This window comes from Apus apus, chromosome 2 (assembly GCF_020740795.1).
Source record: "Apus apus isolate bApuApu2 chromosome 2, bApuApu2.pri.cur, whole genome shotgun sequence".
Lineage (NCBI taxonomy): Eukaryota > Metazoa > Chordata > Aves > Apodiformes > Apodidae > Apus > Apus apus.
The window spans coordinates 49601692-49885347 of NC_067283.1; the positions used below are offsets into that span (position 1 = coordinate 49601692).

Below are 283656 nucleotides of genomic sequence, written 5' to 3' on the forward strand. Positions count from 1 at the left end.
ATTATGACAGTCAGAGAAATTCAGAGAGCAGCAATGAAAAACAACCAAGGCAGTGAACCAGTGGGAACTTCAGAGTCAAAGGGCACAAAGTACCACGTTTTGAGAATAAAAGGAAGAAAAGGGACTGAGTGGATCTTTGATCTAAAGGCTTCTTCCTGCAGGTTTTATCTCTCCAGATAGAAAAAATACAAGGCATATGTCTATTCCCTTAAGAACTGAACAACACGTCAAAGAGAAGAGAGAACAAGAGAAGGCCTTCCAGGATAACATTTAATCATCATAAAAATGCGTGCATGAATGTGACAAAGAGAAACAAGTGCACATATCTTAAAAATAAATATGTAACAGAAATCTAAACAAATAGGGTTTTTTGTTGTTTTTTTTTTTTGTGTTTTTTTTTTTTCCCAAAAAAGTGCAGTACTGTGAGCAGGAAACTGGACAGAATAGGACAGATAAATATACAATACCAGCTGATCTTTCATGAGATGACTATTTCATATTTCAAGGAAGTGTCTCCCTTCTTCAACTAAGCCGTCCCTAATCCTGAGAGGTGACACATTGATGCTTATATATCCTGGTTTTGGGGCTTCATACAAATATTTTCCATTCCCCTTTTTTTTTAGAAGGCTTTTTTCACTGTATTTGCTGCATATATAAAAAAGTCTTTAGGGACCCACCATAGAAAGCACACCATCCTTGCATCTTATTTCACATTTCTAGTTGAAATAATATGAAAATGTGCCTTTGGGGAAAGGGTGACTCTTAAATTGTGTTCAGCACCTTATTCAGAAGATCAGAAACCCTAACTCAGTTTCATTGCATTTCTGTCAGGGACAGCAAAGGTGGAGGCTGAAACCTGTCCCCTTGCTTATTTGTCACGAACCCCCAACGTACATCAGGTACCAGGAACTAATATGGGAATAGAAATACAAGAAATGGAGGAGTGTTGTGGGTCTTTCAAACCACAGAAACCACACTCATCCTCTTGGAATCAGCCATGGGGATTGTATTTCTTTACTAGCTATGCACATGCTATGCTTTACATGGTGTGTCTCCCACATACTACACTTGCTACTGACCCCTGTGTGGGAATATGGTAACTCACATTTAGCTCCGTGGACCCTTGCATGGGGTAAACATCCCAAGGAAACATTAGGATGTAATAATCTCTTGCATCAAGCAGGGTGAAACGAGCAAGCTCTTTGCTGTGTCCTGGCATCCTGAGAGCAAATTGCAGAGAGCCACAGGACTTCTCTTCAGAACAGTGTTTTACCAAGACCCTACAGGGAATGCAATGTTCATCTCTCCTTGCCTGTGTGCTGAATGAGATGAGCTGCAGGTCCCTCCCATTTCCACACAGCAGTGTGTGTGGGGAGGTGTATATGAAGTCTACATGCATGGTTTTTCATTTATGTATTTAGTATTACTAGTCCAAATTCAGCTTTGAAAGGATTCAGTTCATCCTGCGACTTCTGTCTAGCAGCGAGTGAATGACCTGTGTGTCTGCAGAGCTGGGCCATTGCCAGAGCCCTGAGGGTTTCCAATCTGCATGAGGTGGTGTCCTCACCATGCCTCTGGCTCTATGGAGTCCTTGCTCCTCCTTCAGAAGTGACACATGGAGACCTGAAGAGAGAAAACTGGTTGCATTCTCGATTTAGGTGTGTAAGTGCTGCAGGCAGGTACTTAGTGGGGTTTCCAGGAACCTATCTGCAGAGGTATTTTCTGCAGCCCACCTGGCTCTCAACATGTCAGGGCCCTGGGGGAGGCTGGGCATGGGCCATAACAGCCTTGGCCAGCCCCAGCCAGGACCCCCACCCAGGCACCTTGCCCAGGAGCCCTGTTGCAGCTCAGCCCTGTTCCCCACCTGAGCTGCACTCTTCTGCCTCCCAGCTGCACATGGTGTAAGCCCAGGTTGCAAACACATTGAAAAGAGCAAGAGGGCTGGGGAGACACAGATGCTCACAAGCTGTGGGTTGACCCTGCTAGGCTTTTTTGGGGAGGGAACATCCCAAACATCACCCCTGTGCCCTGGCACTTTGCAGAGGGTAGAGCTCTCATCTTCCATCACTTCTGCTGCCATACAGTTTCTTTCTGGGCAGGCAGCATCTCCTGTGTCACCCTTGTCCCAGACCTGCTTCCTCAGCTTAGATGTTGCACGTAAGCTTAATGGAAGCACTTATGATCAAATCTCTTCCTTTGGAACAGATCTGATTTGTTTTTTACCTGCCATTAGCACAATTCATGCACTTATTAAGAGCCAACATGTGCTCCTTTGCTGCTGTACCAAGGCAGCATTAGGTCTCACTGTCTTGAGGACTTGGAAGTAATCTAAAATCTACTTGGCAAAAGGCAGGGCTTGCTATCTGATTTGAGTGGGAAGAAGAAAGATTTAACACAAGGAGGGGCCGGGAGGGGGTGTGTGTCTCCTTCCCAGCTGGCCTCTAAATCTAAGCATGCAAATCCCTCATTTGTCTGATCAGAGGGTATATTTTAAAAGCTCTGGGGTTTTTCTTTAATTGGTTTAAGAGCTTGGCTAATGCATAAGGTATAGCAAAATCCAGCTCTGTGTTACACATTATTCTGGGTTATCTCACCACTCTTTCCACATCCTGAAATTAAAGAAAATAACACAGACAGTTATGGGCTAGAGCTGTATGACTTGCACATTTACATGCCTGGGAGCAGCTTGGGATCTATCTATATACTTTATAAGTGCCATTGTTTAGATTTGTATTTTGTTACAGATACAAAGTGGAAAACATTCCAAAAACCTCTCTGCTAGGAAGATTTTTCTTGCCTATTATTAGCACTCGGCTTTTGCAGCAAGTGCTCATGAGCCAATATGCAGAGTTTTAAAGGACTTCAAAGTGTCATTGGGAACCAAGTGATATGTGTGTTAAAAAGGGTTTAATGGAGCTGCAGTCGCTGTAGCACAGTGTCTTTTTATAGCAAGTTTTTACAGCTTTAAGAAAAACATCCTGCAGATTTCAGTAGGATGGGCATATGGATAAGGTACTTTGCACTATGATTTTTGTTTATCTGCTATTACAAAAAAAGAAAAAAAAAACTCCCATTGCTAGCTATAGGGAGAATGATAAGCAGGAATGGATCTGCAAAACTCAGGCAATAGCTACTACCTCTGTTTTGGGTTTATGATTTTTTTTCTTTTTTTAGAAGAAAAATCATACATTTGGAAGCCAATGGCTTGGTTTAGAGAATGGAGATATGCAGTGATTTTTATTCACATTGAAGCTTTTAACAGTCTTTTTCTCTCTCTCTCTCTTTTTTCTCTTTTTTTTTCTTCTCTCTTTTTTTTTTTTTTCCCCCAGACCTACTGGATTAGATTATCATTATCACAAGCCAAATTCTGCTTATCAAAGTTGAGTCAAACTTTCTGGGACTGTCTTTGAAAATGTAATAGGCCAAGCTCCAACAGAAAAGGAGTGGTTTGCAAAAAAAAAAGCACATTAAATGCTAAAGCTGACCTGATCCCTCTGTGGTCATCTTGATCTGCAGGAATGTCTGAAGATTTGGCAGGGACACACTGAATTTAATATATTCTCTATTTCTTCTTTTACAGCACCAGTTCCCAGTCTCCTTAAATTATGCCTGGGAAGCATGTAAGGATGCCAGAGGAGACAGGCCCTTTGTTGCCCTTTAGTAACCCATGGAGACAGGCTGCCCACTTCTGAAAGAGCCAGGCAAGGATTATAAGAGAAAAACCAGCACCCATGGCCTGCTGTGGGGGTAAGAGACTTGCCTAGGATTATGTAAAAAGGCAGAGGCAGAGGTGGGATGTAACTTTGTCCCTCCAGTGTCTCAGCCCTACGTTGTATTCTTACAGCCAACCTTGCATCCACAGTGACTGGGATTTAGCTGTTTGGGCTTGTTCCACCTCTGAAGCGACGTCATATAAGCATGTTGTATTCTCTGCTTTTGCTTCAGGCTGGGGAACGACAGGTTTCTGCCTTGTCTGGGGAAATACTAATTTAAAAAAAGACAGGAAAACCTTTAGTCACCATGACTGCCAAGGCATTAAAAGATCAGGATTTTTCCAGCCTCGCAGGCAGCTGGAGGCTGCAAACAAACTCACTCAAAGCTGTTGAGAGCAGGGTTTCAGCTCCTGCTGCTGTCCTTACGCTGGCAGCTGCCTCCTGTTCCCCCCAGCTCGAACCCGGCAGAACTAAAGCCCCAGCAAAACCCCAGCGTGGGACCCCAGTCCTCCAACCACCCACAGCTCCAGCCCCAGCTGCCTCTTTCTTTTATTCCTCACGCCTGGTCCTTCTGAACAGAAAACCCTGGTCAAAATTCTTACAGAAGCAGCCGGAGATATTTTTTTTCTTGTCTGCGGAAGAGGGCAGAAGAGCGATGGTGAGAGGGGGAAGGGTTTGTGGGGTTGGTTGTTTTTTTTCCTCCTTTTTGCAACACTAGTTGTTCAGGGGAGTGTCTTACGTTAGTAATGCTGAGTGGCTCCGGCAGCTACTGTGGTTTAAGGTCATTAGTCATCTGCTGCAACCACAGGAGTCACGGAAGCCAGAGCTCTTCATGCAACCCACTTGGTCCTCCCAGGCCAGCAGGTTGGGAAGAACTGCATATGGGGCATCGGGGGCAGAGGTGGGTGTGGAGAGCAGCCCAGGGCCATGGGGGCATCCCCCCCAGGCCAGTCACAGGGTACCATGTGCCCAGGACTCTCTGGGTTGTGGTGGGTGGCTGCACAGCCGCCCTGAGTGGCCCGAGAGGGGCTGAGGGGCGTGTGAAGGGCGGGGGCCAGGGGAGCACTGCCATGTGCAAGTGTAGGATCCTCCATGCGCCCCGTGAGAGGGCAGGTGTGTGTCCCTGCCTGGGAAGCAGCCCCTGCCTCACATACAGCTACACAGGCTTGTGAACTTCATTTATCCTCAAGCTGCTAATGAGACAAAGATACAGGATGCTCCCTGGCCATTAAGGGAATACAGGTCCACATGCATCCTTCCCATCTGATTCCTTCCTTCCTTTCCTTCCCTAGGATGAGGGGGTCTAGGCAAACATTCCTTAATATATTCTGCATCCTCTGGCTCCCACTTCTGCTGAAGGCTGCCTCTTCCTCCCCTCTGCCCCATGGAAATGATTCACTGCCCCCTGCGCTCCCCTCCGGGCTGTACAAAGGACACACCTGTGTAGGTATGTATTTAGGTTTTGTTTGCCTGCTGGACTCGTTCATTTCTTATCCCACCCATGAGCTGAGAATTGCTATGCACATCATAAATCACTCCTTTATCTATTTCGACTGCTGTCCTGCAAAGTACTCCTAGTCTTTGACGAAATATTGGCTGAAGATTTTGCAAGGCCAGCATGGGCTCTGGAGTTGTTTTATTATTTTGTTTTTGAGTGGCTGCTTCTCAAAGTTCATGTTTTTGGTCTGGGGGGAATGGCATCTGAAAAGGTGGCTCTAAGTCTGGGACCTGGAAACAAGATGTTATGGGGTCCTAGGATTTGTTAGGGTTCACGATGCATTTACCTTAACTGCAGGAAACCAAGGTTTCCTTCAGATTCACTCAGGGTCTCCTCATTGATTTCATTGCCTGGTAAACTGTATTTAAGAATAGTTGGTCCATAGATGGGCTAGAGAGCTTTGTGGTCTGGGTAGTGAAGTCAGGATAGTCAAGTTGCAAGGGCTCTTTCCTCACATTTCCTTTCCTTTTCATAAATACGCAACTGCATGTCCCATACAGATGTAGGGCAAGTGTGTTTTGGCAACCCCTTCTTGTGTGACATTAGTGACAGTGGTGATCTGCACAGCAGCTATACCTTGGGCTATCCTATAGCCTCAGCTGACCACATGATTCCAAAAGCAAGACCAGTAACAGCAAAGTCAGCATGAACTGTGGGTATCTCCACACCAGAAATGCCCTTAATGTGAGACCTTGTATGCCTAGAGAGATGTGGTAGCTTACATTTTAATGTGAGCAAATGTTAAATTACAGATATGTCTTATGCATCATGATCTTAAGTTTTATTTTGCCTTCTTTTAGCTTTTCAGGGCACTTTTGTGCTCTAAGTACAAACTCTCTCATGGTTCTCCATTCTTCAGAAGGGAAGTCAGCCCAAGATTATTTTCTATGTGTCTCAAGGGATGCAATTAGAAATAATAATCCTAATCTTGATAAAAGCAGTTTTCTGCCTCATTTTACAGCCATTCACAGTGCCCCTGCAGATTTTGGTGCTGGCAAAGCAGGGTGAACTGAAAGACAAGCAAAGTCAGGGTGGTGAGGCTTGCACAGCCCCTGTCAGGGCTCAGCCACCAGCCAGAAAATAAGAGTGAATGGAGAAAAGCAGAAATGGTTGTCAGGGACTGGCCTGGTTTGGGCTGGCAGCCACACAAGCAGTGACTGAGCAGCTTCCAGAAGTGGTGGTGGGTTTTAATGGTGAGATCTTTAGGCAGCTACGGTTTTGATTACACAGGAAAGGTGGTGAGCGTGCTCACCTGTAGGGTTTTTACACTAGTTTTTTTTAATTGTCAAGTGTGAGCACTGTCTGCCTTTTCCATCCTATTGATCCATCAAGTCTTTAAATTCCTAAAGTGACTGCACATTGCATTGAAGTTGCCTTGTACAGGATAAATTGTGCTTTTTTTCCCCCTCCCAAAGGGAGGAAAGGTGTGCCAGCCCTGTTGCTGGAAGCACCAAGCATCTCACTAGCATGTTTATTCAGCAGGGAGACATTAAAAAACTTGCTTCTCACACAAGTTGCTCTCTCTGAGGTGTCATTTCTTCTAAAAGCATTGACATGAGCTCAACTCAGGACCAAACCAGACTGCCCACACCTCTGTGAACAACAAGCTAAAAACGAAGCATTCAGAGCATTAAAACTGCACAGGCCAGACCTGGGAAGGAAGTCTGGTGACTGCAGTAGCCCAGATAGCCACTACTGGGGTTTCACTGGTTAGCTGCAACCTTGACTAACTCTTGAAAACACTGACAAACCGCTTGTGTTCTCTTCCTTTTCACAAGGAAAAACACAGAGGAGCTGATGGTTACACTTGCTGTGGCACGGAGCACGGGTAACGTCAATTCTTGCAGATCATTCGGTGACCAGCCCTCTTAGGAACACAAATTAAGGCAAGATCAGCTTCATCAGTAGGAGGAAGACTGTGATTTCCTTTCAACAGCTCAACCCCAGGCCCTGCTAGCTCAGTTTTCCATCTGGCAAGGCATAGGGAGAGAGCCATGAAAACTTCCTCTGTGTCTTTTGTTCTTACCAATCGAGGCAGCATTTTTAGCATGAGAAATGCCAATTGCCAAATTTATAGGAGATTTTCTTGAAGAAATTGAACTTTTCATGCAAGTTAAATGTGTGGTCACATGTCGAATCTTGCAAGGTTATTTGCCTCTCTTTTCTGAGGGAAATGAGGTGGCTCCACATTGAATAGTCATTTCTGATCACTGCTGAGCGTGTACCAACTGTATGATCGAGGTTGCTATATTAGTAGCCAAAGCCAGTCAGAAACTGGATTCTTTTTCAGTAAGAAAGCCAAGAAAATATTAAGCCTTTCCACTGAAAACATCACCGTTCTTGAAGAAATATGTAAAAATTATATGACAAGAGAGTGAAATGCAGCTCTGGTACCTCCATTGAATGTGGTACAACTTGGTTGCTTCCATCTTCCATTCGCCCTGCTAGCACCACTCCCAGGATAGGCACCATCTGCCCCAGTATGCTTTGGTTGTACTGGGAAGGCAGCTGGATGCTTCAAGGGCCTCCCCCTCCCTTAGCGGATTGGGGGAAATGTATTTTATGTTGGCACCTATATGCCAATATGGAGCAGGGCTGGAGGAGAGGAGGGTATATGTCCAGTGAGGTGCCACAGCAGGCTGAGCAATTCAGACAACTCATAGGAGGAGGCTGGCTAAAACATTTCTTCTTTCAAATTGTTACTTGTATAAAAAAGAAGGTGACTTTTTGATGGCAAACATAATTGTGTTAGAAAACATTTAGACAGAAGTCTTAATCAGCTTCAATAACTACAGGAAAGAAAAATCACACCATTTTTGCTACATTTTATTGAAGAATTTGGCTGCTTCATTCAGAGGAAATATTTTCATAATTGACTTGGTATAAAAATTAAGAATCTGGAAATTGTTCCCACCTAAAAAGGGATGTAACACTGCTGCCTTTTAGAATTATGGAAAAGAGGGGGAAAGAATCTGATTATAATAATCTCAGCCACAAGAGCATCTAACTATCTCCAACCTCCATTTAAATAGACACATGGTCTCTTTTTGGCCCTGTCGCTAGAAGAATTTTCCCAACATATGACATTCTCTTTTCTCCATCAGTGGGGAATTGCAGACCAGTTAGTTAAAAAACAATCCTTAGAAAAATCCTGCAGTATCTAATAAAACTTTATAAAAACACCTTTCAAAAAAAAAAATCTGAGTAAGAATCTCACTGCATTTATCTAGGAGAAACATTGTCAGATCAATCTAATTTTATTTGCTGATTGGATAATGGCACGCAGAGCAGAGGAAGTAGTTGATGTTTCAGCTGGTCTTTAGTAAGGCTTTTGGCACCACCTCAGCACTTATCTAATGGCTGAGATATGTTACACTGATTAAGCTTCTACAGAGCAGGACAAAACCAGAAGGTGGTCTTGTTCAGAGAGTTGTTACAAGTGGCTCAATCCCTAAGCAGAAGAATGTGCAAAACAAGGTCTTTCTTGGGCCTCTGTTTTGAACATAGTATCATCCCATATTTTCATTAGCCAGGAGTATGAAATAGTGCACTATTAAATTAGGGACTCATATAAACCTGAAATGGTTTGCAAGTGAAATGGAGGGCAGGATTAAATTCAAAACAATCTTGCAAACTTGGAGTACTTGCTCCCCAAAAATATCATTTCAGTATGGGTGTGTTGAAGGCACTTCAGCAGAAATAACCACACGTAGTGGATGAGGAATGGCCAGCTGGGAAGCATCCCTAGGGAAGATCATCTGGGCCAATGATGGCATGTTGTCACAAAAAACACAGACACTGCATGCACTGAGTGAACAAAAGTTAGCTTGCAAAACACGTAGTGTAACCTGTTACCTTTCTCAGCATTGACAGAGCCTCAGGGGAATTGCTGTCTTCCCTTTTGGGGCTGTGCATCAGGAAGTGGTGCCTAGTGACAGGAGGTTTCAGAAAAAAACCAAAAAAAAGTTATAAAGAAAGACTGAATAAATTAGTCAATTAGGCTACAGAAGAAAAACTTGAGAGAAAGACATGATGTCTGTTCCAAAATATATTAAAGAGGTGATCTGTTCTCCAGGCTCATAAAAACTATGGCAAGAAGTAACAGAAATGGATACCAGTAGGGACACTCAAGTTAGGAAGAAAATTTTTTAATGGTAGTGATCAGTGAGCACTTCCAGTTCCCAAGAAGGCTGTAGAAGACCTCATCAGAGATCTTAACAGATCTGTGTCTACCCTATGCTGAAGGAATGGCTTGGATGCCATAGATTAGCTACTAGGGCCAAGGCTTGTGTAAGGTGACTTCTTCCAGGCTGGATTTTCAGGGGTTCTGCTCTGTGAGATCCATTTGCAAATAGCAGAGTTTCTCTTTTTTCCCCCCAGCAGCAGGCTGCCCTGCTCTTTTGGCATTTAACTTTGGCTGCCCTTTTTGGAATGAGGCGATTAGTCAGGGAGCGCTCGATACCGCCGGACAACAGCGCTTTCCGTCTTCCTTGCCAGTGAGTGAGGATCCTGCGGGTCAGCAGCCAGAGAAGCACATTTCCCCATCTTTGTGCTTGACACAATGCCACTCTCAGCAACCTTTGCGGGTCACCTCTCCCATTCACCCACGAGCACATAATTCCTAGCCTACCAAGCAGCATGTTCTTGAAACGTATTTTAAGCTCTGATTACATTAAAGAACGGATGTTCCTGAGCTTCCCAGCAGCAGTGGTCACTGATCTCTCTACCTGTGTTGATTTGTATGACAGTCAATGTCCTCAACAGTTTGCCTCTGCCTGGCTGTGCCTGAGTGCTGGGATGAAACATGCCCTGCGGAGTGGCAGCAGGACTGGTGGAGTTTGGACTTCCCAGTAACTTCACACAACGGGACGTGCCAAATGGAGTTGGAGGCTTTTAATAACTGTGCTCAGACAAAGTGGCTGTGCACATATTGTCTGGGGAGGCACCGTGACAGAACGTATAATTTACAGCCCAGTGAGTTCAGTAAAAAGGCCATGCCCGATATCAATATATTTTACTCTGAAAGGCTGGGACCAACTTTGATTACAGCTGAGCCAGTGCTAAGCCACAGGACCTCTGTTTTCTTCACCAACATTGCTCAGTTTACTCAGTGGCAAAATCTGGCCTAGAGATCAGTAATAAATACCAAATTTGACCATAACTTTTTTTTGGTATGATTATACTTCGGACAGAAAAAACACAGGCATGTGAGTAGTGTGGTAGGGATACTAAAGCAACTCTTAAAATGGGAATATTTTCTACATGGATTCGTATTTTTCACAAACCGATGGTAAAAATTTCATTTTCAAGATCACCCCATGTCTGAAACTGAAAGTTTCTGGCTGTAAAATGCAAAGATCAAAATAAAAAGGTATGCTTAGCATACCTACATACATACGTATATCTGTGGGTAAACACACACTCATATGTATTTGTAGGTGTGTTTGTGTGCATATGTTTTACATTACTGATGCTTGCTGTCAGTTTTATTTTATAATCTTATTTATTTGGTATTGATTGTTTTGTTGCTGATTGCCTTAATGTGTCATCCTCCTACTCCTGGTCATATGTTAGTCCTAAACAGAACTTCAGGAAAACCTGCTTTTTTTTAAGGCAATCACTTTCAATGGTTTTAGGAGCTGCCTATCTGAAGCTGGGTTTGTGCATTCAGAATTTTAAAATAGTCAAACCTTTGTGACGAAGTTGACATTATCCAGTTACATGAACTCCCTCTGCCACCATTCAGGCTTCAGTAAACTTTGAATACCCTTTCCTGGTACGGTAAAGAAAAATATGTTAATGGCACACACACACATATTTTTTCTATTAGTTAATGCAGATACTATTTCTATTGGAAATGCCTGAGGGTATAGATTTTGTTAAACAGGGCTTTTGAAAGTGTAATGTAGGAAACACTAGGGATACATTTGGCTGGCAGGTTTGGATACCAGAGTCTTCCACTAGATGGAAACTGAATTTTCTGTACCAGCACGACTGTATCAGAGTCCTCCTAGGGTGTCTCCAGGAAGCAATAATGACCAAATAGAGCTGTGAAATTAGGGGATCTGAAGTGTCTCACTGCTATTACATGAACTGCAGAGGCATAAGCAACAAAACAATAATTTATATTCCTGTTTTTGTTGCAGAGCTACAATGCACTCAAAATACTGCTATACAGATAATATTTTTTAAATGTCTTTGGACAGTATAATACATGTAATTTTATGCTCAGTGACCATTAATCATGTACCAGTTAGCATTTCTAAGATATTTTATAACAGTAAATTTAGGGGGAAAAGGTCTTGTATATGCCAACACATTTGAATATGGATACCTATAATTATATTCAATCACTTCTGTATCTCTATGAAATGTATTAATACTAAAATGGAACAGGAAGCAAAGTCTGAGTTTAAAGACTTTTACACTGAGATCCCTTTCTAAATTACCTTTCAAAGCAACAAATCCTCTGGCTGTGGATGGAAAATAACTATCCTAACTGCATATACTGTTATGTCATTTGAGCTGAGTATTTCCATGCTGGAATGAAACCTTGAGCTTATAAAGGGCTGTTCTTTGAAAGGGTTTGGTTTGAACGGACCTGGCAAATTGCTAACACCTCTAAGAGGAACCAGAGAGAGAAGGTTTTTAGGACCCTGAAGGACCTGGGAGGGTTGAATAGAAAGGGGTCAGTATTCCCTCACACTTCCTGCCATACTCTATAAAAGCCAGGAGAACCAGAAGCTCAGCCCCTTTTACCTGTGTCTTTCTTCCTTCCTGCTGGTGCTGCTCAGAGGTTCTTCAACTCACTACGTGTTCTGCAGAATCCAACTCTACTGGGTGCTGTGAGTAGCCGTGGACCCCTCTCCAGAGGCAGCCTTGCCACAAGGGACTGTCACCTACCTGTTCCTGTGATCATCAAGATCAGTTTTATATAAATCTATAAATAAGTTTATATATCTGTTCCTCACCCCACGTGTTACTCCCTTTTCTGTGCTACTGTAAACTTGTTCCAGTTTCAATTTCCACCCTTTAAGTCTCTCCTCTTTATTCCCCTCTTATCTTCCCTTGGGAGCCTGGGGGGAAAGCAGGGGGGTAATAGAGAGCAATTCTGCTCTCTGGTTTGTGGTTCACCCTGACCACTAAACTGAGACAGAAAGCATCAGTTCCATGTTGAGAAGCAGCAAAAGAAGGCATAATGGATATTGCGAAGTATTAGGAAAGGAATATATAGTGAAAAAGAAAACATTCCTGTATTGTAACTTTGCATATGGTCTACCTGTGCCTAGAATACACATATGCATGTGCCCATCTCAGAGGAGAAAATCTTATTTCCTCTTAGTTCTCCATATGAATGCTCTTGTTGCTAACAGAATATCTTGCTCCACATTACTGGAACTGGGTTAGATTAATTTGGAAAGAGGTGTTTTGACACCAGATCAACAGCACCTGCACAAGGAGTCTCAGTATCTTCTGATATACTTTGTAGACAAATTCTGGGGACGCCTCATCTCTAGGGTTTAAGAAATGCTCTGGAGCACATGGTCATCTATAAATGGCAGAAGCAAGGACTGCATTTTGGGAAAACTTCATCTTTTGTATAAAACCAGGGATGTGATAGATGGATTCATTTTTACAGGGGCTTTGCTGCTGCAGACAGGTGTTTGAGCTTTGCCCAGCAAGGCTCTGGCTTCTGCCTCACTGGGAGTGAGCAGGGTGACCACAGCAAGGCTGGCAGGATTTGTGGAGAGCTATTTGTGCCCAATGCCATTTTTTTTTAATTTTTTTTTTTTTTGCTTATTTCCTCTTTGTGCTTCAGGAGGTATGTTTAATTTATGGCTGGGAAACAGCTATATGGCTAGAGATGTGGAAAGGTCTCCAGCACCCAGCAATGCAAGCAAATGATGGCAAAGGAGGATGCGCCAGGTGCCAAAAATCCCATGTAACCAAGTTTTACTCAGAAAAATGTATCTACTTATCTGAAACTTAGAGAGGCAACTATCACTATCCAGACACTTCTTGACATCCCTAGGTATAATTCTAATTATAGAGCCTTTCAAACGTGTGCAGCAGAAGTGGATTAAGTTAAATAGTCTGCTCAAACTGCCAGGGGCCTCACAGCTAAGAAATGAATTTCTCTAGCTCTGATTTTATTAGTGGGGGTATGATTTTTTTCTGAGCTTATTGGAAATGTCATTTTATTATTACACGCTATTTTCAAATACATGGAGAGAAGTACTTCCTGACGTGCGAGTTTTCAGATTACTGCTGCTGAGCAAAATGGTTATGGTTTTTCTCTTATCTCTTCAGAAATTAATAGCAGATGGGAAAAACTATCACTAAAAGAGACAGGCACCTTATTAATACTGGAGTCTAGTTTCTAATGGCTGGTAGGCATTATAATATCAATTAGTTTCTTCCAGAGAAAACATCCTTCAGCCTGTCAAGACATTGAAACCTATTACTGAAGTGCAAAAGCAGAGTCAATTTCTTGAAACTTGTTTCTAAGGAAAATTATGCACAACTGTAAAAAATTTAGAGCTTTTTTTTAACGTTCAATTATGAAGCTGATCCAGTTTGCTTTATATGTGTCCAGCTCATGCAGAGAGATAAACCATATCTAAATATCTACCAAATCATATACAAGCAATAGTTGCTAATGATTGTATAGATCTGGAAGTGCTTTTCTAGTGATGCTAGAGTACTAAAAAGTTGATATTCTCACACACATCATAAGTAATTAAAGTAGTGAGGTTTCTACAGTCAAAGACAGCTGATTTCCCCCTTTCCTTTTTTAGCTAATTAAGTATTTTCCATTTTTAGTCAGCAGAACTAAGACCCATTAAATGATAACTGCTTAGCACTTCTGGTGATACTTGGTGTGCAGGGACACTTCTGTTGATTTTATTAGAGGGTAGTGGCTTCTTATGCTGCAGCCGAAAGTGCCACTAAATCCAGAGAAATTTGATATATGTGATTAAAAAGGAGAGTAGGTTTGTAGTAGGAGCAAGAGTAGTCTGAGTTGACTTCAGTTTATAGACACTGACCTCTTGAGGTTTTACCTATAGCCCAACACAGGAGATACCTGAATTCCTCCCTGGGGGGAAGCACATCTTTATCCAAAAAATCCAAGGAACCTGGGTGGGTCAGACTCTCTGGACTACAGTGAGTCCCATTTGACTTTCCTCCTCCCTCTTCACAGGGTTCAACCCTTTTCCTGAGTAATTTACAATGTTCAGCCCAAAGTCTGCTCCTAATAACATCAGTCTAAACGAAGAGCTTTGAGAATAGCAAAGAAGTGAGCATCTCCTGAGTCATTGCCCATGGTGGGACAATAAGAGGTGCCAGCAGATCAGGAGGAGTAAAGAGAGGTGGACCAAGGGCACCTGATAAAAGCCCATGTAGTTGGGGGGAACAGAGAGATCAGCCAATGGCACATGCTGGTGGCATGTGTCCCCCGGGAGCACCTTTCTGGAGAGTTTAGCTACAACACCTGAGGCTGAGGATGCCCCAAATGGAACAACAGACCCTTTGAAAATAAGTCAAGGTTTTCTTTGTCGACTTACCCTGCAAAGCATAGCATTTCATCTGGAATCAGTACATTTGCAGGGGGGAATTTGAATAACCAAGATGTGGTGTAGGGACGCCTGAGGTGGAAAGGGTGAAGTAGCATGATTAGAAGCATCCTCTCTGTGATACTATTATTATTTATATTTATGTTCATAAAGCATCCAGTAGCCCAAGGTACTGCATTAAGTACTGCCCAAACACAGTAATAGCCCCTTCAGTTCTTATGTGAAGCCCATCTCCCTTTGGGCCTGGTTTGATAAGACTCAAAAGTGTCTAACTGATGTAGTTGACACAAAAAATGTCCATTTAATTGCCAGGAGACTGCTGCATGACTAGGGTTACCTGGATGATTGGTTTTGGGATTAAGAATTCTGTTTCTGTTTGGCAGAGCTGAACCAAAAATAGCTTCCCCTGCTTTCCACATGGTATTTTAACAAACATGAGAGAGAAACTCATATTTTCAGTGGAGACTGCTTGTATAAAAGAGGCAATGGAAACACCAGGGCTATTTTAATTCTCAGCCCAACTTTTTTGATTTTGAGCATTTGGACTGTTTTGTCCTTAAGCCCCTTTCTCTGCACTGACTCTACCAGAGGTGAGAAGACCTGGCTGTGATAACAAAAATGAGAGTCACTGGGCATCATCTGAGCCAAAGAGGAGCCTCTTAACACCCCTGTCCTAAGACAAATAACTAGGCAGGCTGCTGAGCCTGTGCATAGGGGAGAATGACCCTATTTCAGTGCAAAAGTGGCAGGGCTGAGAGCTGCAGCCAGAGGCAAGTTCTTCCCTTGTCTGCTGGGGAAGGTGTGAGGGGCATCACAAGCCAGGCTTTCCTGGTGCAAATGAAAGGCTCGACATGTTGCATCAGGCCAGCACTTTCACTGAAATAAAATCTCTCCTTGCAGGGCTGGAGCTGACATTTTGGCACCTGAGAATGCTGTAACTGACAGCAGAGACACGGGGAGGTTGGTTTCTGCTGGCAGCTGGAGCAGACCCACCATGCCCATGAGCTGCCATGGGGGCAGTGGAGAGAGGGGGCAGCGGGGCGAGGGGGCAGCATCCCACTGCCACCCACAGCTGTTTGCAAGTTTTATCACAGTGGTGTATCCCTCTGGTCCCCACAGGGGGCAATGGGGTGCCAGAGGTGGGAGGCAGACTTTTAGAAAGCTGGACCCAACCAAAGCCCCTCATTCCCATACCATTGAGCAGGGATGCCAGGCAAGGGGGGTGTGTGGAAGACGCAGCTGGACGCAGTGGGGGAGCTGGGGACCAAAGGAGAAGGACTCTGCCCTCTTTGCAAAGTGTGGTGGCAGGCCCTGGGTGAACGTGCAGGAGCACTGGGTTACAGCACAAGTAAAATGAGCATCATTTCTCTCTGGTGCAGCTGGTGATAGTTAGCTCCCTGCCATGAAGAACTGAGCCTCAAAGACATGACATCCCAGATGCCTCCAGTTTTCACCTGCCCTCTGTGTCTGAGCTCACACCTGCACTTGTAAGGGGGGCTTTTTTTCCTCACTTTGCATCCAGGCTTGCAATTTTGCAGTCTGGTCAGACTGTCCTACCCCTCAAGCCATGCTGGCATCTGATCCATAGCTGTTGCCCTCTTGCCTCCACACTCAGTTCTGCTTCAACCTGTTTTGAGGATTGCCTGCTTTCCTAAGCCCTCCACCCACCAAAGCATTTTCCTCTACTAATATTACTAACTTCAATGTGTCCCCAGAATATATCAAAGGACTAGCTTCTTCCTATCTTTCTGCTTAGATCCCTTTTTGCCTTTCTGGCTTCTAGACAAGAAGATCATTAGATGAAGGCCTGACCTTGGCAAAAGAAGAAAGGAAAGAACAGAAAGAAGGTTATGGCATAATTTTGACTTATTTAATTATTCTGAGCCTTCATCCTCATGAATAAAACAGACACAGAAGGCAGGGGAAGGGTAGTTCTGCTTGTCTGTAGGTTGCTCATGTGTGTTAATGTTATGGCCTTGTAAGAACCACTTATGAAATGCCTCTTGGTGTGTTTCCAGGGTGTTTCAAGGCTGTGCAGCACCATCTCAGTGCTGAGTGATAGAGTCAAGTCTAGTGTGGTTACGCTCATGCTGCCACCCTTGCAAATATGCTAGGGTCTGTTCTCTGTCTCTGGGGCCAGTGTAGGGCATGGCTTACCCACAAACAGCTGAAGTGTCTTACACCCCTCAACTCCCCCTCCCTCATTTAGGGACTCGTTCCTAGCAGAAGCACAAGTGTTTCTTGGGACATGGCACAGGATAAGGGTGTGCTAAGGCCCCTACTAGTGGTTAAACAGGGACCAGACAGCCCAAGTCCTGAGCACACTTTACCACCCACCTTGGATGTCCCTTTTGGTTTTAGTTTTGGTCTTTATTATTCTACTTTTTGAAAATATTTTTTATTTATGAGCTGTTGCATTTTAATTAACTTTTAATTCCTTGGGCTAGTATGTCACTATTTTGGGAGGGAGGGGGAGAAAGAAAAAGGAATTACTTGCTTCAGGGTTTTTTTCTTGGTTATATCTGTCTCCATTTATTGTCCTATTCCTTTAGGCTGACTGGCGGTAATGGCTCTTAGCATGCTTTATAAATCATTCTGCAGAGGGCTTGGGGTGAGCATTTTATTTAATAAGTATGGAGAAGTGGGCTTTTATCCCTGCAAAAGAGGTGGCAAGTTCACTGTAGTTCCACTGGATTACTGTATTTGAGGCGGAAGAAGTAATAGATGACTCAGATATATTGGTCTTACAGCAAGTTCCAATTGTATTACCTCCTCTTTGACTTGCCGCTTGATCGATAGGAGCATCAAAGTTATTTACATTGAAAAACAGCACTTTGATCTAATAGCTCACAGGTAGAGCTACTTGGAAGGAATTTAAAAGCTCACTTTTAAGAGTTGTGTCAGTCTGAGGACCCTAAACAGTAATGCTCTTGAGCTTTGGAAGAAGGTGGATCTGCATCCACATCCAAGTGCTACAGCTCACCTCTACTACTAGACTGTGTGACAGCAAATCCTGAGAGATGAGATTTCTTGCAGCAGAGAGGAAACAAGGTTCAGCTACTGGGATTTCGAAGAGAAATCTTTATTCAGGCTGCTAGAAACTGGTGTCCCAGTTCCTTGTCTCCTGGCTACCTGGGATACCTACCTCTGTTACACAGGCTCCGAGTCCCAGCTGGGACCTCACTCTGGCTGCTAAGTCTGACCACTCTGTTCAGGCTTTGCATCGCCAAATGTGGTTTCTTTATAAAATGGTGGCACTCCGCAAAAAGAGAGAGCACAATGCTGGCCTACAGCAGTTTAAAATCATCTGGAAATGAACCACATATGGTCATCATGTGGATTTTGAATGTTTGATTGATTGATATGTGTGGATCACGTTGAACCTACTTCATCCCAAACAATATCAGAAAAAGAGCTGCACATCTCAAGAAACCCTTCACTATGATGTGCAAGTTCTTACATCTCAGCCACAGCTAGTCGAAGGACCAACCAGGCTTTGGCTAAGCTTGCACCCAGATTAGTGATGAGAAATAACCAGCTTTGTAGGTCATAGGAAATGTTTTCCTTCCAACCAGAGAAGATGAGCGGAAAGAACACTGAAGAAATTTTGGTTCTAGCAAACGCACAGCTGGACCCAGCAGCCCTGTGCATGAGAAGCACTGCTAGGCTTCAGAGGAAGGTGTGAAGAAATGGTGCTGTGGAGGCTTTGTGGTGGTCAGCACATATGTCTGCATCATGACACCTCTTCTGCAGGAAGTCACACCCGTTTGTTTTTCAGTTTCAGTAGCTCTACATGTGGCTTGTGTGAAGAAGTACTAAAGTCCTACCAAGTACAGACCTGTGTATTTTTCTTGTGAGAAATAATGAGAGAGCAGGTGGCCAAGCAGGCAGTTGTAACAGTGGTTGTTCCCCCATCTCCTTGATTTTCAGCCTTTAAAGGCTGAAACTCAGAAGCAACATCCAATCCTGTAAAAGCCAAGCTGTTCTATGTGCTCTTCTGACATGGACATCCCCACTGCAATAGCTCACAGGGTTTGAATAAAGACAGAAATCCACAGACCTTTTTTCCCCTTGAACGCTCATCTGCCATGGAGCATCACAAGAAGTGAAATGCCCAACGATGCCTGAAATTCTTCTAAAGCACAGGGTGCTCCATCATACTTTGCAGATAACCATGTTGGCTCTTTTTCTTTGCTCGCAGGGTGCGTGCTTGTGGTCTCTGTAATTGAACAGCTTGCACAGTGGCACAACAGTACAGTAAAGGCAGCCATGGAGAGGCTGTGCAACTACATACCTGGTAAGTACCAAATAATATGCCATACATTGTGTTGGTGCTGCTATGTTTCTCTGCTAATTAAAAATTCTCACATGGCGTCTGGAAAAGCTTTATTCACTTCCCATGCAGCATCTCAGATGAACACAGCTGAAAGACAGCAAGGTGCTACCTGCAGAAAAGTCTGTGGTGTGGCTCACTTGGCTTCAGAACTGGGTTTTTAAGTTAGAGTGAACAGGATTGTATTAAGCCCACATGCGTGTAAGCACCAATGCACACAGACCCCTTCCCTCCCTTTTTCTCCACTTTGTTCCTTTGTTAGCATCTGAAGAATAGATTCCCTGTATGCCCAGTCACTCCTCTTTCTTGTTGATACGGGTCTTTACAACAACTGTGAAGATGAAAATGTGTTCAGCTGCTATTGTGAAATCAGCTAGGAAGCTGCTATTGTGAAATCTCAAAAATGAGCTGAGGTTGATGTGTGTAAGATGTGAGCCTTTGGTCTGCACAGAAAAGCTATTGAAATGTAACTGATGATAAAAATTTCAAAAGTGATAGCTATTCTATATGAATATGTATAGACTCCCCTTTTTCTGCCCCTTTTTTTGTCTGTCCAAAGGAGTCTGGCTGTCTGAATGCACATCCCTAGGTAGAGAACAGCTTGAATGCCAGAATAGCTTTGTGGCTCACGGACCAATCCTATAACTATTTAAGTAACTAAATCTCACATTTCTGATATCTATTTAACATTATGAATGTAAAAAGCTGGCTTAGGATTCTTCATTAAAAAATAATTTATATAAGACTTCACAAATTGTATCTCTGAGAAACCATCTTGCTTTGTAGACTCTAGTCTCACAGAAGATGCATGTAGAATATTAATTCCATCCTTTCCAAGAGAATATTTCCTGATGCAGGATGGAGCAGGGAGGTAGTTGCTGGGATTTATTCACTGATAGAATGATGCTTATCTGATTTCTGTTCTATAACTCATATCCTCAGTGTTATAAATTGCAAGCACATCACCATGAAGTTACAATTAGAAGCACTGATCCTGTTATTAAAATACCATTTTCTTCTTTAAAATATGACATGCTAGCTCTATGTTCATGATTCATTCAGTGGACCTTGTTCCACTGACATGTCAAGACACTTCTTTTCAGCTGCCATTCTTTACACACACAAAATCCTATTATCCCTTTAGTTAAATCTGTATAATCCAGTTACCTTCTATGAGATGCATGGATACACAAAATAGAAAAAAAAAATGACCCTGAACTTGTAAGGAATGAAAAATCCTATGGATTGTGCGGGACCTACAGTGTAACCCATTTTATCCTCTCCTGGGAGGTGAAAGCTGCTTCACAGCAGGAGTCAACATCTTCCTCTTGCTCCTTGAAACAACAGACAAGCTTTGGATGCTGATGAGGAGCAAACCTACTAAAGCAAGCCATGCCATTTCACCTGAAGGAACAATTTCATTGTCATACACAGGCCTACTATTGAATGCAAGAGTAACAGCAACAAATTAAAGACAATGAGGCTTTTCCCAAGGCCAAAAAAGGAGTAAGAATTCATGTTTGTTTTAAAAAGGGCCTCCTATAATTTCAACTACAATCAAGCTGGGATTGGATCAAGCCTTTAGTGAAGTTACATGACGTTCAAGAACAAAAGTGTTTAGAGAAAAAAAGGAAAACTAAATACCTGTCAATCCCACCCAATCCCATAGGCTGTGTAGAAAATACAATCACATCCTTATTTATATGGAAATATTTGCAACGTGTGTGATTCAAGTGACAAGTCCAACAAGCCTATGCAAGTAAGAACAGCAGCACCATGAGTGAAAGAGGCTCTTGAGCAGGCAGAAATGCCAGGTGTGCAGAAATGGGAAGTATTTACAGTGTAAGAGATGTTGATAACAAGAATGTGTGTTTACCTGGATACTGGCTGTCTGCCTGATGAAGCAGAGGTGTCTGATACCCAAAATGTGCTTTGAGACCATCTGCCTCCAGCGTTGCCTCTGAGTCATGCTCTGCTTCTGTGTCAGCCACTGCTGCATAAACACCTTAGAGCTCAAGTGGAAATGGCAACATGATTAATACCATCTTTCTTGCAAATATTTATCCTCTGGTATTCAGCCAGATTTTGTGCTTCTAGGACGAAGGATGAAGCTATCGAGGACAACCATCCAGACTTTTATCATGGAAGAGCAGGGCACTTTAGGGAATCTGTTTTACCTAAAGCAGGACAAAAGGATGTATGGTCTAAATTTTCCAGCATTTACTTTTGTTTAAGCTTCTCTCTTGCCCTTTTACACTCAACCTTATTAATCATCTTCTTTCTCTCTCTCTTCACCTCATTTTTGACTTATGCAACTTCTTCCTAACAGATCTTTCTCTCCATGAGATCCTCTTTTTGTGTGTGGTAGCAGAGCTACAGATGGTTTGGGAAACCTATAAGGAGACCATCACCTGCAATGCACTGAGGAGGTGCTGGGAAAGACAGTCACCCTCTTCTGAGAGCTACTATGGAGACAAGTGCCTTGCTGGCAAGCCTTATCACAGGGTGTTTTAATGAGCAGTGATACCAAGTGCAGGGTTATCGATGCCTGCCATGTCTTTTATTTTAGATGAACAAGAATAAAATCTAATTCTAGCCAAGAGACCAATTTTTAACTTGCAGATTGCTTCTAAAGAGCCAACAGAGGGAGTTATGTGGCAAAGGATGCAAAGAAATGAAGCTTGTAACTTGATTGAAATAAAACACCTGGCATGGGATAAGAAAAATCAGCTATCGTAGTTATAGAAGCTGCCTGCAACACTGTATGAGTAGGAGGGTGTTGGGGAAATTATCTTTTCATTCCCTGCTATGACTTTCTGGTCGCAGTCCTCCTTTCTTACTTGCCAGCTGGGGTGTCTGCAGTTCTGGAAGGAGATCAGCCATCTTCACCTGCTCCTACAGGAAGGAGAGCACACCTGCTGATAGAGTCAGTGTTGTGAGGTTTTGTACCCTCTCCAGACCAAAACTACCTGTCTTGTATGCAACAGACCCTGCCTGGCCCAGGGCATGTCCAGCATGATGGTAGTTAAAATTGAATATTCAGCCCAAAGATGGAGGGAAGTGGCTGTTCTGGGAATTTCTAAGCCTTTTCTTTAGGAAAGATGAGGATGCTCTATGTTTTCTTCCCCAAATACAGATAGCTATCTGTCTGGGTAATGGAGGTACAAGAGAAAATGACATCTCTCAGGAATTTCAAGACCTGCAAGTTTGTCATTGCCACAATTGTGAGAACCTGCCTGTTCATCACCTTTCACAACACTATCCCTGCTGAAACAAGGCCTCACCCCTCCTTTGCAGGAAATGTGCATGGTTAGTCAGCTATCATCTGTTCAGGCCAAGAAACAGTCCATTTTCCTTCGTGGGAATGATCAGATCAGTGCTACCATCATGCCCTACCTGTATTCAAACCTCCAATCTCTCCCGTAAGTGTCTTTGCTTGGATGAGGGGACTAATTTTTTTTTACAACAGTGTCTCAAAGAAATCTCCAATGAGCTGTCCTCTGGAGGGCATGGAGGGCATACTTCACCCAGATTAAAGCAAGCCACCTGAGACATGATCCCAAAAAGGCAAATGGCTGCACACTGTGAAAGGAAGCTAAATGAAAAGTGTCAAATATTTGTTTGAGTGCAATTACTCCTGCACATCTCCTGCTCCACACAAAACATACTCAACTCACACAAAACCCCAGAGGCTCTGAGGCAGCTCTAGCAGTGGCAGCAAGCCCTGCATCACTTTCTGCACTTTGATTTATGTGTTTGTTTTCTTCTTGCAAACCAACTGAGCTCTTTGTTTAAACTGCTTAGAAGATGCTGGAGCATGTGTGATTTCTTTTGAGTTTTCTGTTATGCCATACTCAGGCCATTTAAAAAATGTTAGTTACCTGTTTTGGCCTTCCTTTATCATGTGGCTTGTCTAAAGCCTTATGTTCTGAGATAGGGTAGAAATTCAGGTTTTCCTATTCTCCAGTGCTGTGCTGAAGTCACAGATTCACACTCCTTCCCCTAAGAAAAATCAGCATTCACCTTAATAAACCAATTCCTGCTGTGTTTTGACTGTTATAAAACCTGTTTCACTATGCTCAATTACTTTAAAAAATTATGTTTTCTAGAAAAACTGCAAGGTGTCTGCTATGTACTTGCTGAACTTTACGGACCATATATAGCTGAACTGTAAGTACTGTTGTGTGCTCTCAGGTCTTTGCTTAGTTTGTCCTTGACATGCATGGATGTGCCGTCGGATTGAGGTGTAGGGGGTTCATTCTTAAAAATCACATTGTTATTAAAGCAGAGATGCTTGAGAGGGATTCTGGTTTGGCACTTGACATAACTGTTCCTGTGTGAATAAACACTGGCTGCCACTGGTAACTATTTTCATATTCCATTTGAATCTCAGATCAGGCCCACCTAATGTAATTACCTTTTGAAATTAAGTTCATTTGGCTGAGGGAGGAATTTGAATAACCCATGTGTGTGAGACAGGTTCTATAGAGTCATATGCTACTGTAATACTTGGCTCTTGCTTTCCCTTCTGCTTTCAGTCAAGTTTTCTAATTCTCAGCCCCAACATGCTCTCAGCCCCAACCCTGATACACGCGCTTGGGGAAGCCTAATAATAATGTAAAGTGATTTTAAAAAAATAAGATGTCATTTTTTTTCCTCTTTGAAAGTTCTTAGTTTAATTAACTGAGTTTTTGCCAAATCTTCTTCCTCCCCAGGGTTTGTATTTTTATTTATAAAACTAGTCAAGGGACTGCAAAGTGCTTACAGGACTAAGAATGGCTATAATAAAATATTTTAATTTAATTCCTGATTAGCCCAGAGGTGTGTCCCAAAAAGAAAGAAACAATCATAGCCCTTTTGCTTGGTGATGAACAGTGAAGGATATTTGAAGGATTCCTGGTTATTTTCTTGAGTTAATGATTGAACATTCATATGTGCCAAATTGCATACGCATTAACTTTAACCTTTAAATCTTTGTCAGAATTATGATTGATTAAAAAACAGAACAGTCATAATGTATTTGACTCAGGTGCTGCATATAAAGCGTGGTGCTTTTTCATCATCCTGGGATCCAATTTTAAAAGCTGAATAGGATGCTGTGGCAGAAAATCGTTAGGACCCAAATCTGTACTGAGCAGCAATTATGGGCCACAGTGAAGTAGGCTGAGGTTATTGTCTGGCTTTTGGGAGATTTAGCTTCCCATGGAAATCACTTCTACTTTCAAGCACCCAGAAGAACACAATGGTCTTTGTTTTCACACCGTTTTCTTCAGCATAGACAGGGAAATGAATGCCGATGTGGTCTGCCATTCCTTGAAGCTGTGTAAACAGGATCCAGGACAACCACTTTGTCATCTTTACCCTCCTCCAAAGGTGAGTTGGTTTTCCACGTTTTTCAAAGCCACAGGTTGTGGAAGATCTTTTAAGCTGGAACTGAATAGTACATAGGCTTCAAGTGCACATGTATGGCCTGGGAAACAAACATAAGTGTTTTGAGCATGAACACTTAGAAAATGCCTGTTTGAATGAAAGGTACATAAGATGCTTTAGCTGTGTTGAGCACCAACAACATGGTTGATGGAGACTAGGAATTACAGAGCCAAATTCTCTTCTACTGGTCTGGGTCAGAGAAGAAGAATGGGGAAAATAAAATTTCACTTTCTCCAGATTTTATTGTTAAGCAGTAAAATAACCCCAAACCAGATACTCAGTTGAGGTTCATTTATGCCACCATTTTGCCATGGGTAACATGTATAGGTATAACCACAAGTTATCCCCACATTGCATGATTTACTATATAGCAACATGTCTACAGTCTAGTTACACACTACAAATGCAGGGCTATTTGGCTTAATCTGCAGTGCAAGAAGTTTAAGCTGATGTGCATAACCTCTTGCTGCAGTCTGGAAACATAGTTGGTTACCCCTGTTTTTGTGATGCAGTTACTTGCTGCACCCTGGTAACTTGTTTGCATGTCCTACCACTTTGCTACTCAGCCACATACACATCTGCATAGGTGTCTAAATAGTTATAGATTGTTCCAGAATTTTTTTTCTGGTTTTATGTTTGGGTTTTTTGTTTGTTTGTTGTTGTTTGGTTGTTTTTTTCCAGCCATCATGCAACCTTGGTCACACTAAAACCTGTGAGTGATTGTGGTTGTTTAGCAGTGTAAAAAAGGGAGTGATTCACTTAGGCATCTATTTTAAAAAATCTTTTCCCCTGCATCTGAATGGGTAGTGACATGTTTGATTTCAGTAGGTTTGCACAGGATGTTTTACATGGGGTCTGATCCAACGGCTATTGAAATCAGTCAGAGCCTTTTTGTGGGCTTTGTTGAGCTACGGTGCATCTCCAAGATGGATTTAGTTCTTCCAGTATTAAGATCTGGAGAAACATTCGCCTTCCAATAATGGCAGTAAAATCTGTTTGACAGCAGGTGTGTGTCCCATATGACTACCATGCTCCATGCTATGCCAACACAGAGATCTGTGGGTGTGAAACCAGGCAGGGGTGAAAGAAGATGAGTGCAGGCAGCAGAGAGGTCCCACACTAACTTGGTTCAACCAGGATGTTGCCCAAACATCATCAATCAGGTTCCTTCAGAAATTCTGTGTCTGAAAACAGAGTTTACACCAAGGTGGATCCCCTGCAGAAATTAGAAGATCTGTGGTGAAATGCTTGGCATATCAATCAGAGGGGAGAGGCTGCCACTCAAGAGGTTGCTGTCAAATCTTTGGTTAGTTCTTCCCATCTCTCAGAGCAGGTATCAGATCAAGCTGTTGACTTCTTCCACCTCCAGCAACAGCTCCAGAATCTGCACTTTCTGCAAGGAAAACAACTGAAGATTTTTGTGGGGTTTTTTCAGTTTTGTTTTTTAAACAAACTTTGGAGTCTCACTTGCATGGCCTGTAGACTGTCCCCCTGAGTCGGTGGCTCAAGCAAACCCTCTCCCCTTCCGAGTGGTAGTTAAATCCCTTTCTGTCACCAGGAATAAGGGAACTCCATCAACAAAATGATGTTTCTGCCCTAACTATGCCCTTTTTTTTAGCTTGCCATGTGCCCTGAGGCATCGTGAGGAGGCTGTGGGAGATGGGAGAAGAGCAGTGCTTAGAGTTCATGCTCAAGTGGTTGATAAATTGCCCACAGTGACTCTGTGACAAGTCAGACCGAGTAAAGATGAATTATGGGTGAAATTAATTAATATTCAGTCAGAGACACAGATGCATAAAATGCAGTTTACTTCACATTTGCTTCTTTGGTTTGTAATTTGATTGATCACTTCAGTTATATGAGCCTGCAAACATTGGCTCAGTCCTCTGCCAAGTGTTTGAACAAGACTATAATACTAATGACTGTTTTGTTCAACGCTGTTGATTTTCAGGTACTTTGTTTATTCATTTAGACTTTTGGATGCCCATTTTCCCAGAATTAGTATCATATTTTTATTGGCAAAAGGAGTAAAATAAACATAGAGTTACTTGCCTTTACAAGGCAGTATAATGTTCAAGTTTTAATTGACTTTAAGGAGACAAATAACAGCATGTAGCTGCTTTTTCAGTCAATAGTTTATTTTGTTCTGTTTCTGTGATGTTGCTGTAGTGAGATCATGTGTCTCAAGGGAGGAAGAGCCCCAGCTTCAGAGACCTTGCAAACTATCTACATAAAGGAGACACTGCAAGCCTAGTAAATGATACGTGTGTTGTATTACATACTTCCCTGGTCTCTGACAAATTAGCCCAAATTAATTTTTTTGCTAACCTGCCTGGAGCCATTAGCACTCTGCAATTATTCTAGGAGACTTGGCTCTAATTATGAATAAAATATATGGCTCCATTTGCACAGAGCACGATGCTCTCAGTGCGGAGCTGGAGGAGGAGAGTGTCTAAACTAGGGAAGGGTGGCTTCATTGTGAGGACTCCCCCAGGGCCTGGGCAAGGTGGGGAGTTCCAGGAGCAGGCCCTTGATGTTGGTGGGGTAGAGTGGAAGGGGCAGTGGTGGCTCCTGCATGCAGGTGTCACTCAGTGGGGTCCTGTGAGCGCCTAAGTGCCGGTAGAACAGACCCTGGACCTGGACTGGAAGTGCAGGTAGATGTACATGCGTAGGGTCTCCTGCTGCATGTTTCTTGCTCAACGAGAGGTTCTCCTCTACCTTAGTATAAGGGTAGCAACACTAGGGACTCCTTCAAGTCAGGAGGTGAAATACGACAATACATAGGAAGTGTAGGTTTACCACTGTCAGCTGAAAACTGGCCAGCATCTGAAGCTGCTGTAATATGCCTTGTGATTTAAGCTACATCAACAGCAGATACTCTGACATTGGCTGCAGCAACACTCCAAAACACTGACAGTGGGTACAGGTATCCAAACTAGCTGGTTTGGGATTACTTGGATATTTGTTTTAGTCAAAAATGTTGAACAGCCCACAAGGAGGAGGATTTTCTGCACCAGGTCCTGTGATAGAGGGATGCTTCTCTAGTGAGCTAAAAGGGCAGAAATAGGGTGAGGGGTTTTAGGCACTAGAAGATTATTCTCAGCTTGTCTCTAGTTTTTTTTAAGCCAGCTGGCCCATTCAGTTAAATGGCAATATTTTAATTGATTTTATTTGGGCCAGAATAATGGCTCAACTTCAGCCCTGGAGTCCTACTACTGGCAGTCATAAATGGTCTGTATTGGACAGAGCTTGTAAAGTTATTTTTGCCTTTCACAGAGGCTCTTCTGCTCCCCATCACTTTTCTGCTCCAGATTATTAGAGACCTTGTGGCTGCAGACTTTAGTTTAATCTCCAGTAGCAGAATTTTGCTGGGAGTAATCTTACATCAGAAAAAACATATATATTTATACTAATGTCATTTTCTCTTACAAAAATAAACTGCATTGCCACAAGCAGTGATGCTGGTTGATGTCCCCTCTATCAGGTCTTTCACTGACTTTGTAGAAAGGAAAAGTCACATCCCTCATGGACATTACTGCTGCCAGCCTACTCTTTGACAAAGAAGGAGCCAACAAGATCTGGCTGGAAAAAAAGCAACCCTTTGGGGTTTCATAAAATAAAAACACTCCCACTAATTTCCCTCTCTCTTGCAGTGAAAATGTGAGCTGCTTCCTGGGAGGTGAGGCAGAACCAGACTCTGGGGTAGGAGTGCTTCTGCACTCCCAGTAAGAGCAGGCTGCCAGCCAAAGGCAGACCTTGGGACTGGGATCTGTTTCCTTCTTTTGAGATCACAGACCATAAAGCAAACACGGGAGCCAGGCTAGGTCCTGGGGAGCAAGATGTCCTCCTTTTAGCCTTTCTTTTTGTAAACAGGCGAAATCTACTGAAATGTTAGTTGTTTCTGCCACAGTCAGAACTGAACCCTGAAGTAACCTGTAGACAAATGATAGCAGAAGGCACAGTCTGAGTACTACTTCTTCCTCTTCCACTTGTTTCTTACAGTTTGTCCTGCTCCTCTTCATTGGCAGAAAAAAAAAAAAAAAGAATGCTGAAGGGGGCCATGAGGATGATCAGAGGACTGGAGCACCTCTTCTGGGAAGACAGGCTGAGAGATTTGGGGTTGTTCAGCCTGGAGAAGAGAAGCTCCAGGCAGGTGGGTTAGAACCAGATGATCTTTAAGGTCCCTTCCAACCCCAACCATTCTATCATTCTATGAAAAACAAAGCAAAACAAAATGTCCAAACAAAACCAAAACTAACCAAAAAAACCAAACCACACAGCCCCAGCCTTCCAGCAAATAAACCTAAACCTAAAGAAAAGAGGTTGGCATGGGTTTTGCAGGGTGCTGCATGCAACTGTGTCATACCAATGCAGGAGCTGTCCCAGGCAGGACTGCTGAAAACAAGTCTTGGGCGACCCAGAGGCAGAGAAGCATTTGGGATGGGAGGCTGGCAGCCAGCAGTGTGAGGATAAGGAAGTGTTGTTCCTGGGTGTTGACTGTGTTTTGCAGAGGCAAGCTAGAAAAAGTAAATCGAAATGTTTCCCCTAGAGCACACAGAGTCAAAATCCAAAACAAACATGTGGTGCAAAACAAGCAGGAGTTAGAGTATTGCTCTGGAGGTAGAAAGGACCAAGTCAGGCCTTGGGTGTTTAAGATCTGGTCTTGCAGACAAGGTCCATCCCTATTTTTCATCCAGAACACATATCATTTGGTATGGCTGTCCTGTGCCCTTGTAAAGATTCCCCCCCCAGTGTCTGCAGGATGAAAGGTGGGAGTTGTAGAACACATTCTAGTGTTGCCAGTGCTGTTTAGTAAGCTCTGCAGCATTTTGGTACCACGATATGAATAATCCTGGTAAAAGGATGATGAAAATTATTTAGAAGGGAAACTATTGGAGTGTTTTGTAAATATCCACTCTCCTGGGAAAGACCTGACCAAAAAGGATGATAAATGAAAGACAATTAAAGTTGGTTCATGCATTTTGTTTATTATGAGAAACAGATCTGTTTGTGAAAAATTCATTACTGGGAACACATGGGCTCTGTGGAGACCACTGAAAGAAAGCAGTGAATTGAATCCCAGTCACACCTCTGACCCAAGCCCTATCCGTGGCATGGATTTCTTGTGTAGTGTGTGGATTTGTGCAGTTGGAGCTGGTTGCTTCCCAGGACCTCTGCTCACCCTTAGGGCAGAGCTGCGTGTTTGTCCACCAGCTGCTGGCAACCAGGGAGCCCCTTTCTCAGTGGTGTTTTCATGCCATGGGAAAGGTAGGAGGCTATTTGCCAGTTCAGGTGCAGCAAGAGAGGTTGTACAGGCTGTATGGCCTTTGGTGGCAGGCTTAATACGCTGGTGTCAACCAGGGATTACAGGTGACCCATGAAATCAGGAGTAATTTTTCCTAGATGAGTGCTTCAGCTGCCAGTCCTCCACAGCCCACCCTGGAGTCCAGGCTGACTGAAGTAACTTCCGCAGTGGAAGGAGCTCTCAGCATTCCGGAGAGCCTTTTTCTACACAGAGGGGCAGCTCAGGCTTCCCTCCCTTGTTGTCTGCTTTCTGTGTGCACTGTTGCTGTAGCTGTCTGAAGTCCACGCTTCTCATGCACTGCTGCTGAGAGCAAGAAAGGTTTCTCCTCTCCTGCCCAGCAGAAAGGGATTGATGAATCTTGCCTCTGGGATTTTGTATGCATGATGCTAAACTTTAAGCCATTTTCCTCATTAGAGTCTCAAGTTATTTTATAGCAAAAATTACAGCAGCTGGTGGGGTACAACATAACTGTGGCAAATGCAAGGAGCATATTTGCTTCTGGGGACACCAGTTGCCCAGGGAGAAGAAACTAGGAAACAATGTCTTGGCTTCTTCCTAGCATCTCTCATCTGTTTGTGGCATATCCAGCTTTTTCTAAGACTATAGACACAATGAATTAAAGAGATATTAAACACATATATTAATGTGACACATATATTAAAAAATAATAACTTAAAAGTCCATGTTCCTTGTGGCTTATTCTTATTCTTCCTTATCCCTTTATGTCGTTCACTATAAAGTTTTGACCCTTGAATATCACAGTTAATTAATTTGCTTTGATCACTGCTTAAATCAATTAAAATGACATGCTAAATGTTATCCCTAGCTTAAAAATGTTGGTAATGGTTGCTTTAAATGCAAATATATGCTGCTTTAATATTCCAAGCTGGCAGGCCCGCTGTTCAGTAAGGTGCCATCACTCAAGGGATATTTTCTTTTTTTCCAAATGCTTAAATACTGCCACTTGGTGAAGCATACTTTTTTTCCCTCATATTGAGTTCCTGTAGCTCTGGCCAGATAAATATAAACTTGTGCTGAACTTTACCTCAGAGCCCTCAGACCCTGTTGGTGTGAAGCTAACAGTTGTGTCCTCAGGCCAGGCTGTAGGAGGCACTGATGGCAGGTCATTGTCAGGCAGAACAATGTGTCCTAGTTAATCATTTTGATCAGAAACAAAGTGCTAACATATTTGTGATGCACCATTTGAAGCATTTTTTTAATGTAATTCATTTTTTTTCTGTTTTATATTTTAATGATCCTTAAAGCCTACAGAAGAAAAGCAGCAATTCCTTCTGAAAGTGGGCAAATGGGCAGTTTCTGTCTTTCTTCATGCTAAGGGGAAGGGCAGAGGCAATCACACAAATACTGCCTCACAGATACGGCTGTTTGCAAAGGTGACCTAAGAAAAGCTGGAGGACACCATATGGGGATTATCACCACTGGGATAGAAGAATATTGTCCAAAAGTGAAAATGGAGCAGCAAGAGGGGGCACACTGGTGTTACCCAGCCCAAAGCAAGTGCTTTTGCTTGAAGTTTGCACCCAAACCTGCAAGCTAAACTCATCTCAGGAGGACTCAGCAACTAGCTGTCTTATGACCAGGGCACCCATAGCTCAAACTTAAACCTTCCTCCAGAACTCCTGTAACTAGCTTCTTTTTTTATTTGCATTGAAATTGTGGGTTCTTCTTTTCCTATGGGAAGTTGTGGCTGAATTTAGAAAGTGCTGTTCATCAGAGTTGTTAAACATTTGGGACTGCATGAGTCTTTCTGGGGCATCTCCTCGACTCCATGACTGGGTAGAACCCTTGTAGCAGAAAAATCAGTGTGGTCCTTCTGTGCTGTGTTGCAGGCCACACTTCTTAAGGCCAGGGTAAATGCATTACAGCACGGTGCAGAAACAGTCTCTGCATGCTCCCCGTGCCTGAGCATTCAGCCAGGTTGTGCCCAGGGCTCTGAATCAGGTGGGCTGCAAAAATGTGTGGATTGAGGTTTTTGCAATGGCAGAGCCTAGAGAAAGGCTCGATAGCAGGACCTCAGCAGTGCTTGGCAGATACTGGCCATGGGAAGTGGCCATCACTGTGTGTTTGACCACAGGCCTGCTGCAGTACCCATGGAATGTCCCTCTTGCTGCCCACAGTGCTGGTCCCTGGCTGTCACTCACAGTTGGTGCCTCTTGCACAAAATTTCCTGTCCTCCTTTGAGGAGCATGCATGTAAAGGGGAAGGCATTTGGGGGATTATTAGGACAGCACTAGTAGTCCTAACCCATGGCCTTATGATGGCCAATCCGTTCCCCTTTGTTAAGAATACCCTTCCAAGGTCTTTTCTTACAATGGTCCTTTTTATTTAGGTAGAAGTACCTCATTTTGGAAGAATCTCCTAATGCTTTTTCAGCACAAATTTGCATGAATCCTGGAGAATTTCAAGACCCATCTGGATGTGTTCCTGTGTGATCTGCCCTAGGTGTTCCTGCTGCAGCAGGGGGGTTCGGCTGGATGATCTTCAGAAGTCCCTTCCAACTCCTATGATTCTATGATAGAAAAACAATCTTGCCACTCTCTGCCAGAACTTGCCCTCAAGGGCAGGTATTTCCAGAATAAAAACATAACCTTCCTGGATCCCAAGCAGGAAAGCTGCCTACCAAACTCTCTTCCCTGCTTGGTACCTTCCCATGTGCCAGCTGTTCCTCTGCTGAGAGGAACCTCATTCAAGAATAACACTTATCCACATAGGACCCAGTGTTTCCTCTTTACCCTTCCACAGCAAGTCAGACCAGCATCACATGCATAACTCTCTTTTGACCAACTAATGGATGAGTTGTTCTTCAGCAGGAATCACAGGAGAAGCCTGTCCTCTGCAGCTCATGCAGTGCAATCAGGATATGAATCTCAGCTCTTTAACTGATCTGGACCTTTCCTTAGGAAATAAATGATGCCCTGGAGCAAAATAAATGAACTCTCACAACTGGAGTCTCATAGAGGGTGATCAGATAATTGATTGTTAGTCCAATAAAAAGGAACTGATTATGAGTTTGTGGACTCGTACATCATTTTTGTGCTGCAACTGATATATTTTTTTAAAAGGTGGAAAATGGGGAGAAAAACTGGTAGAATATCGTGAGGCTGATCTGGTTTGGTTTTGTTTTGTTCTTGCTCTCCTAGGTGGGGCTGAGTACTGCAATAAGGAAGGCAAAAAGGATTATGAAGACTGCCAAGGATCTGGTAAGAAATCAGTGGCATTTAAGTGTTTTACACTGTACTTGTATTTTATCAGGAGTGACTCGTTGTTAAATTTGCCTCATTGTGAACCCACCTGATCATCATTTAATTGAATGCTGACTCAATACTACCCTGTGTAGGATCTGCTTTATTAGGTGATACTGGGAAGAAGGAGAGGGAGATAATAGAGAGGAAATATGGAAGTACAGAGAGAGCAGAAATAAAAACCTCATTAAAAATGCAGACTGCTTATAAATTAGGGATATCTGTCTATATCCATCCAAGACACACATTTGTGTCTGAAATTCATGCAGCAGCTGAGGATATAATCTGTGGGTGCTGTAGTGCAGCCCCATGCTGAGACACTCACTTGTACTAGACCAACTCACCTCTGGTGGGGCAGCCAGCCCTAAAACAAAACACAAGCAGACAGAGATTTTGTTTAGAATTTTTTACAAAAACAGGGATTTCACACTTAGCCTTGCCCCATGCTTTTCCATCCAGAAATCTCTCTTCCTCCCTTCCTTCTCCCTTGTCATCCCTGCCTTGCACCTGTAGCCATATGTGGGAGGAAGCCTCATCAACCAAGCCACTGCCTCAGAGCTCAGTGGCAGCACTTCGGGCTTTTCAGAAAGTCCAGCAATGGGCTGGATGCAAATTCTGCATGTTTTTCCTTTATTTTTGAGATGCTGCTTTTGCCTCTCAACTTGAAAACTGTAATTTGAAATCTTTCTGCCTCACACAGTTTTCAGAAGTATAGAGGACCCTTAAAAGATAGCAGGGAAGGGCAGCTTTTATTCTGCTGGGTTCCCTTAAATGAGTCAGCTCAGCCATAGAGTTTGCTTCCAGTTGTCTTCAGGCACTTAATGCAGAGCAAATGTTTTTGCTGTTTCTGAAGAAATTATTGATATTGCTTCTTCCTGAGTACTCACTGTGATGCTACTCACAAAAATGAAAATTGAGGTGCCTAATTAGCCTTTGGGCAATTGCCAAATTGCTAAGCCAGGGAAATAAACGATACACTGGAGAGACAGGTCTTGGCTCCTGCAGAACAGCAACCAGCAGGATCTTATTAATTTTCCTTCCTATTCAGCTGTGCTACTGATGGCCTGAGATTTCTGCTCCAATCACATGAAATTTCTAATCCCCATTCCCCGGGTGCAAGTCCCCATGTTAAGAGCTGCAGCAAGATGCTCTGAGTTGAGAGTGTCCTCTGTTAGCCTGAGCCTGGGCACAGGTGTGGGGATGAAGAGGGACCTGTGTGCAGCTGCTGCCTCCCAGAACACACTGCTCCTTTGCTCCCTCGTGTGTGCTTTTACCCTTTGGCATAACAAGCTCTGTCCCTTGCATGGCCAGCCTTGTCTGGCCTCTGAGGTCCATGCATGCCATGTACTTTCAGGCTCCCCTGGGCAGGGCACCATGGTTGGCATCAGTCTTTGGGTGTAGTGGAGTCTCCTTCCAGCTTGCCTCTGCTCTCATATCCTCAAAGTTACTTGATGCCCTGAGGCCCTCCCTTGCTCCCTCTCGCAATGCCCTTGGCCTCTTCCTGCTCTTACTTGCCCATGTAGCAGTGGGAGGGATGAGCAGACTGTGCCTGAGCTAGAAGTAGCAAGACCTTGGTTATAGTTGGGTTTCTCCAGTCAAGTGTTTCTAAACCCATGATATAAGGTCAGTTCAAAAAAAAACAAGGATCATACAGTTCCTTGAGCTTCTCCTGCAGTTATTTCTAGCATGTTCCCTGTAACAACCCTGGGTGAAACATATTTTAAAGCTAGAAAAAGAAAAATAACATTTCTAGAGGCATTACTGTCTCTTGCAGCTTCCCCTTTAGCTGGGTTGCAGTTAATTCCATTTTAAATCCTGAAAAAACAATATGGTAAGAAACACAAAGGAAGATGTCCAGGAGAAAGCACAGCATGTATCTCACCTGCGTAAGCCCCATATCCCAGAGTGGCAGTTTGTGATGAAATGGGAAGAAAATCAGCAGCACCAACTGAATGCTCCCAAGCCATGACCTGTTCACCTGCCTAGGAACATACATGTGCCAGTGAGCAAGGGCGAAAGCAGCTGCAGTGTCCCTGCTGCTTGGGGAGGGGGTTACCTGGCTGAATGTGGGAATGAGGATCCAGGAATGCCCTGTGTGTTGCAGGACATCTCTGCATCCACAGTGGTGGAGATAGAAAAACGCTTGTCTGACCCCTTCTATGCTCTGGCTCATGCTGAACAGGAACATCGAATTATATGTTCTCATTCTCCCCTATCTGCTAATTTGGTTGCTTTTTGCCCCATTGCATGTTTGTGGAAAGACTTCTGAAGAGGTTATTGCAAGTTAGATGTCCCCATCTTTGCTTGGCAGCTGTGTATGACTGTGCATGAAAAACAGACATGGTTATGGCTGTTGGTAATGAGAATGGGAGGTCTGGCTGGCTTCCAGGGGGTTTGCATTTACTGGGTATTTCTTAGGATCTTTGTGGATTTGGGAAAAAGAAAAGGTATTTTCCAGATGTAGAGATGCAGTGAAAGTGGCTATGTTCACCCCCTCCCCCTCCCCGCCCCCTGCACCCCAATCTAATAAATGTTTCCATTCATTAAAAGTAGTGAGCCATCTGTGAGGGACTGGCTTAAGCCAAACACCAACAACCATTAGGGGCTCATTATTATTCTTTTTTTGTAAAACCAATTAAAATAATTATGGAAATGTCATTAGGGAATGTTAATGGGCAATGAATAAATATTGGTGTTATCAATCACGGTGAGCACATCTAGTGCTAAATTTTCTTATGGGTTGGAGAAGACGCTAAGAGGTATATATGAGCAGTAGCAGTGGAAGAACAACAAATGCAGTCATGGCTGTAGCATTCAATGAGAACAAGCACCACGTGTACCATCCTTTCATGACTACATGGTGCCTGCAACTCTCAGCCCAGCAGCAGAGAGAGGCCGGAAGCCACCGAGGGAATTAAAAAGGGAATTGTTGAATGCAGCCTTAGTGAATACAGTTAATTAGATTGTACACTGACTAGCCCTCCATATTTATGGACCTGAATGCCTTCAGTGTTTAAAGACCACCTGAACTTAGAGTGAAGCCACATTAGCAGCATGTTTTGAGTTGATTTTTGATGCAGCACAATGTTTCCATAACATGAGCATTCATTAGCAAGGTCTCTCAGCTTCCAAACTTCTCGGTTACCTGGGACCTCAACCTGGCTGCAGCAGTTTATCCTGCAGCAGCTCATTTACATCTTACAGGTCTGACCAAGATGAGGTGTAGGTACAAGATTTCCAGGTAAAAATCTCATTAAAAATCAAGGTCATTCTATGCACGTGCTGGATCCTCCCATTTCTCCTCTCTTTGGAATTATTCCTGACCTTTAGCTTAGCCACCCCTTCCCAAGCAGGCAGAAAACAGCCCAATGGCCCACAGTGTGTTACTTTCACTAGCTTAGCACTGTCAAATGTCACTGTGTTTATTGAACATGAAAACAGTAATTTTTACAAAGACTGAAGAAAACTTTGGTACATGAGAGGAGACAGCTTAATGGGAGCTTCTACCTTTCTTTTTAATTTTACAGCTCTTTGTAAGCAAAAGCAGTTGGTTTAAAAAATGTTCAGTGAAAATCCTTCAGATGACTGCTGTGTCAGGTCTAAATAATCTGGCATGTAGCATCCTTAATGAAGTCACTGGAGTTTTCAGATGTTTCTAGTCAGAAAATACATGTTTTAGCTCTGGACTTCACTGACACTAAATATCCCAAGCAGTGCCACTTCTATGAACTAATGCATCCATCTTCTTTTCTCTTCTTCCCCTCCAGAAGATCTTCATGGGATTCCCAAGTGTATGTTCATTTCCTCTTCTGGCTGGCCTGTGTGAGAAGATTAAATAGTATGTATGAAGTTTTCAGTCCTTAACCAGAAACAGAATATGGTACATTTGTTTATTTCTTAAATCATCCTCAGTTAACAAAGCTTTCTATACTTTACTTCTGTTGGTTTCCTTCATAAAACTGTCCAGGTAGCATAGAGGGAGGCTGCACAGAGTTGAGGTGAGTAAGATTTCTCAGAGGGATCCCTGTGCTTTTTCAATACTTAAAATATTTGTGTAATTTTAGCAAGTCAAATACATGGCACACACCAAGATAGGACACCTCCAAGGAGAAGCCAATTTTCTCCTGAGATTTCCTGACTCCAAGAAACTTCTCTGTTTCATTTGTTCACCCAGTCATGGTACCTATGGCTTAGTAGAGGAAAGTCACCAGCACCTACATAACTTTGTGAGGAACACAAATGAAGTGGCAGTTGCAAAGTGTAGGAGAATCCCGAGGTGTTTAAGCAAGCCCAGTGGATGACAGGCAGGAAAAACAACTTCGAGCAGTGCTGACATTGAATCAGTTTCTAAGAATGGCTGAGGGCAGCAGCCAGGCTTCTATTCCTAAAGCATAATTGTCAATGTACTCCCATAAGTTGCAGCAGGATTCCAGCAAATTGAAGAATAAATCTGTATTATCAGCAGTATATTTTGACTGATTTGACTGTCAAGATTAACTTGCTCATCTATGTCTGCTCATTTAGTTGAAACTTCAGATATCAGGAATTTACTGAGAATTAATTGATTGACATGAAACATTTCCTAAGTACTTTTGAAATGTGGGTCAGGACAAGTAATCATTTTGAGCCCTGTAAGTTCTGACAGTGGAAGCAGGAATCAAATTGTATATCGTATGTTGGATCAACCCTGTTCACTTCTTCTGATCTCTTTGTCTCACACACTCTCTCTCAAGCTCTTTCTCCTTTCTGTAGCTACAAAAAATATGTTTGGCAGTTGGACTTTTTTAGCTGGTCTGGATCTGTGCCAGTTCCTTGCAACTGAACCTTGCTGCAGAGAAGAAGTAGCCCAAAGCAATTACTGATCACAGACAGACAAAGAGTTACGAGCCCCACCAGGAGTGCATGTCACCTGTCCCCTCTGAATTTTTTCTCATCCTGATGCTCAGGCACTCTGAGGAATCCACTGTCATCGCACCCGTTTGCTCTTTGATGAGGGTACAGAATGTACCCTCAGCAAGTTTGCTGATGACACCAAGCTGGGAGGAGTGGCTGACACACCAGAAGGCTGTGCTGCCATTCAGAGAGACTTAGACAGGCTGGAGACTTGGGCGGGGAAAAACCTGATGAAGTTTAACAAGGGCAAGTGTAGAGTTTTGCATTTGGGGAAGAAAAATGTCATGCACCAGTACAGGTTGGGAGCTGACCTGCTGGAGAGCAGTGTAGGTGAAAGGGATCTGGGGGTCCTGGTAGACAGGACCATGAGCCAGCAATGTGCCCTTGTGGCCAAGAAGGCCAATGGCATCCTGGGGTGTATTAGAAAGGGTGTGGTTAGTAGGTCAAGAGAGGTCTCCTCCCCCTCTATTCTGCATTGGTGAGGCCGCATCTGGAGTATTGTGTCCAGTTCTGGGCCCCTCAGTTCAAGAAGGACAGGGAACTGCTTGAAAGAGTCCAGCGCAGAGCTACTAAGATGATTAAGGGAGTGGAACATCTCCCTTATGAGGAGAGGCTGAGGGAGCTGGGTCTCTTTAGTTTGGAGAAAAGGAGACTGAGGGGTGACCTCATCAATGTTTACAAATACGTAAAGGGTGAGTGTCAAGAAGATGGAGTTAAGCTTTTTTCAGTGATGACCAGTGATAGGACAAGGAGTAATGGATACAAATTGGAGCATAGGAGGTTTAAGGTGAATATCAGAAAAAATTTTTTTACTGTGAGAGTGACAGAGCACTGGAACAGGCTGCCCAGAGAGGTTGTGGAGTCTCCTTCTCTGGAGACATTCAAAACCCGCCTGGACGCCTTCCTGTGTGATGTACTCTAGGTGACCCTGCTCTAGCAGGGGGGGTTGGACTAGATGATCTTTCGAGGTCCCTTCCAACCCCTATGATTCTATGATTCTATGATTTGAGCCAGGTTCAACATCTCATGTGAGTCCAAGAGGCTGGGAAGAACTCAGAAAGAAAACTTTCCAAGGAAAGAGTGATTAGCATATAATTCAAAGAGTGCTGCTTCCTGGGTCAAATATGAAAAGCTGCTCAATGTAGGTGAGCTGATTTGTAGCCCAGAGCCAAAGAGAGGTGCCATGCTTGGGCAGTACTATGTGAGAGCTAGCATGTGTCCAGGCTAAAAAGAAAGGGGCACAGAACTGACACTATCATTTTAACACCTACTTCATGTACTGCTAAAACATTTAGGGTTGCTGGAACAAAAGTCACAATGGGGGGGGGGGGGGAGTAATTTTAAAAGGTTAATGTAATTAAGTTCTGTTGGGGGACCATTGAGGACCCAGGTCTCTTGCTCAAATCAAGGTTAAATAAAAATACTTTTCTTGAAGGTGTTTGAGCATGGTCAGAAGTTTGTGGGACTAGATTCAGAAATTGCAAGATGAGGCTCTGATCGTCAGGTAAAACATAAGGTCAGGTTTTTTGTGTGTAGCTGCAGCCTGATATGCAAACTTCAAGTCTTCTAGACTGAGCACGATGAGAGCGAGAGAGTGTAAAGGCTTGAGGGATGATTATCAGAAAGGGTATTTACCATTTGTTTTTAACAAAAGACAGAAATTTAGTCTCCATCACCACAAGGTCCCATTCTGCACCTCTCTCTCAGGTAGAAGTATTTCTGCCAGGCTGAGTGTAGTATTTATTTGCACAAATTATAGTTACCTTACCCATAGGTTGATGTCCTTGTGTTTTTTAGAAACTCAGTTTCATTGTGGCAGCCACACACAGGTCCATCAGCCTCACCTCCAGAGCTTGGGCAGCAGATATTGAAAGAAATCCAGTTTTGCTCCTTTGGACAGAATCATTTTGCTGAAGTACAAGTATGAAGCTAAAACTGAATATGGAGCTGCAAATGACATGCTAGCTAGTCTGTACACTTTCCCATGTTTTTTTCTTGCTAAATAGGTTCCCTTCCATATGTTAACGCTGCATTTGTTGTTTTTATTTTTTAGTGTCATAAGAAATAAACTGCCTTTTGAAGATTTTGATGGAGATAAATTTAGTACTTTCCCGGTAAGCAAAGACTTTCCTTTGGTACAGTAATCCCTTGATAATGAGAATGTCTATGAGATTCCTCCTACTTTCTGCAAAGCCTTATTCATTCATGTGAAAATAGATATAGGAGTGAAGTCAATGGAGGGCTTTTTTGTCATAACAGGAGCTTTTTTTCTGCTTGAAAAACAATCATTCATTTATGCCACCTGGGGACATGCACACATAAAGCTGTGCTCCCTGCTCCCTGCAGAAGCAAATTGCTCTGTTGCTGAGTGGTCTGTTTACTGAATTAATAAGAGGTGAAGTAAAGTCATATAAAAAACCCAAATTAAATTGCCAGCTTGTCTTATTTCTGCACCAAAGTGTGCAAGGGGCCATTTATTAAAGCTTAGCAAAAGGACTCCGGAATACAACCCATTTACTGGGTTTTATTCCTGCACCTTGAGTTAGATTCTCATTTTAGATATTTTAAATTAAAAGTGCAGGAGTAACAATGAGCACCCTGTCTGTGTGCTTTGGGCTTTCAGACGTTGAGGGGCTATCACTGGCGAGGCAGAGACTGCAACGACAAAAACACCACCGTGTACCCTGGCAGACGGTAAACATTTTCATTATTTTAAAGACTTCCTACTAATTGTGGCTCCTTGAACAGTGAGCTCCATATTAGGCTTTGGCCATACTCTAAGAGATTACAGCCCTTCTCATTGCTTGATTTTGCTGTGATGGAGATGAGGTGATAGGGACTGGGGATGGGGTGCGTCGGCCTGAGGGGCAGTTCACAGGTTTCTTTCCCTTTCTCTAGATTGTCTTCAGCCAAAACTGGTGAGACAGACTGAAGGTGGGAAGGGGAACCAAGCCACTGTGGTTTAACAGCCTTCTGCCACTTGAGCTAGTGTGGGCTGTGCCTACTCTGTGCTTGTGGCTGGCTGCTGAGCTCCAGCATTCATTCCTCGTGTTATGTTGGTGGAAATACAGAGCCAAATATGTGCTAGATATCAGTATCTTCTAGGAGAATACCTCCCAGCTGCCTGAGCATGGACTTCCATGCATGCCTGAAACAGAGAGCTTAGAGAGAGACCGGCACAGGGCCACTAAGATGATTAAGGCATTGGTGCATGTACCATATGAGGAAAGGGCAGGAGAGCTGGGTCTGTTTAGCCTAAAGAAAAGGAGGGTGAGGCAGGATCTCATTAATGCTTATAAATATCTAAAGGGTGGGTGTCAGGAGGATGGGGTCCGACTCTTCTCAGTGGTGTCCAGTGACAGAACAAGGGGCAGTGGTCATGAACTGGTAAACAGGAGGTTTAACCTAAATAAAAGACAAAAACCTTCTTACTCTGAGGGTAACAGAGCACTGGAACAGGCTGCCCAGGGCAGTTGTGGAGTTTCTGTCCCTGGAGACACTCAAAACCTGCCTAGATGTGTTCCTGTGTAATCTGCTGTATGGGATCCTTCTCTAGCAGGGAGGTTGGACTAGATGATCTCCAGAGGTCCTTTCCAACCCTTACCACTCTGGGATTCTGTAACAGGGTGGCTTTGAACGAGGTCCCCTGCTTTTGCTATTTTACCCTGTGCTCAAAATACTCTTTCAAAAGTGGAACTCTCCTCTGCCAAGGGTTTGTTAAGAAGAGTTTGATCAGGACTGTTTTTAAAGCCTAGACATAAACTGGGTTGTGACCAGATAAGATGAGTTTAAGGGTATGGGCTTGGAAGAATGATGTGCCATCATCCTGGGCAGCACACCTGCATTAGAAGAAGTGGATTGCAGAATCAGTGTGTAGTGCAGACAGAAGAGATGGAGTCTCCCTGTAAAAGAGGCCTGAGCTCATTACATTGTGTTACAGGCCAGAGCAAATCTTTGTTACCCTGCACTGAATTTGGAGTGTGTGACTTGGTGGATTTTAGAGAACACTTAAAAGCAAGGAAAAGGGCAAGGGCAAAGGATCTGTCTTCTGCAAAAAAATCATTCCTATTCACTTGTCCGAAGTGAATATGCAAACTAAAAAGGTAAATTTCATTCAGCAACTTTCAGTATTAACTTTAAACTAATACTGTTTTGCTAGGAAAAAAATCACCTCTCCTAGATTCAAAATGGGGAAAAAAAATCACCCCTCTGTGCAGAAAAGAGTTTCTAGTTATATTATATTCCTAGTGAAAAATGACAACAAGGATCTGATTTCCTCAAAATCCCCCTTTGCCTTTATTTTCTGTAACACTTTCTATCCTTTTGCAGTCCTGTTAACTGGGATGCAAAAAGTGACTCTAACTGCAATGGCATATGGGTAAGTAAATGAAGTTACATCTTATACTTTCTTCCTGGTTGCAGCTTCTCTTTTATTTCCTCCTTTTAAATTATTCTGCAAATATTAATTTTTCATGTATTCTGGTTTATTAACTGATTTGGATTACTCCTATTTATTTAGTACTTTTGATATTCCAAGTAATATACCTGTATTTATTAAAAACCAAGGAAATGTAGGGGAAGAAGTTATGAGCAAAGTTTATTTATTGATGCTTATGATTATTTAAATTATAGCTATTATAATCAATTTAAATGTACATACACTCATGAAAATAATATAATGGAAAGCATCATTGTCATGATGCAGTGCTGCAGTGCTTCCTGCAGCAAACATTCAAGACCAACTGAATCCTCAGCCTCTGTTTTGCACTGCCATTTTTCAGGCCCTACACAAGTACTCTCATCTGCCCCTTTTCTCCTCCAACAGGGTGTGGATCCAAAAGATGGAATTCCCTATGAGGAGAAATTCTGCAAAGGTAAATCTTTACAGTCAAGGCAAAAAAATACGGTTTTTGTATTCATTTCATAAATATTTTAGTATTTTCATGGTCATTGCCAATGGAGGGGAAAGACACCAAGCTGTACAACTTCATGAGAAAGGCAAAATGGCAAAATAATAATTATTTTATTTTTAATTTGGAGGATGGGCAAAGATGAAACACCAAAAGCACAACCTGCTGGTAATTACCTGTTAAAAGCTAGCTCAGTTATTAAATTGAAATACACAGATCAGGGACACCAACAACTGGAGGTATCATCTCTGCATCTTCTGTGGTCCTTGAAGCCTAACCCAGAGGATAGAGGATAGCAGTTTAATCCTCATGTGTGTCCAGTCTGACCCTTTGTTGTAAATGCCAGCAATTGTGCCAACAGTGATGCTGATACTTTTCCAGGGAAGGCCTTAAAAAGTGAAGTGATACCATTGCCTGATCTCCCTGACAGTCATGTGGGTGCAGGAAGTGTGGTCTTGATGGTCAGGTCATGAGGTGGATCATGAACTGGTTGAAAGGAAGAAGTCAGAGAGTTGTGGTCAATGGGACAGAATCTAGTTGGAGGTCTGTGACTAGTGGAGTCCCTCAGGGGTCGGTACTGGGACCGGTGCTGTTCAATATTTTCATCAACGACCTGGATGAGGGAACAGAGTGTACCCTCAGCAAGTTTGCTGATGACACTAAACTGGGAGGAGTGGCTGACACACCAGAAGGCTGTGCTGCCATTCAACGAGACCTAGACAGGCTGGAGAGTTGGGTGAGGAGAAACTTGATGAAATTCAACAAGGGCAAGTGTAGAGTCTTGCATCTGGGGAAGAACAACCCCATGTACCAGTACAGGTTGGGGGCTGACCTGCTGGAGAGCAGTGTAGGAAAAAGGGACCTGGGGGTCCTGGTGGACAGGAGGATGACCATGAGCCAGCAATGTGCCCTTGTGGCCAAGAAGGCCAATGGCATCCTGGGGTGCATTAGAAAGGGTGTGTTTAGTAGGTCAAGAGAGATTCTCCTCCCCCTCTATTCTGCCTTGGAGTATTGTGTCCAGTTCTGGGCCCCTCAGTTCAAGAAGGACAGGGATCTGCTTGAGAGAGTCCAGCGCAGAGCTACTAAGATGATTAAGGGAGTAGAACATCTCCCTTATGAGGAAAGACTGAGGGAGCTGGGTGTCTTTAGCTTGGAGAAGAGGAGACTGAGGGGAGACCTCATCAATGTTTACAAATACGTTAAGGGCAAGTGTCAGGAGGACTAGCCAGGTTTTTTTCAGTGATGTCTATTGATAGGACGAGGGGCAATGGGTGCAAACTGGAATACAGGAGGTTCCATGTAAAGATCAGAAAAAACTTCTTTACTGAGAGAGTGACAGAGCACTGGGACAGGCTGCCCAGAGAGGTTGTGGAGTCTCGTTTGCTGGAGACATTCAAAACCCGCCTGGACATGTTCCTGTGTGATGTGGTCCAGGTGATCCTGCTCTGGCAGGGGGGTTGGACTAGATGATCTTTCAAGGTCCCTTCCAACCCCTAAGATTCCGTGATTCCATGATTCTGTCCCTGTATATACACATATGTACAAATAACACCCCCATTAAATAGCCATGGCTACAGTTGCCGCTCACCTTGCTTACATTTGAATCAGCATCCTGGGGATGAACCATTGCCTGGTGAGACATTTTTAGATGAAAAGCAATCTACAAATGCTAACTAACATTGATTATAAACCAGCCAGATTGTTCCAGCAGAAATACTCATATTAATAGCATATCCACCACCCAGTTCTGTTATAAGGAGCTCTGAGCAATTTCCTGAGTAATCCAATTTTCCATAATGTTTAAATACATTTTAATACATATTCAATGGGTAGTAAAAATAAATGTCAGCTGCACAGCAGAGCCTCTACTGAAACAACACATCCATCCTTGAATGCGGCCAGGACTTTTTCTGATTAGTAAGACCTCTCCCTTTTTTTCATGCCTGTTAGTCAGGTTTTGCTGTGGACAGAGTTAAAATCCCATTGCAGGGTCTGAGCTTTTCAGCCACGTGCTGAAAAAGGGTGGTGTAGCCAGTCACCCACTGACTGCACCAGCTGCCATTGCTATTGCTCTTCAAGCGTTGCTCTCCACCCTCCGTTTTTGGTTTGCTCTTCGTGACTAATAAAATGTGTTCACTAGGTGCAGATTCACAGGGGGTTGTTCTGTTGGGAGACTCGGCTGGCGCTCACTTCCACATCCCTCCTGAGTGGATGACCGTCACACAGATGTCAGCGGTGAGGAATCATGTTTGAGTTGCCAAAACCACTCTGCCGTGGGTTGCTGGTTGCTTTCTCCCCTCTGCCACATCTTGCCAAATGGGAACAAGTGCATGATGCCTCATTGCACTGGAATTTATAGTCATGGTCTCATGTGTGTGTCCATGCCCTCTCACAGCTTCTCTTCTGAAGATAAAAAAGCATAGCCTGGTCCTACTGCTCCTCCAACATCTGTACACTTGGGCCAGTGCTGTGCTAGAGACACATACCAGGACATCTGGCTTTCCACACATGTGGCCACAGCTCAAGGAGTCATGTGCTGTCTGTGGGATCAGTTCTGCCATGAGCAGGCTTGTTGGTATGGCTCCTTGCTGTGCAAGTGTTGCAGAAGTGACCCTGCTGACAGTCTAGGAACTTCTGTTTTAGGCATCTGACTTTGAAATTATGTGTCCTGGATTGTTTTACATCATCAGTGGCATATGGAAAATAGATCTAGTGTCTCCAGTGTTGAGGCTTTGAGGTTTGTTGCACAAATACATCTGCAGGGCGTCCAAAAGGAAAGAGTTTTGGTAGTGACCATAAAATACCACTACCATACTGGTGTCTATCTTTGGGCAATATCCCAGCATTTCCCATTTTCAATCAACAACAAAATGTGCCTGACTCTGAATTATGCTGAGCCTCAGCTGTTGCAGTTCACTGGCGTGGAATGAAATAATTGAGAGGAAAAGATCATTCAAGCAAATTGCAGTCGGGGAACGGAGATAAACACACAGGTGTGCTCTTGCCCTTTGCTGTTGTTTCCTATCCCGAGCCAGGGTCAGTCCGTAGCCAGGGAGTACTGTGCATTGTCCTTCTTTGCTCAAGGGTGTGTTGCACATGGGTGAGCAGAGAGATCATTGTTCTCCACCTTCCCTGGTGAAAACCTGCTCCTCCTCCACTGGCTTCTGTGAAAGAGGATATGGACATTTTTCTGGAGAACAATACTGATTCCAAATTGTCAGTAGTTACAGGGCTGTTGGAGGTCTGAGAGTTTCATGTATTTTCCCGTTTTTGCTCCAAGAGCTGAGCTGATTTAAATATTGCAGATTAGCAGTTGTTTTTCTTTGTTAAAGGTTTATGAGCAACAATTAGGTGAATGACACTGATGACAGAGCTGATGATGAGCATAATAAATTAGCACTAATGATAGTTGAGATTATCTTGTCTAATAAAGATGGTAATAATACTGATGGTGATGATGATTCTGGTAGCACATCCATGGAGGCAAGAATAGTTTTAGACTGTGTCAGCATTTTATTATCACTATGATGAAGGTTTAGAAAGAGTTTCTCTTGCTTGAAGCTTGCTGGTCCATTAGTTTGATAGATCATGGACTTGTAATGGTGAGCAGAGGTAGAAGCTTCAAGGTCGGGACCTGGAGTGGAGGTTATGAGGTGAGTTTTGATGGCACCTTGCTACTGTCTGATGGGTATAAAGCAACTTGCATGGGAATGGAACTGGTGCTCTCTAAGCAAGTGAGACCCAGCAATTATATTCTCTAAGTACTCATCTCCATCTGTGCAGCATGTGGGGAAGATCAAGGGCTTGTTGGAAGTGAGCTTCTTTACTTTACAAAAGAGGCAACTCCAGGTTAGAACTAGTGCCCTGAATTGGGACAAGGAGGACAAAGAGAGATGTGTTCACTCTCTGGCCTTCTGTAGTCACTCCACTCACAGTGTATAAAACAAAAATAAACAAAAAGAAAAAGTACATGACTGGTATTGGAGAAGCTAAATACAATGCATGAGTAAGTAAAAAAGAAGCCTGGAATTCACATGCAGCTTTAGAGCCACTGCAAGCCAGTACCAGGAGAGACATCTCTTGTGCACCAGTACAAGGCAACAGGGCTGGGATCTGTTCTGAGTCCAGTAAGAAAGGGATGCATTGAGGCAGTGTTTAAAATACCACTTGTTAGAGCTAGCAGAAGAAGGTATAAGAGGATAGTATAGATAACCTTATGTCCCTTCAGACACTGGGCACCCTGAGCTGGGCAGCATCAGAAAGACCTCTGACAGGGTTATGGCACACCATGGATATCTGATCCATGGAGGAGGTTCTTCAGCTCTGTGGTCTTTAGAGCTTTTGTAGCATTTTTCTTAGAAGAAAACAACTTCATTCATAATTTCTACCTTCAGGTAAAAAGGACGTTCATGTGAGAACTTTTTGCTGCATGTGCAGGTAAAGGCAAGGCCAGACAGGTGATGTAACTGCTGGTACTGAAGGGAAGCTGCCCACAGTCTCTTTCATTGCAGTTAGGACACTGCCTGGTGTGTGCTGCTGCAGATGCATGAGCATGCCTCTTCCACCGGAGGAGGTCAGGCAACGGGGCAGCATTTCACAGCTAGAAAATAAATCCAGGTGGTGGGATGCAAATGAGGCAGCTCTGATTGTGAACCTTTGCAAGGAGAACTTCTTGTCAGGAAAGCAGAGCTAGCTCTGGGCTTTGGCAGCACAGTCACCTACCTAAGGACCTGGTTGTCTGGAGGATGATGACCATGACTCAGACCCTGGCGTCACTACCAAGGCTGCTGCACTGGCTCCACACATTTGGCTGCTTCCATCTGTCTGAACCATTCAGGGGGTGATCTTGTGTGGGGGTCTTAGTTATACTTGCAAGATCTTCTACCAGGCTAACCTCCTAAAAGCTGGCCCGTGCTTATTTACATTCAGAAGGCCAGGTTCCTTTTGCCTCCACCTGGGTCATTAATTGTACTGGTGCAAAGGCCATGTAAAATTATGGCATTCTGGTCTGGCAGCTTTTCAGGATATATTAATAATGCAGAGGAACCTGAAAAAGTCGATTATAGCTACCCAGGACAGAGCAGGGCTGGGCTAATTACCGTGCAGGACTTGCAGTCTGAGCTCCGTGGTAGTGCAGTGCACAGCTTCCCAAGTGTCTACGTGGGATTCATGAGATAGGAAAACACAGGTTCATTTCTAGGGTTATCTGCAAGCTTTTCTACCAACCTGGCAAAAGTACAGCAGCTAAATATTAATGCAGAGATACAGAGAGTTCAGTCATTTAAAAAGCTAGTATCTTGTGTTTAAATTCTAGCAAAAGTAAAAAGTTATTTGATTTGGAGCTCACCTTGAGTAAGAAAGCTGTCAACTGAGCATAAAAGTGCTAGCAAAAAAAAAAAAATCTGAGCTAATTCAGACTTTGTCATTGCCTCTTCTTCTTGCTTGTCCTCTGTGTCTTGCTTTCTGTGTGTAGATTGGTAGTGACAGTGATTCACCTGCCTCGGGGTTGTGAAGGTGCAATTCTCTTGTCTCTTGACGTGTAGTATTAAATATCACTGGCAAATATTCCTCATCTCTAGGTTTAATTAACAAGTTAACTGTCTTCCTTCCTTTTTCAGTGTGAGGCTTTCCTTGAAGAGAATTTCTAAGCAGATCTAGGGGCAGTTTTGTGACCAGAGCAAGGAGAGTGTATGTCCTAATCTTACAGAAAACATCCTTAGTTTGGGACCACAGCAAGAATTTGAAGTTAGGGCTCTGAGGGGAGGATAACGCCTTAGCCTCATACACCTGCTGTTCCCCCATGCTATCCAACTCAAGACATTTCACTTGATTCTGCCAAAATTTATTTGATAAGACACATACACAAATTTGTTTATCGAACAGTTTTCTCTGCAGTCAATAACAGAGTCAATTAAAAGGTTTCATTTCCATTTCAATGGAATCACACTCTAAATGGAAATCCAAATAGGACTTTTCCCCTCTCCCCTGGATTTTTACAGTGTACAAGGATGAAGTTATTTGCCTTTGAATTAATATTTATTATTTTTTTTCTTTAGTGCTTTTCCACAGTTTTACATATCTATTTATAGAATTTGTATTTATCTTTATACATGTTCACACATACACATATTTACATACACAGGTGTAAAGAAATTTACACTTGTTAACAATTTGGTGGGCCCTTTTGTTAATCAGCACCACATCAGTGGCAGCTGTTAATTCCTGTTTTGAAGCTAATTAGATGGGGAAATAATTTTTCAGGAGAGTTACTAAGAATTTAGTCAAAAGGCTCTGCAGAATAGTTGCTTTCCCTGATTGTGCTGCACACAGTCTACAATGTAAAGGAGTAGTAACAGTGAGTGAAGGAAGAGAATGTGAATGAGAAATTTCCTCACTGAAGCAGACTCAGGATGTAACCAGGGTAACCAGATGATCAGCACGAGGGTGATCAGAACGGGTGTTTGGGCTGAACAACTTTGGAATTCAGATCCCTGTTCCGTTGTCTCAAAGACTGTTGTTGGGAAGCTGTTATATGCTGGATTTTGGATTTCCTGGTCTAACTGGGAACTTACTGCCCTGGCTTCTCACAAAATACCCTTGTGTCTAATCCAGTACAAGGTGACATGCCCCTGTCATACATCCCAGGTCAAGGTATGCATCAAGTTGCATTATTCACTTGTCCCATATCAAGTCCCCCAGTGCCTTCCTGGTCTTCCTGGTTTCTTAAACTTAAGTGACCAAATACAGAGACCTCAATCATGTACATGCATTGTCCAGAAGGCTGTTCTGTGGGGGTGAACACACAAGCAGCTGAACGCCAGCCTGCCTGCACTGACACAGCTGCAGGCACTCTCTGCCCAGTTGGTCTGGCACCAAGCTTGAGATGTGCACGGTGTTAGAGCAGGGACTCATGTTTTCAAATGCTGTTTCCAAAGCCTTTATCTACGACAGAGTCACAAATACAGTTGTCATCCCTCTTACAGACTATGTTCTTCCCGCAAAGAGCCTACAGTGACACTAGTTGGTGGGAAAAATTACCATCATGAGGTGGACACATCTTTGAAAGCTATAGCTCAGGCATGCTGTTTTTCAAGTTAACAAAAAAACCCAAACAACAAAAAAACCCACCCCACCCTATGTAGCACTAGGGGAAGTCACAGGTACCTTGATTTCAAATTATTTGAGCAACCTGGTATTGCTCAGTCCCAAAGTCTAACCCAGAGGGATCTAGCAGCAACACAGAGAAAATAATGCTGAGACCATCATAGGATACCTGCCTGCATGTTCTTGTAGAGGCAGCTGAGCACATGGCTCTGTTGAGCTGCTATCACTCCACTAAATCCCCCAAACACTCAGTATAAAATTACAGGTAGAAAATTATATGGCTGTAAGAAGGGGATGAGGTGCTTTATTTTGGCTTTTTGCTTGTCCAAAGGTTTTGGGTTTGCCAGGCTTTTTTAATTTTAAAAGGTTCAGCAAGAATTGAGCTGAATGTTCATTCCTTTGACCTGAAAATTCAGACACTAAGAGGGAAGGGTAATGCAGTAGACAAGCACTTGGAGAGACTTAGCAAAGTAGAGGAAATACTGGGGGGTTGAGTTTTTTTGAGGGGGATGGTTTTTGCAGAAAGCTAATGATGAAAACATTGGTGTGTCTAGTGATGGATATTGTGCTCCTGCTGCTCTGTCCATCTGCTTACAATTTACTTCCAAATAGCTACTAAATGCAGCATTTTTCTGTTACATGTCTGGGAGAGAAGCTTACTTTAAAATCTCATTTAGAGACAATTTTATCTGGAGATAAAAGCACTGTATTTATAAATGTGCTGGAAATTATACCCTTTCTAGGAAGATGCCTTTTAAACCTCTTGGATCTCTATTTCATGCTGAATAAAGAGAAAAATAACTGTAATCCAGTAAATACCTATTTGCCCACAAACACATGGAGTTCTCAGGTTTCATTAAAGAGCGCTTTCATACTATATATTTCCTATTAAAATATTTCAGCATTTATTTAAATGTGGGTTGAGAATATCCCAAAGCATTACCCCACTGATTTATTTTTGTTCCACCACCAGAAAAAACAGGAGTTTGATCTATGAAAATCTTATTTAAAACATTCTCTATCTTCCCTCAACATCCAGTGAGTTGCAGGCAAGTTTCTCCCAGTTAGTGTTGTGATAACTAAGATTCTACATTTGGGGGGAAGTAAGGTAATAATTTTGCTAATTTTGAAAGTATGTCCCCTGCAGCTTTGAAGAATAGAAATGCCATACACGCTTTTTAAAGAGATAGGCTGTGCTTTCCTCAAGAGCAATAAAGCTTCCTTATTTACTCAGAATAAGTAAATGTGTCTGTGATACTTGGTGCTGGCACATGGATTTGAACATCATTAAAGTCAGTATTTAAATTTCCCTTCAAATTTAGGGATACTTTAGTGCTCTTAGGATTTCTGCAACTGCTGTTTCTAAAGGCTGAGTGTTAGGTTTCCAATGCCCTTTTATGTCCTGATTTTGAAAATCTCCTGCCATAGCAGTCCAGCACCTTCTTCCATTTAAGCTAACTAGGTCCAGTGCAGCTTGGTGTGTTTATTTAACATCAGCCATGGCTTTGGCTGCCCAGTGCAAAAGAAGTGGGAGATTTGGGAAGATGTTTTTTCAAGGTACGACACATCTAAATGTTAAGGGTGTTCCTTTGAAACTAGACAGACCTAGAGCATTTGAGGCTAAAATGCAGCATTTGGAGCTAGACTGGAATAACTTTCTAATAATTGTCTGCTAAAATCTGGCACGTAGGCTGAAGCACAGTTTCTTAGCCAGAATAGTCTAGAGAACGGTATTTAAACAAAGCTGTGTTTAGTTTTAAGCTAAAAGTCAACATAGCACCACCTCTAGAGTGGGACACATTTGCATGCGAGATTAAGTGACGTGCGGTCTGTTAGACCATGCTTTCTAAACTACATCCCTGCAGCATTCAAGGTCTAGCATTCTTCTGAAATTTCCATTAACTACTCATCTTTACCCTTTGGTCTTGAATATCTTCAAAGTCTGGCTCTAAGTGCTTTGCTGGAACAGTGTCAATACTAAACATACATACAGTTTTCAAATGCAGCTATAATTCTGGGCTCACATGTTCCTTTCCAAACCAATTTGCAACTCAGTTAGGTTCTGGCTAATTCATATTTAAGCTAAGTCTGCAGAGGAAAAAAACCAAACCAAATAAACAGCTAAAAATTACTGGAACTTGTCAAATGAAAGATTATTTTGGAGTGCTAATGGGAAATAATTACAGAATTGGTCATAGAAGAATTTGTTATAAAAATATTTCTTCACTTCGAGGCTCTTTTTATACTCTTTTATCTTGTGAGCTATAAGAGATCTCCTATATAGTTTGTTGTATGCTAAATTATTATTTCAATATTTCTGTCTCCTTTAATGCAAAGTGACAAGGAGGCAAATATTGCAAATGGCTGAGCCATACTGTGCTCCTCCACTTCTGCTCTTACCTGTGTCCTTGGATTAAGTGTCTGCACACAAAGATATCAGATCTGAAAAAGGCAGATTTGGAAGTTCCATCCAGTCTTTAAAAAAATAATTAATTAATTAATTAATTTAAAAGGATGTATATACAGATACACACAAGGACACACACACAGAGATAGATACAAATTGTATGGATATGGATACAGATATATAGATATAGATAGATACAGATATTCATGTAGATAGTTGCAGATACATAGATTAATATAGATAGATAGATATAGAGATAGAGATAAAATTAGAGATAGATAGATATATAGATATAGATGATATAGATATAGATAGATATAGATACAGATATATAGATATAGATATAGATATAGATATAGATATAGATATAGATATAGATATAGATATAGATATAGATATAGATGAGACAGAATCAACTGAAAGTTAATTTAGCCAGACCCATTTTCATCTTGGTAACTAATGCAGATCTACTGTAAGTAGGTCAAATATGCTGTTACATGCTTTAAACTGGCATCTGCTGTGCATTAGGCTGCTCAGAGCTTGGCTTCAGGGTTTTTTTCCTCCCCCAACTTCTTTTTCTCTCCTCCTCTTCTCCTGTGTCTCCCCCCATCCTCTAAAAATTGTGGTCATATATGCAAGCATAGCTCCCATTCACCTAAACAATAATTTTGTGGGAGTGAGGACTTAATGGGGACTACAAGGATTAGCTCTTCTGTGGCTCCTCAGTTACCTCTGACCCTCCTGGAGAAGGAATTGCTCACCTGCTTGATGTCTACAGCAGTGAGGATAAAAAAACCCCTCACAATTACTTGAAAAGAAAATGAAGATAATAAACTGTACAGATTAAACCAGCCTGTGAGTTCTGTGATTTTGTGTTTTGACCTTCTTTTGGTTATTACCTTTTTCATCAATAGTTTTTCATTATGAGCACACTGGATTTATGCATTTGTCTTTGTGAACATAAGCCAGACTAGGAGAGGCTGCAAATTTACTCCCTTTTGTCGTCCTTCTGCGGCCATGCAATTTCACAAGTCCTTTTTTTTTTCTCGCCTTTCATGATTTTTGACACATTCACAAATCAAAGTAGAAATGAACAGGGCACTGTGCCTTGAACGTGCAACATGGCTTGCACCTGCACAGAGGCTTTCAAAGAGGCAGTCGCTTTAAAAAATAAAATAAAATAAAAGCTGTAAGGGACTAATACCAGAAAAAAACATTAAAGGGTAAAGGTTGCATCTATTTGCATGAGAAGGTTACAGCAGAGTGTGCATTTTTCTCCCTGGTTCCCATTGTGCTTAGGTGCCTTTCTGACTCTGTTGCTTCAGTGATGACACTGAAATTTGCAGTGAGGGCCAGGCAGAGGTTCTTAGGGGGTCAGCTGCTCACAGCTCATCCTGCTGGAGAGGACAAGAAAGCTCCGAGTGCATTTTATATTATCCCTCTACCATATATGCTGAGGTCATCATATTGTCATCTCTCCCAGTGCCCAAGGAGACCTTTGGACAGGACAGCAGTGAACAACTAGTGCCTTAGTGTTGTGCACCTGCAGTACATGCTCCACCTCAGGAGGAGTTCTGGGCTCTTCCAAAATTACAGGGTATCAGGAGATGCAGTTTGGATCTTTTCTGCTCTTCCTTCCTCCATTGCTTGATATGTCCATGCTATCAGAGTCAACTTTTTAAGTATATGGGTAAATAATTATCACTACAGTTATAGTTACAATCGCTGGTGCCTAGCTAATGCTTCAGCTAAGAAGTGCTCGAGTTTGCTGAAAGGATTTCTTTGTTTGTGAGGGTGAAACTGTGTTGATTTAAAAATTTCTCTTTCAGAAATCATTTGCTAATCTCCCAATGGCTTTCACCGATGAGCTTGACTGGCCCCAGTTCTCGGAGATCACTGGGTTTTTGAACTCCACCATCGGGTAAGCCAACAGGCAGGGTAGCTGAGTCGTAGCAAGTCTCAAGGTCCCTCAAAGCACAGCAAAAAAAAAAAACCAACAAAAAAAAAAACAGTACTTGAAAGGAAAGATAAAAATGTTATTCAGTTCTGCTTCTGCTCTTTCTAAAATTGAGATTGACAATGAATCTAGGGATTTTTAAAACCCTTTTAAATATACGGCCAAGACACAATCCTCTATCCCAGTCTTCCTGAAATTCAGGGTAGGTTTTAGAGCTGGTCAAATTGTAGTTTAGACGGAGAAAAAAATGAGGAAATAAAAAACAAACTCACTTCTATGCAAAATTCTGGGGCAGGGAGGAGGGGAGCATTGCTGAAACTAACAAAAATCAGCATTTTCCTTTTCTTAGTTTGTTTTTCTCTGTCCCTCTTCCCCTGTTTCCTTTTTGCTGCTAAAATAGTGGGATAAATGGTAACCTCAGAGTAATTTCACAGTGTTCCCTTTTTTGGCACAAATTCCCCCCCCTCCACCCCTTTCTTTTTTTCACATTCAGAGGGAAGTGGCAGAAGAATTTGAAGCACCTGTGACATAATTTACTGTGTTCCCATCCACTCATGTGGATGGGAAAAGATGCAGGGAGAGATGGAAAAAAAGAAGTCTCTGCCAGAAGGGAAGGCAAATAAAGTCCAGACACAAAGAAAACACCTTTAAAAACCTGCATATCTAATTATTAAAATAAAAATAACTTCGTTAGTTTCTGGCCAGCATTAAGAGGCCCCTGACTCCTGCTAGAGCTGAAGGATGCAATCAACAGTGCCTGGGTGTGGCCTGAGTTTCAGATCATTTTTATTTTATATGTCTAAGATAGGTCATGAATACAGTGGAATGCCAAACCAAGCCTAAAGAGGTTCTCTACCAACAGATTGAAAGAGCTGGCAGAAAATATTCCTTTCCAGGAAAAATATCTGAAGCACCTTACACTTGTACTTTTGCTTTGTTTTTTCTCCCTGTGCAAAAACCAGGCTCCCAGCCTCAACTATACTCACACTGTGTGTGTTTTAAGGTATTATACTACTTGACAAGCTGACAGAGAAGATCTATGCAGCCTCCTCTTTCAGAGTCAGCAGCATGTCCAGTTACTCCATACACAGTATTTATCTGGGCTGCAATAATCTGAAGTTCACTAGTGACCAAGGCTTAATATTGACCTTGAAGCTGCCTTGGTTCAGTATTTGGTTTTTAATCTCTTTTTTTAATCTCTTCCACATCTGGAAGGAAAAAAAAAAAAAAAAAAAAAAGGCAGCTCAAAATCCCCTGCCACAAGGACTGTGCATGGTGAAGACAGGTAGGCAATGTGCAGTGAGAGGCAGCTATTTACTCCAAGCCTGCAGAAACAGACACACAAACTGATGTGGTCCATGCCCATCCTTCCCATCTGCTGATGGATGAACATGGACGCTACAGTTTAACTAATGTCTTCTGACCAAGAAGGTCTGTTTGCTTCTCCTTGTCCACCCTCCTGCTAGGCTGAGAACCAGAGAGCTTGGGCATTCCTTGTGTAGCTCATTGCATGTTGACTTCTTGATATTATCATGGATTTCTATGTAGATAGTTATTTTTTATTGCCGGTTTCAAACTTATCATTGTCTTCTGTTTCTCTGAGTTGGTCTAAGTTTGTGGTTCTTAAGCCATGGTATTTAAGCTGTCTGACTCCTTCGGTGTCTAAGTTCAAACAAAAAACCTGCAGGCCCAGTACATATGACCAGGTACTCGTGGTTGGGAGCACGGTCTTATCATCTTTCCTTTGGGCTGTTAGCCTTTCGTTTGCATTTTCATTTTTCTCAACTGTGAAAAGTAAAGGAAAAAACTGATCACAGTCAAGCAAAACCTGTTTTCAGATCAATCCACCCAAGATTTATGGCACTGGGAAATGAATGCCCTGCCAATATTTCTTCTCTTTTATTTAGTGTTCCATAACAACCAATTTAAAAGTCAATTAGTGAGCAATCAACAGGATTGTTTTAGTAAATGATGTATAACAAAAAGGTTTTTAAATACTTTATCTGAAAGACCAGGATAAAAGCATTTGGATGGAACAATTTCAAAGAAACTCTCCATCAATTTATAGTTTCTGAGAGGATATCTTGGCTTCCATTTTAGGCCAGCCTGTTTCAGATGAAAAAGATTTATAACCACAAAAAAGAGAGATGGGGAAATCTGAGTGCATGCATAACCTGGGAACCAAGTTGTTCAGGGATGACAACATACTTCATTTTTAATATCAGCTGTGTTTCCATCAGCACCATATGAGTTTAGCAGCTTGTATTTTCTCAATTTATTTCAGAGGCTGGACAGACTCTCTGTATCTACGTTTACGCAGGAGAAATCGCTGTAATCACAGAGACTTGCAGAACATTTCTCAAAATGGTAAGTTTTTTCGTTTGTTTTTTTTTTTAAACCATGCTAGTCTGATACTTGATGATGCATTACAGAACATCTTTCAGAAACAAGAAGAAAACCCTCCCTAATTGCCTGCATTTCTTATAGGAAAAAATAGAGAACAGAGCTTTTTTAATTCAGCATATTTTCTTCTGGCTCTGAGTAGGAAGGTGTGTGTGCCTAATAATTTTTCTCCACACGTTGACTAAGAATTGCCATTGGACAAAAAACCAGTGTACCCAACTGTAACTCTAGGAGGTATTTTTTTGGCCAAAAGTGGAGATTTATAGGGATGTTGCTGGTAGCAATGGAGCTATAAGGTCTATCCATCATCTCTTCTGGAGGCTGTGGCATGGTCCTTGCTTGCTTGCACATCCCTGCTCTTTACTCCTGTGGGGGATCCCAGGGGGAGCCTACACTGCATCCCTCAGTAGCACAGGGAGCTCACAAGGTTGCCACACCAGCAGGCAGAGGAGGTAAAAAACAGTTGCCAGTCTTATAACAAATGTGTCTGCGATGTCCTACAAAATCCTTTGGAGCTGGACACCAGCAAACATCATTTCTCTTGCAAAACTGGGGAGGTCAATGGTGCAGGCATCTTAACATGCTCTTAGAACAGATTTTAAAGGAGTAATCAAGGACACACAGGTAAATGAAAATTGGGGCAAAACTTAACACTGCTAATTTTTAATTATTTGATTGATTGACTGATTGATTGATTAATTTGGTGAGGCTGACTTAACATCTTAAGTCTATGAAATAACATCATGTGATGGCACATGTATATGCAGCACACCTAATCTACATATAATTAAGTAAAATGTCTTGCATGGTACCTCGTGGGCAATGTTTATGTACAGTAAAGAAGAGGAAGATTAATGCAAGAAAAAAGAGGTGCATAGAGAAGCAGCCAAGCAGGTCAGGACAGTGAGGTTAAGAGGGGAGCTGTGTTCCTCATGCATTTCTCCTGAAGCCTGAGCTGCTTAACATTTGGAGTGGTGACGTTAGGGCAAGACCAAGGCACATGCTTGATGGCACCTGTGAATGATGCAAAACAGTGACGTATTAACCATCCTGAAGTGGGCCACATCCTTACACAGGCATAACTTAGATGAGCTTGGGAACAGCAGTGACAGCAATTACAGTAAACACAATTGTATGAGACATGAAGGCCAGAGCTAATGATGAGATTCTTGTCTGTAAGCTAGTGGCTCCTTGGCCAGCAGTGGTGGAGAGAGAGAGCCACTGGATTGCAACGGGGAATTTCCAGGAACTGCTGGGAATGCATGGAAAAGCTGGAAAGAGGCTAAGAAGGTTGCAAGAAGCATCATGCACACCGTTTTGTTTATAGACAGGGAAAAAGTCCTTCCTCACACAAGCCACTGGATCAGAATTTGATCCCCTTTGCCTAAGAAGGACTGACTTTGGTGGAAACAGATATAGAGAAGGGCTTTAGGGAAGATTAGGGCACTAGAGATTTGTGAAGGGATGTTAAGACAGCTTGGCAAATGAGCAAACCAAAAATTAAAATGGGTTATGGTTTTGAATCCTTTTGAGGCATTAACACCACAGAGTGGGAAACATGGTTTAAACTGAAGGATAGTTCTGGTACAAGAACATGGCTTTTCATTATCTCTACTTCTGTTTGGAGGGGAAACAAAGAAAAAAAAAGTTACTATCAAGGAGTGAAAACCTAGAATAGCCCTCAAAATTGAGGAATGGGAGCAAAAAAGAAACCCTGAGTTATTTCAGGACAGAGTTTGATTCAATTTGTCAGAAGGGTTGTATGAAGAGATGACAGTAAATCTCCACAGGAGATTAAGGTTTGTGATGTTAGCTTTTGTGTGTTGGATTAGATGATGTCTCTAACAGCAGGTTTTAAATATACTTGATTATTCTCTGATTATCACTTTGTGTTTCTATTGTATTTAATTAATTTTCATGCTTCAGAAAGCTGGCTGCAGAAGCTTGGGAAAATTTATTCTCCTCGGGTAGATAATTTGGCTTTATACGCTATTCTTTTCCTCTCTGATAGATGAGTTTTGTTGGCCATGCATGAGGAGCACTGCTGGCCTTAGTGCTACTTAGAAACTTGTTAAATGCTTGGAATTTCCTGCCAAATTTAGGATCAGAAAGGGTCTGCCCCAACCCCCAGCTCCAACAGCCATAGATCTTACTGGGTAAAAGGGGTTGCCCAGATGGGTAGTGTGATACAAGGATCACTTCCAGGCTCTGGTAGGCATTTTCACCTAAAAAATTGCCTTCTGGTGGCACCACTTATGCCACTGGCAAGGCCTCTCATAAGCCTTCCTCCTACCTGTGGCACATGTCACGTTTCTGAGACTTTGGGTCTTCTGCACAAGTGTTTGTTGTCATGGATTGGGTGCTTCTGGCTTTCTCATCTGGCTGTCACAGGGCACTAGAGTTGATTGCTCTCATTATTGCAGTCTTTCAGATGAGCTTTCTGGTGAGAGAATGAAAAAAAGGCCAAACTAGGTGGTGTCAATGGTTCTCCTCACTTATAACCAGTTCATCTCAGTACCTGACACCCTATTTCCTTTTTCTGCTCTCTTTACATTAATGGGTTTGTACTTTCTGCTCTTCCCTTCTCCCAGTTCCCTCACAGACTTAAAATAAATAAATAAATCTCTCACAATATGCATAATTTCTTTTTCTCTCCACATTATCTCCTTTGCACTTAGAGTACAGACACCTGCAGAATATAAAAAGAAGTGAGCCTGTGCCAGGGCAAAAGACTGAAGAAAATTGGGAAGGGAATTTAATGAGGGGAAAAACTACAAGTGGTAGAAAAATCCCAGGATATCTTCCCTTGGTATCTTCTCTTAATCATCACACTGACACTTCATTGTAACAGTTCAATTCTATTGCCTCATTTGGTGTAATGTTTTCCCCAAATGGAAGGATTTAAATGGCCACTCCCAGTGTCAGTAAAGCAAAAAGCTGGCCACCAACCTGACCTAGCCCCACTTGGGACAACTTAACATTCCTCTGAAAATGGTGGTTGGCAGCTCCATATACATGCAATGAGAAGAAGCTCAACATGGAGGAACTTTCCCTCATTGTCCTTCTTGGGACATGCCTCTTTTTCACCCTAGAGGAAAGCCTTCCCAACCTCCATGCTGGCAGCATTTCTGCCTTTCTTTTCTGAAAATGTCTCATTTTTCCCTGAAGATGGTGGACCCTTCCCTCTTCTATGGCTGGCTGGGGAAGGGTGAGCAGCCAGGGCCAGGAAGGGTGTCCCTCAGCTCTCTGTGTATGTTACCCATGGCCCATGAATATATCCACATCAGAATTGATGACCTTCGTATTGGATTTCCACCTTTGCTAACGGGGCACCAAACAAGAGGCTTGGTATATGAGATAAGAGGTTAATAATCTGTAATAAATATGTTCTTTGCCATCATTACTGCTTTCAGCTTGTACAACAAGCAGCTTGCAGTCCGAATCAATGCTTTCCACTGAAGTGGCTTGCTGAACAGTTTTCTACAGAGAATTTCAATTGGTTAATTATTTTCCATATGAGTTTGGTGTCTTGCCTTCCAGCAGCTTCCCACAGGTTTGGAGGCTGTGTGCTATTTCTGTTCTTTTGGCTGGGTGAGTGGGATTCTCAGTTGTGAGAACCAGACATGAAAGCTCAGGTGTGGAGTTAGAAAGCTCTTCTAAATGTCATTCAGCACTTGCTGAAGACCCCGTGTTTTGATTGAAGCATCCTGATAGTAAAATCAGTTGCTAATATATCCCAAAAAATTAGAATATATCCCCAAAAAACAGAATACCCTCAGAATTCCTAGATAATTACAGAATGACCTTGTGATTGTCAATCATGTTTTGCATGAGATATTGTACACTATTTCAAAATACTAGTATTGTGTATTCCTTTGCCATTTTTGATTCTGTGATGTGTAGTCTGATCTGTCTCTTTGGGATTCTTGCCTATGACCAGAAAAATTAGGTCTTGTTAACACATGCTGTGGCTTACTGGACCATCAAGCATCAGATATCAAAAGCAGTTAAGAAGTAATATTTATTTTTTTTACTTAATCTTTCTTGGAATCTCTAGAACACCTGGAGTTCATTTGGGGAAAACTAGAGGCTTTTTTCTTTGCTCTGTTACATTTCCAGTTGCTTTTACAGCATAAGGGAGCAAAAGATTAAAAGGCAATAAGCCTTTCTCAGTCACACAACACTTTTGGTGCTATATGAACACAGGCATTTTCTCTGCACGTTAGTGCAGCTCCTTGTCAGCTACACAAGGTCTAGTGCAAGAAAACCAAGGAGTTCAAGTATTCCAAGGTTTATAAAATTTGAGGTTGCTCAAAAGTGGAAGCAAACCCAACCCTGACTTGTCAACTAAAACTCAAAAACCCACCAGAAATCAACAGAGAGGGAGGAAGAAGAGATCCAGGAACAGCTGTCAGGACATTCAACAGTGCAAGGGTAACTGTTCTACCTCCTCTCTTTTTCTTCCTTGATTGTTTTCATCACAGATTGCAACCTGTGCCACAAACACTTCCTTGAAGACTCAATTTACCCATGAAAACTGTTCTCTAAAAAAAACCCCTTCATTTTCTTCATGTTTTTACTTGATTTGTGCTATGTTAATGCTTTCCACAGAGCTGCTTATAACTACCTATGCTTGTAGAAGTAATACATACCCAATAATAGCTTCTTTCTTTTTTGTAAATACATTTTTGATTTCTAGAGATACCAGTAGATTATTTGTGCTGGAACTGCAGCCCCAGACTGGGAATCCATGTCGCAGAATGGCTTAACAGAGGCGCATTTCACTCTAGATGAAAAAAACAGAAATTATTGAACACACACAAAAAATCACCTGGTGGTAGTTATGTTCCAAGCCATGTTTTCTAAGGATTTTGTAAGGTTCTTCTTCTGCTGAAAAAAGCTTCTCAGCAGAAGGGCTGGATTTTGAATGGACCAGCAACCCTCAGGAGAGAAGCAGCAGACAGATATATTCATTTTTGTCTTTGAAGAACTGGATTATTTTAAACATAAAGGATTCCTTGATATATGCAGTTGGCATCACTGTGAGTGGTAATAACAAAGGCACCACTATTAAAATGTGAAGTGTATTATTGCTACCTTAGGAGTTTATCTCTTAGATCTTTCCCCTATACCTGTCCAGCAGGGATTTAATGATGTTCTGTCCACAAGTTTTCCCCCAAGGGCTGCAGGGAGGACAGGATTTGCTCTGCAAAGCAAGCTTCAGAGGCACAATGCAGAAAAGAGGAGAAGAGAGAGTCCAGGGAAGAGCTGAGCAAAGAACAGAGGGAGCAAGAGGACAAGGAATGAGAAAAGAGGAGTGAAAATACTGTGAAAAAAAGCAAATACAACCTGCAGGTCCTGCTCCTCTGAAGATTATGTTTCTGTGCTTTGCTGTGAGATGAGCTTTTTGCAATTACAGTCCTAGTCCTACCTTGAACAAAGCATAAAGCCTTTTTTGGCTCCTTGTTTTCTATCACTCATGCACTGCAGGTGATGGAGCTGTATTTGTGTGCTGTACACACTTGGGATGTATATGTGTAACCTTTCAAGACCTGCTAGTAAGCTTTATACATAAAAGCTTTCCTAATCTGGAATGCTTTTGTCATTCAAGACATAAATGAAAGATTATAGATGCTCACAGATGCTTAGGTGCAGCTTTGCAGGAGGAAAGATTTGCATCCAGCCATTTGGGGTGTATTGCCATGGAAATGCAGAGTTTGTCAGGAGGGGTGCAGCTGGCCTAATACTATCTTTCATAAGTCTGACACTTGTGGGAAAAGCAATGCAGACACCCAAACATCAGTGTGTAATGCTATTTAAGATGCTTTATAGTATCTTTCCCACCTCCAGCTGCCTCTCCAGAAGTGCATAATCTCTCAGGCATCCCATGTTTTATCTGCCAGCCCTGCTGCAGGTGTCTTGGGTACTCTGGGATGTCAAAAATGGCACTTGGTGCCTATGTTTAGGACCTGAATCAGTCCCAATGTGGTATAGCTGTGAGACGCTTACTCTCTCAGAAGAGTGAGAAAAGTTCCCTTTGCAATTTATAGGGAAAGTTAAAAGTAGATCGACTGTTGACAAGTCAGGTTGGCTGGTTTACAAGAGACTACTATGTTCAACAGATGGAAAGAAGCTGCCAGATCTGGATTAAAAGCCAGATCCAAACAACCCAGCACTTAAAAGTATTTTATTTTCCACAGTCTGAAGTGTGGGACAGGTAAGAGGAGCAGGTCCCTGCATACAGCTTTACTTCCTAATGCCAGCACCCAAAAAGTTTATAGAGACGACTTTTTGTTCCATTTTTATTTTTAGTGCTTCTACATTCTTGGAAATATGAGGCTGGGTTTTGCACTTCATTTTGTTTGTCACTGTAATGATGTTGTACTATTTCTCTTATTCCCACTACATGTGATCAGGTGGTTCTTCAGGAAACCTCCTCTATTTAATAAAAAGGTGAGTGTTTAATGGGATTCAAACACTGACTGGGGGTACAGAAGAGTTGCTGGAGTCCCAGTTCTTTGAAAGGAAAAAGCAAAGCACTGTAAGCTTCCTAACAAGCACAGCTTCCCTTGGCTGCTGTGTTCTGAAGTGCTGGAGGTTTCGTCTCTGGTATGAACATTCATCAAAAGAAGAATAACTTCTTTAAAGTGTTTCTGGGCCCATTTAAGCCAACAAAGCATTTCCAGTGAATTTAAGGAAGACACTAAGCCTTTCCCTAAATCTGTGCTTTGTGTCCCCCTAGATGTGCTGCTCGTGATTGGTAGAAATGTAGATAAACATGGGCAAGTCCACTGTGTAATCTAAGTATGGATGTGGCTGAGTAGCGACTGCCTAGTGAGAAGCAGCAACTCTCCTTTTCAGATGAATTTGGATGAGCCATGGGGCAGCTGGGTTTGATTTAGTTTGCTTGATGCTGGTATAGTTCACATCCTGACAGTTCTATTGTTCTCTCCTCCAGAAAAAGTAGTAATGAGTGCTAGCACTGAACTTCAAGCCACATTCTGATTTAATCTTGAGCCCAATCCTACATACAAACTTAGTTGTCAGTCAAACATAGTCTTCCTCTCCCATCTCTGATTAAAAACTTCGTATCTTGATTGTCTTCACCTGAAGTCAAACTACTTGGTTTGGCTTTTGAATAGTACAAAGACAGAAAGTCAGCAGGAAAATCAGTGAATAAGAAAAGTTCACAAGAGGCAAAAGGAAGAAGTGAAAAAAACCCTATATTTAAGAAACTTTGCCAAAATATAAAACTATAGTGGGGAAAAAACCCACAACCCACCAACAACGAAACACAAACAAAACCAAACAAATAGAAAAATCCTCTCTCTCACAAACCTAGAACAGTTGTCATGTAAGTATTGACCAAATCTAAAGAGGCTACTTCCAGATGTGATCTCATACAAGCATGATGTGTGATTCAGACACTGAGAACGTATTTGCCAATTAATATAGCTGCATATTTATCTTTTAGCTTGGCCAGAAACCAGCTGTTGGACAATCCAGCCATAGTTATCTACGCTACGATTGGGAATGATGTCTGCAATGGGTAAGGTGTAAACTGAATAATAGTATCATAAATTTTACTTCTTTAGAGTATTGCTGGCTGCTTGGACATTTACGTCTCATTGCTTTGCATTTCCCTGTGATGGCATTTTTCTTTGCTGTTGGTCTGTGCTTCATTCTTATTTTTCTGCTGAAGAAAATGGTTGTTGCCTTACTTGTATTTGTCATAGCTACCTACCAGTCTTCATTCAGAGCTTGTCTTTCTTTCTTTCTTTCACAAACCAGTGGTAAAGTGACCAATGACACATCTAAAGCTGAGTATTTCTAGCTTGGCAGACTAAGTATAACAACAACAGGAGAGGTGGAAAAAAAAGAGTTTAAAAGCTTGTATATCTGACTTACCCAGTGTGTCACCTTTTTTCAGGAGGGAGCCTGTGACTGGTTTACCTTTTCTGAAGAAAGATAGTGTAGTCTCCTGTCGAGGTCTATTTTCACCCTTCCTCTGCTGCACAATGCCTGCAGTCTTTGCTGTGCTCTCCTGACAAGGTGTTTTGTCCTTCTGGCTTTACTCACGTCATAAGGCTCAGCAGGACAATGAACTGAAGCTTTCAAAACTAATAGTTCTGGTAATAGCATTAGCAATGCTTGCAGGGATGCCAAGAGGTCACTAGTTGGATGCTTTGCTTCCTCCCAGTAGTGGGAAGGCAAGAAAACACCTTACAACCAGGCCAGTGCACAGAACATCCATACCACACTTTTGGTTTTGCAAGCAGTCTTAGAGCTGCTGTTAGTGTAACATTATTTTCACCGTGATGACTCTTCAGGTCTTCTTTTAAGCGGAAGAAATGAATTTGGCTTATGCTGAGACTTTCAAAACACTCCATGCTCAGCTAAGTCCCCTTCTGAAGCTTTTGAAAAGTCTCATCTGCAGGTTATATAATGAAGCTGGAGCAATTATGCAGGCAGTCAGATTTTTCCATTAAAAGGTGCTGGCTTTGATACCCTAAAACTGCTTAACAGAGAGTGCTTGGGTTGGAACTTTGTATGGTGGGTGTTCTGCTCCAGACGGGGATGGCCCAAGGCCAGGCAGGGCTTTCCCTGCCACTGCAGCTCCTGAGAGCCCTCAGCTGGGGCAGAAGTGGGACCACAGGGGCCACTTTTTTAGGTCCTTTCCTGGCGCCACCGTCTGCCTGGTCTCGTGCGGGCAGCACGCAGAAATAAGCTCCCATGAAACCTTTACTCTTGACATCTCCCTCTGGTACTGGTTCTCTGTCTGCACCCCTGCCAGGAGCTGCCAAATCTAGACTTGGCACCACCCTCTTCTTATGAAAAGGATGCACAAATCCTCAAAAGTAAAGCCTCCCTTTGACTGAGTGCAAAAAGCAGTCACAAACCACCTGCTACCTGCTGACAAGACTCACCTGGGCATCTGTTTATTGAGAAGCTTATAGAGGTATCATTACCACCACCCCCATCTCCCACCCCACAAATACAGCCTTGGCTGAAGTTTGTGGCTCCAGCCACAGAGATTTTCTAGGTGTCTTCCCCCAGGCTTAACCCAGGCTCTGCTGTGTGTATACCTAAATTCTTTTGTTTCACTGGCTCTGCTAAGAGCACCTATTTTTCCTTTGTTTCATTCCACATTCTGCAGGTTATTCCTTTAACTTCTCTTGTCTCTAACACTGGTTTCTATTCTTGCTGGAAGTAAAAAGAAATTTTCCACAGATTTAAACCTTTTAATCTCACCCATTTGTATGTTCCAAAACAGTATTTATTGCTTGCAACTCTTCTATCTTTTATCCCAGTGTCCATTACCTGGCAAAAACAATTTTGTCTGCTCAAATTCTCTCTACTGTCTGTTTTCTTCCAAAACATTTGCAGCATCAAAAGAGGCTATCAGGCTTTAGTGATCTCTGTGACTCCAGCAAGGAAAGATGTTGCAGCTTCTGTAGCAACATGCTGTTTCCATCGAGTGGGATGTACAGCAGAAGGAGATTTTTTTCAGCCTCTGGTCACTGCGTGTAGCTGCCCTGCCTCTGATGTACCCACCGAAATTATGGAGGATGTGGAGCATCCGACGGCCTTGACTTCAGACCCAGGGCTTGACAAATAAAAACCCCTTCAAGGACAGCTTTAAACTGCAGTAATAGAGCCTTTCTGGCCTTATCCTTGTACTTTACCTTCAAAAGAGAGCAGTGTGCTGAGCATACTGGAGACACAGCTCCAAGCCAAAGCATTGTTAAAATGCCAGTATTTCATCTCATGCAAAGAGCGGGGCAATGAATAATACGGATGTTTGCAGAGGAGAAAGATAATGAAATTGGCAGCCTGTGTTCATGTTCCCAGTAGTCTCCACACTGTGGTGTCCAAACAGGGGGGTTAGAAAAATAAAGACAGATGGCAATGGTATCACACAGCCCACTGAGTTGTAAATGTGGGACACACAGACCTGGAACAAAAAAATTCAGACAAGAAAATAATGAGCACCAGTACAGTTATTGCATGCATTAGTTGCATTTGGCTTAAGGCACCATTTCTCCAGCTTCTCCTTTGCAGCTCTGCAGTTATGGCATCTGCAGCAAACAGAAAGGTAACAGCAGCAAAGCAAGGTGAGAAGGCAGCCACCCATTAGGGAACTTGTACAGGGCTGCACCAGAGAGAGCATAACACTCCCTTATTATAAAGTTACCATCACCAAAGTGCTGTTGCATCCCTCCGGCCCTAAAAATATTATGAGAGCATGTAGCACCCCTAGCCTTCTTGTCTGGGAACACCTCTGCAGTGAGCTGGACCTGACCCTCAGCCCTGCAGATCCAGCTCTGTGTGTAGGTGCATGTGGCTCGTGTGAGTGTGTGTATGGGGTGTGCTCACTCACCAGCTCGCCCCATGTGCCACTGGCCTGAACCCTGAGAATCTAAGAGCTTGTGGCTGGAAAGCAGACAAGTGGCTGAAACACTGGCTGGGGGGGATGTTTATTTGTGTTGGGGTCATGGGGAGGGGGAATCTCTGCCCCTGTGGCAGGCCAGGCCCACAAAGCTTGTGCAGAAGGAGGATAGTGAGCTGTCTTTGGACTATGTCAGACCCTGTTATAAGGGACTGGAGGAGGTCTCTGTGACAGAGGAGAGCTGGAAAAGCCTTGCGCAGATTGCATGAGGCTCTCTGGTCCCTCTGTACTATATGTGTGCACAGCCAGGGTGTCTGTGGTGTTAGGACATCTAGGAGCTTTGTGCACATCCAAAGATATTACTGTGTATTTGTGTATTGTAGGAGGACAGGGCACACTCCTTAAATTACCCAGATCCAATGCAGCAAGAATCCCAAAATTGGCATCAACTTGTTACGCTCTGACATAACAAGCCTCGACCAGCATCAACTTCCAAAGGTCTCAGGTGGGCAGAGGCTATCACTGGCTGCTGCCTCTCAGGGAGACCATGTGAGGGTACCACAGTGTCCCCCCATGCTCACCCAGGCACCTTGAAGTCCTCATGGCAGAGCCCAAAATGTATACACCTACAAGATGGCTTGCTTCTCGGTCAGTTTTAATTTCATAGCCTGGCACAGAGAGGAAATGTGAAGTGCTCTGAAATATCTGCATGACTTCAGCAGAGAATGACAAGAGTAAGTGGAATTATGAATGTCATATTAATTTTGGCTCACACTGACATGTTTACTTGCAGTAGAGGTTTTGCATCCAAGCAGTATTTTGAAATCAAGTGCTGCAACACCTGTAGGCGAAATGAAGTAATTTAAGGGCAAAGCCACAGTCTTATCTCAAAAGTACCTTGCTTGGGTGGCTGTCACAAGGATAAGCCTGAATCTTAATGCTATTTTTCAGTTCTCCCTAACCAGAAAGCCTCAAAAGCTTCAGCAGCACATACTGCATTAAGGTAAATCTCTGGGCCCAGGGAAATCGTCTGTTATTTTGTGTGCAAAATGCAGTGAACTGAAGAGTCCCAGATCCTTGCTAGGGAATGCAATTCTCCCACATGGCACTCAGCACACACACTTCATCCCCCAAACACAAACATTTTTAAAACCTCAGGACAGAAAAACAAGGATTTTGTATGTTCCTGCTTCTATGATGTTCAGTGACAAGAAATTCTACCCAGCAGCTCAATCAACACTGCAAGTATCAAGTTTGCCCTTCCCTTACCCCTGGAACACTGTGAAAGAGATTAAAGGGCTTTTGCAGGGAAAGATCCTGGATGGAGCTTCTTGGCTGCTCAGTTGATTGCCTCCCTACAAGCCCATGAGCAGAAAATGTGGGAACTACTAAAGCAATAAAGATGGAAGTTAGTACTTCTTCTTGAGCAATAAGATCAGCTCCTCAGTGAAGGGTGAGGCTTTCTGTCTGAAAGCCTTGGTCCAGCTGAGCTGCACCACCAAGGCAGGACCAAAACTGTCGCTAGGTCTTCTTGCCAAAATGCATGATCCATGCCACGTACAGCCACACACCTTGATGTGCTCCAAATCCTAACTATGCTGCTATTTCTGGGAGCTCTTTTAAGAGCAAATGCATCTTTATTGTCTTTCCCAATTCAAAAAAGGCAACTTATGGATTTATATCCTCTGCTCCATGTGCCACAAAGAGGCCCAGGCTACCCTAAAGCTGCCTGGGGTTTGCGGAAGCACACAACAGTGTCCTTTCCATCCCACTGATTCTTTGCTTATGGAACATCCCCAGACGCAGGAGGCTTTTCCCTAGAGCTGACCCTGCTCTGCCTCCCAGGTGTTGTCACAGCTGGGGTCTCCTCTGTGCCAGAAACCCATGGATCCTCTCTTGCTGAGGTGGAACAGCCTCCTCGGGGCAGTGTTCAGCCACTTGCTCAGAGCCCATTATGGACACACGCACCATGAGAGAGTGGTGATAGCTCTCAGTGGGAGAGCAGGGGAAACACTTTTTCTGTAATAAAGTGGTCATTTTAATAACATAACTAGTGTTCTCTATGCAGCCTGGGGTGGTTTTGCTTGTTTGTTCTTCTTACATGAGTTGAAATTTATTTCAACTTCAGGATTTTATTTTTTCCCTCCCTGTGGCATTTACAGCTAAATACAAGATAAGAAGCACAAACCTGAGCCTGGGACTCTGGCTTGAAGAAGTTCAGGCCTGCCAGTGAGCTACCAAACATGGACATTCACTCCATGTGAGACACTGACACAGCTATTGAACATTTCTGAGAACTATTTTATCTTAAATACCTTCTTGCTCCAGCCTCCTCCTCATACCAGTCTCTCATGTTTGTCTAGACCCCTCAGTACTCTCCTGCCCTCCTGCAGACCTGCAGTAGGAGATGTACTACACATGAGAGACAAAGCTAGCTTAGATATTTCTATCTGGCATAATCCAAGAGCATTCTGAATGTAAGCTATGCACAGCAACCCTTGGGGAAAGATGCCCTCCTTTCACTCACCTGTAGGACATCCCACACCCTGAAGTCATGGAGGGGTGCAGCACTGATTCCCCCTGTTCAGAGCAGAACCACAGAGACTTTTAACCAGGTGCAGCAGCATTCTACATAACCTTAGAGTAATGGATCCTTTTCCTGCTGAAACTTCCAGTAGGCATTCTCTAAGTCATATGTCAGTCACAGACTGGGATTTGATAAGTACACCCAGTGCAGTGGCTTTTGCAATCACCAAAAGCAGAATAGACTTTAAAGGATTATAGCTAGGCAAGTTCCTGGGTTTATATCCAGTGGCTTCAGATGCTCTGCAACAGCTACAAAGAGCAAGTCAACAGGGTTGCCAGAGTATTTTTTAAATGGATTTTTAACACCACAGGAAGCCAATGTGGTCACAGTCTGCTTCATGTCTCTGATTTGCCTCTCTGCACTGTAAATAAAGACTTAACTCGTTTGCAAACTAGGCTAGGCTAGAGTTCATTTTCTTCATAACAGTTTGTGTGGGGCTGTGATTTAGACTAGTGACTAAAACACTCATTTTAGCTGTGGCTGAGCAGTGTTTGCACAGCACTGGGGCCTTCTCTGTTTCTCACTCTGCTCCCCCAGCAGATTGGGAGTATGCAAGAAGTTGGGAGTAGACACAACCATGCAGATGACTCAAAGTGACCAAAAAAGGATAATCCATGCCATCTATCATCATACTCAGCAATAAGAAGGGAGAGAAAGGGATTTTATGGGGGTTAGCCATCTTTTGATCAGGAACAGGCTGATTATCAGGCTGCCCATGGGAAATGGTGAGGGATTGCCTTTGCATCACTGCTTTTGCTTTCTTTCTCTCTTCTACTTCTCTTTCACTGATTGAACAATAAGTTGTTTTCTTTTTTATAATCTTGACCCCCAAGATTTCTTGCTTTTACTCTTCCTTTCCTCTTACCCCGACTGGGGTAGAGGGGAAGGGAGCAAGATTCTTAGCTGCTCACCAGGTTTAACTCACAACAGGAGGCCACCCTATAAAAATGGGATGCACCTCTCTGTTTTTAGCAGGGAAAAGGATTACACTGAAGGAACTTTCTATATCACTTCTGATTTTCACAATAACAATGAGGGACTAAAGCACATAGCATCTTCCTCATATGGTTTTATTTAGCTAGCTTAATGCAGAGGAACAGCAAGTAAGAAAATCCTGCTGTTTCAGGCACCTTTTAGGGGGCACAGTATTACCTGACACAATGTCCTGTTGGCATCCCCTTCTTCTGCAGGTACCGTGACACGCTGGCTCACATGACTACACCTCAAGAAATGTTCTCCAACGTGCTGCAAGCTCTGAGATACCTGGACTCCCGTCTTCCAAATGGCAGCCATGTGATTTTAACGGGCTTGGTAGATGGCCGCTTCCTCTGGGATAACCTGCATGACAGATACCATCCTCTAGGTAAATACGAGATGTAGTAGAGTCTGCCTGGTTATCTGCCTTCTCACCTTGTCTTCTCTCCTTGAATAATTTATGAATCTGTTGACAATTTCGAGTACATGAGAGTGTGGAGGAGATCTGAGAAGCACGAGACAGGTATTGGTTGTTCAGTACAAGTAGGAGAGCCAGCTTACCATACCCAGTGCAGGGCAGTGCAGCTGGAGGACAGACATCTATCCTGTCTGGTCCCCAGACCTTCTCAGCTCCAAACCAGGCTCAATACATTGAAACAAGCTGTTCTGCCTCAGCCTTGGCCCAAAATTCTGGTTGGCCTACTTGTACATCATCCTTGATGTTGTTAAGAGGTGGAGAGGGATGTTTGGTGAACATCTCCCCTCATGGTAATGGCCGGGACAGAGGACTAAGTTGGAAGGTTGTGAAAGACACATTATTTATCAGAGAAATAAATTTCCCACAAGTGCTGGGTGCCTGCCACCTGCTGCCCTGCCTACAGGTGTGATGATTGAAACCTCATACCATGTGCAGGCATGTTTTGCAGTATTCTCTCAAAGCACAGTTGTTGTAAGGTACTTTGGGGCAGCATTTCCAGAACTTTGGGAGCCCTACATCTCAGAGCATTCATGAAACCCTATGTCTGGCTATCAACAGGCCACTTGCTCCTTGGCTTCACCCTGTGCAAAGCAGCAAGGAGGAACTTCATCTCAGGGGGCTGCATTCACACACAGTGACATGTGATGTCCTTGGTTAGTCTGACAGTCTGTGGTCAGTGTGGAAACAGTTCCCTGAGGACATGGGAGGTTGTGGGGAGGGAAAGCTTGGAAACTGGCTGCAGAACCCCTTCTCTACAAATTCCACCGATATCCACCCCATCTTGGATAAAGAAGGTGAAGTATTTTATTCAGGTAGCAAAGAAATACAAAACAACTAAAGTAAGTCTATTAATCTCCAGACAAATGTGTGCACAAGGAACTATCAGGCCATTCTGCTGTCAAATTTTAAACCATAAGAATGTTCTTTTTTTTTATTTGGGTAGAGGACACACTCTTGCACCTGAACATGTGGGAAGTTGTTGTCATCTTAGTTCTCATTAGTAAAGAGAGAGTGAAGTTAAATCACATTATTAAAATGGTAGATTATATCTTCAGATGATTTTGGCAACCACTGGGAACTGGATCTTTCAGCAGACTCTGTGCTGTGGTTTTCCCAGAGTTCTGCAAGCACTGCCAATGGCCCTACAGCTTCTGCATTATCTACTATGGGTTATTTTACCCCTCAGAAGTACTTGCCTCTTCTCATGAAGTCTGAGGTTTCCATTTTTATTCCTGATACCTTGTTATATTTTTCTCTAATAAGCACTATACTACTATCAAGTGAAAGCAGAAAAAAAAGAAAAATAAAAGAAAAATCCTGTCCATTTTGGGGCAGAGGGAGCCTGTGATAATTATTTTTTAGTCACATAAATACATTTCTTCCCCTGAATCTGTGTTTATCACAGGCACTGTTCCTCTACTGGATATCTAATTATCAGAGACAACATGCAGCATTTTTTGGCACAAGCCAAATCAGGAGAGATTAGCTGTGGGACCAGTTGGCAGTTTTTCAGGGGGGGCTGATTTGTCTCAGAGGGACCCAGCTGATCCTAAGTAACATGTTTTGTAGCAAGAGATCACTTCTGGCAGATCCTCCAACAGGTTGCAAGCAGGTTTCTCCACTCAGATGTAACCAGATGTCGGTCTGGCTTTCTGCCAAATCCCTGGTCCCCCTGACAGCCCACCCCAGGGCCTGATGCTTTCAGGCTACATGGGTCTGGGAAATTCTCAGTACCCAGGAGAGGCCTTGGAGCACCCCATCTTTTGCTCCTTGATCATCTGATACTGTTGCTGGGTGATGGGCAGCTGTGAGACAGGGAATAATCACATCTGTGTCAGGGAGCTGCTGCAAAGCAATCTGAGGAGCCCGGTTCACTTGGGAGAGGGTTTTGCATTTCCCAAAATAACAACAAAAACCTCATCTTTCAGCACTTCAAAAATAATGAAGCCTGGTGGGATCAACGCACTACAAACTCAGAGAGCTGACTGGCCATTCAATTTCCATCTTGGTTGTAGCTACCAAAGAAGCAAAAAGGTTGAGAAAATGCTTCCTTTTCTCAGGAAACCAGGCTATCGCACAGCACAGTGAATTTTAGGTGAACAGTGCTATGTGAACATCAGCTGGATGTTTGAGTCGATGCTTGAATTTGCTCACCCACACAAATGTATCCAATTCCCTCCATGACAGCAAAATCATTCCCTCCTTTTAAGGCTCTAACCTCTCCAAGGCAAATGCAAAGCTCAAAGTATATATAGTCACCTCCAATCTTCCCTTCGGTTTTGCAACCCCTGCATTTGTTTGGAGGGTGAGACACACATTAATGGGTAAAATAACAGTCATGCATCCAGAAGATTGGCACAGGCTGTGATGACTAACCCCATACGTGGCACAAATCACCCATTAAAGGCCAGAGAGTTATGTGGGAGAAGGGAAAGTGGCTCTGCATGCTGGGGGAATGCAGGTGCCTTAGCAGGAGGGATACACCAGTGCCACCTATACTGCATCCCAGGTTCTGGTGATGGGAGGGTAACCTGAGTTGGAGGGACATTGGGGCTCCTGGGGTGCCTCTCCCCACCAAGGGGTCTAATGCAGGGGAATGTACAGACCTGCAAAATGAAGTTACATTTGTCCATCAGGCATATGACATTTCCTTCTCTCTGCTTTGCAGGGCAGCTGAACAGGGATGTCACATACAGTCAGCTTTATTCTTTCCTCGACTGCCTCCAGGTAAGGTTTCTGGCTGTAGCTTACGAGCCCCCCTTTGCTCTCGGCCTGCTGCTAACACCCCATTCCTCTTGCCTGCCCAGGTGAGCCCCTGCAGTGGCTGGCTGACCCAAAACGAGACCCTCAGGAACTTGACCTCGGAGGTAAGTCCCAACGAGGCTGCAACAGGACTGCCCTCTCGCACAAACACTCTTGGAGTTTGTCCCTCTCTCTGAGATGAGTCTAATATCTCAAAGGCAAGGTGTCAGCACATTTTTTCTTCCAAAGATGGGGAGAAGATTCAGAAACATCCCTAGCCATCCATTCAAATGCCCCTCAGGCTCTGGTAGACAGTATGATTAAGTTAAGGAATTCATAAATATATTCCCTTTCCAAACTCTCAGCTGCCCACATTTAGTCCCAAGACAAAATCATTCAGGTTCATGTTCTTGAAGGAGAACCTGACAAGAAATTAAAGGCTTGTGAATAGAGTAGCTGTGGGTATGAAAAGCCAACTGCATTGATTTCACTGGCAGCAGGAGCAGGGCCTGAGAGGAAGAGCCTTACCCTGCCTTCATTTGGGATTTGTGCTAATCTTCTCCAGACACATTTCTGTGGGCTTAATCACCAGATGGTGTGACCAAGGAGCATCCAGGCTCAGCGCAGGAATGGGAACAGACAGCACAGAGACGTCTTAAAACTCACCCTAAAAATCTGGCTGCAGAAGTGAATGTCACATAATATCAGCCACTTATTCTCTTACAGTACAAGCTGAGTTTTAATCCCAGCATCCCCTTGCAGGCATGTAAAAGAGCCAGTAACCAAGTATCATCAAATGTGTCATCTCTGTGTATAGTTGTATTAATGTTTGCATTCACTAAACAAAAAATATGGCTTTAATTTCACCAGGCCTTACATATGTTTCACTTTATGTTCTGTCCCTCTTGACTTCCAAGAAGGCAATTAAGCACATTCCTAAATCTTTGCAGGATTGCAGCTTATATATTCATACCAACAATACAGAGCATGCAGTACATGTAACTTCTGTCCATGAACAATTCATATGTCTGCAGGGTATGAATTAATCTTTCTGAGCCCCTGTCTGAAACTAATTGCCTATGTTATTATCCAAACTACACAATTTAAATATTTAGGAGATCCTGATCTCTGTTAGGGCTGTAGAAATCACAGTGGGTATATCAGTTAGGTAGATGCTCAGTGGAGGTAATTTACTCCACTGAAAGTAAGAGCAGAATTTGGTCTGGATAGATAAGCATTAGTACCCATAGCACAGGAGCTGGAAACATTTTGCCTGTGGAAAAGTTTCAGTGTTCTTTAAGACGAATAAAAATGACTGGGCTACCAGAAAAACTGAGAAATTCAGAATATTTATATGGGCATAGAGATGCTACTAGAAGAGGTGTCCAGTAATATAACCTTATGCTGTATTGAACTTATTACATCAGCTAAGGCTTCAATGCAACCTACAATGGTGGTTCTGATTCAAGTCTACATTATGATGAAAAACCCCATCTCACCTCAAATTCTTGACCACGCATCAGTGACAAAAGCTGAATCCATGCAAAACAGCGTGAGTAGCAATGAATCATCATTAAACTGCTTGATTTTTGCAGAGAGCTTTACAACTTTCCAACGTCCTGAAAGAAATAGCGAGATCTGAGAAATTTGCCAACTTTGATATTTTCTATATGGATTTCCCACTGAGACAAAGTAAGTGGCTTTTCTTTCCATCTTACTCATAAAGCATTTAGTGAAGTGCTGGGCTGCTAATGTGCTCCTCATATTTTAGCTCTGTGCTGGGAGAAGGACAGCATGGCCAGCCAGCTTAGGTGACCCTGCTGGCAGGGCTGGGGTCCAAGGGGAGGATCCTTAATGCCGTCTCCCTGCTTTCCCAGCTAGGGTAACCATGGACCTGTGCAGAGACGAGACCCCATCAGCGGCTTTTGGGCCACAAACCCCCTGCTGCTCCTGGTTGCCAGCACCCACATCCCCAGCACACTGCCCATTTGCACTTGGGTGGCAGTGGGTGCTGGTGGCAAGGCAACAGGGATGGAAAATGAGCCTCTACTAAAAATGCCTCCTACCTGCCCACTGCAGCTTCTCAGGCTGATGAAGAGAAAAAAAAAAAAAAATAATCTCCAACCTATCTCTATCCATAAGATTTGGTTTTATTTTTTTTTAATAATTGCTTTTATAGGGGCTCATCTAGGCTGGAGGAGGCATATCTGCAACTGTGAAGGTGGTCTTAATGAGCACATTGCCTCCTCTGGGATGAGCAGTGCCTCAGGAAGGAGAATTTTTCTCAGCCAGTTTTCCTACCTGAATGATGCAGCCATCCTCTCTTAACACACTGTGTTCTAAAGTAGAAGCACCTCTCCCAGCTTGAACTTCCTTCTTTTATGTGCTTTCTTCTTCTTTTTCATACTACTTTTGACTTGAAGAGTTTACAAAACTCATCCTTCTGTGATCTTAAGTGACATTTGGTAAGCTCATTACCTAAATCACTTCCTTCTGCAACTGGCACTTAAAAAAAAAATAAATTACAGAAACCAGAAACTTTTCCTCATCACTGTGAGCATGAGTTGATGGTGTCCTTGCAGGGTTGGGGCCTGTCCCCACATCCCTCTCAGCATAAGCACCCTGGCAATACTTCAAAGTGTACCTCTTGAACTCCACTATCCATCAGTGTCTGGCTGTACTTGAAAGCAAGAAGCTGCTGAGGCACATAAGATTATTGCAAAAAACTCATTTGCAGCCAAAGCCTATCAAAATTCACAAATTTCTTTTATCCTATATGACCCAAGTCAGAAGCTGGTTCTGGGTCCCCTGCAGGCTATACAGAAGAGGAGGCAAAGAAGATAGGATGGGAGAGGGAGTCTTTGGGTGCAAAACTTTGTCTCAGAGAGGTGGGCTCCACCATCACATTTAATATTGTAGCACAGAGTTTCAGAATACCCAAGTCTCCTTGTGGCTTTTGCCTCAGCTACTTAATATTTAACAAGTAATTAGGATTTGGAACAAACTACCTGCTGGGTAGGCAAATTACTTTAATAAGTTAAATCACTAACTTTAGGTAATTTATTTGCTTTCAGGAAAAGAAACATCTAATATAATTTGCTGTTCTTGATTACATTGCGTTAAATAAATGAGGTAAACAAAATCACACATGCGTATACAAACATCAGCTCTCAAAGACACTGCAAAGGTTCTTGCAGCCCCAGAGCCAATAATTTGAGCTTCCCATCAGGAAAGCTGTCAGTTTGTGAATGTGCTCAAAAGTCGTCTAAGGCTGATGACCTACTTTTGTGGTCTCTTTCTGATGCAAGCACAAATCCTCCCCAGACTCTCTGGGCATCAAATATTTAGCTGTGATTACACACTGTGATGAGTACACTGATTTCAAGCTGGCCTAAAACAACAGCTCCCAGCTTTATTGGAGTAAAATTTGAGTATACTAGCATTTATTCTAGATTTAGACGGACATTCAAGCTTGGATGTTGCCTTTGGCTGAAGAACTTTGTGGTTCCCTTAAGAAGCAGTGCAATTAATAGGGTGATAGAGATTGGTATTTTTGGCTTTTTCTTGGTAGGGATGGGAGCAAGCTCTCGTCTAGTCTAACCAAGGCGACAGGCACTTTTAAGACACACTCTAGCCATCCTCAGTTGATGGGTATTTGTTCAACTGCTCTAGGGTTTTTGGAGGTCAAGTTTAACAGCCTAAATTCACCTATCTTGATAAAAACCTTACTTATTTTACTTACACCTATGCTATTTCTGGCACTGAAGCAGCAGTCCCTCTACGAAGCACGGCACAGCACACAGCCTTGTACTCAATATACAATATATAAGGAGTTAGGCAAGCTCACTCTGTGCATTTATATGTGCACTCTGTGGTGTAATCAAGGATGAACATGTGTTGTGCCCAACATATTGCAAATTTGAAGCAAAGCTTCAAGCCCTGGGTCTTGAAGCAGGTTACTTTATGTATTGACTAAAGCATTTCAAGTAGTTTTCAACAGTCAAAGTGGGAATATCACCCTTGTGTGATTTCAGAGTTAGTGTGGGGACCCAGACATAATTTTTTTTGACACAATAGTCAGGGTCCAACAAACAGCAGTGAGTCTAGGTCAGAACTGTGGTGCTTGAGCGGAGAACATTTTCCTCCTGACAGGATGCCTGCATAATGCTATTAAGAACTCTTAATGTGTCATTATAAAGGAAAATATTGAATTTAAAGTCTGTTAATGCCATATCCACTAGCCCCATGTTTGATCATTCCACAGCCCTTTTGAAGAGAGAAAGCTTTTTACTTCCCTAATGGCTCTGGGGCTTCTAGCACAGCATCATTTGCATTGAATGTCATGCTTATGTCATTCAAAAGGTTATTTTGTTGGAGTTGAAAAAGAGTGCTCAGAAGAGAAGTAACTGAAAATGACAGCCTATTTCTGCAAATATCAGCCCCTGTGAATATTGTGTTACCATCTCTCTCTAAAAAGCACCGTTTCCTTTATCTCTTTGGTTTTTTGCACTGCTGAAGATGCAGCTAAAATGGGAAATGCAAAAGTATTAAATTGGCATTAAATAATTTACAGCTCTACTTGCTACAGCATCCACCTTGGTTGGGAGGGAAAGTGAGTTGTTTTATGATCATTTATGTTCAAAGCGCTTCCTGGCATAAATGTAGCAGAGAAAAAAAAATAATAAATTAACAATAAAGGCTTAAACACTGCCCCGAGGAGAGAAGACCGTACACAATATTGACTCTGACAACTTCACGTGAATTATCATAACCTACATGCAGAGCTGTCTTGTGCTTAAAACTCCTGGTGGCACTTTGAGGAAGAGGGGGGTGTCCATCTGCAGGGGGAAGCCTGCGTGCTCACTGGTGCTAACCCCTCTGCCCGCCTTGCTTGCAGCGGCAGAGGAGTGGCGCAAGATGGGAGGCAAGCCCTGGCAGCTGATCGAACCCGTTGATGGCTTCCACCCCAGCCAGGTAAATCCCAGCCTTGGGAGAAGGGTGGGAGCAGGGGGGATGCCAGCACCCTCTGCTGCCCCAGGCACACCATGGGGATGCAGGGTTGGGGGATTTCTCTTTTAAAAGAGCTGATGGCCTTAACCCCAGAGCAGATGTCCCTGTTTCCGCTGCCTGCAGTCTAAGTCCTTCAAGGTCTTCTGCTGCTTTCTTTCACTCATTGACCAGTATCCTGGCCAAACAGGTCTTGAGCCACAAATCCAAATCCTTACAGTGGAGGCTGGCTACCTGCCTGCCCAGACATCCACGGAAGTTTTGCAGGATCAGAGGAGTGATGCAACGCTGTGAAAACCCCAAAGGCAGCCTCCTCCAGTCCTGCCTTGCAGCCTCCAAGGCCAGAGGTTTCCCCATTACAGCCAGGAACAAAGCTTTATTTTTAAAGTTATACATTTAAATTACTTAATGATTTGTGGCTACATATTGTGGAGAAGATTCCTTCCTGTTGCTTGACCTTCAAGGATGGGTGGCAGGGGAAGGTTTACAGTCAGAAATAAATCAGAAGGAAGGAGTAGCACCTGCTCTGCTCTAAGTCCTTGCTTGCATTCAATAACCTAGTGTAGGGTTGCCCAGTTCCCACCATATTAACTTCAAAGTAGTCTTTTCTGACTCTAGAATGGGTGGACAAAACATGTTCTGCCATCAGCTACAAACAAAGCCAACTGGTTTTCTATACATGAGCTTCAGATTTCAGACACATATGCAAAGCAAAGCAGCAGCCAGTCTTCTCCCTACCACCCTGAGAAAATCTGTAGAGAAGCCAAAATCCCATAGGCAGTCTGGAGCAGCGACAGGTCACCAGCCTGGCCAGGGCTCTCCTGCCAGCCACCATCCCCAGCCACTAACTCAACACAGGGTGGTGGACAGGTCCCAAAAACAAAGACAATTCCCATTTCTCCTGCTTTTCAATCTTGACTCTCTTGGGACCAAGAATTAGACTGGGCTAAATTATGAGGGCACAAACTGTGGGAGGTGGGGTGATGCACAGCAACAGCAGAGCTGATATTCCTCTCTCTGCCAGAGGGCTCTGCCCCGTGGCAGCAGCTGCTGTTCTCTATCCCTCTGTACGTAGCAGTAGCTCCAGAACTGTCTTGCTACTTGCTGCTATGAAGCAAACGTGGCCCCCAAGCGGCCAGCTCCAACCCCAGCATGCCTGCCCAGGCGCGGCGACTGGGAGGCGGAGCGACAATCCTTTGCGGTATCTTTCCAACGCATGATGCCGCGTGCCGTGGCCGTATTCACTGTACCACAGCAAGAACAATTCGGAGAAAGATGTTGTCTAGGGCACCACTGCCTTCCTTAGCTCTTCCAGCTGCACACTCTCTTACACACAGACAGGCACACACAAGCTGTGCCAGCAAACCCAGCTGAGTCACCCAGCCACCCACAGTGCCGCTTGGCAGGTCCCCTTGCTCAAAAGCATGGGGTGAATTTCTGAACCAGTTTTATGATGTGACCTGGCATACCACATATATTCACCCCCACTACCAAATAAGCTGATGCAATGTTCTCTTGCGTGCTGAGATAGAACAGTCCATGGAGAAACACTTCAACAGTAGCATGTTGCAAACACTGGTGGATTCCAGTTTCATCACCTGCCCCATTGACTGGGCTGTCACTTGAGCCAGTGGAGAAGGGCAAGAGGAAGCCCAAAGGCAAAATACATGCTTTACTTACTATTTTCTACATCCATGCCTGTCAGCCAAAGCAATACTGTGTCTTGTTTAGCCTTGCCAAGTCAAAAGAGCCTACTGTTTGAAGAGGGACTCCTTCACAGCAGAAATCCCTGCTTAGCTACCACGCAGTACCAGGAGATAGGTGCTGAAAGTCTGAGCTCACAGCCTGGGGACATGGAAAGTGCATAGGGATTTTTTGCTGCAGGCAAAAATTGCTTCCTTGCAAAAGGAAGCAATTAGAGAAAATTTGGCAAAAGAAACAGGAGTGAAAACAGTGATGAAATGAATCCCCTTCCCACCACTGCCATCCAGGGAAACTGCAATAGTGAGAGCCTGGAGTGAAGAAGAAAAGGTCTTTGCATTATTTTTGTGTCTTACCCTGAGGCTGGCCTAAAGCTTCTTATAACACCCAGCAACAGGCCACTGTGGGAGGAAGCTCATCGGATCACTGCTTTTCGTCCAGGCTCTTGCCCACGTTCTTTATCCCACTGACAGCTGGAAGGGAGCACACAGCTGAAGGCAGCAAATATTTATCCTAAAGGTATTATGCCTAAGTAAAAAAAAGGGCACTGAAGGGCAGGTGCAAACCTACATGCAGCCCCCCAGGCTGGCCAAGCTGCAAGATCCAGCCAAGCGCTGCCGTATTTCTCTCCATCTGGACCTGGCGTCCTGCAGTGGTCATGACCTCCCCCCTCCTGCTGTTAGGATGACATTAATGCTTTTATAGGTACATTTCCCCTTACACTCAAGGTGCCAGCTTTGCCAGATATGCCTCACTTCAAGTGAATCACTACCCTTATAGGATTTATTAATTAGCCTTATCCAAACATCCTCTCCTTTAAATCTATTTTTCTTTTCCTGCTAGTATATGGAAGTCAGTTATCAACCTACCACTATTTGGGCTGAGACATAGCACTCTGCTCCAAAAGAGTGGCTGTCTTAATAAAAAGAAGGGGAAGACTGAGGACAGAGTAATATTTAAGAGGACACTTGAGAGAGATGATAAACAATTCATACTAGTTTCATTTAAAGTTGTACTTTCTACTGATGACATGAATGCCCCAGGCCAGGTATGGGCTGGCCAGGTAAGGAGCTGCCTGGTATGAGATGACTGATGACTTGGGGGCTCTCACTTCAGCAGTTATTCCCCACACCTCACAAACAGCTTGACAAATAAACACAACAGATAAGACCTGGCCTGTGAATTTCTGCTGAATTTTAACTCTGAAGATCTGCAAGCACTGGACAAATATTCACCAATTTTTTTTTTAATTGAGCAGCACTTTGAGGAAAGCGTAAACATTTTAGCTCTTCCCTTCAGATGTGGAGAAACTTTGGATTTTGGGAAACAAGGAGCACACTGCCCCTCTCTGCCAATGGAAGCGTAAACTGATCCCTAGTTGTTATGACACACCAGTGCTCAGGATAAGTCAGTGTCTGATGTCAGCCCCTGGATTTCACTTGCATTAATTTTCTGTCTCTTTAATAAAAAAATAATCTTCTGGTATAAACATGGCAGAGGCAGGTGTCACAAAATGGTAAGGGTTGGAAGGGACTTCTGGAGGTCATAGAATCCAACCCCCTGCCAGAGCAGGACCACCACAGAATCTAAGGCAGGTCACACAGAAATGCATCCAGATGGGTCTTGGAAGTCTCCAGAGGAGGAGACTCCACAACCTCTGTGGACAGCTTTTTCCAGTGCTCCATAACCCTTACAGTAAAGAAGTTTTTCCTGATGTTGAGGTGGAACTTCCTGTGTTACAGTTTGCATCCATTGCCCCTTGTCCTATCACAGGGCACAACTGAAAGCAGATTGGCCTCTCCATCTTGACACCCACCCTTCAGATATTTATAGACATTATTAAGATCCCTTCTCAGACTTCTCCTCTCTAGACTATAGGTGTCAGCATGTATATCCAGTAGTCCAGTGGTCCAGCCATGCAGGAGGCATGTGGAAGAAAACTGGACCTTCCTAAGACTTGCAAGCTTATCATTGCATGGAATAGGAAAAGAAAATAAGAAAAAAGGCAACACTCCCTTTGTCCTATTAAAGCTGTTCTGTTTTTTCATGCATTGGAAAAAGGACACTCAGTCAGGAAAAACTAGCCCCCACTCCAAGCAGTATTTTCTATTTTAAACCCCCTGAAAGAAGGAATAAAAAACAAGTGCTCATTTGTTTAGCCAGGCCCAGAACTATATTCCTTCATGGCAAATATCTTGGCAAGAAAGGTTTGTTTTTCCCCTGCATATTTACCTGTTGCAAAACAGAAGGCTACAAAACAGACATTTATTCTCGGTATAACTGCGTTCCTCTGAAGTTTCAAAGCTAAAATTGGGCTCCATTAGTTCTTTTTTTCCAAAACACTCAGCTCAGGCCATAGGTGGAGGAGATTCACACCATTTACTTCTGTCACATAAAAGCAAAATCCATCACTCAATCCTTCTAAATTCCCTGTAGAGCTGTCTCTGTGACACTGTTCCTCAAAGTCTGGCTTAGTTGTCCTTGGAAGAAATCTGACTTTTTCTTCCCATTGACTGCAGTGGAAGCCCAGGGACTTTTTTTTCAGCATCTCTCTCTTACTATGAAATATCACTGCAAACCATTCCGAGTGCCAGATGGCTCCAAGGACATTACTGCTTTCTAGAACAACTGATTGCTTTGTTTGGATGACATGACCATGCATTTCATCAGAATCCTGCATGAACAGCTTCATGTCTTGCTTTTATGAAGTTACCAGTGAGAAAGCTAAAGCCCTGAGCATCACAGACTGGAACCTGAGATGCTTGGAAGATTCTTAATGATTATGTACAAGCAGGAAAGCACAGCTTGAAAGTTATTAGCTTCTCCCTTTTCTCTTTCCTTAAGACATAGCAAAGCACATTCCAGCTAGGGGGAAAAAAAAAAAAATAATAAAAAAAGAGGAAATGCCAAAGGGAGACATATCAGATTACTGGGTATTACACTTTGCTAAGAGGCATGCCCATAACCAGTTTGGTGCAGAAAGAGGAAAACGATAGCCAGAAGCTGCTGGAAAAAAACATATCTACTTCCCAATCATGGTCACTCAGGGCTCTATGAGGAATGTGTAATAGTTCCTTTAAAAAAAATTGCTTATAGGTGGTCATCCTCACAAAAAATTAATTGCAAAAAAAATGTGTTTTGAGACCTGATACAATTTGCACAAGTGCTTTGAAATTTAAAAAAGACTTACAAGACGTGATTTCTAGAATCATCAGCCCTCTCTCTGTGCCCACTACTCATCCAGGGTAAATTACTGAAGTCATCAGGACCACATGAAATTATATCTGAGCAAGATCAACATAATTTGCAGCAGTCTAAGCCTATTCATCTTAAATTCCAGTCAACAGTAACCCAAGCACTGTAGACCGTACTTCCAGTGACACTTTTGCAGAGGGTGCACTATGCAAAGATCGTAAGGGTTTTTTTAAACAAACAAACCAAATCTACCAAAAAACATTCAGAAGGCTTAGAGACTTGAACAGGTTTGGCAACAATCATGCCAGAACAGACCACCCTGACACAGGTCTCAGACCTCTGGCAGCCATAGGGTGTGTCCCAGAAGAACCACGTTTGGTCACATTAGAAATTTTACCAGGTGAAAACACACTATTGCACAATCTCCCCATCCCTCTCCCTTAGCCCTGTTCCTCCATTAGCTTAATAAAACCTCAAACGACCAGTCTAAGAGCTTCCACCCCATGTATCTCTGTACATTAGCTGTGAATAAAACAAAGTTATTGTCTTCTGACACATCATTACAGCGTCTTCCAAAAGGACAGGATTTATAAATAAGTGCATTAAGAAAATCTCCAAAGGCTCCAATCTGTTCCCAAGCTCCAAAACATCGGTATTCAAATACTTTGATTCCATAAACCCATCTTGGTCCTTAATAAAAAGGCTTTGTTAGCCCCTATTTAACCCTCAAAAATATAATCCATGCCAGGGTGAGTTTTAGACTTAAATGTGGAGTTACCATATAAGCAGAACATAATTGCATATCAGAAATAAAATAAAAAATGCATTAGCACAGTGTGAAAAAGTTGGTTAAAGGAGAATCAGGCTGTTCTCTTTCCTGATGTTTTCTGTCCTGGCAGTATAGTGGATACAATTTCTCTTCAGTGCATAACTTATTGGGCAAAAACTCTAGGAATGCTCGAGTGGTTCCAATAGCAAGGAGAAAATCTATTTTACCACTTCTGCAAGTCTCATGGAAAAAAGCTTTGAAGACGACCAGCAGCAGGTATGAACTTAGAGCATCAGAGCTGGGTAGTTTTGAACCTAGATATAATTGGGCCTCTTTTTGCTCAACACCAGTGGCTTCCTTATACAATAACAGAGAGAATATTTATTAGAAGTATCAGAGGCATTCAGCAGCCTGAATTCCTTTGGGCTTGCAAGAGTTCTATCCATTATATACAAGTGGTGCTTTTGAAACACTTTCAAAATGGGTTTTTTTGGGGAAAAAAAAAAAATATCAGATTCTAGGGCTTTTGAATAAAAGTTTATGGACCAGGCATCACAGGCATTAGGAAGTGATTGAAGACTATTATTACACTCACTGACTGATTGGAGAGGTGCAGATACATGGCACTCACCTTCTTTTTACAGTTGAGAAGGATTTTGCCCCATTCAAGCAGCTGAAATGTGGTATTCTCTTTGGTTAGAAGCTCCTGTCCAGCATGTCTGGGGTCTTCTTTCTGGTGGGGTCTTCCGAGTACTGGCATGAAACAGCTACATTGCAGAGGCACAAGAAACTGATAGTGTTTGTGCTCTTTGCAGATTGCTGCAGCCCTTGGAACAAGCATTACCTGGCAGAAGGCTCTACATGAATGGCCTCAAGTGCTTGGAAAGGAGAATCCATTCAATGACCAGATTGAAGCCATATTCAAAGATCAAGGTGGACACTAACTTCCAAACTGCTGGAGCCCTGACATGGTTTACAGTCATGCTTCCCAGTGCATTCCACAAAACAATTAAAGACACACATACAAAGAAGAGGGAGGGCAAGTTATCAGAGCCAGTAGTGGTGGACATGACACAACAGCATTATTTCCAGTTTGTATCTCACCTCCACAAGTAGACTATGCTTTTTCTGCAGAGCTACAAAAATAAAATGCAAAAGATACCTGCCAGCTAGACCATTCTTTTGGTACTGGTTTGCAAATCTGTATGTCTTTTTTTGTAGCAAACTCCTAGCCCTACCTCATTTTATTTTTGTCTGCAGAGCAGTAATTCTGGCTTTTCTGTTTATACTGGTTTAATGGTGACTCTGATCCCAAAAGAGGGGAGGGAAGCCCCAAACTCATTATGTTGCTGTAAATTGTGTATGTAATTGCCCTGACAGTCAATACATTATTTAACTGCTATTTGCTTATTAAAATGTGCCAGAAATAACGAGGCACTAGAATTTTTATTTGCCTGGCAGCATTAGTGCAGGCTGACTGCTTCTCTTCGCCCCCATGAACAAGATAGTAACTTGACAACGCTTCATGTATTTAAAACAAGCTGCTTTTTCAAGCTTTATACATCTTTGCTCTTTTGCTTCCCAACAAACGTGATATTCCCAGACCTGTACCTTTTATAGGCATGACCCAGGGAACCACTGAAGAAACTAGGAACCCCTTACTGCTTGTGGAGAACAGCTCTCTGCTCTATTTCATATGCAGAGTTGAGAATTAATAGTAGGGTTTTTTTACCAGTTATCTGCTGCTCTTTGCAAAACAAAAGACCTATGTAAATAAATATATAGTGTGTATATATATAATTAGGGACAGCTCTACCCTACTCACAGCCCCACGGGTCAGATCAGACAGCAAAAAATGTCACTAATTACACATGGAAAAAATCTGGTAGATAGAATGTGTTAACATGACATGTGTAAGATACATCCAAATTAGCCAAAGCTCAGGTAGACTTGCTCTGCTCTTCAGTCTGAATGTGTCCCATGTGTAAGGCTGCATCACCTGTGACCCAGCTCTTAGGCTGTGGTCCAGACTCAAGGAGATGACCTGGCCCTGTATGGACCTCAGTTCACTGGCCATGGCTGCAGGAGATGCATCTGCTCTGTAATTTGAACAGGCAGAGGATGACCCTGTTAATGCTATTTTAACTAAAACACATTATTTTGTTAGATCTTTTTTTTCTTAAAAGTACAGTCAGTGCTGCATCTTTAAGAAAGAAGTTCCTTGGGGATAACTGCTAGTATTTAAGAAAATGTTCAAGTTGTCTACGTTAGAAAACCAAAAGGGAATAAATTCCTTAATTGAATGATACTTACTAATAAGGCCCCAGCTAATTCAAGGCATTTAGATGTTACCAAAATATCCAGTCTCCCAAGGAACTGCACAGAATCATGTCCTAGGAAGACTCTTTAGTATTAAAAATCGTAGATCTACCAGCATCCTGTACAAATTCTCTCCACCAAACAGCACAACATTTGATGGACGTTGGCCAGGTAGAACATCTTCTATTTTTATTACCTGTTTAGGTTTCCTAACTTCCATTAAAAACAACACAAGGACAGAAGCAAGTGCATCCATGGGGTTTTACTACAGACCAAGTACATCATAGGCAATAATTATAGAATATAAAATAATTTCCTCTACACTAAAATACAGAAATGTAGCAATTAAAAGAGGGAACAGTGTGTGTTTAAGAAGCCAACTTTTCAGGCAATCTCATTGCAAATTATTGTCTTTCTTTTGAGGCTGGAGTTTAATAATAGGAGTTTTACAAGCTAGTAAAACTGAAATTTCCCCAGCTAAAATAAGCTTTATTGCTCAGAGCAAAGCATTTTCCACTTACAGACTTTCCTATTAGTGAACATCTTGAGTTTATGAACAATGGGAAGAAAAAAAAAAGCTTTCTTAGAAAATTAGAACAGCATCTTCTCAAAGACAACCTGAAACCCCTGCAGACAAATCCCAAAGTGAAGCTCTCAGGTTTTCCCAGTGCAATTGCTCCATGCTTGATATGGAGCCTTTGAGGGACTTGATGAAAAGGGCTTGCCACTCACTGGCTGATGGAGCACTAACCAAACCAGACATCCTCATGCCTTACAGGCAAACTCTGCAGTTGAGTTAGAAGTAGGCTGTATACAGAAACTTGATTTTTAATTAATGCAGTAGCTATTTGCAAATCAAGATGAATTTGGGGCCTATTAACCATCTGTTTTTACAGCCACTGTCTCTCCATTTTTTTCAAAGAATGCTAAAACCAGCTAAAGATCTGCACCCCCAAACCATCAATCACTTAGCAGTGCCACTCTAAAAATAAAGGTTCTATATTTAAGCAAATGCTTCTGAAAAAGCTACTTATTCTAAAGTAGCAATGAACTATGCATCCTAGTCTATTCCATTAGTTTAATGTCTCCTGGTGCTTAGATCAGTTGAAAGTGACAAATGCATGGGGAAGAGAAAAACAAAGAGAAAAGTGTTTCTTGGAAAGTTAAGTATGCTTCCATGAAGTTCAAGCTTCATAGCACTACAGATTTCTAGAAGGAATGGTCCATCTAGGTCTTTTTTGGAGGACAGTTACAGCATGTGAATACAGGAGGGATTATGTCACTGACTAGTTCCAACATACCACAAACAAGCAAGGGTTTTCTGATGCTATTCTGTTTATAAACTGTTTTTACAAAACTTTAAGCTTTGTTTGAAATCAGACAGTAGAAACTATTTTTGAGGTATAAAACCTCCACAGCTACCTGAAGCTATGTCAATTCACGCAATCTGGCCCCTTCAAAAAGGATCCACTACAACCATAAAAAAAAACAGGTTTGCCAACATTTTGGAAAATTTTTCCACAGCTCACCCTTAAAAGCAGGGAAATGTGGGGAGAGGAGGTACAGAGCAGGGCAAGTTAGTCAAGCAGTAAATGCAGGCTTGCTGCTCAGCTGGCTGCAGTAGTGGACATCCCTTGTGTCTAGAAATCACCATCCACCCCAGCTTTTCTGACTTGAATCCACTGTTACACTTTATACCTTTCCTTGATGTGGATAATTTTTCATCTCAGGCAATTAATGAGCAGATTGGTTTCTACAATGGATAACTCACTTAAGCTAAATAAAAATCTGTCATTCCACTAGATATATCCAGTTTGATTCTTAACACTTTTCTATGGACTCATTTCGTAATTTTATGTTTAATGATTTTTTTTTTAACATCCACATGGAAGTTTAAGTAGACAGCCTACTGTGGATCCAGATGAAATTTGATCTCCCACTATCCACGTGCATTGCTACTCTGCTGCCACATTCCTATCACAAGATAAAGGAACTGTCTCTCCTCTCCATACTTGATAGCCTGCTGGTCTCTAGGAGCCTCTGCATTTATACATCCCAAGTAACTGCCCATGCACAATCTAGTCTCCCACTAAAGAATATGGTGCCTGCTCCTTCTGAGTTACCACATTATCTTCCCAAATCAAGCGTTATTTTGGGATACACATGCTGAATAAAAAGCTCTCAAACTTTGTGTGGAGTCCAGCTTTTCTTCTTCAGCCTACGAACCAGTATGTCAAATGCAGAGATGACGTTATGAAAAAAAGCAGAAAGTGTTTTCTTCTTTATTTTAAATGAATAAAATAAATCTCAGTTTGGAAATAAAGACATAAGAAACAGAAAACTAGATTTAAAAGCAAGTACAAAAGTGGCAAGCTGAAAACAGTATAAGCTAACAGAATTTAGTGTTTTGAGTGTGAATTTATTAATAGCAATTTTAAGTACTCCACAATTGCATTCACAATAATGAAGTAATGAGATAGTATTTCACTAAGCCCAGTGAAAAGCTGTGAAAACTGCAAGTTTTAACTGAATAGTTTTGCCATTTAAATGATGGGTCTGAAGTAATGTTTTTATCTGCATTTATGGACATGTCTTTGAGGGGGAGGGAGACCCATACCCAGCAGAGTATTAAATTGGTTCATAGCAGCTCTGTAGTATCTTACTAAAAAAAACAAAACAAAACAACAAAAGCACTTTTAGAACTTTTTCCTGGTTTTTAAATGGAGAATTCTAGCCTGTACAAACCATGAGTCCCATGAAATACTGATGCATACAATACTAAAGCTATTTTTTTTATATAGTACTCCTAACAAAAATATTCAACCCCTTTCTTTTCTATCAAAGTGCAATATACTGCATACGTAATTCCACACCTGTAAGCCATAGGATACATGCCATACACTTATCAAAACCAGTTTGTATGAGAAATTGCAAAAGTAGTATGCATATACTGTGCATGCCTTTTGTTCTGACCACAAGAACACTGTGCAAGTAAAAAATACTTATATTGCCTGTTATAGAATCAAATTTACTAGCCTGATCATTTAAAAAAACCCAGCAAAACAAAAAAAAAACACCCGACAAACCTTCCAATATTAAATCTTGTACTTCAGCATCATCCTTGTTAGAGAACTCTTACTAGTTCCCTGAAAGAAGCAATAGCTCAGCTTGTTTTTCCACTAGCTTGCCCTCCTCCGGCCCTGAAGTGTGATTTCCTGCAATAATGTAGCTGTTTAAAGAACTTAGCTAAAAAAGACTTCCAAAAGAGGAGTTACATAAATATTTAGCACATTTAGAAACAGCTGATTGCTTCCTATTATACTCAAAAGCTAGGAAGTAAAAAAGCTTTAAAATTCTTATAGTGAAATAAAAATACTGCATAACAATCCTGTATAATGTTAAATACTCTCTCAGATTTAAAGCATAAGTGACCCAGAGGACTTCCCACATTTTCATTTAAGTTCTTTTCTTTTTTGTGGTTCACATGGGTTTTTGTATACATGTTTACTTTGTTATTTCCCTTCCAGAGTTTAAAGCTTTCCAATAGGTTTGTAGCAGGCATCAGGCTGCCACATGCGAAGGTCAACAAGGACTTGGTTGAGCTTTTGCATCCAAAGGTTACGCTCTTCTTTAGTATCAGCAGAAAGCCAGTTCCTAAAAGGCAAAGGACCCAATGGATTAGGTAAGTCTTTCTCCACCTCTACTTAGTTTTCTTAAAAATGTCAAGCTGATCATCCATGAAAGCCTTGATAGCAGGGGAGAAAATAAAGTAAAAAATTACAAATATTCCAAATAGTTAAAGCTACCTGGTATTTCCACTTCTGGAAAAGTGTTTACTTCTCAGAAGACTGAAATGGAACAGCAAGTCAAAATAGGACTAAAAGTGAACCTAACAGTTCAAATGTCATCCCAAAGTCAGCATTTAAACAAGCTTTGTGTTGGCATATCAAAGTTGTAAAGCTCCTATGTTACTAAAACTATCACTTGAGGCAAAACACCCCACCCACACACCATAACCTCCCACAACCTTTGTTATTTTACCCCACTCACTTTGTAACACAGAGCGTGTCTCTGCATTGGCTGACAAGGGTTTCTCTGTCATCTTCCCTCTGAGGACGGACAGTTATTAGTTCAAAAGTGTTGGGACGGGCACAGAACTCCCTGTTGGCAGGTTCGATCTGATGATTAGTGCAATTAGCCAAGTTAATCCGTCCCAAAGGATGCTGAAAGTGAAGTTATTTCATGAGTCAAGAATACTGCAGTAAAGGATAATTCTGAACATATGCTTTGACAATTTTTTGTCACATTAAGTGAACTCCCTACCCCAAATCAATTACTCCATATAAAAAGAGGGATTCTACTTTTGGTGTTTAAGATTTATAGCTGAAGTAAGATAATCTAGACAATGGAACATGCTCTGGCTCAGCCACATACAATACAGCTAAAAAAAAAATCCATCCCTTGCCTAAGGTTTTGGCTCTAGAAAGACACACGTCCTTTATTCCTTAACAAACAAACAAAAGCTTTAACTCTCAAATTCAAGAGAATTTCATAATAAAATCCAAACTGATAGAGTAATGGATTCATCTTCAAACATGCAATGAAGGCACACAAACGACACATCATACTGCTTTGGCTCCCTCTACAGTCAATAGCTAAATCCATTGCAAGAGCATTCCAAATTTCAAGGCAGTTCTCTTTCTGCTGACTACAGGGAGACATTCAGCTGTATGCCTGGAGTTACAGACATTGGCTCCATTTCTTCACACCTACAGAATACCTCATCAGGGAAACATCACAGGCTGCTCTTAGCTTGGAGAAGTCTGCTAGTTATCATGCATGTTCACTATACTATTCCATAGATAGTCAAAGTACACTACATTACAGCAAAAAGACAGCTCAGTGTTAAGAACATTAAGAAACACGTTTCATGTTGATGATATATGTACAACCATGGGAAATGTATTGAAAAAGACATACCACGCTTTAAAGCAATCATTGCCTAATACTGATATTTCTGAGCTACATCTATCTCTGTGTGATACAACAGATACCGTGTGGGTAAGGTGAGGCATTTAATAAGAATAGTGTTTAATATTGCTACAGATGATAGTATATCAAAAGAATATAACTGACACTTTCTCAGAAAGGTAGTGAAACAAGTCCAGAAGATTAATAATAGAATCTGAAAACAAACCAAAGTGGCTTTCTTGCAGACAAAAGCAGAATAGGAACTTTTTTTAATTAATTCAGTTTTTCTCCCATATCTTTTATTGCAGTAGGCAGAGAAAGAAGGTCCTCTGATACGTTTTGGCAATGTCAACTACCAGCATATAGTCTTCCTTTCTTAGCACAGAAGAAACTAAACTTGGGCATCTGGATTGGCATAGAAAACCCAAAAGGGCCAGAGTCTGCCAGAGTTTGGGCATGAAGGTGTTCTGCCAACAAACAAGCAAGTGTATAATGGTAAATTGTTTAAGTGAGTCAGAAAAATCCACTTGAAAGCAACCTTTACAAGGCAATGGAAATGTTACCATACACATTGTGAGAACAGCCTAAGGAGACAAGAAGGTTCACCTTAGTGGCAGATGAACCTCTGATTTGTCTCATTAGCCAGACAATAACTGAGATTTCCATAAGAGCAATTTAAAAAGCACCACTTTCAGCTATAATGTGGATCTGCAAGAAAACAGTGACTGCAAATGAGGTAAGTCCATAATTAGTTATGCTTCTACAATGTTGATGGATCACCCACTCTAATTCTTTACCACAGTAAGTGTTAAAGTCATGATTTTGTTCAAAATTTAAGGCAACTAGATACAGTCTGCTTAGTAAGTGGTACAAGTCTGATCAATTTCAATTAAAGTCATTTGAGAAGTACAATGGAAAGACTTAAGACTAAAGAGGAAATTAACTATGGATCTTCCTCCACTCTTCCTCGTTCCCACTAGATAAAATGCTGTTTCTAAGTTTGTCCTGATCTAGGTCAGACTTAAAGACCAGTTCCCTCCATTCCCCAAGACAACTTTATGAGCTTGAATGTCATCCTTTGAATATACTTACCTGTTTTAAGCCTAAACATCGCTGTCGTTAAGAATGAACAGCAGATTGTGTAGGGTACTACAGAACTTTGGAACTGAGCTTTATAAAACAGCATTACCTTTCGTTTTTCATCATCGGGGTACGTCCAATAAGATATACAATTTCCAGACAGCACACACCAGCGCCTGTGCCAAGCTCCAAATCCACTAACATCTTCAAACATAGTCTAAAAAAAAATAATAAATTAAAAATGGAGTAATGTTATAGTTTTACCTTTGCGGGTACTCAACTATTTTTTTCTACCAGAGTGGTTCTGCAAGTACAACTCTTATAGGAGTAAGTGTAAGAGAAGGAAGAAATATACTGGGAGAGACTTCTGTTAGTACAGTGTATTTATTTTGCAGATAGCATAGAAAATGATCTTACTCTCATTCTCAAGTTTGCAGCCTTCTGCTCAAAATGCAGAATTTCAAATTACCAGTTTTTCATGTTGACAGTGGTGAGCATTCCCATTATTTAAAAAAAATGGATGGTTACTTATAGTAGATATAGGATGAATGGTTCACAAAACATGATTATCACAGAATTTATTACAATTAGGTAAGTCACCTGTGGTTTACAATTTAGGATTACAAGATGTTTGCCTTTTCTCCAGGCAATACTCAGGAGTCCACTCAGTTGAAAATAAATTAGAAATTGCTTTTTAAATGTTTGTGTTGGCAGTTATTTTATTGGATGCAGGATTATGCCAGTGTCCAACCCCATTTCCTTAGGACTGGAATGGAAACATCCAGTCCACTTTCAATTCCTGATGCATCTTGAACATGTACAGATTTTTTTTCCTAATTGTGTATTGTTTTTCACTATTCACAATTCAGATTATAATATTTAATGGTGCAGGGAGTTCCCAAACCTTTACTCTGAAAAAGCTTAGTATGCACGTACACCATTCTTCAGCTTCTACATATTGTGTACTAGAAGTAAACTAGCACACAAAAACATGGGACAGAAAATACCATAACTATGTGAAATGTTTGGATCTAATGAAATCTGTTTAATTTCAATTAATTAAAAGGAAAGGAGACAGAAAGAACTGCTTGAAAGACCCTGAAGAAAATCTGCTGTCTCAAAATACCAAAATAACAGCAAAGTGTTCATGTTTTGCAGAGCTATTTTCATAGCACATTTAGTGCCATCTGCTGGACATAACCTCAACAGCTCTATCCACTAAGCACAAGCATCAGGGCACTTTCTAAGTCAGGTTTAAGAGATAAAACTGCTTAAGATGTTTCTCAAAAGAATCCTATCACTTCATTGTAAGTCGAATTCTCTGAAGACAGTGAGAAAATCTCTTACTAGGGAGAATTTTTTTTTACTACACAAGAAAAATTCAAGATCTTCAGTAAAATTTCTGCCTGAGAAATTAGTACCTCATCCCTCATAACATATTATATCACAAGAAGGTTAACTAAAGTTCAGAATAACAAATGAACAGTGCTTAGAAGAAAAAAGATATACAAACCCCTAAAAGCCAGTTTTAATGTAGCCATGTTTAAAAGATAAACTAGGAAAGTTTTGAGGTCTGATTCAGAGAGGGGAAAAAAGAAAACAACAAAACCCAAACAAGCCAGTTTTAACCTTCAGAGTCACTACAAATACGTCTCTGAAGTTTAAACAGTGACTACATTTAATAGTGCCTGTACTTTCCAAGGAAGCAATATGAAGTGAATACCTTACCAAGAACCCTTTCTCCTCCACAGAACAGTCCACTTGGCATTTTAACTTCAGATATATATGACCTTCCAAAGGAGACAAAAAGGGAACCTGCAAAAAGTAAAAAAAAATTAGTCATTTAATTTTGACACCTCTCACTCTATCAGTTCAAGCAAGCCACCTGCACCAGAATGTTAGTATTATCCTGTTCTTAGGACCTTCAGCCAGAAAGAAGCAGTCTCAAGCAAGACAGTAATAATCACTTTTTGTTTCAAGTTCACTTAGAAGATTTTCAAGACTTATTTGCGATTAGTTTGCTCAGGACATGCTTCTATGTAGAAAAACAGGCACTCCAAGCATGGTTAAAAACAACACCAGGCACCAGCCTGCATCCTATAAGCTTCTGTCTCAGTTTTGCATTAAGCCATTTGGAAAATACCAAAGTGGGCTTACGCAGGGTTGGTATTTGGATGCCATAAGCATTTTTGACAGATACTGATGTAGTAGTGCCTACTCAGATAAATATTCGTAGAAAAAAAACCTAAAAGGGAAAAATGTAATGAAAGCAGTTCTTCTCAGCTAGCACTCCTGGTGTTTAATACCTGTGTTAAGTAATTTTTAACAGAAGAGGCTCCAAGACTTATCTTCTACCACTAAAAATAAAGCAGCTTAGCAGTACCAGAGGTCAGTTCAATTGCTATTTGATACTTAAGAATTTTGAGGTGCAGCCTGTGCCAAGACCTGCCTTTAGACTTCCCCCAGTCCCTCCAGACATAGCATCCCGTTAAATGGAGAGCTTCCACCACTACTATCAAGTAATTGCATCCCTTTTCCACAGTGAAGCTAAGAGACAAATTGCTAATTCAACATGCAAATTATGATGTGCAGGGCATTCTACATAACATATTTCACTGCTAATCTGAGTAATAAATACTGTCATAATCTTGGAAAAAATCTGAAACATTGTCTTACTAGAAAAACAAGAAATGTTGACAGTGCTGCTGAAATACAAAGAAAGAACTGTTTTCCAGGGAGCAGGAATGTGTACACAATGACAAAGTAGCTTTTAGAGCCATAGAATCGATGGCAATCAAGCAGAATTAAATTTTGCTATTAGTAAGATGAAGAAGAGTGACCCTCAGCAGTCAAGGGTGCACATAGGTACAGAACACCAAAATAGATGTTGTGGTTAGAATGTGACTGCCTTTGAATTACAGTCATCGTACATCTTCCTCATAGACACATAAAACACATGGGCACAAGAAGGTGATCAAATCAGTTTTACACATTTGACCAACTCAACTAAGACAGCATGCAGGGCTTGCTCATGTGCTTAGTCCCACAACACAGCACAGCAACATTTTGAGCACCAGGTAGGAGTCTGAATGATCATTTGAGAAGAATAGTAAGATGTTTGCACATAATAGAAGGAAATTGCATCAGTCCTGGATTTTTATCAGCAGGGACAACTATAACCGTACATGCAACACCAGGGAATGTTGTTTATATCCTGCCTAACCACGCTACAATCCATTTCTGAAATAGGGCATCAAGGAAGTTTGGCCAATTCCCCAAGTCAAGTTTGTGGTTTTTCTATTCTTTTCTAATTTATGTCATAAAGGAAGAATCTACTTTGTGGATTATGAAGTTTACCAGTGAAGAGCTGTGACAGTAATACAAAAACGATGTATAACAAATAGAATGTATCAGTTATGCAGAGCCTTGTAGCCCTATTACTAATTACTAAAGCAGGTCTCAAACACTATCATGTACACAAAATGAGAAAATACTACACTATAGTCAGCACTATATCCTTTTCAAAGCCAAGTGGAGTGGAGGTGGTAGAAAGGAAACAATTTGTTGAATATCTAGCCAGATGAAGAGAAAAGTAAAACCCATGACTAAGTTTGCTGTGGTCATCTACCATAAGAAGCTGGCTTACTGTCATAAAAATTTATCTGTAAAAATAGGAGATTTTCAATTACAAATAGGAGCTGATAAATAGTAAAATTATCACCTGCTTAATTTTGAGAGGAAATATATGTCAAGTTACCTAAAACATTTATCCTGAGGAATCCAAGTTAGCTATTAAAACTATTTGCAGAGATTAAAGACCAATTATTTACTTTAAGCCTATCAATTTACATAATTCCTAGAGAAAAAATGTATACGCTAAGCAAAATATTTTTATTGAACATTTGTGTACAAGAACCTCACTTTTTGATGTGTGAAATACTTTCAAAACTTTACTTCTTTTGATTGCTTTTTGCTTAAAAAACAATGGTCTTGAGAAGTCTTGACAGAAAAAAGTCTCGATGGAGTAAGAAACAAGATATTTTGTTCCTGAGTAATTTTAATGTTCTTTAGTACACCAAGTTGGCTTAAACCAATATCTAGAACAAGAGTCATTTTTCCCTGATCCTATATCATCAGAGTAGCTGATTCAATGTTCTGTTTAGTTTATCAAGAAGCTGGCTCAAATTTCCTGACTAACAGTCTTTGAGACATTGATTTGTTTTGAAGTAAGAAAACCCCTCCCTTGGTGATCTAGGAAGATGAGGCAAATGCCAGTCAAGGAAAAACCCTAGGTGGCCTAAATAACTGAGTTCTAGCAGCAAAAGATGAGGAGCAAAATTCTGCAAGTCTTAAAGGCTCCTAACATCTTCAGTTAGTAAATCATTATAAGCATTTTCTTAGAAGGAAAATTAAAAAAAATAAATACTGCAAAAAGGCCAGGCAGACACAAGCAACATGCACTAGGAAGCAGTTTCCTGTTTTAAGTTATAAACTAAATGGTCATAGCAACCTTGTCCTGGAACATATAGCCCAACAGTTCATTTTCCTCCCATTCAAATTTTATCTAGGGAAAAAAGAAACATGCTCAATGCAATTAGTGTAAAGTTAAGGTTAAAAAAAAAAATTTGAAACAGTTACACATGAGTACATTTTGATTCTTTCTACCCTAAATTTTAACAGTGCATATAAAAAGGAGGAAAGAAACAAAAAAAACCCAGTGACAGCAGTTTGTTCTGTATTAGAAATGCCATGGGCAAATTAAAAAGCAGCTGCTTAGTACAGCCACAGGCCAAGTCAAAACTAAAGCTTTACAGAGGTGATAAGTTAACAAAAAAAATGTTAACGGACAGAAAAGGGAATTCTTATTCACAACTGTTGAAGTTTATACTTTGAAAAGTTTCACCAAGTGATGTTTTCTTTGGAATTCTATTTGAATCTTGTGCTGCAGTTACTAATCCAGTGTCCTGTCCTGTCCTAAAGTGTAAACTAAAAGAGACCTAACCAAAATTGCTGAATATAATTAAAAGCTGACTCCCACAACTCCAAGAAAAAGGATTTTCCAATAACCAAGCTGTACATAAGACTCGTACACATAGGTCTGGTTAAGAGGAACATTTATGCTGAAGAACCAAAGCAGGTATTTCCGAAGTCCACATAGTAACAGCAGTGCCAATTGAGCAGTTAAGCTCTGTGAATTTTTCCGTAAAGGAGTTTGCTTCTATTTGCAAAAAAGTGAAAGTTACAGAAAGCAAGTCGAGATCACAGTGGTATTTTTTTTTTTTTAATCTTGTGCACAAACACAGCCAATTCTGGTTATCTCTGCTCTCATCAGCAGCTATAATTGCAATGCTACTATAATCACAATAAGACCTAATTAGCCAAGAGGAAAATTTATTCTTATGCTGCTGTTTAGGTAGATAAAGCTGTAATTTAGTACTACCATATGCTCTAGTAGCTTTTGAATTAATTTATCTTAGGATAGCTGCTGGCAAAAATGGCTATTAAAATGGGTTTTAGGTATAAGACAAGGTCAGATTACAATGTATTTTTTTAATTGCTAATGGTAAGAGCCAATAAACATTCTGCTTAGACAACTAATGACATAAAACTCAAAACTGACTCTTTCAAAAAAACTGATAGTTCACTTCTACGGATTTAATTAGGATATGAAATTTAACTGTATTCAAAGCACAGTATTTAAGTCAATTAAATGCAGACCATTTCAAATACTTCATTATCATTAAAACACACAATGTCTTAGTGATAACTGAAAGATTGTAAGAACAATGAACAAAATTAAGACCACGTACAGAAATGCCAACTGCATACAACATTTTTGTCAGTGAAAGCAAATAAGTAATCAAATACCTTTATTTTTGCATAACCATACGTTACATTGAGCTACAGAAGGGAAATAACACCTGGCATAATAACCTAAGTCTTTATCTGTTGTATCTCAAAAGTCCATTTCAGACATATGAAATTAAATTAGTATCAACAACTACACATAAATTATATATACACACACGGAAATAACATGCATATAAACTTATGTTTCATGTGTAAGATGGTAATTTCATCTGAAAACATTAAACCAGACTCTTTAATTTTTCTAGTATTAATTACCTTTGGATTCACAACCAATATTTTCTATTACCTTGTCCAATGCAAATTTGACATTTCCTACAGAAGACAGTGTTAGTTTGTGGGATCCAACAAGGATGAAATTTGTAGTGCGTACAGCATTCGGACCACTTGGACTGGCCATGGCTGTGGAGAAAAAAGTTAAAGTCAAGTTGTAACACAATACACAGTCAGTAGTGCTGCAAGGCTTAGAAGTGCTTTATTTGTTCTACTGTATTCATGCCCTACTCAGTACTGCATGAGAAGGACTCTGCAGTGCACATTCAAACAGAATCTTGGTACACACCATTGCTCTTCAGTAGATCTCTTTTTTCAGTAAGGAGCTTTGAAATTCTCACAAAGGAGAAGACAAAGCATTTTAAAAAGTCTCACAGGGACAATGGGCACCCTAGGTCACGCTACAAAGCACCCATGTCATCCTGTAGGAACTTGGCTTCCTATCTCAACTTCTCAGCGACATCCTACACTCTTCCAGAATTTGTATGTCTGCAGTCCTCTTTGCGCTTATCTCAATAGAAACAAGCACTATAGCTCAGGCACAGTAATCTGACTAGCTGCAAGTGAGGTAGATGTTCCAGAGTTAATTAGCTCCTTTGGCTGCAATTTGCTCTAAAGTTAGCTCAAGTACCTCATACTGTCACCAGACAAGTATATAACATTTTTATGTAGCCAGAAAAACACTCAGATATGCGGTTCTTATCCCTCAAGAGCAGAAAAAAAATATATTAACATGTTAAAAACACATCAGACTTGAGTTTAGAATCTTAAAACTTGTTTGAGTTCACCTTTTCAGAAAAGGAGTGTAAACCACAAGCATCTGATACCAGATACTAATTTTGATTTTTTGATTAAACATAACAGTAACTCAGATATAAACAAAGGGGAAATTCTGGGCTAGCAAACTGACATACTTCTGTGTATATTACTTCCAAATTATCACCTGATACAATTATTATTTAAGGTATTCTACTTCAGACAGAAAGTGTTACTCATCTTAGCATAAAGTGTTTAGATTTTACTTACCTGGAGTAAGGAGAGTGCTTTTCTAAAAAAAGAGAGAGATAAATAAAACCTTATTGGAAAAGTAATTTCTGACGATCTCTACAGAAGACTAAGCCAGGTTAGAAAGAAACTAGATATGAAATACTTTAAAATAAAAAACCCAAAACAAACCTAAAAACAGCTTGAAAAGGAAGTCTAAGTAAACATGTATTAACTGCATATTTCTAGCATTAAATATTTAGAGCTGCTACCTATTTCTTAAGCTGCTTGGCTGAAGATTTTGGCAGAAAGCTGGACAGTTTATAGAGTTTCAAGTAAGGGACACAAAAAGCCTGCTATGGGCACAGCCTTATTCAGTGTGAGAATACGGTCTTTGGAGAAGTAGTCATAACCAGATCTTGTTACATTATTATTTTCATACTTACAGAAGTAATAGATGTTAATAATCTCTTTGGAGTAATAACCTACAAAAGAATATAAGAAGTTAAGCGTGTTTGTTACTGGAATAAGCCATCACATTAGCATGAAAATTAGACAAGGAATCTACTGAAGGCTTATCACCTAAATCAATTTTTAATATATACTAGTTGTTGTTATAAGCAAGTCTTGTTTTTTGAACCTAGACTAAATTAACATTTTGAAAAGGAATGCTACACATGAAAGAAACCTTTACCACATAAAAGCTTACATATGCATGAGCTCGGTATGGACAGCACATGTTTAAAGAAGTCATAGTAGATCTTTTTCCTTCTTGTAACAGGGCTTCAAAGTTACATTTGCTTCTTAAAGAGTTAACAATACAAGCACAAACACTTGAAATGTGCACTCTATCCAAGCTGAAATATTTATGCCCAATAAGTTATTAAAATATATGCTTTAAAAATAAGCAACTAGCACTTTCCTTGACACTGGAAAGAAACGAAAATGTTGCAGCTGATCAAGAGAACCCTTAAGACAAAGCAGACTGCAGGGTAGGGCATGTTGACTGGTGTAGTTTAAATAAAATGGAGAATAATAGCCCTAAATCATTATCAGAAGCCCCACACCTAATAAATATTTCCAAAGCATAGCATTTCACAGAACTAGTAAGACTCTTTTTTCCTTCCTTTCCAATATATTTCACACTCAACCAATTGCTGCAGGTCCAGTCTACTAATAGCTGCAGAACTCCGTAGTCCATCTGTCACTGCAGATGTTCCAAGAAAGAACAAGGAGAGTAGAAGCCAGCAACAGATTGTCTAAGACTATTAGCCACTTCTCCCTGAACACTGCAGTCTTCCTAGTGTACCTTCTCTTGAAATACAATGTACTGGTTTTCATGTTTCATTTACCTTGGATTTATTTGCCTTTTTCCTTTTATCAGTGCTTGGAGCTTCTTTTCTCTGCACCTGTAAGGCAAGAAGGTATTAATAAAGTACAACACATTCTCCCTGATGCATCCTCTTCACAGAAAGTGATACATACCAAACTGTAAACTTCTATATTTATTTCAAAGTCATTTGAAACATCATGCCTAAAAGGGAGGATTGAGAAAAATAAGTTAAACACAGACTAAAAAAAAAAAAGGAGTTATTTTTGTTTTTAAGGTTACTTATTACTTCTTCTGTCCTTTTAGTCTTCAAAACTCACCAGAGAACAGCTAGGAGCAGCTAGGTCCTACTCAAAAGCAGCTTAGATACAGTGCTGACTAACAGCTAACCTCTTATTTCCAAGTCAGAGCTTGTTCTTGCAGGTAAGTAGGGCTGAGATTCACTCCTACAAAAATATTGTCCAGTGCAAGCAGCATTGCTGCTTTTAAGACCTGAGTGTATTATATTAAGATACTTTCTAGAGCAAAAGGGGAGGCTGGGCAAGCAGCAGAGAGACTGCATCTACCATTTCTCAGATTTCATCATTCAGTTCACTGCTGACATACATATTCCTAAACAGAGATTGTTTTTCGAATAAACAGCTTTAATTCCAATTGGATTGGACTTCTAAAAAAGTGAGCTTGCTTATTTATTCAGACTTTTATTAACAACCAATTGAATTCACAACACCTTTTCAGTTTTAAGAGTACTATTTTTTTACAGACACCAAAAAGCTATATAAAAAGTTAGTTGATGCAAAAGATAAAAACACATCTCAGGCAGAGCAATCCATCTGTCATTGCAGGTGTTCCAGGGGAGAGCAAAAGCAGAAAAAGAAGAAACAAAGTAGCTGATAGATGGTAGAGTAAGTCTAGAGTGCTCTTTTGAGAAAAGTGCATTCCAGCTATTTCTTGAAGCAGGAAATGGTTATACCACAAAACCTCTCCATACTTGTTTGCAGAATATGACATCCTTATGTGAAGATTTTAAACATTATGCAAGTGCCACCATCAGAGTTGAAACTGGTTGCAAAACAGTTTCTTTATACTTACATAGTAAATGTTGTAGTAAAAGTAAGAGCATCTCCATTCAGGGAGTTGGCAGTACTTGCTAATGGAGTTGCAACCATGTTTTCTGCTCCAGATCTCAATATTATTACATAGTAGTAATTTGCTGCTTCTGTAAATACATATCAGATGTCTGTTAGCCAGAGGTGTCTAAGTATCTAAAAACCCTCAAGTACTGTATTGCCATTAAACACACCTGTTACATCTCACTTTAGCACTTGATTATAGTAAAGATTTTCTCATAAAGTTACTCTTCAAACAAGTCTTTTTTTTTCCTACTTTGTCCACTACTAAGATTGTCTACACAGGATTCACAACTGCATTACTGCCTGGGGCATCTCAGGCCAGACCTACAGCACCCAAGTGCCTGAGAGGTGAGATTAAGAATTTTCAGTCAGATTCAGCAGCTAATCTCAGTTTTAGACTTTGTTGTTACTCACTAGGCCTGCCAGCTTAACCATACATCAGCTTTCGCTAGTGCATGTTCTTATCCAGTAATCCAGGCAACTAGTTTCCCTAACTTTTCACTTAAGGGGAAAAAAAGGAAAGATGACAACAAGAGCACATCTCAATAGTGTGCAGGTGATGACTTGGAGCTTGTGGAGCAAGTTTATGAACAGTAAAGCAAAAGCATTAAATAGTATCACACCATGTTAAAAAAAACCATAAGCACAACAAAACAAAAGTTTGAGTGCTCTGTTGTGTAGGATAAGTCACAGCCAGCTGTCTGAATAACTGGCAAAGACTCCAGGAAGTATTGATCTGTACTCTTTATAATTGAGGTTCTCTTCAGAGATGAACGTGATTAATAGAGCCTGTTCCGGTGCATAACGTATAGCAAAATGCTGCATTTCCAGAATATGGTTTTAATGACAAAGAGTTCACAGCTGTTTGTTCAGCCGATTTGGTTGCAAGAATTACCTAGAGTAACTAAACTTATTTTGTAACTAAACTTATTTTGTAACCATTTGAGAGCCTTTCCCATAACAGAGATACATTGTCTCACCCAACAAGAACTGTAACATGTTGGGGAGTTAAATTAGGTCAGATATTCACATTTATGTTCTTGACTATGGTTTTACTTAAGCATCTAAAAAACACACTTTACATTTCATCAAACAGTTAAAACAAAAAGCCAAGAAAGACTACATATGAATGAATTAGAAGTTTTAACAGACTTGGTTCAATGACTTTTGTCCTCAAGTTTTAGTAAGGCAAGAAGCAGGAACCTTTTAGAAGAATCCAGCTACACTCATATTCTGTGACATTATATAAAATAGCACTGATTATTGTGGGCTTGCAGATTCTTTAATAAACTACATGACACAGAAGCTTACTATGTTCCAGGATAGGTCTCTAGACATACAAAGAAATATTACCAGATATTGTTCTGGAACAAAAGAAGAAACAAAACATTTTTAACTCTTTAAGGGCTTAAATGGGATGAATTAATGGAAGACTTGTCTTTGAAAATGAAGTATTTGGGGATGTTAACAGAAGGACTGGAACAAAAAAAAGGCTTAATTAGCATTTCAGAACTCCACAAAGGTCAGAATTAATATGATATTTAGTACTAAATTTGCATCCATTAAAAAAATTCAAAGGCAGCCAGAAAGAAAACAACCTGAGATACAAAATTCTACTATCTCCCCAACTGGTCAGAGAGCCACATGAAGATATTTAAGACTGTCTGGGAAAGTTGTGCTAAGTTCTTGAACATCACAAGCCAGAAAACAATGCAACTAAAATGATCAGGGAAAATACCCGAGTTCTCAGAAACACCAATACAGAAGATAATATTCCAAGGATGAAAAAAACCCTAGAATTGCACATAGACTGTATGGGGAAAAGGGAAAGAAGGAGTAATGCTTTCAGATGTTATTTTTACCTGGCTTTTGAACTGTACCGCATACAAAGTCTGCTTTTAGAGGTAGACGCATTTCTGAAATTGAAACAGATCCCCTGGATGGAGCAAATTCAGTGGATGCAGAAGCAGCTTTATTTCTTCTACTGTGAGGTCCCTCACTCTTCAGTTTATTCAGTTCTTCCAATAAAGCAGTTCTCTTCTCAGCTGCATAGAAAAATTGATTAATTATAGTTGTAGCTAAGAGTAGTACTGCTTTTTTTTGTAAAATGCAACAGAAATGTTAATCATCTTTCAGAATAGCAGGCACAAAAAAAGATAAAAATATCATCTTGTCTGTAGAAGAAGCTGAGACAGAACAGGTGTCATCCTTTCCTGTTTTCCAGATTAAAAAAACCCAACAAAACTATCTACAAGGTGGCGTAATAAATGCATCACCAGTATTCATCAATTCTTCCTCAAGTATTAATGGCAAATAATTCAACTTGAGTCTTAAAAAAACCTACTTGCAAGGAGAAGAAGTCTCTCTGCCTCTGCTTCCTCTTGTGACCCTTTTCCATGTTCCTCATCAAAACAGCAGTTCAGAGCTTGACTGGCTTGATGAATCACTGTCTGCTGCATGTTGATCTCATTATTCAGCTCCTAGAGTAAATCAGTAGTAAATATAATTAGAAAAGATATTTACTGTTACATTCAAACAAGGAAATGCCACAAGATTAACGTATTTGGCTAAACTTCAGAAAAGTCAGACCAGTTAGAAGTTAACTACAACAATCTTACAGTTTACTGTTACTTCTGTAACAATAGTCCAGCAAAACTCTTTTTGACCTCAGACACAAATTAAATATAGTGGAGAGTGAATGGCTTCCATGTTTGTATGCTCCATACTCAGTCTAGTCTTGCTTCACCAGCAGTTAACCGGAAATTGCATAGTGTAGGTGAAAGAGTCACCAGTGAAGATCAGAGTATTACTTACTCTAAGTATGTAGTTATGAATCCTGCCTAATTAAAAGCCAGTAATAAGATGTTTAGCATAAAGAATATAATTGTGCCGATCTAAGCGGTAGTTTAACGTCCTGGGCATTCACAGGGAAAGTTAAGCAAGGGAATAGTAAATTAAAAAAAGTATAAGTGTATGAGGTACCTGCATTTTCTTTTTTATATTTACTTGTTCAGATGGACCATTCTTTTTCATTTCTAGTTTGGAAGCAACATCTTCTTTGCGAACAATGATTTGCCTTATTGAAGGACGATCGGTTTCTTTAAATCTCTGAGATCTATATGCATCAATGCTTTAAAAACAGGAAATGCCATTAAATGTTTCACAGGTGTGCCAAAGTTTTTTCTATATATACACACACGTATCAGGTATCAATGTTTTCTAACTTGCCTAAATGGCTTTAGGAAAGCCATTTCAAATTTGAGCAACATAAAGACTACACAGAGACAACCTCTGATAAAAGCTGAGACCTTAGAAAAAAAAGCTTTGTTTGTAGTTTAAGCAGTATGCCTCACTAGAAGAGTTTTAAAAGCCAGTCTCTTAGTTTTCACATTTACAGAATCAAATGTGGGGTTTTGTGTTTATACCTATATGGAAGGTTGCGATCTTCTGTCATAGAACCAATACTGTCTCCAGATTCCGCCCTGGGGACTTTAGTCCTTTGGAACTTTTCAGACTTCAGACTTACATCACTGATACTGCTACCTTCACCAACTGACCTACAAGGAGAAACGAAGGCCTGGGGAGAAGAAAAGGTTATATTACAGATATCTGTCTACATTAACCATGTGTTTCTTCACCTTCCCTTGTTTTGTGATTACATATAAGCAGTACATTTGGAGGTTCCTTGAGACTGTTAAGTATTATATACAGACATATCACAAATATTTCCTAGGACATGGAGCAAGCTATTTGTTTCTTTTAAAGACACCAGTAGATCACTGAAATAAAGGAGATTTCACCCTTAGTTTCCAAACAGTTAAATAATTACTTCTCTTCAGATTTTCATAAATAACTACCTAATTGAGTGCATGTATACCACTGGAAGTCCAGCATAAGTAACAGATGTATGTATTCAGGCTTGATTAAGAAGTTGAACCACTTGTTTAGCAGAGCATCCAATAGGCTATGCTATTTACAGAGGAAAATAACTTGACCTCATTGTGTTTTAATTCACAAAATGTCTTCTGTAACCTGTCTATTTGCCCAGGTATCACAATACAAATTATCACTGTTCACAAGCAAATCGTACATCTGTGTGATAAACAAGTCCTTCGCCATCTCATCACAGCTCTCACCTCTGAACCAACAGATTCCACTAGAGGGGTTAACAGAGACATGGATGAAATATTCAGTGACTCTTCCTGCTCATCCTCATCACTTTCACCTTCCAGGCTCATGCTCATTTCTTTCTTCAGCTTTTCTATGTCTGGACCATCCTCTTGAAGAATTTCAAAAATTTCGTTTATCACTTTTGAGCTATTCATCTCTTCATCCACACTCATTTCAATTTCATATACTTCATCTGAAGAGAGAGGTTTTAAAAATATTAGAAGCATGGGGACTAAAGTCTTCATTCTCATTAAATGAACAGAAAGATGTTAATAGATAAGCCAACTGTTTCTGCTTTTCAAGGAAGCTTGATTAAAAAGCACTTATTATAGTTAGGCATATAGAACCCTGAAGTATACTTCCATCCTTATTTTGTTATCACATATACTGCATAACTGATACAGAGAATTAAAAGATGCAGTTAGACAAGTTTCAACATTCTAGATCAAACAGGTCTGAAACTTAACTGCAATTCCTATAGCAAAGCAGTAATCTGTCCTTTCCCAATAAATGTAAATATCAGTGGTTTAATATTCCTTGAAGACTTGAGTGTCAAGAGAGAACTGTTATGATAAAAGAAGTTTCCTACTTTGTTTTATATAAACGTAATTACAAAACACACAAGTGTCAGCAGATGTATGGTGAATTCGTTGTTCAGACTTGAAGGATATTAACACTCTGCTGAACAAGTGGCAACAGATAGCTAAGTGCATTAATATACATCTACTCAATACAAACCTTTTGGTTTCTCAGCGACTTGTTCCAGTTTTGAGACAGACATTGCTTTTACAGGGCTCTTTGACTCAGTGAGCTTCAGAGGACTGGGTTTATCAGTCTCTTCTTGGTTAGTAGCATCTAAACAATTCATGAAAAAAGTCACTGAAGATTATGTCTAGTCTTTGAATTTTTAATTATTATTTTCATTATTGAACTTAAAGTTTTATAATATAGCTGACAACTTTAAAAAATCCCACTAGATAAAGTATTCCAGTTAGCTTGCTGTCAAAAAAAAAAAAGCACTAGAATACATACCCTCCACAACCCACACAGCTACACTCCCTTATTCTAAACAGAAAACTAATATCACAAGAAACAATGCTGAAGCCACAGTAGAGTGCAGTCACTGCATTCTACTCAAGAGCAAAAGGGGAAAATGTAACTATCAAAAAAACAGCACATCCAACACAACTCAAGAGCAGGATAACAACCTGTTTGTCTAACAGCATATTCGATGGTCAGTTTGCCTGTAACGTTTCTAAGAAGCATTAACTTAAGTTCACTCCTTTTTCACAGGGAACTACTGGAGGCTACTACACACAGTAAAGCACCAGAAAGGATGTCATAAGCATCTCAGAATTCTTATCACATGCCCTACTAGAAGAATCAATACCATAAGGGGATACTGAGGTGGAAAGATTTCCCTCCCTCAGTATAACTTAAATCTAACAGCTGATGATTCTCATTCACTCTCCCTACCTTTAACATACATGAAAGTACGAAACATGGTAAACCCACTGAGAAACAAAAGGGCAGTCTGCCTTGCCAATCTTTGAAGTGGTACAGGAGTGCAGAGTATTATCCTTGTACAAGCAGATTTAGACAAATCAGTAACCACAGGAAGGGTCCATTTCTATACATCAGTACTACTAGCCTCTCTATCAGCTCATGGATGTTACGGCAGCGCTTCAGTCCAGTATTAGCCACAGGTGAACAGTGACAGTTCTTACCTGAAGGCTCCACCCTAGGAGACTTTGCTGGCTCGTCACTTGCTGATGTCTCTTCTGCTGATCCAAGAGCAGTGGCATCTGAACTAGGAGGACGTTTTGGACTAGCCTGAGATCGGCTTTCCTGACAAAAATAAGAATATAGTGCATTCAGGGAGTAATATTCAAAGAGACTGAAAGAATTGCCAGAAACACACACATATGACTACTTGCTAGGAAAAAGAGGTTGCATACCCAACATCAAGGAGGATCCTATTTATTTAAAGTAAGAAATTCAGCTGAAAACTAAGTTAGTGTTTGTGAGGAGCTCTCTTTTGTTTTTGAAGTTACAGAATATAAAAAACCCATACTTATCATCAAGAAATAAATAGGCTTAAAGCAGAATCACTTGTCTCTTAACCAAGTCTGCAGGAGACAAAAAAAATATTTCTTAATAATCATTACTTGACAAGTACTTAACAACTTGACAAGTGGTCTTGCAAAGCCTGGGCATTCCCAAAGCACAGGGTTTTATCTTTTCATTTGGATATTTACCTCTATGTTCAGAACACATTAAACCAATTCACAGATTATAAACTTTTTATACATGGAAGTAACATGTTACCATTTTAGCTTCTGGAAGTTTTATTTTGGAACTTTCACTTTTCTCCGCACTCCACAGATTGCCCCTATCAAACCTGCCACGAAGGCATGCAAGTTCTCGTTCACGTTCCTAAACAAAGAAAGAATGGGGAAAAAGTTGACAGCTTTAAGGTGTCAGAACATTTCAGACTGCTCAGAGAGGTGCAGAACAGTAAGACTTTTAAGTGTCCAAGCTTATAAACAAGCTATGAATGTAACAAGTCATACCTGCTTAAGCTGAAGAGCTAAACTGGCAGTAGAGGAATTTTCATTTTGCTTGAGAAGCCTTTCCTGGATTGTCCTTGTATTTGGGGTAACAATGGGTGTTCTGCACCCTGGAGTATTCGTAGCAGGACTCCGTGCACTACGCTCTTGGCAGCGCTCCCCAAAACGTTCCAGGAAGGGCTTAATTCCTGATCCCCCTACAAAGACAATTGTTTTGTCATGAAAGAAGCTCTTAAAAAACACGGAAAGAAATCACCAAAACTTTGCATCCTGTTGGAAGTTCTCAGTGAGACAATTAAGCCTTCTCCTTTGCAGGTCTTACTCCATTGAACTTTTATATAAACTAAATCTGAAGTGTAGATCACTACAGTAGCAGAACACTGAATTTAATAAATCAGCAAGTCAGAGCAAATACATGTCCTGCTCTTACTAAAGGCCACATGTGATCCACCATTTATACCCATTTGACTTGTCTACATCTCCTCTACAACCATCCTCACTTGCATCCTTCATGTAAATAAAAATTCTAGTACATAAAGTGGATACATTATTTGGCATCCCCCCCACTTGACTGAGTTTGTCTTTTATTGTCAACATATCCAAGAGACACAATTGCTTTACTGGCTATAAATTCAAAGAGTTCAGGCTGTTAGTCCAAGTTTCTGACTCAACAGGCATTTGACTGTAAAACTAGAGACAACCACTTGTTTTTACATAAGTGCTACCCCTCAAAAGAAGGTCACTTTTAAAGTTAGAGCATATATGTAGCAATTAGCTTTGATTTCTTCTAACATACACAGACTCTTTACTTCATATATATTGGATACACACAGTATTGAACAATTTAAAAGAAGCTTTGAATAGTCTCAACTAGTGTTAACAAGATACATTTTTACATACAGAGAAAAGTCAGATTGATTTTTCTCTCCAAAGTTACTAAAACCATGTCCAAGAAAATGCCCTGGCAAAATATGGAAGCTGTACAATTTATAATAATTGTCGCAGAATTCTTGAAGGTGTTACTCAAGTTACAGCAAGAAACAGGTATTATCTAATATATTACCATAAATTCTTAACTAATATCTAGTTTTCAACACAGGATGCACATCTAATTTGAATGAACATTTATTGAAGTTGCAAAACAGCCTACCTGGTGTTGTGGGTTTACCCTTAGGATCAAGTTGCACATGTGTTCCTTTGACCGGCTCCTCTTTGGACTGAACTGGTTGAGGCAAAGTTGATTTTGCTGTTTGTGCACGCTTCTCAGTTTTCTGAGGGCTACAGGAATTCTCTTTTAGCGGTTGTTGTACTTCAGATTCCTTAGAACAGGGAACAGTAGCTCTTGAGGATTGTGTGAAATTGTTTGGATCCTTAACAAGGAAAAAAGGAACAACATTAAAATGAGACTGTCAGTTCTCATTCTCTCAAGAGGAAAGAATGAAAGCATTCTGCATAGCATGTTGTCACATAATATACCTATTCCATCAACAATAAAAAAGTTGAGAACAAGTGTTAAGCTTTTTGTAGATTTTTATCTATTTCAAATTATTTCAGCATTTGACTCCAGGTGCTATTGCCAGCTATTGTACATATTTTCCCATGTTTCTCTGAACAAGACTGCATGTGACAGATATTGCCATTTCATATATGGCATAAATCAAACAACAGGTATCTGTTCTACTAATTTCAACATTATGATTGAACTTTTATACAGTAATAATATTTACAATTTAAGCCAATCAACTATATGAAGTTAGAAACCCAGTGATTCTGTAAGAAGCCCAATTCAGACATTCAAAAGAGCAGCAAGCAATATTTTGACAACTTTCACAAGACTTAAAAACACACTCAGCACTAAGTCTCAATCAAATGTTTCTAAGCTGTTTCAGGTCTGCTATTAGAAAAGGCGCATATGGGATTGCAATAAAGCAAAAGTTGTGAACAGACTAAGATAATTCACATCAAATGTTTACATTCAGATTAAACAGTTAGGAGTAAACACTTGCCCCCTGAAACTCAAATTTTTAATCAGCAACTAAATCAGACACTCACCGCTATCTTTGAGTTTGTTGGTTTATTAATAGAAGCCTCAACAAGCCTTTGAGAACAGGATGCAGCTTCCTGCTTTATACTGCTACTATTGATTCTAGCAGATGCTCCACTTGTAGTGGACAATTTGGGTAAACAAGTAGTGCCAGGCTGTTGTTGTGCATTGTTTTGCTTTGCAGATGGATGACTTAGGTCATCTTCCCAGGAACCAATTGTAGCAGCAAGGTTAGCTAAACGTCCTCTTCTCCCAATAGGGGTGTCATTTGCCAGGGCATTGGATGTCTGCTTAGGTGGAGAAACAGACAAATCTTTTGACTGGAGAGGAGACAGAGAAACACATTCAGAAGGATCTGTAAAAAAGAAAATACATTTATTTGGCTAATAAAATAGAGATATATTTGCATTTTGCTATATATTGAGGTTATTGACAGATAGACAATCTTACCATCAACAGAATCAAGCTACTAGCTCTGAAGGCATAGAGCCTAATCAAGTTAAAGCTCTTTGCAAAGCCACACGTTTTTATCCAAGCAGCTTACTAGTTTTACATCACTGCTGTCATGAGCAAGGCATTACACTAGTAGGGAAAAGTTTCATAAATTAAGCCATAGTCAAGAGTTTCATTACATTAGGCCTTTTCTGGTGCTAAAAATTCATGAAAACATTAGCATTCACACACAACATGTTATCTTTGGATAGGAAACATCATAATCAACACAAACACTGAAAAACATCAATACTGCTTAGCAAGGGAAACACACCCTCACTATCCCAGCAGCGCCGCTGTTCTGCCAGTTTCTGCATACGTGATTTGATTGAAAGGGCTGCAGGAGCTTCTGACTCAGTGTTTGCTTTTTGTTTCTCAAGAGGCTGAACCAATGAAGTCCTGTTAGAAGCAGCTACATGCAGCTCTGTAGTCTTCTCAGAAGAATGATGACTAGTGGAACTTGAAGGAACTGGCTGTATGTTCTCCAAAATAGAAGCTTGAGTCTCCATACTGTTAGGGCAGAGCCTCTTTGATGGTGATGGCTTTGTTCCAGGTTTCACTGTACAGGTCAGAGTATTCAAGCAAATTAACAGTATTGAAAAAATGTAAAATATTTTTAGAAACAGCACAAAACGGTGATATTATTTACAAACACTCTGAGATACCCCTCCCAAAAACCTGCCCTTCTCAAATTTTACCAATGACAAGGCATTATACAATTATTTTTAAATAGCTTACTAATTACTTAGAGCAACTGCTCTCAGGTTCAGCTAAACATTAGCCATATTCATTCCTAGGGGTCAGGTAGCTGCATCCATCACTGGTTAATTTAAGATAAACACTAAGGATTTTCACTTGTCCTTAGGGGGAAAAAAAAATAGAGATGGTACTAGTATTAAAAAAATTTTTAATAAACTTGTAAAAGTACCTTCTTCGCCAGGAAGAGGTGCCTGGTTACTGGTTTCCAACAAAGGCTCTCTGACCCTCTTGGTCTGCATTGTGGGTCTCATTCCTGTCTTGGGTCGCTCAGCCATTTTCTTCTGCAGGTTCTCTCGCCTGGCACGGGTTCTTTCAAGGAGTTTCTGAATAGGCAATAAAATCATGCATGACTACACATTTTTACCAGTGTGTCAATTAGTAATAGTTCAAATTAAAAAAGTTTTAATTTAATATGGCATACACTAAGATCCACAATACCAGTAATTTATAGTAAAGGCTACATTAAGACAAACGCAGCTTTCTATCTAACCACAAACCAATCTACTCTAATTTAAAGCAATAGAAATATTCAGTCTTGTTTGCTGGCTGGCAATCCCCTCCTGAAAGCAGAATGAACAAAACAGGTTCTCTACACTGCCAACTACATGTTTTTTTACTGTGTACCTCCTTTTTCTTCACTGTGATAGCCCCTGATCTTGGTATTTTGATTTCACTCTTGCCATACCACAGCTTCTCTCTTTTTCAGCAAGTACCTGCTAAATAAAAGGTAGATCATACTGCAGCACATTCCAAGCTACCTGCTATCTGGCCAGCCAGTACAAGTTTGCAGGTTGTCTGAAGTTCTTTGGCCTTCCAGAGGGACAACAGGCTGCAGCATTTTCTTCACAGAGGCAATGTTTTGGATCTTTCCCCCTAACCACAAGCTTTCACAAAAATTGTAGAAGCCATTAAGTTTGAGACCCCTACTCTTCTTTAAGAAGAGGTAAAGCTAGCCAGCAGGTTCCAAAGTTCCAGTCATTAAATCAACTAGTGTCTCTCATGAGCTTGGTTTTCCAAGGAAACCAGGCTAAAGAGACAGGAACAAAGGCTAAATAAAAAATAATAACAAAAATGAAAGGTTTCTATAGAGCCTGAAGTAGTCAAAAGTGTTTTAAAGTAATTACTTTCTGTTACTAATAATCCCATGACAGTGTTGAACTGTCAAGTTAGTAGGTTTTTTTTGACATGTTGGTAAAGCATATGGTCAAGTCATCCGATTGGCACTAACCCTCTAACAAATTAAACAACATTGAAGTGATTGCCAAGTGGTCATAAAAAATGAAACATTAAACACGTGGCTGATAATATTAAAAAAAATGTTCTATTACACTTTCTAAATAAGAAGGTGACTTTCTCTTCCTCAAGCTTAAGTTTTAAGAATAGATTGTTAAAACTAGTTATCTTAATAAACAGGCTATTTATCACAATATATCTATATGTTGAAGAACAAATAAAGATATACCAATTAAGCTACGTAACAACATTCTCTTTCATTCCTTATCCATTGGAAGTTTGAGTACTATGATCATATTCCATACAAAATAAGCTTTAGTAAATGTTCCACACTAGTAGAAAGTGACTCATTACCTCATCCAAGTTTGAAATATGTGATTTTTAAGTACGGCATTCATAAACCGTTAGCAGTCAGTTTGGTCACATCTAAAGGACACTTAATTACTCCTTTGACCTAGGTTATAAGGCTCTTTGAAACAAGAAATTGTGTGATTGAACTAATGGCCTTTAAAGGGAAGCATATAAACTGCACTTGTTTGATGGCACAAATTATTGTGAGAACTGTGCCAGCCATTATCTGTCCCGTTGCACAGCAATTAAATACACATTTCGCATTTTTAACTGTCTAAGGCTGAAGTGACACAATGTTCCATTGTAGGGCAACACAGGACAAATGGAATTTCAATCTCAACAGTTTTTTGTGAAAGCTAAAATCAGCTTCTCTAACTTCCATACAAGAAGAGGATTTTTGGGGGGAGAAAAAAAGGGAAACATATGAAATGCCATGAGTGACTTCATTGCAAGTTCTGTGCTAATTGTGTCCCCAAGTCAAGCTTCCCTATTTCAGCCTTCAAAACAAAGAGCTACAAAACACAGGTAACAACCACATAAATCAAATCTTAAAGGCTACACTAACTGTTCTTCTTGTATGAAGTTGACCATAACTCCAACAACAGTATTCCTACAGTTCTATCCAAATGTAGTCGCATTCCTTTCTGTTTTGTTAGTTCACTAAAACGGAGTTTCAGTTGTTAGAAACAGGATGTCACTTCCCAAGAATGCAAGCCTCTCTTGGTGAACTCCAGCTCCTATTGGCTTTTTGTATCTCAAGTTTTCCATGCAACTGCCATAATTCAAACTCTGCTATTACACATGATGAGTAAGCCAATCACCAGAACTTGTGACTTACTTTTCAAGTTCAGCAGCAGGGTGTTTGCTACAAGTACCTTTTCAAAGTGTTCCAACAAAAGCCAAAGTTTCAGAGCAGGACATAACAATCTCATTTTATCTAAGAACCCGAAAACTACTAAGTCACAGTTAGAGGATCATGGTTTGCATTGCAAAAGCACCTTCTAAAAATGGGAAAAGGCCTTCCCACTTAAAACATTAATGAAAAAACCTGCTTTTAAAAACTTTGTTTTAAAGTACATATTCAGCAGCATTAGAGAAGATACTCAGGCCCACATGTGATTGCAAGAATTTATTCTACCTTGCTTTGCTAGCAGAATGCAGTAAAGCGAGAATATGACATTGAAGGAACAGTTAACTTTAAACTTCCCATAAGAAAATTTTCCCTGGAGTAACTGCATCAATTATTTCTCTTTAGTCATCCTCCATGCTAGGAAACCATACTATAAGAACATTAGCAATTACTTTAAAGCACAAAATAACCTAGACTGTTTCTAATATTCTGTAGCCTTTTGCCCAAGAAAGCTGGATTATACAATCAGCTGTAAACTCCAAGACACAAACAGTACGTTCATTGTGATTTTAAGAAGTATCCATTGCAACAGCTCCTCAGTGTGTTCTGTATTAATAATTTGGTTGAGATTAAAAAGGTTACTAGCTTTTGCTTGTAAGATTAATCAAAAGAAACATTGATTCAGAACCATCTGATTCTAAAGCATTCCACTGAATCTTATAGCAAGATTAACTCGAGCTTAAATTCAGTGAGACCAGAATAAAATATGTTACTGTAAAGTGATCAGCAAACACCAAAGTAACAGAATAGTTTGGCCAACTGAGGCTCAAATGACACTGCTTTAAAGAATCAAAACTTAGAACGACTCACCAGTTTCCTGCAAATAACAGAATACAGTAATTTGTATACAAAGATTTGAAAACTGTTAAGCTAGGGAAAGATTATACTAAAAGAAAACAAAATAATTCAGAACATAAATACTTCATAGTTGGTGGTAAAAAGCTTTCTTTTCAGAAAACCTTTTTTCAGGGAAGTTTTAAGACTTCAATACTACTACCTTGATATTGGTCAGGTTTTTACATAACAGTGGAATGTCCTCCAACATTCTTGATAAGGTAACATTTTAGGCACTCTGCAGTACTAGCTAACATTTGAATGAAGTTTACTGAGGAGTGGCCTCACAACTGGTCATAGCTTTTCAAAGTCAGTTATCTACAAGAAGGGCGTGTTGAGGTTGGAATACCTCCCAGCATGCGAAACCATTGCAAAGCCATTTCAAACTTGATTCAGTCAGTAGTCTGGATTTGAAGTTTACTTAAAACTAGTTGGTTCATGCCGCTCACTACCAATTAAGGAAGGAGGTTTTAGATGTTTACACTTGGCAAGCCTTTACACAGTGGTAAGGTAAATCTGCCCTGCCATAACCAGATCAACACCTTATTTTAATTTTTTTTGGGGGGTGTTCAATTTATTTGAAGTCGACTTGATTTTATATTTTTTCCAAAGGAAGAAGGTAGTACTTCATCAATTCATTTGATTTGGATTTTTTTCAAGCAGTTCAGGTTTTTGCTTAGGCAGGCTCTGGATGGAACATTTTTAATATAACATTTCTCAAAGCAGTCAAAAGGCAGCTCACAACTTTACATCTGTCACACAAAATCCGAGTACACCACAGAATCTTTAAGAAACCTTCAGTCTCCATTCGGATTCAATTCAGCCACTTCCACTAGTTTTGTTATAATTTTCCCTCTGTAAAACTCCAGCACACATGCAAATCCACTGTAAAAACTGACTTTTTCCTTTTTAAAAAAAAAAAAAAGAAACTGTGCCTGCCAATGAAAATGACCGACCACAGGAGGCAATAACGTCAAGAAGGACACATTTTTAATCAGATGGTCGCTGCTTTGGGCAAACTTCACACTCGGCCTTCAGACAGGACAGGCACAATGTGTGTCAATACCACTCCCATGAGCTTCCAGGGTCCCCTCCGTTTCAGCCGAAAATCCTATGTGCCAGACGCGCATGACAGGCAAACAGTAAAGCGGTAGGAAAGGCGGCCGAGTATCAGCCCCGTTTAGAAAAGGTTCCCTCCTCTACAAACCCTTGCGTGGACAATCCCTCTGCCCTCTCCTGGAAGGGACCTGACGCCCCACGGACTCCTGGGCAGCCACCTTCTTGGAGGCACCAACACGAGCTGGACGAGAGGGCAGAGTCCCCCCGTGGCAGGAAAGAGGCTCCCTGGGAGCCCACGAACCCCGGGTAGCGCAAACGCGGGCGAGGGGCGCTGACAGCCCCCTCAGCCACGAGCCGGGGCCTGGCAGACACCACCCCGCCCCAAGAGCGCGGCCGCAAGGAGCGGCCGTCCTGCCGACCCCCACCGGCCCAAGCCGCCCTCTGCCCCCGCGGCCCCCGGCACCGACAACCCGCCGCCTGCCCTGATCGAGCCCCAGGCGTTCCCCTGCACAGCTGACGACGCGGGGCCCCTCACCTCGGTGAACGGGTCCATGGCTGCCGGTGTCCGCCCTGGGCTGCCTCGGGCCCCGCGAGCAGCAGAACCGCCGCCCCAACCGCCCCGCCGATTTGAATTTCAGCGCCCGCCCCCGGAGCGCATGCGCGGCGCCGTGCGAGGCGTGCGCACGGCCGTCCCCCGCAGCGGGCGTTGATTGACAGGAGTGCCGCCCAATCGGACAGCAGTCTACCCTCCCCGCCCCGCCCCGCCCCTGGCGGGCTGCCCGCCCCGGCGCGGGAGCGGGCGGGACGGGACGGGGCGGGCGCTGCGGGGGTGGCCGTGCGGTGTGTCCCCGCCGGCGGGACCTCTCTCGCTTTCCCGGCCCCGGGAGCAGGCCTGGCTTCGGGTGTCGCACCTCTGGGCTCCCGGTCTGACCCCTGCCCGTGACGCCCGGAGTTCCCGTGTGTTGCGTGTGTGCCGGGCGCGCCCTCAGCCCTGGGGGCCCTGCCACCTTCCCCTCCTCTTCCTCAGCCCCGCCGGGTGCGGCTTGTGTTATTTTTTAAAGAAAAATGGGGATTTTTGCCTCTTCACAGGCAAGCAGAGCGATACGGGCTCTGGCTGATTCTGCACCTTGCCGCAGCTGCTCGGTGAGGAGCGTCCCTGGAGCCTTTTTTTGGTTTGAAGCTGCGTCCTTCAGCTGCCGTTGGCAGGAAGGCGTGGGTGCCACGTTTCTCTGGATGGAGACACCCCGACTGAGCTGTGAAAGTCGCAGCCCCTTCTCGTGGCTTTTATGTTTCTCCTTGCTTTAAAGCCCGCGTCCTTATCAAACCTCAGCCACCGGTGCCTCCCTCTGTCCCCTTCTGTGTTTCACTGATAGACCTGCCTTGACGGGCAGGTGTCAGGGACGCTGAACTGACGCAGACCCATCAGGTGCTCAGACCCAGTCCTCGCTATCCAAGCACCATCTCATAATCCCTTCCCATAAACATCCCTGCTGTTCAGGGAGGCTGCGACAGGCCTGGCTGCCCGCAGGACTGAACCCCATCCCATTTCCCACCTATCCCTACATATTGGCACTCCTTTATGCCATTTTGCTCGTATGCAAATAGCGTTCGTTCCCGCGCCTCAGCGCCCTCCTTGAATAGTGTTGTGCTTCTTGCCTCTTGGAATATTTATAGGCAGCAGTCATTTCCTCCTCCAGCCTTTGCTTTGCTAAACAAACCACATTCTTCTAATAATTAAACTAAAAGAGAGGGTTACCATTAGGCCTTTTCTTTCTCCTGCCTCTCCAAAAGAAAACTCATGCACAATTCGTGCCTTTCCTTCGTGGCAGAGTTAGAGCACTTGAAACACTTTGTGCTATCCACGTGGCTCTCTGAGGTTTATCCAGTGCACCCCCGGGTGGTCTCGGTGCATTTTCTAAACACGGCTCCATCCATTGCTGTCACCTTTCAGACGATACAACACAGCAAACGATGCTTAGCCTGGGGACCAACCAAAATGGTGTTAGCTGCACTGTCAGCACACATAATAATTTCGCCTGCTATTTGATGTTAAATACAGAGGAAAATAATCACGCTTCATTTTCTGAAATAAATGTGTTGCAAATTCTTTTTCGATAAAGTATATTCTGAAAAATGAAATTGAGATCCCTTGGCGTGTGTATCTTCTTAAAATTTCACTGCAGTGTGGGTTTGAGAAATGTCCTTTCCTTTTGCTGTCTACAGAGCAAATAATTTATTCCATTTTGATCCAGACTCAATGGAGCCTTCATAGAAATAAATAGAATACTTAGTTTCTCAGTTTCTCAAGGGGTTACATCTGACTTCCAGAAGAGCAAGGGACAGCAAATTTATCTTATCCTTATATCACTCCAAAGAGCCAAAGAAAATCAGTCTTTTTTAGGAATGGCATTATGAAATGGCTGCGAGATCTGTTGCCTGCATAATGGGGTAGGGGGTGGGTGGGAGAATGGATACAGCCTGTAGAAATCGAAAATACAGTCAGGGTTATTTTTTTTCTTAATAAGTTAATAAAACTAATTACAACTTATGAAAAAAAAAATCAATCTGAAGGCATAAAGAAAAAGAGAGGGAAAGAAAGGAATGCCATGTTGAAATCAGCAGAACAACGAGCTGGTTCTGGCCACTGAATAGCATTATAATTTATGCCAGCCTTTTGCATTCAAAAGTTATGAATCACACCCTTCACTGTCTCCTCACCCCACGTGATATGGTTTAAGATTTCTTCTTGCCAGGGGTAAGCTAATGAAAAGTAATCCTTTCTGTAACAATAAATAACACAATAAAAATCACTCAGGGAATGTTTTTTGCTGGCTTGCAGTTTTCATGGGAATTGAGAGTGTGGGCATGGAAACCAGTAATTTTTTATTTTTTTTCTAACATGGCAAGAAAAACATTTTAACTTTCCTAAGTTTTCCTTCAAAAATTTTGAAAACATACTGTTTTCAGGGTTGCATTTTAATTTTCAGAGGGTTAAAGAAGTTTGCACTAGCACTTTAATAAGAATGAAGCCGTTTTTAACTAATAAAGAGAGCACTAGCCAAAGGTTTTTTAGCTCTGACTTCTTTACAATACCAATATAATCATAAATGTAAAATATTGAAGGCAAAATTATGGATTCCAATGTAGTCCAATATATAGCTTGGAATTCTGTAATCCTCAGAGAACAGTTCGTAGAACTTCCTTTTTGCTGAGAAATTGAGTTAATGGTTCTGATTCCAGAGGAAAGATGAGCAAGATGCTTCCTTTGTTTCTCAGAAAAATCTCAGTAATCCTGTCATTTAGAGAAAAATAGTGTTTTCTAACTTGTAATTTCCTTTAATTCAGAGATACATAATTCAGAGGGAAAGTTGATGCTCACCTATCTTGCCCTTGGCAGCAGATTTCAATCTACTGCATGGTAATACAGTGCTTTATAATACAGTACATTGTACTGTTCCTTATACTTCAGATTTATGTAAAAAAGGCATTTTTAACAAAAAAAATTCACTCTTCCACTTACCAGTTGGAGAGCTGTCATAATTCTGCTACTCATTTCACAGTGCTACATAAGACTGCATAGGGTGCCAGTTTGAGGAGAATTAAATGTACAGTCCAGAACACAGTTTTGTGCATCGTATTTCTGGACTGTCCTCCCATTAGAATTAATTCTTCCCAGTGACTTCAGACAAAGGGTTTAGCCTTGTGGAAGAGGTAAGGAGATAGCCCTTGGAGAGCTTCTTGAGGACTGTGCCACCAGCATGGACATCCCTCTCCCCTAGCCCACCATCTCTTTGCTCCCAGTGGATTCTGGAGGTTGTATAGTAGCTGGTCTCACTCTTGGTGCCTCAGTGCCTAGGATGAAGCCAGGCTTTCCCCTCCTTACAAGCACCACACCAGGACCCGTGTATAAGAGAACCCTGCACTACAAAATAGGAGTAAGAATATAAAATCCATCCTTTCCCCAGTGATTCTGAAATGACCAAATTGTACCCTTGGATCTTCTTGAATATCCTAGCAACCCACTAGCTTGGCCTGGGAAAAGGCAATTTTACTCCCAAAGAACCAATAGAAGGGCTGGTCCATAGTATGGCAAAACACAGCAATTTGGATTATTCTGTATTTTCTATTGCAAATATTACATAATCCAGAAATATTTTTGGGGCAACATTTAGGACCTGTTCTCCATGGAAAACCAAAGGTGATTATCCTGCTTTTGTCAACTCCTGTCATAATCACAGAGGCAACTTAGGCTGACATTATCTAGTAAAAGAATATATTTATGTCAGGAATACGACATGTTTCATGAGTGAGTAACCCAATATGCGACATGGATTTAATTTAGCAATGCTGAGTGCACAAGTCACTCTTCTAGTAGCCCAAGTAGGAAACAGATAACCAGCTCAACCAAACTGAAGGAACATGAGACCTCCTAGCCATTACAGCCCAGCTTTCAGCTGGGACTCTATTTTGTCATACCAAAAGGCTTCATTTATTAATCTGCCTTGGTAAGTGCTGCTGGAGGAAAAATCCCTTAAACTGGACACTTGCTGGGGGAAAACACATTACATTTTCAGAATGTTCAGACAAAATTTCAAATGAGTGAATCTCACTTGTTCTTTGCAAAATATGGAAGGTTTTCAAGAAAACACTGGCTCACCAAAGACACAATTTTTATTAAAGGTTGGAAAAACATACCATAATTTATATTCTGCACTAAATTACTGCACTGATGGATTAGTGTTAAATGCTGTCAGAGCTGACATATACCATCTCATATGAAGAGCAACTGAGGGAAACTCACACAGAAATCAAAGCTGGAAGGAAAATCAAAAACATTATGGGGAGAAAGAATTTTTAAAAAGCGAATTGTAGAGAATGGCAAACAACAAGGGAAGCAAAAAAAAAGCAAAACAAAACAGGAGGAAAGGACAGGAAAGAAAAGATATTAAAATGGAAAAATAGTGAAACGAGGAATGAGACAAAACTCATCTTTCATTAACAAGAGACAGTTGTCAAGTGAACTCAGCTTCAGAAAAAATCTCTGGGTGGTTGAACTCTGCATTTTTGCAAAGCTGTGGGAGTTAAGAAAGATTTGCCGGTCATGCACATTGAATGGATTTATTGTGTTCACAATTTTCTTAGTATAATATTGCATTTGTATCACTAAATCAAGGAAAGTTTCTCAGGACCTTTCATTTAGGTCTCCTGACAGAACTACACAAGGGGAATTAGACTTCTTTCTTTTGTGTTGAAGTTATAAAATACCTGCTTTTTCTTTCTTTATCCATATGGAAAAGCTGTACCATCTGCTGACATAAACGTTCTGAAATAAAGCAAAGGGCCTGAGAGTACTTAGGTGTCATTATGTTAATTTAGACCATGATGTTAATTTATGGTACCTGAGGGCTTACTTGCAACTCTGTAGCATAATGCAAACAAGAGTAATCACCTAATCTCATCAGCGATTTCACCAACCAAACTGTGTCACATTTTATATTATTGAAATAATTTTCTGAAAGATAGAAAAATCAGGAGATTCTTGTTGGAAAAAAAAAAAAAATCACCAAAAAAGTGTTCTATCAATTCTAGTTCCTTTTTTTGAAGATGCAGTATGCTGTAAGCTCAACAGGTGGTAATTTTCTGAACTCATTCTTGACATCTTATTCTCCTATTTTAAGTAAATAAAGGAAATTATACAACACACATAAAATACGTCATAAATGATCCATGCAGAAGCCCAAGAATGTTACTTTCAAAATCGCCTTCATGTTTTTAAAACTAAAGTAGGTACTCCAAGTTAAGCATAGTCTATATGCTTTGCTAAATAAGGAAAGACCTAGGTATATGAAATGGATTTTACTTGAATTCATTACGTAATTTTGCTCCTCTCTTTCCATGTAATCTATCTGAAAATAAATAAATAAACAAATAAAATATCCATGCAGTAGCATGTTTACACCAGAGGGTGCTACTTAGAAAGGATTTTAGGCTGCTTCATGTTTTGCTTCGGAAATGTCTTTCAGCATTTGGAAAAAAAATGTTTTTAGAAGGAGAAATGCTACCAACATTTGAACAAACACAATTAATATGTAATGGTGATGATATTTTCCACACACTAAATCTATAATTACACTGATGCTGTGTTAGTAAATATCCCTAATGTTTGAGTCTGCTTTTGCTGAAATAACTATTGTGACATCGAAAATAGGTTAACTAAAGGAATATAAAAATTATATCATGGCTTCTTGTTAAGGAGGGGCACAGAAACAGCTGATGGAGTCAATCATAAAGTAACAGTCTATACTACAGACAGTCTCACTGTGTGTCTGGGTGGGTTATAATGGAGGGTTGCCTCAGCTTGCAATAAAACACAAAAAAAGGCAAAGGGAATGGAAATGGCCAAGAGGTTATTTTAAATAATTCATCCCTTATCCTTCCAGTGGTGCTGCAGATTGTCAGAGCCCTGAACGTACCTCTCTACATCTCCAGAGTCTTTGGTTGCCTGGAGTCAGAGCCCACGTGGAGATGGCAGAGGTCCTGGGCCATTAAGAGAACTGCTGCTCCCTGACAACAGTTTGCAAGTGGCTTGGTATGGGCAGCTTGGCTTCTTATACATCTAATCCAAAAAATCTCTTCTGAACTCAGCAGATCTGTTAGAAGGCAAGATGGTGTGTGCTCTGCACAATCCCCCACACAGGGACTCTGGAGCTCCAACTCCCTGACTGTGGTGACACTGTGATAAAGTGGCACCCAGGGAAGCTCCAAAACCAGACATGAGATGGAGGAGAATAAAGTCTGAAAAGAAATCTGTCTTGGCTTATGCTTTTTCCAAGCTGGAACACTATTTCCTTCAACTGAACTGATAAGACTCGAAAGGGATTATTTGCTATGGAGTAAATAAAATAGCCCCAGATATTTTATATATCCATCTAACCCCACAAACTGTGTAGGTACCTGCAAGGTAAAGCTAGGTAGCAGTGCCAGGCATGTACTTGGAAACTGGAAAAAGGGAGTAGTCTTACATCTTGGGTTCTGCCCCAAATCCAGTGCTTCTCCTTGAAAACATGACTTACCAGAAGACTACCTTCTCCAGGCCAGGCAAAACCTTTTCTGCTCTACAGATCTGTCCTAAGTGAGAGGATCTGGAGGTCCCATGAAATGAAATACTTGGATGAAGAAGTAGATTGTAGTTCTTTCCCCAGCTGCTGGGTCCTTGGCCACCTAGGTCAACTGCAGAGGGACCCTTGCTCCAAGTACTCAGGCTCCAACTCAAGGGGAGTGCTGGTCCCGATGTGCAGGCGAGGCATCTGCCATCAAAGCATCAAAGCCCAATGTAGTCATGGCTATTACTGCACAAGTTGCATATTGTAAAATGCTCCTAAGATGGTGTTTTGTGTTTCCTGGATATCCCTTTTCATTTTCTAATGTTGTTGTACAGCTTGGAGCAGCAAAAAATAGGGGATTGGGAAGCGGGAGTGGAGGAGGAAGGGATAAGGATATGAATGGCAATAGGGAGAGGGACATTATGCTTTTCTCAGGTTTGTTAAGAAACAAGTGGATTGCCCACCTGATCAGCCAAAAAGGGCAAGGCGTTACTATGAAAATATTTACTTTTCAACTGAAATTGTTTCAGCACCACAGGAGACTTGGCAGACTTAAAAAGGCCCAGAGACACCACCATTTAAAAAAATTCTCATTATTTAGGCACAGATTGTTTTTAGCCCTGTGCTGCCTGACCTGGTGTTTGTGTTGCCACAGCAAAGTACCTGTGACTCATCTGCAGGTGTTTGTGGTTCAGCAGTCCTGCCTGGCATTTCTGCCTGCCAATCCTGCCTGCCACTGCCAAAGGCAACACCCTGCCCTTCTCGGAAGGACCCCTCTAGTGACAAGGCATTGCTGAAGAATTGGACAGACGCTTAGAGGAAGAAAGGTCATGAGGGGTGTATCAGCCCAAGCTATAAGCAGATGCATGCTTGACTGTCACTAGTACATTTATATAACCCAGTTTTCTGCCATAGGAAATCAGTCCCTTCTGGGTTTTGTTTTTATGGGGTTTTTTTTCTGTTTTCTTGGTAGGTGTAAGTGCATTTGTGAGTGTACAATAGACATTTCTGATTTTTTTTCCCCATATGATAACACTAAACAGTCAACAACATTTGTAGGTTCATATCTCAAGGATCTTAGATAGCTTTCACTTCTCTGAACTTTACTGCAAGGTTTGCCTGCATTTTGTTTCCCCTTGTTGGGCTGAGTTTATGGTATTGAACCTCCTTAGTATAAAGTGGGAATAAATTCAATGGATAAATCAATCCAAGTACTGGAGCTGTGTCAAGTTGTGCTCTTCAAGACATCTTAAAATAGCAGTCCCATTGAATTAGACTGTATGAGTAAGCAGCTCCAACAAGCATGTGTTGCTGTGTACTAGAAATGTAGGACTCAGCTGGAATCACAGCAATGCTCGACATTTCAGAAGGAGTTTCTAGAAAGATTATATCTGGAAGGACAGTCAGTTAGAGTCATTTGGTCAATGAAATTATTTGGTCAGAAGATACTCAGCTGGCTAAGAGTCATGAAGTTGGCAGGGGAGGCTAACCTTGCCACTCTGATGGCCCTGAAGCTGTGCCAAATTATGCAAAGTTAATTAAGGACCCTTGTTCTCAGCTTTCCTAGTTCCTAGTTTCTTTCTTGTCAGCACAAAGATGTTGGTGTAAATATAGGGGAGGAACCAAATAAAAACAACATTAAAACAAGTGTGTGTATATATATATGTATATGTACATGCATATTTAAAATTGAAATGAACATAGACACATATATTTTTATATATATGTGTGTGTGTGCTTAAATTTTGCAGTGTTAGCTTGTGGCAGCTGTAGAGATCAATAAAATGGATCACTGCTCTTCCAGACTGTACATGCTGCAGAGCTTATTGATGCCAGAATTCCTATAAAGATACACTTCTTCATGCACAACATTGCAGTATTTTGGCCAGATGAATATGAAATTATCTCTGAAGGCATCACCAGGTAAATCTGAAATTACCTCTGGAATTAGTATTACGTTGAAGCTGAAATACAAGGTGCATATCAGCTTTCACTCCATCTTCTAATGGTGGATAAGCAAAACCAAGATATAGATCTATTTGTATTGTGGAAGTGTATTACTGAAGCTGTATTCTACACTGTGGCTTATCTAAACCTTGTTATTTGTCCCCATGTCTTCTCACCTGGCTACACTGCGATCCATGCCAGCTGCTCTGACAGCCTCCAGGAATTTTTTCATGACAGGATAGCTCATCTTTTTCCAACTGTCCGTCCACATAAACCTACAAGATAAGACATCTTTGAGGTCAGAACTGTTAGAGGTACATTAAACACCTATATAGCATTTTATATACAAGCATTGAGATCCCTAGTAATGTTTTTCTTGACTGAGCTTCCCACATTATGTTTTTAATCAACAAACATGACAAAACTTGCTCGGAGCCAAAGCAAAAAATGGGCAGGTGGCCTTTTGGCATCCCTCCTCTGTGCCTTCTGCTATTGCCTTTGGCATCATCCTGCTAGAGCCAGGAGCTGGCATGACCTAACAAAACCTTGAAGAGGCTAGTGGGAAAAGAAAAAATAAGATGGAGGTAACAGATTCAGGGGTGACTGAATGCCCAAACACTTGATGAAAAAGGACACACAGACACCAAGGGAGAAGTAGGCAGGAGATAAGAAAAATGGAGAGAAGGCATCCACCGGAGGAAGCAAGGAGAGATGATTTATTTGTAAAATACACATCAAAAAGGAGTTACCGATTTCATTGCTATGGTTTCCAAACATTTATAAAGTATCATCTCTAAGAGGGAATTTAGGGTCTACAGAGCAAAAGCATTGGGGAGTTACAGTACAACGGTACATTGACTTCGCATTGTAGCAGCCACTGGTTGTTTCTTTATCTGCTGTGCTGATTATTTGCAGTGTTTGAAATGACTCACTGGTTTGAGGTTTTTTTTTTCTGTAATTGCCATGTTTCACAAGCAAACTCTAACCTATTAGTGATAACTTTCTCTAAATTTAGAAGAGTTTATTCAGTTCCTGCAATTTGAGATTTGGAGACAAGCCTGCAGGTTCCAGATACTACAGTGTAAGCAAAATTCTTTAGAGGGCATTTTAGGATAAACTTAGACAAGTTGACAGAGCATATTTCTCTGTTCTTCAAAGAATACAAGTTAAAAGGCAGATCAAATTTGTCAGCAAGGTAGAAGTGTGTTTCAGCACTAGCTCTTCAGCAGCAGACTGAGAAAAAGGCCTGCATTAACTGGTTATACAACTGTAACTGCAACAGTAGAATAAGTTGTTGCTATGTTATGCTTAGTAGGTATTTTGAAGCACGCAGATTGCATTTCAAGGAGTGAAAGGTTTCACAAGGAAAGCATTAGGTTGCACAAGTAAAGCAACAGAAAGGTGCAGTATAACATCTACTGCTTTAAATTCCACATATTATGTATCGATTTATGACAACTTTCTCGATTAGCAAAATAGGCTATTGCTCCAAAACGTTGCATTGATGCAATTCCCTCATTTCTTCAGCAAGATCCCATGGCTCCTTGTCGTGCTCTCCCAGAGCGGCACATGCACTGCTGAATACCCTTGTCCCATGAGCGCCTTTCTCTGACTGCCTTAGCCCCAGCAGGTAATTATCAATCCCACCTGTAATTAACGACTACAGCACTGGCGGTAACTGATCATTAGCCACGCACTGCCGTGCAGCCGCTGAACTCGGTGCAAGGAATGCCCGCTAGGCTCCTGTGAAAGATGATGCCGAAGCCCCGTCGGTGTTGCTGGCACCTGCCGCTCTGATAAACCCGACCCCGCGGGCAATGTCTGTAGGTGCAGCCCCGTGCCTGCCCCAGGGCACCGGCACGGCTGCCCCGCCGCCCTCTCCCCTGCACTACAGCTCCCAGGATGCAGCGCGCTCCCGTGTCCAGCCCACGCCAGCGCTGGGGCGGCGCAGGGCATGCCGGGACTTGTAGTCCGGAGGTCGGGGAGGGCTCCCCGCTCCCGCTTGTGGCGGCCGGGCCGGGCCGGTTTCGCGGAGGCGCCGAAGCCGGCACAGCCCGCGCCGCGCCGCGCCCGCCGCCTCCCTCCTCGCCTCCCCGCCCCGGTAGGCGGGAGCCCGCCGCGCAGGGGCGAGCCGGCGGGGCAGAGCTGCCCGGCGGAGCACCATGCTGGAGTCTATCCGTGTCACCGGTGAGTACCGCCCCCGGGCCCATCCGCTCCTCGGGCGCTACCGGCTGGGCGAGGGGCTTGCGGCGGCAGGAGGGGGCCGAGGTGGGGCCGCTTGCCCCGAGGACGCTCCGGCGGGAGCAGCCGTCGGCGCCGGGGAGGGGGCTGCCGGTGCTGGGGAGGGGGCTGCCGGTGCTGGGGAGGGAGGTGCTGGGGAGCTTTCACGGTGCCTGCGGCCTCCTCCCCGGCGCCAAAAGCTGCTCCCGCACGGGAAAAAACCACTGACCCCGGGCGCCACTGAGGGGTTCCTGCCGTACCTGCCCGGCGGGGAGGGGGGGAAGGCGCCTCAGGAGACGGGGGAGCGGGCGGCCCGGCGGTACCTCTGCCTGCCGGCTGCCTCCCTCCCCTCCCAGGGGCACCGGGAAGGCGAGGGTAGCACCGGCCCGCCTTTCAGCCAGAGGAGATGGAAACAAAGCTGCAAATTAAAAATGGTTACTGATTACGTCGGTGCCTGTCACTCTCTGGCTCTCCTCCTGGCTGTATTTTCATGTAACTCTACACATCTTTATAGTATGTGTATGTAAAACCCGGTACTGTTACTATATAACCATAACGTAGAATGGTTTTTGTGTGTTTCCAAAAACGTTTACCTACCTTTTGCCTACCTGTGTTATTTTGTCAAGGGGAAATCTATCCAGAACAGATCTGGTGGAGATGTCTTAGTGTTCCCTCGCACAACAGCCTTACAAACATCATAAAGGTTTCTCACAGCTACTCCTTCGCCGTGTAATTTATATGCTGTTCATCTGTGCGTGTGTATGAGTAGGGGGTTACTTTTGGCAATGGGAGTAAAAATAAAGTTCATGGAACCAGATGGAGCATCCCTAGAGATGTGCAACAGGAACTGTAATATTCATGGATTAAGATTTCCTAAAAGGAAAGGTAGTTATCTGGGGTCCATACCCCTGCATCAGATATTTCTGGACATACCTGCTGCAGGAGATCTGCTTGGATGTAAGTTTCGTCCTGTGCAGGTCTGTCTGTAAATCAGTTTTCTGATTATATCCTGAGTCTATTAAACGAATGGGAGTTTGTTACTTGATTTCATTAGGGCCAAGTCTTCACTTTTACTGGTTATTACTGTGCTATATAATTTAGTTTGAAGAATGTGAATTTGGAGTCAATCGCATAATATCATATTTCAAAGTAGAAACACGCATGCAAGAAGCTGCTTTGCAAGTCAGTTTATACATCAAGGCAGAAAGAGTGAAGTTTTCAATATAATTGCAGTTTTAAAGACAGAAACCAAACTGCACAGTTTAAATTCATACCAGTGAATCCTGTGAAATGGTAGATATTTCAGAGTTTTTTACAAACAGTGGCAGTTAATGAACCTGACACACAAGTTGGCTCATAGGTGAAACTTGACCTTGGTTTTGGAGCTCAGAATTGAAGTTGAGTGACAGATGTGATGTTACAGGAGGAGAGCAAATAGGTGGATATTTTTTGAGAAAAAAAATTCTTGGGTTAAATTTCAAAGATCCTAACATCGTATGGTTACATATATATCATATAGTTAATAACTGTAGAATTTGAGAGGCAGTGGAATACTATGAATTCATATATAACACTCTCCATGGTCTGCTTTATGCAGCCATCTGTACCCACAAACCATATAGTCTAGAGCTCATAAACTACAGATTATTCACATTATCTATTTAAGATCAACAGTTTCTTTCTAATATGTGTCAAAGTGGAATCTTACATGTCATGTCTATATATTTTCTTCTCTCAGTTTCAAATGTAATTTTCTTAATGCTTGTAGATAGGTCACTTACATTATTTGCATTTCTTTAAATTTAAAAATTAAAATCAAGTTATTTGTTTCTGATTTTGAGCAAAAAGAAATTCAAGCCTATTCTCAAAAACAGTAATGCTGAACTGAAAACCAAAAGCAGTGGCTCAGATCTTTACATTCCTAGGACCGGAAGAACTGCTTCAAGACCATCTTTGCTACACACCTCAAGAATCATACCTGCAGTTTGGAAACAATTGCCCATTATGCATGTGTAACTTGAGTGACAGCAGCTTGAAAACTGCAGGAACTCACTACTTTTTTAGAGCAAGGCTAGATGGGCAGAGAGGGATCTGTGCCCACAAATATCTGTCATTACTCGCCTCATTCCATCTATGGAGCAGTTATTCAAGAAGCTGCTTGGATAGTAGCCCAGAGGGAGATTTTTCTACAACACTGGAAAAATTAATACATTGGGCTTTTACTCCATGTATTATTAATATAATAAAATATTAGCTCAATATGTCAATTTCTAGGAGATTAAACCAAATAATATAACCTAATTTCCAAATTTAACATAAAATATAACATTTTTTTCTAGCAAATAATCTCTGAGAAGATTAGGAAATGTCTGCCATGCTACAGGATTCAAAACTAGAGACTGAGGTGCAACTTGGACACAGGAAGTATTTAATTAGTGCCAAATTACAATGAGATTTGTGACTCCCACATACCCTCTTTTAGCACTCTTGTGGTACATCCCTTCTCCACTACTGCTGTGACACTGGAGTAGTTGCATTTATATAAGTTAAGTTACGTGGGGGTAAAAGTCCTCCTTGGACAAAATCAAGCTTCTAGTAATTTGCTTTTTTCTGTGATAAATGGTACATTTTTATCTGCAGGATACAGTAAGTCAAATATTTTCAGTTCTAGCAGATATCTTGAAAATGATGGGATTTTGGCTGTAATCTTGTGTAAGATTCATTAGTCAAATGGAGGAGTTGCTCCTGGCTGGCTGCCCTGCTAACCCATATTATGAGGTATCAGAAACCAAGGGCAGCTTCTGCAAAGAAGGGCAGAGGTCTACTCCAGCCCAAGATGATCAGACTAAGTTTTCATCAAACAGGAGGATTTTCTGTCCTTTGGTACCTTACTGATGCCAAAATGGAGGCAAGCAGCTCTTTTGCCTCCTACTACTTGCTTTTTTCTACATAGTTGTTTTCCACTCCAGACCTGACAGATTCATTTAGTAATTCACCCATGTCTCTAGGACCTGTGGTTTTATCACTGTGCTGTTGCAGAGAGGAATAAAATGTCAATATATAGAAGTGAACATAATGGGGAAGTCCTTTGGGGAGAGACTATGTTAGTTTTGTTGTGAGTTTTTTAATTGTTGAAAGACTTGAGGCTTTGTGACTTTGAGTGTTTGGAAGCAAGATCAATGAAGAGAGTCTGTGTACAGAGAATGCACTTTTTTGGAGAGGTTCTTAAAGGAAACTGGAGTCTTGGCTGTTTTCTGCCATAAAGACTGAAATATATGAAGTCAGTAAATTCAAATTTTTAGATCTCAGAACAAGTGGATGAGATACAAAAGATAAATCCTATATGAAATGTAGCACAATATAAAGCATAGAGTTATGCCACAATACAGAGATTTTCAGTTTGCTTTTTTCAGACCTTTTAGAAGTAATCTGTTGACATCTGTCCTGTGGTATCCAGAGTTTTAAAGCTGGAGATCACTGCTAGCCAAGCTGTAATTAATGCAGGTTGATAATCTGTTCTCTAGCTAGATACTTTATAGTAGTATACTATCTTCTTTTTGAAACACTGAAGCACATTTTCAGAACACAGGCTGTGCAATAAATCGGTTTTATATCCAGAATAGAAGACCTCCAGGCATTGCTAATCCTTGAAAACTCATAGAGTTTATTTAGTGAAGTTTCCTAGAAGACAGTGAATTTTTTTTTTTTGGTTGATGGTGTTTGACTTACAGATGTAAGTTTAAAATCACAGCTATTACAGATTAAACAATGTAGTGGAGCAAAAAAATTAAAATTTAGTGTTTCACAACATTATTTTAATGTTGTCTCAAATATTATTTTCTAGTTTATTTTGTAAAATAATGATGTTCACAGGACCTGTCCAGAAATTTAGAATGGTAGTTAAATAACTTCTGTGAAAACTAGTGTTATCTAATCTTTCAATTACGGTGGATTATCTGTTTATTCTGGGTTTCCAGAACAAATATGCTAAGATTATCCTTCTTTATTTGGAAGAAAATTAACAGCCACACTTAGATTGGCAGCTGAAAAATCACTTCACTACAAGATTACACATATAAAGTAACTGCAGAGTTGGGGACAACTATTTTTGATACCAACCATGTGCATGTGAAACCTGCCCATGCATGTTCAGCACTTGACCACCATTTGTGACACTTGCAGGAGAATTGACTGGTGATATTCAGAAATTATCTAAATATAAATGCACTTATTATTGACCCACTGTACTACTTAGGTCTGAAAGCTTAACATAATGAGTTTTGGTATTGGATTGACATGAGCTTGAGCAGAGAGTTAAGATAATTTCTAGTTGTTTTTCTGACTTCTGTTGTGTTTTTAGGTTTCTTTGTTGTTTGTGGGTTTTTTTTTCTATTTATTGCTTCTTAGAGATGTGGTATTTATTAATTAAAATTATTCCTTGTGTAACAGCAATTTAAGGCTTCTCTGCTCTTTGTGGCTTTTGAGAATTGATAAGTAGACAAAGTGAAGCGTTACCACCATGTAACATCATCTCTCATCTGGATTTTAAAAAGTAGCTCTTCAATTTCCAACTTGAATTTTATCTATGCAAAGTTACTTGCTCAGAAATGTAATATTTCTGTTTTCAGATATTCTGGAAACTTTGCTTTTAATTTATCCTTCTTAAAAGTAAGCACTCTTTTACTGTAATCATAGAATTGTAGGGGTTGAAAGAGAACTCTAGAGATCATCTATCCAACCCCCCTGCCAGAGGAAAACCACCTAGGGCAGATCGCACAGAAAGGCATGCAGAAGGGTCTTGAAATTCTCCAGAGAAGGAGATTCCACAACCTTCCTGGGCAGCCTGTTCCAGTGCTCCATCACCCTCACAGTAAAGAAGCTTCTCACGTTGAGGTGGAACTTCCTGTGTTCCTTGTCCTGTAACTGAACACCACCAAGAAGAGTCTGGCCCCTTCCTCATGACACCCACCCCTCAAATATTTATAGACATTAATAAGATCTCCTCTCAACATACTCTTCTCAAGACTAAATAGCCCTGGTTGTCTCAGCCTTTCTTCATAGAAGAGATGTTCTAGTCCATTAATCATCCTTGTAGCTCTCTGTTGTATTCTCTCCAGTAGATCCCTGTCTGTCTTGAATTAGTGAGCCCAAAACTAGATACAATATTGCAGGTGTGGTCTCACCAGGGTAGATGGGGAGGAGAACCTCCCTAGACCTGCTGGAAACACTTTCATTAATGCACCCCAGGATACTATTGGCTCTCTTGTCCACAAAGGCACATTGCTGTCCCGTGGATTACTTACTGTCCACTAGGACTCCAAGGTTTTTCTCCATGGAGCTGCTTTCCAGCAGGATGATCCCTAACCTGTACTGGTGCCTGGTATTATACCTCCCCAGATACAGGACTCTACACTTGTCCTTATTCAACTTCAGGAGGTTCACCTTCGTCGAGTTCTCTAGCCTGTCTAGATCTTGTTGGATGGCAGCACAGCCTCCCGGTGTGTCAGCCACCCCTTCCAGTTTCACATCATCAGTGAACTTGCTGAGGATACACTCTATCCCCTCATCCAGGTTGTTGATGAAGATTTTGGACAAAACTGGACCCAGTACTGATCCCTGGGGAATGCCACTGGCCACAGGCCTCCAACTCGACTCTGTGCTGCTGATCACAACCCTCTGAACTGTTGTTGAACCAGTTTTCAATCCACCTCACAGTCCAATCATCTATCCCTTGATATTTCTTGATATCCCATCTATTTTTTGATTTTTCCTATGGGATTGTTATGGAAGACAGTATCAAAACCCTTACTGAAGTCAAGGCATATGACATCCACTGCTCTCCCTTCATCTACCTGTTTTGTCATGCCTTCATAGAAGGATATTGGATTAGTCAAGCAAGAGTTCCCCTTAATAAATCCAAGTTGGATACTCCTGATAGCCTTCTTTTCTTCCATGTGCTTAGAGATGGCCTTCAGAATGAGCTACTCCATCACCTTTCCAGGGATGGAGGTGAGGATGACTGGTCTGTAGTTGCCTGGGTCTTCCTTCTTGCCTTTTTTAAAAACTGGAGTGACTCTGGTTTTCCCCCCAGTCTTCAGGCACCTCTCCCACTCTCCATGAATACTTGATACAGGCCTGAAGTCAATCTTAAATACTTGCTGTCATCTTAGTCTGTTGTCCAAACAATGCCTCATTGTATAGCAGTTATTTATGTACAAGTACACCCCTGGATGAGCATCCACTGCGCAGTATCCTGGCTGCATATTTGATGTTGTTTTCCCTGTGATGAGAGCTGTGCTTCCTTACCACTACAGCTCATGGCAAAGCAAGATAAGCCAGGCAGGCAGGTTGTCACCTATGTGATAGAATGATCTGATAGAATTTGAGCAGGAACGCCAAGGCATGTATTCCTGCACCAAGCATAGGAAAAGGATTTGCAAACTTACTGTGAAACCAAACGGAGCTCGCATACAATAGGCACACTTTAGTGGAAAAGGATAAACTAATGCTTCTACCTCTCTCCTTCCAGTGGAGGAAGCACCCTGGCTGCAGATTTCCCATCTCATGTTCATGCAAATATGACCTCTGTCTTTTTGCATTTTAGACCAACATGTTCAGGAGAACCAAGGAACACAAACTGACATGGAACTGACAGAGGTCCAACAGCACGAAATACACTGTCATGGTGCTTATATTGGGAGCAAAACCAAATTTTACTGTGAAAATAAAGCTGAAATTAAACTATTGTTGGGTTTTGGTTTTTTTGGTGTGGTTTTTTGTTTTGTTTTGTTTTTCCCTTGGAAGCATTTAATGCTCTCATGCTAATGTTCCATTCAGAGTATAATTACTGTATGTAATTACAGCTCAGCTATGTATAACTGTGGGCAGAAGCTCAGATCTCTTTTGCAGGCTTGCAAGCTCTGGCCATATCTCTTGTTCCATGAATCCTTTCATTTTAGGTAGACAAGTAGGAAGCATTTCTCTGTGGCAGGATTTATTTATGCCTTTACTTTTGTCTCACCTGGTGTTCTAGGATGAACTGGTTGGTGAAGAGGTTGGTTAGAACCGGTGAAGAGAGGTCACTTTTCTTTAATAAGCCAGCACAAATGTTAAATCCAGTTTTAATCCTCATTGACTTTCCCTTGCAGCTGCTCTGCGCCAGCAAGCTGTCTCCCCTGAAGGCAATGCCAGGGGTCAGAGCAAGAAAGGAGGATTCTTTCACTAAATTAACCTTATTTGTTTTTTGCATTCAGTTTAGTTTACAAGGTTTCTTCAAGCATTTTCTTAAAGTCAACTGTTATTGTAGAACAGGTTTGAATAGATTAAATAATAGTGTTGTCTTAAGGATTCTTAGGGGTGTGTTTGTAAATAGCTCATCTTGCTCCTCTTTGAATATAGCCTTCTGTCTGTATTAAGAAGCAATATGTGAAACTGAAGTCTTTAAAACTTATATTACAATTTGTATGGTGTTGTATATTGTTCATAGTGGCTGGCCCATTCCAAAGTTCTTGTCCTTTCTGAGAGTAAATTCTGTGAATCAGATTTTGCATATGAGACCACACTAGACTGCTTATATCACAGCACAGATCCCTGTGGGACTTCACTGTAAATCCTGCTCATATAATCTTATACAGTTTTAAAAGTTATTTTTTAAGTTATTCTTTATCCATACAGAAAGCCTTCCTTGCATGTTGAAGATCAATCAGATTTTGCTCAAAACTAAAAAGGTGTTGATATAACTGTAAAAATTCATGAAATCCTGCACAGCCTCTTGCTTTAAACAAATTGGTTCTTAGCTGCAAACAGTATACTCAAGCATGGAGGTGCAAGTGTAAAATACTTGTTTAGCTGGATCTTGCAAGTCCCAGTCTAATTGTTCAAGAGTAATATGCACACTATTCTTCTGTACATCTAGAAGTCAAGATAAATTTGATGTGACTGCAGTTAAGACAATTTCTGTGTTTCATTTTTGTTGCAGTTTGGAGTCCTTAAGATCAGTATTACTGTGTGAAACTATCAAATTTGTCCTTAGCTACTTCCCTCCCCCCACCCCCTTTTCTCTCAATACAGAAAAACTTCACTGGCCTAAGACAGAACTTTCTAGGAAATCAATCCTGAGCCCAGAAGAACATAAGCTGAACTTTAATAATGAAAAGAGCCTCCAGCACCCACCTTCTGGGATTCTTAAGGACACTTTCACAACAGGAACCAGTAGCTACAATGTCTTTCTGCAGAGCAAAGAGGAGAAAAAACACCAAGCTCAAAAGCAGCCATCTGCTCACCACAAGAAACACAAAAAAACTACAAGGTGCTCTAACATCTCACGAAGCAATGAGCCCCGTAAAATCAGAGTCTCACTGCCCTTGCTCAGCAGTGGATGGTACTGCACAAACAGACAACCCTCCATCATCATCACTAGCCCAGTGGCTACCAGCATGAAGTTTACAAACAGTATTTCAGTTGGGAGGAGCAGCATAGGACTCCCATCTAGACCCAGAAGTAGAACCAAGAGGCATTTAAATCAAACTAAGCCAAAGCAATCCCAGTCCACAAAAAAACATGGCAAAGAAGGTGATGTCTCTGGCCAAAAACTCTGTTTACTGACTGCAATCAAGCCTTCTAATGTGGAGAAAGAGAAGATTAAATTCTTCAAGTCAGATTTCACATACAATCCTCAGTTTGAATATGCAAACCCCGCTCTGCCGAACGTGTTAGCTAAGCACAGTCATGCATCTGACAGATTTCTTAAGCAGGTATAGTTACATTTTTCCCTCCTTTTCCACCAATTATTTTTTTCCTACAGCTATTAAGAAGGTATGTGGCTTTGTTTGTAGCAGGTTGTTTCTCCTTATCCACCTCCGCGGTTTGAAAAATGCATCAAAGGTGAGAATGCAACAGTAGAACTGAAAGAAAATATTTTTTATTAAAAAATAAAAGCCTTCCTAAAATTTACAGGAATCTGTAGGATAAAAGCACAGTTCCTTATGGTCCTTACATATCTATGAAACATAATCTAAGGGCAAGAAAGCTTTTTAGGCAATGAAGCCGAGTCCAGTACACAAGAAATACAATGCCTAAATAGGCTTTAATAAAGAGAGGAAAAAAGTGTGGAAATCCTGCCAATCCTCTTGGTGACAGAACTGGGAGGGCATAGTAGTTGAGGTCATAGTTATTGGATAAGCATATGTTGATGTTCCTTGTTTTAATCAACTTTTTTTGGATATTTGTATATACATTAGGCTGAATCAAACAGCAGACAAATTCCATTCAAGAAAGAAGTACAAATCTAAAAAAAACCCTGCCCCCTCTTTTTTTTTTTTTCTCCATACTATACAGACAAACTGTCAACATAACTACAGACATTCCCTTTCTGTGTAACTACTCTGGCTTCCTACATGTCTTTGAGTTGTTCAAAAACCCAGCAAAATTACAAGAACAACAGAAGCTTTGCTTTCCAATGTGACCTAAGTGACAAAACCCAATGCTGTTATATAATAACAGAACCAATCTTCTTCCTGTTTTTTGCTATTTTGAAATGGTTTAGAAAGATCTTATTTAAGTCTGACAGGCTTTTTAAAATAGAAACTCTCATGTTTCAATTGATACTTAACTTGGGAAGAGATTCTGGCATTCCATGATTTTCACTTGTAATATGAATATTTCATTTAAAACTTCCCAAAATTGCTGATGAAAAGGATACATTAATTGAAGTACCTTGGATTCTAGTAACTGACCTTTGACTTGTGAAAAGTTTGACTTGTTGTTTTGTTTGTTTGGGGTTTTTTTGTGGTGTTTTTTGTTCGGTTGTTTTTTTGTGTTGTTTTTTGGGTTCTGGGTTTTTTTTGCAAAAGCAAGAACTCAGTAGCTGTTTCATTAAGAACTTGTTTTCTCTATGAGAGCAGAGAAGCAGCTGTTCTGTTCTGAAGATCAGCTTCTATACTTCTAAACAACAAATTAAATCATACTGACACCATTAAAACTAGTCTTTGACTAGAGCTTTTTAGCAAGTGCTCCTTTGTTAGCAACGTTTATCACAGACTACAGCAAATCATTATAACTAACTTGCCAAATTGAATACAATTATCCCTTTCAATATGTTGTAGCAGAACCTTAAAAACTGTTTCATGCATAATGATTTTGTGCAGCAGTTCTGTCATTGATTTACCCTTCTTTTAATTTAAAAAAAAAACAAACCCAATAAAATAATGAACATTTTAATAATGAACAATTCCTCAATATTCTAATTTGTAACTTCACCTATTTCTCCTTTACATACAAAACATGGGAAAATAAAGGCTTTATAACAACTTTGTAACAAGCAGTGAAGGATTTAATATCAATGAAGTGTGATATTTCTGAAACTTGCCAAAGAGGATGTAATTGTTTCATAAGATTAAAGAAATTCGTAGCAAGAGAAGCTTTTCTTCAAAGTTCAGCTCCCAAAAATACCGGGCAAGATCTTGAACTGCATGTAAGGCACCAAAAAGCCAGCTCTAACACGGCTCCCAGCCCAGCAGGTGGTGCTCTCTCTCTCTTTTCATCTGCAACCAGCTGTAAAAATTTTCATCTCCAGGCAAATCTGAATTTCATGCAAATTTACTATACAGAAAGAGAAACATTAATCAAAGTGTTAATCAGAAAATATTGTATGAGCACTTGCTTTGCCTCAGTGCTGGTTTTTGTTCTATGCAGATTTTACTTGACAGAAGAAACACGTAGGTATCCGACAGAAGTGTTGTGCTCAGGAAAGATGCCTTCAGTGGCAAATAAAAAAGAAGTACTCACAGCATCAAGATTCAGGTCTGCAGTAAAAACACAATGGCATGTAGTCATGCTTTTCCTGCAACAAGGATAAATTTAATTACTTTTTTTAAAAAAAGCAACAACAAAACAAAACATTTTTTGCTTTCATTTATTGCTATACTTATATTAGGAAGCTTTGCTTTCTCTGAACGGAAATGGAATTCTTCCTATTTTGTAGGAAAGGTGCTTACAGCATGTTTGTGCAATCGGTTAATATAACAATAGTGCAAGGTATCTGGAAGACAAATCACACCCTGACCCCTTTCTTTCTTTTGTTAAAAGAACACTATGGATTTACAAGCCATTAACAAAGCAACACTGCAATGGGGAACACATAGGCTGATGAGCATCCACTTCACCGCAGATATCTAGTCAGATCAAAGATTTTAAACCTTGGGCACAGCCCAACACTTTTATTAATAGACTTTTCACAGACAGAGTAAACATTTTTTAATTACTAATACATTTGAAAATAATAATTTTAATGCCTTCTCATACTTTGCTCTACTTCCTTGTTTCTTTCTGCTCTGTCTTTTCTACAGAATAAGGTTCCTTCATGAGTCTCCCAATACGTTATTTTAGGTAAGAGAACCTGAGAATAAGAAAACAGCATGCAGACTTGCAGCTTTTCACATTGACATCTCTAATGTTACTGAAATCAATTATTTTACTGCTGAGTTTCAAGGCCAGTGCAGCAACTGTGTGCTCTTAAGTGCCATGGAAGTTTTTTCACTAGCACCTCTTCTGGCTTCAATTATAGCACTCCTTCTGGCCTAAGCTGCCTAAAACGTTTGTTATTTTTGCACAGATACTACAGGTGACAATATTTGGCTAGAAGCAATTGTATCCAGAGATGACTTCACGGTTACAATTTGCTGAACTAAAATCAGCAAGGAGGTTGTAGTGTGAAGTAACCTGTGTCTTTGAATTGTGTGTGAAAATAGGAACTCTATTTTTTTTTTAAATATGCGTATAAAAAAACAACCAAACACAACACCATTTTGTTGAATGAGTAATCTCCCCATGAAAGAGTAGTGTATCCTTTTCCCATGGACTCATAAAAGTAAAACTGTTTTGAGTTAACATAAATAAATCAGTTGCACCACATAGTAAGTGTTTGTGTAACACATCTTTTAAGTCATTAATATGAGTAGCCTATAATTAGCCAATTTATCAGATGTTGGAAGGTTAGAGCTGGAAGGCTAAACAACATTACATTGAATACTGAGGAGTAATCCTTTGCAATGCACAGGTGATGTCACATCTTAGGCATGTTGAAGATTCAATAATGTATCACTGGCTGTGACATTCTTCACTAGTAACTAATTCCCTCCTAAAACTAAGATTAACAGATCAAGTGTGTTAATATATAACAGAGCATATCAAACCATCCAAGGTGCCTAAGTTCACAGAGTGCTGCACAAACTTCTCTTTTCCACTAGAAGAGGCTGTAGGTCACCTTGGTGATATTACAGCAGGAGCATAGATTTATTTCAGGACACACTCTCATTCAAAAAAAAAAAAAGTGTTTAATTCCTTAAAAATATTTTAAAAGTTTTTCATTAAAATATTTCTATCAGCTCCACATTACTCAAACATGCTCTTTGTCACTGAGAACAAGCATGCAAAAGAAGAGTCACTGTAAACACTGAATAAAACTCAAAATACTACAGCCTGAGTAGACTTGCCTCAAAAATCTGCTCTTACCTCTCTCCCTCCTCTCCACTTGACCCAAAAAGGCGAGGAGGCACCATTTTATGGCTGTTGATTAGATTAACAAGTTCCATCTGGTTTAACTTAGTGTTACCTAAGGATGCAGCTGGGAAGTTTTTCTGCTCAGCAAATAAACTATGCAGGGAGAAAAGCAATGATGCCTCCAATCCTTGTCTCACAAAGTAGTCTCACAAATCTCAACTGTCTCCAAATAGTCTCACAAATCTCAACTGATACTGCATCCCTTTTGTAGCAGAGCTTCTTCTCACTGTAGGACAAGCTGACTGAACACAGGGGGCTGACTCTTGGGCCACTGAGCTCATTTTCTAACTGGCCTCAAACAATTCACCAGCATAGATTATCAGTACCTGTATCTACAATAACTCTCAAGTAACTGAGTTGTGTTGTTGGGTGACTTGGGATTCAGAGACCTACTTGGCTGTAATTTGTTTAAAAAAAGCCACCACTACCAAAACCTAAATCTGTCAATTAAACAGAGCGGTGTCTGGTTTTGCTTAGTGTTCTTTGTTGTTACTTTCCTAAACATCAGCAGAATTTGCTGTGCAAAAACTTGTCTTGGTGCTGCTGCTTCTTTTGGTACTCTTTGGTAGCCAAATCAGACCTTTTAGATAATAATGAAAAGAACAGAAATTACTACTCTTAACCAGTAACCTAGCACAGCCACACAGTCCTTTCTTCCATTTTTTTACCTGTTGCTGAAGAGTTTGCAGTTCAGCTTTAGAAAATATGGCAGTATCAGTACCTTGCTTTCAGCTGGCTCAGAGGCTGGAAAATGAGCTCACAGTTGGATGCTGGAATAGGCAAGAGCTGGCATGCTGCTCTGTATTTTGCTCTTTCCCAGCAAGTTCTTGCAACACCTGACTTTGAGTGACCTCAGATACAGGTGCAGAACCCCAATGAGAGGCTGTCAGATTAAGTGCCTGGGATTAAAAAAAAAAATAAAAAAATCCTAACTGTTTTTCACTCAGGAGCCATCATGATCTGTGGTGATTGCAGTAAAAAGTGTCAAAACCAGCAGCATCACTGGGAATGGGGCCCATCTTGGTGCAGGGGTGATCTGCTACTCCCCAGATATTTGTGCACTGGTGCCAATTTGTGAGTGTGTGACACTGCTTCTCCCTGTTTCAGTGTTTTCAGAGTCGCACCTGCCCACTTGGAAAGAATTAGCAAGACTCATTCTGTTTTGCTTGAGACAGAGTCTCAAGAGTCTCAATAGCAACATCTATTTGGAGGTGGCTGAACTGCCAGGATATAGGTTACTTAGCATGGCACATAACAGTATCCCACCCTTCCCCTGGAACTGTGCACTGGGTTGAAGTGGGAGAGGCCAGAGTGGGTCTGTGCTTCTTCAGGGTGTTGTGGATCTTTGACAATCTGTTATTCATATTATGCTGTTGATTCAAGTGTCTCACAGCATATTAGGAAACGCCTTTAACAGCCCAGGAATTCAGGAGGGTGCTTGCAGGCAAGCACTAGAAACTAGAACTTGGGCCTCCTGACTCCCAAACTCGTGCTGCTTTCTTTGGCATACATATGTCTCAGCTCCAGGGAGTTTCCTCCAGCCAACTAATTTTCTCACTGTTGTGGTGAGGTGGTTTTAGAAAATGCTTGTACTCTGACTAAGATGGGAGAGTCCTCTGGGATAACACCACCAAATAAAACTACATAAAGCTGCATCTCATAGTAGTAATGTCTTTATAAACAGCGTCAAAACAGAGAACTGGTTAATAAAGTTTACATACCCTTCTCAAATACCCTTATTTTTATGAGATTTCATGTTAAGAAGAAACTGCCCCCTTGCTCTCAAAAGGTTTTGGCATTCCTTTGCTTCATCAAACCTGCTCCCATTCTGCCCCTGCTTGACTTCGATCAGCACTCTAGATTTCTCCCACTCTTTTTTCAAAAGTATCTTTGCTATTCTTCAAACCTGCTTATCTTTTGCTACATTTGTTGGCTTCCTTCAGCCTGTGAATCTCACTCATCTGTTCTTCTCCATCTAAAGGCTTTGCCTCACATTGTTGGAAAAGCTTTTCTTCATTGTTCCGTATGAAACTGAACTGGGCTGGGTGTTTGGTTTGCCATGAGGCAGAATGAGCATCAAAATGCAGCAGTCTTGTTCCCACTTGCATTTGGAACTTAATAGCCCCATAATCCTTTGTCTATGGCCAAATGTTGCCTGAAAGAGGAGTGCTGGTTCACTTATGGCAACACCGTGGCTGGGGAACTACCAACTTCTCAGCCTGTTCCATTGCTCTGTCACCCTCACAGCAAAGAGGTTTTTCCTCATGTTGAGGTGGAACTCTCCGTGTTGTAGCCTGGTGCCATTTCCCCTCATCCTATCACAGGGCACCACTGAAAAGAGACTGGCCCATTCTTGACATCCACCCTTCAGATATTTATAGACATTAATAAGGTCCCCTCTTAAGTCTTCTTTTCTCAAAACTAAACAGCCCCAGCTCTCTCCGCCCTTCCTCATATGACAGGTGGTCCAGTCCCTTAATCATCCTTGTAGCCCCCCATTGGACTCTTTCCAGCATGTCCCCATCCCTCTTGAACTGTGAAGCCTGGAACTGGACACAATATTCCAGATGTGGTCTTATTAGGGCGGAGTAAAAGGTGAGGAGAATCTCCCTTGACCTGCTGGCCACACTGTTCTTAATGCATTCCAGGATACTATTGGCTCTCTTGGCCACGAGGGCCCGTGGATAACTTGTCCACCAGGACCCCAAGGTCCTTCTCTATGGGGCTGCTTTCTAGCAGGTCAACCCCTAATCTATATTATGTCACTAGACTGGTAGTTGTCTGTGTCATGCTGATGTCTGTGGGTCCAAACCGAGTTGATCAGAATCTTTTTTCAGTACTTTGGCATTAATGGATGCCTGAAGACGATGTGAATTAAGAGTATGGCAGCCTGTATCTAATGAGTACAGGGTCTTACTGCATTCATATTTGCTATGCTTTTGTATTTTATAGTCTATTCACATTATGGAGAGGACACTGCAGAAATATGGAAGCTATGAAAAATTTGAACAGGCCACAGGAGGCAGCTTGCTGACCAAAAGTCGCATCTGGAACCATGTCAGGAAGTACATGGTAAAAGAAGGCTGTCTGGGTGAGGTAAGTGAGATGCTGGATCAGGGAAGAAACATTGGGGTAGATCTTAGGAATTAGACATGGATGGCCCTAAGACACCATGTGGGAGGCCTTTCCTCTGTATTTACAAGAATATTCCTTACATCATCTTTTTCTCATGGCTGTGCCTGGTCTACTTTTTCAACAATTGAAATGATGCAAATTCTTTCTGAATGCTTCAGCCATCTCTTTGAGTCTGTTTCCTGATTCATATACACTTGTTCTTAAATTCACCCCTTTTGGGAGTACCCAAGAACAACACCCTTCCTTCCCTCCTTTTTTCAGCTACTTGGAGACTAGCACATTTCCATTTATTCATCAGTTCTGCCATCCGTTCTCTTGTATCGGATTATTTACAGCAAAGGAAAGAGAGGCCAAGAAAAATAATCAGCAGCCCAAGAGACTGATTTATAAGAAGCAGCACAAATGAAAGTGACATAAGTGAATAAAAAAGTCTGAAAGCAGTTTGCTTGCTGAATTTATTTGGGTGCTGATTTTTCCTGCCTTTAATAATCTAATTTTTAGAGCCCTGTCAAAAAAAAAAAAAAAAAAATCCTATATTCAGGATTTTAAAAGTCCAGTTTGTCTGAGTTACATAGCATTGCTTGGAAGAGTCAGATGAAATTTAATGTAGAAAAAGAGACCAGCTGACACAGTATAGGACTTGGATGAGATCACTGGCAGTGAGCAAGAGGAGTCTAAAATGGGAGATCAATAGGCAAAAATTAGTTTCTTCAAAACTAGTTTAATTAGTAAGCCTAATATTATGAGGAAAAAACACTCAGCTTATCACACCTTTTTGGGAGACTATAATTTGACACTGATAACAGACTTTACCTATGTTTCTAAGATTGAGGTTATAAACAACAGTTTTGAGCACACAGGGAAAAACCCAACCAAACAACATTTTTGGTGTCTGCTCTGCTTTTATCTCCAAGTTCATTTTTGTCTTTGTTTGTCTTCACAAAAGCAGGATCCTACACCCTTGTCAAACATTCCATGTCCTTCTTAGTGAATTGCTCTACTTTTTCTGCAAAAATACAGTTAATACGTCATGTTCAGTACAGTTTAAAATGCTATTAAAAGATCTAGTTGAAGAGGTGTTAATAAATGGTACCTGTGCTTTAAATGCTTTAGGATGTACCTGTCTTTCCTGCATCTTAAATACAATCTTATTGTACTGATTTTTTGCTGTTGAATTTGAAGCTGAATGGTGAGTTTTGAATAAAGGGAAGTGTCATGTTAATGCCTTTCATCCCTGGGTCCTTTTTTATTAACTTTTATAGTAAAAAAAAAAAAAAAAAGATCTCTCTTGTAGGTACTCTCCTTGGTACTCTTCTGAGAAGTACTGTGGGGAGTTTCTTTAGACACTACATGAAGAGGGAAAGGTGCTCAATCTTCAGCAAGGACCGTTTTCCTTCTCCCTCCCAGTCACCTGTTTAAAAAGTCTTTTAAAATTCAAATAACAAAATATATCAATATGAATTAATTTCCTTCTCTGGCAGTTTTTGTTTCAATTACCAATTTTTCAAGAGAAAACAGGAAAACAAGAACTGTGACACTTCTTTAAGTGCCCCATCCCTCGAAATATTCAAGGTCAGGTTGGACAGGGCTCTGAGCAGCCTGATTTAGTTGAAGATGTCCCTGCTCATTGCAGAGAGGTTGGACTAAATGATCTTTGAAGGTCCCTTCCAACCCAAACCATTCTATAATTCTAACTGCATTCCTGTATAAAACAAAGCAAACAAAACCAATACCAGTACTTTAATAATATTTCAAGTCTGCATCATGTATCAGGAAACAAAGCACACAGTACTTCCCCCTGTCATTCATGTCGCTTTAGAATTGCAACTAAAAGGATTTCAGACAGTTAAGTGTATAGATATTTAGTCAATTTATGTATGCTTATCAATGTTTTTCAGTTCTCAGTAATGTTAAGATCATGAGACCCAGTAAAAAAAATGGATTTTTTTCTAATTTGCTCTAAATATGATTTACTCCCTGCCCCCTGAATCTAGTCAGTGTTACCATGTTACATTTTGCAGTCTCATGTCTGTCTATCTTAATCTTCATGCTGAGTCCCACTGAAGCCTGAGGTTTTGTGAGCAGCACAGGTGACTACAACAGCTCAGCAGAGTCAGAAGGGTCTCTCATAGGTGATTGTTGGGAGCAAGAAAGAGTTGTGGAGGGCAAGGGACCAAAAGAAATGCAGCACTGGAAGGGCCAAAGGAAAAAACAGGAACAGGAGTGAGAAGAGAGCTCTTTGCTACCTGAACTTTCTCATCTTCAGATTGTAGTCCATCTCACAGAGGACCTGCTTTCTCGAGCCTCAATGACAGTGGTGAATGGCCGCCCCACCCTCACTATCAATATCTCCACTGCGCGAGAGCACTGGCTGGAAGGGATGCTGAGACATGAAATTGGTATGAGCGTGACATCAGTTCTTCATGTAGAGGGGAGCACTTGCATGCATTCCTACCTATTTCACAACGATGGGCCAGGCACTGTGCATACACAGAAGGGAGCATCCCTGTCTAAAGAACACATGCTGTAGGCATGCTAAAAGGAAGGAGAAACCTATTTATTACTGCAGCACACAGAAGGAGGAAGATAAACTGCTTGAGGATTCCTAGAGATCATGGACGTTTATCATTTTAAGTCAGATCAGGACTGAACTTTTGAAGAAAGTCTACCAACTAGTCCCTCTTACTGCACTGAGGTTCACATGCCAAAGGAATCTTGGAGCAGGCAAAGTGTAATCCTTTCAGATGATGCTAGCCCAGAGGCTTTGCTCCAGGGCATATTTTCTGTGCTGTCACTGCTCAGGGACATTTTGCTCATGAGAGCAACTTTAGAGCTAGTCTGTAGTGAAACAAAAAGGGAAACAGAAACAGTGCAACCATTCAGCCTCAGCACCAGCCATTTTACTTATCAATCTGCTTTGGTCATGTTGCACTGCTTGCAAATGTACATAATCTTTAGATATGAAAAATTAACTCTGTGGCCCCTAAACCAGGGCAAGAATGCCTTAACTTTACATTACACAAGATTGGCCCAGCCATGTGGAAAATGTCTAAAAACTTTTCAGGGAATCTGTTTCAGTTAAGTGCATCAAAACTTGATAAACTTGGCTAGTGCCTGAATTTCAACTGAAGCCCTGTGATTGCCTTGAACCACTGTTACTCACATTGTGAGTTCCCTTCCAAGGCTGCAGGAGGTCTGTTTAATCACCTTCAAGAGGCAACATCTCTGCTTCCTTACTTTGATTCTTCTTTCCTCTGTGTTCTACAATGCCTAGCCTATGCTAGAGGCATTCAGCATGTAAAACACTTTTGAAAATTCATTGCCATGGATTTGGGAATTTAAATCTTGCTGATGTTTGTATTCCTTAGGCATTTTTGGGAGTCAGCAGGTGAACAGTTACACCCTGTATCTACCTCTGACAAAATTCTCTATTGTAGACAAGGCTAAAGTCAGCGCTTTTCCCAGTGCCCAGTCCTACTAGTTCAGAGCTCTGAAATGGCCATTTTCTTCCATATTTTATTATTTTTTTTTAAATCACTAGATGCTACTGTTCTAAGTTCCATATTCCTTTTTCTTTTTTTTTCCCCAGGAACTCATTATTTCCGGGGTTTTAACAACAACAGCCAGCCTTGGTGCAACTGGAACGGACGTAGAAAACACGGGTTAAAACCAATCAACCCTACAGAGGAGGGGCTAGCAAGTATTCACAGTGTCCTGTTCCGCAAAGACCCTTTTCTTTGGAGGGCTGCCCTGCTTTATTACACAGTGTATCAGGCAAGCCAAATGTCCTTCAGTCAGCTTTTCCAAGACTTGGGGAAATTTGTCAAGGACCCCAACACTAGGTGGGATTACTGTGTAAGAGCCAAGAGAGGGTGGACTGACACATCACAGCCAGGTGGGTTCCCTACTTGTCTTCTCCAGTTTTTGTGCTTCAGGGAGGTTTTCAGAGCATGCATGAAGCTCCTTCATCATGTCACACAGTAAAATCTTTACAGAAGGTAGAAATGGAACTCCACACCTGCTGAAAAGAGGCAGCAGGAATTCTGCTATTGAAAGCAAGGCTGAAAATGCACATCTGTGAGACTTTCAAACTGAATCAGTAATGGATTTTTTTTATGTTGGAAGTGGGAATGTAAATTGCAAAACCATGAAAATGTTCATCCTTTCTGTTTGACCTCCTTTCATGTTTGTTACAAAAGATGTAAGGTTGCTGTGAATATTCACACTCGCCCTCTTCTGTGTTGGATTTCTTTCTCTGGCTAGCAGGTTTAGCCTTCTGGTTAGTTTTTGGGGAGGTTTTCAAAGTCTGTGATACAAATATCTAGTTTTTGAAACTCAAACTATTTTACTCATAATGGCTTCTGAGAAAATGCCTTCAACAAGCCCTGATAGAGTGTAATGCATCTCTACTCCTTTTAGGCTGTTTCAATAAGGATCAGGTGTACTTGGATGGCATCCTCCGAATCCTCAGATACAGGGAGTCCATTGATTTCTATCTTCTGACAGCCCTTGGGAAGGTGAGTGGACTTTTTCTTACCACAGGGTATAGTTTCATAGCCTGTGAAGAGCTATGAGTCATCGTGCTCTGTTGTACTTTAATCTGGAAATCTCTGCTCTGTACAGCACCTCATATTACACAGTGCAAGTTATATATATTTTGAGGTCTTAAAATTCCTAACAGCTATTCCTCATTCCTTGCTTATCAGATTAAGATTTTATGGTCATATTTTTCAGACTTTCCTTCCCTCCCTTTACAGGGTACTACCTGGCTTGCCCTACAATGGACTGCCTTAGGCAACTGGGACAGGTGCTAGATAAGGTGGTGGTCCCAGTAGAAGACAAAATTAACCATTTGATGCTAACACGTCCCCTTCCACCACAAGGAGTTTTTCATCTCAAATTCCTCTCACTGATGTTGTCTCTGACGTTTTTAAAAAATTAATTGTGGGTTTTTTTCCCCAGAATAAACAGTATTTCCACATTCACGGAACATCTTTTATGTCCTTTCTGTCATTGCTTGTGTGTTCTCAAAATCATGCTAAGAAGTGGAGAAACTTTGTCACGCTTCCTGAATCAAATCCTTGGATTGCTAAGTTTCCACGTTTGATAAAGCAGGGTTTATAGTCATATAAACCAGGATACAAACTGATGATATTATGCTTGTAATTAGAGCTGGCATACCAACATTTTTGCTTACTTGAAAATCAATGACTGATGAAGGGAAGTCGTATATTATGATAGAGGGGCTTGCTCCATATTTAAAAAGTTTCACCTTTAGTGCCAGAAACATCTATATTGGTGAGCAGAGCTATTTAGGTAACTGAACCAGCTCTGAAGGAAGCTCTGAAAATAAAATTGCGCTGTCAAATAAATCTCTGCAACCATATTCTCTGAAACTTCTTTTTGCTTTAAGCCTGCTTAACTCCACAGAGCTTCTGCCTGCCAAATTACTGATCACATGGTGTTGCTGCAGGTCCTCAGGGAGTCTGCAGGTCTGTCAAGCCACTTCAAAAACATAGTAAGTCATTCCTCATATGATTACAGATACCATTATAATCCATATGGCAAGGTACCCACATTAAGGGTCTACAAGCAATATCACTCTAGCAGTATAATAATTTATAAGAGCTTGATTTTACAACTGCTAAAATCAAGGGAACCTGAAGTCTACTCTGAATATTTTTGCAGCACACTTTTACAGTCAAACCAGAAATTTGTGTATAAGAGCAGTGCCTGCTCTCAGCATCACAGGTTGGTTGAGGTATGCAGGCACCTCTCAAGATCATCTACTCCAACTCCCATGCTGAAGAAGGGTCAGCTAGGGCAGGTTGCCTGGAACCATGTCTAGTTGGGCTTTGAGTATCTCCACTGATGGAGATGCCAGAACCTCTCTGGGAAGCCTGTGCCAGTGTTTTACCACTCTCACTGTAAAAAAGTTTAAGATCCCCCTAAGCCTTCTCTTCTCCAAGCTGAGCAGCCTTTTCTCATATGCCAGATGCTCCAGTGTATTAATCATCTTAGTGACTGTTCACTGGGCCTGCTCCAATATATCCATATACTCTCAGGAAAAACAAGCTATGTGAGCACAGAGAAATATGAAACTTCCACTGAGATCTGGCCTGTGGTTATTATGACTTTATCGCCATCTAAAAGGTGATTTATTTGTTTGCTTAGAGTGGAATAGGAGGATCAGGTTGTCCCAAAAGGAGTATTTAAGCTCAGCTGGCCTGTCTTCCAGGTCGGAAAAAAAAGCACAAGATTTTAAAACAAGAAAGTCCAGTATTTAGTGGGAGGATTTTCATTGCCTTTTGAAGATTGCCAGTGTAATGCCACACCATCTTCCAACAGCAGGATCTTAGTAACTTGAGTAAGCCTGGGCATGGGTATATGTTTGTTTTTTAAATCAGGTTGCACCTTGCCATTGCACCTAGAAAAGTACATGTGTACTCAGATGCAAATTCATTCTCTTTGTAGTCTTTGTTCCCATTATCATCAGCAAGATATGCACCCCATGTCTGACCACCTGCATGGTTTAGCAATCTGAATTACACTGTCCTGTCTTTCCAGAGAGCTCTTCTGTACCCCTTACTCATTGGCAGATTGTTCGGGCTCACTTTAATCTTTTCCAAATAGAAACCATCACCTGCTAAGAGGGACAGGCTGTTTCCAGTGAGCCCTGACCACTCAGTGCTCAGCTCTTAGAAGAAACATGAGGTTAAAAGGTTAGATGGAGCAGGCTTCACTCAAGCCACCTGGCACAAACCTGCTGTGAGGAAGTAGGATGTGCCAGTTAGTAAGCACAGCCAGGCTTGTAGGTTTTGCCAGTACATATGCTTCTGTCTGTAGGGTGCCCAGAACAACACACAGCTTGTAGACAAAGTGGCAACCACATAAATTTCATCACATTGGCCAGCTGCCCAAGGAGTCCTCTTCTGTGCTCACAGGGCAGCTTTTGGCTGTTGCAAAGCCAAAGAATTTATACTTTCTGCACTATCATTCACAGCACCTTGAGCTACTGTGAGTGCAACACTCGAAATCCTAGCCTGTAGAATTGTAAGATTTTGCTGTATACAGCAACATCTCAGCTTTCCTTAAGAAAGAAGTAGTAGGCCCTGTAGTAGCTGGAAAAAGTTTGAGAGTGTCACACCTGTACCCAGGAGGCTCTGATGCCAAGAAGCAAAGCCAGTCTTTGTCCTGCTACTGAATGGAAAACAGGTTTAAGAAATTGGGATGCTGAAGGGTTGTCCATGCGGTAATTAGTTACTAAATTTTAATTTAGCTTTGCATAAGCACATCTGCTGGTGAAAATGAAAGCACAATAGTTCAGGTCAGTTGGTACCATGCCTTTCTCAAAGCTGGAGCCCTCCTGCTTCCTGTGACATCCATGCCTGTCCTGCCCTCCCTTTCCATTTCCTTGATCTTCAACGCCGTGTTTTTTCCATGTACATGTGAATCTTTCCACCTCCTTGAGAAGAGACTCCCAAGATTCACACATGCTCCATTCTTTCCCTCTCTATTCCTGCAGCTGCTGTAGGTCATTCTCGTTCAGGTTCCTGTGAGTCTGCTCACTGAATCAAAAGCAGAATCAGGAATTTAGGAGGCATTTGCTAGAATTACATGTATTTTTTTTGCATCTTCCACTGAGGCACACAGCATCTTACTTTTTCAAAGGATTCTCACAAGCTTTGGAATTCCCCTGCTCTGAAATCTTTTATCATCTACAAGAGCAAATTTAGAGCAGCAGGCAGAGAAGTCACTGGACTATAATGTGAAATTAACCCATAATCCTTCCTTACAGATCTCATACGAGGATGTGGACCGCCTGAAGGGATTAGCTGTGACCGAGAATATGAGGGTGCCACACTTTTTGCAAGACCATGCCCGTTATATGGAGCACTTGGAAAAAATCATGGAAGTCAATGAGCTAACTGATGAGGAGCTCCAGGGTCTCATAAATTAACAGCATCAGCCCACCATTCACTTACTCTGTGCAACTGAGGATGTAGAACTGGACTTTCCCAGAGCGGGCAAGAATGGACTTAGGAGGGGTGGGGTGGGAGGAAAGGGCAGCCAGAATGTGTGGAATTAAGAAAAAGTCCTTTTATGTTCCTTTTGCATTGTGATTGTACAGTGATTATTTTTTTAAAGGGTTTGTGCATTTTTTAGAATTTGGCTTAGGAATTTATTTGGGGTGATCTGTCCAATCATCTGCTCAGTTTTATATGCTAGCTATAGTGCCTGACTGATTTTGAGAACACACATCCAGGTTTAGAGGTGGAAGAAAGGAGGAAGTGGAGAAAATCCCCTTAGTTCCCTTGTGTTTGCCCTGTCTTTGGTCATAGCATTCATGGTTCATAGCAATAGAACTGTTGTAGATTCTGCTACATCACTGTCTGTAACTTTTTCCCATTTGGTCATCATTGCAATGAAAAAAGAAAGCTGAAAAACACACTGCACAGAAGCAGGTCTTTGTGCCATAGGATGAAACCTCCATAATGATATAAAAAGTTTTGGGGTTTTTTACTAGGAGTTTTAGCATTTAAAAAAATAATAATACAAATATATATATACATATACACACATATCTATATATGTATTCCTGTTTTAATGACTGTACAGGTAGCAAAGTTATTGCCCCTTTAACCCCTCAAAAAGTTACACTGTTCCACATCTTAATCTGTATAGTACATGTTTCAGGAAGCTGAATTCTGGAAAAGGTCTGCCTCCATTGAGGACCAGCTTAACATGTCCAGGAAGTTCAACCTGGCAGTGTTTTGGAAGAAGGATAGGGCAGAAGTGTCATTTCATGACTTCGAATGTTTTAAATAAATTCAGGAACAAGGGGACATGATTCAGCACAGCAGGCAGCACCCACTTCTTCTCTGGGTCACCTGAGCCTACAAAAGGTTAAGTCCCTTTTTGAGCAGTACCTCCATGCTGCAGCTAACTTGAGCTTGCAGAGCTTGTTGACAAAACAAGGTGTGAATGGGGAGGGAAAGAAGACTCACAAGTGCCCTGTTCCTGTGTTCCAACAGAAGTGCTGCCCCACTGTGAAGCAACCTTACCTCTGTTTTAACTGCTGGTGCTATATCCAGAACTAAGAAGAAATAACTCCTTACTGTGAGACATGGCTAGTCACAGGAGAAATAGCTTAGATGATGCAGGAGGACTTACTACATAAACAGCATTTTCTGATTCCAGAGTATTATGGAATTATCGAAGCAAATTGACTTTTGCACAAAGAAGTATTCTGACAAAGAGTTTTGTTTTAGTAGATTGCATTTTGCCAGAGCTCCTCTGAACCCCCAGGGAGCAGCTGTGGTAGGAGAAGCTGGGCAGGAATAAATGGGAGCCTCCAGCAGGGCTTTAGCTCTTTATTCCCCTTCTGCTTTGGTCCACCTGTTACAGGCTCAGCATTGGATAAGGCAAGTAGATGGAGCGAAAGTTTCCTCCACACCATGTTAGCACAGACTTAAGCCCTGGTATCCCTCACTCCCTGCTTATCCTATTATTTAATGAAACAGATGGAATAACCCTCCCACCTTATTTTACACCCAGGACACTACCAGCCCTTAGAGCAAAGTCTTGAGAATACATTTTCTGACCCACAGCAAAATCTGTGAGGAAAAGCTCTCAGTTGGCTTAGAGGTCTGAAGGTTTTTTAATAACCCCATAAAAGCAGCTGCTTTTTACATAGTATTGCAGGTGCATTTGCAGCAGCAATCAGTTGCTGGCTTACTGCTTAAAAAAAGAAAATGCACTCAACAAGCATAAATTTATGAAATCTGGTTATTTTCAAGGCAGGGAAAAAAATTGCTTGCAGCAGCCTTAATTTTGTATTGTCAATGTTGTTCATGAACTGAAAGCCTTTGAGCCTCTCTGTACTGAAATGAAAGCCCTTTTTCTCTCCTTCCCTACTTCAAGCTGCCTAGTTTGATCACTGGTAACTTCACCTGCCCGACTTTGTTGTAGAGCTGCACCAAGTAGATATGGTGTTGCAGCAGCCTGACAGGAACCATGTGCAGTCATGAACCCATGCACTCCAAGTTTGGGCTCCTTCACCAGAAGCAGCAAGAAACTATGCACAGCTGAGGTCAAAGTCAAAGGCCGCAGTCAGAAGCTGTCTTTGGAGTAAACAGTGCAGAGATTTTTTGAGTTACACCTTGGAAGAATTGGGCTCATTTGCTGCCTCGAGAATGTGAAAGGACCGGTTCTTTATAAAAGGGACAATTTTGAACTCATAGAAGTCCCTGCCTTCCTCCAGTGACTCCTACATAAGCAAAGTGCTTTTCCTCCTCTCCCAGTAGTAATGTCTTATAATCTAATTGGGTGTATGTAATGTGTCCTTGAAACCAGGAGGCTGTTCTCGCCACAAAATACCATGCCTACAGCCCTTTGTCCAACAGCCAGTTGACTCTTTTACCACTCTGTAGACTCCAGCTCTACTACAGGAATTTTTGTTCTACTTGAAGACCTGCAGCTCATTTTCTTCAAAGTAGCAGGTGCCACTGCACTTCTCTGTTCGTTGTTCTAGAAATACATTTGCCTTGTGCAACACTAGAGTCTGGAAGTGGCCATTCTCAAAGCAGTATTGTAGCAATAGATGAAGCTGTTAGCTTCTGTTCTCAGCATCAGATTTGTACTTCCTCCTTTGTAAAAATGTTTCAGATTTTGAAGTGTAGCTTTTGTAAATTTTCCTGAATCTTTTTTTTTTTTTTTTTGTAAACTGTGAAGAGTTTGGTTACTGTGTCATGGTACTGAAGGTCTGTAATAAAGTGTATGGACAGAAGTGCACCACTACAGTGTTTCATTATGTCAATGGTGTGATGACAGCCTTTCTTAGCAGTCTAGGTCAGTTGCTTTGCTGTGTTATCCACATCTCACTGCTCCTACATTATTCCCATACAGAAACCTCGTTAACATTTTAAAAGCCTCCCATTTCACCAGACCAATTTTCAAAAGCATTTTATACAGCTTTTACAGATAAGTTAAAGAATGCCAAAGACAAGAGTACTGGTGTTATGGGGTGTCGCATGAGAACGTTACTCTCATTCAAAGACCGTGGCTCTACAGCTAGCTGGACATACCAAGCTGTGCACAGAAGGGATGGCTTTCTGTCACTGTTCTGGAAAACATCGCTTGTGGTTGGAATCACAGAGAATAGGTTAAAATCACACATGGGGAACAGCTCCCTCTCGGCTGTGCCACTTGGCTGTCAAGTGATTCTCAGTGCCATCCATGTGGGAAATGGCAATTCCAAATGTTCTTTAACACTTTATCCACACCCCTCTCCCCCACTGCTTCATTTCAGGGCTCCTTGTCCCCTCTCACATTATAAAAAATGCTTGCTTATCTCCAGGGAGTCCTGTCATCTTACAGTTCCACTGCCTCTGTAAGTAAAGATAACATTTAAGGGTTCTGGCTTTGTTGAATGGCAACACTTTAGAGGTCATTAGCTGATGTGCCTTGCAACATGGCTACCTATTATTGCATTAAATTCCCCCTCCCTTGCTAGCTAGTTCAGAAAACTCACCCTGAAATCTCCTCTTTCCACAGGCTCCCAAATTACCACTCTCCTCCTTTGCCCAGTGCATCCCAAGTATCCCTTCTGCAGTGTCAGCATCAGCAGTGTGAAACACAATGCTTGAGCTTTGCTGGGCAGGTGTATTACAGTACTGAGGAAACTTCACATTTGTTACAGGTGATTTGCAGGACTGCTGCAACTTTGAAATCCTTTTTCCAGCACTCAAGTGCCAGGCTTGTGAAGCTAGACACCCTGCATGCAGGTTCAGGAGCAATCTGAACACCAAGGGTCCCAGTGATGCTACTTTCCATGTGGTGAGGAGGGCAAGCTGGAAATTGTTTACACTAGAAACCATGCACAGTGAGGGTTGAAGTCTAGAGAGACACTGTCCATTCCAAAGAAAAGCAAAAAGAAACAATCTTTTTTTAAGGAAGAGTTCATTTTTAAACATCTTAATTTTCATTGTATATTAACACCAAATTAAGGAATTATTTGAGTTTTTAAATATGCAGTTTAAAATGAGATTGTGTCTCTTTCATATACAGAGGGGAGAATCTATTTTGGCTTTGCGGAACAATTTTATCTAATGTAATTACGGACTTTTCACAATGAAATGTTATTAGATTTAATCTGGGAAATCTTGTTATTGAATGGTAAACTCATTCTTTTACATTGATTCAATAATTAAAAATATGCTGTTAGCATTACCTTTTAAGGCACAGTCACTCCCATCACATTAAATTTGCCTAAACACACCGACACCAGCCCCCCTGCATAGCTACTGTAATACAGCAGAGCTCGGCTCATGTTCATCTCAAAACTGTCTTGGAAGGTCTCATATATATACATTAGGACCCAATTTCCATTTCATGCCACATCCTAAACAAGAGATGAGTCAGGCTGTCTCCTCCAGTTCACTTGCTTGTTTATCCTACTTGGATTTTTGCCCTGGTCTATAGCACTCATCCTCTAGGCTGCATTTATTTAATCCCAGTCCTTCACCTTCCTTTTTATCTCAGGAATATGTTCACTGCTACATAGTCAACTCCTAAGCCTAGAAAGTAAGTCAATGCACTCCCACCTATCAAACCTCTTCTCCTGCTCCCTCCCTTCCCCCAGTATTTTAAAGCTGAGGTCCCTTTTATGTTTGATCTTCCTTTACAGCTTTCAGAAAAGAAGCTTTGTCACCAGACACACAGGATCACGTGGAGAAGCCTCTGGCTGTGATTCACTTCTCCATCTGCTCTCTTATCTCCATCCTTCTTCTTTTCCCAGCCTCTCTCTGACCCACACTCCTCCAGCTCCCAGCATCCTTGCTCAGACATTTCTTCACCCTTCTCCTTAGAACCCTCCATGTCACAGCTATGTCCTAGACATATGTCACTCTGGGGAGGCCCCATGCCATTCCTGCATTGGCATGCCCTCACTATCCCCCCACTCCACAGCCTGTGCATTTGCAATCTCTTGCACATCCCCTCCACCCTCCTTGACTTCTTGAGGCTCCTTCATGGGTCTTTGTCTGTCCCAAGAGCAAAATAAATCTTTTTCCTTCTGTTTTAAACTCGTTTAAGTGTGGCTCTGGTCACACCTTCCCAACCTGAAGCCCTGCCTGTCACATCACTACCTTTCTGCTGCAGAAAGGAGCAACAACGGGTCCCCATCCTGGTGGGACAGGCTTGTTTCTAAGCATAAAGCAAAGTAGGGTGCTACAAGCAGACTTACTACTCTCTCCATGCTAGAGGTGATAGGGAGAATCTTGGTGTGCATCAGCTCACCATTATTGCCACTCTTGGGGTCTCCACACATGCCTCCATACATCCCCCCAGACACAGGGCAGAAGGCAGGGAGGGGACTGGGCACAAGTGCTGCTCCTCTGCCACCTTCCTCGCCCAAGAGAGCACTCTGCAGAGAATGAGGTGAGAAGTCTCTTTAAAGCAGTGGGGGATTCATCATGTGCTAAGGGGAAGAGAAGCATGACCAGGAAAATGAGTAATGGTACTACAGTTAAAAGGATCAGGTTAAGGTTCCCCCAGATTAGACTACACAAGTACAAAGATGCCCAGCCAGGCACAATACTGTGAATGATCTTTATGGGAGTGGACTGACAACCTCAAGCAGTAAGAGAAGAAAGGTGTAAAGTAATCACACAGCTGCAAGGCAGTCCCTCTTGCCCACCAGTGTGCTAAGGGATGAAGGAAGTCTGAAGGGAAGGTGCGGAGAAAGAAGAGCTTCCTTGAAGGCCACTCCCTAACAACTGGTAGGAAACTGCTCTGACAGCTCCATGCTGGTGCTCCTTGTGTTACCTCTTCACACAAAACTTGAGCAATATTGCAATTCAGGTCTGTACTCATTCCATTTTCATTTCTGTTTAAAAAAGGCCTGTGCTTTCACACAGCCAATAAAGAGACACCTTTGGAGGTCCCTCAGGCTGGAAACATCTCATCAGGCAGGATTACGAGATTACCAGAAGGATGGGTCATCAAAAAGTCACCCAGCCACATATTTCCTAAGTGTGCATGTAAACCATGGGTCTTCTGGAGAAAGTCCTTTCAGTTTGATTCTACGCAGGAGCTTTTTACTTCCAGATATGGAGGTAAAAATTACTCAAGGCTTAAAAACCTAAAACCCAACCAACCAAAATAATCTCATCTTATGTTATAACCTGATAAGACAAGGATATGGTTGAATGGGTGTGGGTCTTTATATTGTAAACTGTCCTATATATGTGTGACCGCTCTTAAGAAGCACCTGCTTACAGAGTTGCAGCCTCCTGACATTATTACAATCATTATGATTGTTTTTATGACCAGCAGCAGCCAATATGTTGCTGGAAACAGCTTAAGATTTGTAGCAACACCTCTGTGAGGGTACCTGCTACTCCCTCATACAAGGTATGTTCTCCATTGCTCCAAACCTACAAGCTGTTAAACCTTATTATCTCCTAAAGGGAAGAAACCCAACCCAAACTCACATGAATAAGCAGAGGAGCCGGGCAGCAGTGCAGGCTGGGGTCAGCAACTGAGGGCTGCACCTGCCACTGTGGTCACATCCTGCTCAGTGGGACGTGGGACACAACCCAGCACTGCCGAGCGGTGACACGAGAGCTGTGCCGCCTGCTGGCAAGGCGCTTCTGTTGTGCCCCCAGAGCAGCGGGTTCACAAAAAGTCGCTGCTGCATCTCCTCTGAGGATGAAAACAGCTGCTGCAGGCTACGTTTCCCATGAGAGCCCAGCTTTGCAGTCAACATGACTCCTCACACAGGGGAGAACTTGGTGTTTTGCTTCGGAAAAACAAACAAACACAAGTCGCTTAAGATGTTTTTCCCATCTAGAAACTCCATATAAATGTGTGAAACTGGGAAAGTCAAAGGCTGGAAAAAGCCTGCGTGGCTTTTGCTTGCTTCCTGCAGCAAATATGGCATATTTCCATCCAATTTCTTGAATTTATGACCTGAAGCACTCCCAGGGAACAGCAGCTGTTGCTCTAAAATTTCTGCTTCCCATCGCGCCGGCTCCTGCCTGGGGCCAGCATGCTCCTTCAAGACACCAGTTTTAAAAACAAAAATCAATTCATTCGCAAAAGAAAGCATTTAGATGTCTAGGAAAACCTTGAAATCCCCTGGGATGACCCTCTTCTGTCCTCTTCTAGGAATGCTGAGCACTGATTCCCACAGGGGCTCAAGAGTGCCAAGACCAAGGCTGGTTACCTTGTGTGATCAAGCTTCCACCCCTGATGCACCAGAATTTATTTAACACACTGTTGCCACAACCTGCTTCTTGGAAGTTCATTTCCAGGACAGCTATTTATTTGTATTTTCTCCTCAGAGGTTTTGTAGCAGCTCTCAAAATTATTCCTCCTGTACTGCAACTTCCTTGCTTTTCAAAGGCTTGCAGCATTGCTTGGTGAAACAACATTGCAAAGTGAAATGATGGGGGAAATTTGCCACATAAGTCCTCCTAAAAAGCCCACAGGACAAAGCAGGGGCTTTGCCCTGAAGCTAACAAGTCAAAGCAAACAGGAAAGGAGAATAGTTTGGATTTGAGCATTTTAAGAGTCTTTGCAGTCGGGACCGAAGAGAAGCCAAACACCAGATGTGTTCCCCTCAGCCTCAGAGAACTGGGCACTGCTTGAAGCTTTTATTCTACCAGGAGCTAAAAGGCAGAAACTCAACTTGAAAACTCAACTGTGCCTCACCAGCAGCCACCTCTCAGAGGCTGTCAGGAGGAGGACAGAGCTCCCCTGCAGAAACCACAGGGACTATGGGCTGTGCATCAGCTGTCGCCACATCACCTGACCAGGGGAGGTCTGAGGCTGGCATACAAGGCACCACTTAATTGTAAGAAAGCAGCAGGACTCCATCTGCAGTGGACAGGGAAGAGCTCCACCACCCTTTGCTGTGCACAGGTGAGCTAAATTGCCTTCCAGAAGTGACCATACTGAAGAGAAAACTAACCCGGGCCAAATCAGTCTGTAGCCATCGGTGACGCTACTTACAAAGCAGGATCCAGCCTCACAAAATTTGGGCTCATAAGGGGAGCCCAAAATGAGCAAGAGGTAGAGCCTGCATCAGGCCTTTTGCAAGAAAGATTCACTGTTTCTGTGCCACCTCCATCCTTGCTGCCTCCCTTGGTGCCTGCCAAGACAATACAGCTACAGAGAGCTGGGCTAGCCTACCTTCTACTATAAGCATCTTGAAATAAAATTGCCATTCAGTTTTACTCCTGCAGCTGTAGGGGGAAGCCAGCCACCTCTTCAGCTGCTGAACCACCATAACATGATAAATGCTCTTGGGAGCTCCAAAATCCCTCAGGCTCACAACCACCTCATCACCCTCCAAGGCTGCCACACACAAAAAGCAAAGCAAGCTTTTTAAAGCCAGCAAAACAATCAAGACAGTCCAGCACTGCTAATTCCCAACATAAAGTAACCAGGCACGTACTTCATAGTGATGCTCCATGCGAGGTAGAACTCCATCTGTAGATATCAAACTCCTCTATCCTCATCCCTTGCAGCCTGTAGGACCAATTTTACTCCAAGGCATTTTTCTGCTCACCAAACAATCACCTTCCCAGAGCTCCCCACTTCCTCCCAGCAGGCTAGGCTAAGCAACCTCTGGGCTACAGACCAGCCTCATTATCCTTCTCTACAGCTCACATGTGGTTACAAGAATGGCTCAGCTCATTTCCCATATTAGCAACCCATGCAACCAGGCAACTCACCAGCCAAAGCAAAGACCCATCCTGCAGCTGTGAGTGCTGCTGCTTGCAGACCACCACCCACACAGGAGACTGAGGGTGCTTCTCTAGGCTTCAGTGCCTGTGCATTTACTTACACCTGCAGCTGATTAAATGGGATCTGGCCCTTTCAAGTTTTATTTCTAGAGCTATAAAGTAATTTCAGCTTCCAAGTGCATGTATAGCAGGGAAATAATACCAAAAATTGGTTGGTACAAGAGAATGAGTGTGTTCTTGAGAATTTTGCTGCTGCTCCCCTCATGTGATGCTCATTTGACTAAGGCAACTCTATTGCATCCCCACTTGTATTTTGCAGTGGTCCAGTGAGAGTTGCTTGGGTGATCTGGTGCTGCTCAGATTAAGGGGGGAACCAAAATTGTGCCAGGTGGAAAAGGACAAAGCAGCAGCAAGGATCTGGAATGAAAGCTAGAGCCAAGCTTTCCCACTGGCTTCTTTAATGACCAATGTCTGTACGTCCCATTTTCAACATGGAATGGTGAACAAATACATTTTTGGTCTGATGCTCTGAACTCTCATCCACTTAACCTCTTAAAATGTCAATGAAATGTCCCTCAGTCAGAGAGTCACACCCAGACTGTTCCACCTTCCTCCAGGTTTAGTTTTGTGTATAGTCAGAAAAGTTGTTTGAAATACTCAACTGTGTGCGTTTACATGTGAATTTATTCAGTTCTTGCTACCTGAAATGTGAGGGTATTTCAAAAAGTTAATGAAAATGCTACAAGAATATGATACTGGTTTGCTACAAACCCCTCAGTGACAAGATCTCCTTTGGTGTGGCATCACTGTCAGGAGTAGTTTTCCTTTTATAGTCCAGTGAGTTGTGCCAGGGAGCTTTCCTTTCCACCCAGCAACTAAATGTGTGGTTATCTGCCACCTAGAGTAGAAGGTGCTGGGCTAGTGGACAGCTCAGTGCATTTCACACTCAACATTCTTTTGCAGATGCTGAATTGCTTTTTCCAGTCCTTATATGTTTCCCTTCTAGGTCACTGTTTATTGACAGCTACTTAAAAAACTTTATGTAGGTTGCAAATTTAATGCTTCATCACCAGCACTGTCACAGCAGCTTGCTGACTAAAGTCCTTCCCACCCAGGACACGTATAGAAGCAAACCTTAGAAGCAGACTGCATCCCTGCCACATGCATGATGACCATACACTATTCAGACTCCCTGTTGTGGTGACTGGACCAGGCATATCCAGCAATGAAGCTTAGGAAAGTGAGACAGAACTGCCTGGTCTTCTAGAGAGAGAAATTGAAACCCCTAAAAACTTGATAGGCAGAGGTTGGTGAAACATGTGCATGTCTTTGCAGGGATCACTATATAGACTTCCCACCAATATATGACCTATTTCTCCCCAGTGCAGGGCCCTGCTCAGGACACCAACTCCTAGACAAAGACTCAGGGCTACATCTCCTCTTTCATGCCAGCTGCAGGGCCAGAGGATAAGGGCTGTTCCTGCAAGATCCCAAACATGGAGAAAAGCAAAGGGCACTGGAGAATTGGACCGGGTTCTGCAGAGGGATGAGTTGGTATTTTCCCAGGTCCTGAAGACTAGTGTGCAGGACAAAAACAATACTGAATGCTGCACACCAAACAAAAAGCCAAAGCCAACTTCCAGGAAGCCTTTCTGGGGCAAAATGCACACTGCCAGGAGCATCAGGGGAGAGGAAGGGAAGGACGAGAGGTGCCTACATCCACATAGGTGTGGGGAGAAATGGGGCCTCTCTGGGCTCAGCCCAAGGCACCACTTAGGCCTCATTTCAGGTCATGGAGGGACCAGCTCGAGCAGCTTTTGCAAGTGCTAAATGGCATTTGTGACTTGCCACAAATTTCCAGCATCTCTCTTTTGGGGGACTCTCTTATTCCCTCAATTTACCAGGAGGCAAAGGAAAACGACCATCACTCCCCACTCACCCTCACAGCAAAGCCCTGATCAGCTGCATTTTAGCAAAGATCCTGTACAGTATTAAAAGTACACTTTATTTTCTGTACAATTCTTATCCAAATCTCCAGGCATGGAAATATCCACTGTGTCCCCAGAAAAAGTTGCAGATTGCTCTGCTGCCGTGAGACACTTCACAACCGTCCAGGAGAGGCACAAAGCCAGGCCCACCAAAATCAAGTGCTGATGCTTTCTAGGCATGGGGAGGAGAGTGGGAAGGAAGGAGAGGAGGAGGCAGTCCAAACAGAGCCTTTGATCACTCCCTGGGGAGGAGAAGAGGCACCCGCAGGTTCACGTCATCGTTCGTGCTTAGTGTGGGAGTCATTGCGTTCAACCGTCACCCCATTCCCGTTCCGTGTCACCTCCTTCCTGTTCCAGTCCTTTTCCAGGTAAAATTCAGCCAGCACGGGGCAGTGGTCTGAAGCCACCCCACCCCAGGACCAGTTATCCGGGATCCATGGGTTTGTAAGACCTTCTCGCACAACAGCCCAGTGGCCTGCATTAAACAAAGTACAGAGCAGAAGATCATTAATATTGCCCAAATCTGACACATGCCACTAATCTAACCAAAGGTTATACAATCTCACTAAATAGCAACTCTACCTGTGAACACTTTTTTCAAGCTCCGACTGATCCAGATGTTATCCAGTGACTTAGACCCTTGTGGGTTCTTTGTGCTGATGTTGGTGAAGGTGCTGGAAGGGACCAGGTGATGGAACTTCTCCTTCCTCAGGATGTCATGGTCGCTGCTGTCAGGGCCCTGGTTAAAATCTCCAAGGATGATCACGTCTTTTTCTCCTAGAAAAAAAAGGAAAAATGGAAATGGAAGGGAGGAATGGGCATCCATGGCTTACGTACAAGAGCAAGAGAGGATAAATGGGAAGTGGGAAAATATAAACACTGAGCAGCAAAGCTGATTTTACTTTGAACTCCTGAAAGAAATGTTGTTTAAAGCCTTCCTCACTGGCTGTTCATTCATGGCCTTTCTCTTAATGACAACAAAAACCAGCCAGTACACATTTCAGGGCTGTTTTTGAATATAATCTAATTTATATTGGTTTCCTTTGCTTGCCATTCACTGATAGTGACAAACTCAAAGATAAGCTTTTCAGGTCTTAGAGGTTTTTTTAGAAATCTGCAACTTTGTGAGCTTATTGTTTGTTTTGTTTCTGTTTTTGCAAGAAACACATATTGGCTTTAACTTGTCCTGACACTGTCTTATGGATTTGCTGGAAGAGTCAAGGACACTTTTGTGAGGATCCCAGGAAGACAACAGACTTATGCTGGTATACACCAAAGTCCCAAAAGTGCAATGCTTGTTCTAACCCTCTGCATTTAAGAAATCCTAAGGAACAAGCCCAAGGAGCACACTTCCAAGCAAGCCTGATGGCAGAAGGTGAGTTCACAAGCCACTCAGACATGTCCTGACTACAGCAGCTTTCCTTTGCCTGGCCAACTGAAGGGGTACTGCTGAAATTGGGATGTCTTACATTTTGTCTAGGGCTGAATTTTCAAAGAATGACTTGAAATGCCCCTAAAAACATCCTGTCTTCTTGTGAATAACAAATGACCTCAGCTACGTTTTATTTCCAGCCCTAATGAAGTGATAAAAGAAACTCTGGATCCTAATTTAATATCCACAATGTGTGCTCTCCTAGATCCACAGCTGTAGATGGAGACAACCCAGCTGTGCAGTGGGGTAAGAGGACAATGCACATGCTCCAGTGCCCATCTCAAACAATGATCAGAAATGTCTGGTAAGACAAACTCAGGAATGCTGATAGCTGATCAGAGCTGTTGCTGTGTTACAGCTTGGTACTGGAGAAGAAAGAAGATGCTAAAAGGATGCAGAAATGCACCAAAAGTCTCCAAGCTTTTTTCTTCCTGTGATTGAAGTGCGAGAGGAGATGGGGTCGATGGACTGATTGCTCTAACATGTCTTGCGCTCACGGATAAACCTCCTCGTTTTGTGCTGTTGCTGTAGAAGTAGTAGGCCAGGAGAGGGAGCGCAAGTTCAACGACAAAATATATTCCACTCTGTCCTTCCACCGCATGAGAGAGACATTGGGAAAGGGCAGGAGAGCAACGGGATTGCTAGCGTATGACTTCAAAAACCAAACACTTCAAAACATGCTGTTTGCTAAGATGCAGAGGGGTGATGAAAAGATAGTGAAACTATTTGCGGTTTCTCTACCCTTTGCAAGCCACAAATCATATCTGAAATGACAGGAGGTTTAAGTATTATTCTGTAAAGCATGCCTTTAAAAGAAAACAAGTCTGAAACTGAGCTATTTTAAGCTCCTTCACAACCTAAAAGAAAAATCAGTGTTTGTCTAATGGGATGATTGTGCTTGCTGGGAGCTGGTGGTTTTGCACGAGTCTCATCATAAAAACCCAAGATCTCTCACTCGGCAGAACCAGGAAGCCTGAAATCTGATCGTGCTATCTCAGTCCTTCAGGACTGGCTTGCTTAATAGCCCAGGCAGCACTTGACTCCTTTCATGCTTTCAGCTTGGCCATATAAGTGGGGAAAAGCCATTACAGAAACCTCTCGAGCACATCCTTGTGGGGCAGTGTTGAAAAATGAAAGAGAGGCAGGGATCTTAACAGCAGTCTCTCGATCCTCCACATAATATATTCTATACTATTCTATTCTATTTCTATATGCACTTCTTTTAGCAAAACCTCAACCCTTACATGAAAAATCTTTGGAAAAAGACACACTCGTAAGTGAAAATTTTAATTAATTGCTCCATTCTGAACAGTTTAGAAATAGTAGAGGCTAAAATACCCAGCGCCTGGATGTGTGCTTGGAAGGAGGTAAGAAGTCAGCCTGCATAATGCCCAGGGAGGGAACCAAGGTATTCTTCACCTGTTTCAACTTTTGCATGCAGAATAACTAAGCATAAAATCATAACACAGCATCAAGCTGACAGATGGAATAAGCTGGGGCATGTCAAAGAATTTGCCACTGGGGAGGAGAGACAGGATTCAGGATTGCTTCTGGTCCCCTTTACTCACAGGAGCTTCAGGGGCTCCCCATGACTGCAGATCATGGGGGAAAAGGCTGGGCAGCCCTGAGCGAAGCAGGAAAAGTAGGTGACACGGATTTTCCAGATAACCACCAACTTCATTTCCCCTTACCCTGGCTTGTTCTCAGCCCTGCTCCTGCCTTTGCCAGCTCCTGTGACAGAAACATCATGTGCAGCAGCACAGCAGCTTTGTGCCCTTGTCGGCCTCCTGAGACCTCAACAGACACCAAGCAGCAGGTGGGAAGGAAGCAAAACTGCCTGGATCCTCCTAGAGACATGACTGTGGCTAATTGGTAACCCCTGGGCTCCTCGGAAGAGGCAGGGGACAGAACCACCATGCAGCAGCTGCAGCTCTCAGGGTCTCACAGATCAGTCTCAATGGCTCTCAGGCAAAATTAGCAGAAGGTCCAGAAGAATCCATGCCCTTGCCCACAGCATGGGATTATAGCTGATCAAAAACTGTAGTCATGATGTCCACAGTTGCAATCAGGTTGGGGGAAGAAAAAGTGAGATAATGCTGCTGGTGCTGTGACATGATTTTTTTATTAGACAAGAGTCTGAGACTGGCAGGGCTTGCTCCTCTTCCTCAGGACTGGTCCTCCTCCTACTGCTGCAGGTTGCATCAGCAAGCTCTCCCTCACCAAACCAGCTTGTGCTGCAAAGGTCCCTCTCACAGGCTACACTGTCCCACAAGTATGCAGAGCCACCATTTGGTGGCAGACAGACTCCTCTCCCAATGCACTGGAACAGGTTGCCTAGGGAAGTGGTGGAGTCACCATCCCTGGAGATATTTAAAAGATGTGCAGATGTGGTTCTTCAGGACATGGTTTAGTGGTGGAGTCGGCACTACTAGGTTAATGGTTGGATTCGATGATCTTAAAGATGTTTTCCAACTAAAACAATTCTGTGATAGCCTCTCAGGGGTGCTCTCATACTACCACATTGAGACCTACTGGGCTCAAAGCAACCCTGCCTGTGTCAGTGAACTCTTTAGGTGAGGAAAAAGTCCAGACTGTTTGCAAATACATTTGCAAATTCACTGAAGCATCAGCGACTTTTCTTAGTGTCTGAAGGTGACTCTTGGCCAGCAAAGACAGAAAAGCAAAGTGCTGCCTTCACTCAGCCCTGTGCCACAGCAGCCATCAGCTGCGGGACTTCAGTGCCTGCAGAAGGTCTGCAGTGTTGAAATCTGCTTTCCTGCAGGAACCAGGAAACCCTCCTTTGCTTTGTGGCAGTCCAAAAAGCCACCTGCAGGACACTCTTCCTGGCTTCCACACACCCTGAAAGAGTCCCCTCATTAATTAAACAGACCCTTAAGCCCTCAAATACTTCCTGGAGAGAGTGAGAAGCAGATGATGAGAGGGATATCATGGTACATCAGCTGCCAAGAAGCTCCCTGCTCTCAAAGTCTTCTAAGCTTAGTGTCTGATGCATGGGTAACGAGTGGAATATGAACAAGCCAGATAGGATTATTAAGATGATTAGGCCAAGAACTTGCTCCCTGGATCCATGTTCTACTAGAACATACAGAACAGTGTCTATGTGCCACCCATGATCACCACACCAAAGATGGAGAGTGCTTGAAAGAAGGTGGAAGGGCTGCTGGAGAGCAACCAACAGCCACCGTATTTCTCTGGTGCTACAAAAAGGGAAAGAGAGAAAAAAGGAAGCAGGACCCAGTGTTCTGATGGAAGAAATATGGGGACACTACTGCTCTGCATTACAGGAGACTGTGGGTAGTAACCAAACTTCCTTGAATGCTCACATGGTGTAAGAACAAAAGATAACAGACCAGGGGTCTGTTAGCAAAATGGGAGCAGAAACTCCAATTTCCTGCAGTATCCACAGACAGATCTGTCTTTGTTACCCATATTTTATGGATTGATTTGGAAGAAATTGAAGGATGGCAGTTATTTTAAGCATGACATTGATTTTGGCAGGGTAATTCTGTACTTCAAAGTAACATATGTCCATTACCACTTGTTTACAAAACAAGACCCCCATCCCACAAGTTCAGAGGAATGTGAATCTCTTCTTTTGGGAAAGATTAAGCCAAGAGCAAGCTCACTCCACTGACTTGACTGTCATATGAAAATAAAAACATGAAATAAAGAGGAGCCCTAACATCAGCAGCCTAAATTTAGATGCAGCGGAAATGCAACCCTGTTGACTTCAGAGGAGCTACACGTTTATCTGTGTCTCAGTTTAGCCTTCAGGAATTAAACAAACGATCCTTTTGTTTACCTTCATCCTTTCCAATTTCAAGGTACCTGGACAAATAATTAAATCAGTAGCACTTAAAAATAGCTCTGACTGACTTCTTGCAGCTCAAAAGGAAAAACAATAGAACACGCACAAAAACTGCAAAACACCTCTTGTGTTATGTAAGAGGGATATTAATGCTTCCAAGTGACCAACCTTGCTAAACTGGGCCAAGCTGAAAGTCTTCATGCATGTAACCTTGTAAACCTTTTGCATGTTTGTTAAGCAGTAAGTGAAGGGGTAGGTATTTCTATTCCTGTAACAAGATCAGCAACATTTAGAATTTGAAATGTGCTGTTCTGCTTCATAGGAAATTGAATTGAATTTGCAAGCTTCAAAGTAAGAAGCAAATTCTCAGAAATTAGGTGAAGAAATTCAGCTGGGTATTGCACTTCTCAAGTTCTGGTCTAAGTTCTGGTGTCCCTCATCCTGGTGTAAAAGCAGAGCAACTTATTTGAAAACAATACAATTACCCAGCATATTACAGCCAGGTACAAAAGCAGAATTTGGTTGCTGGTCTCTTTTCTGGTTAGCAGCCATCTCCTGATTTGCACTGCATTTTCCAATGTGCCTCCAATTATCCAAAAGTAAATATACGGAAACAAGTTATTTTGAAAAAAGCTATTCAACTTTGTTCTGATATCATGCAGTTGTCAATGCCACAAAGCACTTAAATTAGGGTCTGAACTCTGGTGTCCTTTTTTTTTTGCTGAACTTGTTCTTACACTAGCATTAAACCAGAACGAACTTCATTTGAAACAATGGTGTCAAAGCCAGCAGGCTCCCTTGTGCTGCTTGTGTTAATTAGCAGAGATTATAAAATGAGAGCAGAGGAAAACGTGTTTGCCATGCTATGGAGCACTCAAATTCAAATACCAGTAATGACAATGAGAACCTGATGAGGATATTTGTGAAACCTGCACTGAGATACAATTTTTTTTTCCCCTTAAGTTCCTGTTGGTTAGATAAGATGAGCAGCGTGCATGCTATAGCTCTCAGGAACAACCAACGCCGTACCTTTGAGAGTTTCTTGCAAGGTCTGTGCAAAGGCTGCCAGTTTGTGGCTGTCATGGTTTTTCCCAGCGTTCTCTCCTGCCACGGGGGACAAGGCCAGATGAAGGTTAACCACTGTTAGGTCATTCATCCCAACCTGGGGGAGGAAGGAGGAGAAATCAATGCCCTGAAGATGGGGCACAGAAGGCCACAAAGCAAAAGCACGTGCCTGTGCCTGATACTTTTAGAAGTAACACTGGGTGACTAGAATCCATTTTGCCATATGTGTGGTGTGTTTTGGTTGGTCATGTTTTGGGGAGGAAGAGGGGGAAGGTGTTTTCCAGCTCTGTTTGCAGTAACTGAATACCCTTTCAGTTCTAGAGAAATTGGTTTGCATAAGCAAATAGCTTCGTTCCACCACAGTTGCAGAAAGAAGTTGGCTGCTTATGAAAACCAGCTTATGTAAAACCAGTTGTTAATAAACTACAAATAATGTTGTGGTCATTACACAGGCTAATTATGACTATCTTGTGATTAGCTCAGGTCCGTCACAGAGACTAACCAAGAAACTTAATGTACCTTGAAGGGGGCTGTTGGCTCCCTGCAATCTTCTGCCTACCTTCTGGGACTCACTTGGTCATGTGGCACAAGTAATACTTGCTCCTAATATTGACCTGTTTACATTCTTAATTAATCAACATTAATTATCAATAGTAACTTATTTATCTATAATTATTCTATTAATGCTTCTCTCAAAGCATTATCAGAGATGTCAAGTTCCCCAAACTGGACCTCTCCATCACAGCCTGTGCAGAGAAGGGTGCTGTGTGCTCACACAAGTTTCTAAAATGCATGATGTTCTTTTAGATGGGTTCAGCCTAGTGAAAAAGCTTTAAAAGGGAAACTCTGCAGTATGCCAGCAGTATGTGAGAGATCAGCCTGAGTCTCTCAGGAGCACTGTCCCTTCTGTATTTTTTTATATCCATTTTGACTGCAGTTACCCCTCTCCATTCACAATGTGAGGCACTGACAAGCATCACAGCCTGGAGCTGGCTGCTGCTGGATAAGCACCTCGCTCTTGCCATGTTAATTTGATAAAAGCAGAAAAAAGGTGACTGGTGACTTCTGTCATTCTCTCAGTAGCTGCAGATGCTACCAAAGATCCACTGACCCTCATGTGCCCAGTTGCTGCCTTGCAGCGGGGTTTGCTCCCACAGGAGCCAAGGAAGGGACTCATTCTGGTGATCTGCCATACCAATAAAGCCCCTAAATGGGTATGTCTCATGTCTTTGACCTACAATCAAGCCATGAGACAGTGCTGAAGTAATGAGACGGGTTGGAACTTCATGCAAATTTTTATCTGTTAGAAGATGGTATGGTTTTCCATCTTCATACACCATTTTTTAAAATAAAAGCTTAATTCTGCAAGGGTCAGTTGGCACAAAGGCAGTTACCTTGAAATGTGCAAGATACGGATGAGGATATGAGTGCTTCCCATTGCCATTAGTTTGTGCACTCTCCTGAGATGAAGCATCTTTCAGTTCAATGCCAGCTGTTGTATCCCAGAGGAAGCCAGAATATTCAACTCCCTGAAATGTAACAAAAAAAAAAAGGGAAAAGCTAGTAGTAAGAAGGTAAACCCAAAACATTCTGCCCAACTCCAGCCCCCAAGGTGAATCTTTTTTGCTTGGCAAGTTTCAGTACCACTGTTGGTACTGACAGTGGTGTACATCACTCCCAGAATAAGCAGAGACAGTAAAAGGATGATGCAGATTTATATCTGGTCTTGCCGCGTGCTGAGGGCAGGAAGCCCAATTCTCTGTGCACAAGCATGAAGGAGAAACAGCATCCTAGGCTACCAGGAGGAGGCAGAGAAACAGGTAGAAACACTTTCTTTATCTCAGCTCAGGCAAACGCCCCAGCAGATGTGGGAGGAACGCTCCCTGGGCAGCCCCACTGCAAACTGAACAAGCTGAGCCTGAACACAGATTGCTCTGCTACTCACAGCCCCTCGTGTCTGGACACTGGCTGTCAGACACACAGGTCAGTTTAGCACTGCTTGCTCCAGCCAAGGATTCAATAAGCTGTTTTGTCTTATACAAGTGAAGCAACTCTGAACTGCAGGGGTGAAAGAAGATGATGTTGCCTCTTCTGCATGTGTCTGGGCTGATAGGGCCCTCGTTTCCTTCTAGTCCAGGCAAGGCATCGGATCCTTCTGAGCGTGGTCAATAACAAGGCAGTTTGTTACCCACAGGATTAATTCTCTAACCCTGAGCTCGGTGCCTTGTCTCACTGGCTGACTGCTGGGGCTTGTGGTAGATGCTGCTGCACGCAGTTGTTCCTTCTCCCCACACCATACGCTGTCTCACACGCTTCTGTCGCCCACAAGCCAAAAATATCCAGGCTCCTTCAGTCTCTTGGCGTGAAATCTCATCTAGACCTCTCAGCCCTGTCAATCTTCTCTGTCTCTTTTCCAGCTTGAACTTTTCATGCTCAGCTCTTCGCTCCTTTCACTTCCTGTTTCTATCATCGTGTATGGGGTTTTTTTATTACTTTGGGACATAGAATTGGCATTTTCAGAAAGCTGCCTGTCCTCGTCACACCAGCAGCAGTATCTAATTCAAAGCCTGTCAGCCTCTCCTCCCATCACCCAGACACCATTTTCATTGGTAAATCCAGGGGAATCCATCACCAAGGAAGAGTTTTTTACATTTCAGCTGCAATAAACAAGTATTATCTGCAATGCTGACTTCCTGTAAGCCTTGAAAGTATTAAGGCTGGCTAAAGTCCTTTGGCAGCTCTTTTAGATAACTCACCTGTAAAATACCAACAAAATTATTCCACTAGTTGGAAGTCTAAGGTCTGAAAACTTCTATAGGAAAAGATGTGGAAGAACAAAACCACTGTTCACCATTTCCTGTCTCCAGATTTCACACCAACATGGTGGTCTAAAGCCACTGCTTTGTTGAAGGCCAAATACCTGGGATGTGTGGAAGCACGAGACTGAATCACCATCCACCATTTTGCATTACTTAGCCCTGTAGATTATCCCAAGATCAGCCTGTGCCAAAGATGCTATATCCTCAGGGTTACACTGCATTATTTCACTGTATTCCATTTGTGCACAGGGTGTTCAAACCTGATGGACTCATTAACTAACCCAAAGGGTAGAAGAGACTTTTCGGCTTAGTGGAGGGTTCACCAGAACAGCCAGATTTCTGTTACAGCAGCTAAAAGGAAGAGTCAGCAGATAACATTTCTATTCTTAGCTTGGCCACAGACTTCTCCCATAATTTTGGGAACCATTCATCCTTGTATCCCTACCAGTAAAACAAGTAGATGATGATTTTTATTTATTCAGCCCATAGTAAAAAACTTATATTGATATCTTGGGTAATACATCTCAAGAGAAAAAAAAAAAACAAAAAAAACCCCCGAAAAACCAACTGACTGAAGACTTTGTATTTAACATAGAAACTCTGAGTCAATTACTAATAATTATTGGAAAAAAGAAAAAGCGGAGGAAACAACTTTGACAATTTGCACAACTTTTTAAATTCAGCATTTTAATTATCTGGCCTAACAAGAGATCCCAGAGGAAAACTCCAGACAGAAAAAAAATATGTCCTGAAGGCAATTTGCATTCTCCATCAGAATTAAGTGTGAACTGTGTTAAGTTTTTGGACATACTCACACCCTCTATGTCTTTCCAGTGGTAGCTAGAGTCTAGTCCTTGTGTTGCTCAGGAGGTGTTTTTTCGTTTGGGGTTTTGTTTGTGTTTTGGTGTTTTTTTTTTTCCTCATTCTTGAGTTTTACTCAGGGGGGCAATAAAAGGAGGTGCATCTCCCAGAATATGAACCCAAACCTGATTTGTAAAAGCCAAATGAAGGAAATGTGGATTCTAAGCTGCATAATTGTACTAGATACAACTGCCACCACACACTTAATAACGACAGTGCTCAGAACAGTTGAATACAGCCCTGTGTACTACTGGATATATTCAATACATGACAGGTTGTCTTGGTTTAAATATTAAAGGTGAATCCCAAAAAACAGAGAATAGAATTTCTCTCTGTTATCCCCCCTCCACCCTCCCAAGGGAAGACAGAAGGGCAATAAGGAAGACAGACTTAAACTTTGGAAATTAAAACTAGGAACAAATTTACTATAACACAAGGAAAAAGAGTAAAATGTGGAGGAAGAACAGACAAGTATTTATATTAAAAACCGATCTCAATGATGGCAGGGATATGGGAAAGGCAGGGCTGCTCCAGGGGAGAGGTGCATGGCTCCTCTCAGCACCTGATGCAGTTGGATTCCGGAGCGAGCACGTGGGAAACCAAAGGAACCAGAAGCCGCCCCGGCAGCGAAAAAGGAGCAGGAAGGGAGAAGGGCCTGGCTTCGGGCTCTCCTGGCTTTCATGGATTGTGACAGGAAGTGGCAGGAATACTGACCCTTCCAGTCTTTCAGGGCCCTAAAGACCCTCTCTCTAGGTGTCCAACACCGTGCCAGGGTGTCCCAGACCATAACACAGGTCTTGGTTCCTGCTTGTTCCCTGGAACACCATCCATGCTGCAATTACTGCATCATGAGAAAGATCTCCTTCAGCAACAACAGGCTCGAGCCAGAGGAGGACCTTGCTCTGGAAACTCATTAGAGCCCTTAAAGGGAAAAAAGAATGATTTCCCTTGGGAGAGACTGATTTTTGGTATCATTAGTGGTGTCCAGCACAATGTAGCTGTACCTTGAATACTGTCAAGGGTAGTAGGTGCAGCTGTCAGCACATTATAAATTAGTACCTCACTGCAGGACATATATATATTCCCATGGCAGAGGATGCTGCAGGGAGAAGCACACTGCAGCACAGTGCAGATTTCAAAGAGTCCACGGCATTTAAAACACCTGTGCAGAGTACCACAGGGAACGTGCAAAATAAGCTCCTCTTCCAGATGAGGATGGCAGGCTGCACAGCCCCTCTGCAGGGTCTTCATTTGTAAACAAAGAAATGGGGACCCCTTCCAAACACCAGCTGGTGCTGGGCCAGGGAACAAGCTTGGATGACTAGTACAAAAAAAAAAAATAAATCAGAAATACTGCAGCCTGCCAGGGGCAAAGCCAAGGACTCTTTCCTTCTCCTAACATGTAGCTGTTTTTCTATATTTTTATACTGCTTTTATCTACCATACCTCCACCAAACACTCCCTCCCCCCCCCCCTTTCTTCTTTACAAGTGTGCCACAGGCTGAGGAAAACAGTTCTTCCAAAAACATCAGCTGCACAAATTGAAAGCTATAGGAACAGACAGCTTAAAAAACAAGAGATGCAAACCTTGCCAAAACAAGATTTGCAAAATGTTTTGCGGTAAACATTCAAAATACGTCCTTGGTTAGAGGGGGAAAAAAAAGCAAAGCCAAAGTTCAGATTTAGGGATTAATGTACCTTGTGTAGCTGGCCTGAGGGTTTTTCGGAAACAACACCCTTCCAACATCCTCTAGAGCCCTTCCACTTGCGGATGTTTGGCAGCGTCGGCTGGTTCAGCTCCATACAAAACTAGAGAGAGGAAAGGGGCGGGGGGAAGAAAAGAAAAAAAAGCTCAGCTTTGTAGGGTTTTAAAAGAGTTGCAAAAGAAACCATGTAGCAAGGCATTAGTAAGAGATACCTAGGAGCACAGGCTGTGCTCTCTGCCCTCCCTGAAGGCTCGCAAAGGAGGTGGTCTGGGCCACATCCCAGGCTGACTCACCCCCCACTGGACATACTTGGATATAAATAAAAATTAAAATAACTCAGTGCAAATGCTGTGACTAGAATGTTTCTCCCTCAAACTCCTTTTTTTTTTTTTTTTTTTTTTTTTCCTCCAAAGCTACTTGCTTAAGTGGAAAGGGATTTCCTCTGTGCTGCCTACAAAGATGCTGACTGCACTGTATCCCACCCCTCCAGGGGCTTCACCAGCAGCTGCCAAATCCTCCTGGGGGGCAGGAAGCCCCTGTAGCCTGGGTGCCTGCACTCCAACATGGAGGCTGCAGGCATAACACAAGAGGAAGACTGTAGGCCAAGCTTAACAGCTGGTATCTTTGGGTTAAGGTTCCCCGGACTTTACACCAGAGACACATGCTTGAGGCTCCCCATGCATGAAGGGATAGGATGCACACTGGCACACAGATCCAGCAGATCCTTCTGATGCTCCCTAGAGGCTTTCATCTTCCTGGACACTGCTGTCCAGCCACAGCACTTGGACACTTTTACATGTTCAAACACACAGAGCTGTAGAGGCTGCACCCTAGTGCCCAGCAGATCAGGGATACTAGAGACACCATGGGAAGCCTTCAAGTCCACCTGGGTAACATCTTGAGACTAAAATAATAAGAAAATATATAGATAAACCTCTATGCTCTGGCAAATCTGGAATCTGAAACCTCTTGATGCTGACAATATGGAATACTTTTTGGCTAATAAGAAGTAACTGCTACAAAAGAGTAACAAGGACTTTAATTGCACAACAGGTTGTTATATCTGACAGTGGAGAAACTACGTTGAAATGCAGAGGTTTTCACAAAGAAAGAACAGCGTCAGACAAAACCCTGTATCCAGAATGTCCCTCCAAATCAAGCAGCAATTTAACAAAGAAGGATTTTCAAGGCAAACTATAACATGCTGTCCAGAGGGACTCTTTGCAGTGGGACATGCCAAACACAGTTTGAAGAGTTGAAGTGATAAGCTGCATGGATATAAGAATTTCCTATGTGGGTATCAGAAAAATGATGGGACAGCTCTTCTCCTGTTTACTTTATCTTTTGATTCAAAAATAAAAATCAAATCCTGCTCTTTCACTAACTGCCTTGTCTGCAAGTCCATCACCCTGGAAGCTGAAGCTATAAGCATTGACTTCTTAGACACACACAATCCAGCAATGCTTTTTTTTGCCTCCGAAAGCTGAGCATGATTTTGGTTACACATCCAAAGCAAAAATGCTTGGCACACCTTTTTAAACAGTTGTCTGAAAAGCAGAGATTGGCTGGGGCTTTTTATTGAAGATGCCACATTAACATACTGCATTTTTGTCTGTTTTATCCCTTCAGGTAGTGTTAGGGCTGGGCTGATTTATTAAGCGAGGAGGCAAGACAGGGTGTTTGCATGGCCTGGGAACAAAGCTCTGCTCTCAACTGATTGCCAGGTGCTACCCTAATAAAAACAATAAATCCCAGCAGCAACAATTACTCATTCCTGATGTCATTCTGATGACTTTCAACAGTGTGATTTTGTTGAATGAGTTTCCTAACATTTAAATAACTTCAATCAGGAAAAAAAAATAAATATGTTGAAATTAGGAGTTCAGCTGTAACCTGACAAAAGAGTTAACTTATCTCTGGATTGCAGCTGCTTAGAAAGTCCAGCCAGCACAAAGTATGCCACAGGGCTGAATAAATCCTACAGAAACCATCACTTTATTAAAAGGAGCATATGCAGTCGACTAGTTTGAATATTTTGTTTCCTCTAAATTGATTTTTTTTTTTTAAGGCCTTGATTTAACTGCGCTCTAACAAAAAGATGACAAATAAGATTACACAGTTTGCTCAGGAAAAATCCAACAGTTCATTCTGGGTATAGTTGGAGCAACAGAGAACTTGGCCTACAGCAGCTGACTTTAATCTCTGCCCATTTTCCAGGGCTTATGGGCACACAGATTTTGAAGCTGTGACAGCATACTTGCTTAGATCATGTTTTTGCGTTGAAGTGAGAAGGGTATTTCTCAAATCATGTTTTTCTGCTCACAAAACCCAAGTCAGACAACATTACATTTCCCATCGTAGAGTAAAAATATACAGACGAGCTCTCAGCCCATGTTGGAAATGAAAAAAATGCCTTTCCTCCTTTGCAAAACAAAGTTAGAGCTACATCAATCCTTTTGAGGAGCAGTTCTTCATGTGACAAAGTAAAATCAAAATTAAAACCTCAGAACAACTTTTTCTTTTTTTTCTTCCCCCCCCCCCGAAAATCCTCCGAAGGAAAGAAGGTCTAGTTTTGTTTTTCTCTAAAGCTGCAAGTTTCCTGAAATCCAATCAGCTGATTCATTACATCCTACACATACTGAATCAAAACTCACACACACACTGCAATACCAGCAGCATCAGGGCTTACAACGATGCTCCGAATTACACCAATGCTGCTGTGGTCTCACGTGCTGCTGGGTGATGCTTTTTGTGGGACAGGCAGTGCTGCCAGGGAGCAGGAACATGGCAGCACCAGGCTCCTGGCATGCTCCAGGTAAAGAGTTATCATGCAAAGAGGCACCTTGTGCCAGGTACCTGCCCATTGCCCCCACCTAGCATGCAGGGTGCCACCAAGGGCCACCACTCCAGGAACTAGGACAAGCTCCATTGCCTTTGCTCATTATCAACATGTCATTTTCCCAATAAGGGAAGATCCAAAGATGTAACTGTTCTTTGTCCACCCTGATAAGGAGACAGAGCCTGTTGCTCCCAGCCCCTCCAGAAGCAGAGACGAGTACAGGAATGAGCTTATAACCAACACTGGAAAAGACTGGAGGACAGTTGGGAGAAGCTGGGGAAACATGGTTGAGGAGGGACTGGAGACTAATTTGGGAACAGGAAGAAAAACATACGCTGGGCTGGCACATGCTGGAGATCATAAGAGAGTTACAGCCTCCCTAACACACCTATCTGCCTCCCCAAGCACTGTCAGCAAGAGCATCTCATTTGTGCATGAAGCTAAATCTCCCCCAGTGCAGTAAATACACACTGGGAGAGCTGCCAGCCAGCATCCTGCAGAAGCCCACAAGCTTATCTCACCACAACTCTTGTTCAGGATGTGCTGGTTAATCTTTGGGTTTTTGGGGTGATGTTTGTGCAGCCAGTCCCAGACCAGGCATCTTTTCCAGATGATGACACCACTCTGTGCTGAGTATCTTTGCTTGCCAAGCATTACTCCTGTAGCACCAGCACTGGGACCACACTGAACCAGTGACCTCTCCTGAGGTGGGTACTTTGCTTGAAAAAGGAGTGTGCTACTTCTAAACCCTGAGAAAACGATATGTGACTCAAGAAAACAATGAAACAATGTCCTAGGGCTCAACAAATTACACATTTGTCATTAGCCAATGATTCCTCTTTGGAAGACACTTGCATTTCAGACTTGGAGTCAGAGCAGAGGCTGTAAGGAGGGCAAGGAGAGAAGGAACACTGAAGAGGAGCTTCCAGGGTGAACTTGCTGTTATGGCATGGTATGTCTTGGTGCAGTAATCATTGCCTGAACTTTAGAAAGGCACTCAAAGCAATTAACTGTACATTTCTGTTAATTACCACAGAAGCTTTCAGGCCAAAAGGGCACAGCAGTAAAAGTAAACAACACCCTAGTTCATCAAAGCAAAGGTGATTTTGGTTTCTTTTAACCAAGGGGAGAGATGAGAGCTAGGGAATAAATATTCCATTTCTAAATGTCACATTTACACAGGTCCTTTATTTTTAACAGGCACTAAAGGGAGCAGCTTTAATGAGTACCAGAGATACATAGGGAACTTCTGTCAATTCCTTATCCTTTCAGCTATGTTGAGGTGCCATATTAGTAAAGATTTGACATTGTCATGGTAAAAGAGATGTGGAGTTTGAGTGAGGGAGCTGGCAATAGTTGAAAATGAGACCCTGACCAGCCAAAAAAACCCAAAAAAAAACAAAACAAAAAAACGTTCAGCTGTATTAATAGCTCAAAATTAAACACCTTTTTTTTTTTTTTTCCCCTTTTCTTTTTTTTTTTTTTTTCTAAATTGTAGATCCTGGATGAATTTTTAAGTGGAATTCTGTACCTGTGCATAAAAAATTTAAGTATTCTGATAGTGGGCTCAGTTTCCCGTTACTTTTGAGGGACATCCTAGTAGTATTTCAGGAATCACAGGAATCTGCAGGTCATGGGCAGGAAAACACTGAGGTAAGTGCTGTTGTGTTCTATAGGGCATCTCCCAGTAATGGACTTGGTGTTTTAGGAAAGGGTAAACAGCAAAGCTCTAAGATACACCTTGAAAATTATGCAGTGGCACTTAAGGAGAAGCCCCTCTCCTGACCCTCCAATAAAACTTCCAGCCTGAAACATGATCTAATATATTTCTGATAAAAAATACAACAAAACTGACAGTGGCTTCATGAGATCATCTAGCACTGCTCTTTTTTAATCCATGTTTTAATATATATATATATATATGCTTTCCCTGCTCCATCACTGACTATTGTATAAGCTCAAAATCACATTCCCAGAATTAAATGCACATTATCCTTTATTTTCTTTATTCGTCTGAGTGGACTGTACTTTTATTTTCAGTTGAAAATGCAGACTTGAATACCTGTAATCCTAATCCAATCTACCACAGACAGAACACAGCTACAGTTGGTACACCCTAATGAAGCCTGACCTAGAAAGTTATAAATATTTCTGAGAACTTGAAATCCACACCTTGGGTTTTCAAGTAAAGCATCCTGATTCAACACCAATGCTCCAGAAGAAGAATAATATTTTTGTTAGATCAAGTTTGTGGGGAGGAAGAGGCAGAACTAGGAGGTAGAGAGATTTGTGAGTGTTGTATTTTCCTGAACTGCCTACTGAGGTAGGGGGAAAAGGTCAAAGACTTCAGGGCTGTGGACCCACATAACAGCACAAGGCAAATCAAGGGGGGATGCAAGCTGCAGCAGAGCCAGGATGCTCAGTGCATTTCTGTAGCCCAACAACACTGCATCCATTTCCCACTGGCAGGAACACTGAAGGAAGGGGACACAGAGGTGCATCAAACCTTTGGGTAACATCTGCTTTCTTCTGTAACCAAATGTAACAGCAAGGAAGGAAGCATTATTATGGCTAAAGCCTGAAAGAAAGACTCAAGGCTGGATCCTCTTTTCCTCTAACAACAGTGTTGTCTCAGGCCTTCATTGCTTGTTTGCCTTTCCCTGGAGTGCTTCCCTTTCCTGTTTGCAAAAAGTAGCCAAAAAATACACACACAAGGAACACATGCATCCACTGGCATGGGGGATGCACTCACGAACTCTTACATGTGTCACAAGGGGATTGGCCAATGTTAAGATACAACATTTTTCACATGTCCATTCAACCAGTACCTTCTAGGAAGACTTCTTTGAAGATTGCATCATATTTATGGCTTGTGATGTTCAAGTATTGATATTACAGGACAGCAAATAAAACTTGGCAGGCAGATGGGAGTCTGATAGGCAGATAATGATGAGTGTTTTCAAAGGACAACAACCTCTCTCCAGGAATCAGTTTCAGTCTCAGCTATGTTTATACATTTGTGCTGGAAAAAGTTTTCTACTTCTCCCTCCTGGACGTAATTGTACATAATTCTACAACGAAGTTAATGCTGAAGAAATAATACAAAATTTATAAAGTTTAGGAGAAATGATCTAGGATTAAAAAAAATAAAATAGAAGAAACCAATCTATTGGAAATGCAGCAGCCACAGAATTGCTACTAGAAAGCTTATCTACCCTTTTTGCCATGCTAACGTGTCCTTCTTGCACTGGGGTCATAGAGACCTGGGGCGATACCTTCCCATCCTTTATGTACTAGTTTGTTGCTCCTAGGGCTAAATCAAAACATTCAGACTGATGACCAAATAAATCCTTGCCCTCCTTTGTGTTCTTCACAAATGTTATCTAGTGCATCCTTCAAAGAGCTCCTTAAAATCATTGCAAGCAGCGAAACTGAAGCAGAACCCTGCAGCACAGCCAGATCCTCACCATCTTTCTTCAGAAATAACACAGCACCTATAGGCACAGCCATCACCTTGGGGCTTTGGGATGCTATGGACATACAAAGCTTATTGGCAGGGATAACATGCATGCAAACCTACTGGGGTCCCAAGTCCTGGTCCATCTGAAGGCACCTACATTTTTTTCAGCAACTTGAGCAGGACTCATTTTTGCCTGGAAAATGTGCTGCTTCTGCTTCTCAAAAGGCATCCCAGTAATTCCAACACCCACCGAGGAGGGATATCTTTCCTCTGAGTATCCGGTATCAGTATGCCTCTGAGTATCACTCAGCTCCCAAATGATTGCTCCAGGCACCCCATTATGGACCAGAGAGCAAACATCTACCATACTGCAGCCTTGCTGCCTGGCAGCCACACGGCAACCAAACTCCCAGCTTTGCTGCAAAGATCACTTTGAAGCTTAATACTTAACAAAGGAAACCTCCAGAACTGAACCCTTCAGAGAAGACAGGATAAGGAAAGCTCATTTTGCAAGCCCAGCTATGGCTTAGAAACTAAGTTGTCCAAGTCCACTCTGCCTGCTTCAGAAGGGGGTGATTCTGAGTCTGCAGAGTGGCACAGCTCTGCTCACCTGAGGGGCATGAAAGCAAAGCACCCAGAGGACTCCATCATTTTGGCAGCTCTGGGGTTAGGTGGCAGCTAAAGGATGGCTGGCAGGATTGGAAAGTTTTTCAAACTGAAGGCACCGTTTCCCACGTCAGGTGTCTGAGCCCCTTCACAAGCTTGGCCCTGTTTGGAACTGGCCTGTGGATGTGAATCCAGCTGGATGCCTGCCTCTCCCCTGGCACTCCTGTGTTACTCACCCATTGTACTGCAGGAATGTGCGGGAAATAATTATGCTGATAAGCTTAGCATTATCTCAACTATCAAAAGTGTGTAATGATTTGTCTCCATATACAAACCTGTTTGAATCAAATCAGGTTTTGTGTTTGTTTTGTTTTTTTTAAATCAGGCTTTACAGGCTCCGCTGGGGAGTGGTAGGAGTCTAAGTTTGCACTCACAAGTTATTTGCTTTGCCTTTTAAGTACTTATTTTGGAAAAATTTAGCAGTGAGTTTCTACACTGCCCTCCCAGATGAATTACAGCTCACCACAGTCACTCAGCTACTTAATTCTTTGCAATATGTAAAGGAAATTACTTTCTTTATTTTTGAATTTATGATTAAAAAAACAGATGGTAGTCCACAAAACCAGTTCTCTGCTCACCTTTAATCATAGTGTTCCTGGAACAACAATGCAGATAATTCACTGGCATGTTCTCTTACCTGCATCCTAAACAAAAGTGATTATTTATACAATGTCTTTTTAAAGATCTGCAAAAGGAAGACACAGAAACCTTTGGTTCAGAGACGAAACAACAACAACTGAAAGAGGCGAGGCAGTAAGTCCCCTAATACATCTTAAGTGCTGGGGCCACTACTGAAAATTTACAGGATGCTCAACTACCTGTTACCAAAATGGGATACATAACATCTTTCAGCCAGTTCGCTATTTAATGGAATGTTGTCTTCACAGAAATCTATACTGTCCTTTTCCTATGGAAGACAGCACCTGTATTTGCCAACCTCCGTGTAGGAAAAGTTTTGTGCATTCTTAATTTCTCATATTTCCATTCACAAACTGAGCTTTTTCCTTGTACTTCAGAGGACAAATCCATTTTGCTGAAGACACTTCCTGAGTACTTCATTTCTTACCCTTAAGGAGGTTTTTTTTATTTTTATTTTTAAACATAATGCAGGGAGTAAGGCTCAACAGATTGTCAAGGATGGTCACAAATCTTTGCAATTAATTCTTTAAGCCTTTCCAAGAGAGTGTTTTATTCTGCGTAACTAGTATAATCATAAACGGCAACAATGGCACGCTAAGGGAATCGGCGTGATATAAAGGACAATAAAAAGGAGGCCTCATAACTATGAGGCTGTGTTCTTTGTCAGGCTGCTTCTACAAGAGATGAGTGGTTGAGTTCAAACACTTTCAATGCTTTCATAAAACACACCGCTCAACTGGCTAGCTGTGCTAAACTCAGAGCCACCCCACGACTAAATTATTTACTTAGTTCAGTGCTGTCTGCTGCAAACACTCAAATGCTTTTTCAAGTTGTTGGGTTTTTTTTCCAACTCATTATTTCCAAAGGAAGAAGACAAGTTTCATTTTGCTGTCACCTCTGCTGCCAGAGATGCACCTCTTTGGGAACAGAAGTGTATGCTTAGGGAATGTATTATTGAGATTATTAGAGCAATGCAGCATCAGGGATTTCAGAAAAACTACGAGTGCTATTACTACAGCTAATGCTTCAAGCAGTGACCAATAAAAAAAGACTCAAGTCTTGCACAGAGTGAGCTGCTGCTTTTCCTTTTTCTCTTCTTTCCTTTTTTTTTTTTTTTTTCTCCCCCCTTTTTTTTTTTCGTTCTTTCTCTTGTTATTGTTGTTGCTGTTTAATCCCTGGGCTCATTCTTCTGTCATGAAACATGAAACTCAGGAATCGATTTCTGCTGGGCAGTGTAAAACCAAACCACTTGTGAGTACAACCTTACTCAGTAACCACCAGGAGGTGGTTACAGGAGGTGCAGATCAGTTTATCAGAGCCTAGCCCTTAACATGGAAAGCAAATAGAAAATCACCCTACGAAACATGAGACCCAAAAGTGATATGAAATAGTTTCTCGTTCACCGATTAAAACAAAACAAACCGACCGGTGAGGTATATTGATTTGCTATGATCTGAATCTCCTTACAGGCATGTTGCCTTCAGCCAGAGTAAAAGAGAACAGGGAAGTAAGTGCTAATACAAAAGAAGAACAGACAAAACTGAAAGAAAACAGGGACATCACAGTTTTGAATGTTATTAATCAAGGAAAGCTGCTTAAGCACATAATATAACTAGGTCTTTCTCCATTCCCAAGATACAAATGTACTAATTTCCCAAGGTGTTGGCAAGTGAGCTGGGTTTTTCTGTGGGGTTTTCTGTTTGTTTAGTTTTTTTGGGTTTTGGTTTGTTTGTTATTGTTTTTTAAATTGTGCCCTTCTGGCATATACGTGGCGGTAAAGGCAGCTGGGGCTGTGCTGATGTGCAGTATGAGAAGGAATCAAGGCACTGTGTTAAGAAAACTGCTGTGACACAATGAAAAAGACACAGCTCATTATTACAAGGTCACAGTTCAGCCACCTTTACAGAGCCTTGCATCAGAAATAGGTATTCATCGGGCATTTTACTTCCATCCATTTCTTTCCTACTGTTGGTATTACTCTTTTCCTCAACTGATTGACATCTCTGTTTAGAGCAAGCATTCTTTCCCATGGTAAGAACACAAAAACAAGGAAGAGAAAAATATATGACTCATAATCATTACCAGCTTCAAATATTTATTCTTCCTTCAGGCATTGATTATGCCACTGTACAAAATACTGTGCCACCTTCTGTAAAGTTATTTAAATCTGTCTATCCCATTATTTTTTTTGGATGCTTATTATTAGGAGGATCACTTCCAGCTAGTATTAGGACATGCCATCTCACCTTTTAAAAAAAAATAAATCTCATACACTTCTTACATTCTTTTTCACACTCATAAATTTATTTGGGCTAACATTAAAATATTCATGCTGCTATGCCAATCTACTAAATAGGAAAACAACAACAACAACAAAACACCCTTCCCAAAACTGCTGACTATTCCGAATTGGTCCTATTCTATGAACTTGCTTTGCCTTCTGCCATGTTCTAGAAAAAGCAGGAAAAAAGGACTGATTAAGGACCCCTATTACTTTTACCACCAGGAATAATATCCTTTTTACTCTGAGTGGTTAATCATTGACTCCATGGTGGCTTTGAAGGAACAGGGCAGGAGGACCTACTTCAGCTGATGAATTATGCAGAAGAGGCTGAATTAGGCAAAGCAGATGATGAGAGACTTGACTCCAACTCTCCTCTCTAGAAATGGGGAACAGAAAAATGAACCAGGTCCAGGACTGGAAGAGACTGATCAGAGGTCCTGAGTGAGTCAGTGGCAAAGTCCACATGTCCTTTCCTGTTCTCAGAAAGTGAAATTGCTGTTTCCTTATCTGACTTTAGAGGACATCCAAATGTGCTTAAGTTTCAAAGAGGTCAATCTCTTTCTGGAAAGGACAATTCTAAGAACAGGCAGCAAATATAACTCATTTACAGCAACTAATTAATTTGCTGCCCACTGCCTTATAATCTTTTTAATCAATAGCTCTGACACAAAGCAAGATTGCACGATGGGGCTCATACAGTACAGGAGGATTATATAATTTAAAAATACACACACAAAAACTCAGTCCTGAACTAACTGCATTTCTAGGCTACACGTCTGCTGCAGTAAAATAAAATAAATTAATAAAAAAAAAATCACTTCAAAGAGGAAGGACTGCCTTCGTGTTAGAAGAGAGCCTGGGCCTCAGGACACTGAGGTTTACTTCCCAGCTCTGATTGAAGTTGGTTATCTTAGATGACTGCCAAAATCATGTCATTTCCTTGTAACTCCAGCACATCTCTATAAATCAAGCATAGCCACAACTCTTCCCTACCTCTGCATGCTTGCACTCTCCAAAAAAAAACCAAACAGGAGCAATAGTTTGGCCATTTTGGCTGTGTAGGCAACAGTTACTTTCAAGGTGGTCTAACCCCAGCAGCTGCAGAGCTCAGACAGCAGTGGCAGACCCTTGTCCACTCAGGCAGGTGTTGACAGTCCTTCCCTGCTCTTCCTTATCAGGAGACATTGATGGTAGTTCACATGCCAATGCCAGCACATCCACAGGGAATAATGTTTGCCTGCAAGGGCAGCATTGACTGCATGACAAGCCACCGGATGCTTTTACTGAGGAAATGGTGATGGGTCAGACTTGGACCAGCTGCTCCATGTCAAGGCATATTACAGCTCACTTCCAACTGCCCTAGCAAAGGCAAACACAAACATACTTATATTCATGCAAGTAAGAAGCAACGTTGACCCTCGCAAATGGAAAACAGCACCACTCTTTCATGAAAAATACCAACAAGCTCCTAGGGATAACCTTTCACAAATAAACAACCTGCTCTGCTCCAAGAGGGATTTTATAGAGAACAGAGATTACAATGGGCTTAATCATGATTAAAAACTGATCTGGCTCAATCTACTCAAAAGCAGACAAAAGATAAATAAAAACCTCCAGCAGATGCATTTCATACTGGAAATTCTGGAACTTCAATTGACGTCATACTTTTTATGTTCAGATAATATCTGGAGGAAACAGTACACTGGATCAAGAAAACAAAAGCAAATTTCTAGTTAAAAATCTCTGTGCTCCGTGTAGAAAGAAGGCTATGGCAGGGCAACTGTACTACACAGGGCAGCTCAGCATTTTACAAACCCATTCTTTGACTGTAGCTGAAATTGCAGTATTAGCGCGATGCGACTAGAAAGAAACAAGCACTCCCCTTTGTTCTCATCTCCTGGGTCCTGCTCCATAAAAGTGGGCAACATTAGTCACTGCATTTCCCCTCAGGCAAAAGCTGCTACAGATCGATGACAGGCAGGTTAATTTTCTTTTACTAAAATAATGCCAACTCCTCAGTGCCACCCAGTTGTGGACCATTGATTCCACAGGCATAGTATGAAAATTCTGCGTGATGGGAAGGGGTTGCACCTAGTGAACATCTTCCAAATACAGACAGCTGGTCTTTCTAATGGGTGAGTGAACCAAGGAAACAGATTCCACATCACAGGAGGTGACTCCAGCCACTAGTGCTTCTGAGGGAGGTTGAAAAAGCAAAAAAATGAGCATGGATTACAGGTATTGCTTCCTTACAGTGCTAGGCTTTTCTTTTTATTCAACAGGATAAAGATGTTCTCTTTGAGGAATGAGAAATAACTCTTCATATGAAAAAAAAATAAAATAAAAATCTACCTGAATGAGTAGGCTGATGAGTTTTCTCACTCTGTCATTCTATCCCAACTCTTCATGTCCACACCAGCAGAAATGCCCAAAGGATGACCTCGTAACATTTGGCCAGCAGACAGAAGAGATCCCTTCCTGTACTGAGATGGCTAGGAGTAATGTCTCTGCCTCTCCTGGTGCCTCACCAATGTATTCTGTGCTTCACAGCTTCAAGAACTCTACTGAACACCAGGTGAAAGACTTTCAACCCTTTTTGATTTGTGACCTGCAAAACTTCTTCAGTGAACATGAAGGTCCCCATACAGATAATGCAATCCTACTGATAATGACTTTGTTCTTTTCACTGACCTCTTGGATGTAGCTCACAGTGCATAAATTTGCCATCACTGGCAGACAGACCTTGATACTGAAACCTATGTTACCTACCCTGATTGTCAAGCTGCAAGTTATCATTAGCTTCTAGAACCATCACCCTTGAAAAAAATCACCACGACTTGCATTGTGCTTTAGCCCACCCAGCGTAGCTCTCATGCCAGTCTAAATAGATTACTTCCTAGTTCAAGCAGAATAATCCTCTCTTTGCAGAGGAATTCCACACTTTCACTAACTGCAGATCTGAGATACACAATTTACATAGATAAGAAGCCAACAAACTGCTCTGTCTGGACAGTCCTTTCTCATCCTGAGTAACAGTGCTTGCTTATCAATACACAAATAGGAAAATAATGGGTTAGTGTTGCTTATTCCCAAAGCAAGCTTAACTTCTAAGAAGCTGTCAGGGGCTTACTAAATACAACATTGATGTACAAATTACTTAACTTTCTTCTATAATCCCACCTCTGATGGAGAAACCAGCTCAAGAGCCCATGTTAACACCTGAATGGCGCAGGGGGAGGACAGTTGACAGAACGCAACAAATATTTTATTTTCCATACAATACGGATGGCTCTTCCTGCACATCCTACTGGTGTCAAGCACCAACGAGAACAATAATTTTGGCATACTTTTTTGCCTATGGAAAATGACTACAAATATAAATGCTAAAACAGCAATCAGTGTGAAATGTCACCTGGCTTGGCAGTTCAATCTGCTAATTACTTAAACAGATTTATTTTTAAACTGCAAAAAAAGCATGTTCCTTGGGAGAGTAATTTTTCCCCCTTCCCCAAATAAATACAGTTAACACTTGCCAAGTAAAATTCTTCATCTGCAATTAAGGACTTCCCAAAATCAGACCAAACCAAGCACTCAAAAACATATTGGGGCAAGAGTGTCCCTGGGACTCCCTCCCCAAGCTGTGCTTCTGGAAGAGGAAGAGATGCTTCATACAGGAGGCAGTGCCTGCAAACATGTGTGCCCAAGATGCTTCTTTCTAAAGCCTTAGAGGCCTGGAACCCTTGTGTGGATGAAGCTGTCAACAATTGCAAGCCCTCCTGTGGCACCTCGCCGTCTGCCTTCATTACTGCCCCCAGTAAATGGGTGCAGCACCTCTGAAGCAATGGCCTGCCAGCAACCCAGCTGGGCAAGCTCAGTAAGGAGGCAGGGGGGAGTAAACAGATCGATTTGAAAGTTCAAGGTTAGGCAAAATGCAGGTAAGCACACGTTTTGTTTTAAGCCACTGGTGAGTCTGCTCACATGGAATACGTGCTGGGACGAGTCTGATGGGCTATGGCTAAAACAAACAAAACAAGCCTGTCTCTGATCCAGAATTTTATCCAGTTAAGACTCCTGTTCTTCTTTAGCCCTGCTTCTCCGGGACAAATTGTACATGCACATGATTTCCATGTGATTTGATTTAATGAAGCTAGTCTGCAGCACAGAGACTTGTGTGTGCCCATAAGTCTTTTCAGTGGGCACATCAGTGTCAGCAGCTCTCCAGCATGATCCTGCTCACTCTAGGTGACTACTCTGCATGCAAGTATCAAAAATCTGCAACAACGCTTTCAAAGATGAGCATTGAATTTTAGAAATAATAAGGTTACAAAAGTTAAAAACCATATATGACATTAGAAAGTGTTCTACAGACAAAAACATTTTTAGGTTATCATGTCCATGGCTATCTTAAAGAAAACTTCCCTTCAAAAACCAGAAAAATCAGTCTCATGGTAAATATTAAAATATTATCATTCAATAATATTCTGTATTCCTGCAATAATCACAGAATCATCAAGGCTGGAAAAGGCCTTTAAGATTCAGCACGTGTTCTCAAAATCTTACTCTGCAAGCAGGCGGAACAAGGGATTTTGTTCTAGTCTACTTATTTCCCCCTCCTGTATTTAAAAAATAGAGAAAGCATATTTCTTTGAACTTACATAATACTACCCTGTTGTTTTCCAGAGGGCTAAACTGGCCTTTTAAATTCTTTAAGCTTGGCATTGTATAAAAGCAGATACCAAATATTCAGAGAGCTCAGTTTAGAAAGATCATTTTCTCAGCCTGAGCCATTTTGAAGAGCTTCCTGCAGAGCTCCAGACAATGCCTCCAACAGCCATTCCCACCAGGCTGAGGTCACAAGCTCTTGTCAAGCCATGTTTTAGGAGGCCCTGGGCCAAAGGGAGGTGCAAGCCCAACAGAAAGGTGAGAAGTGTACAGGGTGTGAGGTGCCAGAGAAGCTGACTACTGCAAATGACAACAGTTTGTGAATATTAACCTGTTTAGTGTGATGAGTGGTTGATAACATCATCTTGTTTGCATGCAAAAAACCTACAGTATCACCTTCCCAGTCCTCTGTTCCTACCTTTTAAGAAAATCCACCTTTTTGAGTCAAAATCAGAGTTCACCAAAGCAAATGATGAGATGCTCCTCTTGAATCAACCGGGTTGTACACAGGAACTCTGTGAAATGCATCTCCACTCAGTGGCAAAGCACAAGGGTGAAACATCTGCTGGCTCCAGTATTTCTGGAGTACCCAGCAGATGCAGCCTTAACCCAGTACTGCAGGACCTTATCCTTCACAGAGGCAAGATACATTCGAAGCAGAAGGTCTCCTCCTTCCTTCCTGAGCTTTGCCAGGTCACCAATAGCCACAGGGGTTGCTTAGGCCAGCACCAGCTCGATGCCTGCCATAAGGCAGCAGTTTCCCCAGCAGGTTCTGAATCTGGTTGTTTTCTTTGAATCCTACCAAGTCTCTTCTATCTCCATGCTGCCTCCCAGCTGGCTCCTTGGTCCTCTAGACTAAGGAGCTGGTGAAGAACACAAAGAGAACCCACCACTCCCAGCATGGGCACTGGGAGTTCAGTCCTACCCTCCAGGCCAGTAAAATCATAATAAGTATGGCATCTGGTTCTTCATGCAGAAGGAAATAATTTGTAGAGTACTGCTGTGTTTGCCATAGCCTTGGCTGAGGAGAAACACCAGGTGTTATTATTTACAAATACTTAAGCCTTTGGGGGCTGCTGATTTTGCTGTGGCCCCACAAGAGGGACCTCAGGCTGTTGAGGCACTGACACCTCGGCTAAACTGGTGGGGTCTTACCCGGAGGACCAGGGGGGTGAACAGGACCACATTGCTTGGAAGCATCAGCTCCACACAGCTCCTCCTCTCTGCATCCCCACACAGCTGAGCACAGGCTGTTTGCAAACCCCACCATCCCTGGGATGGCTGATGGACGGAACATCTCTCAGCTCCCTGGAAGGCAGGCTTGAGAAAAGCTCGGTCTAACATGCACCATCTACTCATCTGTTATCACGGCTGATGTTGAGTAGCCAGCTGCTTTGACCCTTTCATCCCTAAATTAAACTGTATTTCTTCCAAGGCACCTCCTGCCATTCTCCTGAGCTGGATGCTCAAAAGAGCTCTTTCTGCTCAGATATTCATCATTGTCAGCTCAAATAATCTAATTATTCTAGCTGCTAGCACGGAACTGATTTCAGGAAAGCTAATATGGACAGACTAGAGGCATGGTTTACCCCAAGCCCATTGTAAAATCAGAAAACACCAAAAGCATGATTGCCTCTTTGGTTTCATGTACTACGTAAAGATTTCCTGGTTTATGCTGCACGATTTTCCATAAAGTTAGGAAGGCCTACTAACTCAGAGGGCTTTAAGAGCTTAAATGTATCATGATACTTGTATTAGATGTATTTTTAAATACCTTTTCCAGTGCTTCTCTATCAACCAGCTCCTGCACAGCCAAAAGCTTGATACTGTAAGAAAAAAAACAGAAAAAAGAGAATGAATCACTTTATTAGAAGCATTACAGAAACACAAATAACAGCAGAACTGAAGCACATCTGAATTCACCTTACAGACAAACTGCATTCATCATTGCATTTTTAACATCCTAAATTAACACTGAATGATCTTTTGAACAACAGACTCAGTGAGTGACTGTAAACATTTCTATCTTTTTCAGTCAGCTTTGTTCTTCAGTATCAACAGGTTTCTATGAGTCCCACAACATTCCCAGGGATTTACAGTATTATACCTAAGGTACAATAATGAAGACAACCCAGCTCAAGAAATTTCGGGAAGATAGGAGGGAAACACGCATGACTGTTTGGAAATAGAATGAAGATACACTAAACAATCATCTTTATTCTCCTTCAATTTCTGTTATTTGTACGTGGCCCCACATAACACAAAAACCCAATCCTTTCCATGTTAAGGAACTTGAGAAAAAGATCTTGTGGCATCCCCACCAAGCTGCAGGGCTCATAGATCAGGAAGGAACCAGGAAAGTATTGGCAAAGCATTGTTAGCAGGTCAAAGGGGGTGCTCCTTCCCCTCTACACAGCACTGGAGAGACCACACTTAGAATGCTGTGGCCATTTCCGGGCTCCCCAGGACAAGAGAGAGATGGACATACTGGAGAGAGTCCACTGAAGGGCCACCAAGGTGATTAAGGCACAGGAACACCTCACGTATGAGGAAAGGCTGAGAGAGCTGGGATTGGAGAATAGAACGCTCAGGGGAATCTTTTTAGTGGTGCCCAGGGGCAGGACCAGAGGCAACGGGAACACACTGAAGCACAGGAGGTTCCCTTAAAACACCAGAAAACACCGTTTTTTACTGTGCGGGTGACTGAGCACTGGCACAGGTTGACCAGAGAGGTTGTGGAATCTCCATCCTTGGAGATACTCAAAAGCCATCTGGACATGGTCCTGGGTAGTTAGCTCTAGGTGGCCCTGCCTGAGCATGGGGGTTGGACCAGATGACCTCCACAAGTCTCTTCCAACCTTCTGCAACTCTGAACACAGATGAAACTCAAAGGATGTCTACACCATTACAAACTACACTTAATTAAAATTAAAAGCACACCAGGAGGAGGACCTAGTGTCGTTTAACCATTCTGCTTCAGTCATTGCAGATTTTTAAAATCTGTTCCATGCCAAACTCACCCCTTCAGTCTTTTCTAGGCAATACAAAACAACACTGTTTTTTTCCACAGAGGGAGCACCCCAGAATAGGTAAGTCTGCTTACCAGAGCAGGTCAAAAAGGTGCAGAAGGCACCCTTCCCTGAAGGGGTGGAGAAGCACCATACCTGTGCTTCCCAACTCTGGGCACCTGCCATCAACGGTCCACAGCAGTTGCTTTGGCCAAAGAGCACAAGGGATGAACAACATGTCCACTTACACAGCTGTGCGTCTGCTTCAGGTCAGCATGGCTGTCATTTAGCCCACTGAATTTCAGCATTCTATGGTTTTGATACCTAATCAAAACTAATATTTAGATTCACTATTTGATCCATGAAAAGAGGGACCTCACTTCCTCAAAGCAGTCCAACCCACCTATGCTGGCATCATCTGCTGTGTCCTCGCACAAGAGCAGAAGCTGCTGCTATGCTATGCTGCCCCAAGTCAGGCAAGTAGAAAGCTGCCAGGCCTTTTGCCCATGGAGCACAGTAGCTGACTGTTCACTTTCCTTACCCAGTCTTAAAACCAGTCACTTTAATATCTTAACCTTGGACTCCAGAGGATAACTTCCTTTGCCCAGAGATACAGAATCCTCTGCATGGCAGTGGAAGAATAAAATGATGCACACACATTTGTCTAAATTACTCTCACGACTTGAGAGAGACAAAGCAAAGAGCCAATATAGTTAAAAGCTCATATTCAAAACTGGGCTAACAGTTGACACAGAAGTCTGCCAAAGGATATAGTTTGCCACATACTACGAGAAGTTTTATTAGCCTTTCAAAACCTCAGAGCAGTGTTGCCTAATTCTTGAATGGCCACTGACATGTTGCACATTGATCAGGTATGTCCATCCTGTAACAGCAGCTGGCAAGATACAGCTTTAGCCCTGCCCTTCTACTGTGGTGTGATGCTTCCCACTACAAGTATTCGCAGCCTAATCCCTAAACTCAATTGTGCTTTCATTTTAATGTACATCTGGCTTTCAGATAGCTTCAAAGCATCATAAAAAGTCCTCTATCCAATGAATTATAAAATACTCTCAGATCATGCAGCCGGTAGAGGCTATAACTACTAAGACAGAGAGGGTGGAGATGGTTCAGAAAACAACAGGATAATCAGAGACAAGAAAAAGTTATTCCATTAAAGCCCAACCACTACAGTAGAAGGGTGCACATGGTTTTTTGGTCATGTTTGGTGAACACCAGGCTGCTCACAAGCATTCAGCTGAACTGGAAGGTACTCAGAGAAAGTACACAGCCAACACAAGGTATTCTTTAACAGTTTGCTTGTAATTAAGCCAGTAAACAAAATAAAAACAGGAGGGGCACCGAGCAAAGAATGCTGTGCTTCTAAATGGATGTGCCTTGTTGTGTGCAAACCTGAACTTCAGAAGGAGCCTAGGCTGATGGACCTTAGAGAATGAAGTCTTCCAAATCAAGTAAGCAAGGGCAACGCAGCCACAACCATGGCCTGTTTCTGAATACATTTCCCCTCTTAGTTTTGGATTACTTGCCTCTGTTGTAGGATACTTTGGAGAAACAAAGGATGGAGAAGAGAGAGGTAGCCTAACATGCATGTGGAGGCATCCAGGATCCTCAAAGCCAACTGGAGCTCTGCAAAGACTGCTTCAAGTCCATGTGTACACAGTAAAATCTAACATTTTGCCATTCCTTACTTCAAGCTGCACAACAATGTGGGGTTTGTTATGCAAATTACTTGTCTTTTTCCATTTAAAGTGAGAGACTTTATGATGACTTAATAATCAAAAGGCACAATTTATCAATCAAGGCTGTCAACGCTTATACCAACTGACAGATTTACTTCTAGAACATCAATTGTGGATTAGCTGACACTCAATAGCTGCATAAGAAAGATGCAGACTGTCTGAAATCTAAGTTCTATTTTCACTAGAGATCATCATCTTACTCAACAAACCTACACTCCTTCCCACTTACACTAGTAAAACCCTGCAAGAACTCCTCCAACTGGTATGCTTTTATTCAAAAAACAGTATACCAAGTTATATGGAAGCAAGTAATAAGACAGAAAGCAGGGATCTTTTTACTTTATCTCATATTTACAGGGATGTTTAACTCTTGTTTAGAGGTGAGGAAACCATACAAAATGTCTATGTCCTGCAGAGACACTGCATAGTTAAGGCCAGAAGCAAATCTGAATTCAACATTGTTATATGATTTGCAACATTAGTTTGAGTCTTGGTGAGAAAATTACTTCCCTCACTGTTATAAACTTACAGGGATCAATGTTTGCCCAGTACTTTACTCTTTTCTCCCCAGGTGACACCAGACATTTTTTCTGGGTCAAAAGGAATCAGCAAATGCAAATATCAGCCTGCAAGATGCTTATTTCTGTGAAGCACCACCATGGATGCTTTCTCTACCCACTGGATTACAGGCTATTACCTGGAAAATTGCTGTTGATAGCCAGTTATTTACTGCTATTTCTTCCAGCAATTCCAAGCAACATTTGTATGTGCTACTTTATGCAGTGTCAGCCTGGGAATGTACCCTCTTTCAAGGCTGCTGCTTTGCGAGGTCTGATGCTTTGAAGACAAAAATAATAATAATTAAAAAAACAAACAGACTTTATTTAAGCACTATGTCAGCAATCCTACAAATACTGAAAGCAGCTCCTAACTATGTATGCTGTTTGCAGGTTATGTGTTCAGTAAGGATTTCCAGGTAAATGGGAATATAGCTAGTCAGTAACTAAAAGAAAGATGGCTAAAAAATCTCTAATAAAGCAGAAAAGCAGGGGGTTACCAGAAGCCAGTGCTGAAGCCCCAGGCTTTGCTGTCTATAATACAAAATTTATGTACTCTCCTTATATACCATGTTCTAATTTCTTTTTCATCCACAGCTGCAGTGTGTGAATGCTAGCTCATTAATAAAGTTGTAGAAAAACACATTTCCTGAAGAAACCTTTCAGTTACTGAAGCACCTGCTCTAATTTACCAGCTTTGAAGTACACTAGTAAGAAACTGTACTGTGAGTAACTATACTGACTTGAAGAAAATGGTCCTGCTTGTCTCTGAAACCCTATTAAAAATTCTTACTGAGTCAATTACTTACATGATCTATTTAAACAAAGCTATTGAAATTAATAACCTGGCACCCCAGGCACTCTCAAAATACTTGAAAATATGCAGTGATGAGGATGAAGGACAATCCTCCAGCAGTAAAAATATGCAAACATGATGAGCTGTCAAGGAAACACATGACTCTCTCTTTTTTTGGCCGTGGGTGATGCACGGCATTCTCCTCTAAGGGAATTCCTTTTGGTTTCCAGAAGATGAGTCAGGATGCTGAGCAAACACCTATAGCTACAGCACATTTCTGCTCCTCAGGGCAGAGTTGCAGTCTTTTCCTCAAAGTCCTCTTACTTAAAACCACGTGGCATTGGGTTCCTCTCTCTCTAATCCCACATGCCCAGGAACAACGTAAGCAACCTTTTCCAATACTGCAAACTTGCCAAGAGGTGCCTCGCTAGTTGGTGTGTTCCTATTCACCAAGAACCATAATCATATTTTATTTGCACTGTGCTTCACTTTCCAGCTTGAATTCGTGCTGCCCAGAAAGTCCCATCTGCTCTTGCAATAGGGGATATCAGGGCCTTTCTCAGAACCACTTCAGGGTTACCCGCCTGCAAACCAGCAAACCTAGGGATCTGTAGACGGGACAGACAGATCTGTGGATCTGCTGGGACAAGCAGTTCCAAGATCCATCCATGCAGAATGCACCTGAGATCTTTACCCGAGGAAGAGATGATGTTTCCCCCAAAACTGGCTTGAAGGGTGCTCTAGGATAGAGGTAGAGAGGATTTAGGATTACAGCCATTTTCTGGACCGTCCTTGAAACAGTACTTGCAGCCACTATGCACACGTCACTTGGCTGCCACTATCAAGGGAGCAGGTCTCCAGAACAGAGCCCTGCATCAGCAAGCACAGCAAACTGCATCTGCTGAGCAGACCCTGGAGTGGAGCTGAGGTTCCCATTCAGTGCAGAACCTGGTAATCTACAGAAAAAGGGAAAGAGGAGGAAATTGTGAAGTGTTAAGTTTGGAGATCAGAATGCCGGTAAAGTGTTTAAGCAAATGTTTGACCTCACCTCATGGTGGTGTCCTGCAGAAGGGGGCAGGTGCTGTGATGCATGGCAGCTGCAAAGATAGAGCAGCAAGATCCTGGCTGGAAGCTGGCACTGCTGGCACCTGCCCTCATCTCTTGGCACAGAATCACAGAATTGTCAGAGATGGAAGGGACCACTAGAGATCATCTAGTCCAACCACCCCACTAATGCAGTATCACCTAGATCACATTACACAGGACTGCATCCAGGCAGGTTTTGAATGTCTTTAGAGAAGGGCACTCCACTATCCCCCTGGGCAGCCTGTTCCAATGCTTTGTCACCCTCATAATAAATAAGTTTTTCCTCATATTTGAATGGAACTTCTTATGTTCCAGCTTGTGCCCATTGCCCCTCATCCTGTCACTGGGAATTGCTGAAAAGAGTTTGGCTCCATCATCCTTGCACCCACCCTTTAGATTCTTACATGCATTAGCAAGGTCTCTCCTCAGCCTTCTCTTCTCCAGAGTCCCAGCTCTCTGAGTGGGAGTCTCTAGGCATGCCAGCACAGCTGCATTTACTACCACTTTGCTTTTCCTTCCAGCAGCCGGCCCTCCTCCTCAGCTTGGAAAAGCAAAGCTCCCCAGTCAGCCCAAACTGCCTGTCTCCTACCTATGGGTCAGCACAGCACGTGGCTCACAATCCACCATCACCAACCTGGGTTTGGTTACCCAGCAGCAACCCTAACTCAGTATTGGTCTCAATTTGCTTTGCAAGCATATACATTTTTGCTTGGGGCCTTGATTCTTCCAAAAAACCTCAAGCTTTCTATTAGTCAGTGCATAAGCCCGACTAAAGTTAACAACAAAAACAAATGCCATTTGACTTCTCTTCGTTTTCTGCCTCCTTTTTCAGCATACAGCTGTACCAAATCACACTAGACTCATGGACACTCTTATAAACAGCCCGTGCAAAACTCATTCAACCCCAAACCATTTTTTTGAGCATTGTCAAATCATTCCCTCCTCGCTCCCTTTTGGTTCATAAAGACTCCCTCTTTCTTCTTGAGATAAGATTCCGTAACCATGTAATGACTCATGGTGAAGTTTTATGGATAACTTACACATCCAAGAGTAGAGCATGGATGCACGTGATAGAATTGCCCTCAACTCACGTTGGGGTTGATTAACACAAAAGGAGAGGTCAGAAGCCCTTGGGTTATCAAATTTGTATGCTAAAATTGTATTCGCAAGTCTACAAAAACTGACCTCACTCATAAATCAGTTCTATTTTACAAGATGGGCATGAAACATAAGAGTTGGAAAACAAAAAAAAACCCCAAAAATTACATCTCAACTGTGCTACTGGCCCCCGGTACCTGGGAGGGGGCTGCTCCCCATCCGCTGCCTGCTCTCGTCTGCTGTCCCCCGGTGCCTCACCTCACTCCCTGGCTCTCCTGCCGAAAAGGGCACACTTCATTTCATCACCATTTACATTGCAGCCCCAGTCTTCCCTTTGGCATTTGCCAGATGACAGGGTGAGTAACAGTAAGGATGATGGTATCGGAGCTTCCAGGCTGGGGAAGCAGCCGTTGCGGGAACACTGTTGGCTGTGAGGGCTGTGGCTCATCCCTGCTCCAGCCAGCTGTCAACTGCCTGATGTTAAGGGCTGTGATTAACTGTTTTCTAATTGTTTTAAGCACAGGCAGAAGCTTAGGCAGCAACCATGCACAGCTCCAGGAAATACATGGAGGGCAGGGAAAGATAACAGCCAAAAAGTGACACATACAGAAAAACATACATCCTGCTGCTGAAGCCAAGGGAGGGGATGAGCATGTTTGTGGTGGGCTTTTTTGTGCAGGCCATGAAAAACGGTCTCATTTTTGCTGGCATATCCCATTTACAAAGTTGTCTTTCCCCTAAGGACCCTGTTCACTCAAACCCCAGTAAAAAACAAAGCAGACAGAAGAAAAAAAAAGCATGCTTAATGACTTCCAGCCTCATAAACCTCCTCTGTCCACCCCTATGAAGTCTGACAAGGAAATAAAATCGGTTTCTCCTTTTCCACTAAAAGCATCTGTGTCTCCTCAATCACTCCTTAAAAGGAAGGAAAAATTGTGTCCCCTGCCACGTCTTAACGGCTGCTGGAAGCCACCAGAGAGCTTATGAAGTAAACTGAGGGGTTTGGATGGGAATACCATGCCATATTGCTTTGGGACTAGCTGCCAGCTAATAACACAACAAAATGATTTGGAAGATTCTCAGGAAAAATATATCTACAGTAAGTAGAATTGAGAGTAAAACCAAGGAGCTGCATTTCCTTTTTTTTTTTTTTTTACTATATATATATATTTACTTCATATAATCTGTATTATAGCATAGGATATATTTATATAAATACATTAGGTATACTTATATATTAAATAACTATTAAATAACTATTGCAAATGTTATATATAAACATATATATATATATATATATATATAAAAACAAATATATAGATATGTAAATTGATTTAGGGCTACTTTTTTGCAGTTTCCTAGATCAGATGAAAGCAGCTGTTCTTTGATGTTGGGCCATCATCAATTTGTCTGCGGAATGGTTTGAAACCAAAAAGCAGATGAAGGCTCCACAGCTGGGAAAGGAACCAGGAGTAAATGGAAGGAGAAGAGAAGTTAAAATCCATCAAGCAAATTGGTGGTGTAGCGCAGGCCAGACCAACACTGTTCCCCTGATATTTGCATTTGTGGTTCCTGTTACATTAGGTGAGTGACTGGGGTCCTTGTCATGGGGAGAAAGGAAACTATAATGGAACTAAAAGGGGAAAAACATGAATTATGGATGGTTACTGAGTGTTGGTGGGAAACAGCAGCATTACCCAAGCTAACAGACAGCAAGCAACTGAAATAGTTCACTCCTTTCTTTTCCCATTTCAGTGTTTCCCTGAATCCAGGGATGCTCTCTCAATTCTCTCTTGCACACAGCTCTTTCCTTGCTGTTCTCTTTCCTACACCTGCAGCAAAGCCATCATTTTGCAGGACCTCCGAACTTGGTTGGCATGGAGGGTCAGATTTATGCTTAGCTGATGCTGTGGTTACAGCACAGCTATATCAAAGCAGGAACAGAAGGATGATTCATAAACCCTGGGCTGTGAGTATTCCCGAGGCATGAGTGCAAAAACAAATAAAAAAGGGGAGGTTGCAAGACCAGCAAACTTCTTCCTAACACCATGGAAGGAAGCAAGACATGACCCAAACCCCAACCACCAGTGGAAAGCATGTGCATGCCCACATATAACAAGATCTGGAAGCCTTCTTGACCTCCTTTTAGGGAACACCCACTCCAAGCTCTTTCCAAAGGGATGAAATCCATGTTGCTGTGCATATGGGCATTTCCTGCGTCAGTAAGCAGAGCAGGTCATGCACAGTGAAGTTAAGAGGGGATAGCTCAGAACTTCCAGACACTCTGCAAAACTAAAGAAACATCATTCTTTTCTTGTTCATCTGCCCAGAAAAGGTGCATCCTGAGTTGTGAAGCACTGATGCTTGATAGGACAATTCTGCAAATTCTGGGGGTTTCTATCATAGAGAGGTTTAAGAACACCAGGGAAGTGTCCTATTTACCTCCTCGTCCACATAAAGGATCATGCCTCAGGCCTAATTCTTTATTTTTTCATGTAAGAGGGAAGGAGACTGGAGATTGTCCACTCATTTCCACTTCTATAAAGTCCCCTTTTCTGAAGACTCCCTTAAACTGTTAACCACAGGAAGCTTCAGAAAGAGCATCCTTGTGGATGCACACAGCACACGTATTCATGTGTTCCCTTTAATTCATCATTACGTCCATAGAGATTTGCTGCCCCATCTTAATTTGCGTGCAGGATACTGAAGACTTGAGCCCAGAGCTAACCACACTTTCTAGAAACACTTTGCTAAGTGATAGGCTATACTGTGGCATTTTCTTTTGCTGTTCTCTTGGTCTTCTTTCCTATCCTTCTCCAACTCTCCCTCAGCAAACTGATGTAATGCCAAGAGACTGGCAGCTGTTAGAAAAGTAAGCATCATGGAAAACTTCCAAGGTCCTAAGAAGAAATTCTGGTTATTAAGAGCTGAAATACAGTGCACTTGATTGAACAGAACCAAAGCAGATTCCTGAGAAGCAAAGGTTAATTAGACAAATGGTTTAAAAGAACCAATCTGTTCTAACTCATTATTTGTTGATTTTTTAAATTATTATTTTTTTAAATTTTATTTTAAAAGAGAGTTTAAAATAGACTGGGCAGCTGAAAATAACTCCCAAATTCCCAAATGCATGAGATAAAACCATGGAAGGCCTGAGACTGCCAGTAACATAATGATTACAGAGAAGTAGCCTAATGAATAAAGAACAAGCAAATCAAAGACCTCTATTAAATTATATCAGACACAGCAATCTTGTCTGCATAAATCTACAAGGGGGTAGAGGCACAGGCAGTTGCAATGCAGCTTAACTTCCAATATCACTCAAAACTCAGAGTGACAATCCAGGAGCGTTCTCTGTCACCACTTCCACCTACTCCTTCACTGATTACTCCTGTGCCAAAGCTTTCACTACATGGTAATTCAGGCAGCAGAAGAGAAGATTATTGCAAAGTAGCACGGGGGGAATAATCTGATGGCTATTATGTTCACTCATAAAAACCACACAAGCTGTTTCAACCCGCCTCTAACAGACAGCAAATCAAAACCGGCTGCCCATATTAAAAAAGTAGGGAGGTGGCTTTTAGTTTCACTGGTATGTTGATAAAATGTATTATTCTTCTTCCATATTGCATTTCTTACTGTATTTAGCTAAGAGTAATAATGTCTCCCTTCAAACCAGTTCACTTTCTGTCCAGTGGTTTTGAAATTAGGGAAAATCCGCTGTATAACAGTCACAGTTCTAGGGGTTTTTTTATCATGGAACCATAGAATCCTTAAGGTTGGAAGGGACCTTAAAGATCATCAAGTCCCAACCCCCCTGCCATGAGCAGGGAACCCTACCACTATATCAGGTTGTACAAAACCTCATCCAACCTGGCCTTAAAAACCTCCAGGGATGGGGCATAAACAACCTCCCTGGGCATCCCATTCCAGTTTCTCATCACCCTTAGAGTGAAGAATTTCTTCTTAATATCTAACCTAAATCTCCCCTCTCTCAGTTTAAAACCATTACCCCTTGTCCTATCACTATCTTCTCTGATGAAAAGCTCCTCCGCAGCTTTCCTTTATTTTTCAGTTCTTCAAAGGATGCTTGTTTCCTTACAGTTCTGCAAGAGGAGAGAGGGTCACAGAGTGTTGTGTTTGCAGCAGCATTGATTTCTTGTGAGTCACTAAAACTGGACACAGGCAAGTTATTTAACTTGCACTGAATTATTCAAATCTGTCCAACAAGGGAGGAGATCAAGACTGAAAACAAAAATATAGAAGCTCATAAAATGAAAGGTGACTTAGAACTTCTAAATATAGGCATTATATTATAGTGTAAGAGTTCTCTGGCACTTGGCCCTTTTTCTGGATTTTCTGAATCATCCCCTGGTGGAGAAGAGCTTCTTAGCTGCACAAATGGCATCTTTTCCAACCCAACCCTGCTCTACTGCAGCAATGGAAAAACTGAGTAGTCCTTCATTAAATCAAATGGGCAGGGTTGGGAAAAGGGACACCAACGTGCTATCATTCTGCCTTGAAGAACAAAGCTACCAATAAAATTATGGGAGCTCGGGATGCAAAGCAATTAATAGGGCATCTCCTTGAAGAATTTACCTCCGTGGCCCTGCCTGAACTTGAACTTGGGAAGTAATAACATGCAATTTGAAATAGTTTTCATGTCCTTTCTCCATCAGGTATGTGAACCATTTGTTACCAAGCTCTTTCATGAAAGCTCCTCACGTCTATATATTTGCTGTCAAAAACCTAATGCAACATTACCTTGTCATACCTGCACATCCTCTTCTTTGAGAAATCAATTTGCACACTTAAAAACCTCAAAAAAGAAGACAGTAGGAGGCAGCTCATTTTGTTAAATACAGGACCAAAAGCAATGCTGCAGTTTGGTGGCAGGAGGACCACAATCAGCTGGTAGCATCAGAGTGCCAGTAAAATTTACTGGCATTATGCAAAGAGTATTGAAGCTTCCTGGCTGGATCTGGATACGGAACTTCAAAGTCTTTTATAGTATGCTCTCAACAAAGAGATTGACCCTAAAGAAGTTGGCTCCTGCTTCGAAGAGGCTGGCAGAGCGCCACAGCAATTGTACGCTTCTTATGAGCATCTCCTGCAGAAGACTTCACGCCAAACAAGAATTGTTTAAACAGTGGAGGCTGAACACCAGAGATTAAAATAGGGGAATGTACACAAGAGGTACTCAGAGAAATGCTAAGGACTTGTCAAGGACAGGCAGTGTGACGAGGGGAAAGGAGCACTGCAGAAATCAAGAGCAACGCTTTGGTCAAGTGTGCTTTTCTCCACGGCTCTCTCATGAGCAGCTTATGTTGTGTTACAAATTCAAAGACATTTCAACAGAAAGAATAAAGTGAAGTGCATCATTAAAACAAGTAGAGAATAAAGCAGAAACTGTATTAGCAGACAGTCTGTATGTTTTAAAGACTTGCCAGAGCATGGCTAAAAAAGTGGAGCTCTGGAAGCTGATGACAAGACCTTGGTGCTGCAGTGCTCTACAAAAGCAAGGGGGAGGCATCAAAGGATGAAGAAAAGACTTTGCTAGGGTGACTGAGGCCTTGGCACCATGAGGGGGAAACTAAGGGAGGTATCACAAAGTCTCCAGTGCAGGCCTAGCCTAAAACTGTCAAATTTGCATGTCAACAGAGCTGAGTGTGTCAGTCACCTACTGCACAACAGACAGAAATGGTGGCAGGATCCACTGCCAACAACCAGTTGTTCTCCTTATGGCGTCTATACCACATGGTGAAGAAAAGGCCACAGTAGATGGGACTTCCTCAAAACTGTCACTTGGCTAGCCCACTTAAATACAACAGAAAACAGAATAATTTGGTACCCAGACTTTGAAAGAATATGAACATATATCCGTCCTCCGAAAACTGAGGTCAATTGCACGTTCAAAAACCTGAAGAAATGGAAAACTGCCAAAACAAGAGGGACAGAGAGCAAAGGCAAAACATCTGAGTTTTGCATACCAGAGAAGATGGCACTACTCCTCCTCTGTCTTGCATGAAGCCAAGAACTGTCAGAAGCAGCACTGAGGATGACAGAATAAGACTCCTAGGTCACCACAAATGCAAAGAATATTGTAGTCAGAAAATAACAGTCAGCCAGTGCTGAGGTCACATCTGCAAGAGCCCACAGAAAGCACAAATCAGATAAGAAAACCACCTGTCTCATAAGGGTAAGAAGTTAAAAGTCTCCTTTCCAAGAGTTAATTACAAAAGTATCCTACCAGTTTCATCCAAAACATTGCATGACACTGCATTAGAACAGGGAATTTAGCTTATGGGGCATTTGGAGCGTCATTTATATAACTTTAACACAAATAGCAGACCAGATGGTCTTTCTATCAGTCCAGTTAGTTTTTACTTTAATAATGACTGAAGTGTGATGGGGGCTACACAAAGCTTAAGCCTCTGGTTAGCCAAAAGCCACAGCCTCATATAGCCTTTGCTCTGAGAATCGGAGTAACACAAAAAGGTTTGGATTTAAACCTCCAGGGGATGCATCACATAGCTGCAACTCTAATCCAGGAGAGAATGTAATCCTTCCTCAGTTCTCAAAGTCAGAGAAACTGGCTGACTAGGCACTGTCCCAGCCAACTGCTGTCCTCGAACCAGCCTCTGCTCAGTCTGCTGGCAGAGTTTTTCAGCAGAACTATACTAAGCAGAAGGGACAGACTACTCAAAAAGAAAGTATAGAACCTAAAATTCAGCAGAGCAGACTACCACCTACTTCCATAGGCTGCTACCATTCTCTTTTTCTACTGCATCCAGAAAATTCCTAGAGACTATGCACAGTAAAGAGAAGAATCCTCCATCAACCAAATCCTGGGGGGCTGTCTCCAGGTGCACTACAGAACCACAAACATAGAAACATTGGTCAAAAGAGACCATCTGATGGAATATTCCCCTTAACATGGGACTATCATGAGATCTGCTGTGGCTTCACCCAGCTGAGTCTTGAAAACCTCCAAAATACTAAGACTTCATGGCCTCCAGATAACCTCTTCCAGTTCTGCACCAACTTGTGAGTGAGGAAGCTTCTTCTAATGTCTCTTCTGAAAATCCTGAACCAGCCAATCGCTCACTCGTACTAAAGCAAGGGTTTATTTTTATCTGCAATGCTAGACTATGTGCTTCCTTTTAAACCTCATAAAGCTTCTGTTGACCTAGCTGAATTTGTCCAGGATCTTCAGGATTGAAGGGCTACCATCTGCCAAGGCAGACACTCCCTCAAATTACATAGATTTACAGAGCATAATAACTTATTACCCATCATAAAGGATAATTACCCTGTGTAGCAAATACATACTACTGTAATGGTCTTTGTTGACATATGAGCAGGTTTATCTGACTAGACACATGGGTCAAGTAATGTTTTCTTTCTCCCAGCCCAACAACAGTTTGTGCCAGATTCTTCAGAGGAGACAGTGAGACACATAGTAAAGAAGGCAGCTTCTCTGTTTTCCCCCACCACTCTTATCTGAAATAATGGGATGACACCACTGTACACCGAAGTGGTGGTTCCCAAGCTTCACAGCTGCAAGCTGCTGTCAGGACCGAAGCTGCTTCTCCAAAGATTACCTGCTGATGTGAAACATTTGACCAAAAGACACTACAGAAGGGATCTCACCCATCACAAAACCACAGTCGTACCAGTCACCTCTCAGGAATGAGGGAGGCAGAGGGCAACTAATCCTTTATTTGAGCTTCTGTTGAGCTCCTAAATCATGTGGCATTTTCTGACATGGCCTTCTTCATGTGCCATGTTAAACATTCCCTTGAAGCAAGCACAGCAGGTTTTTCACTTGTTCTAACATGTACTTAAAAAACAGCACAGTTATTTCATATTCACTTATCACAGCAGCCTTTTTGTTCTAGTATCTCATGACTTTTAGATCAGAAAAAAATCTAATAAACTACGACCCTCACTAAAATGACCTACTTCTTCTACAGAAGAGGAGAAATCTGAAGTTCCTATAATGAAAGATATCACTGAAAGTTTTAAATTGTGGAATACTTATATGGGGAATAACAAGTTTCAGATCAAGAGTGTTGTCTGGGTACATGCACAGAAGCTTATGACGCTAGCAATAATGGGCACCATTACAAAAGCAAATTATCCATCTTTCAGCCAATGTCTGAAAACTCCCACGTGCAATGGGACACATAGTAAATGCTTTCCTGCAGCTGAGTACTGTACACAGGAACAAGGCAGCGCACAGTTTTTTCTCAGTCACAAGGAAAAGTGATGCACTGTGGAAGCGCAGAAAGCCTGTTATCAAAGTGAGGCCTCCTGAACCTCCAGGAGAATGGGCAGAACAGCCATGAAACCTGGACCGCGTGTTGTTTCTAGAACAAATCCTGCAAGTTCGAGGGCATCAGTCATGACTTTCCACTTCTTTAAGACATACACAACCGCTACGCTTGTCAAAGTAATAAAAATAATAATAATAAATGTGCTGTAGTCAGTCTCCAAGTGCTCCAATTTGATACGGAATAGCAGAGAGTGGCTTGACATCATGAGGAAGAGTAGCATCACAAGGAAACACATTAGCCAGGCACCCTGCTCCCAGCACCAGCACTACAACCATGCTGTCCACATCCACCTTCCAGGTATGGCCACAGGCAGAGCTCTGTCACACTCCATGGGCAGCAGTACTGACCAGATGCCAGAGGACTGCACATGGTGGACCTCTAACAAGAGTATGTCCTCACCATGCAGCAGCTCTCTGCCTGTGTATGTTAAAGTTGGGGTCTTCATTCCTTGCACCCTGTGGACCTGCAGATACTTTATGTACAGCCAGGGCACAGTGCAGCTTTCTCTTACAACTGCAGATAAAGAAGTTTGAGCAGTCACTGCTCCCATTCAGCAAGCCATGCTCAGCAGCTGTTCAAGTGAAGCCAATCTACTTGGCAGACAAGATGCTCCCAGATTAACCTGGATCAGCTCTGGGTGCTGAGAAAGAGTAACAAGCAGCTAGCTGGAGGATCTCAGGAACACATGCTTCTTAAGTGGTGATGAGAATATGCCTGAAGCTGCAGAGCAGTGTCGACACTCATCCAACATGATGTCAGAGGTGGGGATGGGACAAACCCATGGTGGCTACCGTCCCACATCATAGCCTTCTCCTCTTAGACCATCTCACTTTTTAATGCCTCATTTGACACTTTACAATGCATGAAACCACACTTGTTATAGAAGTGCTAATTATATAGTGTGAAGGGCTCCTACTTCAGATTTAAGGAAAACACTGATGCATTATTCATTACTTCATCATTCACTCTTTGCTATCATTGCCCCTGATTTTTGCAGCACACACCTCCTTTTTTCTCTTCTTTTTTTCTTTCTTTTTTTTTCATTTGGCCAGATAGCTCCTAGCTATAATTCTGATTACATCTTGCAAACGCTAGTTTGTGGAAGATTAATTATGATGGTGAAGGCAGGGGAAAAACCTAGTGGATGACCCGTGCCAGTTTAGAAGTTAAAAGCAGCAACGGGAGTGTCATGGTTGTCTTCTCAGCAAAACTCTGTTAAGCAGCAGAAGTTTTAAGCTGCCCTTTTCTCAAAGCGCATCAAATCCCCAAACACTGAACAGCTCCAGCTTAGTCCTAAAAGATTGCATCCTATTTTATTATTTTTTTTAATAAATAAAAATTCAAGGCAAAAGTACAGCACCTAAGGAATCACACAAGCTGGGAGGATCAAAACGGGCATTAATTTCATTACACAGCTCTCATTAAACACAGATATGTAACCAGTTACTATAGAAAGTTATAGAAATTATCATTATATAAATTGCAGAGGGCTGTGCCTTTGGAGGAATTTTCTTTAACTAGCCTGTACTATCCACTAAGCTCTAAATCAAGGTTTAAAATCTAAAGGAAGGAGGAGGACTTGTCATACCTGCTTCACCAGATGCATAACAGGGGACAATAAACATGATTCTGCTGTGTCAGCTCTGTCACCAAAGGTTTTCCTTCAGCGTGGACACAAGTATACTTGACAGAAAAGCTCCAAATCCTTCTAATTTGAAAAGGCTGTGAGCTTGTTGGGGATTTAGAAAAAACAAAACAAAACAAAACCCGAATCTTTTTAAAGCCTTTCAAAGCACCACGAAAAGGGGATTTTGTTAAACACATGATTCTCACCATCTTCTTATTTGTGCTAGACAGCGTGAGCAGGGCAGAGATGTAAGGTGCTTTGCTTGTGTGTGGCTGCAGCCTGCCACGAGCTGCAGGCAGCCTCAACTGCCCGAACTGAAGTGACCCTGAGCAGGCAGGGATCCAGCCAGACATCTTAGGGGTTACTAGGATTCACATTTAAAGAAGAGAAACACTGACTCTCTCTCTTGTGAAGAAAATTAAAAATTGCCAAAGGCAGATGCCTCCGCCTGCTTAAATTCAGTCAGATATTCTGTGGTCAGGATTGCACTGCCACAGGATTTAATAAGAGGAAGTTCCCTTATCTCCCTTAGTTAGGCAAAAAAACATGTATTTTCAGCTTTATAGAGAAAAGAGAAAAATAGCACTAACCACACAGCCCCTGTAGAGTGTAAGAGAGGAAAAAAAAAGTTTCTGACGTTATGCAAGTCCTAGCAGTGTAAGAAAGGTTAATAGAGTTTATTTGACTTCTAAAAGGGGATAACTCTAGAATTTCTTCAAAGCCTACACACATCAAAAAGGTAATTTCATTTGTTTTCTTGTTTATTCCTTCATGACTAAACTCAAGGCCTCTGCCTCCAAGCCCATTACCCTTTCTGAGCCAACAACCAATGGCCCTCGCCATGTGTCCTGGGGAAGTGGAGCAGCTTTATCCAGCTTTGCAGCAGACATAAGGGTACTGCAGCTTATAGACACAGCACCACATTAATTCCTCCATCAGGACCAATTTTGGTTTGCAATCCAGGTGGCCAGGATACCCAGTGAGAAGGAAAGCCTCCACACCTTCTCCTGATGAAGAGGGGTCCACGAAATGGCATCTCAGAAAGGCACCTGTCCCCCCTGGCCAGGCTGGCTGCTCTCCCAGCCTGGTGCCAGCCAGACACCTGGGGCTTCCAGAATACGGCAGCAGCTTTGTCCTGCAACAAACCTGCTTATGGCCCCTTGGATGCTCACAAATCTTTCACTAGTTTGAGCAATCAAATACTATTCCAATAACTCTGCTATGGCACGTATGTAACAGGATGACAAGAAGATCATCCTCTCCCCTACGTCTCCAACCCCAGTACTCAGGAAAAGACTGGTCGTGTCACAGGTGATGGAAGGAAAGCAGGTACAGCAGCATTTACCAGAACTTCCCTGAGGCTGAGCACAATATTTGTCATATCACTCTCAATAAGGTCACCATGAAGCAGCATAATCCTCAAGAGAATGAGCTCAAGGAAAGAAAAAGGGAGTCCTAAGGGACTGGAGGAATATGATGGGTCTCTGGGTGACACTGTAAGTCATCAAGCCTTAAAGGTACTCAGGGAGACAATGAAGGTAAGCTTCCCAAACATACACGAACCTGGGCAATCCTTCCTGGGATAGTGCTGCTTACAACTGTTAATGACTCTATAGGCACACAGGAGGATGAATAATGCTGGACACTTGGGGAGAGAACGCTACAAACAAATAGAGGAGGCAGTCATCCCTTCCTCTTTTAGGAGACCACAGGGAAGAGATGAGAAAATATGTAACACCTCATGACACAACCACACAGAAAAATGCTAAGGACAGCTTCCCAAGAAGCAGGGTAGAAGAAAGGAGCAGAAAAGAGAATTTAAAATTTTCCTTCCCCTCTTCAGAGAAGAGCATGAAAAATTCAGACAAAAACTATAGTGTTACAGCTGAAGCACAGTTTAATAGTCAGGATGGACAGATTGAGCAATGCACAGACAAAGAGGATGAGCAATCACTGGAGCAGATTCTCAGCAGAGATGCTCCCCCTTCACTGCAAAGGGAGGGTCCTGGGCTGAGCAGCAGGGTCCCCTCTTCTCATAGAACCAAAAAGCAGAGTAAGGGTCATGACAAAACACAGTCCCACCAGCTGCAGTCTGACAGACCCCACAGGAGGAATGGTGACTTGCATGTCTTCTGCCTAGGCAACAAAACCCAGGTTACTGGGTACCAGTTGCCTCTTCATGAAAGTCAAAAGACAACTCCTTTTGTTCTCCCATCCTTGTAAGAAGCCATTATCCATGCACATACATGGTAACGATGGTGGAATTTCTGCTCAGTCATAAACCACCCAAATAAATACACATTGCCCTGACACACAGCAAGAAAGCCAGATCTGGGGAGAAAGCCTCTTCTGATGGGTAAGTGGGGCTGACATGTGCCTGCACAGATGCAAAGACAGCATGCAAAGGGAGTTGGGTAACACCACGTGGTGAGCCAACACTTTGTTGGGATCAAATCCCACATGCACACTCCCCAGCAGGAAAACAATGCTATCACTGACTAGTCAACATTGCCACAAAGCACCTCACTGCCAGCTCCATGCTGAAGAAATCTCTCACATAGCAGGCAAATCACCTGATTTCCTAAGCCAGCAGAGCCATGCCGTTGAGGTTTTGTTTTCCTCTCTCCCCCACCCCCATCCCAAAATACAATAACGATCTTAAATGCTGTTTCAAGAAGGGAAACACCCATCATGTCTACAGGATGTGAGAGGCGAAAGGGATGTGGGTTAGCTGGAGGAAGTGCAGCAACATGCCTCTGGCTGCTGTGTCCTTGAAGTCCTACCAGGACTTGCCCCAAAGCTCACAGCAGATCGTGCATAGCAATGTAGGACCTGGCTGTCAAGCATCCTACCCACCTCCTGTTTTAGCTTTCCTTCCTCTGGGGCAGAGTACAGCCTTTTCCACAGGGCACAGCTCTGAGGGATGAATGCAAAAGTTACGAGATTACGGATCAAAAAATTTGTAAGTGTAGCTCTGAGTTAATCCTGTTATAGTTTTAGATACTATCTTCATGATTTTTGAATGCTGGGAACAGACGATACTTGAAGGTTAGGACCTGACCCTGCAAAGAGGGCTCCTACATTTTATATGCCATCAATTTAGGGATCCCAGCCAAGCTGGCTAGTGTTCATAGGTAAAGCTGTTTACAAGTTCACTCCATTAGAAGGAGACCCTGAAGAAAAACCAAGCTATCAAGATACATCCTCTAGCAGACCTCTGTGCCCCTCAGACCACAGCTTTAATTCTACCTCAGCTTCCCTTTCCTCAAGTCTACTCCTTTAGCGCTCCAGACACCCACAGCTAATAATATCAGAAAGGGCAGCAGAGCAGAAGCCCAGTCGAGTATGCTGGGAGAAGTTCTCACTCCACCTGAACTTCTGACCTGCTAGAAGGCAGGAAAACTTGAAATAACTTAGCTGGAATAAACTTCCTTTTCAGCCTTTATTTGCTCTCTCTCCTTAGGCCTGCAAGTGCCACAAGAACTGCACGAAGTCTTCTGGAGCAGCACCTTCAGGTAGCAGGTGGGTTGACCATCAAGGCCACCATCTTATAAATGGTGCAATCTAAACCACCAAGGTCAAATCCCGACACTGAAAGGTGTCCTTGTAAAGGCGTTTGAATATATTTATATATTCATTACCTGGTTCTCCTTGTACCTGGGTTTGGGAAGAAAAAAGGCCAGTCCCTAGAAAGCACCCTCCTCCCTGTCCCATTAACCTGCTTTTATTTCCCCTGGCTACCTGGACACAAAAGGAAACAGCAAGCCAGTAGCAAAAGGCCCCCCCAAGTGACTGCAAGCAGGGTCGTTTCTTCCCGCTGAAACCTGGGAGCCCTGCCACGCTAAACATTTGTGCTGGTTGATGGCAGGCCAGCAAGCAGAGACACGGAGCAGAGCTGGGAGCCAGCCCGGCGAGCTCAGCGGCCTCGGTGGCCGAGCGCTCGTACCACCGTCACGCCATCCCGCCGCCCTCCGCCTTGGCTCATCGCTCATGCGGGGTTACGTTATTCCCATGAACTGCTGCTTGCCTTTCCTGCACAGAAAGCCAACAAGGGAACATGCTAGCCTCCCAAAAAACCATACTCTGGGAGGAGGGGGGGGGGAGGCGGGGTTAGGAAGGAACAATGTCAGAGTGTCTTCAGTGAGCTGGAAGCCATCCCAGCTTCCAGCTGCACAATGACATGCAGGAAGGAGTTTTGAAAGCTTCCCAGTCACAAAGTACCCCTGTGTGCCAGGCTCAGAGATGTCTGGACATAAGAATGGCCTTTAAAGCATAAGGATGCAAGAAGACTGCAGAGTCCAGCATGCAGACAGGCCCTGGCAAAGCTGGAGAATGGTGGCCAGAGCTCAGCTTTCTTTTTCTGTAGTCCAGATCCTTAACCTTATTTAGGTCAGAGGCTTCAACACAAAACAGTCTTAGAAACACCAGTCTTCTGTGGGAATGAGAAAGCCTGCTTGGCCAGACCCCGAACTCTCCTGATACTGGAGCTGAAGTGCAATCTCATGTTAGAAAGGGATGACAGGAGAAGACTGTTTCTGATGAGCTGTGCGGGGCTCTGCATGGCAGTGCAAAATTATGCCTCATAAAGCTTTACATATAATTTGCATGTTTTGTAACAAGCTCCAAGGCAGATAAAGCAACTCTTAACAATCTGAGTGCAGGGCATGAAACAGGATCATACGGATGCTCACAGAGACGTTCCCCACGGGTTCACGCGGATGCCCTGCCAGCCACTGTGATGCCATGCTTTCACCCACTCTGCCATAGATCTTCTCTGTCTTGAACAGGTGAGAATCCCCCAAAGCCAGTGAAGTAATGGTGAAGGTAGCAACATGGGCACCCCCAGGGAGCAGGAGTGAGAACACTGCATGCTGAGCCCTGGGGTCTGTTCTATTAGATGAAATTTTGGGCTTAACACAACATAAAGAGGGCTTCAGTGATTCTTCTCCATGGTGCTTCTGCACCTGCAGGCGTACAAAGTACACAAAACAGTAACCCTTTCACAACACAGTTGTCATTCCCATTTCTAGATTATTCCAAAGATAAAGTAATCATTGCTCCATGGAAAGCACTACAGATAATTTGAAGAGGTGTGACTCACACACGTTTTGGTAGCATGACTGCCTCCTGAAGTTATGCCATAGAAACAATCTATAAAAACAATCAAACCAATGATTTAATACCTATAGGCAATAATACATTACTGAAATACCAGGCTTTCCATTCATCACACTCATAAGGCAAGATGACAGTATGGAAAACAAGTTGTAAAAATAGGGTGACAGGGAAACATACAGAAGCATTTGATGAAGCATCCTGGAAGATGGAAACGAGAAATAAGCAAACTGCCCAGAGCTTAGCCATCAACTCAATGGGAACAAACTTTTGGATTTAGCAATGTTTTCAGGAACATCCCAGTTTTGAAGAGCAGACCTGAGGGGTGAAACTTGAGCCAAGCATCGGGAATAATAAAAATGGAAGCAACAATCTCTGTGCTTTCTTTGGATGCTGGATTCAAGCTATTGTATGACCTTTGTTCCTCAACATCATGAAATTGACCTGCAGCAGATAAATACACATGCAAAGTTTATGGACAATCAAATCTTTAGATTATAATGACCCTGGGAAGACCTCACAAGCAGGGGGGAAAAAAAAATCCTGTAAGAAGCCAGAATGCCAGATGGACACTTGGCAAAATGTCTCCTTCAGAAGAACTGAAGTTTTCAGACCATCATACTTATGTTCCTAGAGAAAAAACACACTTGTGTATTAGGAGAGCATCCACGCTTAGCACTGATCTGGCTGTCGACTCCAAACAACCCCTCAAAACGTAGCAACAAGTACTTAATAAATACTTTAAAAACTGGGGCATGGGAGTCTTCAGCCACACTGAAGACAAATGACACCACCGTAACATAGCTGATATTTCTCCAGCACTTTCTATTTTTAAGAGATACTCTGAACAGTGCGCCGTGTTAAAGAGCTGCTAGACAAAAAGATTCTTCTGATATAAATTCAGCAGTCTCTCCTCAGAGAGATGGCATCTCCAGACACTATCTTGAGGAAGATAAGATGCATATGGAAGAGGAATTGCAAACTGTTGGTGCAGCATGCACCTGTACAGCATAATCAGGTAGGCTCAACTGAAGACAGGAAAAAATGCTGAGTGTTTGTGCTGCTAAGCTCCTAGCATACATACAAACTTAAAGAACTGCTCTTGCAAGTTAAAAATAATTTCACGTTCAGCACATCAGTAAGTTAAGAAGGTATTTTTCTGTGGAGCCTTAAGTGCCTCTGAGGAACAGGAATCAAAAACATAAATACATTTTCCTTTAAAGCAATGGTACAGGAGCCTTCTCTATTTGCAAGAATTTATAATACCCTCTGAAATAAAAGGCAGGGCTGCATATTTCAAGCAGGTTTTGTCTGAAACTTGAGATATCTTGAAAGGTACTGATTTTCAAACTGCCTGGCAAAGAGCTTCAGCAGAGGAGAAAGAAATGCTGCGGCACATCTTGGAACAAGAAGACAGCATTAGAATTATTTTAGGGAAAAAATCACAGCTGATCCAAGGAAAGTGAAGTCCTCAGCCTTGTAGGTGGGAGATGATACCATTCATCCCTTATGGTGCAAAAGCAAAGGCTCGATCAAAATGCTGTTGCAGTAACTGGAAGCGCTTGAGGTGCAGCAAGACAATTTAAAAGCCAAGTGAAGGCAGTGAAAAGGCTCTAGTTTCAGTAGGGCTGGAGAGAGGACAAGGAAGAGAGTCACATCCAGGTTACAAGAGCATGTTTCAAAGATCAGGTCAAAGATAGAGGTAGGTTTTATGAAGCTATTTCCTTTCAGCCTATAGACAATCAATATACAGGAATCTGCCCATCTTCTTACATTCCCTTTCTTTTTTGCCAAATTGGAATGCACAGTGAGGCAATATAGAGTGCCACCATCATTCTTACACACAGCTTCCCCCACCCCCACCCCCCCCCGAAAAAGCTGCTGTACTATACACACACAAGCAAAGTCAAGAACAGAAGGAGAAGCAAGTCAAACCACAGTCAAGTGGAACCACAGTCGAGTTGGGAAAAAAAAGGAAACACAGCATGCTTAGAGGTGGCTTTTGCTTGTGCAGCACAACCTTCATCTACAGGCAATGTTTCCAGAATTTTTACTGCCAGCAGCTCTGTGTGGAAATTGTCCAAATACCTATTAAATCCTCCAGCTGCTGACTGAGGACTGTCCAATCCCTGAACCTTTACATTGTCCTTTAAGCCATGGTTTCCTTTTCTGCGGTGCTACTTTGCACCACAGAACTCTGAAGCAATTAAAACAAGAAACCATGGCGGGGTTTTGGGTAACCAAAGGGTAATCTTTACCAAGAGATCCCTTGGAGATGTGCTGGAGATAAGGCTGAGCTATCTGCCAGCAGTGCTAAACCCTTCACCCTCACCCAGGCCACATACTGCTCATTGCTCAATGCCACATTTTTGGGAGACCAGCCAGTGCGGGGGACAGCAGGCATCACTGGTAGTACCATCTTCCTTGATCATTAAAGAAATGTGTAAATACAGCTAGAGATAAGGGAAGGAGCTATACAAAGGACTGGCAGGAAGATACAGATAGACAGATAGCCAAAAATTGCACCATCGCTGCCAAAAATCATAGGTAAACTTGGGCTGGTCAGGATAAAAGTTGAAAAGGGTAGTCAGGTATCACTGCAGCATTTTCCTGCCAATAAAATTTGTTTTAACACATGATTCATTGGCAGCTCTGATGTTTTATACGTGGTGGGCATCTCTCACAGACACAGTGTACTTCCTCTCCCAAACACTGCGAGAGGGGAACAACTCAAAGACCTCCCTAAGGTGGTCCTCATGCAGGTGGGACCTCAGCACTGCCTCCACTGAAAGATCCACATCTGCCTGTGTTCGCTTAGCTGTTTTAAAACAATTAATATGGGTGCTTTCCAGCTAAGACTATCCTCCCTGATAGGGGTTCACACTTACTCGTATTTTTTGTCTGCTTAGAAGGAGAAAAAAGAGCAGTGAGGTAGTTGTTTTATATGCTATGAGCAGTAGGTTCGACAGCAACCTATGGAACTGACCTTGCATTCATAAAAGCAACAAACTCGCCTATTTTATAGTTAATTTTCCCATACAAAATTACGAGTTGGTCTGCCACAACAACCTGCCCTTCAGTGGCACTGAGCTGGAGCCACACTCGGTCTTATTTGCTTCCATAGAATAAATAAACCAGTAGAATAAATAAAGAAACCACACACAAGGTTTCTAAGTTAACATCCAGTGCATATCCAACAGCACACGCTGCTTCCAGCTGGGCAGAAAGCTGGCTAACCTTTACACCAGCCCAGCCTGGGCGAGGGAGGGAGGGAAGGGAGAAGGGAGGAAGGCAGGGCACTGACCGGCAGTTACCCTGAGCAAGGCTGGAGCAAGCCCTTAGTCTGTGCCTGCAAGCCTGTGATAGAAGGACAGACAGACCAACAAGGAAGCAGAGATGGAGAAAGGGAACTCTAAATATAAAGGAGCTGAAGGTTAAGTCTGCACGGAAAAGCGACAGCCTCTTCATGCCGCAGCCGGGAGAGGTTTATGGTCTCCCCCCTGCCCCTTGCAAAGCGAAGGGTACGCTGGCTTTGCAGGGCTGGCCGCACGTCACGAGCACGAGGGATTTCGGGCAGGAAGGCTGCAGTGGTGGCACGGGGCAAAAGCCTTCTTGATCAATTGGCTGTTCGGTAACCCATTAAAAACCCGTTCAGCTGTGAACGGCTCAGGCAGCTGCTGTCACTGAATTTGCACAGGAGCTCCAGCAGGTTACCTGAAACGCCTGTAAAAACTCGGCAAAAAATAGCCATGCAGAAGGAGAAGGAAAATTCCCGGTTCCTCATCCGTATCCATAAACCTACAGAATGAGCTGCTCCGGCTTTGCCCCTGTGGGATGTTCCCCCCGAAGTGCAGGAGGGTATTGCTGTGTTCTCCCTCCCATTCTGCAACAGACACAGGGATAGGACCGATAGACAGACAGCCTGCACAGCCACCCGGTTCCCTTACAGACAGGAGGTGCCAGGCAGTGTCAGACACAGGGACTTCAACCCTGCTCTGCACCAGCTGGCTGTGTTCCTTCCACTGCAAACACAGTGCATTTAGTAACCCCAGTATTCTTAGCCATTCTTTGCATAGATGACAATATAATCCCAAATGTATTTTTCCATAGGAATTAATTTCTTTCTAATTACGTTTCTGTACACAGTTCAACTTCTGGAACATGCACACGTGTGGGGCACACACAGGGTAAAGGTATTTCTTGTACTCACTCACTGGCCTCTAATAATTTTACCATAGGCACTGAAAATAACAGCTGGGTGCCGAGGCCAGGCTCCTGCCCACACAAACCCCCCAGGGGCAGGGATGGAAAGCAGGTCAGCGGTGCTGATCCTCCCTGACAGTGACTGAGCAATTTAAAACACTTGCCATTTGTAAATGCCTCACGGCTTGACTGGGACACAGATGTTGCTGCATATGCCCAGGGTGAGGATGAAGCGGTTTCTTAACAGAAAACATCCTTTTAACCACAGCTACATATGCCCTTCGCTGTTTGTCTGTGGCTGACACAATGCTCACCCTTCTTTTGGCACCTCATAGGGCATTTCAGAACCTGCTGTGAACCACCCAGGTCCAGACCCAAATCTGGTGGAAAGCACATGCACCTCTCCAGTACAGGAGAGCAAAGATACCATGCACTTTGATTCTCTGAGTGCAGATGGCCAGCTGTACTTCAAACAAAGCAAAGTCCCTCGTGTAAAATAATAAATTAAAAAATCTGGAAATGAAGAAGCTACCAAGTTCCTATTTTCAAGCACCATTATTAATAACGTGCCACGGTTCTTGTCTCCATCACCATATAATAGTGTTGAGAAATTACTGCAGCATATTGTAATTATTTCAGCAAGGACACTGTGCCTCTGTCAGCTTGCACCTGGATCACAACGAAGAACAATACAACTTAAAAATAAGTTACATGCACACTGTAATCTGTGTCCTATCCACTTTTCTATGTTCATCTGGCCAAGCCTTGAAAACATTATTTGGGCAGGACTCCCAAAGAAATGCTAATTAGAGACTGAAGAAGCAGGTTCCTCCTAACAGTGCAGCTGTAGGAAACAAGCTGAAGCTCCAGGAAGAAGGGTGCAGCAAAATCTGTAAAACCAGATTTTAGCTTAAATGCCTGTTTAACAATGGTGGAGACCCGTGTTCCCAGGAAGTCAGACCAACACTTTGTTGCAGAAACAGTGTTTTCCACTCATTAAGAGAAATGACCAAGTTTCCACCTGCATTTTTTCACAAACTTGGAGTATTTAATTCCAATGTTTGTAGTCCCTTGGTCTTTTTTCCATGGTAAGAACAGCAGCAGCAACAGCATATTTTGCCATTAGAATCAGACCTATTGCTCTTTTTAAAGCCAAACTTGAAAAGCACCCTTCCTGCAGCTGTACTGTGAGCTCCCAAACCACAGCAGAATCACAGCGCAATAATGATTTCTGTTTATGGGATGGAGCCCTATACGTATGCATACCTAGTCTGTCTTCTAGAGTAGTGCAGCACAAGCTTTCTGAAATGTCTAGCAGGGTGAGGTTACATAGCCTTGTGACCTCTGCTCATGACTCCGGTGCAAGCAGTAAAGCATCACTTATTAATTCCCCAATTTATTACCATAAATCATAGAATCATTTTGCTTGAGATAATCAAGCTGCAACAGGGTAGGACATTAGGAATTTTTTTTTTTTTCACAGAAAGAATGGTCAGACAATGGAATAGTCTGCCCAGGGAGGTGGTAGAGTCACCATCCCTGGATGTGTTTAAGGGTCGTTTGAATGTGGTGTTGGTGGATATGGATTAAGGGAGAACTTTGTAGAGCAGGGATGATGGCTGGACTCGGTGATCCCAAGGGTCTTTTCACACTTGAATGGTTCTATGATTCTCTCAAGTCCAACTGTTAATCTAGTACACTGCCAAGTTCACCACTGAACCATGTCCCTCAGCACCACATCTACACATCTTCCAGGGATGGTGACTCTACCACTTCTCTGGGCAGCCTGTCCCAGTGCCTGACAACCATTTCAGTTAAGAGAACTTTCCTAATATCCAATCTAAACTGCCCCTCGTGCAACTTGAGGACATGTCCTGTCATCCCTTCACTTGTTAGGTGGGAGAAAAGATCAACACCCACCTCATTGCAACTCCCTTTCAGATAGCTGTAGAGAGCAATAAGGTCTTCTCTCAGCCTCCTTTTCTCCAAGCTAAACAACCTCAGCTCCCTCAGCTGCTCCTCATAAGATTTGCACTCTAGACCCTTCACCTGCTTTGCTGCCTTTCTTTGGACATGCTCCAGCACTTCAATGCCTTTCTTGTACTGGGGGGCCTGAAACCAAACACAATATTCAAGTATTCGAATTTAATCTTTTCCACATGGAATAGAGCAAACCCTGCAGGACCTGCAGGAGTAAGCTGGCAGCTCTGGTTAACCAAAATACCTGTGATCTGAAACATGAACCAGTGACATGAAGTAAGTGTGCAGAATAGCCCAGCAGGCCTGGATTGAAACCACACGGCCATTAAGTGCTGCCAGATGTGCTGAAGACACAAGTTGGGAGAAAAAAAATAATACATGAACAAAAGCTCTCCCTACTGATATATTCCATTCCAGTTGGGCTTTATGGCACAAGTAACAATGCCAGTGTATGATTATATATTTTTAAAGGATCAAAATAACCTTTATATTATATGGACAAACTGGCCTTTAACTATACCATTTTTCCAGCCACATTCTCAAATTTAAAGCAGACAAAAATGGCTGGTTAGATACAGTGTCCCAGATGTTCAAGAAATACACTGAGGCAGCTGCTCAAAGTCAACAAGATGCCCAGATCTCCCTTTAAAAGGGAAAATCCCTGGGAAGGTTACTCAGGGGCTATTTCAAGGGCCTGTTCTACATTCCTGTGTCATGTCAGAGGAAGAAAAGTTGTGAGGGCTGTGGCAAATCCAACAGATCCACAGCTATTGCCAGAGACAAGCAGGATCAGACAGTTCAGCGCATCCACATCCGAGATCTCCTGCAGAGTGCATGGCTCTGAATGCCTTCTCCAAGTCTATACAGAGGGGTGGTGGACACCCTTCATGATCTTGCTTTTGATCTCTCCTGCAAAGACTCCAGAGTTGCAATGTACCTTGAGCGAGTGACCCACCTCCTACAGGAGGCACAGGCAATGCCCATATAGAAGGATTCAGTACTGCATCCATACGAAGCAGAGGTTTGGAAATGGAATTTAATGAGTTTATTTTAATTAATTGACATCACTTGTGTCCCCTGGCTGCAGTCCTGAAAGGGGCTGGGATCCCTACCCAAGATGGGAGCAGTGCTGCAGAGGAGCCCTAACGCCCAGGGAGATGGTCATGTTTTTTAGCACTGAGCTCCGCAGCCTTCAGGGGATTTGGCAGAAGGCAGTTTCAGTCTCCCACTAGTTTTCAGCAAGTAAAATACTGTTGATCTCACATAGGTGGAGGCCAAAACAAAATATACCAAATCCGACAAAAACGCCAACCCCCAAAAAAGCCCATTTTTTTGTCCTCAGAGGTATCAGAAAGTGCAAATTTATGGTGGCTTTACATGCATCTGTATTTCTATTGCTCATAAAAATCCCTTTGTGAAGTGCACACAGAAGATACCATCTAACAATCCCCTTTTTCTCAAGTTTTTCCTGAAGTCACAGGAGGCAGGATTTCCTCTCTATTACATAAGGGGGAGAGGGTGTATTTGTTCTTTTGCCATTTAAGACTTATTAGCACAGTCAGGTTACTCCAGCCAGGCCCTCTTTCCTGATCTTTTCTTGCAAGGGAATTATTCTTGGCAAAGCTCCAGCCTAATATTAATCCAAGGGAGAAAAACCAAGCCACTGAATAAAGAAAGAGACATAACCCAGATGCAGCTCAGGGCTTTGCCGTGCCATCAAGAGCTAAGACTTCAGAGTAGAAATAACAAACACAGGCTGGTACTGAGCCTCTGAAGCATGGAAGTACAACCATTACTACTACTACAATACACTACTACCATGTCTGTGCCATCCTCTTCCGTTGTCCTGCTGGGAAACATGGATACAAGTCTGCAGGCAAGGTAGCACACTGCACCCCTCCCCAAACAAAGCATCAAGCCCCAGTAATAACTAATTGCTCCTGGTAATGACCCCATCTCTCAATCCAGATTAAGAGATTGGAGAGGAAAACAAAGCCCTTGCCCTAAATGAGATGGCTTTTTTCTCATTTCTTAATAGAAAGAAGCTCCTCCAAAGGGTAGTTCAAGAGCTTGTATTTTTTTTGGGGTGATGAGAGGATGTGCTTAGGGTGACTGCTCCCCTGGGACACCTACCTAGAATCATAGAACCATAGAATGTCTTGGGTTGGAAGAGACCTCTAAAGATCATCTACTGCAACCCCCTTGCAATAAGCAGGGACATCTCCAACCAGATCAGATTGCTCAGAGCCCTGTCAAGCCTGACCTTGAATGCCTACAGGTATGGGGCCTCCATCACTTCTCTAAGCAACCTGCTCCAGTGATCCACCACCCTCGCATTAAAGAACTTCTTCCTAACATCCAACCTAAATCCACCCTTTTCTAGCTTAAAACCATTACCACTGGTCCTGTCATTACATGCCCCTGTGAACAGTTCATCCCCAGCCTTCCTATAGTATCAATTGTATTGATAATTGTATTTGTTACTCTACAGACGTGTAAGAAAGAAATTTTCTGCAATGGAACAATCACTGGAACAACCTCCCCATGGATGCAGCAGAGTCCCCAGCACTGAAGGTTTCCAAGATGTGACTGGACAGGATGCAAGCAAATTTAATCTAGGCTCCCTTTCCCACAGATGATCTTCTGAGGTCCCTTCCAACCTGGGCTCTTCTATAGTAGCTCCCCAGAGATAGGCTAGCTCTGACCCCCTGTCAACAAATCCCAGATTTGCTGAACCATGCCTGCAAGAAACATAGCACGTTTGGGCAAATTCACCCCACATTTGATACTTTAATCCAATTACGGGTCACGCACGCCTCCACGTTCATCATGTTAATCTCTTCTAAAATTACCCTCTAGTCCTCTGAATGAAAACACTTCGTTCCTCCACTCCAGACACTGTGATAAACATAGATCCTTGTAATATGAGAAGGAGGGTGAGGACCTTGCTGTATTTCATTATTTTTGTACTGCAGTGATGAATTTCAAAATAGCTTAGCAGTAGTAGTCATGCTTACTGATTTGGTATACATTCCCTTTGCTGCTCTTCAGAAATTTAGCACTTCTGGGCACAAGTGTGAAGGTTTTGGTTTATATTTTCCCTCCCCCCTTCAGCAGATTACTCGACATGACAACATTTTATTGCTTTTCTGTTTGTTTTGAATGAAGGCACAGCCCTCTTTCCTTCCTGCGCAACAGTTCCCTCAGTGCAAAGGCTACACAGAGCTGGAAGATAGGAGGACCTTCATCTTCTAGCCTTATCTGGAAATGAGCAGTAGTTTTACCCATCGTTAATGCCTGAAAGAACAAACCCAAGGGATCTCAAAGATAATTGCTGTGAACTGATCATGATAAAAAAAAACAGACAACAAACCAACCCCAAAACAACCCCTAAACCAGACTTTCAACTGGCATGAAAGACTCCAAGATCTCAAATTAAGATTCTTTGCTGCTCCTAACACAGTTTTAATACAGTCCTCTTGACTTGCTATGCTGTATTCCTGAACTTAGAAGTTAGGGAAGGCAGGTCCTCCTGTAGGAGTTGTAACATGTACTGCAACAAGGCAGTACTCCGGCTCCTGAGGCCACCTCAGACTACCTGCAGCCACCCTGGACTACCTGAGGCCACCCCAGACCACAAGGGCCCAGCGTGCAGGAACATGCTTATGTATGTGAGGGCAGCTGCACACGAAGTGCATCAGCAAGCAGGTGGCCATTGGCATAGCTCGAGAGAGCATCTGCCTATTGACAAATTAGCTTTCAGACCCACTAGGCAACAGCTTGGGTCATAGCTGAAGGCTTCAGCAACTTGTGTGGGACATCCACTGAGCATGCAGAGCGCCTGGAAAGCACACACCACGGATCCCATGATGAGGCTGAAGTGCTGGTGAGCCCTGTGCAGTGGTGTGTTCTTGCTTGCAGAAGTAAGAGACTGATTTATTCAGCTGACTAGCAACTGAAGTTGACTTACCTGTGCAAGGATTAGTTTACAAGGCATTTTATGAATTCCCAGGGTACACGACCAGAGCTGGGAGAGAGACCATGGAGTTCACACACAGAAAGAAGGCAGTTTCTGGCTTCAGCTGAGACAATTTACAGATGCAAAGCTCCACTGACCTCAGCAATGCTAGCACAAGCAAGAGGAAATTCCTCCTTGAGGTGCTGAGTATGACTTTTCCCAACGTGTACTTTTTTCTTGCATTGTGTTGTGGTTTTTTTCCGTGTTCGCACATTAATTTTCCCAGGAAAGTTTTGCAAGCTCATCTGTGGATGCACATTACTCTCATTTCTTTCCAGCTTCTCATGTTATCACAACTAGGATCAAGTACAGAAAACAATTGCACCGTACACCCCGTGTGATTGATGGCACATATACGTGTGGTAAAACAGAACAAACCAAGTACTTTTATCAGGCTCCTTTGAAACTTCAGAGTATCAGAAAGGCCCTTTCAAACCTCTCAGAACAACTGAGTGGCTCTTTGCTAAGCTGATGGAAACAAAGTATCATGCAGTTCAAGAACAAAAATAAAACAAACTGCTAGGGTCATGTTCTGCACTGGCAGTGGCCAGCTTGGGCTAATGCAGGCTCAGTTCATAAGTCACTTTCTCAGCCTAGCTTTTTTCATAGGTGGACTGTTTTGGGTTTGTTGTTGTTTTGTTTTGTTTTCCCCAAGAAATGCTGAAGATGCAGCAGTGACAGAAAGTTAACTTTTTTTATTAGATTAGATCCTTTAAAAAACCCCATAATACGTATGTAAATAAGTTTTTTAAAAAATCACCAGAGTCACTTTTCTTCCAAAACTGGATTATTAGAATAATCCTGAGACTAGCGATAATCAGAGATGTTTCTTTCCTCAGCAAGTCTGTCTGCCCCTGCCCTTCACCTCGATGTCCAACCCCACCCAGAACTCATCCTAAGGTCCACTCCAACCAACCAGCTGCTCACAAAAGAATGAGAGTGGTGGCAAAGGGGGGAAGCACAAGAGACCTGAACTAGCAGAGCAATCCAGGAATGCTGAAAGACATTAGGATGAAGCCATCAGCGTGACATCTGACCCCTGCTGGGCTATCATCTCGGTTTTGGCTATCAAACAGCCATGGCTGTGAGATGATAGATGTTTCCTATGCAGGAGCATCAGGCTCCCAAGCAGGGCATAGCAGAGGTATCCCTGACCGCAAATACTGTACCACAGCACAGGATGCCACATCGCTGTCACTGTCCTTCTCACAAGCACGACCTCTGCAACCACACTGACAAGAGCCATTATTCAGCATATTGTTGGAAAAGGACACAGAGCTCTCAGCACTGCCAGAGATAATGGTTGATCAGCACTTCCCCTCCCGACAATATCCCTTTTGCAGAAGTCCAAGAGTCCCCTGCCCCTACACATTTCCAGCTGGAAGTTTGAATACAAGCCAGAGAGAAAAATTACGTTTCCCAGTGCTGTAAACTAAATGTCAGACCAGCTGGGACAGATTTCACATGTGGAGAGGAAAGGGTAAGAGTTATTTCAAAATCCATATTGCATTCTTACATTTCTGTGTCAAGCAGAAAGTTTAGTAAGAGACATCCCCAGCACTGTTGGCTGATTTGCCTTACTCAAAACAAAACAAAACCCAAACAAAACCAAACCACATTTCTCAACCATCAAAACCAGAAGCAGATTCCACTTGACCACACCACAAACAGACCTTGCTCCACGCCCACCAGCCCAAAATCAGAGGTCTGCCTGGCACAGGGACAGCACAGCATTCCTAGGCAGCTGCCCCATGTCTTGTACCCCCAAGGATGAGCAGTCCCTCCAGCTCAGCAGACACCCCATGACCCCTTGTTAACACACTGTGTCACCCCTGTAGGATGAGCTGTGGCATTCCATGCTTGTTACACAGCCCAAACCATCCTAACTGTGCTCTCAAGCCTTTTTGATTTGACGAGCAGATCTGAGGGAGAGTGGACTACAGCCCTAATGCTGACATTAAATGGGTACACCACTCAAGTAAGTCTTTCTGGAGAAGAGGCACTAGCAGGTCTCAGCTTGGCAGCTCTGAGAGAGGCGGATGTAGCACTGCATCCTGCCTCCCAAAGTGGCAGCAAGATGCTCTGGGAAACACCCTTACAGTCACAGTACACACAGAGCAGCCCTTCCCCTGGTATTGCTTCCCCCCCCTACACCCAGCTTCTGGCAAGAAAGACAGTCCTTTGTGACTTGTTCAAAAGGCTCTTGAGGAAGAAACAATCCTTGAACAACCATTAACAGACCAACCGTAACAGGTCAGTCTTCCTCACACATCTACGTGTACACACACATACCTCCCCAGGAGGTGGTACCACCTTTCACGGTCTATAGCAGCTTTATCAAGAGACAATCACTACAGTGCTAGCATTAAGAATCAATCGGGGTTCCATGCAAGAAGAGGAAAACACTTCTCAATCCTAGGAAGGAGTGAGTCCCACTAGGATCACAATGGGACTCCAAAGTGTCCAAACCTCAAAGGCACTAACACACAATCCTGCAGAGAGCTGGGCCTACAGGTCAGGTGCTGCCTCTTACCTGTTCTCCAGCAGTGTCATGCACACGACCTCCCGCACACCTGGGTTGTTGGCCTTCTCGATGGAGCAGCTTTGCAGGTTCCAGGTAGCCACCCTCAAGACGGGTCTGCCATCTCTCACACCCCCAAACATCTCCACAGAGGGGCGAGTGGATATGATCTGGGTCGGACCCCCAGGAGGAAAGTCCAAGTCCTCGCTCTGGAGGCTCAGAGAAGTGGGGCTGGGGTGAGGCTTGGCTGTGAAGTTGAGGCCACCGTTGGTGTTTGTGGAAGGGGGCCGGGACCTCTCTGCGAAAATCTGATGCCTGATTTTGTCTAGAAAGGAGGAGTTGATGCAGTCCATCCTCACCAGGTCCTCGATACTTTTGAAGGGCCCGTGCTCTTTACGGTAGTCCACGATGCTGTGGGCAATCTTCTCAGTGATGCCGCGGATGCTCATGAGCTGGGCCGGGGTGGCAGTGTTGATGTTGATCTTGGTGGCAGAGAGGTGATGCTCAGAGGCCGGGTCCTTGCGCAGGGAGCTGGGCGAGTGCTGTGCCGAGCTGCCCTTGCTGCTCACGCAGATCTCAAACTTCACCTGCTCCAGCTTGGCTGCCCCCACCCCGCTCACCAGCGCCAGGTCCTCCACTTTCTTGAAGCCACCGATGTACTCCCGGTACTCCACGATGTTCTGGGCCACCACCCGGGTGACCCCGGGGAGGGTCATCAGCTCCTCCTCCGTGGCCGTGTTGATATTGAGCCTCTCCTGGTTGACCAGGATGTTGCTGAAGTTGCACGCCGCGCTGAACTTGCGGCTGTGGCACAGATCCGCCGGGTCGCGGGGGATGGAGCGGTGGCAGCCCAGGCTGCCCCCCATCTCACCGCAGCCGCGCCGGGCCGCTGCCGGAGCCGGGGGAGCGGGGGAGCGAGCGGCGCTGCCGGGGCTGCCCGCCCGCCGCTCATGGACCCCCGCGCCGGGGGGCTGGGGGACGACGGAGCGCGGCGGGGGCAGGACACCCTGCGGACAGACCCCACAGGACACGCTCGATCAGGCGGATCCCGGTCACTTCTTTCCTCCTCCTCCTCCTCCTCCCCGCCCTCCTCCTCCGGGGGCACCGGCGCTCCCTTGGTGCCGCCGCAGCCGCTGCCCTCCCGGCCCGCCGCGCCGCTGGGCTCAGCCCCCGCCTCTCCCGGCGGCTGCTGCCGCTGCCCCGCGCCCGCCGGCGGTAGTAGTAGCTCTGCGGGAGCTCCCGCCCCCTCGGCCGGGCGAGGCGGGGCCGGCAGCCGCTGCCGCCACCTCCTCCCGGGGCGTCACCCGCGCCCGCCCCCGCCCGGCGGCGGCGGGGACCGGCGGGGCTGCGGGGCGGGCTGTCCCGGGTCAATTCCCCCTGGGGTCCCGGCCCTGGCTGCGACCCCCCCGAGCGCCCGCATGTAGGCGGAGGAGGGCGAGGAGGGGCGACCTCCGCCTTCTCCGCCCGGGCACTCACCCCCTAGAGGTGGGGTGGGGCTCGCAGGGCCCGGGGGGCCCCAGAATGGCCCTGCCGCTGTCACCTTGCTGTTAAGGGCGGGCTTTCCTCTTCCTCCAGGTGGCTGGGACGCCGGGGTCTCAGGTGCTCAGACGCTCTCTGCAGCGTGCCCATCCCTGAAGTTCGGGAGCTCGCCTCTCTGCAGCTGGCGGGGCAGAAGTGTGTTTTCAAACCTGATGAAAGCCTCATCAGTCATCTCCACTGGCTTTTTTTTTTGCTTTTTTTTTTTTTTTTTCTTCATTTTGCTGTGGCAGGCACTATGCTTCCATTCATCTGGGTAAAGTCTGGGCTTATCTCTATTTTTTTATTTTTTTCTTTTTGCCTTTTTTTAACGTCTCCAGCCATCCTGAGAGCGTTCAACAAACTGCCGCTTCCCTCTTGGTTGCATTAAATCTGCATACAAGGTCTGCCTCAGCCCCATGGCCTCTCATCTACCACATGCCTGGCCTTTCCCTGAGCCAGGGTACCAACGTTTTGCACCAAAACTGTGGTTCTGTATCACTGGTGTGCCTGAGCTGCCTACAATGCAATTCGTTTGTGCCCTGAGAACTGCAGCAGCTCACCACAGTCCATCTTGGTAAAGCCACTGAAGTATTCTACTGCACTGAGCCCCATGCTGTGCTGTCTGCAATGCTATCTGTAGCCAAATTAGCTCATTTGAAACTAGCTTGACTGTGCCCACACAGGAGTGACTGCAATGTCAATGAATCCGAAATATAATGGGTGGGTGTAATTGAAAGGAAGGGGGGAGGAAAACCAAAAGAAAGAGCAACGTGTGCTTGCAGATGCCAGCTACTCACCCTCACGCTGCCCGATGCTGACAATATCCAACTATATTTTAGCTGGACAGAATATGGTGCACATATATTTTCAACAACAAGGCTTTTGGTTGGGCCTCTCATAAAAATTAAACAGTTTGTACTAGCAGCCGATACATGTATATTTGGTGGCAAGTTAATGGAAATCATTTGGGTTCACCTAAAACGAAAGGTTGAATTTGTTCAGCTTCCTGGGGAAGGAGAATGTGACGTGCATAAGGGATTGCAGGCTGCACCAGGCTCTCAGATTGCACTGGGGCACTGCTGCTGTAACATTTGCACTAGATATTCTGCTGCGGATCACACATTTCTCTTCAGTTCACCTGAGCATCAGAGTTAGCTAATTATCATTACAGGAATGGGTACTGGCTGCATTAGGGTATTGGCTCTCTGCTGACTGTTGGAGTGGAGAAAGTGCTCGCTTAGGGTGATTAAATGCTTCCACATCTACTGGAAAGTGCTCTGTGCACTGTGATAACAGCAGCCAATGCAGCAGAAGTCATGCTGGGCCTAATCCTGCTGGGATGATACCAACACAGAGCTGGAAACAATTACCTATTGAAACGAGTATTCTTTGTGAGGCAGTATTATTACAGTAATAGCTCCGCAAGCTGTTATCTAAATGGAGAGCAGACTCTTCTGCTTTCTACAGCAGCTTGTTTTGAATTGATCCAGGCTCATTAAATAAGTTTTGAAGCTGAAAAGCACCAAAATCCATCTGAGGCATCATCTACATTGCAGGCAACACTACATTTTCCATTTTTCAAAGAGAAGGCAGGAGATATTCCCAGAAAGAAAATAACAGATACCCCTCTTGTCCAGCACTTTCTATTGTCAGTAGCTACTTGATATTTTTTTTAATCTGCAGCACCAAGGTAACTTGCCCAGCTGGATGCAACCAAGGGAGCAGAACTCAGAGGGATGTGATGGGTGCCACATCACCTAATCCATGCTACCGGGGGAGACAGGGAAGAAAAAGGAGTTCATCACTCAATTAGTCCCTAACCCTTTTTTGTTTTGTCAACACTAAAAATGACAGTTACAAGGAGCTTACTGAGCTCTGAGTCAACTTTTGACACATCTTGGTATTTTTGGGAAGTGCTAAAAGATGTGAAAAGGTACAGGTTTGGTTTATATTTTTAAAGGTTAAAAAAAAAAATAAGAGTCCACTGGCTTGACATCAGTGTTAGGCAATCCATTAACATGAGAAAGCTAAAAATAGGGTGCAGTGAGTAAATGATTGAAAGAGCAATGGTGAAATTATTGAAAGCCAGTATAAGCAACAGAAAAATCTTGTGGAACCTAGGTAGATACTGGATTTTTATCTTTGGTCCAAGCCCAAGCTCAGTGTGTTTGAATTATTCAAGAAGTGACTGATCATTTTCTCCTGGTTTCTCCTGGCTGACAGGTAGCCTGCCTGGGCTGCTCAGCACCTAACGTGGCAAGTGGCTGCAAATCCAGGATTCCTGCATCTCTGTCAGCCCCAATGGGTTGGAGGGCTCCAAGATGCCGTGGGTGGCTTATTCCTTAGGATCCACAGCTCGCTGCCCATCCAGCAGCTGGCTGCCTGCCAGGGCTGACTTAAAAACCTCTCAGTACAGGTAAAACTGAGCTTTGCTGCTCTGGGGGTGCGAATCTGGGGAGGACCTCACAGGGCCAGGCAGGCTTCAGTAGTGAGAGAAGGGGGGAGGACACCTGCGAAAGGCCCTCAGGAGCAGCCGTCACCGATCATCACACCGTGTCCTCCCTGTAACACTCTGTAGTGTTGCAAAGCGGGCAGCAAAGGAGCAGTGGTTTTCTCACTGCCCAGCAGCCATTTGTTGATCTTGTGCTTGTTGTACCATTGTCTAGAGCCCTCCTAGGATGGTCAGCTCACAGCCTGTCCCCAGAAGTGACTAGTGAAGCAGGTTACTGGGTGGCCAAGTGGCACTGGGAAAAAGTATCTGGCAACATGGGAAATCCAGGGGTAGGGTGGTGTCATCTGCTTGCCAGCTCTGGAGGTCTCAAACTCCTTTTCCCTGCAGGAATTGTTCAAAGTAGAAAGAAGAAAACTAAACTTTTGCTAAAGGAAGGGTGTTCTCTGACACTTAAAGCCTTTAAATGCAATGTTTAAGGAGGATATGGATTTGCTTGAACCCATACAATGGGGTAGATGCAGATACTGCTGAGCAACATCTTTTAACTGAAGTCAGGCAAAGAATCAGCATAGAGGGCACTACATTTTAAAGGTCTAAGTTCTCAGCATTTTAAGATGGTCTTGAAAAAATCCCGTTAATCTGTTTTCACAATTCTCAAAATGCATCATCCATATTGCAGTGACTCTAAACAAATAAACTATGTTTCATTATGAGGGGTAGAAGGGGTCAGGAGGTGTTGCTCAATAGAATACCACAGAGTTTGCCTTCAGTTTGCCTTGGCAATTGCAATTCCTACCAGCCCACCATGTGATAGCACCACCTTTTCCAGCTCTTGTTTACCAGGTTGTTTGGGAGCTGGGGCTTGGTGCTGGGGAACAGTCACCATCTCAGTGACTATGTTTTCAGACCTGCCACACTGGACTCTTAACGGGCAAGGACTTGAAAAGGCAGCTGATTAACTGCAGTGGCTGTATTTTTATTTAAAGAGGCTATTAAAATAATTATTTTCCTTCTGAGAGGACGTCTTCAGTAGCACTTGTAACAGATGCCTGAGGCAGAAGACAGTGTTTTTATGAAGACAAGTCATAACAAGTAGGAGTTAGCAATTTCATGAGCAGTGGGACTTAGGAAGTCTGATTTCTGATGGCTCTTTCCTCTGTTGATTTTCCAATGTATAATAACAGCAATAATGCCAAGTATCCATTAGTCTCTCAGTGGGGTCACTAATTTGGATGCCTCTGTTCTATCTAGATGTCAATTTTTGTGGTACTCATAGGAACTCTGTTTTTTTGAGACATTTTACCTTTCTGTCAAGTTTGCTTGAAATTAGCCTGCAGGCTAATAAAAACCCTGGGAAGGGGATGACAAGAAGAATAGCAGAGCACACAGTCACATGAATTTTTTCCTAGGAATCCAATGTCTATGGTGTGAGGTCTTTTTCCTGTAAGGCATTGTATATGGCTGCCAAACTTGTTGCAAAAAAGATTAAGTGATGTCACCGGTGCTAAGTTGCCAAGTTACAAGTGTCACATCCTACAGAGAAATACAGTCAGAAGGGTGAGCAGAAGTGACTCATCCCTTCATTAGGCCTTTTTGGTTGGTGTTGTGTCTGAAACTCAAACTTCTCTCTTCCACAGGAGATCCTGACCACTGGCCCACCATTCTCTCTTGTTCATGCATGGTGGGACAGCTCAGCTGGTAGGAAAATGAGAGGAACTCACAACAGAAGGGATATTCTTCAGCAGAGCTCTAGATGTGGTTTCCAGTTTCCTTAGGTAGCAGGGGAATTTAATTCTCACCCCCTACATCTGAGGTGACTCTGTCAATTACTCAGGTATCCTTTGGGTCATAGAAAGGAAGTAAAAAAACTAGTCCTTCCTTCACCTCAGGCAGAGTCACCAAGGCCATGCTTACAGAAGCTTGCCTGCTCTGGGCCTTCAATGCTGGCATCTCCTGAACTTCACAGACAAGAGACATGGGACACAGCAGACCTGTGTCACGACTGTTTTCTTTGAGGCTCAGTCTGGCAAGACGATTGTAAAAATGCTCACAAATCACTACTTTGTGATTTTGGCAGGGGATAAAGGCAGAATTTGTAACCTGCCAGCTAGCTGTCTAAGCTCTCACTGGGGGCAAACTTTCTGTGGTTCCACCCAGTGGATTTTTGTGGTAATAAAAAAAAAAAAAAAAAGGCAATTTGATTCTAGGCACCTCAAGAGCCACAGGAGAGGGAAGGTAAACAAACATGCTGGAAAGAGATGTTCAGTGTGGTGCTCAGCACTTCACAGGGCACTTTAGTTATCAAAGACTGGACCACCAGTCTCTAAAACATTCCCTCTCATTGAGACCTTTTTTTACCCTTCAAATGTCTTTAGGTTATGTCTCCCAGTGACAGATGGGAATTTAAAACGCAACAAGCCATCTTGCTAATTTATAATGAGCAATGGACTTCACAGGCAGTGTGGTTCATTAGCCTTTCTAATAATTGGCATTTCAAAAGTTTAACTTCCTGATGTTTATGGCCAGAAATAATGATAAAAATTCAGGCCTATCTCCTGGTCGTTCAGTTATTTCACTGAATAAACTATTATTTTGCATTATTTGTCCTTTATACCCTACTTGTAGTTACTAGGTTACCTTCTACTACATGAAGAATTAAAACATAATCAATTTTCTTGTTAACAAATTTTAAATAAATGTTTAGAAAATCCATTTCATGCTTACTTTTGACTTTTCAAAGAGTTTAATGAACATTAATTAGTTAACTCATACAGACAGGTTTTTAACTCAAATTGATTTTGCAGTTGCTGTAGCAGCCCATGCAATTCTGCCCAGACTTAAACATTACTTACAATCTCTGCTCTTTGGGGATCTTGGTTTTGTGTTTCTTGGTATAAAAACTTCAGAGCTCTCAGAGTCTCTGCTTCTCATTGACCTCAACAGTTGCGCTTCAGACCCTGAAATTATTCAGAGAGACAAAACCTGGCCTCTTAGTTCTAATTCTCTCAGACATAAGGAGAGGTCAGTCAGGTCTTTGTGTTGTTTACTTGTGCTAAGATTTGTTTCCTGTTTCTGACTCTTCATGTGTAAACTTCTGTTTGTTAAGAAGAAAATAAGCCACAAAATCAAGTCAAACTTTTCCTTAGCCTGAAATTCTCAGAGGAGATCTGCAGAAGACAGAACCTCATGAGTATAAAGCCATAGCTCTGCTGAGGATCAGGTCATGGGTTTATGCAACAGCAAATGTTTTGTTTAAGACTTTTCACACAAAACATAGCAACTTGCATAAATGAGCATCTCTGCACTACTCTCTTGAGATAAATCTGTCTCTCACATTCCAAGTCCTGCACCGACAATCAATATGGTTTCACAACCTCAGCCACTCCCATCAGACTTTGAACTTCTCAGAGGAACTTCCCTCACAAGTGACACCCAGGTACCTAATCATTACGTCTTCTGTGAAGGTTTGATCCAATTTCCATAAAGATGGAGGGAAGGGTGCCCAGAATGATTCGAAGGAGTGCTCTGCTGATTTACATGAGCAGACAGACCTGTGCTGTTGGTGGAGCTGACTCTTGTGGTTCTCCATATGAAAGTCAGGTTCAAATGGGAGCATAAAGGAGATAGGAAAGCAGAACAGCATAGAGGTCTTCCTCTAGAATCAGGTCTGTAGGATGACTGCTTGGAGGAGACAGGCAAGCTCAGGTCAGCAGCAACTGGGGGAACTGGCAGCAGAGCATCTGAGCAGTACTGGACCATTGGAAGAGAAGCAAGTCCCTAAGCACCTGGAGATGGACACCACTAAGCTATTTAAAACAAAAAATGAAGGACCCATTAAACCTAGCTTTGATCCCTGGAAAGACCCTGACACAAATAGAGGTTTTAAGTACTTGGAAGATAATTAGCTGTTCAAAAAACCCACCAGGATGGCTTTTCCAAACTCACTTTTTTCTTCAACAAGGCAACTGACTTGAGGGATAGGACTAAACCAGCAGGTTAATGACAGAGGGTGAGGAAAAGTATATACTTACAAAGCCTGTGGGTGACACCGAGCCTGAGGGCCTGCAAGGACTTTGGTACGTGGGATCAAAATTCAAAAATAGTCTTCACAGATCAGAGGAACATTCCAAAACTGACAAGATGAGCTTTGGTAGAGACCTCGGGAGGAAAAATCCATAACATCCATTCAAACCAAGGAATAACTGAGCCACAACTGGTCTAGGTAAAGCTCAACGACATAAACAGAAGTCAGAAGGGTGGCCCATTAGGTAGACACCAAAGCCTGTTTCTAGCTGATCTCATGAATCCTAACAACATGATTAGGAAGATAGCTATGCAATGACACAATTACTGTCAAGAACATAATGCCTAGAGCCACCATATTGAAGTATTGATGAATTACTGCCAGATGTTATACAAGTTGCAAAAACCAAAGGCTCCCCTAAAACAAAACCCACAACCCTGAAGGGCTTCCTCTTTTAAGCCCAGATCCTAGTCCTTGCTTAAGTCAAATAATATATACTCTGATAAGTGGCCTAATTGGAATCACAGGGACTATGAAGCACTACTGAACAGGAATAAAGCTTGTGTAGCCTGGGGTGAGGAGTTCGTTTTGCAAAATTAAATTACAATTTTGTAAAATTTAAATTACATAAGATGTCAGGGTGTTCTTTTTACTGTAGGTGACATTGTGACTGAGGTCACATCCATAGCTCCAAACCTTGTTCTAGCCAAGCATAATCTGCTTTGGAGAGACTTTTCCAAAGTCTGAAGAGCCATGAGGAAAAATAGCTCTCGCCATCTTACACAGGCTTTTGTGATATGTCAGCAGCACGAGATCCCCATGCTCTACAGGACATTCATTCCTGTTCACCTGGCATATTTGTTAGTGTGACTCAACATGAAAACAACAGAGCAGATGTTGGTTGGCTGTAATTTGTATGCAAACATTGTTCTGAATACTGTGGGACTTCTGGTTTTCCTGCAATGGATTCTTAGGCTTTTTTGTGGTTCAGGAATGGCTCCCAGAACCTCCTGCTTCAAGAACAATCTCACTAGATATCCTGAAATCGGATTTTAATCCTTCTCCCAAGTGTCCCAAAGCATGCAGTTGATTAATTGTGATGTCATCCTGCAAATAGCCGTGTCTTACACACATACACTTGCCAGCAGGTGTACAAGCCACATTCTTCCCATGCTAGTCATGGAGCATGTCTGCCTTCAACCTACGTAGCAGCAGACAATTATGGGACATGGGGTGCTCCTCCCATGACTCAGAAGACGCTCTTGTCTCCTGGAGCTGCAAGGTGCTAGGCATCCCTATCCTGCCACCTACCAAATGATGTCATGGGATACCGGTATCTCACCAGCATGACTCCTAAGATAAGGCAGAAGGAAGAGGGGACAATAAGCTCAGAGAAATGGTTGGATAAATGACTCACTTAAACTGACTAAAGCCCCATCCCAAACTTGCTGGTTGCTGAATCCATCTGTTTCTGAATCACACACACATGCAAGCTGTGGCAGTCAAACACCTCTGGGAAGACAAATGCTGCTCCTCCAGTATATACAGCATACTGCCATCCCAACCAAACTGGGCATGAACTCACTCCACACTTAATACAGGGCTGACTGGACGGTGACCTTCATGCCTTGGGCTGCAGGGCGTCACGTGCCTCTTTTGGATGTGCTGATTCCCTTGGCCTGCCTGACATGCAGCACTCCTAGGCAAAGTCATCAGGCTGCCCTCAGTTCACCTTTCAGACCATGAGATCTGCCAGGTATGAGTTGCCCAAACTAAGCAATCAGTTCCTGTTAGGTGCACTACAACCTTCATGCTGCACAAAGATGGGGAGACTGATTTTCAGCAAACCAAGGCATGACTCATACTATTAATTTTTTTCCCCTACAGCTTTTTCCATTGCATTTCGTTGCTTGCAGGTAGTACTTCAAATAGCATAGAACAGCCAGGGTTGGGAAAGGCAGGCTAAAAGGGAACGTGGAATTGTTTCCACTTGTTTTAGAGAATTTCAACATAGAGATTATCTATCCTATCAATAGGGGTCTGCAGGTTCCTAATGGCTGCTGGCCCAGCTCAGTGAGGTCTTTGGACCCAAGCCTGTCATTGCATGCTGTGCATGAGGGTCTGCCATCTGCACTGCCCTCGTTGAATCCAGCATCCCCCTAGCATGATTATGACTAACAGGAGAGTAGGGGATCGTCCAATATGAGGAAGAGTATCAGCACGTGGCCTTACCAGGGCGTGTTTAAGATAGGCAGCCACACATGCTAACAGTTGGAAGGGACACTAAATTGCGTCCGCATCAATTGATCTTGAAACCATCTGGGTTTGAAAGGGCTAATTCTGCCAAAGACAAACACTTGATGGTTCTCACCGTCTTTGCAGCAGATTGAAAAGAAACGGAGAAGGAGTTTTGCTCCCTCTGTATTCTTTTTGTACTTGCTGCTTTTAGATAAGGTGTCACAAATTTGCCAATTCCCTTTAGATTTAAGCTGGTGATCGTTCAAGGCACAATGATGACTCTGTATCACAAGAACAAATGTTGAAAGAAACATTGTTAAAGAAATCCCTCAAGTCAGAGAAGCTACTGCATTTTCTCCTTTTTTAAGCTCTGAATTTCATTTGGTTTTTCCAGGCAGAGTCTCTGGCAGGTGTAATGTAGGGTACACTGCCCAGCAGAAATGTACCACCAATTTACTGCAGGATCCTTTGCCAAAGTAAATACGCAAAGATGAGTTCTCTAAGGTGTTTAAAAGTCCCTTGGAAGTGCCAGGGGCATTGTTCCCCTTGGATTTCAGGACAGGTTAGAGATTCCCAGGCAATCAGACCAGGCACCATGCATGAAAACCATAAGGCAAGAGAAGAATTGGTGTTTTCTTAAATCGAGTCGGGGGGAAGGAAGAAAAACAAAAGGAAAGAAGAAGCAAAACAAAAAACACCCAACCAAACAGCAATGAAAGCCAATACTCACACTTTAAAGTAAAAATGTTCAAAACGATCATATCAAGTAGTTTCATTTCCCAGAACTGGAACAACAACAACAGAAAAGTCAACTATAATCTTGACTTTAAATGTTGCATTAAGCTTTAAAAACAAAAGCATAGAAAAATGGAATATCCCAACAAAATTTCCTTGATTAGAAAAGGGCCTGTTTATAAAAGCATCAGACATTTGTGATTTCAAGTGCATTGTTAAAAAAAAAAAAAGCCCAAAATTCAGATATTTTTTCAAAAAAGCTTGAAAAGTCTGTAATATTTGACTGATCCATGTTGTTAAAGGAACCAACTATACTGTGTCACCTTGTAGGGTCAGATATTTAATGTTCACATATTTAAATTTTTGGATAAAGCACAGGGGCTGTCCACATAGAAAATATCCAATGTTCTCCATGCTGTCTTCTAAGTTGCCTATGGCTTCATTGAACATCTCCCTGACTCATGATGGAATTGCATAGTCAGGCCCGTTTTAGATCCAGGTGAAGCTATTTTCTTTGCTTCCCACCTCCTGTGCCACCTACTTTCCTTCCTCTTGGCATCCACACCTGCTCTTTAGAGCTGTTTGACTTGGAGCTAGCAGAGGCAGAGGAGCAGCTGCCAAAGCTGAGATGGACGAAGAAGCATCAGAGGGCACAAGGGTTTCTTTCAGCACTCAGTTTTCTCAGTGTTATCTTCTCTTCACAGCTCTGCTCAGAAGGCTCTGTCAGCCCACCACCATGGGGTTTTTTGTTCTTGCTGTCAACCAAGAAACCCTTCCTAGTGCCTCTGAAACATTAAGGCTGTGGTAAGATTCAAACTCTGTGCTAGGATTGCTGAGATAAGAGAGGGGCTCTCATTTCTGGATGCAAGAGAAGAAAATCTATCATTTCTAACCATGGGCTAGTTACTATTCGTAAGACTAATAAATTTAATTTAATGTTATTCATGTTTTTAAATGTATTCTATTTAAGAAAATTCTGAGCAATCTTTCTTCCTCAAATATCCCTCTGAGATATCTTCCCTGTGACAGGAGTTCAGAGAAGCTGAGGAATGAACATCCTCAGAGACATACAGCACTCATTTGTATGGGATTCTGAGCAACTTTGGCCAGGAGGTCAGATTAGCTGATTTCTTTTTCAATCCCAATTATTCTGCAGTTGTGTAGAAGATGGTGGTCTTGGTCTTGTTGCCTTGGTAAATAGGAGTTCGGGAAGAATTTGATGAGGTGCAGACAGCTTGGCTATGAGAGGGAGAGGAAGGGAATAGAGGATGGGTAGTAGAGCACTGCTAGTTTCATATCCATTCTTGACAAATACATGGGGATAACCATGCCATTCAAAACTGAGGAAGTATCTTACAGTTGTATATTATTTGTGATAGGCAAAGAAGATAAGTGATCTAAACAGGATTAAAAAAACAAACAAAAAATTATCATCCATCTGCTCTCAGTTAAGGAAGGTATTTTTCTTATTCTTTGGGAATGGAGATTGTGGTGTGTTAATATTGTTCATGTAAATCCACAAATCCTAAATCAAAGCTCTATTGGAACGGCACAGCAGAGAGACTCCCTAGGCAAGGAGAGGTGCCTTCTCTAAGGAAGGTGAAACAAGGCAGCCTTCAACCAGCAGCATCACAGAGTTTTTATTCTGTCATCATTCTGCATGGTACGTGGGGTTAATTTTAAGAGAGGAAAAACTGGCAGGATTTTTCTTTTTTGCCAAATAGGGAGAAGTTCGATCAGAACAATGGAAGCAAAGAGAACTCAAGGGAATTATTAATCTTATAAATAGAATTTGATTTTCTAATGCAAAGAGCAGGCTATAATTACAGCAAATTGAAACAATAGAACATTTCCTTACTAAAAAGTTTGAGGGTTTTTTGTTGCTATGATTACTATGCAAAGGGGATGCATGTGCTTAAGAGTCCAAGCAATTATTATAGGAATTAACTTTAGTCAACTACTTTGTAAAAACGGCCTTAATTGACAACAGGAATGTTTTCCCTTAACTTACTTCTCTTAAGGACCAAACACAGAAACCATAACATTGTCTGATAGGCTGCATCAGCACAGGATGGGACAACTGCCTCTGCTTCAGGAAAGGGACATTTCTCCACTTGAGAGCGTGGCCCAGAAGAGGAGCAGTACAAATGGATCTGCATCTCCCACAGTAAATAGGATCTTCCATCCCTTGGGGAAAAAGACATAAAATACTGAAGTCACCCTAAGAATCTGCTCAGTACTGGATGAAGCAGTCCTTGCCAGCTTGCAGGCAGTATCTTTGGTAGCATCTATAATTAATAAGCAGATTATGACTAATTGCATTAGAAGGATAGCCCAGGGATCAACACACATGATATGACATATCACTCTGACCAGGTTTCCAGGTTTAAAATGTCCCCAGTTTATTCCATAGCTATGCACTTCTGTTCTTTCATGGTCACATCACAAGCTGGGAACACATGTACTAGATCTTGGCATCCATTTTGGAAAGGGAGGTTCCAAGACTCGAGGAAACCGAAGAAAAAGAAGTAAACTCCCACACTCTTGTGAAGCTTTCTAAGTATGAAAAAAATGCATGGTGTGTCTCTTAAAGGATGCAGTCAAATTATCATTTAATTACGTTAACATTTAATGCTTTAAAATGTCAGAAAAGGGCTGAGGGGGGAAAAAAAATCAGAACTTAGAATAGTGACAGAGAAGACACACAAGTTTTAATGCCTGATTTGGATTCCCAGTGAGGAATCATCTTATTTTTTCTTGCCACATGCCATACTGTAAAAAAAAAATAAAAAAAAAAAAATAGTGTATTCAATCTTCGAATGCCTCCACCTCCAGTTTTCTAAACTAGTTGAAGCTAATAAAATTTAACTACTGCTTCCAATTACTTTTGTTCTCTGGAATGTTTGATAATGAAAATCGTGATGGGGATAAAACAGATCATGCTGTTCTGAGATCTCAGGACTATCAGCCATGCTCCATTTAACCTTAGTACTCATCTGAGCAGGAGCTTCAATCTTTTCTGGGAAATAGATGCACTTGGGGCTGACATAGCCAGTGGAGCTGTGACTGCATGACCAGGAGCTACTCTGGGGAGCTGCTGCTCATGTTCAACATCTTGTTTCTTAAGCCATGTAGCTCAGAAACTTGCACCTTTGGGAGATCAGTGATCTGTCAGACTGAAAAGAAGACAAGGCACGTAGTTAATGCTTCCAGCTGAGAGAATACAGAAGCTGGAGCAGTCCCTGCTAATGGAAGAAGTCCTATGCTATATTTCTTTGAATCATGCAATTTCTCCAACCAGCAGCTGTACAGAAGACTGTGGTCATATTATCCCCTATATAAAAGCCAGATGTAGTCTTTTGCAAGACTCTTTTTGAGGATTATTATTATCCCCTCAAGTCTCCTACAAAGTATAAGCTGTGCTGAGTTCAGCCTGCAAGACATCAGAAATCAGTGCAGTCCTAGAAGGTCCAGTAGAAGCCTTTGTGCTGCCTGGGGAGTGCTCCTCCAGCAGGATCACATTGCCAAGAACTTGAGATTTCATAGCAAACTGAAATTACACATAGAAGAAAACATTCTTAAAATACATTAATTTTTAATGAAGACATTAAACACTCAGAGCTTTGTCTTTTCATTTCAGTGCCCAGCCTACTGCCTGTGTAATAAGCCCCCAAGCCACGGGAGAACAAAGATGCCTCAGTGTCTCTCTGCTAGAGAGATGTCAGGGTTTCAGTCTCCTCACTTAAGAAGTTATTTGACAGCAATGGATAATAATGAAACTAAAGTGCCTGAAAGATTTGAGAATAAATGTTTTTCTGAGTGGGGTTAAGGACTGTATGGCCTTGATGAGACTTCTCATCACAGAGAAAGCCCCAAGAAGGATCTCCTGAAGACTGGTGAGCAGGGCAGCAGCCAGGGGGCTGAGACAAAGGAAGCAAGGAATGATGGATCTCTGAAAGCAACCAGAGGGGCTAACATAACTGCACACGAAGTATTTAATCTCCTCTCCTTGCTCCTATCAACAAAGTTCAGATCTACTATGTATGTCTCCTGTACTTCCAGGACAGGACATGCAGGGAGAACCCTTTGGGAAAATACAGATGAATATATTTCCCTGGTAATGTCTGACAGGTCACAGAACAAAACAGAGGTACTTGCTTTGCCTCACTTTACAGGAGCAGATCTGAGAAATGAAAAGCTAACAATACAGAACTGTAAATCATCTGCTGGGGTCCTTCCCCCCAGTCGTTCTAATAAAAGCGCCTCAGAAACATCACAGAAATCCTTGCTCATTGCATCATTGTTACACCTCTCTTTTACAACTGAAAAACTAGAGAATAAAATGAAATGTCTGAGATCACAGAGCCTGACCTGTCCCAGGCTTTCCCCTTGTTCCTGAAACTGCTCCATCACATAACCCGTGTACAGACAATCCAGTAAAGTCAAGCCAGACAGGAGAGAAAATGAGGAGAGCCATTTGTTTTGAGAACCATCATCCAGACACTGCATTTATCTTGCATGAGTAAAAGAAAATATTTCATCCTTCAACACCTTCTCCTGCTCTCCACAGCTCCCCAGTTTTCCAAGGCAATATCCATAGGTTGAAATTGTTGTATGGACATGAAAACAAAATATTCCTGTACTGTAATAGCTTTGCACAAATACATGTATTGTATTTGAATCATTGCTTGTGATGTTTTTATTTCTGAACTGTGAAGTCTGGGCCAAGATTAATATAGTAGCAAGATAAAACTATACTATAGGCTTCTTAGATAAAAAGCTTAGCTATGTGGTGGCTTCCTCTTCTTCTTTTTATCCTTCACTGTGTCAGAGTCAATTGCAGCATCTAACTCTTCAGCTAAAACCTCTATTCAATACTTAATGCTCAAAAGATGGAATAATATTTATTTTATTTTGGAGTTTAATTTTAGATGAGGTGACATGCAACAGAACAGAGCACAGTCACTGGAAAATGATCTCCCGCTGTGTGATAAATGACAGAGTAAAAGTGAGTAATGCAAAGGCAATTAAAAAAAGGAATATACCCCTGGAAGTTGGCACCCTATAACCCCATGACAAAGAAGGCAAGGAACCGAGTGAATGCCAACGTCCTCAGCTCTGTTCATGCAGTATGCTACTCACATTTAACCATACTGCAGAGTACAAGGTGGAATGGTCCAAATTAGGAGAGTTTTGGTCTAGTTCTGTGGCAGTGGTTAGTGTTTTTGCACAACACTAAGTGGCCCTCTGAACACCAGCCTCCTGTGCCTGTGTCACTACCTGTGAAGTCACTCAAGATCATGCAGTGCAGCTGAATAAGCTGGAAGACTTTGTCTTAGATAGGATCACTCTCCATGCAATAAAGCTTGCAAGCAGTTGCTCATCTTGCAGCATGTGCATAGTCCATTTGCCGGCGTAGTGGTCCCACGTGCATGCTTGTGTTTCTTTTGCTGGAGGAAGTCCTCTTCAGATGTCTCTACTTGCCTGGCTTTTAAGAGGCTGCATAACCTCATCAACAGGACCTACCGTGTGACAGGAGCTGGGAAATTCACCAGGTCCTTTAAGGCAAGCACTGCATACAACAGTTGTCGGCACTGTCCTCTGGGAGAGATGGTCTACACTGCAGCTACAAATGGCAGCCAGAACTGCAGGACTGATGGTTTAGTATAAATAGATAATATTTTTTAATTGGCCATAAGGATGGAACAGGGAAAATATTAAATCTCCTCCTAGCTGAGACTGCAGAGTAGAAAAGACATTCAGCAAAGTCCATTTCAGAAACACACAAAGAGCTAAGACAGGCCTAACTCTGAGTTTCCTATCTGTTACCAAGGCATTGTGGAGCCTTAACTGTGACAGCATCTAAGTTATCACACCAAAACACTGAAATTAGTCATAAAACAGAGCACTATAATTCATACTGTCAAAGCTATTTCTGCTCACTTGGAGCTGTTTTTACAGACTGATGTAATGGGACAACAGGTATGACAAGCCTTTACTTTGATGTTATCTTCACAGAGCCAGAGACTTTGTTGAGGGAGAGGATGAAAAACAGGGCTCTGCCAAACAAGACATCATGGAGAAAGCCTACCTGACCTGGGGACATCAGGAGGCCACATTCTTCTTTCTCTGAAGCTAATACCAGTCCCACCAAAGCTACCTCACTGTAAGACTCAAAAATTGTAGTGATGTTTCATGCTGGCGATCTCCTATAAACCAGTTACAAACAGAAGATGTGAGCAATGGGGAGGGGAGGAAGGAAAAAAAAAAGGCATATTTGTGATGTAAATATTCACCTTCCAGTAAGCTCTTGCCCTAGACAGCTGGCTTCTATTTCCACACTCTTCTTTACAGTCTCCCTTGCAAAGATGACCATACACAACCACAGTCTTCAGATCATTAGGTGCCAGCATGATGGACTACCTTATCAACAAAGGAGAACATATGTGATAGCCCACTCAGCTCATCTGTACTGAGCCAAGCAATACTCCAAAAGGTCAAGAACTTCTCTGTGTTTCCTCATTATCAACATGCTTTACTAGCAAATTTTTCATATTGTTTCCCACCTTGCAGACAGACTGACTTATATTATCCTCATCATGGAAATAGTTAACATGGAGCCTCAGCTCACAAAATGGGCAGCTCTAGCAGAGAAATGAAGCTAGAGCTCTGTGGCCACACAGGGCTACAAACTCTGCTGCTTGGCACAGTAGGCTGTGTCTCAGCAAATCAGCACCTACTAAGCCTGAGATGACCAAAACAAAATGAAATATTTGCCTCCCCTTGACTTCAGCCTGGTCAGTGCTAAAAGAGCGTTTTCAAACCCTTCCCAGCACTGCTCAAAAGCAGCTGACAGATGAGGCTTAAAAACCCCACATTGATTAGAGATAGCTTGTGCTGAGCTAGAAACCTCATGCTTAGAAAAAGGCAGCAAGTAGCTGGCATCCCATGTCATGAGGAGATATTTTTCCAGCATTGCCTTTCAGTGGGAGCTCCTCATCTTGCTGAGATTGCCTGACAAGCATCCCTGAGCACAGGCTACTTTATCATCCTTCCTGCAGTGTTGAGCCCTGGCTGGGAGTAACAGAGACTACTAAAATACAGAAAGGAAAAAGAATCCTACTGTGCTGCTGACACCAGGAGAGCTCGTTGCCTTGTGGTAAATAAGGTGATAATAAATCTTCCCTTCCTGATGGGGATCACCAAAATGTCAAGGCTGGTAACTGCCCTTTCCCTTCTGAAGTGATAGCTAGCCCCTAGGAAGGAAATACATTACTGAGCCACTTAACACCTCATTAGGACCTAAAACTAAATATTCAGCATCTCCAGATAGATTTTTAAAGCAGCTTGGGTGTTAAACAGCAAGCTGTGAAGTTAGCTCTCATGCTATGCAGCACCATTTCCTTATGGGAACCTTTTTCCTTTAAAGTTCTCCAAATCCCAGGCAAATAATTGTTTCCATTCTCCCTTCTTAGCTGTCCTGGTTTGGGTTGTATAGTCTGCCTGTATTTATAAATAACCCACTTTGTTTACCAATTATTTTAAGTATTTTCAGGAAAGGGAAGGAAGAAAACTCTGGGAATATTGCAATTGCCTGTCTGCCCTCATTAGCCCAGTAATTATTTCACTGTAATTCAATTGTTCCTTGTACTTGGTTCAAGATAAGAAGACTGCAGTGGCAATAATAGCTTAAGAAGTTCCTTTTATCTTTTTTTTTTAAAAATTTATTTTATTTTTTGCTCTTTCCTCCAAGGCCTCTCCCAGCCTCTGCATCACTCCTCCCCTCCTAGTTATGATACATGGTAGGATTGCTGCCATGCAGTGAATCAGAGCTAAAAATATTTATCTCTCTTTCTTTTTTCATAGGTTTTGATTGTTTATAAACCCAGATCAGCTGGCATTTGCATGGTGGGTACATTGTGAAAGCTGAGCATGATTTGTCTGATTTTATTCAAGTTAATAAAATCTGCAAACATGCTGTGACCTATTGCTGAAAACTAAGACACTTTTAAACCCAAATCTGTGAAGACTCAAAATGCTTTGAACTACACACCAGCTTTGGACACTCTTTACTGTAGCAATGAAAGCAGGAAGCAGAAGTGTTGTTCCTATGTGTGTAAGTCTTCCTACCAGAGGTATGAATGGTGCAAAATCTTCACATACATCTGGAGTTTCTGGGTGGGACCAGATTTCTTCTGCTTGGGGCTTGGACTTACTAGGTGAGATGGATGGACAACCTGGGCTGCTCTACCATTTAGGTTGAACACAACCTGCTGTCTTCATGGTTTCAATGTGACCAGAGGTACAACCACAGTGGTCTCTCCAAGGGAGAGGGTGCAGAGCTATTCTTTGCTTCGGATTCACTGCCATGTCTCAGCCACCCTCTTCCATAACCCCAAGACTTTGGCTTACCTAGGAAAACACACGTTGTCATCCACAATTTCAATGGGGATTTCAACAGTTTTTCTGTCACCTACAGCATTCTCCAACTTGAGAGGGTGTTATTTGTTCTCTGTTCAGCTCCACTAGCTAGTTGAATGATGTCCAAATACATCTCTGAGTGTCCCCCAGTTCATTTGCTAAGGGGGTCCCTTTCACTGACAAATCCAAGAACAGGTTTGCCTTGACAAAAGGTGCTACTAGGAAGGGGGGTGTGTGTCTGTGTGCATGCGTGTGCTTAAATACAACTCCTTTTTAAAAAAGTAAGTCTCAATCTAAACTTGGTTGATGTGATTTCCTCATGCAGGATATGTTGGACCAAACCACTTTAGGTTTACGTCTTAGCTTAATTTTAAAGCTAACATGATTAATCCTTCCATTGTTTAACCCAGAACTGCACTTCAGAGCTTAAGGAACTTTGCTTAAGTGAGGAAAGGTTGTATATTCCTCCTCCTGGCATAGGTACTCCCATGTACACCTTGTCAGAGCCACAATGTGGAGCTGCCATGCCGAAACCTCACTTTTTCAACAAAATGACAAACACCATCCTTCCTCTGCTGGATGTTCAAGGGAAAAAAGTTTCAAGCTAGAAGAGGGTAGATTTAGATTAGATATTAGGAAGAAATTCTTCACTGTATGAGTGGTGAGACACTGGAACCAGGCAACACTTAGATGCCTCATTCCTGAAGTGTTCAAGGCCAGATTGCATAGGACTTTGAGAAACCTGATCTAGTGGGAAGTATCCCTGCCCATGCAGGGGGTTTGGAACTAGATGATCTTTAAGATTCCTTCCAACCCTAGCCATCCTATGATTTTGTCACTTAAGTTACCCCTCGGCAAGCTCCAGCAACCTCTGCACATGACTGAGCTCACCACCACAGGCAGGTACTGAGATTAACAAGCAAAGGGCAACGTATCAGAGCAGACAGAGCAGCAGAATCAGTGTATCAGCTCCAAAATGGGGAAAAGAGCTCTGATTTTACCCAGACTAGCTGCATGTAAGGAGCTGTGAACTTTGCTCGAGTTTCTCAAAGCTTCCATGTGTTTATCTTGCTCATCAGTGCAGCCTTCTCTGAGAAGCCAGGATGTTCTGGGAACTGTGCAAGAAGGGGAATTTTTCCATCTGATCTCACTGATGTCTCCCAGATAGGAATGACATGCATTTTGGTGGCTGTCAAGGTTTTAGCCAAGAACCTGGTGACAGATGCTCTCTGTTATAGCCCCACTACCCTCCCAGGAGAAGATAAAATGGGAAATAAAGGAGAGAGACTTTAAGGTTGGAAAAAAACCTCCTAGACTTGGTTTAACAATATTAATGATAGTGAATTACAAATATATACAGTGTGCAGCAGCCCTGGAGCAGCCATGCCAGCCCTACTCGGGAAGGCAGGAGAAGGTGACCTGCCTTGATGAACTGTGTTCTTCTCCCACAAGAAAGTAGGATGCAGGAGCAGCAGGAGCCACAGGAGTGACTATGAACAAGTGGCTGTTGGATGTTAAACTGCCACTTAATCCAGAAATCAATGCATACAGGAAAATGCTGGAGGGTGAAGAACCGAGGTGGAAACTTACTCCAAGCTCATCTTCCCAAGTGACAGTTTCACAGGCTTCGTTGAGCTGCAGTGCACATACCACCAAAGGGAAGAGGGAGAGGGCTGATGGTGAGGAATTTGAAGTCAGCAGTAGTGTTGGCATTTCCCACTGAGCTTCCACCACTGGAAATGTCTCCATTGAGAAGACAGATGTCAATGGAAAATTAACCTGCTTGAAGAACACCTGTGAACAGGATGCAGGAACAGCAGAAGCAGAGGGAGTGATGACAAACTAACAGACCCCAATCCAGCCAGCACACCAGTCAGAGAGGCCAGCAGAGGGCTCTCTGAGGAGCCACGTTATACTGAGCACCATGGCCAGGAACATGGGGGTTGGTCCATTTTGGTTAATCCGAACCATGCTCTCCTCCCCACAGACACAGCTGCTTTCCCCTACATTGGAATTGCCACATCCACAGGCTGCTGATGGGGTCCCAGAAGGTCTCAGATCAATATGGCAACAGACATTTTGTATCCTGGTTCTCTCAAACCAGAAGAGTGGCCCATCAAGGCTTTCTGACCTGACAAATGATGACTGCCTTACTCTCATAAACACTCCAGTTCCAAAGAGGTGGAAGAAGCAGAAAAGGAAAAGATAAGGGAAAACTGGGGAAATAAGACTGGAAGGCCTCTCCATCCACCAAGAGTAAGAACTGCTTCACGATAATCAATCTCAGTGCCAAATCTTCCCTTAACCTCCCTCTCTCCAGAGGTTTTTGGGAGGGGGAGGGATTTTTAACTCCCATCACCAATATGAACAGGTAACCTGTGTCTTTGCAGTGTTACCAGCCCCACTGAGAGGCACAGAGGAAGTGTAACCCAGAAGAGGAAGGGAGGAATGGTGGATTCTGCTGAGCCTGGCTTAAGCAGGTTGGGCCACCAGCAGGGACATCTGAAAGGGGATGGAAGTGCCTCTTTGAGTATTCAAGAACTACCAGGACCCTCTGAGACAGCCTCAGCCCTAACTCTGCATCTGCATCCAACACCAAGGTCTGTTCCAGCCAGTGCACGTCTTGCTGCTGCATTGCTTAGGGTGCAGTACTCTCCTCAGTGCTAGCTATTTTCTTGTGGGAAGCAATGGACCTTGGGAGTGTATTGCAACTGTCCTTTGACATTGTGTTTCCAGTGGGAGTTGAGACCCAGCAGCAGAAGCAGGAACAGCTTATCTTGCAAAGGAACAAGAAGAGTAAGTGTCTGCTGCAGTCCTTGGCTGGAGAGAGTCAGTGCTGCTCAGCTCCTTGCCTTCAGCCCTGCTTTGGCAATGGTGAAGGAAATTATTCTTCATGTTCTGAAACCACAAATGTCAACTTAGCTTGCGTGTTTTCCTTTATTCTTGGTGGAAAGCGCTGAGGCCCAGCATGAAGAAGAGAAACTAGCTCCAGTGGCAGCAGCCTGTGCCTTTGAAGTAAGGAGATCTGCTTTTCCCCATCTGTCACCAGTGACTTTTTGAATGACCTTGGTGTGCAGCAGTGTGACAACCATTGAGACCTGGCTGACTGGTTTGCTACACCAATGTCATTTCCAGATTTACTGCAAGAAAAATAGACAAGTTCAGCATGGCATCCTTCCCAGTGAGTAGATGACTAAAGCATGCTCCCCCAGCCCCAGGTTTGCTCCAGACTTTTCCATGCATGGACTATGTCCAATTAATGCATCCCCAGTTCTCTTTTCAGTCCTACAAATGTGCCTCCTCTCCAGTAGGAGCCTGTAACATTCACAGTGTACCCAGCAATGTTGTAGAGCATCAAGATTACTCTGTAGAGATGGGTGAACTTATTTGACATAATTTTAGATCCCTTCAGGTATGATGGATTGGAAATTTTGGCTCAGATTCATGGATTTCTAGGTGTGGAGAAAAAAAAAAGTAAACAGGGAGAAAAGAATGCAGGGGGAAATGGTACTCAGTCTATGAAGGAAATAATTTTAAAATTAATATGAAATTAGAAGCTGAGGGGGGAAGGAAAAATGGTTTAATAAACACCTAACAACCTGTGTCTCCTGGAAAACATGTATTGCCTCTCAGAAGGAAAAGGGAAGGTTCTTTCATCCCTGGATCATTCTGTCCTCTGGCTAGAGCACACTCTCATTCTAGATTAATGGACTACTGTGGAAACCCTAAATATAACATATTGAAAGCTAGGTAGGCTTGAAAACCTCTTCATAAAGCATTAAAGCAGTTTATTAAGCCCTGTGATCCTAAATACCTGCTTTCAGTACCAGAATTTTGGGAGACTGCAGCAGATGAAACCATGCTGTCATGATAGGTGGCTTGCACCTTTCTTTTATGTTATTTTCTCATCAATCTTCCTGAAACAGTTCCCCAGCAAGTCTTCCAGGCCTGGGCCAGCCTGCTTCCCCACAGTGTCCTGAGTGAGGGCAGTGCTGTCTGCTCACCTGCACTCAAGTCACAGGTGACTTCTGGGCAGTTCTTGATCCCACCAGGGGATGCCAAACTCAGTCAGGTAGGTTTTGCAGTTGGAAAACTGAGTTATGGAGATGTGAAACCACTTGCCTAAAGCGACACAGCTGGTCAGGGACAGAACTGGATCTCAAATCCAAGGCTTTTAAATTTCAAGTCCAGGTTGCCACTTTGAGCTCTGAAATGAAAGTTTCTTCAGAGAAGCCAGCTGCACACACCCCTATGCTTGGGACCCCTCAGCAGGGACCCCATGAGAACACAGGCCTTCCCATCTCACACCAACCCCAGGGCTAGAAAGCCTGCCCAGGCACAGAGATGAGCCTCAGAGCTGCTTCTCTCTCCCAAAGCTGTGATCCAGCCCCCAGCAATACCTTGGCCCAAAGAACCTCTCATCCAGGAAAAATGCTGCTTTACGTTCCTGGGTAGTGGGAAATTCACACACTGCCAAAGTCAGTGACGTGGTAAAGCACCAGCTAAGTAGGCAGGCCAGCTCCTGTTACGTGAGATGCTCAATGGCCACAGCATGATGCACTGCTCAGCACTGCATGGTGGCTTTCAGCAAGGCTGTTATGATGAGCTTTAGTGGTCCTGTAAAGCTCCTCCTCTGAAGACCGAAGGTGAGGAGAAGAAACTTGTTCGTTCTGTTTAAAAGTGTCCATTAAATTCCCATTTAAGAATTTCTTCAGAGGTAATTCAGCCTTATCTGTAAATGTGGATTTCTGACGTTGTAAATATTTTATAATTTCTGTTAGCAATTTGTATTTTTAGAAACAGAGGCCATAAAAAATTGAAGTAATTTTGCTTCAGCTCTGCCATGCCAGAGACCTTTTTCTCAAAAATATATTTTGTTACAGCCTTGTATGCCTGATGAAAGAAACTGGAGTGAAGTTAAAAGAGGGATCTATCTGGTATCTAACACTTCCCTGAAATATGAGTCTACCTGAGTGGGTGGCAATGTATAAGGTTTCACTAGGCAGGTAGGAAACTCTCCTCCTGATCCCCTCTCAGCTAGCACTGACTGTCCTAAATACCTCCCTTTTCACCCAGATAATTTCCCCAGGGCTTACCTTTTTCCTAGATAAAAATATTCCTTTTAATATTAAAGCCACACATTTGTGCTCCATTATATTTGAAGTCCTACTAGGTTTTTAATGCTTTTCTAATGATTCACAATGCTCTGATTGTGAAATATGTCCTCCTGCAGCTGTCCATAGCCTGATGTTTGACCCACTGGCTCTGGATGCTGGTCTAGCTCCAGGGATGGAGCAGGACCTCAGGCTGCCTTCTTTCTACTTGGCCATGATGCCCAGCATCTCCTACTTGGAGTCCAGAGAGCCAGCCTGCCATGACTACAAGCTCAGAGAGCCTGTAGGAGCTGTGTTGTGGCTTAAAGAGCTCAGCAAGGATCTGAGGAACAGGACTAGGCTCTCTGAGGTCAGGATGATCTATCAGTACACCAGCACCTGATCACTCAGATTTTGAGGATCATAGAATACCATGTTGGAAGACACCTCAAGTATCATCCAGTCCACCCATCTGGTCCACCACTCTCGTGGCAAAAGCACAGTCCAGACAAGATGGCCCAGCACCCTGTCCAGCTAAATCTTAAAAGTTTCTCATGTTGGGGAATCCACCATGTCCCTGGAGAGATTATACCAATGGCTGGTTGTTCTTGTGAAAGGTTTTTCTTTTGTGTCCAATCCACAGGAATAAGTTGTACTCATTACCCCTCATATTTTCAATGTGATTCCTTGTAAAAAGGAAGGCTACATCTTCTTTGTAGCCACCCTTCCAGCACTAAAACAGGGTGACAAGGTCTCCCCCAAGCCTTCTTTTCTCAAGGCTGAACAAACTCATTTCTGTCAATCTTTCCTTACATGGCAGGCTTCCCTGTCCTTTGATCATCGTGGCTCTTCTCTAGAGCCTCTCCAGCCTGTCTACACCTTTTTTGTGTAGTGGGAACCAAAACTGAACACAGTGTTCCAGATGTGGCCTGACAAGCTCTGAGTGGGATGATGACTTCTTTATCTCTGCTGGTGATGTTCTTGCTGATACAACCCAGCAACCTGTTGGCTTTCTTTGCTGCTGCAACACACTGTTCACTCATGTTGAGCTTGCAACGATGATAAGTTCTGAGCGCAAGGATGACCCGTGGCTGTCAGCATTTGGGTCAATTCTGGCTCTGTGCTGACAGCGTGGTCCAAAAAGTGAAACCAGTATTAAAGATGGAGGCTGAGGGAACAGTATCCCCCCTGAAACTTGCTTTTCAAGAGGTGTGTGTGTGGGGAAACAAAGCAAAAAACGACAAACCACTACTAATATTGTCCTAAAATTAATTAATTGGAGGTGTGAGAAAGAGGTCAACACAGAACCACAGCAGCAGCAGACAGTCCCTGCTCCAGAGGCAAAGGGAGACTTTCCAGCAGCAACTCATTAGGGGGGCAATGGGCACTTTTGGCAACACGTGGATGTACATTATTGGTACATCCTGCAGATTCTCAGCTGGCTGCCAGGTTGTGAATGAAATTTTGGAGCTGTTGCAATTTATACCCTGGCTGTTCAAAAGCACAGTGTAGCCACAGGCAGGCTGGAACCCATCAGGTAATTTTTTCCCTTATATTATAATTACTCCCAGCTGCTGGAAGTGCACACACTCCAATTTCCAAATATAGAAAACTGGGTAGCTTCCACCTCGCTCCCATTTTTCCACAGCTTTCTTTATCTTCCAGACCTGCCTTCTTATTTGAGTTTTAAATGAGTTTCTAAACCTGACTGAAAGACCCAGGAGACTTGTGATAGAAAGTCACCACTTCTTAAGCTCAGCACGTGTAAGGTGAAATAAGACTCAAACCACTGCTGGTTATTCCCTGGAGTACACATGTTCCTTTTGTTTGGCACTTGTAGCCCAGTGAAAGTGGCTGGAAGGGAAAATGTTTAACACGGGAACAAAGGGAAATTAAAAAAATCACTGGGTTATGAATCTTTGCTGGCTTTGCCCAATCTGGCAGATTCTCTCATTTTTTTAAACTCCTTATGGCTTACACTATCTTAAAGGGAACCTAATCTACAAACCATGGAATAGTAGCCAGTTTTAAGACTCACGTTTAGCCTGGAGACCTTAACCTCACAGTACAGCACAAAGGGATCAAAGACTGCCCAGAGATACAGGCAGGTGAAGATTTCCAGCCACGCATCTCTCCCTGCTGCGCATCCAAGGACCAGACTCAGAGACATACCAAAAGGTGGAAAGACACCACAGATGTCTTTGCAGTCCATTTTCTGTGAAGCCACATCAAGTGACATCCCAAGGCAGATGTTTGTCCTGCTGTACAGCTGCTGCAGCCAGAAAAGAAGGGTGGGGAAATAATTCAGTCAATCAATGTCAATGCTATGGGGCCAATACAGTGGGACCATCCCCACAGCCCTGGTTGCACTTTTCAACTCTGTCCCTCCTCTCCGTTGCACATTTCAGTAGTCACAAGAGCCAAAGGGAAAGCAAACTACTCTGGATTTTTTGTTGTAAGTCTCCTGAGTACTGCCTCTTGCATCCATGAACGACAGTTTACAAATTCCCTTGCATCTCACAAGTTACATAAAAATATCTCAGCACTTAGCAAGACATCTGAATGCTGCTTTCCCATCAAGGAGCTGAAAAATATCTGCTGGCTTCTCTGTGCTCAAGTTTACTCCCATAATTTGTGCCAAAAAATCTAGTTTCAAGCTATTGAGGTTAGCTGGTCAAAGCTATGGGATGAGTCCTTTCCAGCTTCTGTCACCCCAAGTCTCTGCCAGGAAAGGTCAGTCTGATAAGAAGGTTTCTCCATGTTCTTCTTCTTCTTCTTTTCATCATAGTTCCACTATGATGAAACATTTGTGTGTCAGCTTTTAATCAAAATAAAACAACTGAAGGGCAGCCTCAGGGAGGAATATGCCAAAGGCTCAGCTCTCTGGAAAAGTGTTGTTGCTCGTAACAAATATGTTTAATTTAATAGATAAAAGTTACACCGGTATAACTGTGGAAGAATTCTTTTTCTGTGTGTTTTAGAGCTGCCCAATTCTGGTTTGTCTTAAAACCCTTTCAAAACAACACAGACTGGAAAATAGGAGCCTCAATTACACACCACAGTAAGCCTACATAGGTACCTATGTACGTACATACATCACTTCCCTCTGAAGATGAAGCCTGAGAAATGTACTAAATAAGGCCCAGGAAGAAAGTGCAAAGCCTATGCAATATGAGATGATGAAAAGATTTGGTTCATATAAGAGCTGGGACAAAAGATGCAATAAATGCACACCTCAAGCCCAATTTATCCATGTGTAAAGTAGCAAATCTCCCCTGGAGCTGAAGTATCAGTGGCTATTTGAATATTTAGTTTTAATTTTTCTTGTTGTTTTGAAAAATTAAAGAAAGATACTAATGAACACCAGATTTTGAAAACAAACAAACAAAAAAACCCCACAACAAACAACAAAATAAAAGCTCTGCTTTTTTGTGTGTGTGTGTTTGTTTTTAATTAAGCTTGCTCACCCTGTAACAGCTCATTTTCTACCCTAGCCAATCCAAATCCTTCTCTTCAACCACAGTGCACAACAGCTGTCAGGGATTCCCCTGTTTGGGCTGATGAAGTGCTCTTTCTCTCTGAACTTCGGCAGCAGAAAGATCTCACCAGAAATTTTTAGCTCCCTGAAGCAGGAACCTTTCTAAATTATTGGAAAATAAGTTCAAGGACTAAGCCAGTGATGTGGCAAACTCCTGCTGTTACCAGGCTGAAATCTTAAAGTTTTTTCTCCCTGAATCTGTCCTTTGGAGTATTTTGGTGTATGCTGGATGCATCCCATGCCCAGAGCCCTGTGTACCACATGGGACCCCATGTCCTGCCTAGTATGAGGCTCAGGTGGGACAGGTAAGCCCCACGACATTTCTTCCAAGGTTCTATTTTCTAATGCATGTGATAACCCTTTTTGTGCCCATGGGACTGTCCTTACTCTTACCTTTCTTCAAAGTCTCAGAAAACTACACAATGGAAATGGGAAGCATCTAACAGGAGCTGCAGCTGATGTGTTGGCTTTGCTAAAACCATCTGGAGGGCCTTGGTCAAAATTCACTACCTTGCCCTGCTTCAAAGGAGAAATTACCAGAGAAACCACCTTCTGTTCCCAATTTCTACATCTGCTCCATGACCTCAGCAAAGGCATTTCACCTCTTGACTGCCTCTATGTCACCTTTTGCAAAGATAAATGATACAGAAATGAACATGGGGTGCTGTAGGAAACTTAACTATTTCATCAGGGAGACCCTGGTAATGTCAATCAGCAAATGAGGGCTGAATCAAAAGTGACTGTCTCTGCAGGACTGTTGCATTTTGCAATGTTGCTATGCTAATCATCTTCTCTTCTCCCTGCATTTTCTCTCTTAAGCAGTTGTGCTTCTGGTTGGGAAGTTTGCAGCCCTCCCCCAGCCCACCCCTCTTCCTGCCTTTGCCAGAGAGAAATGCCATGTCTCCAGCAGCAGCTCCAGAGCTGCAATAGCCAGGATGCTCATGTTTCACTCTGTGCCTGTGGGACCTTGAAAAACATAACCTGCCACTGATGAGAAACAGGTGAAGAAGAAATGTGTTTGACTCAAAACACAGGTTTACATAGCAGTTCAACCTTCACGAGGCACACATGGTGGGGACCAATCACAGAAGGGTTATTGAGATAAGTGATAAGAACAGCTGTGCTGTGTGCGCACAGCTGGATAGACACCCTGACACAGATCCTGAGCATGCACTGTACAAACACCCTTACTGCCTTCCCTGTCATGTGGGTCACCAGTCAGATCTGCCTTGATGGACAGCTCGTTCTAAGAGGATCGGCAATGGGTGGGGTGACATTAGTCAGAAATTATCAAATAGGAAGAAGGAACATTCAATCACATCCTGAAGCAGAGCCAGCCTGGAGACCTGGATTTACAGCTAATAACATCAACTACTATTATTTCCACTGCTGTGCATGAGAGGTTTTAGCAAAGAAATCCACCACGTTGCAGGACTTAAGTCCAATGTCTTCTCTGCTGTGATCAGCATCAGTGGATCAAAATAGGAAGGAGTGTGAGAGAGATAATTAACACTGTTAATTTCTGCTGCAATCAATTAGGATGAGTGATGACTGCTTCCTTCATTTAAACCAGCATCTTTTAAGAAAGAAACTGAACTCAAAGCCTGACTAAGGAGGAAAACCAGAAGGATAAGCAGACCATAACACTTCTGATTCCTTCCAAGCCACATGCTGGGAGTTCTGATAAACAGCCACGTAGCCCAGTGCATGATTCCCAGTGGTATTACCTATTTCAGTAGAAGTTATAATGCTTTTAAGAATCCCAGCAGTCACTTTTTTTTTTTTTTTTTTTCTCAAGTGAAAGGTCCCCAAGCCTTACAAAAGCTGTCCTTTAGTCAAAGCCTCCTCATTTTCTCTCTACACCATTGGGTGCTATGGGAATTAATTTGGGGAAGTGTCTGGACAGTGCTCAAGCTGCGATGGGCAGAGCAGCTGGATACTGACCAGCTATTTTATTCCAATTCACCAGAGAAGGATGTTAAGAAATTCATTCCATTTTAGTTTGGCTCAGTACATACGCATTTAACCAGAAATGCTGGAGATGTTTTAACCCAACAAGAACAACATTTTCCACTTACCAAAAAAATCCAGTTTCCCACTACATGACACATTTTGGAAGAAAACTTAGAGCACCTGGAGCATTTTCACAAATTATTTTGAGGGTTTTGATTTTGAAAGGACATATTTTTAAGAAGTTGCATGAAAAATTCAAATAATTGGTAGTTATTGAATCCCAGCAGTGGGTCTGATACAAAGCCTTTGAAAGAGCTTGCCAAATATGTATAACCTGTTATATTTTCAATTTATTGTTAGCTCATTTTGTAAATTGAAAGTGAGCAATTACTACAATTGTATTTGACAAACAATGCTTGTAAGACATAAATTAAGAAAGCCTGTTTCTGAGATCTGCATCCTTCTTCTGCTGTTTTATAATGCAGGGTACTGTGGCTTGTGCAATGCTGGCAATGAAATATTAAGATGCACACAGCAGAAAATTGAATTGTCTCATATTTCAGCTTTGGCTCTGGATTAGAGGCTTGCAAGAGAAGTTAATTTCCCTGACAGGGCCAGTCTGGAGAGCAAAACTCTGTCACTGACAGCTGAAGAAAGCATCACTTTGTAATCTGTGGAGCCACGCGAGCCACGCAGCCCCTTTGCTGCTTTTTTCTGGATGTTAAACAAAGGTGGCAGAATTCAAATGAGGAAAAAGAAGTGGTCCCTCATGCAAAGCCTCCTCAAGCTACATTGCCTCTGGTGCCTGATGGTGCAGACCCCATCAGCTCACAAGGACTCAAGGGATGGCTGAGTAGCCCATGAGAGAGAGCAGGTGAGAGCCATCAGCTCCACCAGAGATGGGGCAGCACAGCCCCAGATGGGGACCGTGCCTGCTGCCAGCCACCCAGGAGGGCAGAGCCAGGCAACCCCATCACTGAAACCCACACAGCGAGGCATAAATGGTTAAACAGATGCCAAAACTGCATGTAGATCAGCCCTGAGCTTATCAGGGGGACAAGAGCTGCCAGGGCAGCTGTGGCTCTGGGGGCTGTTCAGGCCACAGTGACACTGACCGAAAGGCATTTGATTAAATTTTGCCTCAGTGACCTGATTACCTGGCTGTAGCTCAGCTTCTGACATCTTATCAGCCTTTCTCAAGCCAGAAGGGAAATGCTGAGCCATGGCCAAAAAGCAAAAACAGAGAAAACAGATTGTTTCGGACAGGCATTTAAAAAAATAACTTAAAAAACCCAAACATATATATATACACACACATATATATATATTTAAAGAGTCTTACAGTACTGGATTAAAGAGGTGCCGGGGTTTTCATATTTCATTTAAGCACTTCTCTATTATCTCAGTGACAAACAGGCAGATGCTGGGTCAGGATTACCCTGTGATTTCCAGTCTAATTTCAATGTTTTACTGTTACTTTCAGCTGACAAATAGATAAAGGCAACAGCAGGCACTGGGACCCTTCTCTGCAGAAGTTGGCATTGGATCAGAATCCAGGTTTTCAATCAAAAAAAAAAAAAGGACAATGTCCTTGATCAGAGTGTTTATTCCTAAATAAAGCTGACAAAGCAAAACCAATTCAGATTGTAGTGTATACTCCACTGAAGATGATAGCTGCAGCCCAGTAATAGGCTTCTCTCTCTCTGAAGCAGCCTGATGTGGGGCATCCCCAAAGCCCCAGCCCCTGCTTCAGGCACTGCTGTGAAACCATTGGTCAAAATCGAGAATCCAAGTCCCCAGAGCACATCATTTCTGCAGCCCAGAAGGTGGGTCTTACAGAAAAAAATTCAATTTCCTATAGCATTTTACTCTGCTTACACCGGGATTAAACTTCTCCAGGGGTTTGTGGCACTCTGAAGGTGACATCACATTTACCAATACATTTTTACTCCTTGATAAGCGCTCAGAGGTATAAGCCACCTTTTTTCCCCTGCTTGCTTACAGCCCTGGCAAAGTTCCTGCATCTGACTGTGATACATGCAATAAATAATACATGTTTGAATTTTTTAGTAGTAATTTAGAGCTGGCTTGCAAGTTTCCCTGAATCCTGTGAAAGGGACTCAAATCCCACTGAAGTTGCTGACTTTTGATTACAAATGGCTGGATGCCTGGGTGCACAGCATTCCCCCTCAGTGAGGGATGACTTTGACAGTGCCTCAGGGATCTCTCTGCAGAGTACATGCCCCACACTGGTATTCTGGCCCCTTCTTTCATCTTTCTCTAAAATAACTGCTTGTCAACAATCACCAGAGGACATCTGGTCCGTTCCACCTAGCTAGTGCTTCAGAGCTTTTTTTCTTTGCTTTGCTATCCCCTCCCCCCCCCCCAAGGACTTTAATTTCTTTAATCCCTGGGGATGCTCAGGTGGACAAGGTATGCTGCCAGAGAACAGACTTCAAGTGGGGAAAACTAAAATGCCCAGCTAATGTCACCAACAGGTCCTTCCCGCAATTAGAGAACTCATCTTCAGAGTTGTGAGTGCCAAGTTTCCTCTAGCATGTGCCCTCTAGGGCATCATTCATCCCTGTTCCTATGCAATTTGCTTCACTTACATACCTCACATTTTGTCTCCTGATTTTTGCGAACATTATACAGTCAAAAAACCCCAGCTATTTAGAGAACAATGAATCTGTTGTGCTGGTTTAATAGATCTGTACTGATACGAGCTCTGACAAGTACTGATTTCAGTAGTCATTTGTTGTTAGATTATGTACATGCATATAGATACACTTTGCTCATATCATTTATAATATCTTCAGAGACACATTTATCTGTGTGCATCCGTAGGTGTGTATATATATAGTTCTCTGCATATATGTCTGCTTGGCACCCCTGTTAACCTCTTCTTAAAAGCATGGTATGCAGCTCTGAGATTCTCATTTCTTTGTCCTCCAGCCCACATCTTCTTCCTTTTCACTTCACCTACCTCATTCCCCAATTTCTCTCATTCCCCTCATCCCTGTCTACATTCCAGTATGCAAACTGTTGTAGCCCTTTCCATGTAAGCCCTCAGTGATACTGTGTGCCCAAAAGCAGCTCCCTGAACCTATAGAAGAGGCAGCAGCCATAGAAGAAAGGGGAAATAAAGATGTTGCCTCCTGCCAGCTTGCTCTGGTTGGGTCAAAGCACAGGCTCCCATGACTAGTTCAGGAAGCCAAAGAAAAATTACATTTTGCCATTATTTTTTCCCCCTGTGCACCAAACCCACATTTCTCAGGAAGGCTAGCAAAGCAGACCAAACACAGATTTTCTAAGCGAAGGCAAAAATACAGTTGAGCCAAGTAAGCTCCCAAACCCAACAACAACAGAAGGAATAGTTATATTTTTTTTCCCAATCATTATAACTTTAAAGTGCTTTCCCTTGTTTTTAATTAAAAAAAGAACACAGACTGACCTGTGTGGGTGAACTAAAGAGAAAGAACATGTATATTATTGGCAGGCAGCTTTAACTATAGAAGAGCTCTCATTTTTAACATCTCCCTGAACAGTCATGCAGGGTGCAGAGAAGGGGGACAGTGAAACAGCTCTGGATTTGCTCACACATAACTCTCTCACCATTTAATTTTTTGCCCCCTCCTGTACCAGTGAGGACACATTGTCTCCCCTCCTGCCATCACTTCCTCATGAACCTCTTCAGGCAGCCCCATAGCCACATCCCAGGGGGAAGTGGGGAGTGTAGGAGACCCTCAGAGCTTCAGCCTTTGCTTCTAAAACAACTTAGCAAGCTTTAGATGTGACAGACCTTTGCTGGCAGAGTGCAGACAGAGCCAGTTGCATGCTAGTATGAAGCTCCTACACTTGACAGTAACAGATACCAGTTAGCCTTACCAGTGTTTGCTGGGAGGACTGACATAGCTCAGCAGGGCAGGGGGGGAAAGGTCTGCCTCCCAGCTATAATTAGCAAGCAATTCAGCATGACAGGAATGGGTCAATGGACCTAAGCAGCTGGTGTCCCCATGCTATAAGTGGTTCATAGGGTTTTTTTCAGATGAGGTCTGGTTCCCCAGACTGGTTGTCCCTGCCACAAATTGGTCTGGGCCACCCTAGATTCGGCTGGAGTGGTTTTGATGCATATGTGGAGGCAGCTTCTATTGTGGTTTCCTGCCCAAGCACCTGGATCACACACACCACAGCACCTCAATGGCACATCCAGTGCTCACATCCCAACACATGACTGCTTCAAGCCATGACCGGGTGGTGAGGAAGTGCAGCCCCTGGCTCTCAGGCTTTCATCTCTGTACTGAAAGAAAATGAGAGCTAAGCACAAAGACAGTGGCCCTGACTCCATCCTTTTACTCATACACAGCACAGACAGGTAATGGTGCCTGCATCCACAGCTCTGCCCTGGTCCCCTCTGTGCCGCCGTCTCCAAAATAGAATGGATCTCACTGGGGTGCTCCTGCACCTCACATGCATGAGGCCAGCTGACATCATAGGTACAGAGATGGGGATTGCTACAGACCATTCCGTCTTTAAACTGGAAATGGGAGAAGGAAAAGAAAAGGCAGCCAAATTGCAGGCTGCATTTCAAACCTAGGACCTGCTATTGACTTGTACTCGGGAAATGTCACAGCTCCGGGATAGCCTCATGCTGGAGGTGACCAGATTCATTCATCATGGCTTGTGGCATTATTTGACCTTTGAAGAAGGCTTGAGAGAATTTTTTTTTTCTTTACTTCTTGCTTATCTGCATGGGAGGGTTTTAATTAGCTCTGAAATGCCACTAAGAAATAAAGCAGGCCAAGTTCGTCAAGGGGGTAAAATCTCCTGGAGTTAGTCATGTTACTCAAGAGGTCAATATTATCTTTCGTGCTTTTTGTGGACATGTTATGAAATATGCAGAGCAATGAATAGAAGTTTTGACTGGAAATAGATTTCACCAAGGAAACCTTCCCCAGTTTTAGCACCCGTTTGACCTAGGACAAAACCAGCAGCAGCCGTGGCTCCTCAACAGCTATAGAGCAAAGCCTGAGCAAATTCTTGTAGTGGTTTGCATAGCTGAGGCCCCAGATGGCCACCACCACCCCTGCGCTATTAATAAGGACTATTTTGGAATAAACAATTACTTTTCAAGCAACCAGTCTATTTATTAACCTTATTATCATTACTGCCAGCTGCAAGGTGTTTTGAATCCCTTGTACATTGCTGAGGCCACCTGACCAAGAGACACAGTGGTGCAAGAGAGGGTGATGAGCTGGCTTCTTCGAGCAGTTTTAGCACTTGTAAACCTGATGGCACCTGTCTGCCTGCTTGGCTCTTTGCAGTAATCACCTCCAGTAGCTATTTTTCATTGCTGATAACAAGAGAGACTGTGCTATTCCAATGATCTGGGTTAGTCCCCTCAGGTATTGCTGCTTCCCTTCCCGGTGCTCACTCTGCAAATGGAGTTGGATAACTTGGAGTGGCAGAGCTGTTCCCAGCTGAGGCAGGCTTCAGCATACTTGTTGCTTTTTATAGATAAAGCTCTTGCAAAATAATGTATTCTGCATGTTGAAGAATAAAACTGCATTTAAAAAAAAAGGAAAGGAGAAAGGATGATGAGGCAGTGTCAGCCCAACACAGAACCCTAAGGGGATCCCAGCTTGGAAACCTTCCTGAAACTTTTACTTCTTCAATTTTCTGTCACGTGTAAAGGCAACAACGGGAAGAAGGGTTTTTGTCATATACTTTTTTTGGTATATGCTCTATATTCCTAAGTGTCTTCTACAAGAGGGTCTTTTTGACCCACCTGCCTCTTAGTCCTCTCCACCAGCATCAGGAGGATGAAGGTAGGATGAAAATCTTTGGTAGGACAAAGCCAAATTTTCAGACAAGTTTTTCCCTATCACAGGGAAACAGCTTTTTCCAGCCAAGTTGGACCAGCAGCAGTTGGCCCCCATTCAAGTGGCCACCAGGAAGACACACAACAATGTGCAGTGCACCCCACAGCTGGGCTGTTCCAGGCACTCTGCTTCAACATTTAGCCAAAGAAAAGCCAACTAACTCCCATACATTCACACCTTCATCCTAAAGGCTGCCTACCTATGGATTTTGCAGCATCTTTGATACCTTTTGTGGTTTTGGGGAAAAGTCAAAAGCAGGCTTATAAAGGCAACTCAACCATAGCCTTCAGCATAGCTTGGCAGCTCTAATGCTATAATAAAACCCAAAGCACACGTGAGTCTGCAAAACAGTGTGGTGTATTTTCTATTCCTGTCTGCAGTATTTTTAGCAAGCAGGGTAATTTTTAGCCCTTTTTTTTCAGTATAAAGACTTTGTCAAAATACAGGCATTGCTCACAATGCAAGAAGCAGTCAGTCAGTTTGGATAGATTCATCTGACATTTCAAAACAAGAAATGCTCAGCAATCAAATTCCTGGAGTGCTTAAAAATGCAAAAATGTGAAACTGTCACCTATGGCAAACATTTCCCCATCAGATGTAGCACAAGACCACAATGAAGAAATTGGTGGAAGACGAGGGAAAAAGTCAGAGTTTATGTTTTGCAGACAGCTTAAGGGAAAGGAATCCTAAATCTTGAGCAAATGTTTGCTCTTGCATTGTGGTGAAAATGTTTGTTTCCTTAACACAGGGTGATTACAATGCAATCTGCATTTTTGTTTAAAAATACTTCTCCCACTGTCTGGGCTGCAGCGTAAACAGGATGCACTGAAATGTCAGCCCATCCGTGGGCTTTGCAGTGGCAGACACACACAGGGAACCAAGGCACTTGCACTCATAAATCTGACCCTCTTCCCCAGAATAGATCTTGGCTACCCTTACAGAGTCATCACCATCTGATTTGGGTTTGCTGGGTGTAGGGGAACACAGGGATGAGTGAGTCAAGGGCCACAACAGGACCAAAGGCAAAGGCTGAGAGATGAGCCAGGGGGATGCACAGCCAGAGCTGGCTCTGCAGGAGGGGGTCTTCAGCAAGGAGCCCAAAATTTGCTGCCCATGTTATCACCCCTCCCCAATGCCATCAGATTAAACCCATCCTGGCTGGCTCCCAGCAGTTACCAGTACCTGGCTGCCCATGCAGAGTTAGCTGACAAGCAGCTGGTACATTCCCTAGGTGACTCATCACCATTGAATGTCAGGAAGAAACCATGGTGTTTGTCTTCAACTACTAGTCATATCAGTACAGATTTAAGAAATTCCTAGGGACTGTCATGTTTGTTAATTTTTCTCCATTAAAAATAAGACATGAATCCTGCAAATCCTTCAGGCAGAAGCACCATCTCTGCCAGTCTCTAGGCAACAGTTAAGACACTACTAGTTTCCCAGAATCAAGCAAATTAAAATTTACAATGAAACACTGCTAGTGCTCAATTCAACTCATTCTTCTGCTTTCCTCCATCAGAAGTCGCCCACGTTTTATCTTTTTAAGACAGATATGTGTGATCTATGAGAGGCCTCTGTTATATAATCAATACTCAACAGACTGCCCATGACAAGGTTAATATCCCTCAGGTGATATTGGTGTCTGGCCTGCAAGAACTAATATTTTACTTACCATACCTGTGAGCTTCGTGCAACACACATTGCACAGTGTAAATATCTTCCCTGTAAAAGCTACGGTCTTCAACAGGTCTTCAGTAGCAACAGATCTTCAATAATAAAAGTGTTCTTTCTTCTGAGAAAGATCCAGCGCAGCACTGACCCCACACAGCACTTCAGAACACACTTACCTTCAAGGATGTCTGTGGTCACACTGAAACTACTTGTCCTTTTGGAGCCACAAGGCCTAAAAGTGCTGTGGCCACCCTACAGACAGGGACTCTGGGTTTCCAAAGGTCCCTAATCAGATTTCTCAGAAAGAAACATTTCTTGGAGCCCACCTTGATATTAAACACCACCTTACACATTTTGATCAGTGAATGCACTAAAGTGCTTCAGCACTCCAAGATCTAATTCAGTGCAAGAGTTACACACAGTAACAAACCCCAGATCTTTTCCCACATCCCAAAAGTCTGACAAGAATAGCAGCAGGCAGCCCTGGTGGGTGCAACCACATCAAACTAAATTACTCATTCCACAAGTTCACATGTTTGTAGGCATCCTTAAACTCTAATGAACAAATTTGTCTTTAGCTATGATTATAACTAGAACTGTAAAAAGAGTTTGAGAAACTCTCGGTTGAGTTTCTCTCAACTGTCATCTCTCACTAAACAAGATTCCCAGAAAGCCAGCAAGGGTGACTTTATGGAAAAGTCATTTGCCAATACCTGGGCTATGGAAAAATATTTGTCAACATATTACAACTAAGAGGGCAAAGGATGAAGCTAATTTCTTAGAAAATCACTTTACAAAGTGAAATAAAGATTTGTTTCAACTCAGCGAGCATAAAATGCCTCTTGAATGAATGATCTTCTGTTTTGTTTGCTTCTTTCTGGTTAATGAATGACCAAATAGGTTTGCTTTTCAGTATGTAGCCAACAACTATAAACACCATGAACCCTCAAACCAAATCTTGCTCTCAGTATTTCAGCCCAGAAATTAATGGGGAATACAAGGCTACCCCGATATTCTTACAGGCAGCCGCAATTTCTTTCCAAAACAGGTTAGTCAGAGACATTCTTGGTGTCTGTCCTCTCAAAAGCTGCCTTATACTCCAGTGGTATGAGCATCTGCACAACAGATCTGTTATATTGTCTGCAGCTCAGTTCTGTACACAAAGGTGCTCAGTAACATATGCGCTCAGCTGTAAAACACAGCATACATAAAATAGGGTGAAGAAGAACAAAACTCATAGAGAACCAGCTATGACATCAACAGATTTTTAGGTGGGACCCAGGTTGCTCGTGAGGGTTAAGAGCATCTAGCCCTGTTCCTGCTGGCAGGGAGTGGGAAAAGGTGATGACAGACACTGTTAACAACCCTGCACTAGGGACACAATTTTGACCACTGATGCAGTTTCCAAAGAGAGAGTGTTGTAATGTCAGGCTGTTCCCAGAATTACCAAGAAAAACCTCTTCTCCAAGTGGGCAGCACATTTTTGGGTTTTCTTTACAAATAATGTCAAGGCTTGCACAGGTGTCCATATAGATATAGACACTGTCATCAATCGAAAGATATTTATCTGCTCCAGTAAGCCCAGGGTGAAGGACTAGGAAAGCCAGCTGGGATGTCTAGGATGTTTTGGGTGGGCTGACAGGTCAGGAAGTGCACTTGGGCTTCTGCTGACAGATTTTGGCTGAGCTGGCAGGTGCTAGAAGCACAAGATGAAGAAGCAGCAGTAGGAACAGTTGACCAAGCACGGGTTTACTGCTTAGAAACAAAATGCGACAGGGCAGGTAGGCCCAAACGCATGAAAAACCCAATCCTTTTTAGCTTTTATTGAGATCAAAGAGAAATTGTATTACAAAACCCACAAACCATCCAGAACTTACGTTAGTGTTAAAAGTGCAGGAGTGAGGCCATACTTCTCTCCTCAGCCCAGCTTGGAACACATCTATATACAACTTCAGTTTCACTATGTCAGACTTTTGGGTTGGGACCATCCAAACCCAGGAAATGCAAAGGAGATGTGGATGGTTTGGAGACCAACACAACACATACTGCCTGAAATCTGTGCTGCCTCACCTGCTGAAGGGAAGCATCCTAGGATCTGGGGCTTGGTCCTCACCACCAACACTGGAAGGGCATCAACCCTCATTCATCACCCCTACACATCTAGCCCTCTTGCTTGTAGAGCAGCACTCAAAAATATGCCCTTAGCCCCACCCCAGAAAGAGCAGGCATTTAGTGTTGTTTTTTTTTTGCTGAGAAGATTAGAATGTTTTTACAGTGCAAAAACATCTCATAGTTTCAGGCAAAGGATGGGCTGCCTCATGACTTGCGATGCTCGGAGCCGGCAAGGACGCAAAGAAGAGGCTGGCAGCAAACTCTAAGAAATCGGGCTGGCTTTTTCTCTCCTCCCCTCCCACTCTTTCCCTGCAGCAGATGTCAACTGGGGCATGCTGAAATGCCTGCTGCCCTCCCAGCTCCCTGCCCGCAGGCTCACGGCACCGCGCGGCGTGCGGCAAGCCTTGCGCCAGCTTCCCTGCCAGCCCAGCCTCTCCAACAGAGCCAGCCTCTCTGTGCACGCTGAGCAGGCATCTGTGCTCACACCACTCTATCCTCCTCCTCTTCTCCTCTCTTTCACTCATCTGCTTGTTAGATATTGCAGAGGTGCCTTTCTGATGTGAATAGCAGACGCACAAAGGGAAGGACTTTTTGCACTGGCAAAAGAAGAGGGGCAACGGTTTAAAACTTGAAGAGGGGAGATTTAGATAAGATATTAGGAGGAAATTCTTTACTACAAGGGTGGTGAGATACTGGCATAGATTGCCTAGAGGGGTCATGGAAGCCCCATCCCTGGCAGTATTCAAGGCCAAGTTGGATGGGGCTCTAAGCAACCTGATCTAGTGGGAGATATCCCTGCCTGTGCAGGGGGGTTGGATCTAGATGTCTTTAATGTCCCTTCCAACCCAAACCTTTCTGTGATTCTATGAAAGAGAACATTAAAAACATGCTCCCAGAGGAGCTACAGCAGCAGGAGAATATTCATAAATCCCTGATTTAAAAAAAGCCCAGTGAAACTCAGCTGTCTTTTTAAACAGGCCTGGTCTCGCCTTTCCTCCCGCCTGCTCTAGATGTTGTGTTGTTGGGTTGGCTTGCTACCAACAGAAATGCCATGTGGTAGGCCACCTTCCCTTGTGAAAGCAGGCACCTTCAACAACAACAAAGGGCAATCCATTGCCATGGCAGCCTGATATTTATTGGGAAGATTTTGGCCACACAATGAGCCCTTCTTGCTCTTTCAGACACAGAGATCCTCTGCAGCAGCTCCATGCAAAGCCTGTTCAGTCCCACCAGCCTCAAGCACTCCCACAACCATGGACACAATATGTTGCTCACCACTCCAAGAATGGAAAGGCTCAACTTGCTTTCTCTCACCATCAGAGATGCCCAGAGTGAAGGTTTCTTTAAAGGGGTGGGACCTTTCCAAACAGCTGAGCATTGGCCTATGACCACTGCCAGGAAGGTCAGCTAGAGTTTTACACCTGACTCTGTTGGGACCAAAGTGGAGCCAATGCTTTGTGCTTTCCAAACTCTTTTCTTGAATTTAGAAACATGATACCTTCTCCTGTCTTTAGGACCCTCCTGTCCCCAAATACAGAGAGCTCTGCACAGCATGGCACTCAGAGGACGGAGTTTTATTCCCTCCCTCCCAAGCAGTGAGAAATTAAACTTTTGGAGCCCTCTGGGACCAAAGCTTACACTGAAGCTTTGGCTTGTGAACCAGTCCAAGCTCAGTGCTAGAAATACCAGCAGGGAAAAGCTGAGTTTGACAGATGCTGTACATGGTCTGTTGCTGAGGAACTTTAGTTTCTTTGTCCTTTTGTCTTCAGGGAACAAACCAGACTTTGTGCACAGCTCTGAAGAGACAAGGGAAGAATGCAACCCGAGCACGCTTGTGTTCTGCCCATAGGGAGTGCAAAAAAGCTCTAAAAGGCAAAGCAAGGGGAAAAGTCCATCTTTGGGCTCACCCAAGATGAGGGTTGTGCTAAGGAGCCTCTCAGCTTTTTGTCTAGATTTCCTACTTACTCTGAACTAAGTTTGAATTCTGAGCCAGGGTGACAATGCAGGCTGCGTGAAGCAGTAGCTTCCCCATCAGATGTCAGACAGTGACAATTGCACAGAAGAGTTCCCCTCCAAGTGCTCTGGGTTGTTTTGGTGGGGTTTTTGGTAATGGGGGAAGGGCATCAGGACTGGCTCCAGTAAGAAGCTCCCCCTGCCCCAAAAGGAGCCAAAGAGCCATCAGAGAGACAATAGATACACCTCGATGATTAACCTATGAAAGACTCAACATAACACCTGAGCAGAAAAGCACTTAGGTGGAGAAGAGCTGTGCTGGAGGAGGAGAGCAGTGCTGGTGGTCGGTGTGGAGGAAGGAGCCCTAGCAGAGGTTTCCCTGCAACCCATAGGGAGATGGCAGGCTGTCCTCCTGCACTCGTGGAGGAATGTGGAGGAACATTCCCTGAAGGCGCCAGGAGGGGTGAACTTGGCCACTGGACTTGGATTCTGTGGCCAGTGGATTTACCGCATGTGGAGTCTGATCATGCAGCTGTGGAAGACTCCAGCACCAGCTGAGGTGGCTGTTCCCAAGGCAGCCCATGACTCTGTGGGAAGCCCAGGCTGGAGCAGCTCCAGATCTCATGGGAAGGACTCATGAAGAAGAAGTTTGTGGAGGACTCTCTCCTATGGGAAGGACCCCCTGGGGAAGCAGGGAAAGACCGTAAGGAATCCTTCTTCCTGAGGAGGAAGGAGCAGCAGGAACCACCAGCCTGTGAACTGACTCTAAACCCCATCCCCTGTCCCCCTGTGCTGCTGGGGGGAAGGAGGGAGAGAAACCAGGAACAAAGGGATTTGGGCCTGGGAAGAAGGGAGGGGTGGGGTAACATATGCAAGCCCTGCTCTGTGTGTTGTCTGTGTCCTGTGTGTGTTTGCTTAGTGTGAAATTAAATTATTATTTTTTCCCCCAGTTGAGTCTGTTTTTCCCGGGACCTTAATCGGTGAAGCACCCTCCTTGTCCTTTGTCTCAACCTAGGAGCTGCTCTTCTGCAGCATCTCCAAGCTCCGTTGCTGTGGAAATACACACAGACAGTAGTTATGGGGGATAATCACAGGAACGTGATAATATAGGGAGGTCTTTTTTGCAAGATGCTAGTGCCTTCCTAACTAATGCTCAGCCAGGGTAGCACATGGTCTATGAAATAAAGACTTCTGAAACAAGCTCACTAAACCTTTCAGGAACACAGGCATCCAGCTTCTCTCAGCTTTTTTTTTCAGCTCAGAAGGGCCGTTTTTTCCCCCCCACATCATGTTTCCAGATCCAGTGTCTTGCTACCTCTGATCCAGTCCTTCGGGAAGCACAAGGTGTCTGAGCTCTGTCAGCTGTGCTCAGAGAAAACCCTCCTGCAGACAGAGCCAGCAGCCTGGCTTTTCAGGTCTGGCTGTCCCTGCACTTTTGGTTATGCCAGTCCTGTATCACCTTCTGCAGGGCTGAACTTTCCCTGCATAAATGCTAAATAATGCTCTGGCCAGTCACTAGTGGCATGTCTATCTTCTGAAGAAGATCTCACTGACTCTGCTTTAGACCAAGGTCAACAACCTCCTGGGTTACTGCAAGAGTTCTCTGTTCACTATAAGAGACCTCAAAGCATGGATAGATATGAGGCAGGAAGCACACTCTGTGGGTACCAGGGTCCCAGTGATGGCCTGAGCAGCCATCTCCATGCTCCCTGCCTCACCCACTGATGAGGAACACGCCCTGACATCAGAAGCTTTTGGTTCTGGAGAGAGGGGACACTGTGGGCTAGGTGTTGCATTCTCTGTGGACACCAGGTTACCAGGTGCATCACTACATTTGCATATTTTTTTTTATTTCTCCTTTAAATCATGGGAGTTTTTCCTCTCTGAAGCAGCACTTGGGAACTCCCTCCCTTTCCTGCTCTGCTGAAGAAAACCATGCAGCCTGGTGCTTTGCTCATGAAGGGGGGTTGCTATACTTGCTTGAATAATGTCTGATTCCTCTTCCGAAATCACATCATTGCTTGTTTTTTGCCCTACAGTTACATGTAGGACTAGACAGCAGCTCATTTCACCAGTGCTGCAGCAGAGGAGGTGGTGAGAACAGGTGGGAGAAAATGTAGCAGTTTGCCCACCAGAGCAAGCATGGTGGTGCTTGCTAGTAAATCCAACACAAGCAAACCAGCCTCAGCCTCCCAGGGAGCCCTGCCAGCACATCACCCCATAAGCCATCCTACACTCCCTGCAAGGACTGCCTCTGGGTTGAGGTGTGTGTGTGTCCCTGCCTGAGCATGAAGGTGGAAGGATGAACCCTGGCTCCCTCTCCCTTTTCCTAGAAGGGTTTCTACAATACCCCAAACTGGCTTTTGAACTAGAATGATCCAGGGCATGATGTGAGAGAGTCAACAAAAGAGAGTGAAAGAAGCAAACAAGATTTGCCAAGGCAAATCCAAGGCAGGAAGACCTGCTCAAAGGGCTCAGTGGGACTCATGGCTGGGAAAAAAAGGAAGGAATAAAGGCAACACCTCAGATTGGACAATAATATGTTAAACAAAGCAACAAAGGACAAGTGAGAACAACTAGCTCATTGCTGCTAATCCAGCCACGGTTTTCAAAGCAGAATCATGAGTCACCAACCCCATCAGGGCAGGAACAGAAACCCCAGCTTACCAAATAAGAGCAGATCATCCCTTCTTTGGCAAAGCCAAGGGCTTCCGTTTGTGGCACACAGGAGGCTGGAGGTCTGCAGTCAGGTGCTGCAGCTGCATGCCTGTGGCAGAGGGGCTGCAGGGAGGCTGGCAGCTCTCTGCCACAGGTGAAGGGCTGCCTGGCTGTACCACTTGCCTGCATGGACAGATGCTCTGGAGCTCTCCTGCCAGTTCAGGGCTAGCAAACACATCATAGGGCACCATGCCAGGCTGGGGTTGCACTCTGCATATTGGGGTTTCAGTTTTGCTAGAAGAAAAATCCGGGACTTTTTCCTGGGGTTTTTAATGAGGTGAGAGGTTGTTGTTTCCTTCTTGCCCCAGCAAGACACAGCACAGGCTGAGCTCCCACCCAGCCAGCAGTTTGGGCTGTTTCCACAGCCCTGAGTCATGGTGGAAGCTCTGGCCCTGCTGCCAGTGGCATGGGGAGCTCTTTGTCCTCCCCAGTGCAGTCATGACCATGCCACAAGAGCCAGCAACACCTCCCAAAATCCTCCTTGCCCATCATAGGCATCTGAAGGCACTTCCAGAGAGCAAAAGGGCTCATGCAGCTTTCATTATGTTTTAGGACATCTGTAATGAAGCCCTGCCTCTGCTTTTGTGCCACTCATCACAGGGAACTTAAAAATTCATGGGGCATAACACTGCAGACTGCACTCAGCCCCGAAGAGGCAGCTGCAGAGATGCTGCCACCATGTTACTTCATGAACCCAAAAGGAGATGAACTGCAAGCAAAGAGTGTTGGCCACCTGGGAGGGTTTAAAGGCTTTGGGTTTGTTTTTCCCCTGCTCTGCACCGCAGGTTTTGGGCCCCCATGCCAGACAGCAGAGCAATGCTACCTAACATGGTGAAAGACAGAAATCTGGGCTTGCCCAGCAGAAAGCAAGAGGCCTGAGTCCGTGTTTCACACAGGCCAGGTGATACTTGTGTGCACACATATTTATATATCTGAAAGCACAGGCATGTGAGAAAGGTTTCATTTCCCTGCAGTGGCTGCCAAGAGATGCACTGAAGGTATTTTTGGGAAGCCCAACATCCCCTTGGGCATGCAAATCAGACAAGCAGCAGACAATGCTTGGGGCAGTCAGCCTTTCCCTTCTCAACCGCAGCGTGTAGCCACCAAATCAGGCTCTGCAGTGGGGCTGGGGTGCGACAGGGCTGCCAACCCTGCAAACATGTATCTGGCCAACCAGCAAAGTGTATTGCACCATCAAAGCTGCCCGGCACAGCCTTCTAGCTTCAGGTGGTTCCCTCTTTTATTTTAAGCCCAGAAGTCATTGCCATCATGGCTTGGCTAGTTACAAACTGCAAAGAGGAGCCTTGCCTACATGCTCCGAGAAATGCTGTTGAGCTGAGCAGCTTCTTTTGGGGGTGAAACTGCAGGACATGTCATCGTTCCTAAAGCTGCCTGACCTCTAGGAAGTAGTAATAGTGCTCAACAATATTAACAATTATTTATGTACTTACAAATAGTGAACACCCCTGTGCTAGCTAATGCTATTTCCGTCTCACTGTCGTTTCACCTGATCCCTCACCCCAGGTCTCAGAAAAAGCCCCATCGTAAGTATCCCTATGGACTTGGGGTAGTATTTATTTCTGGCCTTGAGGGTGGGATAAAAAATGTCCTCCAGATTTTACAAGCTTCTGAGTGAGACAAGGAGGTTGACAAGACCCTGAGGAAATCAGCCTTGGCCTGGGAACAGGGAGAGAGATGCTCCCTGTCCCAGCTCTGGCACGAACCAGTCCCACTTGCAAGCACCCAACAGCACCGTCTGTTCAAATCTCCAAAGCAGCTTTATTTAGAATAAAAACAACAGGGCCTCTGGGGACAGGTGACTGTGAAACCCTGTCCCTCCCTGGGACTGCAGGGCCAGGCTCTCCACTTGCTCTGCAGCCACAGGGCAGGCACAGATGTCCCCCCCCAGGCTGCTGCCTACACCCAGGGGACAGGCAGTCCGGGGACACTGGCCTTTGTTTTAAAGGTCAGCAGAGATACAGGTTCATTGACTCGTTAAGCAAACGGTGTGAAGCTCAGCCCATCTCTCATCCCCTGTGGGTGGCCAATGCCCAGGTGGAGGCAGGAGCAGAGAGGCTGACGAGTATTCTCCAACCCCACAGCTATTCAGGTTTGGACAAATGACCCTTCTGAGGGACCCGGCTGTAAATTGCTTAAACAAATGCAGAGTTCAGGCAACTGTAAAGGGTTTGTCTCCCTTGCCAAAAAAATTACAACACACTAGTGTTTTCCAAAAAACAAGTCTGTGCAGCTCACTTGTGAGAAAGGCGGGAAGATGCCAGAGGCTGGCGAGTGGGGCAGATGAGGAAAGGCTCCAGTTCTTGCCTAGACAAGACTTTTGGGGGAGGAGGGGCTTGTTTTGCTATTATTATTGCTCCTAAGAAAAGGTGCAAAGTCATCTGGAGCCCTGCACTTGTTTGTAGGTAAAGGGCAGCAGAGGCCCCCTGTGCACGTGGGTGAGGCAATGTTTGATCACAGCCTCCCCAAGCCTGCTCAGGGGCAGCTTGTTTCATCACCTGCTCTGTCAGGAGGTGACTCACCTCAGCACGGAGGCTTTTGAAGTCACTTGTCCTCAAATCAGTAGCAGCTTCCCACACGATGATCCCGAACAGCTTTGAAGAAAGGGAGTAACCTGGCCAGCATCTCCCACCAAAACAACGCTTATGTGTCCTTGTCCCTCAGTGAGCAAGGGAGGCACATGAGCATCACACACTGCAGTGATGAGCTTTGCCATTGCAACATTTAAATACAAGACACAGTGCTGCTCCCTTTTCTCTCCTTGAAGGCAAGGCAAGAGCAGGGTTTTTCCACTCTGTGCAATACTAAAACCAGCTTGAAACCATCACCCAAACACAGTTCCTAAGAGCTGCAGGTAAGCCTACTGAATGAAAACCTCAGTAGCAGAGGGGTCACAGCCATCAACACCAACACAGCTCCTTGACAGCAAGGTTCAAGTTGGTAAGAGAATCTTTTGATGTGAACACTGCAGAAAGACCCTGTGATTTACACAAGTATTGTGTAACTCATGGCATGAAGACACTACAATGGCTTCTCCATACAATCTGTCCAGAAATGAAAGACAAGAAATACAGACAAAAGCACTGATGCAGAAGACTTTTACCCAAAAAATGCCTTGGCCATTCAAAACACTCTGGTGGAAGCTGTTCTTTTACTGGTTTTCTCGAGGATGAAGAAAGAAAGAAGAGTCCAGAGGGCAGAGAGACACCAGGAGTTTGCACAACCACATAAACCAGTTGGATCTAGTTGTCACAGCAGAAGAATTGGTGTCTTCCTGAGCTCAGGCACACAAAAATATGCATTCAGGTATGCAGCTTCTCACACACACCTCACTTGGGACCACTGCCAAACCCTCTTCAAACGTTCCTCCAGCCACACTGTTCCTACGGGTGGTTTGGCTCATAAAGAAACCTCCCATCCACCCCCAAAGGCTGTTTTCTGAACAATTATGTTCAGCTCCTCTCGCAGGCAGAAAATTGTTACTCTTTACATCTGCCTGAAATGGTTTCCTGACGAGCCACAAAACATCCCATCACACCCTCCATCCCTCCCTCCTGATGGTTGCCCAGACAAACCCCTTTTCTATCACAAGCCAGACATGGAGCTGTGTGCCAGCTGCCCTGCAGAGGGGGGATGTAGAGCCTTAGACCTCAATTCTTCTTTTTACCAGCAAGCCTCATGATCTGCTTATGTTTAGGCTTTCCATTGCAGGGGTAACAACCTCAGGCATATTTTAGAGATAAAACTTGCTGCATGAGGAGCTTAAAACAACAACTTAGATCACAGATCTTTCCCAAAATAGCATTTAAAATATATGCATCTACAATTTTAGAGTTTAAACTATAGCAAAGAAACACAAGAAGAAAACTTTTTGGTCTAATACCTTATTTTTTCCTCCCCCACCTCCAATAATTGCAGCATGACTTACCTACTATTCCTGCTCTCAGATGCTGAAATACCTCTTCTGAAGCACCCAGTACAGCAGCGTGCCAAGCAGAATAGAAACTTCCCCACAGCAACAAAATAGCCTCCAACTTTTCCCTTCTCTGGGAGAGAGTCTTCAGGTCCCTATATAACCTGACCCCACAACTGGCAGCTGCTGGGGATTAAGTTCCAGCTGATGGTGGTCAGTGGTAATTCACAATTACCACCTCAGAAAGGTGCTGGAATTGCTGTGCTGGGAAGGAATGCCCTGAGCCAGAAAGCAGCAGCAGAGCACCCTTGTTCCAGGGGGTATGGGCTGGGGTTTCTTTCTTGGGAAAGGTGGTGTATGAGCCTTGGGAAATGCCATCCCCTTCCCGCTGCTGAGCAGGTGGCCTGTTTAAACAGGTTGTGCCAGTAAATGGTAATGAAGATCCAGGGTAGCAGGGCCCAACACATTGGAAAATGATGATTGCTTTTCCACCTGTACCCAAAGAGAGCATCCTCATGGAGCATCCCCTGCTGCCACCTGCCACCAGTGACCGAGGGCCAGCGCATGAGCAGCTCCTGCTGCCAGTGCTCACTTTGGCTCACTGCCTCTCACAGGCAGGTGGCAACAGAGATTTGGGGACATTTAGGGGGTGATACGAACTCCTAGCAAAGTCTGATTTGAGAAAAGCTGTGCTCAGCTTCAGTGAGGATTAAGCCTTTCAGGTTAAGCATTGGCACCCAGAAGGCTGAAGGACCCCACAATGGGAACCACGGCAGAGCCTCTTGTCCCTCACCTCCCTGTGGCACGGCAAGGGCTTGTGCGTTGCTTTTCATCTGCCTGCAGGTCATGCTGACCAAAGCCATAATATCACCAAGTAGGAAGTCAACAGGAACACAGAGGAAGAAGAAAAAATTCCCGTAAACACCACAGGCTGCTGCTAAAATTAAATGGGAAGGGTGCTGGTTCCTAATTTAGTATTCCTTCCTGTGATTTCCCATCTGCCTGGCTCATGCCTGCACTGTGAGAGTGGCTCCCTGGGATGGATGGCTTTCCGCAGCAGCTGTTCCCAGAGAGCAGTGAGCTGACATTGCACGGCACATAGATAGATATTTTTAAAGTTATTTGGCTTCCCCTGTCCTTGCACATTAGCTGAGACAACACAGGCAAGTGCTGCCAAGAGACCTCATGCCTAAATGAGGTGAGGTCAAGGTGCTGTCCCCCCACCCTGTGCCCCTGAGACACCCAAATCTCAGCCACCTCAGCTGGGAGAAGACACCTTTTTCCCTGCATGAGGAGCAGCCAGCTCACTTCACAAGGAGGTGGTAGAGGCAGAAGAGCAGAGCTCTGCTAGGAGCCAAGCACCCTGTGGCAGTGCTGGCTCCACTACCCACTTGCCAAAGGGGATTTGCTAGGTGAGGGTCAGCCACGGAGAGCAGCTCTGGTATTCAACCCCAATGCAGGTGACCCAAGCTACGTCTTGCTTCACCCAATGATTATCTGACAACTGGATTTCAAAGGCATTTTTCACAGGCTGATGTCTCCCTAAGGTAGTAACTCAAAATCCACAGCTGCCAAGGACATGGTGTTCATTGTGTCGTTTCCTTGGCTCCAGTCCTAGTGCCTTCCCCAGCTGGGGAAGGGGCCAAGCTCCTCTTCCATGAGTTAACAAGAAGCTGACTACTAAAAAATCAGCCTTCTGAGATTTTTCATTGAATCACAGAATCATAGAATTGTAGAATTGTTAGGTTGGAAAAGATCTTGAAGATCATCTGGTCCAACCTTTAACGTTATTCTACCATATTCACCCCTAAACTATATCCCCAAGCACCACATCTAGATGACTTTTCAACACATCCAGGGATGATGACTCAACCACATCTCTGGGCAGCCTGTTCCAATGCCTGACAACCTTTTCAGAGAACATATTTTTCCTAATGTCCAGCCTAAACCTCCCCTGATGCAGCTTTAGGCTGTTCCTTCTTGTCCTATCACTATTTACTTGTGAGAAGAGACCAGCATCTACCTCTCTACAACGTCCTTTCAGGTAGTTGCAGAGGGTGATGAGGTCTCCCCTCAGCCTCCTTTTCTTTAGACTAAATAGCCCCAGTTCCCTCAGCCACTCTGCATAAAACTTGTTCTCTAGGCCTTTCACCAGCCTCGTTGCTTTTCTCTGCACCCCCTTCAGCACCTCAATGTCTTTCTTCTATTGAGGTCCCCAACACTGAACACAGTACTCGAGGTGTGGCCTCAGCAGTGCCGAGAACAGGGGGAGGATTTGTTCCCTAGACCTGCTTGCAGCACTATTTCTAGTACAGGCCAGGGTGCCATTGGCCTTCTTGACCACCTGGGCACATATTCTCAGCTGCTTGTTGATCAGCACCCCAAGGCCCCGTTCTGCTGGGCAGCTTTCCAGCCACTCTTTCCCTGTTGGCTCTGGGGAAGCGGCCACAGAAGATGCACACACATCACTTGGGGTGTTCAGCAGTCATTACTAGTTATGGCAGCACTGGTGAGAGACAGTGCCTCTTGCTGACAGCCAAGCCTCTTGAGGTCTCAGCACAACCCCATTGATTCAGCACTTACCTGGCCAAGCACCTACCAAATCCATTTGCATTTATCCCAGGGAGGAACACAGCCACTGCGAGGCTCTGAGCAGCCAGACAAAGAGTTTGCAGGAAGCCGGGGTGAGGAGAAGCCAAGGCCACTCCTGGGTTTCTGCTTTATTTAAGGGACTCATCCTACTCCCCACCAGCCTGGGTGAAAGGCAGCTGCCTGCAGGTCCCACCCACAGCCAGGCTCCCACCAGCCCCCAGCACAGGCGAGCATGGGGACCTGAGGACCTACAGCTGGGGATGGGGGCTGTGGGGCAGCCCCAGCACCTATGCCAGCTCCTGCAGCTGAGCTGAGTAGGATCACACAAGTCTTTCTGCCTGATTATTTCTCCATTTATTTCAGAAACTGGATTTCTTTCTCCTGCCATCTTCATTTTGGTGTTGTTAGAAAGCAGTTGCAAGGGAAATAAACATGGAGAAAGCTTGTGGTTTACAAAAGGCTAATTATACAACAGGAAAGAAATCCCACAGCTCTCTTGGTTTCCTATGTAAAAGATTTTCCTGAACTTTTATTCTGGATTTGCCTGTAATGGGTGTAGCATCCATCATTTTTCCTTGTTTTAGGGAACCTCCCAGAGATGTGCAGCCTCTGCCATTGCTGAGCATCTTCCCTCCTGGGCAGGGCAGGCTCTCCTTTACCCCCATGCATTTCCTTGGGGGGAATGCCTTGAAAGAGGCATTTTCCCACACAGGTCCCAGCACGCAGCTGCAGGACAGTCAGGGCAGTGCTACTTTTCCCCACATCTCCATCCCCACTCCTCCATTTCAAGGCCAGGAGGAAGACTCATTGCTGACAGCACCACCAAGGAACCTGACCTGTCCAAACCCCTTGCACCATTTTTAGCATCTTCCATCCAGAAATCTTGCAAACGTGTGACTGAGGAGGCATTTTTACCTTCCTCCCTTGGCTTTCCAGGCAGGATAGCTGCTGCCACCACAGCATGAGCCAAATCACTGGGGGCTGCTGTGAGTCAGGAAAGGCAGCTGGGCCCACTGCCAGGATTGATGATTTCCAGCTCCTGACACCCAAGGAGCCTTTGGCTGGACCAACTGCAGCGTTTCCCCACAAGGTTTAGTCTTCAGGGCCAGAGCTGCAGCTGGGTGCTTGAAATTTCCCCCCAGTGCTTCTGTAAACAACAGAAGAGCAGATTAGGAGGGACAGCAAATGTGGATTGGGGACAAAAATAATGCAAAATCATGGATTTTTTTTCAAATAAACAATATGTGAAGGCTGGACACAGCTCTTCTGCCATGGAGAGCCCTTTCTTGCACATGCCTAAGCCCCTTCCCACAGGATTGGACTCCTGAGGACCCAACTAGACACAGTGCTGGTCAAAAACCAGGAAGCAAGAGACAAGGGGATGGATCTCCAGCAGTGCTCAGCACCCCAAACCTGCTTCATCTTCCAGTGGTGACCTGATTTGGCCAAGCCTTTGATGAAAATCACACCAAGCATTTTCATCCACCAACATTTCTGGACCTGGGAAAAGTGTCTGAAATAACTTGCTCTGGTGACACAGAAAAGGAGGCAATTAAAACTGAAGTGTTCCAGTGTCCAGGCTGGATCCAGGGTTCTTCACCATGGAGCTGAGAGCTGCTGCTCACCCAGCAGACCCCTTACAGCAGGTGGAACATGTGGCAGTAGTATCCTGTCATAGTACAGAAGGAAAAATACACCTTCAGCTCACTTTCCATGTAGGCAGAAGGGACATAATTGAGACTGGGATGCAGTCAAGGCCATAGCTCACTCCTTCTCTCCTGAGAAAATTAAACAAATTGCAGCTGGGTAGGAGCCAAGAGCAAGCAGAGTCTTTAGTTTTTCACTTAACAGGAGATTTTTGCATGTGACAGAGACTTAATTTCCATGCATTGGTTCAGCTCAGAGTCAGAGGATACATCTGAAGATCAGTAGCAACCTTAAAATCACTGGCACTTCTGCCCCTTTGGTGTTGGTAACAGTTCCCCTTGAGCCCCCACAGTACCCCATCCATGGTTGCACTTGGAGCTTGAACTGATGATGCAATTCAGGCAGTGAAGGCAGGTAGTGCTTTAAGCACATTTTATTCATCAGCTGCTTGCCATCCATAAGTAGTCCAAATCCGAAGGTCCACCTGCACACCTCTTCCTTGGTGGGCTCTGCATAACTCATCAGCTTTTCTGGAAGGCATCAAAATAAATCCCAGGCACATGAAATCTGGGTTTTCAATGAGCCCAATTCTTCTTTGACAAAGTGATGGGCATCAGAGGGAAAGGATGCAACCTCCCGACCCTTCTTGGGACAAAGTCAAACACCAGAAAGGCTGTCGTGGGAAGGATGGTGCTTGGTGCGTGGGCAACAATATATTTTGTTGAAGATTGAAGAACTCTTCAGCCTTCAGGATATATTCATAAGGATATCTCTCTTTTGAAGACATCAAGGAGAAGTACTCAGCTGGAACCAGCAGGGAGTTAATATCCTTGACAAAAATCCCTCCTCTGGGAAAGCAGCCCTTGATTAAACCCCAACCTGCCGTCGCTTCACAGTGTGCAGCAAATTGGTGCAGCCAAAAACCAAGTTGTGTGCCCAGACTCCAGCACTCAGCTGGGACTGGAGCACCACTGGCACTGCAGGTGGGATGCTGCTGGCTGTTAATTTGGGCACCCCTGCCCCATGCAGACAGCAACCAGCGCAGCGGTGCCCAGCGACAAGGTGTTCTGCAGGGGCCTGAAGCCGAAGTGGATGTTCCTGCCTCAGGCAGCTGCTGCTCCAGGATGCCAGGAGATTTGGCAGGGATGGCAAGGCACCAGCTGTGGGATCACAAATTAGATCAGTGGAGTTGTAACATCTGTGCTCCCCCTGCAGCCAGGGGGCTCAGGGGTGCTCCAGGAGCCCGGACAGGAGGGAGCCTGCAGCCACCCATCCCGTGCTCCTCTCTTGGTTGTGGCCCAACCTTCCCAGAGGGCATTGCCCTCCCCGGGGGCAGCTGCTGGGGTGGTCACTCACAAGGCCTGGCAGCAGTGTGGGAGGAAAGGCAGTGGTGAAGGTGAGCAAATCTCCTCCAGGAAGCTGGGAGAAATTTCCAGTAATGAGGCAATTATCAGAGAAGACTGAGAGCTACTCAGGAGCTCAGGAAACCCGGCTCACTCACAGGATGAGGCCATGGCCAGCAGGGCCACTGGCTGCTAAGGGACATTCCCCTTCACCATGCAAAATCAGGGCCAGCTTTTTGTATCCCTTAAGCAGCATTAAAAACCCTTGTGTCTGAGTCACAAGAGACCTTTATAAGGCAAATTTTCTGTGTGTTTTTTATTTTTTTTTTTTAAGTGCACAGGGGCAGCAGCAACACTTGCAGGTGGTCCTTCCTTAGCATTTTGCAATGGTCTCACCAGCCTGGGCTGCTCCATGTGGCTGTGGATTTCAGACACCTCACCACTGCCACTGGGACAGCCTGAGGGGCACAGAATCATTTAGGTGGGAAGGCACCATGGTAGTTTCTGGCCCAACCTCCTGCTCAAAGCTCAGGCCATGGTGCACAGGGCTGTATCCAGCCAGGTCTATGAAACCTGCAGGGACAGAGCCTGTGCTGTGTCTTGGGCACCAGCACAGCCACCCTGGGGCCTTCCATGAACTCTCTGCAGCTCACAGACATCCACCAGGGACTGGGGCGAGAGAGAAACAACATCCACATATGCTCTAATGATAGCCCCTTCCCTCAGACTCGTGCTCCTGCCCGCAGGAGTGGGATGCTGCTGGTCTCCATCACTGCCAGGGCATGCTGGAGGCTTATGCTCAGCTCCCATCCCACCACCCCCAGACCTTTCCTGCAGAGCTGCTCCCCAACCATTGCCTATCCAGCATCGCTGGCAGGGCTTTATCCTTTCTACCTGCAGCACTTGCCACTTGCCTTCCCTGAATTGCATAAGGATCCTTTCAGCATTTTTTTTAAGTCAGGTGTGACATTTGCCCTTCCACAGTCACTGAGACCTCCCCTGATCTCCAGGGCTTTCCAAACGTGATGGGTAGTGTGGTTTTGCAAAGACAGCAGCCAGCCCTCTGTGTTCCCTGTGATGCATGTGCAGCCTGGCTGCTCAGGAGGATGTGCACGGGTCACATTTTCTGCCATAAGCCCAGACTTGATCCAGCTCCTCCAGACACCCACCAGATGGGACCACCACACCCAGCCAGGTCCATGGATTACAAATTCTGGTGCAGGAAGTGCACTTGGAAGAGGAACTGAAATCATAGAGTAGGGAGGAGCAGGTGTTGAGCTCACACCTTTTCTGGTCATGGAATATTACATTTTTAAGTAAATATGTTACTTTACAAATAATTTACAAACTTTACAAACTGGCCTCCTCGGCCATATCAAATCAAACCCCCAAGGCTTTCAGGCATCTACTGTTGACCATCTATCTTTAAGGACAGAAATATTTTAGTAACTTTTAAATCAGTGTCACATGTGCCTCTCTCACAATTTCCAGGAATTTCTGGGCTAGCATTTACTGTCTGCACAGCTAGAGAGATGATCTTTTGTTGTACCAAAATCTTGTGATCTGACTTCATTTTCTGGCTGCTTTTTCTCCATAATAGGCTCCCTTATTTTGTTACTTCCTCTACATTTAAAACAATGTGGCCCTACCTCTGGCCCTCAACATTATCCATCAATGCCTTAAACAAGCTGACTTTAGTGAATATATATATTTTTGCAGAATATTTTTCCCCAATTTTCTTTTAGAACTCAACTTTATTATGTAGATTTTGCATCACTCTATGTAGCAGCTCATTTTCTTCACCATAAGCAGCTATTAATGGATTTAAAATCTGGAAGAAGCAGACAGAATTTGTGGTCCCAAGGACAGCAGTAAAGCCAGAGAGCCAGGTCTGGAGGTGGAGAAGCCAGGTGGAGCCAGTGTATCTCAGGTCTAACTGCTGGGACATCAACAGGATGCCAGGGTATTTCAAGGTAAAGCTTGAATTCTTATTTAAAGTATTTTGCTTGTGACCCACTAAGGGCCACACAAGATGTCAGGAGGATGCTGAGATTTAGCAGTTGGAGCCAGAAAGTGCACCAGCAGCATCCTTGACACCAGGAGGAACACCCAGCTTGCAATCTGATGCACCCCAATTGCATGGGACTACAGCTCTGCTACACCCCATCTCAGTGTGGGGACAGCGATAGGGGAGGCATGAGGCCATGGGTGGCTGGAGTCGGGGCAGGCCCATGGAGTCTTTTCCCTCAGTCACTGTAGGAAAAGCCAGGGCTGGGAGAACAGGGCATGGCCATGAGGAGGGAAAACAGGAGACTGGGGATACAAAGGAAAGATAAGGAGAAGGAAAGTCCTGAGATGAGCTATCACCAAGCTGCCCTGCAGGGAAATGCTGGGAATGGGAAAGTGGACATGTTCTTCTGAATTGCCCCTTTGAGAAGCTATTAAAATGCACACTCGTGCCCGTCCTTGTATTCAGGGAAAGCTGTTTGCCTGCATCCTTCCCAGGCCTATTAAAGCCACCATGTAAGAAAAGTGTTTCTCAGTACACATGGATGCATTCCTGCATGCCCTCACACACCACTGACTCACTTCAGGCTGTGGTCACCAAAAGACTTTGGGAAAAAAACACCTTCTCCAAAAGGGAACCATAGTTTTAAATTCAAGGTGCTTCTTACTGTGCTTCTGAAGGCTTTATTGGAGGCACTAGCAAAGAGTTGCTGAAAAAGGCAGAGCCTGCAAAAGGAGACTGAAGTTTTTCCTGCTCCCAGAGAAGGGAAAATAAACCCTTTGCAAACCCTTAAGTTGAATTTCATTACGGCAGAGGATGTTGCCACCTGCTGCTTAAATAAGGACAAACATAAGTTTTCCTGGGGCTTGGGACATTACTGGGTTTTGAACTGTTTTGTAGCCCAATCAGCTGAGGGAGGAGGGGTGGGGAGTTGGTAGGGAGGCCTAGTACTGCATGTTGTAGAGACTAAGGTGTGTTTTTTTGCACTTGTAGCTCAGCTGTCAGTGACTCCTCTTCCACCGTACTGCTGGCAAACACAGCAGACCACGAAACACTTCCTTCTCTGCAGTTTCTTCACTGTAGTCAGGTTTGCAAATCAGGTGGGCTACCAGCAAGCAGACATCACCTGCAAAGCTTTCAGAGGAGCCCTGTGCACAGGGTACTCAGCTGCCTCTTTTTCCCCAGTACCTCTTAATACAAGGCACAAGCCTCCAGGGACAATGGGGATTCAGGATGGCCAAATATTAGGCACCCAAAAGCAAATCCAAGAAAGGGCTTTTATTTTATAAGAACTGTAAAAAGTGCACAACCTAAACACATGAGGAACAAGTGTTGAACTGCTGCCCTTATTTGCAATTCAAAGAATCGGGTGGTAGTACCGAGGACTAAAGGGTACTCATGGTTTGTACAGGATTAAAGAATTAAAGAAAAAGGTCAACATTTATTTGGTGACAGAATGGCTTGGCACTTCAAGAGAAATGAAGCAAAACCAGCCATGGTTGCTCTGCGGGCAGAGCTGATGAAGCAGCAACATTGGATTGCTGTTCCCTCTGGTGAAATGACTATGGGGAAGGATCTATTAATTACAACCATCTGGAACAGTCTCAGCTGCAGACACAGTCATGATGCTGAGCAGGGGAGAGCAGGACAGGGGACTAGGCTGAGCAGCCAGACTAGTGCTGTGGCCAGGAAGGGGCAGCACATGGTGACTGTGCTACATCCATCCCTGGGGTCAAGGGAGAAAACCCACTGGAGTTTGGTGCACAGTCCTGTGGGGAATGAAGATGCAAGGTCTTGGGAATCGTGCTGATTCAGGCTGAACCTACTTTCTGTAAGGTCTCCAGATAGGATGAAATCACTCTGCTTCTCACTCATTGCTTTGGTTAGCTTTCTGGGATATGAATCAGCTCCATGTGGGGTCTAAAACCACCAAAGCAGCAGCAGAGAGGGAAGGAGAGGGGCTTACACCACACCAGGTGGTGGGACACTTGGCCCACCAACGCTGGACAGACTCTTTTCATCCATTTTGCCAAGACTCATGCCCTTGCCTTCACCCCCAGCAAGAAGTATTTTTGCTTCTGCAGAGAGACCAGAATTTCTATTTCCCAGATAGAAAACTGAATAAAACTACAATTTAGGTGATTTCCCCCAAGTTCTCAGAGGCCTTTTATTGGCCAAGTGAAAGCCTGAAGGCTGTCAGCAAGATTCTCAGACGTGGCACTTAGAAAGTAGAGCCTTCTGCTTAGTGTGGAACCAGCAGTGTGCTGGTATTCTCACGCTGCTCCAGTTAATCTTTGCTAAAGCCCACAGACCAGGGCTGCTTTTGCTGGGAAAAAGGCAGCAGTATCAAATTGCTTCCGAATTTTAACAAAACATCTCCTCAGGCATAAGTGAAGTTTGAATCAGCAAAGATTTCAGAACTTCACCATCGCACTTGCCTTGAGAGAACCATATGGAAAAGTCAAGTCTGGGAAGAAAAGACACAGCAGCTTCCAAATGGGAAGAGAGACTCCTTTTGCCCCTCAGTAATCTTAATAAACTACAAAAATCTGCCTTGGTCATGCAACATGGCTGTTTTTTTTCATTTCAATTCACTGGCTTCCATGCAGGTTATTTCCAGCACACTGGTGGGGTGGAGGGAGAGAGAGGGAATCAGAAATCAGAGAAGCCTGGAGAATAATATTCTCTTAATAAAGCAAAACCACAAGTTTTATCTTATGTGGTCTAGCTGTCCCAAGGC

General features: G+C 43.0%; 4 protein-coding genes across 11 annotated transcripts; 2 read left to right on the plus strand and 2 right to left on the minus strand.

Annotated features, from left to right (window-relative positions):
* Positions 1-3727: 3727 nt before the first annotated feature.
* Positions 3728-89145, plus strand: AOAH (acyloxyacyl hydrolase). 4 transcript variants are annotated; one of them, XM_051609557.1, is made up of 22 exons: positions 3728-3747; positions 5006-5160; positions 18988-19083; positions 23229-23289; positions 24393-24492; positions 33016-33075; positions 36885-36955; positions 40064-40124; positions 40634-40704; positions 42340-42388; positions 42836-42884; positions 45061-45155; positions 54261-54352; positions 56673-56755; positions 63208-63244; positions 64266-64340; positions 70959-71131; positions 73890-73948; positions 74029-74088; positions 75559-75655; positions 78861-78937; positions 85451-89145. In XM_051609557.1, exons 2-22 carry the CDS (start codon positions 5007-5009, stop codon positions 85577-85579), a joined length of 1749 nt encoding a protein of 582 aa, XP_051465517.1. In that variant the 5' UTR covers positions 3728-3747; position 5006; the 3' UTR covers positions 85580-89145. The 4 variants fall into 4 exon arrangements, with proteins under 4 accessions (XP_051465517.1, XP_051465519.1, XP_051465518.1 ...); XM_051609555.1 differs by lacking the exon at positions 3728-3747 and adding an exon at positions 4532-4614; XM_051609559.1 differs by lacking the exons at positions 3728-3747; positions 78861-78937 and adding an exon at positions 4501-4577 and having other exon boundaries at positions 85451-85578.
* Positions 29743-154778, plus strand: MATCAP2 (microtubule associated tyrosine carboxypeptidase 2). 4 transcript variants are annotated; one of them, XM_051609561.1, is made up of 8 exons: positions 29743-29748; positions 128197-128252; positions 136356-137038; positions 143796-143939; positions 146245-146377; positions 147568-147873; positions 148398-148495; positions 151777-154778. In XM_051609561.1, exons 2-8 carry the CDS (start codon positions 128228-128230, stop codon positions 151936-151938), a joined length of 1551 nt encoding a protein of 516 aa, XP_051465521.1. In that variant the 5' UTR covers positions 29743-29748; positions 128197-128227; the 3' UTR covers positions 151939-154778. The 4 variants fall into 4 exon arrangements, with proteins under 4 accessions (XP_051465521.1, XP_051465520.1, XP_051465522.1 ...); XM_051609560.1 differs by lacking the exon at positions 29743-29748 and having other exon boundaries at positions 128055-128252; XM_051609562.1 differs by lacking the exons at positions 29743-29748; positions 151777-154778 and adding an exon at positions 148736-148964 and having other exon boundaries at positions 128055-128252.
* On the minus strand, positions 90433-127850 carry ANLN (anillin, actin binding protein). 2 transcript variants are annotated; one of them, XM_051609554.1, is made up of 25 exons: positions 127713-127850; positions 126242-126340; positions 112798-112951; positions 112144-112428; positions 111386-111732; positions 110484-110703; positions 109337-109530; positions 109092-109199; positions 108491-108611; positions 107502-107618; positions 106730-106956; positions 106019-106170; positions 105576-105723; positions 104938-105073; positions 104456-104638; positions 102553-102679; positions 101616-101664; positions 101483-101539; positions 100577-100615; positions 100173-100194; positions 99163-99275; positions 94734-94820; positions 93115-93222; positions 91005-91177; positions 90433-90608 (listed from the first exon to the last, which is right to left on the minus strand). In XM_051609554.1, the coding sequence occupies exons 3-25, from the start codon at positions 112901-112903 to the stop codon at positions 90485-90487; spliced, it is 3243 nt and encodes a 1080-aa protein (XP_051465514.1). In that variant the 5' UTR covers positions 112904-112951; positions 126242-126340; positions 127713-127850; the 3' UTR covers positions 90433-90484. The 2 variants fall into 2 exon arrangements, with proteins under 2 accessions (XP_051465514.1, XP_051465513.1); XM_051609553.1 differs by lacking the exons at positions 126242-126340; positions 127713-127850 and adding an exon at positions 117551-117607.
* Positions 154779-162716: 7938 nt separating the features above from the next.
* Positions 162717-226165, minus strand: EEPD1 (endonuclease/exonuclease/phosphatase family domain containing 1). Its single transcript, XM_051612706.1, has 7 exons — positions 225100-226165; positions 190757-190808; positions 174425-174535; positions 170441-170575; positions 169011-169143; positions 163303-163497; positions 162717-163195 (listed from the first exon to the last, which is right to left on the minus strand). Exons 1-7 carry the CDS (start codon positions 225951-225953, stop codon positions 162996-162998), a joined length of 1680 nt encoding a protein of 559 aa, XP_051468666.1. The 5' UTR covers positions 225954-226165; the 3' UTR covers positions 162717-162995.
* Between the last annotated feature and the right edge of the window lie 57491 nt (positions 226166-283656).

Coding starts and splice junctions, on each gene's coding strand:
- AOAH (XM_051609555.1), top strand. CDS start 4,595: ATGGGGCATCGGGGGCAGAG. Junction 36,956..40,063: donor CTGTGTGAGAAGATTAAATA/GTATGTATGAAG, acceptor TTTATTTTTTAG/TGTCATAAGAAATAAACTGC. Junction 42,885..45,060: donor TGAGGAGAAATTCTGCAAAG/GTAAATCTTTAC, acceptor TGTGTTCACTAG/GTGCAGATTCACAGGGGGTT.
- ANLN (XM_051609553.1), bottom strand. Junction 102,680..104,455: donor CGGTACAGTTCAAAAGCCAG/GTAAAAATAACA, acceptor ATGTATTTACAG/AAGCAGCAAATTACTACTAT. Junction 100,616..101,482: donor AAAAGGCAAATAAATCCAAG/GTAAATGAAACA, acceptor ATTCTTTTGTAG/GTTATTACTCCAAAGAGATT.
- MATCAP2 (XM_051609561.1), top strand. CDS start 128,228: ATGCTGGAGTCTATCCGTGTCACCG. Junction 128,253..136,355: donor GGAGTCTATCCGTGTCACCG/GTGAGTACCGCC, acceptor CTCTCAATACAG/AAAAACTTCACTGGCCTAAG. Junction 147,874..148,397: donor GACTGACACATCACAGCCAG/GTGGGTTCCCTA, acceptor TACTCCTTTTAG/GCTGTTTCAATAAGGATCAG.
- EEPD1 (XM_051612706.1), bottom strand. CDS start 225,953: ATGGGGGGCAGCCTGGGCTGCCACCGCTCCATCCCCCGCGACCCGGCG. Junction 169,144..170,440: donor CGTATCTTGCACATTTCAAG/GTAACTGCCTTT, acceptor TTCCTCCCCCAG/GTTGGGATGAATGACCTAAC. Junction 163,498..169,010: donor CTTGCAAGAAACTCTCAAAG/GTACGGCGTTGG, acceptor TTTTTTTTCTAG/GAGAAAAAGACGTGATCATC.